Source organism: Peromyscus maniculatus, chromosome 3 (genome assembly GCF_049852395.1).
Source record: "Peromyscus maniculatus bairdii isolate BWxNUB_F1_BW_parent chromosome 3, HU_Pman_BW_mat_3.1, whole genome shotgun sequence".
NCBI lineage: Eukaryota > Metazoa > Chordata > Mammalia > Rodentia > Cricetidae > Peromyscus > Peromyscus maniculatus.
The window spans coordinates 143,890,125-144,176,452 of NC_134854.1; the positions used below are offsets into that span (position 1 = coordinate 143,890,125).

At 48.3% G+C, this 286,328-nt stretch overlaps 3 protein-coding genes and 1 long non-coding RNA gene across 17 annotated transcripts; 2 read left to right on the forward strand and 2 right to left on the reverse strand.

The window, feature by feature from the left end:
- Positions 1–27,112: 27,112 nt before the first annotated feature.
- LOC143272498 (uncharacterized) lies at positions 27,113–35,916 on the reverse strand. The gene is made up of 2 exons (XR_013050131.1): positions 35,771–35,916; positions 27,113–29,650 (listed from the first exon to the last, which is right to left on the reverse strand). It is a non-coding gene; the product is annotated as an uncharacterized LOC143272498 (long non-coding RNA).
- On the forward strand, positions 31,709–71,194 carry Slc6a13 (solute carrier family 6 member 13). 5 transcript variants are annotated; one of them, XM_076567869.1, is made up of 16 exons: positions 31,813–31,848; positions 32,241–32,304; positions 34,429–34,635; positions 51,466–51,600; positions 54,650–54,790; positions 57,809–57,893; positions 58,567–58,699; positions 59,514–59,648; positions 65,680–65,783; positions 66,641–66,765; positions 67,737–67,849; positions 68,144–68,281; positions 68,890–68,992; positions 69,344–69,444; positions 70,284–70,454; positions 70,775–71,194. In XM_076567869.1, the coding sequence occupies exons 2-16, from the start codon at positions 32,301–32,303 to the stop codon at positions 70,895–70,897; spliced, it is 1,818 nt and encodes a 605-aa protein (XP_076423984.1). In that variant the 5' UTR covers positions 31,813–31,848; positions 32,241–32,300; the 3' UTR covers positions 70,898–71,194. The 5 variants fall into 5 exon arrangements, with proteins under 5 accessions (XP_006991658.2, XP_076423984.1, XP_076423985.1 ...); XM_006991596.4 differs by lacking the exon at positions 32,241–32,304 and having other exon boundaries at positions 31,709–31,848; XM_076567870.1 differs by lacking the exons at positions 31,813–31,848; positions 32,241–32,304 and adding an exon at positions 32,004–32,026.
- A 4,804-nt stretch (positions 71,195–75,998) lies between these two features.
- On the forward strand, positions 75,999–99,505 carry Slc6a12 (solute carrier family 6 member 12). 4 transcript variants are annotated; one of them, XM_016009856.3, is made up of 16 exons: positions 75,999–76,027; positions 76,588–76,647; positions 80,623–80,852; positions 85,004–85,138; positions 86,425–86,565; positions 87,335–87,422; positions 88,216–88,348; positions 90,755–90,889; positions 92,405–92,508; positions 92,851–92,975; positions 94,101–94,213; positions 94,717–94,854; positions 95,579–95,681; positions 97,195–97,295; positions 97,672–97,842; positions 98,977–99,505. In XM_016009856.3, the coding sequence occupies exons 3-16, from the start codon at positions 80,639–80,641 to the stop codon at positions 99,118–99,120; spliced, it is 1,845 nt and encodes a 614-aa protein (XP_015865342.1). In that variant the 5' UTR covers positions 75,999–76,027; positions 76,588–76,647; positions 80,623–80,638; the 3' UTR covers positions 99,121–99,505. The 4 variants fall into 4 exon arrangements, with proteins under 4 accessions (XP_015865342.1, XP_042129967.1, XP_015865343.1 ...); XM_042274033.2 differs by lacking the exons at positions 75,999–76,027; positions 76,588–76,647 and adding an exon at positions 76,865–76,988; XM_016009857.3 differs by lacking the exons at positions 75,999–76,027; positions 76,588–76,647 and adding an exon at positions 76,974–77,207.
- Positions 99,506–109,282: 9,777 nt separating this feature from the next.
- Positions 109,283–203,104, reverse strand: Iqsec3 (IQ motif and Sec7 domain ArfGEF 3). 7 transcript variants are annotated; one of them, XR_006070574.2, is made up of 15 exons: positions 202,425–203,061; positions 173,593–173,676; positions 158,494–158,764; positions 143,802–144,901; positions 141,932–142,093; positions 125,224–125,346; positions 124,708–124,874; positions 121,425–121,564; positions 120,233–120,358; positions 117,871–117,970; positions 117,586–117,747; positions 115,162–115,254; positions 113,363–113,412; positions 112,336–113,275; positions 109,283–109,877 (listed from the first exon to the last, which is right to left on the reverse strand). XR_006070574.2 is itself a non-coding variant. In XM_042274030.2 (14 exons), exons 1-14 carry the CDS (start codon positions 202,958–202,960, stop codon positions 109,773–109,775), a joined length of 3,219 nt encoding a protein of 1,072 aa, XP_042129964.2. In that variant the 5' UTR covers positions 202,961–203,061; the 3' UTR covers positions 109,283–109,772. The 7 variants fall into 7 exon arrangements, 3 of the variants coding, with proteins under 3 accessions (XP_042129964.2, XP_042129963.2, XP_042129966.2); XR_013050133.1 differs by lacking the exon at positions 158,494–158,764 and having other exon boundaries at positions 202,425–203,104; XR_013050132.1 differs by lacking the exon at positions 158,494–158,764 and having other exon boundaries at positions 109,283–109,894; positions 202,425–203,104.
- Positions 203,105–286,328: the final 83,224 nt, after the last annotated feature.

Sequence of the window (286,328 nt, forward strand, 5' to 3'; positions counted from 1 at the left end):
TGTAACATTTAATAAAAGCATATTTTAATAATTCAATCAGCCTTTAGATTTATTAATTTCCTTTGTATTAGTACTTTATCTTCATTTATATCTGTGCACCACATATGTGCAATGTCCTCGGGGGCCAGAAGGGGACAGCAGATCCCCTGGAACTGGAGTTACCTAGTGACCTGCCATGGGGGTGCTGGGAATCAGAGTCCTCTGCAAGAGCAACAGGTGCTCTTGGCCACCAAGACAGCTCTCCCACCTGGAATCAGGCCTACAATGTAACAAACTACTTCATCACTTTTGGTAAGACTTACAGAAACAGGTCTTTAAGAAAATTACTGCATACAGAGCAAGCTAGAGAGACAGCGTCTGGCCTCTCTGGGCACCTGTACTCACGTGCATGTACCCACAAGCAGACACATACACCTATACATACTTAAAAATAATGGAAATAAATCTCTAAAAAGTTATTTATGGAGATTATATGTCCTGTAATTTGCACTGAAAAAAGAAAATCTAATGTAAAGATTTTTTTATGTACTTATCCATTACTTTATACATCATAGCCTTAATTAAAGCTGTGTATTTATCAGTCGTATATTAAAAGAACAAAATGATAAGCAATAATCCAAAAAAAAACCAGATTTTTAATTTATATCATTTAGAGGCATTTTTATCAACATAAAGCATTTGTTGTTATTTGATGTGAATTTTATTCAGCTTCTGTAATCTCGGTAATAAGATTTTTTTCTCTCCATCTCAGTTTCTTGAATTAACATTAAAAAGTACTGGACCCAAACATTCCACTAGCAAGGACTCTCATAATCAGCATTTCTGTTAGTTAACATTTTACACAGGCCATCTTGAAGTCTAGCTTCCCTTTTAGTTTCGAATCCCTCTTGCCTTTCGGCTGTCTTCTCTTTCAAAGGGAAACCCCTCCATCCAGATGCCCTGGGCTCCATACGCTCCAGGGTTTGTTAAACACTCAAGGGTACAACTCTCCCTAGGGGGCACTGAGTTAGCATTTTTCAGTTACAGAAATCATGGCACAAATCTCAAAATTCCTGCTTCCTTATCTCTAATGGGTGCTGTGGATATCGTTCTGTATAAATAAAGCACTGACTGGCCAGTGGCAAGGCAGGAAGTATAGACAGGACAAGGAGAGATGAGAATTCTGGGAAGTGGAAGGCTGAGTAGGGGAGACACTGCCAGCTGCCACCATGACAAGCAGCATGTGAAGATGCTGGTAAGCCATGAGCCACGTGGCAAAGTATAGATTTATAGAACTGGATTAACTTAAGATATAAGAACAGTTAGCAAGAAGCCTGCCATGGCCATACAGTTTGTAAATAATATAAGTGTCTGTGTGTTTATTTTATAAGTGGGCTGTCAGACTGCCGGGGTTTGGCAGGACCCAGAGAGAAAACTCCAGCTACAAATGGGTCTACAGAACCTAATGGTCCAAGAGCTCCAAGTCCTCTCCTGCTGCTTTGCAAACACTCCAAGTAGTTCAACATAACTACAGCTTTGCTCAAGAGAGCTTCCAAATTGAGAGAGCCCGTTGTACAAATGGCATGGTGGCTCAAACAGTTCAACAAGAGAACTTCTGAGACAAAGCCAGACACCAAATGGCAGTTGCCAATGATGGTTCAGATGAATCCCAAGTTGCTCAAAAAAACCACTTGCATTTTGCAGTACTGTGTAGATGAGTTTTTTTTGGGCCACCAGCTCACAAAAAATGACATGGAGACTTATTATTCATTATGAAAGCTCAGCCTATAGCTTAGGCTTGTCCCACTAGATCTTACAACTTAAATTAACCCATTTCTATTCATCTACGTGTTGCCACGTGACTCGTGGCTTTTACCTCTCCCCTGCATGTCTTGCTCCCTCGACTTCCAGTTGGCAATTTCACCTGTCTTCTTCTCTGAGTCCTCTCTGTACCCAGAAGTCCTGCCTAACCTCCTCTTGCATAGCAATGGCCATTCAGCTCTTTATTAAACCAGTCACAGTGACACATCTTCACACAGTGTAAAGGAATATTCTGCAACATTTCCCCATCTTTGTCTAAATAAAAAGAAAAGGTTTTAACTCTAAAAACGCAAAACTATATACAATAAGAACAATTAGCAAGTAAGAAATACATTCACAATGTCTAGCCCATATTTGCTGTTATTGTGGGTGGGGGGAGGCTCATGCATGGAAGTCAAGGATGCTTTCTGGATTTGCTCATCTTCATGTGGGTCCTAGGAATTGAACTCAGGTTGTCAGGCTTGCAGGGGAAAATTCTGGGAAGAAAAAGTGCATTATTATTAAAGGGAGATTTTTCCTTCTAGCTCTAGCAGGCCTTAAAGGTGGTAGCTTTCATGAGTGGTGGTCCCTTAGCTGGGTGATCAACTTGCCTAAGTGAACGTTAGGGCTCTACGTGGCCCAGAGATTCCATTCTTTGACTAGGAGGTAATAGCTTTTCTTTAAAGGGCCTTTAGTGCTACTGTAACAACATTGACTTTAATAGTATTTTAAATGCCCAGGTTCCTGCCACCATTAACACTCCCTCTTAGCAGGTTAGAGTACTGGCTGCTAGCCTGGCAAGGGAGTTCTATCTCTGGGACTCACATGTGTGTGTTGGCGTGTGCACAACCTCTACCCCAATAAACAAACAGACAAATAAATGTAATAGAAAAACTAAAAGAAAATGCTCAGGTTCTTTAATGGTCCATACATGGTGGCAAGGGGGGGGGCCGAGTGGACATATGTCTGGTTGCTCTGCTCTCCCATTCAAGGCAGAGTAAGTCTGCTTTTCTTCAATTGAAGTTTTATGTAGTACTTAATGTTTTTACTTTTTAACAACTGTAAAGACATTTTATTTTATGTGTACAAGTGTCTTGCCTACATGTCTGTCTGTGCACCATGTGTGTACCTGGCATCCACAGAGGCCAGAAGAAGGTATTGGATCCCCTGGAATTAGAGTTATAGATGGTTGTGAGCAGCCATGTAGGTGCTGGAAATTGAGATTAGGTCCTCTGGAAGTGCAGCCAGTGGTCTTAGCTGCTGAGCCATCTCTCCAAGCCCAATATTTAATATTTTTAAAATAAAGGCTATTTCTACTATTAATGAAAGGGAAATTGGCTAGGCTTGGTGGCGCACGCCTTTAATCCCACCAGCACTTGGGAAGCAGAGGCAGGCAGATCTCTGTGAGTTTGAGGCCAGCCTGGTCTACAAAGAGAGTTCCAGCACAGCCAAAATTACACACAGAGAAACCCTGTCTTGGAAAAAAAAAAAAAGGAAGGAGAAACTGGTTTTGAAAACCTTCTTAACCCAGAAAAAAAGAAGGATGTGTGTGTGTGTGTGTGTGTGTGTGTGTGTGTGTGTGTGTGTACCCCAAGATGGCAGGTTAGAAGCAGCCTTTGTATGACACCAGGACTGAGAAAAACAAGGGAAACAAAGGCTAGCCTCCATACCAAAGAGAGAAAGAAACCACAAGACATCATAGAACAACCGAAGAGTTCAGAGAAATAGAAAAGACAACGAGCTGAAACACAGAACCAGCCTACCCAGCGAGGGTGGGAAAAGCCTAAACCCTTCTCAAGGCTCAGATAACTGAGGAGACCGGTCGCCTGGAGCAGAGAAACAGGGTGCCTCAAATTCCACAGCTGCTCCTCGGCGGCCATGCAGTTTGCTGTCTGTGTAGTCGCGGACTCTGAGGTTCAGGTTCAGTGCATGCTCCTTGCAGCTCTTTGCTCACGCAGGGTGTTAAATGCCCAGCGTGGTTGGAGCCTTAGATGGGTCCTCCAGTAGCTGACCTCAGTGCTGCTGCACCTGTTTCTGCATACCACAACACGCGCAGGAAAAACATCTTGGCTCGGATGTGAGCTGCCCCAATGCTAAAATCAGAATTGAAGTGAGTGTTCAGAAGTGACTCCTGGTGTGCCAAGCAGGGAAGCCCCTGAAGGCTCAGCACCCACTAAAACAGAATGAAGCAGAAGAGCCTCCAACCTCCAGTGACCACCCTTATACCTGTCAGGATCTAATATCAGAGAAGCCAGAAAGAAATTTTGTGTGTGAGCATGTGCCTGTGAGAGTTTAAATTATTTTGTCCTTTGTATTTTTCCTTTCATTATACTCTTATATTACTTTTATTTTAAATGTCAGTGTATACATTTAATTTTAATCTTATTTTTATTTAGTTGAACTTGTGTATTTTTCTTTTCTTTTTTTAAAGATTTATTTATTATGAGAACACCAGATCTCATTACAGGTGGCTAAGAGCCACCATGTGGTTGCTGGGAATTGAACTCGGGTCCTCTGGAAGAGCAGTCAGTGCTCTTAACCACTGAGCCATCTCTCCAGCCCCAAACTTGTGCATTTTTCATTGTGCATTTTATTTACTTATTCATTCATATATATATTGAGACAGGGTCTCACCATGTAACTGGCTGTCCTGGAACTCACTTTGTAGACCAGGCTGTCCCGGAACTCACAGAGATCCTCCTGCCTCTGCCTCTTGCGTGCTGGGATTAAAGATACTGTGAATTGAACCAAACTAAACCAAACCAAAGCAGAAAACTCTTCCTCTTTTCTTGTCATCTTCCTACAATTTTTATACCTTTTCTGCTCATTTCTCTTTTAATTTAAGTTCTTGGTTCCTTTCCTCCTTTCCTTGTCCTTTTATTTCATACAATTTAAATTTTTATTACATTAAATGTAGACTGAAGTTTCTCGGTCCCACTCTGTCCTGCCTGGATAGCAGCCATTTTTATAAAATAATCATTCAGAGGCTTAATATTAATTACAAACTGTTTGGTCTATGGCTCAGGCTTATTGCTAGCTAGCTATTATATCTTAAATTAACCCACTTCTATTAATCTATGTATTGCCATGTATTTCATGGCTTTACCTGTTACAACTTGCTCCCCTGGTGGCTTGCAGCATCTCCCTGACTCCACCTTTCTTCTCCCTGAATCTCTCTCGGATTTCCTGACTGCTTATATCCTGTGTTGCCATAGGCCAAAACAGCTTCTTTATTAACTAATAGTAACAACACATATTCACAGCATACAGAAAGGCCATTTTGTGTGTGTGTGTGTGTGTGTGTGTGTGTGTGTGTGTGTGTGTGTGTGTGTGTACATGCATGACACAGCATGTATGTGACACTCAGAAGACAACTTGTGGGCATCTGTTCTCTCCTTCCATAGTGTGAGTCCTAGAGATTGAACTTAGGTCTTCCGGGTTGGCAACAAGCACCTTTACCCAATGAGTCATTCTGCCAACCACTTACTCCATTTTGGATCAGGCCTCTCGCTTATCTTACTGGGTTTTGTTTTGTTTTGTTTTGTTTTGTTATTTGAGACAGAATTTCTCTGTGTAGTTTTGGTGCCTGTCCTGGATCTCACTCTGTAGTCCAGGCTGGCCTCGAACTCACAGAGATCCACCTGGCTCTGCCTCCTGAGTGCTGGGATTAAAGGTGTGCGCCACCACTGCCCAGCCTATCTTACTGTTTTCAGCACGACCATTTATTCTTGGGCCCCACAATGGCTCCAATCTTAAATTTCTTGCTGTTCTTTTTCTCTTTAAACTATATACTTCTTTTTGTCCCACTTGCTCTTCTTCACTGTAGAGCTGTATAAGTGTGATTACTAATAACCACACAACACAGTCAATATTAGGCTGTCTTGAAATCTCCTTCACCAAGGAAACTAGTCCATTACCCTTCAATTTAGTCTCAGACAAGTTCTTAGCACAAGGATACAAAGCAGCCATGGTCTTTGCCAAAATATCACAAGAATGGCCTGTAGCCCAGTTGCTAATGTCGTTCTCCTCTGAAACCTCTTGAGCTGGACCTCCATAACCTACATTGCTTTAAGTGCTATTGTCTTCCAAGTTTCTGCTAGGATGGCCCATTAAGCCCTGCTTACAGCATTCAACTGCCTTCCTAGTCCAAATTCTCAGTCTTCCACATTCCTTCAAAAAACAGCATGATCAGGACAGGCATAGTAATATCTTACTCCTTTGTACCGACATCTGTCTTGATCCATGACCATGTGACTGTGGGGGTGGAGGGCATCAAGAAAGTACTGGGAATTGAGTGAGTGTTTTGAAAACTCTAAACTGCCCCAGTGACACACCTCTTTGAACAAGGTCATACCTCCTAATCCTTCGCCAACGGTTCCACCAACTGGGGACCAAGTATGGGAACATTCTTTTTCAAACAACCTCAGCTAGCCAGTGGGAATGAAGCTTCCAGGTCAGTAAGAACTTGATTTCTCCATTTCCCACAATTCAGGTATGTGGTGTCTTCAACAATAGGGTCTTACCATTAAGTTCTGGAGGAACAGCAATAGCATGTAATATTTGGAGGGACTACGGGACCCTCTGATCAACAACTTGAGAAGAGGTAACACATACCTGGCAATGGGTTTTTTCTCTGATAGCCTATGGTATCTGGGAGGCATCGTCCCCTTGCAGGGTAACTCCATCTAAACCCCTGCACATATATATATATATATATATATATATATATATATATATATATATGAATGTATGTATATGTATTTATGTATTTTAAATATATGTATGTATGTATTTTAAGATAGGCTTCCACATGGTGTTTCAAAAGTCTTTAGTGTTAATTGTCCTTCCTTGTCCTCCTTCCTCTATCCTCCCATCCCCCACCTCATTTAACTGTTCTAGCATTCCCTTTTCCTCCTTCATACAGCTTGCATTTTATCCCTCTTCCATTGAAATTGCCCACCCTTTGGCCCTTTACTAGTTTCTTGCTTTTTATGGATACTCCATTTAAATATACATATCTGAACACTCAAAGCTACCATCCACATATGAGAAAGAATGTGTGGCATTTGCCTTTCTGGGTCTAAGTTACCTCTGTCTGAATGGTTATTTCCAGATCCATTCATTTACCTACAAACTTCTTTTTTTCTTTATAGTGTAACCATACTCCATTTATATATACAATATGAAACCACATTTTCATTGTCTATTTACTCATGGATATGGACATTTAGGTTGATTCAATTTCCTGGCTGTTGTATATAGAGCAGTAATGAACACGAGTGCCCATGAGTCTCTGTAGCAGGATGAAGGATAGATTCCCTTGGGAAAGTGTTAAGGAGCGGTATATATAGCTTGGCCATGTGGTAGATGTATTTCTAGCTTTTGGAGGAACCTCCACACTAATTTCCACACAGGTTGCACCAGTTTGCACTCCCACCAGCCATGGATAAAGGTTTCCCTTTTCCTACATCCACGTTGTTATTATTATTATTTTAATGTTAGCCATTCTGATTATGGTAAGGTGAAATCTCAAAGAGGTTTTAATGTGCATTTTCTTGACGGCTAAGAAGGTTGAACATTTAATATCTTGGCCACGTATAATTCTTCTTTTGAGAATTCTCTGCTTAGTTCCATGGCCCATTTTTAATTGGATTGTTTGTTTTCTTGTTATTTAGTTTTTTGAATTCTTTGTATATTCTTAGACGCCAACCCTCTGTCAGATACAGAGGATAACATTGTTTTCCCATTCTGTGGGCTGCCTGTTCACTTGAGTGACAGTGTCCACTGTCCTTCAGAAGCCCTTTAATCATGAGCTCCTATTTGTCAGTTCGTGCCTCTGTTACCAGGGTTCTATTCAGAGAGTCCCTTCCTCTGCCTGGAAACGGAAGCACACTCCCTGCTTCCTTCTCTATCAGATTCAGGGTATCGGGGCTTACATTGAGATCCTTGACCCATTTGAAGTTAAGTTTCATCAAGAGTGAGAGATAAAGTTCTAGTTAAATTCTACTTGTAGTTAAATAATTTGATCAGTATGGTTGAAGATGCTGTCTTTTTTCCAACGTGTATTTTTTTGATTTTTTTGCCCAAACTCAGGTGACTGTCGACATGGGATCATATCTGTTTCCATTTTCCATTCTACTTCAGGAATTGTAAAATTCCTTCTTGTTTTCTTTCTTGACCCAATTGTCATTCAGTTATGTGTTGTTTGGTCTTATGGGCTTCCGTACTTTCTGTGCTACTAGTAGGACATATAGGGTGTGGCTTATGGTTAGTTAAGATTAGTTAGAGGCTTACAACCTAAGGGTATCATCCAGAGGCCATCTCCTCAGTTGGAATAATTGGGATCAGAGTACAACTTGCCTTGCAGTTTTGGCTAGCGTTTAATGCCCTATGGATCTCGCTAGAAGGGGCAAGCCAGATGTGTCTCTGTTGGAAGTCTGTAGACCTCTTCTGTTGTGCCTATACCAGGAAGAAAAATTCTCAAGAGAGAAGCTTAGGGACAGATCTCAGCAGGATATCTTTGGGTTAAAAAATCTGACTAGATCAGATTCTGGAAAATATATGTATACCAAGGCGAACAGTTTTTGGCTTGTGAAGTTGTCCTGTTTTGGGTCTCTATTTTAGAGAAGAGAAGGCACGTGGATCCAGGTTTCTGGAGAGAGCAGGGCATGATGACCAGTGAGAATGTCTTACTGAGCCTCAGTGATGCATGCTTTTGCAGGAAACCTTCATTCATAAATATTCCAGACTCCGCCAATGCTTCAGGCACGGCCATGGGCAAGACTGGCAAGTACCAGCTTTTGCCTTGCGGTCCTCATCTTGATGTATGTGTTTCTAATGTGGCAGCTTCTAAATATGCCCCCAGCCAGCGCCGTTGAATAACACCGAGGCTTCGTCAGAGGAGGTGGGGCTGTAGGTCCTCTGGGTGGGAGCCGTTCTAGTAAATCCATTTTTAAAAAGAAAGGAAGAAATTGTTTTTAACTTTTTCTAAAGATGCATCTGAGTATACTGACTGTTTTATAGATTATTTCCCCACATATATCATCACACCAAAAAGCCATTTGGGATCTTGATTTTTCTGCTTTTTGATAAACAAATCCCATTCTTTTCTTGTAGTCCGAGAAGTTACAACTCTCTTATCTATCATCGCTTGAACACATTTTCCATTTTGCTCACATAGATAATACGTTTCCTCTGTGGGTTGGCACTTGTCCCTGTCTGTTGGGCAACTTGGTCTTACTCTACAGTGCTGGCAGCTTTGCATGTTTGAAAACACGGTACTGTTCTCTCTCTCCGCCACCCCCCCTGTTCTGTTCTGTGTGTCTGTGTCCCCCCTTCCCCGTTCTGTGTGTCTGTGTCCCCCCTCCCCCATTCTGTTCTGTTTGTCTGTGTCCCCCCCATTCTGTGTGTCTGTGTCCCCCATCCCCCATTCTGTTCTGTGTGTCTGTGTCCCCCATCCCCCATTCTGTTCTGTGTGTCTGTGTCCCCCCTCCCCCATTCTGTTCTGTGTGTCTGTCTCCCCCCTCCCCCATTCTGTGTGTCTGTGTCCCCCCCGCCCCCCATTCTGTTCTGTGTGTCTGTGTCCCCCCCCTCCCCTGTTCTGCTCTGTGCTCTGGTTAAGGAGTCAGCGAGTCAGCTGTGAACTCTTACTCTGAAGGGGGCTATTCATCTTCTATTCTGTGTCCTATGCTTTGATTTTACAACGTGCAGTTTTATTTGAATTCAGCAGTTGTCTTCTTAAAGGCAGGCATTGAGCAGAACTAGAAAAATATTTGTAGTCTCTGCTTCCCTTTTGGTTCATTCTCTTTTAAGGAAGTGTCTTCCAGCAACTGGAAGTGAGATGTACTGCCCGGTTTCAGATGGGTGGGTGTGAGGGGTAACTTGAAAGGCATCTTAGGAAAAGAAAAGAAAAAGTGCTTTTAAAAACAGAACCCCAGTTTCTACAGATGCTTTCTTTGTGGCTCATACTACCTGCTTTCGGTCACTCCTTAATACGCGGTAAGGTTTTGAGTATTTCCACCTTGGCGGTGGTTTGAAAGTGTTGCTGTCCTTGTATGTCAGCAGCAAGTGGCCTAGGGTCGATGAGTGAATGGTTTAGCGTTTCCATAGAGATTATGAGGTAACTAATTGTCCAATTTAATAGATTTTCATTTTGCCAAACTATATGGAAGTTGTCACATAGTAAAGAACTTTACCTGGTTATTGTTATAGAAGAATATATATATATTTCTTTTGTTCTTTGTAAACTTATTGAAGTACTTGTGAGTTGAAAACTGAATGCAGCTTTAAAAATCATTTCTTTTTTGAGATTGTAATGTAATTATATCATTTCTCACTTCCCTTTCAAGCCCTTCCATATACCCCTTCTTATTCTTCTTCAAATTCATGGCCTCTTTTTTTTTTTTTTCATTAATTGTTGTTACATGCATACATGTCTAGAAAAAGAATCCACAGAACAGTTGATAGTCAGATACATCTATAGAAAAAAGTAAAGCCAAATATTTCCTTCATTTCTTTCTAAAATTAGGTTTACAAAAACAGCTTCACACCCAGAGGGTCTACAAACTGGCGTTCTCTGATGAATCCATGCTGCTGGGGCATGTTTAGAAGCTGCCACTTTGGAAACCACACAAGGTGAGCGCTCCAAGGTAAAAGCTGAAAAGAAAATGTTTATTCCTCAATACACAGCTACAGCTGCCCAGCCTGTATAATGTCACTGGCATGCACATGGTTTCAGGGCTGACCATTTGGTGTTGGAGAGCCAACTGGTGTGGCCTTTCCTGGGAGGACTATTTCTCCCAGTCTCAGATTTCCATAGTTGCCTGTAGTTCTTTGTGTATGGTGAAGCCTTGAGAGACCCCCCCCCATCAGCTTGTGTGTGCTGTTGTGTACATGTCCAGCACGTGTTTAGGCTGTCATGGGTGTAGCTTCTGACATTCCTAGGAGGCACAATCTCACAGCAAACTCCCTCTTTCTCTGGCTCTTACAGTCTCCCCGCCTTCTCTTCCGCACTGGTCCCTGAGCCTCAGGCGAATAGTTGTTTTATAGATGTATTCTTTCAGACTGGGCTCCATAGCTCTGCATTTGGATTGGTTGTGGTTTTCTCTAATGGTCTCTATGTTGCACAGAGAAGTTTCCTTGATGAAGGGTGAGCCCTGCACTAATCTGTGGTGTAAGGACAAATGTTTAGGATGTAGTTAGGGATTCTGCTGGGTTAGCAAAATGGCGGTTGTAGGCTCTCCTCCAAGATCCATGATGTCACCGGCCCTGGGTAGTTGGCTAGGTTTCCAGTACCAGGCAGGATTTTCTCCTTGTTGAGAGGCTCAACCTTTTAAAATTAAAAATGTAAGCAATAGATGCCCAGACTCTATTTAAAATTAGCCATTCCTTCCCATTCTTCATCTATTAACCATTTCATGAAAGGTGGAGAGTTATGGGGATGCTGAGAAAAGAGAGCCAAGAAAGGGGACTGTTGGGGCTTGTGGCTTTTGGATCTGGGCAGCTGCTGGGGGAATAATTTGTATCCTTTGTACAGTATTTGTTGGAGACCTCGGAAGAGCACAAGGCAGTCTGGACCTATGAATTGCTGTGTGTCACCTTCTGACATTTTGAAATTTCAGTGTGTCATTTTGATGATTCAGTTGACTTTTTCTATACTTATTTGGAGAATTTGATTGGCCTTGACCACGGATTTAGACCATGTCTAATAAGAATATGAGAGAAATTAGTATTCTCTTCCCACATTTAAAAGTACGCAGACTGAAAAGTTCGCATTAGGTTTCTGTGCCAGCTTCGTCTACACAGAAAGTTCCAAGTCAGCCAAGGTTATATAGTGAATTGTAGCTGGAGTTTTCTCCAGGCCTGCCCAGGCCCGCAGATGCTCAGACCCAAATAAACACACAGAGGCTTATATTAATTACAAACTGTATGGCCTAATGGCTCAGGCTTCTTGCTAGTTAGATCTTACATCTTAAATTAACCCATTTTTATAAATCTATACCTTGCCACGTGGCTCATGGCTTACTGGTATCTTTACATCTTGCTTCTCATGGCGGTGGCTGGCAGCATCTCCTGACTCAGCCTTCCTGTTCCCAGAATTCTCCTCTCTGCTTATCCCAACTATACTATATTTCCTGCCTGGCTACTGGCCAATCAGCTTTTTATTTATCAACCAAATCAGAGCAACACATTCACAACATACAGAGCGATATCCACAGCAGTGAATTTAAAAAAAAAAAAGTCTTTGATAATTCTTGACAGGGCAGTTCTTGTCATTAGAACTGTACACAGTCCCCGTATTCAGAAGTACAAGTGGCAATAGTCACCTAACAGTCCCTAGTTAAGGAGAAGAGGTATCGTCATCCTCTCACAAAATTATTTCACTTCTGTGTTCCTGCAGAAGCTAGGTGGAATGTGGGGATGGAGAGACGTGGCTCCCTCACTAAGCTGCTGTAAACCAGCGTGGCCTTTCTGACTCTTGACTTGTGCCTCAGTGAGATATGAATTACTGCATGTCACACTTCAAAGAACTGGAAGGCGAACACGAAGTCTGTGATTGTCCGTGATAAAAATGAGCCAGACATGGCCAGACCCTTAAGATTAGCCTGAGTTCACTAGTGCTTCCCCTCTGTCTCTGCTTTGTTCTCAACAGGAGTCCAGGAAACATCAGTTTTCTTAGTTTGCTGGATGCAGTTCATGTAAAGACACTGCTTGTTGGCATTTTAATTCTGTAGTACATTTGTGTGTCAGCCAGTAAAGTAGGAGGAAGAGAAAAATTAAGAAAACTTGCCTTTCAAAAGGTATGACAGTCCACTTCTTAAAGGAGAAAGTAACAGTTTGGAGTGGATTTTGAAAACTGTAGATTGTATAAAATTTGAAGCCCTGTATAACCCCAAGATCAGGCCCATTAAAGTTTCACGTGTGAATTAGCTTCATGTGTGCAGAAAGAAGCTTTGTTTATTTTTAAATTTATTTAAAATTTTTAATTATGTGTACATGTATGTGTTTGAGTGTAGGTATGCATATGAATGCGCTGTTGTAGTCTAGGCAAGAGCGTTGCAGATCACCATGCATACAGGGGAAATTCGAGTCCTTTATCTAAGTCGGTGAGCAAGAGCAGGTTCTTGCCCCAAATGAGACTTTCAGCGCCGAAGCTCAGGGGTGCAGTGTCTATAAAGGTGAAGAACACAATGGCATTACTGTTAGGTGTAGATCGGGGGACCGGCAAACATTTATTTTGGCTGTACTTTGGTTATGCAGCTGGACCACAGTCAGGGTCATGGAAACTCCTGGATGTGCTGCCAAGGCAGGCATGGCTGCCCAGGGGGCTAGGGGTTGAAAATTGTCTGAGCAGACATAAAGTGGAGTTAGGGAACACTCAGGACAAGATGGGGTCACCTTAGTCACTTCAGCACAGGTGTCCATGGTGTTGGATCTCCATGGGAGCTGGGATTATTGGCAGTTGTGAAACACCCCATGGAGGTGTGGGGACTGAACCTGAGTCCTCTAGAAGAGCAGCAAAGGCTTTTACCTGCTGAGCCACCTCTCCAGCCCAGAAGTTGTTATTCTAGTAGGTGTTAGTATTCTGACCTGCCCCTTGGAGACCCTCCCAGCGTCCTGACATCATCTTATGTTAAAGCCCCCTTAAGAGGAAAAATCCCCTCCCTCCCTCTCTCTCTTCCCCTTTGCCAGAGGTAGTGTGCCTCTCTCTCTCTCTCTCTCTCTCTCTCCCTCTTCTCTATCCTTCCCTCCATTCCCTCTCCCCTTCCCCCAAACCCCCAAATAAACATGCCACTTGGACGAGGCATCTGCTGTGTGAGTAACTTGCCCACATGGCATGTCTCACCCGAAGCTGGGCACCTTCGTCCAACCCGCCATGACCTCCCGCGCTCTGTATCTTAACAGTAGGTCCTTAAGTACAATTCATCTCAAACTTCTGGTCCCTTTAAATCAAACCACACCATTACTTTGTTTGAGTAGGGATTTGCCAAGTGGTATTTATAGTATAAGAGGGGAAGAATGAACATTGGTGTCTTTGAAATTGGAGTATTCTCTTGGCCTGGATCCACCCACCCCTGGGCAGCATAGGCGCTGGGAAAAGCTGCATGGTTTGTAAAGGATGTGTGCTGGCTAGTTTTATGTCAACCTGACACAAACTACGGTCATTTTGGAAGAAGGAACCTCAATTGAGAAAACGTCCCCCGGAGGAGAGCAGTTCTGCTGTTTTATGTACTCTTTCACTATAATGAGATGTGATTAGCCTATTAAAATTTCTAATAATACTGGTTTTAGACAATGTGAAGCAGAAGAAGCAAGGGTTCTTTCCTTTCTTCCCCTCTTTTCTCTTTTGGTTCTTCCTAGTCCAGTGTCGTGGGGTGTGGTGGTATTCTAATTGTACTGAAATGTGATTTTGATTGTATGTTAATAAATAAAGTTACCCGGGGGTCAGAGCTATTAGAGCCATAGCAAGAGTGTGGCGGTGGTGGCACACGCCTTTAATCCCATAGATCTCTGTGTGTTCAGAGATATAGCCGGCATTGGAGACATATACCTTTAAGACCTAGGGGGCTGTACATTCAGACAGTGACGAGGCAGTCACGTGTTTGGGTTTACAACCAATGAGAAGGCAGAACAAAATACTATAAAAAGACGAACAGACAGGATATAGCTCTCTTTTGGGAAGCTGGGACACCGCAGGAGGAAGGGTGAGATTTTAGCTCTGAGCTCTGACCTCTCGGCTTTCTCTTTTACATTGGTTCTGTGTTTCTTATTTAATAAGACTGTTGGTTACATCTACAGTGGGGCATTAAAACAAAGAGGATGGGACGTAGAAAGAGGGACAGGTGTGGAGGGTTCCAGGAGTAGGGGGCAAGTGGCTGATGGGCTTGATTGCAAGGATGTGTTTGAAACTCTCAAAGAACAAAAACAACAACAACAACAACAACAAAAACAAAGCAAAAAAAAAGGCAATTTAATCAGATGAAGTCTTTTACTTTCTAAAAACTGTATGGGATTCTCCAGTTTAGATCAAGTGTTTCTTTTTAAAATGTTTTTTTATTAGATCTAATTAATTAAGTGTGTGTGTGTGTGTGTGTGTGTGTGTGATATGTATGTGGGCATACACTTGTGGTTCTCAGGAATTAAACCTTGCCAGTCAATAAAAAAAACTGGGAAATCCAGAATTCCTTCATGGAAAGCTTAACCACTGATTGGAAGATTAAGCATGGTAGAAGTAGAGAACAACACACACACACACACACACGCCACCACCATCACCAAAACAAAAAATAAAACAAAAAACCCAAAAAGCCATATCTAAAAGTGATTTTGGAATTTTGTTTTGTTTTGTTTATTTATTATGTACACAGTGTTATACTTTCATGTATGCCTGCAAGCCAGAAGAGGTCACCAGATCTCATTCTAGGTGATTGTGAGCTACCATGTGGTTGCTGGGAACTGTACCTGGGTCCTCTGGAAGAGCAGCCAGTGCTCTTGATCCCCAAGCCATCTCTCCAGTCCTTGGAATTTTTAAAAACTTCTTACCTATTTATGCTTCTTAAAGTTAATTTTATTAATTATTATTGATGTATATACATCCACGAATGTAAGCACATGTGCCACAGAGTATGTGTGTAAGTCAGAGGCTGACTCTCAGGAGTCGGGTCTCCCTCCACTTGGGCTCTGTGTATTGTACTTTTTGGATTTTGGGGACAGTGCTCTCACTCACCGGGCTGTCTTGCTGGCCCTGTTTCTTCTCTACATTATACTTCTACTCTACCGTGGTAGGAGGAAAATATTTAACTAATATTTTATGTAGGAGAGGTCCAGGAAATCACTTAGGTATGCATTTTGTGTACCTTTACCTTTGGAGATGGCCTGTGTCACAGTGGACAAGCAGACCAAGAAGCCTCAGAAACACTGATGTGGCTCCATGCAGTGAATTTGTACTGAGGAACCTTCTTGAGATGGAGAATGTCCTACAAATCAAAATGTTTCTTTATCTAGACGAGGACCCTAGAATAACATAATACAAATAGGGTAGGGTTTAGGGGTCAGGTAATCTGGGGTTTAGCTCTAGGAGTGACCTCATGTTAGATCTTTGGAGCATGTTTTCCTACTACTTGGAGGTATCATGTAAGTCATTATGTAAACTAGTTTCAGATAACTGAATTGGTGGTTCTCAGTGCTGATGACTAATAGAGTCACCTGGAGAACTTCTAAAAACCATAACCCAAGCCTGCCGTTGCCACTCCAGACAACCGAGTCTCAGGTGTGTCAGGGTGGAAGGCAAGCATCCGTGTGACTCTTTCTGAATAGCTTGGTGGGGAGTGTGATTTGTATTCTGCAAATCTCTCTCCTTCATACAGGGATTCAATCATCTTTTTAGAGACTTGCAGAACTGTGCAAGCGTCAACACACACACACACACACACACACACACACACACACACACACACACACAGTGCATCACCCCCATTTGCAGATGTTCCCTCTGTCTACTCTCAGCCCCAAGCAGCCACTAAATAATAGATTTGCCTTTTCTAGTATTGAGCACAGGATTTATTAATTTTTAAGTATTTATTTACTTATTTATTTATTTATTTATTTATCCATTTATTCATTCATTTATTCATTATATACATTGGGGTTTTGCCTACATGTATGTCTGTGTGAAGATGTCAGATCCTCTGGAATTGGAGTAACAGACAGCTGTGAATTGCCATGTGGGTGCTGGGAATTGAACCTGGGTCCTTTGGAAGAATAGCCAGGGTTCTTAACCACTGAGCCATCATCACTCCAGCCCACAGGATTTCTTTTCAAGCTCTCAGCTTATTTTAATAGGCAGTTAAGGCAGAGGACCACAGTTCATTGTCAGTAATCCTAGTGAAGACTAAGAACTGTGTGTAAGCCTGGTGGTGATGGCACACGCCTTTAATCCCAGCACTCGGGGCAGAGTCAGGCAGCTTTCTGTGAGTTCGAGGCCAGCCTGGTCTACAAAGTGAATTCCAGGAAAGGAGCAAAGCTACACAGAGAAACCCTGTCTCGAAAAACAAAAAACAAAACAAAACAAAACAAAACCCCTGTGTAATAAGGATATTGTACCCATTTTTACAGGACATTACATCCATTTTTACATTTGTGGCCCTACCCACCCAGTACAAGGATCCCTCACCACTATGATTGAGATCATTAGTGGACCTTAATAGACAGTTCTAGTTCACCTTTATACACTTTAGTATCATATTTAAAATCATCTCTCATTCTCTTTCAAGTGCTTTCAAAATATCTCAAGAATGCTTTCTTGGATGCTGGAGAGGTAGATGGATCAGCAGTTTAGAGCACTTGCTGCCCTTCAGAAGATCTGAGTTAGGTTCCCAGCACCCATGTCAGGTGGCTTACAACTGCCTGCCACTCTAGTTCCATGGATCCAATACACTCTTCTGAACTCTTTGGGCCCCCCCCCCCCGCCCCCCGCCACGGATGTTTTTAGTAAGAATGCGTTATTTCCTTTTAAGACAGGTTAACGGTGCTGGAAGGTATATGAGGGACATTTCCGGCAAAAGAACGTAGTCTCTGAAATAAGTGTGATGTTGGTGTTCGCTTCATTTGCCCATCTGCACCCCCAGGCTCGTGTGTTGGCCTGTGGTGTGTATGTCCATGTGGAAGCTGGAGGCTGGACATCAGGAGTTCTCCTCAGTTGCTCTCTACCCTGTTTTTTGAGACAATCTCTTACTGCACCTAGAGTGCTCCAGTTCAGCTATGCTGGCTGGCCAGCACGTGCCAGGGATCCTCCTGTTTCTACTTCCTCTGCTGGGATTACGGGGATGTGTGCTGCCATGCTCAGCTTTTCATGTGGGTCCTGGCAGACTGAACTTTAGGTCCCCATGCTTGTGTGCAGGCTGTAGATGGAGCCATCTCCCCAGGTTCCTTGATGCAGTCTTGAAGTTACATTTCTCTGACTCTCTTACTTTGGAGCATCTTCTGGTATTTTGCCGATTAACTTCTTTGCTGAATGATAAATTTTTGTTTTATAGATGCATTAATACTTCTGAAACTTTCTTTAAAATATATTTCTTATTTAAAAACAAAACAAAACAACAGTGCATGGACATCTACTTCCAAAATCATGTAGATAAAGGCAGCATTTAACTCTTTGTGGGTCATTTGTTTTTTAAAAATACTAGAATAGAGGCTGGGTGATTGTGGCACACGCCTTTAATCCCAGCACTCAGGAGTCAGAGGGAGGCAGATCTCTGTGAGTTCAAGGCCAACCTGGTCTACAGAGCGAGTTCTAGGACAGGCTCCAAAGCTATACAGAGAAACCCTGTCTTGCAAAACCAAAAAAACAAACAAACAAACCTTAAAAAGTTAAAAGTCATCTTCTACATAAAATGATCACTGTTAAGATTTAACTGAATTTATTTTGAGACAGCTTTCTGGACATATTTTTGAATGTGTTTATGAAAATGTACATATTATATAAGTTAGATCAAAATCTATGTACTGTTGTGAAACTTTTTTTTTGCTTTGAGAATATTTTTCATAAGAGCTTATCATTTTAAATTCCATTATATGGGGTCTTGATTTTAAGAGATATGTATATGATGAACACTGTTATGGAATATATTTTAAGATGTGTTACATTTGTTTATATTGTGGAATATTTGTTCTAATGATGCAAAGATGTGTTGCATTCTTTTATGCTGAATTTGTTTAACTCTGTGAAGCTGTGTTACTTTGCCTGTCTAAAACAATTGATAGGTCCAAAAAAGAGCTGTATGGTTGATAGCTGGACAGGAGAAAGGATAGGTGGGACTGGCAGGCGGAGAGAATAAATAGAAGGAGAAATCTGGGAAGAAAAGGGAGGAGCAAAAAAAGGAGGAGAGAGGACACCAGGGGCCAGCCACCCAGCTACATAGCCAACCACAGAGTTAAGAAGTAAAGAAAAGTATATAGAATAAAGATAGAATCCCAGAGGCAGAAGGTATACGGGATGATTTAAGTTAAGAAAAACTAGCTAGAAATAAGCCAAGCTAAGGCTGGGCATTCATAAGTGAGAATAAGCCTCCCCGTGTGATTTACTTGGGAGCTGGGTGGCAGGCCCCCCCAGAAGGGTAAAGAGAAAAACAACAACCAATAATAGGACGCTTTTTGTTTTTCTTGTGGCAAATCTGGGCACCTTGGGAGGAGTCTTTTAACCTTGGAGTTTTAAAAATAGAAATGACTGAGTCTTGTGATGTAACTTGTAAAATTGTATTTCCTCATCTTCCTGACATGTATAGGATGACCTTCCCCACTAGAAAGTAAAACAAGGACCTCCCTGGTGGCTTAATGTTTTGAGAGTTTTCTTCTTTGTTTACATCTCTGCTCTGTCTTGAGGTAATTGGTTAGGGAATGAGGAATGCCAGCCTTCTTGAGATTATTCCCCTCTTGACTGCATTTCTTCATATATATATATATATATATATATATATATATATATATAAACTTTTTATTAAAAAACGGTTTTCTTTCCTTTTACATACCAACCCGTCCCCCCTCCTCTTCTCCCGCTCCCCCACCTACCCCCATTTGACTGCATTTCTTAAGTTGCTTTTGGCATAGTGTTGCTATGCATATCATTCTACACACTAGCTATGTGCCTCATTTCTTTAAGTTTTTAAATTACATTTATTTATTTATTTATTTATTTATTTAGTGTGTGTGTGTGTGTGTGTGTGTGCGCGCGCGCGCGCGCGCGCGCGCGCAAGCGCACGCGCAAGCGCATGCGTGTTCACGCATCACGGTGTGCACATGGAGTTCAGAGCACGAGTTTTGGGAGTCAGTTTTCCGCTTCCATCACGTGTGTCAAGCCGTTCGATGTGGCAGTGAGTGCCTTTACGCCCTGAGCCATCTCACTGGCTTGCCTGTGCTTTCCATTCTACACTTGTGTATATGTAGGCATCCCCAAACTTACAGTGTAAATACAACTTGTCCTAGGTATATGCACTCAGCATGCTTAAAGTATTGATTTCTGTTGCTAACACTGTTGCCAGAGACCCAACGGCTTCTACCTGAGATGCAGAAGCAAGAGAATAAGTCTAAGTTTACACAGTGAGTTTGAAGCAAGCCTGGGCTCCATGAGATCCTGTCTCAGGAATTAAAACCACAAACAAACAAACAAACAAACAAACAAACAAACAAACAAACAAACAGACAACTTACCAGCTTAAAACAGGTGCGTATAATGGGAATTGCCTATCAGGACTTGAATTGGCAGGATCAGAAATGAGGACACAGCTTTGCTAGGTACTCTGCTTCCAGGGTCTACAAGATGGTGATGAAGGTGATGTTTGAGGCTGTGGTCACATCTGAAGTTGGCCTGGGGAAGACTCTGTTTCCAGGCTTCTGTGTTTGGTGGCTGCATTCGCTTCCAGTGGGTTACTGGACTTGGGTGTATTGTAAGTGTTGGGTGGGGACTTGGGGAGCCAGCACTTTTTGGAGGTCTCTCTGAGAGGGCAGAGAAGAAAGCAGAAGTAGAATTCACAGTTTGAAAATACTTTGCTCCAAGTTTGTGAACTAGTAAATAGTAATATCCTTAAAACCTAAGATGGCCAGTTCTAGGTCCTGATAGCCAGTTCTTGTCATAGTCACTTACCTATAGACCCATTTACATTTAGTCAGTGCTGGCTCCCTCCCTTCCTTTCTCCCTCCCTCCCTCCCTCCCTCCCTCCCTCCCTCCCCCCACTTCTCTATGTTGCTCTGGTGTCCAGATCGTATTTAATAATTCACCTTTTCTAAATTTGTGAATTAATATATATCTCCTAAATCATGTCTTAGATCTTATTCCTAAGCCTTTAGACATCCCAACACATCAATCTTTCCATGCTTCTGCTGCCAATGGGAAAGCATTCAAGCCATTCATAGGAAGATTCCTAATGCCTAGATGAAAAGTGTGTCTGGGAAATAGAATATATAAGTCACCCACTTTCATTCTGTTTGTTTCCAATATGACTAATTAAGCCATCATTGCATGGTAAACATTTGTTTGCTGAGCAATATGTTTCTCATCAGGGAGATGGCTGCAGCTATGTGGGAGGTATTGAGGCCATGGGAGACAGAAATGGACAGCCCAGAGGGAGGGGGAATGTGCTGAGCTCACTGAAACTCTAAACCCAAGGCATTTATTTCTTTGCTGTGTTTTCCAATGTTGCACCTGCATCCTCTAAGAAGAGAGGAACATTTATTTATTATGTATACAGTGTTCTGCCTGCATGTGTCCTTGCACGCCAGAAGAGGGCACCAGAACTCATTACAGATGGTTGGGAGCCACCATGTGGTTGCTGGGAATTGAACTCAAGACCTCTGGAAGAGCAGCCACTGCTTTTAACCTCTGAGCTATTTCTCCAGCCCTGAGGAACATCTTTTTAAGGAGGGAATTTTATACATTCAAATTATATAAATGTGAAATGATAGATACATTCCTCTCCATTGTGGTAACCATCTTACTATATTCACACACATATCCCATAGCATCGTGTTGTAAACTTCAAATCAACACTCTTAAATCTATTTTTAAAAATACCAGGCTAAGAAACAAAATTCCATCTGCTAAGGTCAAGATGAGGGAAAGAACCATAGAAGTTAATATTAGGAAATGTTTATGGCTGAAAATGGAAGGTAGTTGGAAAAGTTTGAATGAAACAAGTGGATGTATCCTCAGCTCTCTCTTCCTTTCTCTTTCCAAGCCCTCCCTTCCCCATGGAGCAACAGCTTCGCATTGTCGTCCACAGAATGGAGCTGGGCCCAGCGCCAGACCCAGAAAAAACAGCTGGAGCAGAAGGAAGCTAACTGAGGACCAGAAGGGAAGGACATGCTACAGGGCAAGATGGAATCCCAGCAGGCTTGTCACCAGGGAGAGGAAAAGCGCACAGTCACAGCACAAAGGAATTGGGTGGTGGGGGCAGTGGCTGGTGTGGGTAGGTAGACAGTGGCTGGTGTGGGGAGGGGGGCAGTGGTTGGTTTGGTGAGGGGGGCAGTGGCTGGTATGGGGAGGGGGTGGTGGCCGGTGTGGGGAGGGAGTTGGTGGCTGGTGTGGGGAAGGGGGGCGGTAGACAGTGTGAAACCCATGTTCAAAGGGCTCAAATAGGAATCACATCCTGTGATGTCTAAGAACCATCATGGTGTCCCACAGCAGGAAGCTACGGGAGACTTCTTGAGTGCATGTTTAAAGCAAAACGTTCAAACTAGATTTCTAGACAAGACAGTAGTGTGTACGAAAGCCTCGGGAAGGCAAGTTCAGTGATGGAATGAGATTTAGTAGGCTCTGAAGTCAGGTGATTGAGGGAAAGGAGCACAAACTGTAGCCCGAATCCTAAATGGTCTTATAAAAACCCGGAGCCAGATATTGGGGTAAATGCTGAAAGATTGGAGAGACAAAGCAACAAGCCACAGCCACCTCTCACCTCAACAAGTCCACAAACTCTCTACCTGAATGCCTCCGAGTCCTCAGCCGAAAGGGCCCTCGTTCCTGTCTTTCGTGCTTTCTATGCCTTTCTCTGCCCAGCCGTTTCCCTTCCTATCTCAACCCTCCCAGTGCTGGTGGCGTGTGTGCTTCCCACATACTGGGGAACTGGGGCTAAAGGTGTGTGCCACCACTGCCTGACCTCTGTGTTTAACTCTGTGGCTGGCTCTGTCCTCTCATCTTCAGGCAGGCTTTGTTTCTTAGATTACAAATGTCACCACTCAAACCTAAGAATTAAGAGCCAGGCACAGGACTGAAAGGCAGTTGTGCAAGAGAAGAGCTCTGAAGCTTTGCTTCTCTCCAGGTAGTTCTGCCTCATCTGCCTGAGCAGAAGAAGCTGCTCCGTCTTGACCGGTTCCCAGGCAGCTTCCTGGTCCTCTCTGGAGCTCAGTTTCTCAGTGTGAAATAGGGATTTCCCCCATCTAGGTTGTTACTGTTACCTACTAAACCCGCTAAAATTGATAATGTTCCATAGTCCTGAGCCTGGGTGGGGATGGTCATTGTATCTAGGACTCCAGGAAGATAGCTTTAACTTATTTAAATCTCCCAGTTATCTGCTGAGTGAGGAGTATGCGCCTAGACTTTAATCTCAGGTTATATGACAGCATTTTGCTGTCTACAGGAAGCTTGGGTGGTGTATAGACCGTAATGTGATGTTTATAACTGGGAGAACAATACTTCTTGAGATGGCTGTGCTGCTGGGAGAAAAGGATTGTGGGAAGCATTAGTAGAAGGAATGTTCACTGCCTACCCTTCTCTGTCTGAGCCTGGGCTCGGATGTGTACGGAGGACTCAGAGCTGAAGTATAACCTTGAGGGGGACCCAGTCTGATTCTCCCCCTTTACAGGTGAGAGACAGGCCCAGGAAGGCAACGGGTCACTCAAGGCTGCACTTGGGGTCACACGCAGGACAGTTCTTATTGTGCATCTCTGCCTCCCAGGTTAGCCTCTTAGTCGTTTACTTTTATTTTATTCTCGCCTGTGCCTTTTCTTTTCACCTTTCTCTTCTCTGCATTGGCTATCCTGCACAACTCTGTTCTAGTGGTCAGGCTATTGGGCTAGCCTAGGCTTCTCTTAGTTTGCTACTATATAGGTAGAGCTCTCTTGTTTAATGGGCTCATTCCTTTTTTCTTTTTGAGACAGGTTCAAGATGAATAGCCCAGGTTGGCCAGGGACTCATGCCCCTCCCCCCCCCTTAGCCTCCTTGTAGCTGGGCTCACAGCTGTGTACCACTACGCCCGTCTTTGCGTGCTGAATTTCCTGACGGCTAGAAACCATGAGTTCAGCTGCCTCTAACCTGGCAATGAGAATGTGGCATGAAGCCGCTGCAAGGGAGTTTTAGAGGCCAGAGGTTGACAGGGATGTCAGGGTCCTGGGGAGCATTCAGAGACAAGAGTGGAAACTTGCTGGTGTTGGGAGGAGTGTTCAGAAGAAAGGACTGGGGCCGATTATCTTGGAGAAGCGATGGCTGAGGTGGCTTTGAAAAAGCAGCCAGCTGTGGCATAGGCTTCTGTGGAAGGAGTGAGAATGAGCTAACAGCAGCAAGATGTGGGCTGCAGAGGTTTTCAAACTTGCTGCCCATTAGAGATATCAGGCTTTCTTTAAATTTGTTATCGAGCTGTAATACACAATTACAGCAGATTCTTTGGGAGTGCCAATCTCAGCAAAGTCTTTAAAACTTCCCAGGAGATTCTGATGGGTAGACAAGATTGAGGATGGATGGGCAACAGGTGACGATTTTTTTCTTAAATTGCTGAAGATTATGTTGTTGTTTTTTTTTTTGGGGGGGGGGGGTGGGGTGGGGTGGCCAGTTAGCTTCCTATTACTGTGACAAAATGCCTGAGGCAAACAATTTAAAAAGCAGAAAGGTTTGCTACAACTCACAGTTTCAGGGATTCCAGTGCGTGATCCTTTAGCCCTGTTGCTTCGAGCCTGTGGTGAAGTGGTGCAGCTTGCTTTCCTGTGTCAGCCAGGAAGCAAAGAGGAAGAAGAATAGGGGCCCCGAAAGCCCCTTTGCTGGTGTGTCCCCAGTGACCTAACTTCCTCTGACTGGGCCCCATTTGCTAAGGGTTCCACCACTTCCCAATAATGCCAGAATAGGAGCCAAGCTATGAACACACAGGCTTTGGAGGACATTCAAGATCCAAACTAGAGCAATTGCTGAGTGTCATGTGATCCAGCTTGGAAAAGGCGCAAATGCAGACTGAGTCTTAGGTCCTTCAGAGGCAAGTACAGAGGTGCTGACATTCTTTGGGAGCAGAGGTTATCAGCCTTGGTTGTGCATTGGGATTGCTTGTGGGTCTCACTCCAGGGATGCTGAATAGAATCCCTGAGTTGTGGTCCAAAGTATAAAGTCATACATTGATTACAAATAAGTCAAGAGCTTTCTGGGTGAGTCTGATGAACCATCATACAGCATCACACTCGAAGGGAAGGCCATAGCCTGCTGCTTTTCTGGGTGACCTGTGCCTCCCTGGTGTCCTCTGAAAGGCACTACAGGAACCAGCATCAGCTCTAATACACTGGGAGAGGTAGGTATGCTTGGGAGGAAATGCGTGTTTGACTTGAACCCTTTCTTTCCCAGAATCCACAGCGACGTGCTAGCTAAGGTGGAAACCTATCAAGGTGGAAATCTCATTCCCATCAGCCAGTGTGTACTGAGCACCTACTGTGTGCTTAGTTCTATGGTATTCTTTGGGGATAGGGACACTGAGATTTTTCTTTTTTCCTTAAAGTATTCACAAGCCAAGCCCACTATAGACAATCATGGCTGCCGGGGGAGGGAGAATCAGTCTTCTGTGGGCTGGCTTTGTCTGAGTAGAGGAGGGGTCAAGAGCCGGGCACCTGCGCACACCGCCTCTCAACTCAGGGTCTTTCTTCCCCCAGAGGCCGACTGAGGGGCTTTCCTCAATGTGAGGGAAAAAGGAAGCCCGCCAGCTGGGAGCTAGACCAATGCTGTTAAGGCCTCGGTGGTCCTGGGAGCAGACATGGCTGGGCCTGGTGCTCTGGTGAACGTGAACGTTTTACATTTTGTGGTCAGGATGGATCAAGATGCAAACGGGGCCGTTCTACGACCATGAGGGAACAGTGACAAAATGTGAACACGGTCTGAAACACACAGACACATACACATACAAACACACACAGACACACACAAACACACACAGGCACACATACAAACACACACACAAACACACACAGGAACACATAAACATACACACAGACACACACAGACACACATAAACACACACAGACACACACAAACACACACAGACACACATAAACACACAAACACACACAGGCACACATACAAACACACACACACAAACACACACAGGAACACATAAACATACACACAGACACACATAAACACACACAGACACACATAAACACACACAGACACACAGGCACACAGACACACATAAACACACACAGGCACACATACAGACACACACAGGCACACATACAGACACACACACAGGCACACATACAGACACAGACACAGACACACACACACACACACACACACACACACACACACACACACACACACACACCCCATGACCAACATAAGCGACTGCTATTTTATTCTTCCTAATCACATCGAGTTTTCCTTGATTCTTCCCTCTCATAAGACCCATTGAGAAACCCAAGCATACAACTACCCGTGCTTTCAACAGCACTCAATTCCTGGCCCCTTCTCAGAATCGCCCCACAGAAGCCCATCCTGAGCTAAATCCTTGCCAGCCCCTCCCCACTCTGCTGATGATTCTCCCAAGTCCAGAGGAAAGGGAACAGAGAGGAACGTGATGTGTCCTGGGCTCCTCAGACAAGAGTGGAAGACAAGTGTTCTCAGACTGTGGGGTCTGTGTCACCTGCCAGAGGCCAGCACTGCCACCCATAGGCGGAGGCGAAGGCTCTTTGCAGGGTGAGGAGCATAACATGGCGTCTGGGTATTTTCTCATTACGAATGAGCTCCTGTGGTGGTGATTTAAAGTGCTTAGGAGAAAAGGCTGTCCAATGGTTGAAGCTGCTTTTTAAATATTGTCACCCTGCCATAGTCCCTTCCCCTGACTCGTTAGTGTCAGGGTACAGGGGCTGTGCAGTGGCCTCGCTAACCTAAGCCAGCCAAGAGCTTCCCACGGAAACGTTGTAAGCCCTCTCTGTGCTCTGAGAATCACGTAAGAAATCAGGAACCAGGGAACAGAAGACCCAGGGACAGCTGGAAAATGCAGTTACTCTTCTGGCGTTAGGAGAAAATGTATGGTTTTCCTTTCACAGGAGAAGGCAGAGTGCTGAGGGTGGGGGGAGACTACATGGGACAGCAAAGGAATTTCTAATGAGACTTAAACTTTTTTTTTTTTCCGAGACAGGGTTTCTCTGCGTAGCTTTGCGCCTTTCCTGGAACTCACTTGGTAGCCCAGGCTGGCCTCGAACTCACAGAGATCCGCCTGCCTCTGCCTCCCGAGTGCTGGGATTAAAGGCATGCACCACCACCGCCCGGCGAGACTTAAACTTTTAAAATTACATTTATTTATTTATTTATTTATTTATTTATTTATTTATTTATTTATTTATTTATTTATTTGTTTGTTTGGTGTGTGTGTGTGTGTATGTGTGTGTGTGTGTGTGTGTGTGTGTGTGTACAGGAGCGTGGAGGTCCAAGAACTGTGGGAGTCATTTCTCTCCTTCTGTGTGGTTTCCTGGGATTGAACTGGGGTAGTCAAACTTGGCAGCAAGCTCCTTTATTCACTGAGCCATCTTGCTAGCCCTCTAATGAGGTTTTTAAACTATTCTTCAAGTCTGAGTGAAATTCTCAGGAAAAGAAACATCTTTCTTTCTTTCTTTCTTTCTTTCTTTCTTTCTTTCTTTCTTTCTTTCTTTCTTTCTTTCTTTCTTTCTTTCTTTTTAAAAAACACACCTATTTTTATTTACATGCATGCATGTATACATGTCACTAATGCAGTTCTGAGAAGGCCAGAAGAAGGTGTTGGGTACCCCTCAAACTGGAGTTATGGGAAGTTGAGAGATGTGGGTGCTGGGAACTGAACCTCAGACTTCTGGAAGAGCAATGAGTGCCCTTAACTACTAAGCCATCTCTCCAGGCCTAGGGACATTTTTCTTGGCATTTTATCTACTTAACTCTTTCCCAAAGTAAACACAAGGCTTGAACTTTAGCCTCCCCGACCCCTAACATCTTAGACTTAGTGTGGTGTGGTAGTTACAGATAATGGTTGTTAGATCCACAAACCTGAGTTCAAGTTCTGGCTGTCACCATTGGCTAGTTGTGACCTTGAGTGAGTCCCTCAATTCCTAGACCTACGAGGTCATCATCAACCATGTCTAGCTTGGTCCTAACAGTAATCTCTGTGTAAGGGATAAAGTGGGATGTTCATGTCACATCTCACAGTGCTCTGCACATGGGAAGCATTCTGGGAACAGTAGTGATGATGATTCATGGGATTCATATATTTTTCATAAATTTTGATTCTTTGGGAGCTTGTGTTTATGGAATTTAGGCTAATCCTAGTTGGAATCAGACACAACACAAAGAAAACCATCAAAATTTTCAGTGGTACCTGTGGGTTCTGCATGTAATATCCCAGAGTTTTTCACTCAGGTCACACACTTGGACTGCTATAGCCAAGGGGTGAAACCATCTTAACTCACACTCCTTAAACTTTAAACTGACTTTAGATTTAAAAGTCTCAGAAAGAGAGAAAGAAAGAAAGAGAGAGAGAGAGAAAAGAAAAGAAAAATCTGCATACATCTTGTGCTCAGCTTCTGCTAATATTAGCATCTTAAACAAATATCATATGATTGTCAGAAATGGGAGATTAATATTGGTAAAGTATTACCAAGCTAGTGATCTTATTTAAATTCCACTGATTTTTATTTTGGTGACCCTTTCTAGTCCAGGATCCTATCTACACTCCATATACTTATTTAAGTCTCCTGGTGGTGGTTTGAAAGAAAATGGTCCCCAAAGAGAGTGGCACTATTAGGAAGTGTGGCCTTGTTGGAGGAAGTGTGTCACTGTGGGGGCCGGCTTTGGGGTCTCTTTTTCTCAAGCTTCTTTTAGCGTTGACAGTCAGTGGACTTCCCGTTGCCTCTGGGTCAAGATGTAGGACACTCGGCTATTTCTCCAGTACCACGCCTGCCTGCCTGCATGTGGCCATGCTCCCAGCCATGATGGACTGATCCACTGAACTGTAAGTGAACCACCATCACTAAATGTTTTCTTTCTAAGAGTTGCCACGGTCATGGTGTCTCTCCACAGCAATAGCAACGCTAACTAAGACACTCCTGTAACCTCAACTTGTCTATGCAACTTTTCTTATCTTTCATGATCTGAACACTATGTAAATTACTTGTTTTGGTGCTGTGACAGAACACTGGACCAAAGCAACCTGAGGGAAGGCTTATTTTTATGTTTGAGGAGACAGCCCATCATGGCGGGAACGTCAAGGCAGCCGGAGCTTGAGGCTGCTGGTCGTATTGCAGCTGCAGTGAAGAAGCAGAGGGAGGTAAATGGACGCGCTCAGCCTACATTCAGGGCTGGTTTTCCCACCTCAGTTAACCGGATCTAGATCATTTCTCACAGGGATGCCTGTCAAGTCCACGTGAATCATCACAGATGCAACGGCATGAAGAACAGTTGCTTGTTGAATGTCCTTTGCTTGGAGCCGTGTTCTCATTTCTCATGATCAAATAGAATTATTGGCAAGAATCGCAGTGGACGGTGCCCGCATTGGGGTGTGAATAATGCCGCTGTGTTCTGTGACTGGGGGTGCTGCACTTGGTCACTGGCCTTTCTACCATGAAGGTAGCATCTTCCCCTTTGTGGTGAATAAATATCTGGGGGACAATGCTCAGAAACTATGAAAATTTTGCTCTTCCTCTAACTTTCATCGACAGGTTTTACTGGTGCAGTAACTGGTGGGTATTGTCGTCAGCCCAATGGGGATTCCCTACTTGTACATTTACTCACTATAATTCTACTTTAGGGAAAGGTGTGTTTTTTTCCCCATTTACTGGCTTGCTTTATTATTTACATTACCACAAATGCGAAAGACTTTGGTCACGATCTACCCTTACCACTATTTATTTTGTTCCTTGGATTTTCGCCACACTGGCGAGGCGTCACCGGGTATTGCTCAGGCAAGTTTACTTGCCCCTCCTTTCCATCAGTGTCATATCTGAAAAGGGCTCAGGTCGTCCAGGAGGGCACAGGAGAGGGCCTGCCCTGTCCTCCGCTGCTACTCGCACTGAAAATCGGTGCTGCTCAGAGACACTCCTTTGGAAACAGACCACGCTTCTTGGAAGATCCCTCTGCTCTTGTTCTGCTCCGAGTGGAGACAGAAAATACCTGGGGGAACAGATCATGACACACTGGCTTTTAAACATGCCCAGAATGAACTTGGCACCAACCACTACTTATGCATATCCATGAGCTCATTTCACTTCATCCAGTCCTGTGTCAGGAAGCTTGATGTTCAGTTATACTGGGTAGCAGTCCCTAGAGGCTCTCCTAATCTGTCTGTTGAGTAAGAAGAACCCATGAACACTGATTCTGATAGTGCCCAATCCTTGGTCTTGTCCCTGCATACCGAAGGGTGGTGGAAGCAAGAGTTGTCTGTCCTGTGTGATTGGTGTGACACCCCAGGACAGGCAGTCTGAAGACTGTCACAGACAGTTCTGCCAATGGTTCTCAAACTACTTCCCCATCACTTGGCTGAGCACGGAAAAATATCAGTCACAACAGGATGGAGGTGAAAGGAACTGTGGATCACAAGCATTTGGAAAGGAATAAAAGAGCGATCAAAAAGGCAGTGTAGCAGCAGTCACGTAGAAAACTGAAGAATCGGCACTCCCTCGTGTCAGAGCAACTCAAGAACAGAGGACGACTCGAGGATGTTCTCATCTCTGGGAGTGTTTCCTAAAAACGAGAGCCCGTCAGTGCATGGGTGAGGTTAGAGAGAGCCAAGCAACACTGATGGAGGCTGTGTGGTACCCAGACTTCTTAGGGGGCTGGTTTGAGTCTCAAACTCCAGCTACCTGGTAATTTTAGAGTACAAATTTCAATGTTCACAACGCTTAGTAGGTCAGTTAGTGGGCTGCTAGTCAGCACCGCTTGGCATAAGTCTAGGAAGTCGATCACATTGCTTTGCGCTTTTAGCATGAATTTGAGTCTCTCTTTGAGAACTCTTTTCATCTCTTTCTTTAAACCATAAGATGAGACAGATGTGGCTGCTCTTCCAGAGGACCAGAGTTCGATTCCTAGCACTCACATCAGTGGGCTCACATCTGCTTGTAAGCCCAGCTCCAGGAGATCTGACACCCTCCCCTGGCCTCTGAGGGCACCCACATGCATGTACACAAACATACACAGAATATACACATACGCATAAATAAATAAATATAGAAAAATACAATCTTTCTTTTTTAAAGAATAATCTCCATGAAGCTCGTTGTGAATACTTAAGGATAAATAACAGCATAGTTATCGTTGGTGGGCTTGCAACATTAGTAGATCCGTTCTTCCCTGAAATCTCACCCACTTTTCCAAGGCAACATTTTCTCCAATTTATAGACGTGAGAATGAGAGTCTCAGAAGTTGAATGCTTTGCTCAAAAACGTCGAGCTGGAAAGTGACAGATGCTGTGCTCAGCCCCTGCGCTGCCCGGCCTCAAAGCTTATGTATGCCCTTTCCTGCTGCGCTGAGCAGGTGGTGGGTCAGAGACTGAAGGAACAGCAGGCTACCTCCTTGGGTCATTCCTGCCTGGAAAGAAAGTCCCTCCGACTAGCCGTCTGCATCACGTTGCCAAATCTTTCCTGATGACTGTTTTAAACCTTGGCATTTCATTAATTGCAGTTAAAAAAAAAAAGTTCTAGCACAATGTCAAAGAATTCAAACAATACTGGAGCTTCAAAAAGAAGAGAAAACCTCCTTTATTACTGTTACCGAGGCCAGCTCTATTCTGAGTGCAACCACTAATAACGCATGAATCATTTTCAAACTTTTCAACATTGTGTGTGCATACACATATGTGTGCATGTTTGTGCCTGTGTGTGTGTGTGTGTGTGTGTGTGTGTGTGTGTGTGTGTGTGCACGTTGGAAGTTTTACTGACTTCTCCCAGTTCAGTGATCTTGATGTCTCCCTGCCCCACCCCCCCCACAAATCATTGTCCCTTTCAGAATGCCATTTGAACCAGGTAAGATCTAAATACTTTGGAATTAATCTACATAGCCCCTAGAGTGTCTGAAAGGAAGGGCATGCAAGCCGTGTGAATAGAGTGTGCTGTGGTAGAATCGCAAGCAAGTGGCTGAACTGCCAGGGTTCACCCACAGTCCCCTGGCCAGGGAGTCACTCCTGTGCGGATTGTCTGGTGGCTGAGGGGAGGGGAGAGTATGGGAGGGGGAAGGCGGGAGGCGGAATGTGGGCCGGTCAAGTTTAGGATTACAGCCTCCACAGGGCGGTCTCCAGCCATGCTTTAAATAGCCAGTACCTTCCCTGGCCCCCTCGAGAATTCTCCGACAGGACCTCAGGCAGAAACTTCACCAAGGTTCGGAATACTTTCTGCTCTCTCTCTCTCTCTCTCTCTCTCTCTCTCTCTCTCTCTCTCTCTCTCTCTCTCTCTCTCTCTCTCTCCTGTTTCTGGGCCTCAGAATGTAGGTTGGTAGGATCCATGGATTTACAGCCAAAGGGCTTTTGATGTCCCCGACAGCACTGTTGGCTCTTAGGTACGCAGATGCAAACACCTTATGCTGTTCTCTTGACGTTCTGAAATGGGGGGTGGGGGATGGGGGGTGGCTCATGACTTAAGGGACCACGGGAGCAGGAGATAGAGAATCCTAATTGGAGAGGAAAATCATTGAGTTTAAGTTGTGAAGATAGAAAGCATCTCCCCACTCAAGCCTCACAGCTGAGTCTATTCCCTTATTCCCACTTTCACAGATGAGCAAACTAAGGCTGCGTTATTCATTAACTTCTTTGGAGGCATGAAGGGTGCTAGAAATGGGTAAGGTCTAAACCTGGCTTGCCGGAATCCACAGCCTATGTATGCTCTTTCAACTGCCCCCAAGAAATGACTCCTATGGGGCTGAGGGAGAGGAGTGCTGCCTGGTGTCTGGGAGGGGGAGGTGGTCAAGTGGGATGCTTTGCCTCACTGGAAGACTTCCCTGAGATGGTTGGTTAGCAAGGGGAGGCCAGATCAGCACGAGCCCCGAGAAGACCAGCTCAATCAGCAGAGAAACTTCCCACCCCATTGCTGGAGTTGTTCTTTCTTGGCCAGAGCTAGTTTTGAAGCCCGCTCCTCAGCTTGTCATATAATCGGAGTGCCTTCCACTGCCTGTCTTCTGGGCTGAATTTTCCAGACCTTAGGACTGGAGGCAGAACCTAAGGAAAGCCTGTGGCTTGGAGGAGTTCCTGATGAGAACGATCCATTAACTTGATCTTGTCTTGGGGTTCAGAGAAAGCCCACCTGCTTGCTTTTCTAGAAAGGAGCTACTAACCAGTCATGGTGCCTCATGCCTGTAATCTGAGCATTCAGGAAGCTTGAGGCAGGGGGATCATCTCAAGTTTATGATGTTTAGTGAGTTCTAGGACAAACTGGGCTATAGACCTTGTCTCCAAACAGTCAACAAACGAATAAACAATAACAAGAGTTAAAACAAAAACCAGAACAAAGGGGGCCACTGTATAAAATGAGGATGGAATCACTTGAAATACCAACATTCAATATGTTGATAAACCAAGGCAGCCAACATAACCCAACTGATGTAACTGGAAGGGCAGGGAGTGAAGCGTGGCTTCAAGTCCCACACAGTTTACGACCTATGTGGCAATAGTGACTTGATTTAATCTAGCAACAGCTTCAGGTACTTTACTTATTCCACTCATTTTCTCAACGACAAAAGGACTGGTGGAAGAATTAAATGAATGTGTGTAAAATGCTTAGTCCACAGTAGCTACTCGTTAAATTTAAACCGCGCCTGAATTCACCCGCAACCTCAGTATCAGTCTAGAATAGGCTGTTTCTGGAAGTCAGAAGGAGAGAGTTGGGGCTTCCTTTCCATGCCCTCGTCTCTGTTGTAACAGATTGTTATTGCTGAAGAGAGGGAGGGAGCAAGGGAGAGAAGGGGATGGGAGAGGGGATGGTGTGTGTGTGTGTGTGTGTGTGTGTGTGTGTGTGAGAGAGAGAGAGAGAGAGAGAGAGAGAGAGAGAGAGAGAGAGAGAGAGAGAGAGAGAGAGTTAGTTTCTCCACGTATGTTGATTCAGGAAGGAGTGAGGAATGAATTCCTAGACAGCTCAGTCCACCTCGTTCAGTCACTGGTCCCATTCAGCATCCCTCAGAAGACATTTCTTTGATCTGAATGGTGAAGACATAGATAAGAAATACATTCCTATGACACAGCCACTAAGAAAGAAACATCGTGGGTTTATGTCCCAATCTTTCAACGCATGTAAATACTCTGTAAAGTGCCTGGAGAACATGATCATCTTGTACATACTGATCTCACTTCCTATAGCACAGACATCCTTCTGTTTCAATATACATTTTCCTGTAACATAGTTTTTAATGACTGTATAGAAGCTCATAATGTATCTACCACACCTTATTAACATACCTTCCATTTTTAGCATGTACAGTCTTTCAGTTTTTTTTGGTTGCTGTTATGAACAATCAGCATCTTCAGTATCAGATCTTTGCCCCACGGTCACAGTTACTTCCTTAGGGTAATTCCACAAGGGACATCAGTGGCTTTGACAAGATGTCAACTGCCATCCTCTCGGTGGTCCTAGCCTATAAAGACTGAATGACTTTTTAATGTGTCCCAGCTGTTTGCAAAGGGCAAGGGAGAGTGCCGACAACCACAGGCTATGAATTCAGAGAACATGTATCGCGGGAGCAAAGTCTGCTCCTCAGGGTCGGTGCTTTCTCTCTCAATATGAAGGGAACAGGAAGTCACAGGAGCTGTTCTCCTGCTCTACCAGTGAGGGGCGCTGAGAAGGAACAGGTTGGAGGGTAGAGAAGGAAGTCACCCTTTTCCAGGGGACTTATTCCCTTGGGAATTTCCTGAAGTGGGGAGGCGGTCCCCGTGGGGTTCCCACCAGTGACAGAACCCTATGCTTGTTTTCCAGGTGGGATGGATAACAGGGTCTCGGGAACAACCAGTAACGGAGAGACCAAGCCAGTGTGTCCAGTCATGAAGGAGGTGGAGGAAGACGGCACCTTGGAACGGGAACACTGGAACAACAAGATGGAGTTTGTGCTGTCAGTGGCGGGAGAGATCGTTGGCTTAGGCAACGTCTGGAGGTTTCCCTATCTCTGCTACAAGAACGGGGGAGGTGAGAGCCACTCTGCCACACATCACCCCAGGAAGGAGAATGCTTCTGTCCGCTACACTTACTGTCCCTCTGGGATGCTCTGTAGACACATAGAATGCTGGCGTTGAAGGACCCTGACAGGTCACTGGTGACACATTGCAGGAGACTGAGACCTAGATAAATCATGTGAGTGTCCTAGAGTGTTCTCTCTTAGCTGCGTGAGTACAGGCTCGGATCCAGATGGATCAGGGAATGGATTCTGGCTCTGCTCTTACTTTGTGTGATCTTGGTCAAGTTCCAGAAGCCCCCAGAGTCAATGGCTGCTCCTGTAAATCAAGATAGCAGTACCTGTTTTTCAAGGTTGTTTTAAGGACTGGCAATACCATCCATAAAGTGCTTAATAAATAGGAGCTTCACTGATGCTGCTGCTGATACCAAATTCTTCTGGGATCTTGAGATTCTTCAGCGTGGGCTTGTGTCAACCCCCACTACTTAGCTGGTACCATGACATTCCCAATATCATGTTTCCCAACTCTCACTAGTATAATCTTTGACGCTCATGGCTTTTCCTTTTAAAATCGACCCCCCCCCCTGTGTTGTTTGTGTGTGTGTGTGTGTGTGTGTGTGTGTGTGTGTGTGTGTGTGTGTATACACACGCGCACACACACACTCTTTTTTTTTTTTTTTTTTTTTTTTTTTTTTTTTTTTTTTTTGGTTTTTTCGAGACAGGGTTTCTCTGTGTAGCTTTGCGCCTTTCCTGGAGCTCACTTGGTAGCCCAGGCTGGCCTCGAACTCACAAAGATCCGCCTGCCTCTGCCTCCCGAGTGCTGGGATTAAAGGCGTGCGCCACCACGCCCGGCCCCACACACTCTTATACTGGCTTCTTATTCTCCTTTCCAGCCCTCTGGGGTAATTGCGCTAATCCACATAAAGGGAATTTCCACACCTCAGTGGGAAGTCTTGAGCAGAGTCCCCAGGTACTAGAGGGCTTGGAGTTGACCTGCAGGTTAGGACACCATCCTGTTCTGTTGCTGGGTAAAGCTTCCAGGGATTGGAGGTCATGGGTCTGTTTTCATAGGGACCTTCATCCTGAGCTGGAGGAATGCGGAACACAGAGGTAGGTCACCAGGGACAAGGCTGAGAGGAACACACCTACCCGCTTGCAGGGGAGCAGAGGCCTCCAAACTCATCAAGCTCAAGTCTCTCTCCCAAAGGGTTTTGGAGAGATGAGGCACACAGTCCAGGGTGGAGGTGGGAGAGGATTAGGAGAGACCAAAAGAGAAGTCCTCTGCACTCATGCTGTCTTGTGGACATTGGAGACTAACTGTGGGGTTGGAGTATTTGTATTTTTCCCTAGAGGAATGGGAATGAGGTAATATGTCCTTTCTCCCTAGGAATTCTGGCCAGTGGCCTGAAATCACAGGACTTTGCTCAGTCTGCATTGTGAGAGAAGGAGGGAGGTCCCCCCATTCGTCATCTTGCACTAGATACTTCTATGCTTGTTGAGGACTTAGGGCCTGAACATCTTCCCTTTAGAGCATTTAGGTGGAGGGATGTGGCTGGCCCAGGGCACAGACAGAAGCGAGGAACTAAAGCTGTACGCTGGGACCCGGAACCTGGTAACCAGCTTAGTTTCTCATGTGGCAGAAAGATTACAGGGTGAGAAGATTTCCCCAAGCCTCTCTGGAATTGGGTAAGGGTTGAGGCAGAGATTTCCAAGCTTAGTGCAAAGCCATCGGGGGTGAAAACCGGCAGTAAAGGGGAGCAGAGGCGGAGCAGCTGGGGATGTTGGACTCAACGCAGCTTCCTTTGTCTGGCAGCTTTAGGTCCTGAGCTCTGCTCCAGGACCGCATGGCGATCTGTCCAGTCTCTGTCTTAGAGATGCAGGAACAGGAAAGAAAGTTCTAGGCCCTCGGTTTCTCATGTGGGTGCCTGGGTATGGCTGCTGGGACGTCTGTCCCCCAGACAGAGCCTCTGACTTCATTTGACAGTTGAGACATTTTTAGGGGTTCTGAGATTTAATCTTGTGTCACCACCCGCAGTTTCAGCCCTGACATAGCTGAGGACTTCATGTACCACCTCCCTATTTGCTGATGAGTAACGGCAGCCTGGGGGTGGGGAGTGTTTTGGTGGACTTTGGAGCTAGAGGTTAATGCCCAGGTTTGCTCTAAAGGGCAGGACTCATCCAAGGCCCCTTTGCCGAAGACTGACTGAGGATGCGTGCTGGAGGAATCCAGAGCCCCAGTCTTTGCGTTCTCAGCAGTCCATGCCACAGAAAGCAAGCTCCTGCAGAGCCGTGGGCTGGAACACTTCCATTTCTACGTCTCCTTTTAGCCAGTGGGTGAAACTGATGCCAAGGGGACTCTTCACTGCTGATGTGGGGAGGAAGGGCGCAGAAAACAGAGAGAGGGCATATGTGTCGATTTGACCCCTTTCTGTGGCCCTGGTGATGTTATTTAAGGCCTTTGCTCTCTGACGGAGACTTGGGCTCCTAGGGGTGCCAGGCGTGTTCTGAATAGATTCTGGGAAGGATGCTGGGTACTCCATGGAGCTACTGCGCTTAGTAAAGTGCTCTATCAACCTGCTTCTGGACTCTTTCTCTCAAGTCCACAGTGCTACAGCCACTATTGTGCTTGTGGTGGGGGAGGGGAGGGGAAGGGGGAGGTAAGAACTTCTGTCAGTAATGCATTTGTGTGGTGACAATGTCAAGCTCGAGGAATCTCCTCAAAGCTTAATGATGTCTTCTTAGGTTTCGGCTTTAACTCTTGGTAGATCCAATTCGAAGTGAGTTCCACAGCAGGGGAGGAGCTGAGCTCGATCAAGGAATGGCGAAGCAGCTGAAGACAGTTAGGGAAGCCAAGAGAGTGCTGTGGTGAAGCCCATCAAGACCCAGAAGCTAGAATGGCATTCTTAGGGACATGATTAGGAGCAATGTCTACCTCAGTCACCTAGACAAAGCTCTCGCTGTTCTCTGGGACTCAGGGCCCAATGCCAGCATCCCTATGAGGGGTTCCTAGAGTTGCCAGTCTGTCACTTGTGTTGGCACACAGACAAGGAAGCTTGGACTCTATATCCTTCAACAACAAATACTGGGCACCCTGCAAATTATTCTAAGTGCTTGGAATACATTTGTAACTACACCAGACCCATGCCCTGTCTTCAGGGCTCTTGTCTTTCAGAGGAAGGAAGCACAGCAAAGCAAAGCAAAGCAGATAAGTAAGTTATATAGAATGCCAGAAATTAGCAAGTCCTGTGGAGAAGAACAAGAAGAGCCAAGTAAAGGGGATTAGGAGTGTGGGTGTGGGTTTGTGTGTGTTTTAAAGGGGTGGGATGTCACTGTGGGCCGCACTGAGAACATTTGAGTGAGGCTTGCCTGGAGTGAGAGGGGTGGTTATGTGGTCATCGAGGTAGGCATGCTGTAGGGAGAGGAAGCAAAGGTCAGATGGCCCTGAGCAAGAACTCACCTGGCTTTATGGAAGAGTGTAAAGGAGGCCTCTAAGCCCGGAGCAAGATGAGTAGCTAGGAGATGCAGTCAGAGAAGTAAGTGAAGAAGTCGCTGTCCGTGCCTTTTGTTGATGAGACATAAGCCAACATCTATTCACCATAGACAGGACACCAACAACAGTCCCGAGCAAGGACTCCGCCTGAGTCTCACTTGGGTATTTACAGGATTGGGGTGATGCAGGCAGCTGCATGATTGGAACACTCTCTGCAACATGGGCAAAGCTGCGTGACTGCAGCACCCTCCCCAGCATGGGCAAAGCTGCGTGACTGCAGCACCCTCCCCAGCATGGGCAAAGCTGCATGACTGCAGCACCCTCCCCAGCATGGGCAAGGCTGCGTGACTATAGCACCTTCCCCAGCATGGGCAAGGCTTCGTGACTACAGCACCCTCCCCAGCATGGGCAAAGCTGCATGACTACAGCACCCTCCCCAGCATGGGCAAAGCTGCATGACTGCAGCACCCTCCCCAGCATGGGCAAAGCTGCGTGACTGCAGCACCCTCCCCAGCATGGGCAAAGCTGCATGACTGCAGCACCCTCCCCAGCATGGGCAAAGCTGCATGACTGCAGCACCCTCCCCAGCATGGGCAAAGCTGCGTGACTGCAGCACCCTCCCCAGCATGGGCAAGGCTGCGTGACTATAGCACCTTCCCCAGCATGGGCAAGGCTTCGTGACTACAGCACCCCCCCCAGCATGGGCAAAGCTGTGTAACTACAGCACCCTCCCAGCATGGGCAAAGCTGCATGACTACAGCACCCACCCACCCCCAGCATGGGCAAAGCTGCATGACTACAGCACCCTCCCCAGCATGGGCAAAGCTGCATGACTGCAGCACCCTCCCCAGCATGGGCAAAGCTGCATGACTGCAGCACCCTCCCCAGCATGGACAAAGCTGCATGACTGCAGCACCCTCCCCAGCATGGGCAAAGCTGCATGACTGCAGCACCCTCCCCAGCATGGGCAAAGCTGTGTGACTGCAGCACCCTCCCCAGCATGGGCAAAGCTGCGTGACTGCAGCACCCTCCCCAGCATGGGCAAAGCTGCATGACTGCAGCACCCTCCCCAGCATGGGCAAAGCTGTGTGACTGCAGCACCCTCCCCAGCATGGGCAAAGCTGCGTGACTGGAGGCCTGCACAGCTGGCAGGCAGCCCCAGCAGAGACTTGCCTTTCTCAGCATTCATTCGCTGTTTTACTGGCTTAGAGAGGCACCCCATGATTCTTGTAAATTTCTTGAACTTTCCAAGTCTTGTGATCGTTTCTTCTCCCTGGAGGAGGGCATGTTTAGATTTGGGGCTACACAACATGGATGCAGACCAGGTAGGGCCTTGCTGGCTACTGTAAGACATCAGCTTTCCCTCTAATGTCATAGAGAGTCCGGGCAGGGTTGAGCAGGAGTAGCAAAGGTCTTGAACTTGAGAGACTCTCACTGGCTGTTGTGTTGAGAACTGACTACAGGGGATAGACCAGCTATAAAGCTAAAAGTTCTGAATTCATCCCTGATACCTATGATGGCTAGGGTTGGCTGTCAGTTTTACAGGTTCTAGAATTGTCTAGAATACCTGTTTGGGATTACTTAGCTCAGATTTGGGGTTATTGAGTAGCAGTATCAGGTAAAGGCACCCGCTGCCAAGCCTGATGATCTCTACAAAATTGTCTTCTCACTTCTCCAAGTTCACTGTGGCACCAAGGCGCGCGCACACACACATAAATAAGTGTAATAAAAATTTTAGATTAGCTCAGCTTCTGAGCATGCCTGTGAGAGATTATCTTGACCAGTTTATTTGAGGTGGGACAATCCATCCTGAAGGAGGGGCAGCATCACTCTTTGGACTTGGGGTCTGGGCTGTATACAAAGGAGAACGTGTATTGACTAAGGGCATTTATGGCTTTCTTCTTCCTGACTGTGGATGCAATGAGATCAGCTGCTTTAAGCTCCTGCAGGCTTGATGACTGCCCCCCCTCCCCGTGATGGACTGTTACCTTGTGTGCCAGAATAAACCTCTACTTACTTAATCTGCTTCTGCCAGGCATTCTCATCACAGCCACAGAAAAGGGACTAAGACTAGCGCCTTCTCTCTAACTATTGACTCTACCCAAATATGTGAGCCAAAGTGTTTCAGGCCCCAGGCCTTCAGATGAAGCCTCTCCAACTTTCTGGACCCTGGCTGCCAGCAGAATGAATTTCTCAACACCCAGCATACCTCAGACTGGAGTCTCCATGCGAGATATGCGGAATCTGAGCCCTTGACATAGTTCCTGTTGCTAATCCCTTGTCTAAGCAACTAGAAACTTTTAACCTGGAAAGGGTTGCTCTTCCTAAGACATGAAAGGCTGCAGATTTTAAGAGAGAAATCAGTGATTGAGTTTGGGGAACACTGACTTGAGATACCTTTGGCACGTTCAAGGGATTTGTCATCACGGCAGTACAATATTCGAGTTTGGAGTTTGTGTGAAAGATCTGGTTGGAAATACACATCTAGGCATCCCTAGCAATTTGAAGGTATTAAAAGAGGAAGGAAAGAAAAAAGAAAGAAAGAAAGAAAGAAAGAAAGAAAGAAAGAAAGAAAGAAAGAAAGAAAGAAAGAAAGAAAGAAGAGAAAGAAAAGAAAGTAAGTCTAGCTGGGCGGTGGCGGTGCACACCTTGAATCCTAATGCTTGGGAGGCAGAGGCATGCAGATTTCTGTGAGTTTGAGGCCAGCCTGAGCCTGGTCAAAGGAGAGAATTCTAGGAGAGCCAGGGCTGTTACACAGAGAAACTATGTCTCAAAAAACCAAAAGAGAGAAAGGGACTAACATGGCAGTTTATAGCTGTAATCTCAGGAGGCTGAGGCAGGAGGATTGTGAGTTCAAGGTCAATCTGGGCCACATAGTAAGGCTCTCTGTTTCAAAAGGAGAGAAAGAAACACACACACACACACACACACACACACACACACACACACACACACACACACACGAGAGAGAGAGAGAGAGAGAGAGAGAGAGAGAGAGAGAGAGAGAGAGAGAGAGAGAGAATCGCCAGCCTGTGAGTATGTGAGAAAAGAGAAAGAACCTGTAAAAGAGCAGCGACAGGGTTGAAAATGGAGAGAAAGACAGCTGGAGAAGTGCTGGGGAGGAGGAGAGCAAACAGCAGAAGCTGCCCAAGCGCTGAGGGTGATGGGTGGGCGTGGTCGCTGGTCCAGCCGAGAAGTCAAGGGTGATGGCAGTGGAGTACTAGACCAACGCCTGATGGGAGTAGGTTTAAGAAAAGGAGCCGGGCGTTGGTGGCGCACGCCTTTAATCCCAGCACTCGGGAGGCAGAGCCAGGTGGATCTCTGTGAGTTCGAGGCCAGCCTGGGCTACCAAGTGAGCTCCAGGAAAGGCGCAAAGCTACACAGAGAAACCCTGTCTCGAAAAACAAAAACAAAACAAAAAAAAAACAAAAAAAAAAAAAGAAAAGGAGGGAGGGAGCTGGAGAGAGAAGTTGCTGAAAGACCCTCTTCTTTCAGGGTGGAAATAAGCCTCCCAGCACCTGGAGGAGGTGCATGCCCACATGTCCAGTCATTGTGGCATGGACCCCTCAGCTGGAGAAGCTGCTGAAGTTGTAAACTTATTTTTCCAGCCCTTCACCCTCAGCTCCCTGGGGAGAAAATAAATAGGACTTTTCCCCCAAGGCCTGTCCAACACAAATCTCAGCCAAGGGGAAAAAGAAACTCTGGTTATCTCCAGAGGCATGGTGGGGCAGGTGGGGTGGGTCGAAGTGGTAATACCATTCAGTTTGGCTAGGAGAATTTCAGTGACTTGTCTGTCAATCTCAGCTTGGATAGAACCCAACTGTCAACCACGTTCCTTTGATTTCTACGTCTTTGATTGGTTGCTAGAAGCCTGGAGTTTTGTGTCCACAGCTGAAGACCATCTAATACGGGGCAGGTGCTGCCTTCCTCCTTGTCCCTCTCCAAGTTTGTTCTAATCCTCAGTCCTCACACACCCAAATCCTAGCCGTCTCAGACTTGAGCTCTCCAATGGGATCTCCCTGGCAGAATACCCAGGGCTGGAGTCTTCATGTGAGGCCACAGTACGACAGACAGACCACAGATGGACCCCTTGGGAAGGGCGTGATGGAGGGGAAGGCTGAAGCAGGATCTCAGCTCTAGGCCCCAGAAGAGCGCAGCCCAGGGAGAGCAGTGTAAAGACGGCGAGACAAAGCCGTCCGCCAGGGTGCTGTTTGTAGCTACAAAAATAAGAATGCAGAATGAGAAGCAGTTGTGCCCCACGTCCTGACCTTTATGTTTTTAACAATGTCATTGTGAGTATTCATTGCACATATTACATGCTCCACTAAGACAGGTTCCCGCATAACTTCTTGGCTCCCATTAGTCTCTTTCATCCCCTAGAGAGTTTTGTTTTTATTTTCATATTGGACATATATATATATATATATATATGTCTATGTATATATATACATGTATATATACACATAAACACATAATTTTATATGCCTCTCTATAAAATTTAATAACTACAAATGAGAGAAAACTTACAGTATCTGTTCTTCAGAGCCTAGCTTAATTCACTTAATGTGATTGTCTCCAATTGTATTGTTTTCTTGCAAACCACAGAACTTAGTTCTTGTTTACAGCTGAAAAAAATCATATATATATATATATATATATATATATATATTACATTTTAAAAAGTTCATTTCTCTGTTCTTGGGCACCTAGGTTTCTCTGTAGCTTAGCTGTCACGAGCAGCGCTGTGGTAACATCCATGTGCAAGTGTTTCTGTGACATGCTCACGTGGAGCCCTTCTGTAAACACCCAGCAAAGATGCAGCCAAGTCAAGCGGAAGATCTATTGTTGGAATTTTGAGGGACCCCCTCACTCTTTCCCACTGTGCCTGGACTTCTCACTAGCACTGTGTAAGGTTCTCTCTGCCCTCAGCCGCACCAGCTTTTGTTATTGTTTGTTTTCTTGACAACTGCCGTTGTGACTGGGGTGAGATGGAATTCCAGTGTACTTTTGATTTGCATTTCTTTGATGGCTAGTGAAGGTGAACTTTTTTTTTTTTAAATGTTTATTGTTCACTTGTGTTTTCTAAGAACTGTCTGTTTCCGTTATTATCCCTTACTGATTGGGTTGTTTGATTTCTTGTTGCTCAGTTCTTTGTATTTTCCCAATGCTAATCCTGTCAGATATATTGCTAGCAAATACTCTTCCCCTATTCTATTTCTTCACCCAGTCAACTGTTTCTTTTGCTGTACAGTCACTTTTTAATTCCATGAAGGTCAATTGTTGGCCTCATTTCCTTGGTTCTGGACTATGTCTACGTCTTTAATTGTATTCCCCAATTTTTCCTCAATACACTTTCTTAGTTTTCATTCTTATATTAAAGCCTTTGATCCATTTGGAGTTGAGTTTTGTAAAGGATGAGAGACAGGGTCTTCTAGTTTCATTCTTCTGCCTGTGGGTATACGGCACCACCTGTTGAAGAGAACTGTCTTTTCTACAATGTGTATTTTTGGAATATTTCTCAAAAATCAAGTGGCTGTAGCTACATAGGTTTATAAACCAGTCTTGTATTCTAATTCATCTTGTGCCAGTGCCATACTGTTTTTTGTTACTGGGGCTCTGTAATATAGCTTGAAATCAGGTGTGACAATACCTCTAGCATTATTTCTTTGCTTAGGATAGCTTTGTCTATCTCGGGTCTTTTGTGGGAAGCAGTTACTTTGGTAGCACATGACAATCTTGTTACTGAGTTACTCCATGCCCACTTTGGTCAGGCTAGCATTCATTATAGTATATAACTTTTCATGTACATGCTGACTTCTGTTGCTAGTGTAGGATATAGTTCTCTGTATCTTTAAAAAGTAGCTGGGACATTACAGGTGACATCATAGGGGGTGCTCCTTCTGAGAGGTGTGGCCCCTGCATGACTTTTTTTACAGTCCCCCCTAACTCCCGGGAAGGTGGCAGCACAGCTTGGAATGTTGAGAGAGAGACAGGTGAAATGAGAGTGTGGCTAACTTCCTTCTCCCGTGCCTCTTCCTGTTCCTATAGGGTCTCACTTTGTAGCTCACGTTGGCCTCATGCTTATATTCTTCCTTCCTCGGCCTCCCAGGTGCAGGTATTAAAAACCTGTGTCTCTTTGCCACGCCCTGACTCCATCCTTCAATGGTGGTGATGGCAGCACTGCAGGGGGATGCCCCCTCAGGACTACCTGGGTTGCACTTGGGTCTCTCTTGGTCAGCATCCAGTCACTGTCCCCTTCCACCCTCCCAAGCTTCTAGAGTAGAAGTTTCTCCTGACGAGTGTGGACTTCGTTCATGTGCTCAGGGGGCAGAGCTGACCACAGCCTGCAGTTAAACATTGGCTTGGTCGGTTGGGAAAGAGCAGGCAGCGTAGATAGGGGCCTGGACTGGACCATCAACTTTCTGGAATGATTAGGGCTTGCCACAGAGACCGTCCATGTCAGCTACTACGTTCTATCTTCCCCGAATTTTCCCATCAAGCCTTGGACCTCTTAGACTGCTCACAGTCTTGATTCCTTGGCTTTCAGGGCAGTTGGGTATTTCTTTAGTGCCTAAATAGTGTGTGGCTACAAACTAAACATCTGTCCCATTAGCTGGACCTCCGTTCCCATTAACTTTCAATTAATTGCCATATTTAAGATGTACAAATTGAAGCCTCTTGACACACAAATATCCACAAACTACTGCCACTGTCAAGCTAATCAATCAACCTCAAAAACGTTCTCCTGGCCCTTAACAATCTCTTCTTTCTCCCACGGCCCCTGTTGTTGTGTCCCTGTGCGATTGGGAAGCTCTCTCTGTCCTTGGGAATTCATCAGCTTTTTTAAAATTTTATATAAGGGAAATCATGAGCTGTGTATCTTTTTTTTTTCTTCTAGCTTCTTTCACTCAGAGTAATTGTTTTGAGATTCAACCACAGTTTTCTTTTCAGTAGTTCTTTCCTTGTTCCCAAGGGCTCCTTTATGGACTCAGAGAGACAGCTCAGACCATAGAGTGCTTGTTTTGCAAGCATGAGCTCCTGAGTTTGAGCCTCCCTCCCCCCCAAAATAGAAAAATATGGGCACGGTGGTGGAGGCTTGGGTGCCAGTGACAAGGAGGCAGAATCAGATGAATCCCTGGGACCAGTCTAACCTATTTGGTGAGTTTCAGGCCAGTGAGAGACTCCATGCCAAAAAAGGTGGGTGTATGAGGAACGACACCTGTGGTTGCTATCTGGCTTCCACCCACGTGTGAGCACACTCATGTGCACACGCATACATATGCACATACATACACAGGCACACACAAACACACACACACACACACACACACACACACACACACACACACACACAAATTAAACAACTTTAAGGACCTTGACTTCTGTTTTCCTTTAGCGTTTCATCTGATTTTTGTTATCACAAAGTTCGGGCTTCATAGAAGGAATTCAGCAGCTTCCTTCTTTTTCAGTGTTGTGTAAGACGTTTCTGTAGAACTGTGTGATTTCTTCCTCAGGCACTCAGAGCACTCCCCAGCGAAGCCATTAGATCTAGAGGTTGCTTCATGGGAAATAGGTTTAATCAAAAAGTCTCAATTGATTTAATAGTTAAGGGCAGCTTCCACTGCCTTTCTTCTTGAGTAAGTCACAAGAGTTTATCCTTTTTGAGGAATTTGCCCATTTTCTCTATGTTGCTATCATTATCAGTATACAGTTGTTTGTGAATTTTCTTACCATCTTTTTATTATTTGTAGAAGCTGTGCTAAGGACATGCCTCTCATTTGTCCTATTGGTAATTTAAAAAGACTTTACTTATTTATTTTTATATTATGTGTGTGTGTGTGTGTGTGTGTGTGTGTGTGTGTGTGTGTGTTGCATGTACATGCATCCATGCAGGCGTATGCACGCCGAGGACAACCTTTGAGGATAGGTGCTTGCTTTCCACCTTGCTGAGTCAAAGCCATGCGTTTCTGCTGCTGCACTGCAGACACCAGGCTGGTTGGCCTGAGGGCTTCTGTTCCTGCCTCTGAACTCACCGAAGCCTCACTGAGATTGCAAAAGTACACCACTACACCAGCGCTCTTTAAAATGTGGGTTCCAGGGAATGAACTTGGGTCCACAGGCTGGTGCAATCAGCACTGTTACCCACTGAGCCAGTGGCCCAGTCCTTGTGTTGGTAATTTATGTCATCTGGACGTCTATCAAGTTTGCTGTCTCAAGGAGCCAGCTTTCGGTTTTGTTGATTTTCTCTCAAGCTTTCTTGTTTTCTGCTTTGGCTTAGTTTGGGCTTCATTGGTTTTATTTCTCATTTGTTAAGGGGGAAGCTGAGGCTATTGATTTGGATTCTATTTTCTCTTTATGATAATAGATATCTAGTACTAGAAAACTCCAACTACTGCTTTAATGGAATCCACAGATTTGGTTATGTTGTATGTTTATTTCATTCTACTTAAGAAACATTCTAAACAGTTCAAGCTAAACAACTGTCTTGCTTATCCAGAGAGCCTAGCTCAGTACCATGGGGGCTCCTCAGCTATTGTCCACAGTTCATGTGTTTCTACTAGTTGGCTAGTTGTCTCTGTGCTTTCCAATCATGGTCTCCATATCTCTCGCTCATATAATCTCTCCTCTCTCTCTTGTCGATTGGACTGCTGGAGCTCCGCCTGGGACCCGGCCATGGATCTCTGCATCTGCTTCCATCAGTCACTGCATGAGGATTCTATCATGACAGTTAGGGTATTCAGTCATCTGATCACCAGAGTAGGTCAGCTCAGGCACCCTCTCGACCATTGCCAGTAGTCTATAGTGGAGGTATCTTTGTGGATTTCTGGGGACCTCTCTAGCACTCTGCTTCTCCCTATTCCTATGGTGTCTTCATTTATTATGGTATCTCTTTCCTTGTCCTCCCACTCTGTTCCTGATCCAGCTGGGACACCCCCCCCACCCCGCTCCCCTAAGCTCTCTTTCCCCTGACCCTTGCCCTCCATTACCCCTCTTCACCCCCAGTTTGTTTGTGGGAGCCCGTTCTCGGGTCCGAATAGAGGATGATCAGGACCACGGGCCTGAGTGCAGGTGTCTGAGATGGTCTGCACTTGGCTGTGCTGGGGGAGGAGATCTTTTGCTCCACCCCTTGGCGTCTCTATAAAAACCCTGGGCCAGAGACAGTTGGGGCCCGTTGGAATAGGTTCCAGGCCCTCTCGAGGCTATCCTTTATTTTCTATCTGTTTATCTCCGCAAGATTCTCCGCTATAAATCCTTCTATCTAATATTTCCTGCTTATTGCACTCAAGAAAACTCTGGGGAACTGTGGGGGTGGTGGGTAAACGCCCCACATTTGCTCATGTAGATCTCATTCATTTCTCCGTCGCTTGGTGATCCCCGTGTCTTTCCTGGGGTCCTCCTTACTAGCTAGCCTCCCTGGAGCTGTGGGTTGAAGTCTGGTTATCCTTTGCTTTACATCTAGCATCCACTTATGAGTGAGTACATACCATGTTTGGGGGCCAGGCAGTGGGACCGGGACCTGTTCCTAATGCATGAGCCGGCTTTTTGGAACCTAGTGCCTATAGTGAGACACTTTGCACAGCCTTGGTGCAGGGAGGAGGGGCTTGGACCTGCCTTAACTGAATGTACCAGGCTCTGCTGACTCCCTATGGGAGACCTTGCCTTGGAGGAGGTGGGAATGGGGGGTGAGTTGGTGGAGAAGGCTGTGGGGTGGGAGGATGGAGGATAGGGGAATCAGAAGTTGATATGTAAAATGAATAGAAAATCTCTTAATAAAAAAATTAAAAAAAACTTTCTAATTTTTCTTTTGATTACTTATTTGTTCTATAGATTATTTAGAAGAGTGTTACCTATTAAAAAAAACTAAATATGTAGGGGTTTTCCAACGTCTTTCTTTTATTGGTTGCTAATTTAGCCGTGGAATACATCTGTCTGAATGACTTTCTTGTTTATTAAGATTTGCTTTGTGGACTAGTGCATGGCCTATCTTGGTAAACATTCCATATATGTCAGAAAATAATGCATACTCTACTGTTGTTGGGATGATCTATAAATGTTATTTAAGTGGAGCTGACTTATATGATTTTCAAATATTTTATGTTCTTATTGATTTTCAGTCTATTTGTTCTTTAAACGATTGAGGGAATGTTAAACATTTTAACTCTAACTAGGAATCTATATACTTTTCTTTGCAGGCCTATTCATTTTGCGTCATAGACCTGAAAGCTCTATTTTTTAGTGATTTTGAATTTAAGATATTATGTCTTCTTGATGAATTGACCTCTATTATGAAATTATCTTTACCACCCAAAATATTCTTTGCTCTAAAATCTAATTTGTGCAATGCTTGATAGACATTCTTTTGAAAGTTTTTCTCTGTTTCATAGTTATTAAAGTTATTAAAGTTTCATAGTTATTAAAATTAATTAATATAAACAGATGAACACTCTTTAGGCATTCTTGTGCATACCTGTAATCATGACATTGCAATTCTAAGCATCTGAGATAGGAAGGTTGTGAGTTATGGACCAGCCTAGGCTTCATGCTGGGACCCTGTCTCAAATCAAGCCAAACTTGATAAAGATTTCAACTTTCTTTCAATAAGTACTAACCTGAAACAACTCTTTCTATCTTTTTACTTATCATCTCTCCATTTTAAAAAACTTCAAAGGCGTTTCATTCAGGCAGCATATACTTGAGGCTTATTTAAAAAAAGAAGTCAGCCTAAAAGTCTGAGTCTTTTAATCATTCTGTTTAGAGCATTTACATTTAATACAGCTAACCATAGGTAGAGCAAGTCTGACTTCTTGCTACTTGTTTTATGTTTGTCCCATTAGTTCCTTGTTCCTCCTTTCTTCTGTCCTCTGTTATGGTAACTGGATATTGTTTTATTATCCCACATTTTACACTGTTTCTTTGTTGGCTTACTAGTCATAGCTCTTTGTTGTGTTTGTTTAGACTTTATAGTCTGCATCTTTAATTCATCAAATTTTATTTTCAAAGGATATTGTATTACTTTATATATAAGGGCTTTATAACCCTATAAATTTTTTCTCCTGTGCATTGTACTTTTGCTATATATTTTATTGTTCCATTTGTTAGAAATTATTTACATTGTAATTTATAATAAGTTGCATTTTTGAATTTTATTATTATTCTTTGACAATTTCATGTATTTATAAATCTTGGTTGTTTTTTAACTCCCTTACTATACTCTCTCTCCTATGAAACCCTTCTTCTTCCCAGCAAGGCCCCTGCTACTCTGATGTCTTCTGTTTTGTGTTTGAGGAGGGGATTATCTATTGGAACATGGCTAACTTATCAGTGGCTACAGCATTGAGGAAAGTGACACTCTCTCCCCACAACTCCCACAACCAATAACTGCCCATAGACCTTCAGGGAGGGGCGGGGGCCTCAGGAACTCCTTTCCTGTGTGTGATGGGATATTGACAGTGCCAATACTGTGCAGGCCTTGTGAGTTAATCACAGCTGCACTGAGTTCATGACTACAATGATTGTGTCATGTCCAGGAGATATTGTTCTTCAATGGTCCTCCTCATCCCTGGGCTCTGAATTCTTTCTATTCCTTTTTCATGATGTTTCCAGAACCTTAGGTGGTGTAGGGGTTGCTATAAATGTCCCATTTAGGAATAAGCACTTGATAATCATTTATTTTCATCACTCTGGCCAGCTTTGAGTCTCTGCATTAGCCATTGTCCACTGCAAAAAGAAACTTCTCTGATGAAGAATGAGAGAAGTACTGATCTATGTAGACAGAAACAAACGTTAAGTTAATTGTATCTTTTTATTCTTCTTTGCGGGGGAGTCGGGGCGCAGGGTCTCAGTAGTATCCCTTGTTGTTTTGGAACTTACTATGTAGACCAGGCTTACCTTGAATTCAAAGATCCACCTGCCTCTGCCTCTTGTGTTGGGATTAAAGGTGTGCGGCACCATGCCCAGCCCAGTTGTATTGTTGACAACGTAGTTACTCTTTCTAGAGTTCTATATTCCTTTGTGGATATATATTGCTATGTGGCATAGTCATATCCCTGTGCCTGAAGGACTTCCTTAACTTCTTGTTGTGTGTGTCTTGCTGGTGATGGATTCATTCTTTTCATGACTCAAGAAGTTTTTATTTCATTTTTATGTTTGAGCAATCTTCTTCTGAGTGTAGAATCGAAGGTGGGCAGCTTTTTCTCCTTATTCCTCCAGCACATTTGCTCCTCTGGCTTACTTGCATTGTTCCAAGGATTCATTCGATGTTATCCTTCTCTTCTGGACTTACATATCGTTTCTCCCTCTGGCCACTGTTAAGATTTTCCTCCTGAAACACTCTCAGGATAGTTTAAATAACAGGATTGTGATGTGCTTTGGTTTAGGTTTCTTTACATTTCTTTTGTTAGGTAGGACTGGAGTTGTCTCTGGTGTAGGGCTGACTATTCCCCAGTGACAAGGAATACACACTATCTAGTATCAGGAGAGTCTCAACACCTTTGGTATGGTGAGTGGGATTAGGCACTGTACGAGCATTGTTATTCTTAATCTTTTGGAATGGTTCTTTCCAGTATAGTGACATACCACTCTGAGTGCACACAATCTCTTCTGAACAGTTCATTCTCTCACCTCAGGTCATTTTCTCTCTCCTGGTTCAAGTGGAAAGTTCTAGGCTTTCTGTATATGTGGGCCTCCTTTTTCTGGTTACTCTTTGCTGTGAATTTTCCTTCCAACTTTGACAGTAGGTGGAGGTACATGTAGAGAAATACCAGTATGTCTACACCTATAGTCTTTCCTGAGCCAATGATTATGGGCAAAAAACCAGAATGATTATCAAAGAAAATTTTGATTTTAGTCTGAAAAATAAAAGGAATCCCAGCACTTGGAAAGATGTAGCTGTGGGATTATGAACTTGAGAACATCTTGAACTATGCAGCAAGATCTTGTCTCAAAACTCAAGTCTTTAATAAAATGTATGAAATTAGTATAATAATTTCTTTGAAAGAATTAAGAATTATCGTCTGTGTTGAGGTTTCTGGGTATTTATCATTCAGTGGTCTCCCTGCCTTTTCCACAAACGAAGTGTTACTTAGGCAGTAGTTGATGCTCATTGGGGAGTAAACCCAGCAGGCACAGGTTCAAACTGTACAGTGAAGACAAAGCATGGTACCGTACAGCTTCCAGATAATCTGGTGTCTCCTGATCCCTGCTGTGGCAACAGATAACTTCATAGTGTCACCTGCAGTTCACATGCCCCCTGTCGCTGAGACTCTGACCAGCACTGTGGGGTGGTCCTGAGAGGTGAATGTGGAGCTCGGAGAGGAGATTGCTGGGTAATGGGCATTCAATTTTCTACCCACAGGTGCCTTCTTTATCCCCTACCTCATCTTCCTTTTTACCTGTGGCATTCCTGTCTTCTTCTTGGAGACAGCACTTGGCCAGTACACCAACCAGGGAGGCATCACAGCCTGGAGGAAGATCTGTCCAATCTTCGAGGGTGAGTAACTCTGTGTCCAATTCCAGGATCATAAACTAGTGCTTATAACCCTTATTTAGGATGACTGAGGGACGAACAGCAGTTCAGAGATTAAAACAGGACTCAAGTCTCCTTATGAATGTCCAGTTCATCTGTGAGCTGCAGACTGAGGTAGTTACGTAGTCCATCAAATAGAACGAGGAGAAATGAAGGAGTGAGGCAAAGGCTTTGGATTAAATGGGTAATGGGTGGAGTGTAAGGTTATTTTATTGTATGTGTTTTAAATATGCAACAGTGATTTATTTTTAACAGGGCATACTTAATCAATTAGAAACTATTTTAAAAGGGAATTTTCTTTTAAAAATTTATTTATTGTTTTTTGGTATTGGTGTTTTGCCTGCATGTATGTCTGTGCGAGGGGTTGGATCCCTTGGAATTGGAGTTATAGACAGTTGTGAGCTGCCATGTGGATGATGGGAATTGAACCCAGGTCCTCTGGAAAAGCAGCTGGTACTCTTGATGCTGAGCCATCTCTCCAGCCCCTTAAAAGAGAATTTTAAATGAGAAGAATATTTCACCAATTATTCTGGCACCTTGACATAATAACTTAAAAATTTAGACTGCTTCATTTCATATTTTCTCTCTTTATAGATACAATTTTATGCTTTTACTTCAAAGTAATTATAGACTCACAGAGAGTTATAAAGATAGTACAGGGAAGTCCCTTGTAACTTCATGCAGTTTTCACTAATGATGACTTTGTACAGAACCACAGGATATTAGCAAAACCCAGAGACCGATATTGGCATCACCCGCAGAACTTACTCACGTTTCTGTGACTTTTCACATCCTCCCGCTATGTGTGTGCCGTTCTAATTTTACCGTGTGTTGATTCTTTGACCATTACCACCACCAGAGCCCCACCGTGGCATCACCACGCCCTCTCCATCACGTGGCCAAGTTCACTTTCTCCCACCTCCATGCTGGCAAACCCTATTCGCTTTTCTATTTCTGCCATTCTGAGAATGTCATTTAATGTCAGTATGAAGTGTTTTTGTGATTGGATTTCTCACTCAGCATGATCTCCTTTGCATCCAGCAGTCTATCCAGGCTGTTTTGTATATTAATAATAACTCATGTCTTCTCCTTGGTTGGGTAGTATTCTATGATACCGAAGTACATCTCTTTAGCCTTTTACCCATCAAGCAACATTTGGGTCACTTCTAGTTGGAGTGGGGCTTTATTTCACTATTTCTTTTTCCTTTCTGTGGCACTTATAGAGCATTGCTTTGTAATATACATGATTTAGGGTCTGGTTTTCAGGTTTTTTTCCATTTTCTGCACTGTGATCATTTGATGGTTTGTAAACTTTCATTAATTGAACATATCATAATTTAGAAGCTCTTTGAATGAGGCATTGTGCTCTTTTCCAATTGCTTGTAAAACTTTCACATTCTGCTGTCATCTCTGCTTTGAAACGATTTGTTTAGAGACAGATTCCTGGAGCAGGTCACTAGATCAAACAGATATCAGATTGCTATCTTGACCTGGGTCATTAGATTGTCCTGTGGACGCGTTAACTGACAATGTCATAGACATGAGCAAGTCTTTCTTCCATTTTCTGTGGTGCTCAGATTTGAACCCAGAGCCTTATACATGTTCTACCACTGAACTATACCCATAGCCCTGAAGACCATTCTAATGTCTAGACAAGTATGGAGAACACTGAGTTACAACACTTGTAAGAATAAACAAACAAAACTTCGCCAAGAAGCCCAGTATGGGTCAAACTTCTGTAATGTTGGCACTCAGGAAGCTGAGGCCGGAGATTGAGAGTGTAAGACCAACCTGGGCTACATAGCAAGCTTGAGGGCCCCTTTGGCATATGAGATCCTATCTTTAAAAACATCACCAAGGTTGTAGCTACAGAGTGGTGCCTTGCTGTGTTATTTTACACCCCAGCTGTTAGAGGTGATGACTATTTGTAGTTTCTCCTGTGTGAACTGCCTTTCTCTGCTCTTGTGGGTTTGTTTTATGTACCTGTGTGCATGATATGTGCCTCTGTGTGTGTGTGTGTGCATGTGTGTGTGTGTGTGTGTGTGCATGTGTGTGCGTGTGTATGTGTGTGTGCATGTGTGCATGTGTGTGTATATGTGCATGTGTGTGCGTGTGCGCGCGTGCATGTGTGTGCACATGTGTATGCATGTGTACATGTGTGTGCGTGTGTGTGCATGTGCGTGCGTGTGCGTGTGCGTGCATGTGCGTGCGTGTGCGTGTGTGTGTGCGTGCGTGTGTGTGTGTGTGTGTGTGTGTGTGTGTGTGTGTGTGTGTGTAGGCTAGAGATCAACCTCAGGTGTTCTTCCTCAGGCACTGTCCACTATTTTTTTTTTTTTTTTTTGAGACAGAGTTTTTCCCTGGCCTAGAACTTTCCAAATAGGCCAGTCTAGATGGCCAGGGAGTCCTAAAGACTGTCTGTGCCTCCCCAGATATAGAACAGGAGCACATGCCACCACATCTGGATATTTTCTTTTTAAACACGGGTTCTGGGGATCAAATTCAGGCCCTTATGCTGGCAAGGCAAACCTTTTACTAGCTGGGCTGTATCTTGAGCCCTGCTCTTGTGTTTTTATTTCAGGAACATGTCAGATTAACTCTGGGGAAACGAACTATTGGCATGGTAGAGTTAGTTTTATTTATTCTGAGACAGGGCCTCACTATGTAGACCAGGCTGTCTTTGAACTTGTGGTAATCGAACTTCCTCTGCCTCTTGAGTGCTGAGACTACAGGTATGTGCCACTATGCCCAGCTCCAGTCTTATGAATTTAAAGGATGACTCAGGGCCTGATAAATATCAAAGTTCAGGCTTAACTGCAGAAGACAAGAGGAAAGTGCTGGACCAATCCAAGAGACGATTGGAAGTTAGAAACCCCACTCCTTTGGCCAGGAGGCTAGGCCCCGCACTTCTTGCTATGGGTCCCGACGGTGGCAAGCCAGTCCCTTCCTGCGCAGGGGCGGGTGGCGGGTGAGACTTTTTGCGCTGTCCTGGCCCAAAGCTTCAGTCCCTCCCCAGGCATCGGCTATGCCTCACAGATAATCGTCAGTCTCCTCAATGTCTACTACATCGTTGTCCTGGCCTGGGCCCTCTTCTACCTCTTCAGCAGCTTCACCACCGACCTCCCGTGGGGCAGTTGCAGCCATGAGTGGAATACAGGTAAGATCATGGCTGAATAGCCCACTTCCTTCCTCTGCTTTGCTACATTAAGCAGGAGTGAGAGTGTCACTGTATCCCAGGCACCCTCCAACCTCTGGTTCACGTTTTAGACTCCGAACCGGTCAAATAGATTATGATGAACTTATATCAAGAAACAGAGTAAGGGCCTGGCATGGAGTTCAGTGACAGACACATGTCTGGTGTGGGAGTAAGGCCCCGGCTTCCTCATCCAACACTCCCCTCCAACATGAGACTCCACCAGCCTCACAAGCAAAATGTCACGGATTTTAAAAAGCCTGATATATTCTATTTGTGCACTATGCAAATAGAACTGACTTCTTTTTCTGTGTTCAGTCACTTATTTCTATCTGAAATATGGCCTGTTGGATATGTCAGCATCTTTGTTTTTCATCTCTGATAAGATTTTAAGCTTTTCAAACTTGTAATTTATCTGTGCTCAACTCAGCCATGAGCTGTTTTGTCCGTTATCAAGAAAATTCATAATAGCGATCGACTTCTGTTTCTAAAGCCACATGAGCAGCCTAGAACAATAGAGCTGATGCACTGATAAAGTCCGAGGTATTGAGAGCTGAGCCAACAGCAAAGCCCTCAAGGGTGGGACTTCTCAATAGCCCGCCTGTGAAGAGGGACGTGCTCTGTGCAGTCCACGTAGCTACTGAGCACCTGACATGTGGCCGGGGCGTCTGAGGAGCAGGACTGTGGAATCTTCACTTTGAGCACCGGATGGGCTAGTGGCTGGTTAGCACGAGGAACGTGCTGGCCAGTGTTCCGCTTGGCTTCTCATGGCTACAAGCCACGATCACTGTCCGGGTATCTGTTAGTGCTTCTCCACGAGACCGTGTGAAGGAGCAATGGTAATGATTAGTGCATGCTTGTACTGAGAAGCCGTTTGGTCCTGAACTGGAGTTTGCATTCCTGACTTGCCAGGTTCAGATTAGCTTTCGTTACCGCTTCAGAATCTGGCCTCCGCCTCTGCCTCCCAGCTCACCCTGGCAATCAGTGGCTTCAGCCTTCCTGCTCAGGCAAGTCCTTGACCCTCTCTGGTGCCACCCACACTCCACCGCCTCTGCCAAATGAAAAGAGGTTTTTTGCTTCCCCACACCCCAAGATCGCAATAGGCTCCTCCCAAATGAACTGGTGTCCTCTCACTGACCTTTGATCCTTCCTGGGCTCTTGTCTTCTTGCCGCCTTCTGACGTAGCTGCCCTGTTAGCTGGAAGGACAACGAGGCAGAGAAGGTGTCCTCTCCTCGCACAAGCTGGCTGCCCACCTTATAAGAGCTCAAGAAATGCTGAGGGCCTGGGAATGTGGGTCTGGTCTAAGCCCTGTGACTGGCAATGCGTGAAAGCAAAGAGCCCTACCTGCCTGGAGCTGTCACTGCGTGGCAAGAGACACTCTGTCTCAGTTAGGGCCACCAGTGCTGCAACAAACACCAGGACCAAGATCAGCCTGGGGAGCGGAGGGTTTATCTGGCTTATGTTTCCACATCACTGTTAGTCACTGAAGGAAGTCAGGACAGGAACTCAAGCAGGGCAGGAGTCTGGAGGCAGGAGCTGATGCAGTGGCCATGGAGGGGTGCTGCTTACTGGCTTGCTCCTCACGGCTTGCTCAGCCTGCTTTCTTACAGAACCCAGGGCCACCAGCCCAGGGATGGAACCACCCACAATGGGCTGGGCTCTCCTCCATTAATCACTGATTAAGGGAAAAAAAAAAAAAAAAAAAAAAGCTCTATAGTAGTGGTTCTCAACCTGTGGGTCATGACCCCTTTTGGGGGATCACATTTCAGGTATCCTGCATATCAGATATTTATATTACGATTCACAACAATTGTAAAATTACAGTTATGAAGTAGCAATAAAATAATGTTATGGTTGGGGGGTCACCACCACATGAGGAACCGTATTTGAGGGGTACAGCATTAGGAAAGTTGAAAACCACTGCTCTACAGGCTTGCCTGCAGCCCAGTCTTAAGGAGGCATTTTCTCAATTGAGGTTCCCTCCTCTCTGATGACTCCTGCTTGTGTCAAATCGACACAAAACCAGCCAGCACGCACGCTATGAACACAGGAGAAAGGAATACAGAAGAAAGTAGTGTATGTTGTCAGGCTTGGCAGCAAGTTCCTTTACCTGCTGGCCTATCCTGCTGGCCCCCAAACAAAGTATCTGTCTTTTTTTTGTTTGTTTGTTTGTTTTTGAGATAGGGTTTCTTTGTGTAGTTTTGGAGCCTGTCCTGGATCTCGCTCTGTAGACCAGGCTGGCCTTGAACTCACAGATATCTGCCAGGCTCTGCCTCCAGAGTGCTGGGATTAAAGGTGTGCGCTGCCACCACCACCACCCAGCCAGTATCTGTCTTTATATTCCCCAAGATTATATTGATGATAAAACATTAAAAAGAGTGTCAGCATTATGTAAAATTCCAAAGTGATATGCAGGTAACGAAGAGCCACCATTTATTATTTCACATTTGTATTTTCATTTACTATTCCACCAGTCCCTCGTATTAATATCTATGTTCTAGAGATCAGGGAAGTGATCTCGGGGTGTCAAACTGTCACTCACCCAAGGCCACATAGTCAGTACCCCGAGAGTCAGCATTCAGGCCAACGCTCTCCGACCTTGTCCCCGCATCTGTGTTCTTGGCCACTTGGCTATGTGACTTTGTCAGAAGGCGTTCTTAGCATCCCTCCAAGGAGGTGACTCCACCTGGGACAGTTCCCCAGGGAGAGCTATGTTTGGAATCAGCCGGCACGCAGAGCCTCTTCCCAAGTGCTATTGGACCACACTTTACGAGAATCTGCTAGACAAACCGTGGGAAGTCCACAGTGGGAGGGCGTGAGAGGTGAGGTTGCCCCGTGGAAGGCTGCTGCGTGGGAGAGTGTGTGGCTCGCTGGATTCCAGCCCAGGGCCTTCTGGCCACTTCACTTTGATCCTGTTTTCTTTGGTCGTGCCCGGTGTTGGCTGATGAACTTCCTCCTTCTTCCCTGGGCTTCATGGGTAGAAAACTGTGTGGAGTTCCAGAAGACCAATGTCTCCCTGAACGTGACCTCTGAGAATGCCACCTCTCCTGTCATCGAGTTCTGGGAGTAAGTGATCCACCCCTTTAGGATGTGCTGTACATTCCAAAGAGGGGCCTGGGCTGGCAAGGTCTGTGCTGTGCTGGGACTTCCTGGGGTAGCGCCTGTGGGACTTAGTTCTGTAGTGCCTTTACTATGATTAGTGCAGGACTGTTCTCAGATGAACTTCGTAATTCTCACAATAGAGTGTCCATCGACGTGCACCTACACTAACCACCCTCCCCTCTGGCTGAAGGTACTACATCTCATCCAGACTCTATCCCTGAATGTCACTCACCCCAAGGCTTGATCCCTGACATCATGCATCCTCAGATGGATGAGAAAGTTTATGTCTGCATCCCCTCCCCCATGCCCAGTGAGCACTCCAAGCAAAGCGTACCGGGCACCGTGTGTGCCAGCCACACTTTAGGTCTGTCTCCACCTCTGTGCAAAGGAGAGCATCACAGGTCTTTAGACAAGAGCTGCCCCATACATGGACCCTTACAGTTGGGGTGGTTGCCTAGCATGCTTATGGCCCTGGGTTCTATCCCTTATACAGGGAAAAAAACCCACAAAATAAAAAACAAACAAACAAACAAACAAAACAAAACAAAACAAAAACCCAACAACAACAACAGAAGGGAGGGAGAGGAAGGAAGGAAAGAAACCCAAGAAAAAGGTCAAGGTACACCTTCTCTCCTAGGAGGCGAGTCCTGAAGCTCTCCGATGGCATCCAGCACCTGGGGGCGCTGCGCTGGGAACTGGTTCTGTGTCTCCTGCTGGCCTGGATCATTTGTTACTTCTGCATCTGGAAGGGGGTCAAGTCCACGGGCAAGGTCTGTGCTGGCAAGCTTCTTCTCCCTCCCATCCCAGGACAGCCTGCCTTCCCTAGGGGCTGTCACCCTTGGTTTAGCCTAGTCAGGACAGGAGGGAATGACAATAGCAATTTACGTGGCTTCCTTCCTTGATTCTGTGCCTCTCATGGGTGCCATCCGTGTGCTCTTGGGGGACAAATGGGAGGAGAGAGGGAGGAGGGGCGGCACCAGAGGAACTCCAGTTTGGAATCTACCATGGGTGTGAGCACCTTGCCCATCTAATAGAGCCGTGGGTCCCCATTCCACGAGAGAGTTCAGTGGCTACAGAATGTTGTTAGACCACACACCTCACAACGATTCTCAGCCAGTTCAAGAATTTTGACCTTTCTTTGCCCTAGAGTCTGAAGTGGAGCGTGTGTGTGTGTGTGTGTGTGTGTGTGTGTGTGTGTGTGTGTGTGTGTGTACACATACGCATCCTGAGCTCTTCCGGACTCCTGCCCTGGAGGCCTCTCATAAGTCTGCTTTCCTAATCTGACCCCCTCCCTAAGGGATCACATGGCACAGACATTTGCATACCAGACACCATTGCTGTAGTTCTAAGCACTCGTGTGGGCAAACGCTTGTGTTCACCCAGCCCCTCCACAGACACGGAATAGCATGGAGGGCGGGCCTGGAGGGAAGGAGAGGCAATCGGTGGTCCAAGGCTTGGAGCGAGGGAGTCGAACAGCCTCGAGGCTGAGGGAGGAGCTGGAGGGAACTCCTTTCTGTGGGCTGGGAGCTCCTGTGTGCACCTTCCTTTCTTACTCCGTCCTTGTGTCTCCTCTGCCTTGGCCAGGTGGTGTACTTCACAGCCACATTCCCTTACCTCATGCTGGCGGTCCTGTTGATTCGAGGAGTGACGCTGCCCGGGGCAGCCCAAGGAATTCAGTTTTACTTGTACCCCAACATCACACGCCTGTGGGACCCCCAGGTGAGAAGCTGCTGCAGGGCCACCACGTGGCTCTGGGGGGTGCTTGAGCTATATGGAATATCTCAGCTCCTGGATGGTCCCCAAAGTATCTGTGGTGACGTCCTTAGTGTGGTAGGGGTGGGAATGCTCCCTTCGGTAGATGTGTGCCAGCAACTGCCTGTGGGAATACGGTACCCGCCACTGTTCTTTCTTGGTCTACAGCTGCCCAGGGAAACCCAGGGGACTCGGGACCCTGGCAATAATCCTTAGGGACTACAAACACCACTAAACACTTCTACTGGCAGGCTGCGCCCCTTTCCCCTCCCTCCTCATTCTCAAATTCCACGTTTCCTCCTGAGCTTCCTCCCTTGTCTTGCCCCCCTCAGCCCGCCACCCCCTTTGCCCTGTGGTGCCCTCTCTCTGGCCAAGTGACCTGACCCTCCGGCCTCGGCTTCCTGTTCCTCCCACAGCAGCTGGGCTGGTGTCAATTTTCTGTCAGTCACCTCTTTTCCTTCGGGCCTCCCTTTCTCACTCCACCACAGAGTCCAGGGAGGAGCACTGGAGGGTTGTGTTGCTTTACAGTGAGGGAGTGTGACGTGGCCTGATCGTGAAGGCCCTGCTTCTGACAAGCGTCCTCTTGGCAGCCATTCCGAAGGCTGGTCAAGCAGCAGGGGCGTGGAGACTGCCACCCAGTGTTACATGCTGCCTGTGAGTCATTGGCTCAGAGGGGAGGCTGTGTCTAGGTTGGTGGTTTTGGGGGACTCTCTGTATCAGCACAAGGACCCCTGGGGGACTTGAGGACAAGTGGCTCCCAATACCTAGAAGACTGTTGGATGGCTTTCCAAAGAGTTAAAAATAGCAAGGCACAGGCCCTCTCTGTGAGGTTGCTGGAAGATGGCAAGGTGAGGGATGTCACAGGGTTCCCAGTCCCCGCTGGCCTGAGGCAACGGTTCTCCTTTGGGCAGAACTGGGGTTGATCCAGAGGCTGAACCATGCCCAGGTCTTCCGTCTCATCTGGAGGAATTGCAAGTCTTCTCAGGGCAGCCATAGCTCCCAGCAGCCAGGCCGGCCCCAGCCAGACTCTTCTCACAAACTCCAGCAGCCTGGGTCCTGAGTCTTCCTGTGGGATGTAAGCCTTTCCTTCCTCTCTCTGGGCTCTCACAAACCACAGAGCTGTAGGCTACTATCAAACTGCTGCGTGGGGGTGTTGGGACTTGGTGGAACTATGGAGCCAAGGCTATAGGGCCAGAGCTGTTAAGCTTCCAGGACTTGGCCCCAAAGCTGCTTTACTGTGCAGATAGGCAGACGGTAGGCCCAGCATTTCTGTTCCATGGTTTGGAAGCCTTTTGTCTTTACCTGGAACCAACGGTTGTTATGGGTAGTGGACAGTAGGCAGGCTGGGGCAGGCTAGGTAAAGTCAGGCATGGGTCCACCTTGCAGAAGGGACCCCTGGAGGTTCTAGAACAACAGGTATGCCGAGAGACCAAAGGAGCCTCGTGTGTGTAGCTTTGTCCTAATCAGCTATTTGTAGCTAACAACTGTTACGTCCCTGGCACTCTTAAGAGGTTTATATGACTTATTTCAGCCAGTCTTCACAGCATATGAGCTACTTCTGTTTTATAGATGGAGAAACTGAGGTCTAGAGGCCCTTAAGATTTTGTGGTCTTGGGTTTTAAGACTGTCTCTCTCCACATCTGCAACTGGAAGCATGTCTGGATGGCGACAAACCCCACAGACTTTCTGATCTCTTCTGGAAGGCGAGGTCTCTGTCTGCTCACCCTGGCTTCTTGTGTAACTCCTTCACCAAAACCTAATCCTGTGTCAGGCCCATGCTAGGGGCAGTGTTTGGTACATAAGTTTCCAGAAGTCATGAGTGTAGGCCAGGCAACCTTCAACTCTGGGGGTTAAAGAAGATGTGTTTGGCTTCCTGAACGCTGAGCTCCTGTTGCCCATCCATCCAATCCCCGGGCAGCTGTAGGCGGCCCGGGGAACTTGACTGTTCCATAGGCAGGGGGCGGTTTCAAGGGCAGCCGGCGTGTAGTCCCATGTTGAAGGTAGGTCCTTGTCCTCTGTGAGCTGAGTAGTTTTCTGCAGGGTGGGACATCCTGCTAGGCCCTAATTGAATGTAGTTGGCACTCCTTGGGGAGTGTGATAATTCCAACTGGTGTTTGCCTGGCACTTGAGGAAGGTACAGGATCCCCACTAGGAAGCACAAAGACTGAGGGCATCTCTCCCGCCAAGAGCAGAGAGGCAGAGAGCCAAGGGAGACTGCTGGGTTCCTCTCTCATTTCCGCCCCTCTGCCAGGCCCGCTGTGTCTGGCCAGGTTCCTGCCTTTTCCAGGCTCCAGGGCTCATGCTGAGAACTGGCTCTTAGGAACACAGCACCTGCTTTGCTCACACTATGTGGCTCTCCCTCACGGTAACCTCTTGTTCTACTGAACTTCAGCTGAAGAGTAAGGGCAGGGAGTGGGGGTGGACTGTCTGAAGAGCCCCGTGGAAATTTTTAAACCCCCCACATGTTGCAGTTCTTATGAAGTGCGATGTTGTAACCATGGATCAAAACTAATTCTTTTTTGTTGCTTTGTTTTTGTGTTTTTGAGACAGGGTTTCTCTGTAGATTTGGAGCCTGTCCTGGAACTCGCTCCGTAGACCAGGCTGCCCTTGAACTCACAGAGATCTGCCTGCCTCTGCCTCCCAAGTGCTGGGATTAAAGGCGTGTGCGCCACCATCACCCAGAAACACTAGGTCTTTATTTTGGTGTTGTCTATTGAGAGCCGAAGCAAAAGCTGCTCAAATGTGCTTATCTTCTGCCAGGCACTGAGCCTCGAGGTTGAATTGTTTTAATCACCAAATGCATCCCCAGTCAGGTATTGGCCTCATTTGATAAAGATGTGAAAGCTTAGACAATTGAAGTGACTTGTTGAGAAGCAGAAGCTAGTATGCGAGAGGGGTAGGTTGGTCTTGAGTGCTCATTTAGTCTGTCTGCCTCCTAACCCTTCATCCCTTGATCTTTTCCAGAATTTCTTAAAGACAGGGACTCACGTAGCCTGTGCTGGCCTGGAACTTGCTTTGTAGTTAAGGATGGCCTTGAATTCCTGATCCTTCTGTTTCTACTCCCCAAGTGCTGGGATTACAAGGCGTGTGCCATTATGACCATCTGAAAGCCTATAGATTATTTGAGCTCTAAGGACTCCTTTTTTAAAAATGACTCTAGGGTAGGGAATGAATTAATATATATATATGACATTTTGCATACATTATTTTGTTGTTGCACTGATTTGATGAAAACAGGATGGTTCAGAGAGGTTAAATCAAGTACCAGCAAATGAACAGAGGTGGGGCTGGATCCTAGGTCTGTTCGGCTATGGCTGTCCCATTGAAAGCCATTGCTCTTCTAAGAATAACAGGCATTTATCCACAGATATGGAGGTTGAAGACATAGTTCCTGAATCAGCTCTCTTCCTCTCTCCCCCAAAGACCTCTTTTTGCCCACACTCTACCAAGTGTTTTTCATATTTCTTTTTTTTTTTTCTGGGTCAATCTTCTGGCCCAGCGGGAGACATGTCAGAGTTTTGTTCTGAAACCCAGGGCGCCTGGAATGATCAGGCAGTGGGTCGCCTGTGGTGGGGAACACACAGCTTGCTCTGTGTGTTCCTGAAGCCTCCCCCGCTCCCATCCTGTTCCACTCCCCTACCCCAGCAGGCTTGATGGGCTGCAGCTGCACAGAGCAAGACCTGCCAAGTTCACAGCCAGAGGGCTTTCGTCAAAGGCCACACCTGACCCTTGAGCTCTGAACTCTCGCCCTCCTGGGTGGCAGTTTCTCTGTTCTCACTAACCTCTCTCCGGACATGGCCCGTTCGCCTCCCCTGTCCCCAACCCCTGCTAGGTGAGGCAAACAGCCAAGCCATGGTTCCTCTTAAGACTTCTTCCCAAATCCAAGTTCACAAATATGCATGGTCACAGGATGGAGCCACCGCCTGCCTAGGGGCCATCACAGTGTCTCTGCAGGCACGCGGGGGTGCCTTTGTAACACAGGGCCAATGCACTGTGAGGCATGGGGCAAAAGTCCAAGGTTAGTGAGGCTTTCAGGTCACACAGCTATGGCCTGAATGGCCTGTTTGGGAGAAAGGGAGCAGCTGGCATCATGACTGCTGTCCCGTTAACTCAGCCCTCTCATCCCCAGCCCAGGGATTCCTCTCCCTGTCCAGACTCAGTGTCCCTTGCTTCAAAGTCCTGCTCTTTAAGTGGCCCAGGCCCTATGGAGTCAGGAAAGAACAGGGCAGAACGATACGAGAGGCTGTGCTGTGTTTCCCTGAGATGATTAGGACACTCTTAGGAGAGCAGAGGACCTGGAACATCTTGAAGGAACAGCCACATGGGTGGCACCACTCTCACGTGTCCTTGTTGCTGTGGATATCACTCTATATAAATAAAACACTGATGGCCAGTGACCAGGCAGGAAGTATAGGCGGGACAAAGAGAGAGGAGAATTGGGGAAACAGGAAGAAGGGGGGAGAGACACTGCAGCCACCGCCAGGACAAGCAACATGTAAAGATGCCGGTAAGCCACCAGTCACGTGGCAAGGTATAGATTTATAGAAATGGGTTAATTTAAGATATTAGAACAGTTAGCAAGAAGCCTGCCACGGCCATACAGTTTATAAGTGATATAAGCGTCTGAGTGATTATTTTATACGTGGATTGTGGGACTGCGGGGCTTGGTGGAACCTGGAGAGAAGCTCTCCAGCAACACTTGTGGTCTCCTTAACCCTGTCCTCTGCTTGTCCAGCTGCTCAGAGAGGCCCAGTCCCATTACTTTTCCCCATTGCAATTGCCCCTCATGGTTATCTGGTGCCTTCCACCTCGTGGGCTGTTGTCTGGCGAGCTCTAGCCCCTTCCTTCCCGCAACCTCTACTGTGTTTCCTGCTGCTGGCTTTTCCCTGGAGGGCCTTCTCCGTGAGCAGAGAGGACAGAAGACTGCAGACACTCTCCCCCTTCCTCTGCCACCTCTCTGTTCGGTCCGTATGCCTGTTGAGACAGAACTATAATAAGAGAAGGGGGTAAATGGTCTGCATCTGACACCAGGGAGCTTTGGAAAAGTTCTGGGTTCTCCTCCAGCCTGCGAGACTCATTGTCTCAGCTGTGCATGTTGGCTGAGGAGCAGGAGTGATTCTAAGTGGTCAGCTGCCCTTGGGTCCCCTAGACCCCCATCATGTAGGACTGAGTATGATGAGAGAATGGAGGGTGGGGTGAGGGTAGAGCAGAGAGACTGAGGGCAGTGGTTATGGTTAAGGAATTAGGGAGAGGCAGGAAGGGACCGGGGACCTGTGGGGCCAGAAGGGGCACCAGAGGTTGTTATCTGTGGAAGGAAATAATGGGAGGCAGGAGGGCTGTGGCCTCCGGAACCCACCTCCTGCAACCCTGTGAATGGCTTAGCCCTGAGCCTTGATGTTCTTTCTCGTTGGGATATTATTCTAGCTGTTAGGTCTAAACCACAACATGCAAGGCTGGGTCAGCCAGCTGAGATAACAGTGATGGCCACACTGAGGTTTAGATGGGGAAGTTTTTGCTGTCCACTTCTTCCTCTGGACTCCTGTGTGTGGAGGACTATTCTCTTTGCTTGTAAGACATAAAGGGTTGTGGAACAAAGCTCCAGGCTGGAAATGGCTTTGCTATCATGGACCCATATCCCTAGAAATGCCTTCCCTACTGGTCACACTGCCATGAGACCTGAGATAAGAGGACATGGGGCAGAGCCAAGGACTTAATATCCATGATTGAATACCTGATACCAAGCTCTAGACCTAGAGCATCCTCTAATCCTTCCCATCGTGTCTCTGTTAGTCTTCTTTGAATGCCCAGCATCTGTTCCATCCTGTGGCATCCCCAAGAAACTCTACTTAGGAGCCCAAGATGGAGAGAGCCACTCGGTGAGCAGTGGGAACAGGTCTGCCACCACCACCGCTAGCCGGGACCTGGAGCATGCCCGTGTTCTCCCATGGAGACCTGCATGGCTTTCGTACTGTTCAGCTTCCTCCTTTCCCTTGTGTAGGTGTGGATGGATGCAGGCACCCAGATCTTCTTCTCCTTTGCCATCTGTCTGGGGTGCCTCACGGCCCTGGGCAGCTACAACCAGTACCACAACAACTGCTACAGGTGACCCTCGCCTCCTGCCAACCTAGATCAGGGTGGACTGCACTAGCTCGTGCACCTGCCCCATCTGCAGCCCACCTTGGTACCCCAGGGCTATGGAAAAGTCACATAGCTGGCTGTAGGCTGGGCAGAGGATTGCTTTCAAAGGAGGGGGGGTGGCCAGCTGTGATTGGCTGGAAGACCACATGAGGCAGACAACCTTCCCTGGCTTATTAAGGGGCTCATAGGTGCAAGAGAGCCAAGCCAGCAAGGCTGGACAGTGATTGCTAATGTTGTGCAATGGCGACCCAGTCTTGGGGACTCTACTGGGCAAATGATGTGTCCTTATACATTCTCACTTCACTGTCTAGGCCTACCTCCCAGACACGCCTCTTCACTTTATGATATCCGTCTCCTGGTTCATACTCAGGAGTTTCAGCCAGTTTTAATATTATCTGAAACATAGTAAAAAATTCTATTGCGCATTTCAAGATCAAATAGAGATGTCTTAAGAATTGTTTGTTATTTGTGATTATCCATGCTCAATCCACCTGGGCTTGTATCAGAATGGCCCTGTCCCCAGACATATAGCAGCAGTGTATCAGGGTGGAGAGGATAGAGCGGCTGGAACATTTAGTGTTTTCCTTCTGCATGGCATCATATGAAATGTTTATTCCACATATGAGCCAGTCAGGGGTCAAAGGGGCTGGAAGAGGGGTGCACTTGACCAGTCTGAAATCTGCCAGCGAGCCTTACCCTTGGTCTGTGGGAGAGGCTGTGTCCCCCGGGGTTTCTGTCAGCTGCTGGACAGGAAGCCCAGGCTTTTGGCGGTTCTCTTCTGACCTAACCGGATGCCTCCTTCTCCTACCTGCACCCCACAGGGACTGCGTCGCCCTTTGCATCCTCAACAGCGGCACCAGCTTCGTGGCTGGGTTTGCCATCTTCTCCATCCTGGGCTTCATGTCTCAGGAGCAAGGTGTGCCCATATCTGAAGTTGCTGAGTCAGGTGAGTGTTCTGGGGAGGTTGAGGACAGGTAGACCTTTGGCAACCAGGATCCAGAGTGAACGCTGAAAATCTTTCCAATTTTGGGGCATTTCAAATTTTTAGAGCAGGGAAACCTAACTGTATGGGTCTGTATAAATATTCCTAAGTGAAGAAAACCTCCCAAACACTTTCAGCAAAGGACATTGAAGCAGTATATGGCACATGCTATGTAGCACATCTGGCTTATACTCCGGGGTGTAAACCATGGGAAGCGGATAGCAATACTATCCTGGCTCTTCTAGTGTGGGAACTGGGTCCCAGGTCCCAGGGTACCCTTGGCTTTTCAGAGGACACTTCCCATGGCTTAACCAGGCTTTGGCAGGTGAATTTGTTCTTGCCGTCTGAATCAGCTTAGACGGGCAGCTATTTGACGGTAAACGTGTCAGTGGGTTCTTTTGATTCTGGTTCAGCCATGACGGGGACAGAAAAGGCTTTGGGGTAGCCACAGCGAATTGCAGGCCCAGACCAAACCCAGCCCCGGGTATTTCCTTTACTACAATTACAGCACAGTAAAGCAACCCCCCTTCCCTGCTCTAGTGTTCCGCAGGCCCCTCCCATTTTCTCTTACTTCCCTTCAGGTTAGCTTCACGGATTTCTTTGGCCTGCCAGCCCCTGGACCTCATTCTTAGCTTGAGACCCTTGATTTGAGGCAGTAGATCTGGGGGTCTAGAGCCCTTGTGGGACCCAAGTTTCTTCACTGCTAGGGTTTCTAGGTTCTCTTCTTGCTGTAATACAGTAGGGTGGTGTCTTGGACACTGGGGACCAAGCAGAAGTTTGGGTGGCTTGTGTCAGTATGCGCTAGTGATGACAACTTTGGGGGGGCAGTTTCTTCCAGCTCTGTCATTCCATGGCCCCATCCTGGGAGGCCCTGGGGTTGCAGAGGCCTGGAGCTGGCTCAGGCTCTGGGCTGTGTTCCTCTGCTCCCGCTGTAGGCCCTGGCCTGGCTTTCATCGCCTACCCTCGAGCCGTGGTGATGTTGCCCTTCTCACCATTGTGGGCCTGCTGTTTCTTCTTCATGGTTGTTCTCCTGGGACTAGACAGCCAGGTATCAAGGTGGCCACTCCAAGTCGGCGGGATGCGCGGGTGGAGAGGGCAATGGCTGAGTTTATATCCCATGAGATCTGGGATAGTTGGGGACTGGGTGGATGCCAGAGGTGGATTCCTTTTCCAGGGACCAGGAGGAGCTTTCAGGGTGGCGTCACCTCACACCCACATACAGGGATAACTGTTCTGGGGGGGGGCGGAGGGGGAGGCTGCTGGCTGGGAGGAAGCTGGAGCTGGCTGACAGGGCTTGCTCCGGGAGCTCTCTTTCCCCACTTTCTCTTACCCTCTCATTCAGTTTGTGTGCGTAGAAAGCCTGGTGACAGCGCTGGTGGACATGTATCCCAGGGTGTTCCGTAAGAAGAACCGGAGGGAAATCCTCATCCTTATAGTGTCTGTCCTCTCCTTTTTCATTGGACTGATCATGCTCACAGAGGTGAGAGTCTGGGAGGCTAGATGGGGACCTCATTAGGAGCCGAACAGATAATGACACCTGCTGGGAAGGACCACAGGATAGGCCTCCTGCCTGTTAGTCCCCACAGAATGTACGGTTGAGGGGTAATTTGGCTCTAGGGCAACAGAGAACAGATGGAGAGAATGGATGGGAAATCTTAGAATGGGAAAGCTAGCTCTCTAGTGGGATCCCATGCTTCCCAGGAATGACCTCAAAAGGAAAGAGGTACCATGGGGATGGGTGGTCTTCTGCCAGTGCCCCACTGGAGAAGACAGCTGACAGAACCCATCAGCTTGACTCTCCTTCCTCAAAAGACTGGACACACTGTCTGGAGCCTTTGGGTCTAACCCTAAACAGGCCCAGGAGCAACAATAACAGCTCTCTGATCATGTTCTCCATCTTCCATCCAGAAGCAATGATAAGAAACAGTTGTTGCCTCTGGCTGCTCCGGGCTTCAGGCCTTCAAGCTCTCTTGTCTTACACTACTGTCTGTGAGCCTCACCCACTCTGTCCCGCTGTGAGGCACGGGATATAGGGGTCATCGGGGTCGGCCCTTCTCTGCTTCCTCGCAATGATCCTCTCCCACACAGGGCGGCATGTACGTGTTTCAACTCTTCGACTACTATGCAGCCAGCGGCATGTGCCTTCTCTTCGTGGCCATCTTTGAATCCCTCTGTGTGGGTTGGGTTTATGGTGAGTGACTTCTGCCCTGGGCCCAGAGCCTAGCACACCCTTCCCTGTCAGCACTCCGGACAGAAGGGAGACATCTGCAGCGCACACTCACGTTTCCTGTCGCAGCTGTGCCTAGAGCACCTGCAGGGTCCACATCCTGTCCTGTCCCAATGCTTTGGCAGCTTCAGGGTTTCTTTCCCCTGATGTCGTGTGTGCCCGCGAATCCTAGCCAACCGCTTTCTCCCCGCTCTGCTTCCGAAAGGCAACTGTACCACTTGTCTGTTTGTCCATGCCCAACCTAGCCTGCTTGGCTCCATTCCAGCCCCTCACAGCCTGAAATGTGTCCTCTGTCCTTTTTCCTTCCCCCGACAGGAGCCAGCCGCTTCTATGACAACGTTGAGGATATGATTGGGTACAAGCCGTGGCCTCTTATCAAATATTGTTGGCTCTTTTTCACCCCGGCTGTGTGCACGGTAACAGAACTCTCAGGGGGTAAAGGCAGGGGGCAGGGTGGAGGCGGACTGTGGTTGCAGCCGAGTGGAGGCCCACAGTTCCTTAAGCCCTGGACGATGTCTTAGATTTTCATCCATCCTCTCACTAGGTAAGATAGGAAGAGAACTTCCTCCTTTCTCTTCACAGAGGAGTCCCCTAATCACAGAGGGATTAATGGAGGTTCAAGGCTGTCTGATGAGGTTACCAACGGCACAGCTAGAGGCCGATGTCCCAGATAGGCCTGGAATGCAATGTTAGGCTGCTCAGAACCATGCCTGTGAGCACAGCAGCAGGTTCACAGAGTGTTACACACACACACACACACACACACACACACACACACACACACACATCTCAGCGACACACGGGAAAAGCGTCAGCTCTACACTCACTTTATAGACAAAAACAGTCTCAACGGGTGAAGCACCCACAGGATCTAGGATGTTCCCGAGAGCTAGCACTTCCCGAAGGCTCCTGGCGTGTGGCTGATGTGAACTAGGAGGGTAGAGGGAGGCTGGAGTCCTCATGGCTGACTCGGTGCAGGAGATGGCACACAGTTATGTCCTGACTGGAGCCGACTGAGGAGAGGGATCCAAGGGCCTTGCAGTGACAGGGGATGTACACTGGAATTAGCTACCCAGGAGTGGACTTTGAGCAGAATGTGGGTGGAGCTTGGAGACTGACTGACCTAGATAAGCCGCATAGCCTGCTGGGAGAACAGCCCCTTCCAGGCAGCTGTGGGGCTGGGCGGGGGCGGGGGAGGGGAGCAGAAGGTACGGGGGCCCCAACACCAACCTCGTTCTCCTCCGTTTCACTCCAGGCAACCTTCCTGTTCTCCCTGATCAAATACACACCGCTGACCTACAACAAGAAGTACACGTACCCGTGGTGGGGGGATGCCCTGGGCTGGCTCCTAGCTCTCTCCTCCATGGTCTGCATTCCTGCCTGGAGCATCTACAGGCTCGGGACTCTCAAGGGCCCACTCAGAGAGGTAGGAGGAAGGCAATCCGGGACAGGAACCTCACTGGATGAGTGGGTCTTGGATGGCAGGTGGTTGCTTCCCATGAGAGCTGGTGTATAAAGGGAGCCCCTGCCTCCAACCTGGTGTGGGTACCAGGGATCCAGGGAAAGGGTACTTGGGGGGGGGTCTTTAAAAAAGGGACCCAGAATAACTGCAAGAGCCACGCTGTGACGGTGGGGTTGGCAGCTGGAAGCAGGTTTATGGCCGGGAAGGCAGACCGACATCAGTAATGAGGGACACTGGCGGGCACCCCTCCTCTACCGTGACAACTATCTCTACTGTCTTTTCAGCGCCTCCGACAGCTCGTGTGCCCAGCTGAAGACCTTCCCCGGAAGAACCAACCAGAGCCTGCTGCTCCTGCCACACCTATGACATCCCTCCTCAGGCTCACAGAACTGGAGTCTAACTGCTAGAGCCAGGGCCTTTGACATGCCTATGAGCCTGGCCATGGGGACAAGCTATAGGAGCGGAGGGCAGAAGCACCCCTCGGTGCTGGGGCAGATAAGACAAGAGGGGGTATTTGGGACCCACCTTCTGAGCTGGGTCCCTACTATCTCGACTCCCCTATTCCAGGGTGGTCCAAACATTGTGACGTGTCCACATCAGCAACACCCCTTTGAGGCAGCTTGGGAAGCCCTGGGGAGGAGAAGGCCTGGCTGGTCGCTGGGCCCTCTTCCCTCCATGCCATTAAATCCAACTTCCTCCCACAACTGCTTGCCAATGTGCCTGGTTTCTGCTTTCTGTTTGTGTCTTGCCCCCCTCTTCATTGTGAAATTGTGGCTCTCCATCCTTACTGAGTTTTTAATTGGTTCACATAGCAGCTATGACACTGTGGTGGGCAGGGGGAGATGAATGATGGGGCCGGGCCAATGTCCTCCAGCACACATTTGAACTGAAGAAAGCCGTCCCCCCCTCCACGGTTTCCTAAAGTGTCATGTGTGGTCCTGCCTTGTCCCTACCCCGGCCTCTCACTACTGTTCCACCCTCCTCTCCCTTGTCTCCATCATAGGATTTAAAAAGGGAGCTGGAGGGAAGGACAAAGGGGGCCAGGCCCTGGTTATAAGATGGAGGAAGACAGGCTGCTTACAGTTTCTTCCTGCCCACGTGACCCTGGTGGTGTCTCTGCCCGCCCTGCTGGTCAGCACTGTTGGCTGTGTGCGCCCATGGGCTGATACAGGTTGAGGGAAGGGTATGCAGACCCAGGCAGCTGCAGAAGGGCCTGGCAGAGGAAGTCCTGCCCAGACTCTGCCAGCAGAGGGATCCACTTCCTTCAGACAGCCTCATTCTCACCCAGCAAGAGGTTTGGACACTGGGTCACACATCTGTCACTTCCAGATGTGACCACAAGGGGGTGGCACTGTCATGTGCTCAGCCCTGGGTGTCAGAGACGAACCCTGAAGGCTAGGTTTCAAGATAATGAGGCAGAAGGCAGGCAGAGCTGTAGGATGTTGCCCAGAGGCCAAAGCAAGGTCCCAGGTGCGCCTTAGCAACGGGCCGCCAAGGGCGTGGGAGGAGCTCCGGCCGCTGTTGTGTGTCAGCGTGGATGAAACGTGCATTCCTCCCCATCCAGCGCAAGGTTTACCTGGGTCCTCTGGTGCTACTTGACTTGAAGTGTCCCGTGACTCTCTGAGCTGCTCAGGCATTCCAGGCAGTTTCTCAGCTTTTGACGTCTCAGTTTCAAGGGAAATGTATCAAAAATATTTGCCAGTTTTCAATTTTCTGTCTTGTGTCTGAAGAGTCTGTAGAAATCAGGGACAGCGGTCCTCCTGTGTGGGGACATTGATTCTTTCTCCTAGGTGCCTCGGATACAGGCGTGGCCACAGTCCTGCGGGTGTGATGTGCCCAAACCCAGGATTCTGTCACCTCACATCTCCGTCCACCCGACCATGTTTCTAGAAGACCCATGGCTACAGGGCTGCGCTGTACTTACCACACATATGGGCAGAACCGGAATCCAATCCGTTCTTTTCTTTTTCTGAGACAGGGTCTCACTCTGTGACCTTGGCTGGCCTGGAGCTTGCTTTGTAGAGCCGGCTGGTCACTTGTCTCTGCCTCTGAGTGCTGGGATAAAAGGTGTGCACCACCATGCCTGACCCAGAATCAGTTTCCTTGACAAATGAAGTGCTTTGAGGGGCGTCATGGAGGGTGACTGGGTAGGCCACTCTGACGGGGAACTTGGGTAGGCCATCCTGAGAGTATGCTGTCTGTCTCTCTGTCCCCTCGTTTGACCAAAGGTTTATAAATCTGCTGAGGAGATGAGGTGGTTCAGTGATGGGGAGGTGAGTCCCACTCATGAGAGTCACAAGTGGTGAATAAATGGTGCGAGAACCATGTGTTTTAGCTGAAGAGCCAGGGAGCTGGTTCAGTCCCCGACTTGTGTTTACCTCATGACATGTCTTGGTAGAAACTCCTTGAAATTCATGCTCATTTTTCAGATGTGGATAATGCTATGTCCCCCACCCACACAGGCCTATTTCAGGGCTCAAATGAAGTCCGGGGCCCAAGGGTTCTTAGTCTAGATTTGGGGATGGGTGTGCAGAAAAACACTGGCTATCCATGTAGGACTGACAGGTGGAAATGTGAGAAATGTGGCTGGCTGTGGGCAGGGTTGGCCAACACTGTTTTGTTTTTGCTTTTGTTTTGTTTTGAGACCGCATCTCAGTCTTAGTTCAGGGTGGCCTTGAACTCACAGAGATCCTCCTACCTCAGCTTCCCAGGTGTTGAGATTATAGGAGTGACCATGCCTAGGCATGGTCAGGGTTGGGAGCCATGGTACTTGGCTTTGGCAGAAGGGAGCTGAAGAGTGGAGGAGAACTGTGTCTCCCTGGAAGGGCAGAGATTGGATCCTTCAGTACCCCGAAGAAGAAGAAAGCAAGGCAAGGGGAGGCCGCGCAGTTAGAGAAGGCTGGGAGGCAGGCAGGCGAGCCTGGAAAGTAAGAAGTGATCTCTGAGAGAAGAAGGCAGAAGCCTAGAAATACGGGCATCTGAGAAGATGCCCATGGCGTCAGGGGGGCACTTGCTAAGCATAAGCCCACTAGGCTGCCTGGAGACTTCAACTGCCCAAGTCTCAGACCCAGGCATGCGCACATAGGCCCCGATGAGCCTTCAGCAGTGTGCATGTATGCACAAGCTCAGCCAGACAGCCTTCTCCACAGAGGCTTACCATCTTCTGTGGACCTTAACTCTCACACTCAATCACTTAGGCAAACTAACCCCTCTGACCCTCAGTTTTCTCCTCTGAAAAGTGCTAATACTACTAGTTACTCCACAGCATCACCAGACTCCAGCAAAGGCAGCTACCCAGGCATCACTTTGGTAAACCCTTCCCTGTACTCTGTATGCACCCCATCAGTGGCTCTCCACATAGCAGAAAAGCCCAGGAAGCGTCCAGGACAGTTCCTACCTCTTAGTCTCGGGAAGAAGGATGCGTATTTATGGAGCTAAGTGAATTCGTGCGGGGGCGAGGAAGAAGTAGCCCCCAAACAGCCTGTGGTCCAATGTCCCTGCTCAGCACTGGGGTATTGTCCAGAAGAAGTGGGGCTGGAGCCCTTTCTGTCCTGTTCAGTGCCTGGTTCCAAGTGACCAGCATATGCTGTCCTAGCAAAGGGGATGCGTATGATCATTTTCTCCCGCAGCGGCACAACATCTTCTTCCCTCTTTCCCTTCCTTCCTCTCTCCCTCCACCCATCCACCCACCCGTCCAATCCAGGCCATGTGTTAAATGCTGAGACAGCAGCAGAGACTCATGTGATGAGATTCCTGCTCACCAGCTGTTCATGATCTGGGAAAGGAGCCCGTGAGAGTGGGACCCAGAGGCACAGGTTCAGATCCCAGCTCCTGCACTTACTGTGTATGGGCACAGGGTGAATTGTTTCACTTCTATTCACCCCAGCACCCTCCTTAGGAAAAGTCTTTCACATCCACAACGCAAGGCTCCTAAGGGAGGCAACACACGGTATACCCAGCCTGAGCTAGGAGCTCAGAAAATGGCCTCCAACCCTGGGTCCTTATGAGCATACATGGGATCAGAAAACGATAAATGCCAACGGGTTTTCCTGCAGCGAGATTGTATATCCATTTCATCTCAGCTCTGGACAGCACTTTGCGGGTGTTTGCAAAGACATGATCTCTGGCTTCTTGAGTTTCGATTGCTCTGAAAAACAGGAGGGTGTTGGTGACTGTGGACATTGGGATGAGCTTGGTTAAGGGGAACCAACATTAAGATAGGGAGACAAGGGTCTGAGGTAGCCAGGTAAAGATGGGGAAGGATTAGGTAAAATCAGACGCTACTCACTGGGCAGAATGGGGAGAGACTGGGGCCCGCAAAGCTGGCTACTTTGTTTTTCACAGACTCTGGTGTCTCCTGTGCATGAAGCATGAGGGGGTCACGATGGTAGCCCCAACGTGCAGGGACAGAGCAGACCCAGCAGGGCAGGCTGCGGCATGCCAGCTAAGCATGGCGGTGAGGTGTGTGGGTTCTGGCAGGCCATGACTGTTTCTTCCAGAGCTGCTCCCCAGCCCCACTTCTGGTTTTGTTGAGGTGAGGGGTTGAGAGTCGGACTCATTCTGGTTTTCCTTGATGGGAGACAGAGGCCAAGGGGGACCTGAGGGATGGTGAGTGGGGTGCAGATGGAAAGTTACAGACTGCCAGTCTCACTTCACACCCTCTACTGCTAGGAAGTTCTAGCAGACAAAGGGGAAGTCCACGTAGAGGGAAATTTCCCTTTCTCCCCACAACTTCCCCTGTTTCCATATCACCCGGCACTGAAGAAGCATCTTGATCTTCCCAGAGGCCACGGGCCTTTTCATATCCACACTGTGAAGACACACACACAGAGCCCTGTTTTGGAAAATCCTCCTCTGAAGAAGCATCTTGATCTTCCCAGAGGCCACAGGCCTTTTCATAGCCACACTGTGAAGACACACATACACACACACACAGAGAGCCCTGTTTTGGAAAATCCTCCCATCATGGCTGAGGGGGACCACACATTCCCCATGTGGATTCACATTTGACAGCTGCCAGGCTGTTCCAGACGAGCCTTTGGTGTGTGGCTTCGTGCTGCCCAGAATCAGAGTGTCTGGACCCCCAACCCCCAACCAGAGGCTGCAGCAAACCCTGACAGCTCCCTGTAAGTACCTGTGATTTCCTAGGCATGGCCATGCTGGCTTTAACCCTCACAGCAACCCTGCAAACCACACATCATCCCCCTTGTCCAGAGTGGGAAACGGGCTCAGACTCTCCCTTGGCTGGGAGACCATGGTAAGGGAGGAGAGGAAAGTCAGGGTGGGTGGGCTGTGCCCTGGGTCCTATTTGCATTCCCCTTCCCGAGATACGCAGGCTCTGGAGCTTTCTCTAGGAAAATCCCAAGGCGAAGGCAGTGGCTGCAAAGGTCTAGGGCTTTGCTGGGGAGCCACAGAGGGCAGGTACTTGGTGGAAAACTCCAGTGTGTGATTCACCCTCCTCCCATGCCCTCGTCACTCCCCTCCCAAGGTCCTCAGTGTCCAGCCTGGGAGTTGGTGGCTCCCATCCCACTGCTCTGGTAAGAGGGCCTGCACCCGGACCTAAGAAGGAGCTAGGATTAGGGGTGGAGGTGGGAGTCAGGGCAAGGGGCTGGGAGCAGGAGGAGAGAGGTCAGGGAGGTCAGGCTGCCCAAGGCGGCAGTCCAGCAAGGCTCTGGGGGCCTTGTCCTGGACAGTGCCTACTAGTTAGGAGGGAGGAGCTGGAGGGGACAGAGAGACAGGGTTAGAAAGCTTGACTTCCAGAGGGCAGATGTGTAATCCTCGTTGATAGACTTTTCAGTCTCTCTTGTTGCTTGTGGCATTTCTCTGTCCTCTCTCTCTCTCTCTCTCTCTCTCTCTCTCTCTCTCTCTCTCTCTCTCTCTGTTTCTCTGTCTCTGTCCTCTCTCTGTTTCTGTCTCACCCCTCTCTCTCAGTCTCTGTCTCTCTCTATCTCTCTGTTTCTCTCTGCGTGTCTGTCTCTCTGTCCGTCTGTCTTTCTGTCTCTCTGTGTCTGTCTGTCTCTCACTCTGTCTCAGGACCACTGGGTGGGGCTGTGGCAGGGAGGAGCAGGAGAGCTGAAGGTGAGAATTCCTCTTCCAGGTCTGGAGACACTTACTCACTCGGGCGGGCGCAGGAGCTCTTGCTGAGCTGAGAGAGCAGGTGAGTGGGAAGCACGTGGAACAGCACTCAGTCGGAGTTCCACAGTGTCTGCTCCCCTAGGTCTGGAGGACTGAGGGCCCCACCAGAGGCAAGACCTGGCAGAACTGTGTCTGGGCAGGAAGCAGGGAACTGCGGTCCTCTGAGGCCACAGGGAGGCCACCTTTGGGCATGCTCCGATGCTATGCTACCAATCCACTCACTATTCACCCGGTGGAACTGCTCAGGGACAACCTTGAGTAGTACGAGAATCCACAGTTGGGGAACTGGCCCTGAGCAGTGGGTGAAAGAGGCGGGTCATCGGCCTGCCAGGGGAGGGCGGTCAGTGCCCAGAGGCAGGAAGGGTGAGTGGATGGATCTGGAACTAACGGTCACAGGTTGGGGGCGCCTGCTCTCAGTCAGCCAGGGCCAGCAGCCAGAGCTCCTCTCAAAAGGGGAAGCCACCTGGGCTGGGACTGGGGCTGAGGAGGGGCCGGGGAAGATGTGGGCTACCACTGTGGAGCCTAGCTGCCTACCAGGTGTGAAGGGCTACGAGGAGCCAGGCTTTGGGGCCATGCACACAGGTATGTGTGTGCAAAGGGACGTGACGGAATGGCACCAGGGTGTGCAGGGGTGGGTGCTGGTATGTGGGTATGGGCTGGAGCAGGGCTGGGTCTCTCTTGTGCTGGGATGGGGGTGAAGGGGTGTGAGCAGAACCCTAGCAGTATGTGGGGGGGGCAGGATTTCTGGAGTGCCTCCTAGACCCAGAGCTGACTTCTGTCTAACCTGCCTAGCTCTGAGAGGAGAGTTAAGACTGTACTTTCTAGTCCTTTGAAGACAGAGCCCAGGACACGCTCAAGGGCACCCAAGTATGAAGAAGTCCCTCCCTGGCCCGAGCTTGCCCCAGCCTGGCAAAGCAGGTGGACAGACTGTAGATCCCAGCCTGTAGAGGAGCTTGCGAAGGGGGGGGAGGGGGGAAACAGGGACAAGTGGCCTTTGCTGTCACCCAGTCTTCCCTAGCAAACAGACTAGAGGGTGGAAGGGCACCGTGGGGGCGGAGCTGTCCTTTTGGATTTGTTGTTGTTTTTGTTTTTTGTGAGACAAGCTCGGACTGTGTGGCTGGTCTGGCCTGGCCTAACTTAACCATCCTGCCTCTACCCCGAGTCCTGGAGATCTCAGGCATGTGCTACCCCACTGGCCCCTGTGCTTTTACAAGTAAGAAACAGAAAAAGAAAAGAGGGCTCTGTGCAGCTTGTTTTTGTGGCTGGCGTCCTCCTGGACATTTTTGTCCCTGAGTCTAACTTAAACGTCCGAGGCTCTGGTCCCTCTCTTCTTTCCAATGCCTTTGCTCTCATTCTTCTGCCTCAGTTTTCCACTCTTACCTATGATACAGGCGCCTCTCAAACATCTTTTGAGGAATTTTTGTTTATTTTTATGTGTATGGATGTTTTGTCTGCATGTATGTCTGAACATTACATGCATGTCTGGTACCTGAGAAGAAGGATCCCCTAGGACTGAGGTTATAAGCCGTTATAAGCCACCATGCTGGGAATTGAACCCAGGTCCTCTGGAAGAGCAGGCAGTGCTCTTAACTGCGGAGCCTTCTCTCCAGCCCCCGTCTTTTATTTGTAGAAAATTCATGCCCATGGCCACTCATCATCTCAGGTTCTCATTTTCCTTTTCATCCTTGGAAAAGCTCAACTTCAGGCCTGGACAGGGTTCTGGGTTTGCTGCCCTGACTCCACTCTCCTCCATCGTCCCCATCATTCATTCCCTCATTCGTTCCTTTTCCACCAGGTCTTCCCCTCAAGCTCTTGAGATCATCTTTATCTTTATGTGGGGTTTGCTCTGAGTCCAGCTACCCCATGGCTTACCAAGCAAAGACAACCTGTTATGGTTTTTGACATCTCTTCACCTTTACACCCCGCCCCCAACTCTGCCAATGCGCCTATTGAGAAGGGGTCATTCTCTCTTCTCGGAGATTTAAGGCTCAGGGAGGAGGTGCTATTTGTCTAAGTCTCAGAGCAAGAGCCGGTCCTACCACTTGTTATCTTGGTAAACTGGGTCAGCCCTTCCAGATCCCTTTAACTGAGCATGCGCCGTGTGTGTCAGGTGTCGTCCCGCCGTCCCCGAGCGAGCCCCGCTTCCTCATCTGTAATGTGGGTCCACTAGCAACTTAGAGCCTGTCAGGGTGAGCTCTGATAGTGGAGATCAAGAGCCGTATGTCTTTAGCCCCACGGTGACCCAAATGTTGACCCTCATTGTTGTAATTAGCAAATCGGGGTGAACTTGGTTTCCCGTCTGGTGCTTCTGTGGCAGCGGTTTTTCGGCTGGCTCATTCATTAGCCCTTTATTTGTTGGTCGTTTATCATTTGGAATGACTCAGGGGCCACTCTGCAGGGTGCCGCAGCTTCAGTTCTGTCCTGGTTCAGGCCTCATTGGCTGCTCCCCTGGGACCGAACACCCGGTGGACTCTGGTTCTGCAGCCTGGAGCCCCCCACCTCCGTCTTCTCCCTCTCCCTTGTATCCGAGGCTGGCGCCCTGAGTTCGCACCAGCTGCTCTCCTTACCCCTTTCCTGCACGGAGGTTGCAGTTAAACTCTGAGTATATCCCAATTCCAGGACCTCGCCCTGCCATGCTTTCTCATTCCTGGGGTAGCCTGCACCCTCCAAGTCACCTTCAAAAATTTTCCACAACTCTGGCTGGCTGCTGCCCACGCCTTTCTAACGGACCTGGGCTTGGGCTGTTGCCTGGGTTAAAAGGACCAACAAATAAACACACAGTCTTCCTTCATAAAAAGGCTCCCTTGTGCTTCCTCAGAGCCCTGGAGGAGTATGGAGTGAGCGGTAGACCTGGTCATTTGATTCCCCGAGTGTCACGGGAGGTGAGGGCCAATGGACAGCGTTTCCCTGACAGGCCGGGCACCTCCCCCTTGGCTTTTACCTGGGAGGAGGGCCAAATAGTGGCCTCAGTGTGATCAGCTGTGTGGAGGGAGGGACGAGAAAGCAACCCATCGCTTCCAAATGCAATTTACCTCTGGGCAATTGACAAACAGACAGGACGGTCAGAAAACAGACTGTGGCCTATGGAAGGTTGGGGAGTGCTGGGCTTTACAGCTGGACTTTTCAGGGGGAAGGGATTGGCAACAACCATCATGGGCAGCTCCTGCCAGAGTGTCCTTGTAAGAGCCAGGCACTCGGCATCTTGAGGTCATCTTGAAACGACCACCATCCAAGTGACCCCTCCTGGCCCCAGGATCCCCAACCTCTCTCAGGACAGACAAAGAAACAGCTTTCCTTGAAGGCCTACAGCTGACCCTGATGCCGAGCCCGTCCTCAGCTGGCCTTGCTTAGAGGTCCCACCTTCTTCCTCCCTTCCAATCAGAGCCCATAATGCACCAGCTCCCATGTTTACCAGGCTTCCATCGATCCCAACTGCCCAGGAAAGCCCCGTGAGCCACCTCAGTCACACCTGCCCTTTAACCCTGGCACCCATGGCAGCCTTTGAGCCCTTCTGGTCTAGAGGCCAGAGGCCAGGCTGCTGTTATTCACAACTTACTGAAGATCTGGACAGAAGGGCCAGCTGAGATGGTGGCAGGTTATAAAAATCGAAAGGGATTTGAGCTATAAGGTCCTCAGTGATGGGGTTTTAATTACAGCTTTAGCCCTGGGTGGTGCCAGGCCAGTCTCTAACTCCTAAAAACCTGCTTTGTCCATTGCTTTGTCTGCCGAAGACTTGGCAAGCTAGAATCTGCTTCCTGTTGGCTCGGCCTCATAACTCTGAGAGCAGAGTGTCACTTGAGGCAGACATGCCATCAGGAGCTTGGGAAGAAAGGTAATATGCCAATAGGAAAGACTGGGCTGGAAGGATCAGGGTGAAGGGAGATGGGTGTGCAGTGTGTGTGTGTGTGTGTGTGTGTGTGTGTGTGTGTGTGTGTGTACACTCCCTCTTCTCCCCTCACCAGGTTTCTGCCTCTCACAGTCCTGCCTTACCTTACAGGGTCTCCCTATCCAGTATGGACAGAAAAGTTGCCGTCCATGAAGATGGGTATCCTGTGGTCTCTTGGGTCCCTGAGGAGGGAGAGATGCTGGACCAGAAAGGCAAGGACCAGGTGAAGGATCGAGGCCAATGGACCAACAAGATGGAGTTTGTGCTGTCAGTGGCCGGGGAGATCATCGGGCTGGGCAACGTCTGGAGGTTTCCCTACCTCTGCTACAAGAACGGGGGAGGTGAGTTCATGTTTAGGTGGCGTGGTGGGGAGGGTTAGACTCTGCCAGCAGGGCCACTCCTTCCCTGGAAGTGTGCTCAAATGGAAGGGGGCTGCCATGAGTCTGGAAGGCTCCTGTTGGGTCCCAGCTCAATCTCAGTGTCCCTCATTCTGAACTGGGGGTAATATATTATCCAGGGCTATGTGGGATTTAAGGGGGTCAACAAGCAGAAGCGTGGGGCCTGGATTCTTAGCTTTACCTCTGACGGATGATAATGGCTAATGGGATTCATTCATTCATTCATTCATTCATTCAACTCCTGTAACTGCAGGCCTCTCAGGAACCATGGCTCTGCTCTAGAGGCAAGCCAGAACTTGGTCTGTGTGCTGCATTCGGATAGAGGCTACAGATCACAGGCAAGAAACACATGTGACCTGTCATGGTGACAAGTTGAAAGACAGGGAGGAAAGGAGGGGAAAGGGAGAGGGACCCTGGGCAGCATCTGAGCATACGTGAAGAATGTGGAGGAGGGACCCTCTGTGATCAGTGGGATTCATTCTTGGGTCTGGAAGGTAGTTCTTGTAGAAGTGGCATATTCTTATTATGATATCAGAACTGTTTGTTCCAGGAAGGGGGAAACACATTAGAGATAATTATTGTTTAGAAAAGCATTCTAGACCCTATTTGTATTTAACCTTATAAATAGCTAGCAGGTGTGTCCAGCCCTTTGACACGGGTTAGGCAGTGAGGGAGGCACCCTCTTGTGGATCGAAAATAGTTTTGAAAAATTATATCTGTACTAAGAGTATGCAGCCTTTTAATATCATTCCCTTGACAGTACAGCTTAACCTCTTCGGGTGAGCTGGAAGCTGTGGATGGGTCCTGTATCTAGACGGTGCTGTATCACAGAAGAGGCTGGAGCACAGTGGAGGCTGCCATCCAAATGGTCCTGGAAGCAGTCTTCCAAGGCTCCCAGGGGCTGACTATGACTGGGCACACTGCAGTCCACCTCACCTTTCTTCTCCTCCTCTTTAACATGAGGGACTAATTCAGGCCTTGGCTTCCATCCTGGAGTCACTTGCTTTTAGGGCTCTAGAAAAATAACAAGAAGGACCAGGAGTTAGTTCTTTCCTTATTCTAGATAAGCTGGGAATAGATTTATATTGGAACATGATGTCACAGATAAACCCAAATGTCATTGTTTTGCTTTAGGCTAGAATTGTTCTAACTCCTTGTGATAACAGGTCTCGTGTCCCCCTGACCACAGGCCCTACTTGATGGAAATTCATCTTTTGTTAAACTATGTAGAGAGATTCATTGATTATTGGTTAATAAACACAGTTCTGCAGAGAAAATGGCCTTTCAAGAGAGTAGAAAAATAATGTCTAAGGTCATCTCTGGTTGTGAGAGAGGGGAGCCACTAAACTTAGTCATCCTTAAGAAATGCTTCATCCTGGAGAAAGCCTTCTGTAAGTCTTATTTCTGATGCTGTGGTTCAGGGAAGAGTCAGCCGCCAGGTCATTGCCTAAGGTAGATCTGAGCAAAGGGAGGGAAACTCTGAAATAGCCTCCCGCTGGATCCCCATGTTGGCTAAGGTCCCCGTGGACATTGTCAGGCTGCTTATGTACACAGCTGGGAACACACCATGAGGCTGTGGCCAGGCAGTGTTCCCAGGCGAGGATTAGATCAGCCCATTTGAGGAGAAGACATTTGCAGTGCTGATGTGCGGGAGCTCAGGAGACAGCCATGTGCCAAGGGTTCCCTGCATTATACCCAGAGCCAGCTTCCATCCAGCCCCAGGAGGGCCCGAGGAAAGCCTATCTCTGGGTCTCCAGAGCTCCACATCTTCTGTGGGGTGAAAGCCCACATTCCAGGGGCACAGGAAAGAAGCTCCCACAGCTGGTAGGAAGGCACCTCTAGCCATATGCACCCGTAGACTTCCTATGAGGGTCCTTCCTTCAAAGTGTGGTATCTGCACACAAGGGGTATTAGTTAGCCTTTATTCATTCAAAAATTTTCTTTTAAATTTATGTCTGTTATTTTTCATGTGTGACTATTTGCCTGCATGTGTTTATGTGCAACCCCTGTGTGCCTGGTACACACAGAGGCCAGAGGAGGGTGTTGGATCCCTGGAACTGGACTTATGGATGGTTGTAATTCACTATGTGGGTCCTCTGCAAGAGCAATACATCTCTTAATGGCTGAGCCATCTCTCCAGTCCCGTTAGCTAACCTTTAAAAGAGATTATGATGCATGCTATGGCATGGATGTTTTGAAGATATGATTAATGAAACAAATACAACAGGACAAATGCTATGGTTGCATTCATTGAACAAATGCTCTGATTACATGTGAGGTGCCCAGCATAGGCAAATTCATAGAGACAGAAAGTAGAATGTCATTGACAGGGTTGAAGAGGCAGAGTTCATGTCTAATGCATACAGAGTTTCAGTAAGTTCTGGAGCTGGACACGCAACACTGGGAACACTTTAATGAAAAACTGTACATTTTTTTTGTACATTTAATGAAAAATGTGTACACTTACACAGTATATACTTTAACATGCACGTACACACTAAGAAAAGAGGAATTCCTCAGCAATTATGCCTAAGGAAATGTGTTCTAAGGAACAAATTGAACAAGTACATTAGGATGTGGGTGGTTTTCAGTCTGACAAAAAACAACACAAAACTAAAAGCCCAGTAATAAAATACTAAAAAAAGATACCATTCCCACACCAGAACATTCTACAGGCGCTGAAGTGGTGCCATGTATTTATTGACACGAAGAGGTTTGCGATAAGAATTTTAGAATGGTGGTCAAAGAACATACAGTACATTGCTTTTGTGAAGGAGCAATGTGTATGCTTATAAGAAATCTGGAGGGAAGGCCTGTAATCCCAGGACTCAGGTTCCTGAGGCAGGAGCATCATAAGATCAGGGCCAGATAGGTGACAGAGTGAGTGAGACCTTGTGTAGTGAAACAGAGCCAAGCAGATTCTGAAAGAAGAGCTGGAGTACAGCTCCATGGCAGAGCCCTTGCCTGCTGTGTGTGGGGCCCTGGGTTGTTGTCCTAACATGGTACCCACCACCAAAAGATGGGAAGGACAGCAGGGAAGGGGGGAAGGGAAGGAGGATGGAGGGAGGGAGAGGAGGAGGGGGGAGAGAAGGTGGGAGGAGGGAGAGAAGGAGGGAGGGAGAGATGGAGGGAGGGAGAGAAGGAGGAAGGGAGGGAGGGAGGAGGGGAAGGAGGGAAGGAGGGACGGAGAGGAGGAGGGAGGAGGGAGAGGAGGAGGCAGGCAGGCTCCTGGAAGGCTATACAGTGCTCTGTACTTCCTTTCCTTTTGAGCTCCCTGGCTTTCCTCCGTGGGAGCGATGACTTCAGAGGCATTATGGGATAGCCACATGTGGTGGTCAGGAGCAAAGCCTCAGGGTCAGGATGCCTGGTGTGCGGTGTTCACGTCCTCATCTGTACCTTAGTTCTTGTGTTTTTCAACCTGGGCTCAGCTTTCTCAGCTGTCAAGGGGGTGACGGCAGGATCTCCCTGGTGGGAGGTTGGTTTATGAGGGTTCGGGTTCGATACCCCTGAAGCTTAGAAGGGCCTCCAACACACAAAGCACCAATGAAGCGCTAAGACGCAGAGAAACAAGAATCCTCTCCCCATGAGGGACCTCTGGGCTGAGACCATACCTTTGCAGCAGCTCCACAGGCCCCTGCAGGGCTTGCCGCAGGGTCAGCAGATCAAACAGTCCCGGGGGTGGAGGAAAGCCCTCTGAAAACTGTTGGTGGGAAAAGAACACTTCCAAGCTGGCTTCATCTGTTTGTATCTAGAATGTAGCCATCTTGATAGTTTAATAAGCATGTCAAATTATACAGAACACATGTTTTTCTGTCCAAACTAATATGCGATTTGATTTGTAAAACACAGTAAACAGTTCATTGATTGGAGCTTCCATCCCAAGATTCATTTCTTTCCCTCCAAAGACTTTGCCTGACTTACTTGGGGCTCATGTCAGGGTCATCCCCTGGGCATCCCTGACAACATGTAGCCGGGCAGAGGGAGACACCGTGGGTCTTGGGTGTATGAGGAAGGAGGGTGAGGGTAGGGATGCTGGAGGGCGGCTCAGGGTCTTGAAGCAGCAGCAGCTCAGACTCTGCCTGTCCTTCCCCCAGGAGCGTTCTTCGTGCCCTACTTCATCTTCTTCTTCAGCTGTGGCATCCCAGTCTTCTTCCTGGAGGTGGCCCTGGGCCAGTACAGCAGCCAGGGGAGTGTTACTGCTTGGAGGAAGATCTGTCCCCTCCTCCAAGGTGAGCGTCATCCTCCCTCTCTTCTGCCCGTGGACCCACCATCCTGCCTCTGCTGTTGCTGCTGCTCCTTCTTGCTTCCCGTTCCCAGCCTCACTCTCCATGCTGTGCTCTCGTGTGCTGTGTGAAAGCAGTCTCTCGAGGCCCAAAGCTTAGATGCCCAGGGAGAAGGACGTGTCAAGAGAAACAGGACAGAATTATAGGTGCCACATTAGGTGTGGATTTTGGAAGACGCAGCCAGGAACCTGAACCTTGACCTTCATCCGCCCCAAGGAAAGTATGTCTGTGACTCTGTCATGACCCACACAGGCTCATGAGCACAGCAATGCCAGTGTCTGTGGAGCCTGTCTGTGTCAGTGTTCCTGTGAGCGCTTTACTTGTGTCCCATTACCCAGGGCTCTCATCACTCCATTGACCTCGCTCTACAGATAAAGAAAGCAGGGCCATTCGCTGAGTTTGAACTAGGGCCCCCCTGTGCTCTTTTCTTCTTGTCTCTATTAGGGGTAGCGTGCTCTTCTCCGTAGATCTGCGGTGTAGACACAAGCAGCTGGGGTGTTTTTCATCAGCCTCCTTTAGTGGCTTGGCCAGCTCTCTGAGCTGCAATGGAGGGCCCCTTGTATCTCTGAGACATCCCATACACCTCAGATGCAGAGAGAGGTCTTTCCTTATGCTAGTCTCTGAAGGACCAGCAGCAGCCAGGATATCCCGGTTATTTGTCTAGGAAGGGACCAGACTGAGCGTGTCTGATGAGCACTGGGTACCCTGGCTCCTGAGAAGGCTGCCTGACTGAACACTGGGGAAAGGTGAGGCGGATTGCAAGCTGCACCTCTTGGGGCATTAGCTGGTCTCTTGTATTATCCAGGAGACCCTTAATGGGGATCGGGACCAGCAAACCACTGTAGCTAAGGGCACTGAGAATTTCCACCACGTGTTTCCGCCGAGGCGCCCAAGTTCTTCCGGTGTCCCTCTCTCCCACACTGGCTTCTGAAGCTCTTGCCGAGCTCATCCTGCTCCTTCCTGCTTTGCCGCTTTTCATTCTGCAAGTAATAGATGATGTCATAGAAAATGCAGGCAGGGAGAAACAGATACAGAGATGGGGATAGCGATAGAGATAGAGAGAAAGGAGGGGGTGGGGAGGAAATGTTATCACTGCAATGGGAGGGTGGTGTGAGATAATAAACTCAACCTGCTTTCTTTAAGAAGATGATATGGGCACACGTGACCGGCAGACCCTGTGTGACCTTTTTCTTTTCTTATGCTGACCTCTTTGACTGTCTTTTCTCCTGAAGGCATTGGCATGGCGTCGGTGGTCATTGAGTCTTACTTGAACATCTACTACATCATCATCCTCGCCTGGGCTCTCTTCTACCTGTTCAGCTCCTTCACTTCCGAGCTGCCCTGGACAACCTGCAGCAACTCCTGGAACACAGGTATCCGTGTGTCAGCCCCGCCATGGGGCCTCGCCCATGAGGTTGGTCCACGGGGGCTCCTGACAGAGTGCGTCACAGACCTTGCCTTATGGTTGAGCTGTGTGGACTATGCTGTCTGTTCCACTGGCTGGTCTTCCTGTGTAGCTAGAGACTGCTGGGGGAACCAGTGGGGCTTTTGTACAACCACAGCATGCCTCCATCTAGTAAACATTCTTGGGTACCTCTTACGTGTCAAACACTCTGTCCAAACTGAGTAGAGGCAGATGGAACCCCACACTGTCTGATCTGGCTATGGGAGAGGTAGATGAATCAACAAAACAAGACTTCACCTGTGATGGGTGGAAAAAACAGGATAGCAATTGTAGAAAAATGGGAGAGGAAAGAGCCCATCTTGAGATCAGTACTGGGGAATTCCAGGGACTAGGCTTTTTGTCTGTAGGATGAAAAATCAGAGTGGCACAATGGACAGGCCAGGGGTAGGCTGTTGATGGGAGCTGCCCACGTGGGCTGTGGCTGTCTGTGCTCTGTGTTGTTCTGGAGGAGGTCAGGGCATTCATAGGAGTGGCCAGACTCACTGGGAACAAGGGCAGTGGACACAGGCTATACAGGGCAGAGGAGCTGCTTCCACTGACACCCTGGCTCCTGAGGAAACTCTTGGGCCTAGAAATAGTGGGGAGCTCTGGTTGCAAGGTCAGAGGGTAAGTACAAGGGCACCCATCATTCCTATCTGGTCCCTAACTGATATCCATCCCAACCTTGTTCCCAACAGAGCATTGTGTGGACTTCTTGAACCACTCAGCAGCCACGGGAGTGAACCACTCTGAGAACGTCACCTCGCCTGTCATGGAATTCTGGGAGTAGGTCTTGGGCCTGGTTGTGATATTCCAGGGGCCCTAAATACAGGGAGCCTTGGTGTCTGGACTGTGCAAGCTTGAACATTGGTGGTGCATACTTAAGACTCTGCATGCTTTCTAGCACCCCCATCCTCTGCCCCAGACCTATATCACTTAGAGCTAAGGGAACCTTCATAGCCAGCCTTAATTAACTATCTATACCTTCATACTTACGATGAGATTTTTGAATGCTGATGCACCTCCACAGGCCGTGTACACTTACCCGCTTTTCCTTGTGGTCTACCTGTGCCCTCACACCAATTCACCCTGCACACATTCAGCACTCACCTGTCTACCCATGTCTTCTCACCTGCCCTTTCTGGATCATCTGATCTCTCTCCTATGTATACCCATCTCCACCTTCATCTTTCGGTGGCAGCACACTTCATCCCCTCCCTTTGATCCTGTGCCATTGCTGGTCTCCCTCTGCATGCGTGGGCCTATGCTCCGACCCTCACTCCCGATTTCAACACCTTCTTTATCTCTCTGTGCAACAGAAATCCTGGATCAGTTAGAAAGACACACACACACACACACACACACACGGGATTACAGTGATTCGGTCTTCTAATAGTCAGGGGCACTCAGAGCACAGGTGGGAATTTGCATGGCCATGGAGAGGTTGGGGAGGGCAGGGATGTGGAAGCCCTGGGGAGTGTTATCTGTGGGATCAGCTCTGAATCAGGAGACTTGGTGACAGAGGCAGATTGTCACCTTCCGTCTTTCAGCTGGTTATTTATTTTCCCCAATTTCTTAGGAGACGGGTTCTAGGTATTACATCGGGCATCCATGACCTGGGGTCCCTGCGCTGGGAGCTGGCCTTGTGTCTTTTGCTCGCCTGGATCATCTGCTACTTCTGCATCTGGAAGGGGGTCAAGTCCACGGGCAAGGTAAGGTATCCTGGCTCCTTATGAGTACTTACGGTCACAGAATCCTCAGGGACACTTGAAAGGGTCCCTCCGGGGAGCAGAAAGAAAGAACAGTTTGAGAGAGATACATGTAAGAACAGGTGAAGTTGCAGGAACATGGGTTCAAAAGACCTGTTTATCTAAGCAATGTTTAGAGCAAACTAAACCATAAGAGTCCCACTTTTGGCGCTCATTAGTTTCCAAGCTGTCAGCAATATGGGGGGCAGGCCTCCGACTCGTCTTTGCACGTGCGCATCTGTGTATCTGTCTCCATTATGTACGACAGGGCCACATATTCTTATGACTTGCCTGTTGTATTTAAATGACGCACGAAGAAGAGTTTCCATACAGATTAGCAAAGAGAGCCATCTTTGGGGTAAGTGCCAATCAGCGAAGGGGCTTAAGCCAGGAAGCATGGGCATCGGTGGGCTCGTCCTAGAGCGAGATCTCAGGTCTGGGCCTCATTTCCAGTCCAGAGAACTGGGGATGGTGTCTCACCCTTTTCAAAATCAGAGTGGCAGGCTCTGAGTGTTCTGATGGCCCCTGTGACTGCCCTCCCTTACAGGGTGACGGGTTGATTTCAGCGTGGAGTCGGAGAGAGTGAAGTCAGGGTGGAGAGTGTTGGCAGGAACCCGAGGCTGCTGGTCGTCACACAATGACGACCAGGAAGCAGAGGGTGTGGGTGGGAAGCAGAGCTGGGTTGTAACAATGCCCACCCAGAGCTAAGGCCCTCGTCCAAAAGTCCCAGTGCTTTCCAGGCTAACACCACTAGTTGGGGACCAAGTGTTCAAGCACGCAAGCCTGCCCGGGACACTTCACAACTAAATGGTGCTACTCCTTATCCCTTGGGCCGTGGTCAGGAAAAGTAACAGTAAAGATGAGAAGGATGGTGGCGGTGGTGAGGACGCCCTGACGGACACAGATGGTCAGGGCAGCATGGAGTCCCTTTGGAGTCTCTTAGGTGCTCAGGCCATTGCTGCTGCTCCAGCCATGACCTGGAAAAGAACAGTCTGGATTGCCCACAGGTTGCCAGACAAACCTGGCCGCCTTCCTCCTGGAGAGGCACCCACAATCAGGGGTTTTGGGGAGGGTACCCAGGATGGTGAAGGGAGGGAGCCAGGTTCTGGACTTAACGTCGCCTTTGAAAGGTGGGCTGGGAGCGTCTTCTTTTCCTGCTTGCACGCTCCCCTCCTCCCCTCCCTGCTCATGTGTATCACTCTGCTGGGGAGTAAGAGCCACTGGAATGTGTAAAGGGAGGTGTGGAAATTTTCATGTGCTCGCCAGCAGCTGTCTGTATGAAAGTGGAGGTCTGAGCTCCTGTGCTGAATGTGATGGTGTGAGCCGCTCTGCCTGGGGACAGGTGGAGGCAGGGCAGGATAACCTTTGGAGACTCTCTGCCTCCTTCTGCCTTCCCCTGCCTACCCCCTGCTGCCCCCCCCCCCCCGCCTCCTTCCACCTCCTCTCCTACTTCCCCTGCCTCCTCTTTGCCTTCCCCCCATCTCCCCCTGCCTCCCCCTGCCTCCCTCTGCCTCCCCCTGCCTCCCCTGCCTTCCTCCTGCCTCCCCCTGCCTTCCTCCTGCCTCCCCCTGCCTTCCTCCTGCCTCCCCCTGCCTTCTCCCACCTCCCCTGTATCCCCCTGCCTCCTCCTGCCTCCCTCTGCCTCCCCTGCCTTTCCCCTGCCTCCTCTGTCTCCCCTGCCTCCTCTGTCTCCCCTGCCTCCCCCTGCCTCCCCTGCCTCCCCCTGCCTCTCCTTGCCTTCCTCCTGCCTCCTCCCTGCCTTTCCCCTGCCTCCTCTGCCTCTCCTTGCCTTCCTCCTGCCTCCCCCGCCTTCCCCCACCTCCCCCTGCCTCCCCTGCCTTCCTCCTGCCTCTCCCTGCCTTCCCCCACCTCCCCCTCTCTCCCCTGCCTCCTCCTGCCTCCCTCTGCCTCCCCTGCCTCCCCTGCCTCCCCTGTCTCCCCTGCCTCCCCTGCCTCCCCCTGCCTTTCCCCTGCCTCCCCTGCCTCCCCTGCCTCCCCCTGCCTCTCCTTGCCTTCCTCCTGCCTCCTCCCTGCCTTTCCCCTGCCTCCTCTGCCTCCCCTGCCTTCCTCCTGCCTCCCTCTGCCTCCCCTGCCTTTCCCCTGCCTCCTCTGCCTCCCCTGCCTTCCTCCTGCCTCCCTCTGCCTCCCCTGCCTCCCCCTGCCTCCCCTGCCTCCCCCTGCCTCTCCTTGCCTTCCTCCTGCCTCCCCCTGCCTCTCCTTGCCTTCCTCCTGCCTCCCCTGCCTCCCCCTGCCTCTCCTTGCCTTCCTCCTGCCTCCCCCTGCCTCCCCTGCCTCCCCCTGCCTTTCCCCGCCTCCTCCCTGCCTCTGGGTAGCCATGCCAGGAGTGACTTTGGCCTGCTTTCCCTCCAGGTTGTCTATTTCACAGCCACTTTCCCCTACCTGATGTTGATTATTCTCCTCATCCGGGGCGTCACCCTTCCTGGAGCCTATCAGGGCATCGTCTTCTACCTGAAGCCAGACTTGCTGCGCCTCAAGGACCCCCAGGTGGGAACCGCCCGCAAGGGGACTGTTAATGGAGATGTGCCCTCCTCACCAGACTAGACTATACTTTCAAAGTCTTCCCTTGATTTTCCTGTGGCTTAAAAGAAACAGATGTGTACTGGAGAAGAATTAGATATCTTAGAAGAAAACTGTGAGGAAGGACGGGAAGGCTCCTAAAATCTGTCACCACGATTAGCATTTTAGTCTGCTCCCCACTCCCAGGTGGGGTGCATGTGTGAACACAATCGAGATAATTTTACTTAGAAAAGTAGATCCTTTTGATTTGAATTATATTATGAGCCTTTCCATGCTATTAAATTCACTTTTAAATGTTACCTCAGTTTCTGTATAGTATTTCCTCCAAACATTATTTATTCAACAAAAATATCCCGAGGGCCTCTTCATGGCTAGGTACAGGCTGTTGCCGGGGTAGAACAGCGGAGCAAACAGGCCATCTCCCTGCCCTGCTGAACCCTGAGCCCTGACCTCAGACACTGAGGTGAGGTCTACATTTTAAATAGACAGTCTATCAGTATCTGAGGGTGATTGTCCATGACATTATACCCATGGGCTCCCAGGTCTCTCATTAGAAATGGTGTAGTATTTGTGTCTGCCTGAAGCTCATCATACCACCCCCGTAAAATTATCTCTAGATTTCTTCTAACACCATAATATCAGCTTTCTATAAACAGGCGTTCTATTGTGTCCATACAGGGAACGGTGCTAAGAAAAAGGTTGGTCCTTGTTAGGACAGGTACAATTTTTTTCTGGATATTTTTCCATCTGAGGGTTGGTTAATGGCCGCCATCCCCATCCTGTGTGTCTGTCACCAGGATGGGACTTAGGCTGCCTGGCTGGGGAGTGTATACCCCATGCCTGACTTTTTAACCTGGTTACAAGGATTGAACTCAGAGTCTCAGGCCAGGACCACTAACCCAGCCCCAGTTAGAACTGATTTTACTCTTTGGTAACTTTGCAGACCCAGAAGTCACTTACCCCTTTAAGGTTTACTTTATTGATCACTACAGGTGGGGCTGGGCATTTTCTCATTGGCCATTTGCATTTCCTCCTCTTGGACTTGTCCGAGCACATTTTTTTTTTTTTTTTTTTTTTTGCTTCCGCCAAGAGGTCTTGGTGGATTTCTTTCTATTTTTATGAGGTAGCCAGGTCATAGTTCAAAAGGTGCCACGCAGACACACTGGCGGAAGCAATGCCAGGGACCCTTCACTTTACCGGGTCCAGGTACACCTGGCTGTGTCGATGCTGCCCGGAATGAAGTAGCCTACACACACTTGATGCTTCCTGAGTAATCACTGAGCCAAACCGAAAATGGGTCCTGCCCGTGAGAAGGTGGCTGTGGAGAAAGGGGAGGGCTAGCTCCTGGGGAGCAGGATGCAGGCGTGATACTGTGTGAGACATTAAGAGGTGGGCTGTGCTGTAGTGAGGGTCTGCATTCTGCTAGCCACAGCTCCCAGCCCTCGTTGCCTCTACCCTACTACTTTCTTGGGCCTCACGTAGGTGTGGATGGATGCGGGCACCCAGATCTTCTTCTCCTTTGCCATCTGCCAGGGGTGCCTGACGGCCCTGGGCAGCTATAACAAGTACCACAACAACTGCTACAGGTGAGAGCTGCCTGGTTGGGCAGGCGAGGGCGACCCTGCCTCTCTGGGGGCCGAGCCACACCTGAGTGCATACCTTTCCGTGACCCGGTTTCGCCCACCCCTTTCCTGGTCCCCTCTTCCCCTGACATCTGGTGCGTCTGGTTTTCTTTCTTTCTTTTTTCTTTTTTTTTTCTGCTATATCACGTTCCTTGCTTTCCCATCTTCCTTCTGGATTTCTCCATCTCTCTTCCTCTTCTTCCTCTCTTGCTTTCTGCCTTTTGATCTCTCCTTCTTGGATTGTTTTTTTCTCTTCTCCATTCTCTTTTCTTCCCCTTCTCTGTCTGACCTCATTTATCCCCACAGGGACTCCATAGCCCTCTGCTTCCTGAACAGTGCTACCAGCTTCGTGGCTGGGTTTGTCGTCTTCTCCATCCTGGGCTTCATGTCTCAAGAGCAGGGGATACCCATTTCTGAAGTGGCCGAGTCAGGTAGGGGACACTCTCCACACACTTCCCTGGACTCTGGGAAGGAGAGTCAGGGAACACAGATCCCTCCTGCAGATCGGGAGGAGTCCCAGAAACCAGGGCTAGGACCCTTTTTAGCTTGGGATGGAGGGGTTGTTGTGTGGCATAAATGAAGCTTCTAGAACTGTGGGATAGAAGAGAAGAAAAGAGAAGAGGGCAGGAAGAAGAGAGGGAGGGCAGGAGAGACAGACGGGTGGAGGGGGAGAGAGAATGTAGGCATATATGAGGCTTTGTCCCAGGTAGAACATAGAATGAACTTACTTGCTTCCCTTAAGCAGCTCACCCACATGTCTGCACACTGAGGCTCACGGATGCACGAGATGCCCACAAGTGCTCACAGGCACACATGGGTGCTCACAAGCATATACTCATGTGGACACTCAAAAAAATATGCTCAAGATCCATACAGATGTTCACAGATACAGACACACAGAGACATGTGTAGATCACAGAAGTACATACTCACAGACACAGACACTCAGTGACATATGGAAGTCACAGACATTCACATTCACGGATGCTCACAGAAGCACATAGATGTATTTAGTCATTCACAAAGAGTCATATGTATAAATTCACACACACACACACACACACACACATGCACGCACACTCAGACGTTCATAAATGAACACAGAAACACATAAAAATCCCTGAAGTCCACACTCATGGACGCTCACAGATACACATCAAGGCATGCACAGACACTAACAGATGCTAATAGACAGGCGTAGATTCTCATAGACCCTATAGATGATCATAGACACAGACACTTTTAGATAGACACTCACAGTACACACAGACCTTCACAGAGGCCCACAAAGGCGCACAGGAGATCCTCACAGACACAAGTTTCCAGACATACACACGCACGCACGCACGCACGCGCGCACGTGCGCGCGCGCACAGAAGTTCGCAGACACACATAGACACTAACAGCCTTTCACAGACACTCATTGGCACTTGTAGGCATGCCAAAATGCATAGAGATGCTCCAGGAACTCCTGCATGCACACAGTGCCAAGGAGAGGGCTCCTCTTCAGGTAGCGAGTGGTTTGAAGTACAGCCGCTGTATTGTGTACCTGGCAGGTCCTGGTCTGGCCTTCATTGCCTTTCCCAAAGCTGTGACGATGATGCCTTTGTCCCAGCTATGGTCCTGCCTTTTCTTCATCATGCTCCTGTTTCTAGGGCTGGACAGCCAGGTATGGAACCTTTGTCCTGGGTCCCTCTTTCAGCTACTGTTTCTCTTGGTATCACTTTTCCTCATGTACCTTCTCCTTGACCATGGGCCAGAGGCTTCACTCTGGTTCAAATCTTTTGCCTTGGGTTCTGATGGGTGGCCCCAGGCCTCCAGAGCTCCTGCTCTGAAAGGGCTTGCCATTTTTTTCTCAGAGTTGAGCCTCCCCCTGTACATGGGCACTCTCCCAGATGCTCTACAGAGGCTCATCTCCAGCCTCATGGTCCAGCCCCATCCTGTAGCTTTGGGGTACAGAGCCTCTCCCCGATTTCAACCTTCCCTACTGGGATTCCTTCATAGGAAGTTGCAGCTGAGGGAATGGCTGGCTTGCCACTGTCCCTGCCCCCCTTCCCACACCAGTGTAGGCCAATAGAATGATGCCTGGCAGGGTCATGTGGGGTTAGCGCTGGGGAAGACCCAGGCCCTGGATGGATAGCTGTCTCATTCCTGTACTCTCCCGGCCCACAGTTTGTCTGTATGGAGTGCTTGGTGACCGCCTCCATGGACATGTTCCCCCAGCAGCTCCGGAAGGGCGGCCGGCGTGAGCTGCTGATCCTGGGTGTTGCAATCGTGTGCTACTTGATGGGGCTCCTTCTGGTCACTGAGGTGAGAAGGCAGGGTGGGACTCCTGACTCTTCAGAGCCATTCCTTCCTTCTGCCCGGGGGGGGGGGGCAGGGGGCTCACACCCTCTCTGCTCCCTCATGCTGAGGTTGAAGGTCCCACTCACTAGAATCTAAGTGCTGGCGATGGGAGCCACACACAAAGTGCCCTAAGACAAAGGAGACTGAACAGGGTCCGTGACATCAAAGTCTGGAGCTATTCTGGCTTCCGTCAAATGCATGAATCTGCCTGCGACACTGTCTGGCACGTTCCCTTTTGTGTCCCACCTCCCTTTCCGTGGGTCACTCGGCCCCCAGGCAGATTTCCCTCTGTGATGTCAAGGAAGGCTGTTTCGGCTCCTGGTCCCTTTCCCCATTCAGCCAATCAGGCTTCCTCTTGAGTTTGACAGGTGTTCAGGCTAACATCCTTCCTTAGGCTTGCAACACAGGAGAGGACTGCCATAACCCAAAAGGAACAGCGTGAGGGGCACCCGTTCCACCAAGAAGGGGATACCGTGCAGACAATATACCACAGGTCCCCCAGCCCCAGCACCGTGAGGATGTCAGAAATCATTGTCCCAAGGCTGATGGTAGCTCCTGATCACAGAACCAGGCAGAGCAGACGCCTGGTAGCTGTCAAGCGTTTCTCCTGAGCAGGGCAGGCCAGCACATCTCACTGTGGGGGCAGGGGCTGGTCCTCCCCAGAACTCAGCTCCCTCTTCCTCCGCAGGGCGGGATGTACATCTTCCAGCTCTTTGACTACTACGCCTCCAGTGGCATATGCCTGCTCTTCCTGTCTTTGTTTGAGGTGGTCTGCATCGGCTGGGTATACGGTGAGTGGGGCAGGTGGCTATGGAGCAGGAGCAAGATGCTCCGAGGCTGATGAGGACAGGCTCTGTCTTGGTCTGGCTGCCCTGATTCCTTTTCCTAGGGATGGCAGACATGGCCTGGGGGCCCGATGTCTCTCTTAGAGTTAAGGCAAGGACAAAGCAGGCTTCCTTCCTCAGCGGAATCCCGGTCAGAGGGGACATTTAGGGCCATTTGGCCTGATACCTCCCCACCACCACCCCACCCCACCCCTCAAATTCCTTCATTCCCTTCCGGCAGCCAAGCCCCTCACGCAGGCTTTGTTGAGCACTGGAACGCCGCACGGCTTAGTCCTCATGCTCTAAAGGCCGTTTCCCCCATTGCTGCTGTTACACATTGCTTTCCTACAGCGAGGTCACCTCTGTCGTGTCGTGGCTTCCAGGGATGGCCTGGACCCCGCAGCACTGAGATCACTCAGTAGCAATCTCAGTGCCTCATGCTTGGCAACAGCTGGGGTTCTAGGCACTGCGCTTTGCAGGTCACATGCCACACACTGCGAGATCTGCAAATCGGCCTCATGCGGTAGAAAGAAGGCTCTCTGCCTGAGCTCACACAGCTACTAAACGGAAGTGTCGTCTCCTGTCTAGGTCTGTGGTCTCTGCCACAGGTCAGGGACATAGTGCTAACATCCCAAGGCTCAGGGCAGAATGAGTAGCCACCTCATATTAGGGTCTCAGAGGAAGCCTGAATGAGGAGGTTCTTACTTCATAACCCTGGACTTCCTGTGGTGTCCTTTCCTGGCCTTGGAGCTGGCTTCCACCTCCCCACCCTAAGCATTCGATATCTGCCTGATTCTCCTCCACCTCTTGTACTGACGGCTCTAATCAACTCAACCAAGGAGGTGGGGGAAGCTGATATGTCACACCTCCTGGCAATATTGGGCTTGGAACTTTGGCCTTTACCAGTCAAAGCTGTGGCCCTTTAAGGGCTGGCATTCATATGTCAGTGTCAGTGGGAAGGCAGTGAGCTGGGGTGAGAGGAGCCCCCCAGACATGGCTGCCAGTGAGAGGTTCTTCACATCCAAGGAGACTGGTTCTGCCCGAGACGAGGGCCAGTGTGACAGTTGACGTAAGCAAAGCCAGTCAGTGTCTTCACTAAGCACAAGCCAGCCTGGCAGGGCTGAGCGCGAGGAATCCACAGGTCGGGAATCAGGCCCACAGCTCCATCCCCAGGACTTTTCTCCCCTCTGTGGTGTGGGCCAGTAAGGATTTGCTGGTGTTGGCTCCTTTAGGCTTGTGTATTCCAGTGTGCATAGGACAGACGCTATTCATCCTTAGACAGGACAGCAGAGGTTGGTCCAACAGCTTGTGGGTGGCAGCTTCTGCCAACATCACTGCTCTGTGGCTGCGAGGGTGGGTCCGCATCTCTTTACCTACGGTGCCGCCATCTTTATCACAGGCAGTGCTGGGGGAAGTGAGGGGTCTTTCCCAAAGGTCAAGAAATTATCTTCACCTCTGGTTCTCACCCTTTCTGGCTCAGGGGCGGACCGTTTCTATGACAACGTTGAGGACATGATTGGCTACCGGCCATGGCCCTTGGTGAAGATCTCCTGGCTCTTCCTGACCCCTGGTCTTTGCCTGGTACGTACCCATTGTTCCTTCTCCCTCTTGTCTGTAGAAGACTTGGGATCTGGGGGTTCTTTCCTGCCTGAGCAGAGGGGTTGGACCCTGCTCTCCCGTCTCTCCTGGGCCTCTCCTCCATCCTCCTCCATCTAGTCTCCCTTCTGCTCCAGTCCTCCCTCACAGCCCTACTTCTTCCTGCTAGGCCTTTCTCCATCTGCCTTGAGCTCTAATTTAACTCCCATACCCACCACCTGTGACTGATGACTCACTGACACTGTCCTACCTCAGATGCCCCTCAGTATGGTTGGGTGGTCCTCTGTCCTTGGCTGTCGGTGTAGCCAGGGAAGGAGGACTCTTGGTGGCTACAGTCTTATCCTGCCCCTCTCCCTTTTAGGCCACATTCATCTTCTCCTTGAGCAAGTACACACCTCTCAAATACAACAATGTCTACGTGTACCCTTCTTGGGGATACTCCATTGGATGGTTCTTGGCTTTCTCCTCCATGGCCTGTGTCCCACTCTACATCATCATCACCCTTCTGCAGACCCAGGGTTCCTTCAAGAAGGTAGGTGGTGGTGGAGGTGAGCCGGTGGAGAAGGCCCCTGAGGGAGGCTTAGGCCAGGAGCACATACCACTTCCCCACATAGGAAAGCCTTGTGGCTACATGGAGACCTTAAAGGCCTTTGAAGAGCAGGCCTCTGGAATCCTAGGTTGTAGAATCTGATGTCAGGCTGATCTCAAAGGCTAGCTAGTCAAGAGCAAACTGCTTAATGGTGGAGGGAAAATAAGGACCAAAAAGCCAGATGTAGAGTACACACATCCTGGATCTAGGAAAACTGCCAAGCACACCCTGGCTCCCGGCTTCTTTGCTTATTGTAGCCCCAACTGGGGTACAGCAGATGGCTCCTGTGTAGTTTGGGGTATGCCTTTCCTGGAAGAAGCCATTGCCAATGACCCATAAAGACATTAAATATATCTGTCAAAGTCAGACTATCCAATAGTAATAGAGAGCCGATCTACAGCAGTTTAAGCAAATGGGCTTCTTGAATTCTTACGTATCAGGAGGGTTAGAGATGGGGGGGAGGGCTGCTGGCGTTTGGATTGGCTGCGGAGAGGCCACTGGGGTCCAGACTCTTCCTGTATCCTCACACCTGCATCCTGAGCATGTCTCTCCATTGTCCTGCTTACTACTTCCTGGTCACAGTGAGGTTGTCAGGATTCCCAGTTCCCATCATCACAGCTACATTCAGGGCCAGAAAGGGGGGGGGCGGTGTTGACACACCAAAAAAATAACATCATAATGTAGTAGTACCACAGATAACTGGGAAAACACTTAGCAGGGCATATACCAATGGTAATAGAAGGGTATTAATGACAGTCATGACATTTATTTGTCACTTGCCCTGTGATAGGAACTGTACCATAAGGTGTTCTTGTTACCCCCGTTTTACAGATGAGAAAAGTGAGGGGACTAAAGGGATGGAAGACTTAAGTGAGTTACCTGAGATTGCTTAGGCAGTCTAGTCAGAACTGGGACTCAGGAGTTCACACTCTTAATTACCTCTCATGGTCCATTTTCAAATCAGAACCATCCTTCACGTAGCCCCAAGTGTCTGGCTTTGTGCCTGAGGACACCCCCACAAGAGCATCCTCCTGCTCACCCCAGCGCTCATTCAGCCTCTACTTCTCTTCTCCACAGCGCCTTCAAAGACTCATCACACCGGACCCCAGTCTGCCCCAGCCGGGGCGGCGTCCACCTCAGGATGGCACTTCTGCTCAGAACTGTTCGCCCTCGCCAGCTAAGCGAGAACTCATTGCCTGGGAGAAGGAGACGCATTTGTAGGACGTGCCAGAGGCCAGGTGGCTCCAGAGTCAGGGACCTGGTCAAGGCTACCTCCTCCCAGGGATAACCTCTGCCTCGAGCTTGTCGAGACCATGGAGGTCTCTGGACACCCCCTGCCAGGAGCCACTCTTCTGTTCAGTTGGAGCAGCTTGTCACTTCTCAATCCTTCCCACCCGTGCTCCAGGAAGCTGTATTTGCCATGCACTTTGAACTCAAAACCCTGACTTTTTGGATTAAAAACTGAGAACCAGACAAAGTGACGTTTTCAAGTTCACACAGCTTGTCAGAGCCCGAGACCCTCCGCTACTCCTGTGCTGGGGCTTGTGAACCTCCAGACTCACCCCTGCCTCAGCTAACAAGCCTGTATGGATCACCTGCCACTGCACACATGCCTCTTCCTTGTATCCACTTCAGCTGTTTTGTGGGAGGGAGGTCACCTCTACTCAGGCGCTCTGGGATGGGGATGGACCTCGTTAAGTTCCTTTCTAGCCTCTACCTACCAGACTTCTCCCACCTTCTCTTCCTGGGTGGTAGGTCTGCAGGCAGGAACTGCCCTCTCCCCTCCCCCCAACATACACAACACACACACACACACACACACACACACACACGCACGCACGCACGCACGCACGCACGCACGCACGCACGCACGCACGCACATGCACATGCACATGCACATGCACATGCACACACACACACCTCCCTCTTTTCCCTACCTACTCTTCCTCTGGTCCCTTCCCAACCATTTCTTCCCACTTGCCAACTCATATAACATAGCCTCTGGCTTCTGAGGCTTCCAGGAAGGTAGGAGATGGATGAGTTCATGGTGGGCTTTCAGACGAGAAGGAAAGAGAGGGAATAGGGCACCCAGGACACTGGGCACAGGACCCACACCCAAGAAAGGGTGCAGAGATAAGCATTACCCAAAGACAATGCTCAATGGCTAGAGTAACAATCCATGGCCTGGCCAGTGTGGCTCTATTCAGACAGCCTCCAGGCCGTCCTCCCAAGCATCCTCAGGCCATCCTCCGAGTATCCTCACGTTCACCCAGCTCTCTAAGACTTCTTCTTTTGAGAAGGAACATCTGTGAACTCTGAGTACTTCAGCTGCCCTGGCTCCTGGCTGCCCCTTTTGTCTCCTCCTAGGCTGCTATGGGTACCTTGCTAATTCTCATTGGACCAGCTAGTGAGAAAAAAAAGGAGGTCTAAAAGAGGGACTTTTAGAAACCCTGCTGCCGCTGCTGGATGCTATGACAGGAAGTCCAGGCTCCTGCTGTGGGGCCAGTATGGAGCTCTTTCCTGCCACCTGGTGGCAGAGCCAAGCAACACCCCCTTTTGTTTTTGCCAGTACAGCCTAGAGAGCATCCTTAGAAATCAAGCCAGGTCCCTCCTCGGTGCTCATCTGCCACCTGGACCATGGAAGGTAAACTGTCTGTGTGGACACCCCCTCCTAAGAACTGTGTTCTTGGCCTCTCCTTTGCCTTCACCTTCTTGGGCACCTCCAGGGCTCTCTGAATCTCGCTTGCTCCCCCTCATTCCAAGGGACTGGCTACCTCTACCACTCTCCGCTGGCACAGGTCTAGCCCCCTGGTGACCAAATCCACATGGCTTCCTTGTTGATTTAGCTGCTCAATGAAGTAACAAGGGCCGATTGGATCTAACAGGGATGAGAAGCTTCTTAACTACCCATGGAGAAAGGTCAGGAAGCACACATGTGCTTGGGAAACAAATACAATCGGCAGGAGCCTTGCCTGGCAGGTCGTGTCAGATGGAGGTGGGCTGATCCTAGGCCCAGCATCTGGATTCCAGCTCTTGTGATAAGTGGGGTTGGCTCTCTCATCTGGTCTAAGGAGCCCGTGTGTAGGTTAGATAGGTAAGACAGAATTGCCATAGACAGACAGGATGCCAAAGCCTGAGCCCACCATGGCCAGGTCCATCTGTAGATCAGCATCCAGTCCCATTGCTGTGACAAGAATCTGCCTGGACTGACAGACACAGGACTGACAGACACAGGCTTGCTCTGTCTGTCTCAGCGGCCTGAGGACAGAAGCTGTATTAGAACCTAAGGCCTGACCCTGAGGCCAAACCCTATAAACACTCCTCTTCCCCGGGGCAGACCTGATCTGGTAGGATATCCATCCATGTAAAAACAAAGGGGCCTCACTTTATCCTGGCTGGGTCAGGCCTCTACAGAAGAGGTGGCATTTGTTCTGCTGTGGAGAGAAGGGTCTCAGCGACACAGGAGCTGACAGGACAGGCTGGGCAGCCAGCCACCAGGGGATCTGAGTTCTCTACCTTATTGCAGCTTCAACTTGATTCTTTGGGCTTTTCACACAGACAGTTGGGCTGTCTGAATTAACCGTCATGTTTTTCCAATCACCGTTCCTTATTTCTTTTCCTGGTTTTCCATCACCCAGTGACTAGAAGTGGTGGCAGGCAGAATCCTTGCCTCCTTCCCAGTTTTGACAAAAATCTTAACATTTCACCACTGAGTGAGATTGTTGATGCAGGTGTTTGATGGATGTCATGTATTAAGCGATGAAGCTTCATTGGCTCCAAGTCTGTTCTATTTAAAATTACTAATAAGTGTTGAGCTGGGTGTGGGGGTCCAGCAATTAGGGGGTTGAGGCAGGAGGACCATGAGTTCAAAGCCAGTGGGGCTGCGTGGTGAGAGCCTGTCTCAAAAATCAAAAACTAAAACAAAACAAACAGAATAATGTTGAATTTAACTTACTTCCTTTCTGCATCTGTTAGGCTGACCATACTGTGTTGTTCTTTTACTCTGGTGATGGGCTGAAGTAGACAAATAGATTTTTCTTTTTATTTATTTTGCATTCCGACTACAGTCTCCCCTCCCTCCTCTCCTCCCAGGCCCCCCCCCCAATAGATTTTTCTAATACTAAGCCAGCTTCTTATTCTTGGAACAAACCCAATTTGGTTATGGCATGCCGTTTTTTTTTTTTTTTTTTTTTTTTTTTTTTGGTCATACTATGCCATGTTCAGTCTGTTAATATTTTGTGTATAATTTTTGTACGTAGCTCCTAAGGCTAGATTGGCTTCTGCACTCTCCTCTCCAAATTGTCCTTACCAGAGGTGAAGAGAAGGGTCCTTTTGTATTTAAGGTTATGTGGAGTTTGTAAACGAGGGGGCTAGGACTAGTTCTGTCTTTTCTGAAGGAGTTCATGTGAGGTTAGCATTCTCTGTTCCTTGAGTGTTCATAGAACGTAGTCAATCATCTGATCCAGTGTCATGTAGAGCTTTGGGGAGTGTGTATACAGACTTTAAAAAATGACCCGTCACTGTCACATACCTCAAAATTACTTTTTCCTCCCTCTTGCCTTGAATTTTTTTCAAAAACAAACTCTGGCAAGCTTTATTAAAGGGAAAGTTCTCCTCTGCTCTCCCGCAGTCTGTGCTGGCACGCTTCTAATAACATCAGAAGCCCCCAGATCAATGGCAGCCAGCATGTACACGCTGTAGTATTTTCTGCATGCTGTGCCCAAGTCAATATTATTGCCGCTGTGTCGATGGGCAGTGGCTTTGGCCTACCTCTTGTGTATCCTGTGTCAGCTTTCCTCAAAGCGGGGCAGCTGGAGAGAATGAACCATTGTGCTTTGCTCTCTGATCACCTTCAGAGTCAGCTTGTGGCCCAGCATGCATGTTGTACTTTGTGGCCGCCATCTTTCTGCCTTAGGTGTCCAATGGCCTTCAGTCAAAATGGCTGGGGTGTGAGGAAGAACCTGGTGGGTTTTTTTTAGAAAGTGTCTTACTGTGTAGCCTGAGCTGTCCTCGAACTCACAAATCTCATGTTTTAGCCTTCCAAGAGATACTAGGATTGGAGGCATGCCTGGCTCTATTTGGTTGACCATTTTGGCAAGACATTTTGATGGCTGTGGGTTTACAGTTTCTTTGTAGTGTTTGGTTACAAGGGACCTGGGTAGTGCTTATAGCTCCGACTTTAGTACTCACTCGCTGGCTGGGTCGTGATCTGCCTTAGAAGCTTGTCAGCTTTCTTGGTCACCCAGTGAGCTTTCAGTTCCATCGTTCTTTCTATTACGTACAGAAATGGATGATTTGGATGATTCTGTTGTTCTTTCTCCCACTCCTGAAGCTAGATGTCTCGGTATCCACAAAAAGAACAGCTAACCTAGTTAGTTGCAGTAGATAGCCCCAAGGAGCCTACATCCCCATGAAGGGGGCTGAGGGCTCTCCCACCCCAGTCTTCCATGCCCCAAGGGCAAGTTCTGCACAGCCCAGATGTCTTGAAGGGAAAGAGGCTGAGGCTCTTAGGAAAGGGAGCAAGGCAGGTCTGCCTAGGGGGCTTGAATCACAGGGGAATGTCAGGTCTCCAGCCTTCCCTGCAGCTAGCCCTGGTTTTCCCAGAGTCTAGTGTGGGCCTGAGGTCACTTTGTCCTGAGGTCGTGAGAGCAGGGCGCCCTGAGTTGCTAGGGGCTAGCTGGTTCTCTAGGGAGCAGAGCACACAGACCTGTTGGAGGGGAGTGGGGGATGGGAGCAGGGTGGGAAGAGTTTCCATTCTTCCTGCCCATCTCCGCCTGTATCCTCTGGCCTAATCCAGGATGGAGTTTTCCCACTGGGACTAGTTCTGGACCTGCCCTCCTCCCATCCCTGATAATTTAACCTCCTTGCTTCCCCGGGAGCCTAGCTCTAGGCCTGGTCGCCTACCTTGGAAGAACAGGGCAATGGTAAAGAACATGGCCATGCTTTGGCTCCTGGGCTCTGGTGGGCCTCAGTCCTCCCAGAGAACTGCTTGGATGTGGAATGGACCTTGCTTCAGACAGTCATGGGTGTACCCTGGGATGGGGTGTCCTCACAGTGTCCCCTCACTCCTCATCCACAGCTGGAACCTCATCTGCCGTATGAGCCAGTGGGTCAGAGGAAGGAGTTGGTGGGTGGTGGATGAAAGGACTCACTGAACACAGTACTTGGCAGGCTGATTAGCCAGAAGAATGGCGGCAACGGTCATCTGAGTGTCAGAGCAGAGACAGCAGAGCTGCTTTCCTGAGGAATCTCTCTCATCAGGTCTCAGAGTCATGCAAATGCATCCTGCTCTGGCTGGGCCTCACCCCATAGTGCCTGCCTCCCAGGCCCACAGTGGCAGCTGAGTCCTGCAGTGTACTCATTTCCCAGTTTTGCCTCCCCCAAAGCTAGCTGCCTGCCCACCCTCAGGCCCTTCCTTTGTTGGTTTGGGTTTTCTGGCAATCATCTGATCTGGATATTCTAGAAAGGCTTTTTTTTTTTTTTTTTTTTTTAATTTCCTTAGTGAGGGGTGTTTTTGTGTGTGTGTGTGTGTGTGTTGTTGTTGTTGTTGCTTTGTTTTGTTGTTTCATGTTTACACCTTAGTGGATTTTTTTCAGTGTAGGTAAATTTATATATCAGGACATAGTCCTTTGGCACATTACCTTGGCTTCTACCTCAAAAAGACGTGGTTTCAGGCTGTTTCTCTGGCCCTGACCAGGAGAAACTGCCCTCTTTGGACAGCATCTCCTCGAATACTCAGTTTAACACGGGTCCACATCACCCTTGCCTGTCACCACACTGTGTAGATACAGCTGGACATTTCTTGTTGCTGCGAGATTTCCCTTGTGTGGCCTTGAGAGCAGAGCTTTTCCTGTAGTGATGCGTTTTCCTCCCACCCTCTGCCTGCCAGCTGGGTACGAGCTGATTGTTTAATTCACCTGCTCTGGCACCAGCATCTTATTCTGGCCCAATGTTTTCAGTCAGAATCCCATAAACTCTGGGACCCCTGGAAAATTTCTAAGTCAGTCACCAATGCGTGACCCCTCCATCTACAAAGTGCCATCACAGGCACTGACCTATGGCAGATGCACCCAGAGGCTCTTTTAGAACATTCTGGTTTCTCTTTCTTTCTGAAGGGTGCCCTTTCTCCTGGACCACAGGGCAGGGGCCAGAATGTTGGGAGAATGGAGCTGCCTGCTAGCCCGCTTGCATCATTGGTCCTGGGGTCCTCTTGGCCTTAGGCCCTCTCCCAGGCCTAACCCCAGCTGAACCCCTTGTGGATGCTCTCAAGGGGCCAGGCTTCAGCTTTCCGGGTCAGAGAATTCCCAGGATGGGACAGGTCCATGCTGGTATCTGCTTCTTCTGGAATTTCCCACTTCCTGAGAAAGGGTGAAGTTATGTTCCCAAAGGTTTTAATAGAGGACCATGGAGCCAGCCTGTGGAGCTGTTTAGATGTCTGGATCTTCAGAATTCTGGTCACCTGGGAAGCTGGGCCTTCTCTTTGCAGGTGCCAATCATTTTCCTCCTCAGAAGAGATTCTCTGGTGCATGGCTGAGGCCCCCTCCTCTGGCCCTGCCAGGAGGATGCACCCCTAACAACCTCCTGCCTTGACCATGGAGCCGAGCTCCTTAGCTGTGAATAGGCACTCAAATCCTTCTCCCCTCAGCTCTCGTTCCGGCCTCCTAGACACGTCTTTTGTTTGTGTCCTTGTTACAGTATCTTGGTATAGATTTCCGGCTAGCAAGGAACTCACTATGCATTCCAGGTAGGTCTCAAACTCAAGGTGACCCCCCTGCCTCAGCCTCCCGTGTGCTGGGATTACAGGAGTATGCCACCGTGTCCATCTCTGAACCACTCTTATAACCGTTACTTGGCTCTTGTCTTGTTCTTCCCAGAGCCTTGGATCCCCTTTCTGCTCCCAGCAGGACCTAGCACTCGGGAGGGGGTTGCAAACACTGCCCCACTTACACTCAGTAGCTGTTTCCACCACAGTGTCCCACAATTCCTTCACCCGAGTCTGTTCTCCTGGCTTTGTCAAGCTATCCCCTGGAGTGCGTGCTAGAATTGGGTGTGAATGTTGGTGAAAATCACACCTGGATGTTCAAGCCTTTGCTCTCTACTGAATGCACACGTGTACTAGCTGGGGATGGGGGCAGGTTGCTCTTGCAGAGCAATCTTCTGACCTTTTGCCTCAGCTCTGCCTCAGTACCCACCCATCAGATGTCCGGTCCTTACTATTCTAGCACCCAGACCTCAACTTCTTAAGACAGGGCTTCCTTATGGAGTTATACTCTAAGACACCATATACTATAAGACTGCTGTGGCCAGAGAGAAGCTGGGTATCCCCAAGGGCTGGTGGTCACTATATCTCCTTTCTGGACCTTAGTAAGGGAGACAGTCTGATCTGAGGAGGTGTGTGTGTCGTGTCCCCCCGCCCCCCCGACCCCGCCCGCGAGTGACAGAAACAATGGACACAAGTTTGCTCAAGTGGCACATTTCAATAGAATCTCTAAAACTCTATGAATTGAACAGATAAAATACCTCTGGGCTATTTTGTTACAAAATATTTGCCATTTGGATTAGTTGCTGAGTGCAGCCACCCTGCCTGTCCCCAGAGAGCTGTCCCTCCATCTGGTGAAGGGTGAGCAGGGGAGGAGAGGTACCGCTGGAAGATGGACAGCCGATGCAGAGACAGACAGACAGATGGCATCAGGAACCTCTCCTGGGTAACAGAGATATCCTGGCAGGCTCTGGACAGGTGGGTGGGGTGGGGTGGGGGTCAAAGATCCAGGGCCGAAACATGTTTTTGGGAGCAAGACATCTTTGCAGACGAAAAGACAGACATCCTGGTTGCCAGGAAAGGCTGCCAAGACGGGGCCTGCATTTGGAGGTGGGTTTGCCTAAAAGTAGGTAGGAAACCTGGCTCCACCTCCCACTTGATTTTGGAGTTGGGATCAAATGGATAAATTGGAAGAGGGACCCAGGCTCCCCAAAGTAAGGCCTAGAGAGTTGACGAAGGGGGGCATCTTGGGGTGATTGGATCTGTGAGCTCAGCCAGCATTCCACTGTTCCCTTAACTTTGAGACAGCTGAAGTCTCAAGGGCCTCCTTCTGGGCCTTTAGGAAGACCGGTGGCCCTGATCTGGCTGCTGCCATGGGGGGAGGCAGGAGGCTTCTCCCGGGTTCTCTGGGAACGGAGATACAGATGAATTCTACCATTAGCAGGTTGGGTGACCAGACTCAATCCAGGCTGGGGGCTCTAAATTCACCTGACCAGTAAGGGGGGCCAGCTCCCCGCTCCTGCCCTTGGGCTATTGGGGCTCAAAGCCCTGCTAGCTCAGGACCGGTCCAGGTTGTGATCCCAAGCAGCGTGGCTTCCTGTGCTGGTCTTTGCTCCTGCCAGCAGCGTCTGGGGTCAGCTACAACCACCACCTTAGGCAAAGCTCTCCTGGGAGGAAAGGGCATGGTGCCTGGGAGTCGGGGTCCTCAGAGCCAGCTCATGTGGGCCAGCCCCCAAATCTCTCCTGGAGCTGGAGCTCATCGGGAAAGCCAGGCTTCAGCTGAGGCGGGAGGGACAGAGGATGCTGTTAGCTTGGAGCCTGATGTGAGCAGGAGGCAGGGCTCGACAACACTGAGCTTCCAGGGCTAATGCCCCTGTTCATCAGCCCCTGACGTCATGACTGCTACTCCAGAAACACACTTAGACACCCTCATAACTCACCACCACCCCCCCCCCCGTGAGTCGTACATTTCCTTCTATTTTCTGCCCTCTCATTCATCCAATCCCACCCAAAGCTCTGCTCTCCCTGGGGTCTAGTCCTTTCTGCCCCGGTGCAGATGGGTGAGGGGTCTAAGTGGTGCACCCTATCTGTCAGTTGTTCCGCTATGACAGGTTGTGATTATTTCCTGAAATATGGGTGCTCCAGAGGGGCCCAAGGCAGCCAACTCAGAAAAACACAGGCTGGGAGCCCCTGGGGAGATAGCATATTGGCCAAAAGTTACAGAAATGGCCAGAAACTCCCCGGGTGACATCATAATGACCTCTGGGTGAACACACACACACACACACACACACACACACACACACACACACACACACACACACACACGCATGTACATGAAAGGAGGTCATTTGGCTCCTCTAAGAGCCTGGATGCCACCTATCTGGTCCAGAGTGCTGAATCTTGGGCTGTACAGCAGGGTCCAGGAGAAGCCAACTCACTCCCAACCACGGCAGCATCCCCTGTGCCTCTCACCTCTTGGGAAACCTTAAAAACAGGCTATGACTAGGAGAGCATCTCGAGGAAGGCCAGAAATAGATGCTGGCATAGGACAAAGGAGGCTGGCTTGGCTTGTGACAGCCCATGACATCACCCCTGTAGTTTATGGGGCCGCCTCATCTGTCTGGGGCTCTGTAGGGTCAGGGCCACCTGTGCTGACTCTGGTCCTGGTAGGCCTGGAAAGTTGATGAGCCCTGCTCGGCTCGGCTGTGCCGTTTTGAAGGTCCAGGAATTCTTCGCCATCCCTGCTGGAAGCCAGCCTGCATTTTCCAGGGAGGCAGTATTTCAAGGCTAGGGCGGCAGAGGTGACACAGTGACGCGGACCTCACTGCCTCCCCCTGTCTGTGTGTGTACGCAGAGGCTGCAGAGTCATACCTGAGGAAGCCCTGACTCCAGGCCAAGTCATACCCCATCCCCTGGCTTCTGGTTCCACAAGGAAATAACCAACCCGGCTCTCACGTGTGTTTATGGATAACTGCCTGTGTGCACTTGGTATTGGCTGAATGTTGCTTGAGGCTAGAGAACCAAGAAATGGTCTCGAAAAGTGCACTTTGTAGACATGATCTCACGGTCCTGGGGTGCTGCTGAACTGACCCAGACAGAACTGGATCCCCTGCCCCCTTCTCTTTCTTGGATCTTTCCTGGCTCCGGGTAGCTCAGAATTCTCTGATGGTGGCAGGAGGGCTGCCATGGTGAAGGGAGCCAACATCCCCAGGGAGCTAAGAACCTGTCTCCTCACTACAGGCTTGGATGGCTGGGGCAGCAGACAAAGGCCCCTCCATAGAGCCGGGGCTAGCTTCCTTCTATTCAGCTGGGCTAGAGATACACCTTACGCTGGGGTAGTCTGCCTCTGCCCTGGGCGGTGCTGCTGGCAGGTCCAGCCATTTGCTCTTGTTCACTGGCCCAAGGCATGAATGTTAATAGATCAAGATTCCAAGCCTATCAGCCCACGGCCCCTCGGCTTCTGTTTCCTTCAATGTATAGTCTAGTTAGGGGAACATGGTGAACACAGAGGAGAAGGCATGGCTCATCTGCCTATGTGGGACCCCTAGAAGAGTGAGAAAGTGCTTACATAGTTGTGGTGAGGTACTCCAATAAGTTAGCGACGGATGGTTAGGTCAAGCAAACCATCTTGCCAGGGCATTCTCTTTCCATAACAGTGATCAGTGGCCAGGAAGGCATTATGCCAAGATGTGAGGAATGGTAAGGGGGCAGCCTAAGCTCCTGAAGGATAGACAGCCCATTGGGATAGTGGGGTGCTAAGGGTAGAGCCTACACCAGGCTCCTGGAGCCACTGGAATAGCGGCGCCGGAGCAGCAGAGAGCCTGGCGGACAGAACTGATGAGGGTGGTTGTACGGGGGTGGGGGTGGGGGCAGTGGGGGCTGGTGGATGACCTTAACTGGGGAGCCTGGACCACGCAAGGGTGTCGAGCCACAGGAATCTGAGGAGGACGAGGCATAGCAGGACAGAGCCTGGCTCAGCAGGGGCTCCATACGGGCCAAGCAGGGTTTGTCCAGGACAATGACCTTGACAATTTGCTGGCACTGCACCAGGGTGCCTGGGGGTGTGGGTGGCGGCGGTGGCGGCAGCGGTGGGGGCTGCTCCCTCAGGGGGCTAGGCTGTGGGTCTGGCAGCAACGGCGGTGGTGATGGTGGCGATGGCGGTGCTGGCTCTCCCTTCTCGGCCCCCAACCTGGGGCTGTGCTGGGACGTTTGAAGCCTGTTGTGAATTGACACCTAGTTTAGAAACAGCCAGAGAAGCATGACATGTTACCACTAATTCCCAGCTGCTGGGGCTGGCCACCCAAGCCTCCCGGAGCCTCCCTTCAGACCTCTCCACAGGATGCTCTCAAGCCTGGCATAGACCCCATGCTGGTCTCTCCACCCACAGGAAACTGCTTCTAAAACTACTCTTCGTGGTAGTATGGAGACTGCCCATGACAGCCATGGTTCTCCAGACCCCAGGCTCATCATCTGTGAGATGGTTCTGCAGGGAAAACTTCTCCCTATGTACTTACTCTCTACCCCCTGAGCTTGAGACACAGGTCCGTCCTCCTAGTGGCCTGGGGTGTGATTAAGGAGGAAGCCTCATCATTTAAACGGCCATCAAGGTGCCTGTGCCCAGGATGCCAGGGGACCTTGAAGGGGTCCTGCGAACCTAGCCTGTCTTCCTACACTCCCTAAGGCCGTGGCTCCTGTATGTGAGAGCTGCTGAGACCGTCAAGGGCAGAGTTAAGTCCCCATCACTTCCTGTCCCACCTGGTCTTGGTTAGATCTGCATGTGACAGGCAGAGAGATGGACAGCCCCCATCCTGGTTCCTTGCATGGGTCAGGAGCAGGTGGCCCAGACAGACTCATCGTAAGAATGTGGTGTTACAGAGTTGAGCCCAGGGTTGCTGCTCAGACCAAGTACCGGCAGCAGCAGCCCCCCCCCGCCCCCCGACACTAAGAGGTGCCCACTGAGGGCATTGCCTCTGAGTCCCCAGAGAAGTACATTAACATCAAACTGGGTATTGATGGCCACATACCCTTGTCCTGCCTGTGAATCAGAAAGCCTGGTGGCAGACCCACGCTTCTTCAGATGGCTCTGATAAGAGACCCCCTACTTGTGCCATATGGGCCCTGATTCCTCTCTTCAGACTCCCATTCGTGGTCTGTCTCTGGTGCTGGGGCCTCTCCTCACTCTTGTTCATCTGTCTCTGCCCAGAGTGTCAATAACTCTTCTAATAAAGCCCTTACCCCACAACAATCTGTCCCCCTGGAACCTGCATCTGAGACACTTCACTCATGAAAGGCTCCCATCGATAGGCCTGGGAGCAGAAACACATCTAGCCCCCTCCTGCTAGCAGAAGAGGTAGAGGAAGTAGGCAGAAGGGGAGGAGAAAGATTTAATTCTTCATCCTCTTCTACCCCATCCCCCATCTCCCTAGCTGGTAGCTATGACACCACCATCCTCTCCAAACACAGGTGCCTTTCAGGGGTGGCTGGGACGCTTCTCTCTGAAGATCCTTTCTACAGGACCTGTCTTTTCCAGGTGCCACCTTGTAGGGCCAGCTCCTCAAGCCACAGAGTGGGGATGCTGAGGCCACAGGAGAGAGGACCTTATTCTAGGCCTGAGCCAGGACAGCTCACACTCTGTCAGAGGCCCAGAGCAGCATTTACCAGTCCTGTTTATTGCCTAAAGGTGTAACTTCAGGGATCTCTCTCCTAGGCTTGTGCCCCTCAAGCTTCGCAAGCCCAAGCACCATCATCAGCTTCCACAAGGCTTTTTCTCTCCACCCTCACTCCGCATCTTAGCAGCATTGCCCAGGCCTGAAATCACCCTGGATGAGGTGTCCGGAGTTCCTTGCTGTTGAGACACACAGCCTGCAGAGGGCATGGCCAGTGTCTCCGTCCTATCTGGGGATGTTATAGGCAGAAGGACCATGTCACCAAGGCACAGGCTAACCTCATGCCTACTTGTATTCGGAACAATTCTCCAGAAGTGGCCTGAGACAGCCTGACCAGGCTCACCCTCCCTGCCTTCCAATGCCCAGCACACAGGCACCCTGTGCCTGGTGCGCCAGTGCTGGGCTACCCGATTCAGGGCCGCCGAGCCTCCCCTCCCTTCTCCTTCCTCCTCAGTTGCTCCTATGTAGCCCTCAGCCTCAGCCTGCACACAGTCTCTGCTCCCCTCCATCTGCATGCCAGTCCCACCCCAGCCCAGATCCTTTAAGACTCAGTAAGTGAAAAGCCAGAGAGAGAGAGAGAGAGAGAGAGAGAGAGAGAGAGAGAGAGAGAGAGAGAGAGAGAGAGAGAATGAACATGGGTAGCAGTCAGAAGAGCTCAGAGAAGATGGAGGAGTGTCTGCCACAGGGGCTTGGCTAAGCAGTGCCGGAGGAGGAGAGGGAGCTGGGGCTAAGCTGAGAGGCTATGGGGTGGCCAGATCGCCCTCTGCTTAGGGGAGCAGAGGCTGGCAGGGTCCCTGGAGCTAGCTGGAGGGGCAGGGGCAGCCTTGCAGATAGCCATGTGAGCCCTTTGGGCAGGTAGGAGGGACGAGGGGCATCCTATGGCTTCTCCTCCCTCGGTAGCCCCGCCGGGAGGATGCGCTGGAGGGTTGGTGGCTAGGGTTATCTGCAAGGCTGAGAATGGGCAGCTGCGGGAAGATGCGGGCGCAGGGCAGGGGATGGAATACCCACCCTGGGGGCTGGTCAGCTGCTGGGGCGGGAAGCTCCTCCGGGCAAAGGTGCCTCCTCCAGAAACACGTGGGGGGTGGGGTGCGGGGACAGAGAGAAACTGAACTCCCAGGTATCCTGCGGCTCCCCAGGGCTTGGCAGGCAGCTGGGTGGGCTCCTCCCTCACAGCTAGGGGACCTTTCCTGCTAGAGGGTGCGGGAGAGGACTGCCTATGAGCAGCTGGTGGTCCTCAAGGCCTGGCAGCCATGGAGAGGGTCTGAATGGGAGACAGTGTAAGCTGCCTCTAGGGGCTGCTCCAGCTATTACTTCCAGGTTCCTTTCCCTTGTGGCTTGGAGACGCAGGCAGCCTCTCCTCCAGTGAGGAGGGTCTTCAGCTTTACCAGCTCATCCCCCAGGAGAAACTGAGGCATCTCAGCCCCCCCCCTGCCGCCCTTTCTCCTGTGCTCACCCCCACGCCATGGCCAGCTTTCCAGAGACTAGTGCTCCAGGGAAACAGTCCTTCTCACTGTCTCAATCCCACTCCTCCAGTTTACCCAGGAGGTATCCAAATGTCCCTGGGAGTGATCATGGAGGACTTGACTTCAGGGAGGACTTTGGGAGGGAGCTCAGGCTCCCTGTAAAGGGGATGGGAGGGCTTAGAAATGGACCATTGAGCCTCTGATGCAGCATGTAGTATTTGGGGGAGTGAGCAGTGGGTTAGGGAAGTGGGTGTGCAAAGAGCGTGGAAGGGAGAGCCACAGAGTTTTGTGGGTTCATCTCCCCGGGCTGGGCTTGGCCCTGGAGGGCAGTGGGCCGGGTTGGCTGGCTGGGGAGCAGTTTGGCAGTGCTTGTGGCCTAACTAGGCGCTGGAAGAGTGGCGTTACCCATGCTAGCAGTAACTTTTAATGGTATCTCTTGAAATTGGTAAAATGGTGAGTCGGGCTGGGGAGGCATTGATTAATACCTGAGAAGAGAAACAACAGAGACGGTGAGAAGAGGGACAAGGGGGTCACAGGATCACTCACCTGGATGCCACCAGGCCTCCACTTACCTCCCCCGAGCTCTCCGCCGCTCTCTCTCCTGCCATGGCTTCCCTTTTGGCTTTGAATGCAAACAGCACAGGGCTCATTCTCCACCGGTCCCCCCTGGAACCCTCGGCCCTCCTCCTCCCCATCCAACGTCTCTGCCCCTAGTGGGGTGGGCAGCAAGAGTGTGGGTACCACACACACTCCGCCGGGTGCTGCCAGGCAGAGCAGGCTGGATATCCGGAGTCACTTAGTAGCTGTGTGATTTGGGATAGCATGCTGCACCTCTGGGCCGCCACAGACTAGGAGGCCTCTGGAATTCTGACAGTTGCCCCCGGGAGTCATTTTCTCCCAGTCCAACCCTTGCCAATATGATCTGGGAAACCTGGCTTTTGAGTGGGCCCTGATTGGTGGGCACCATGTAAATGCCCTTCCTTCCACCATAGGTCCCTTGAAGGCGGGGCTGCCATTTGCTGTGGTCACTACGCCTTCGAGGGACTGTGCAGTTCTGAGCATCTACCCACAGCATGGCCACCACAGTGCTTGCCACCCATGGCGCTGTTGACAGCTTGTAATTAGGGATGGCAGCTTCTCACCACCTGGTATGCATCCGGGACCCCCCTGTGGACCCCCAGGAATAGCTTGATGACTCTTCTTGGCTAAGGACTTCTGAAGCTTAACCCTTGAGTTTCTCACTCCCCATCACCAGGGTGGCAGTTTTCAACCTCTGCTTCCCCAGGTACAGAGGAACCTGTACAGTCCGGGGCACCACGGGCAAGACCCCGGAGACACACACCCAGATCTGACAGGGGCTTGCAGCTCCCCCAAGAGAAGCTGGAAGGGTGAATGATCTCAGCAGAGAAATGGTGGTAACACTCAGGCAGTGGCCTGACATCTGAGTCCTTTTGAAGTAAAGGGGGGCTATTGGTTTAGGTGGGTGGAGAGTTATGGCAACCTGTAGATGATAACTCAGAGAGATGCTTTCCACAGCACAGAGCCTGAAACCTTGCCAGGGGAGGGAATGGCCTGTCTTGGCTGGTTCAGCCAGTCCCTGGGAGGCTGTCTATCCCTAATGTGGCATTAGAACTAGCTGTAGAGGTGTGTGTGTGTGTGTGTGTGTGAGAGAGAGACTTGGGACTGTAGGAGTCCACTGTGTTCCTAGCTCAAGGAGCTGCCCTGTGCCTATGGATGCTCGGTGCTTATGCTATAAACTTTGAGTGTGGGTTATGAGACTGAGTGGGTTAACTAATGCCCGAGCTGTGTATGGGGTTTCTGGATATCTCCTGTTTTTCTTCTAATTTTTCCTCCTTGTGAGGGGGCCAGGGGGCGGGGGGGGGGGTCAAAGCCCACCACTTCCCACACTCCCTGCCAGTGGGTAAAACTGAGGTAGCTGACAGAAGGGATAGAGTCAGGCTGGGGCAAGCAAGCTTTCAGGGTTGAGCTGAGGAACTACTGAGTCCTAAGCTCACCCTGACTCTGCTCCGCTAGTGGGGAAATTTCATCTGAAGAAACCACTTAAGAAATAGAGTTTGAGGCTCATCTGGATTGAATCCAGGACATCAGGGTTTTTGGCCTGACTCCAGGGGCAAGTGGTGACATTTCACATACAGCCCTGCTCTTGGGGACAGTTTACAAACTGGATATATTTCTCTGTCACCTTTTCTCCACCCTGAGCTAGGACTAAGGGTTAGAGACCCAAGCCTGGGGCTCCTCTATGGAAAGAAATAGCTGGAGAAACAGCATGCCCCACCCAAAGCCCCCAGAGCCAGGAACGGGACTGTGGTGGCCTCTGCATGGGCCGGGTAAGGGCAGAGCCCAGTCTCACCTGTGGGTGATGCTTGCTTCGACTGTGGGTCCCCCTGGGCTCCAGCAGACCTGACAGAGAGCACCTTTGTTCCCTGCTGCTTCTCCAGTTCCCCTAAGGAAGGGAGATGATGTGAACAGAAGCGTCCCCCATAACCGCCCCCAGTGAGCGAGGGGATATGGGGACAGCGGGAGGAGGGAGGAGAGCCCTTTCCTGCCCACTCTGCCGGGGACTTCAGGTTGGGCTTGAGCGTTGAGAACCAGTTAAATAAATCTGGGGGCACTATATCTGAGTGGTGATGGCCAGATTTGCTTAACTGCCCGAGGGGCCATGAGAGACTGGTGTGGGACAGGGAGGCAGACAGCTGGAGTTGACACCCTGGACTGATGTGATGGTTCTTAGGCATGTTACCTAGCCTACTCTGCCTTGCTTGGGGAGACAGCTGGGCCCAATGCCGCTAGGGAGATTACCTGAGGTTAAAACACACAGAACAAGGCCCAGGCTTGGGCGAGTGTTCCACGCATTAGCAGTAGGACAGACAGTGTGCAAGAAAATGCAGCGTGCAGTCCCTAGGCACAGTTAGTGGCATCTAGTCCATCCATGTGCACCTAGCAGGACTGCCCCCCCCCCAGATGCTGAGCTTCCTGCAGAGTGCTCAGTGCTCTCCCAGGGGGTAGACTGCATGGCCTGTGTGGCCGGGACACATGTCCCAGCCGGCCCTCCACTGGAGCCTCTCTGCTCCACCAGCTATCCAGTTTATTCTCCCAGTGGCTCCAGGGAACTGCTCGTTGCCATCCATGTAGATTTGACAGGTGTTATTAAAGTGTTCTCTCCATTTCTTGGCTCCATGGGACATGACTCAAGTTTCCTTTATTAAAACTATCCACTTGGGTTCCATTTGCTGTTTCTCTGGCTGTCTAGGATCCAGGGATACTGAACAGTAAGCGTCCAGACCAGCAGTTTGTCCTTGGTGCCAGAACCACACCATCCATCACTTCAGTGCGTTCTTCCTGAGTTAGCTGCTTGCTGGCCCAGGAGGGCCCTTCTGGCTTTGGAGGAATTAGTGCCGTAATTACACATGAGTCTAAAGAGCCTGGGTGTGATGTTCATTGTCACTCATTGTGAAAACCTGGGCTCCCTTTTAAAGCTCTGCTGGCCTCAGTTTCCCTGCTTGTAAGAGGAAGAGAACAGTATGGATACATGGGAAGTCGTAGGATTAAATGATGGGCCCTGACATCTGTCCAGTGCCAGGTGTGTAGCAGGAACTTAAATGGTGGCTACTTGTGGCTCCTTCCGTCTGCCTCCTTACTGACTCCTTTCCTCCCCTGCCCGCCTCAATGGCCAGCCCTCTTCTGTCATCCTCTGTCACCCCACCTTCTCTTCGTCTGAAGACTGAGAACTAGCCCCCTGCCTGCTTTCCAGCCAGCTTTCTTGTCCCCCAGGCAGCTGCAGAAGCTGTTTTCTTTCCCACTTGATATAATGGATTCTGACCAGATTTGCTCCTCAGATGCTCTGAGAAAGGACGTCTGGGCTGCCCTTGGACTAAAACAAAAGTCCTTCCCTCAGTCCAGCTGAGGCCAGGTGGGCAGTGGCTCTCTAAGCAGCTTGGAGCCATTTGCGACATTCCGATCAGGAGAAAAGTAAATCCATTTCAAGACACACCCTTGAGAATGTTCAAGAACAAATAGCCACACTGGGTCCTCTATGCAACCAGTCCGACCCCCGACAAGAGTCTATTTGTGGTACTCCTGAGTCCAAGCAAACCAACGTTGTACAAAACCAGCATGTACCCAAAGACTACCACCCCCTTGCCAAGGAGCTTCCTGTGCTCTGGGTTTCATTTGAGCCCAATTTTGAGTATTTTCTTAGGAGATTAGACACAGAACCTCTTATTTCAGTCTCATAGTATTTTCTTAGGAGATTAGACACAGAACCTCTTATTTCAGCCATGAGGCTAAGCATCGGACTCAACTGCATATGCCATCAGTGTCAGCACTGGTCACCTCCTCAAAGGGGACAAAACTAGAAGGCCCCTGAGAATGTAAGCAGAATATAGCTGAACCACCTTGCCCCCCCCCTCCCCCCCGCACCCCCCCCCCCGCACCCCCCTCCCCCGCACCCCCCTCCCCCCCCCCCCCCCCCCCCGGTGTCATGGACATCTTCCTCGGCTCCCTTGGCTGTTCTGGTCAATGCAGCAGTGTTCTAGGTGAGAAAGGCCCTTGTGTACCCCACATGACTGGCAGACATGCATACACATGTGTATACTTGGGGAGGTAGGGCTCAATTTAATTGTGACGCAACCCCACATTGGGATGGGATGTTGCAGCAATGTTAGGAGTCCAAGGGGTGGGAGTGGGCTCAGGCTGGGGCACAGCAGGCACGGCAGTTCCCAGGAGGCAGAGGGACCCCATCTGTCTGCCTCGGGAACCGGGGGCCCGTCCTTACACTCTATCCGGATCTGCTCCAGCTCTGTCACTTCAGCAATCGACTCCTTCAGGTCCTCCACGAACTTCTGCATCTCATCGGAGCCCAGGGCGCAGAAATGCAATACCTGCTTCTTCTCAGAGCCCGCGAGTGGAGTTGCCAGTGTGATGCCATGGGAGTAATCTGGAATCCAGCCACACCCCAGCAGTGAGCACACGAGGGAGGTTGAAGGAGGCTCAGGCAGTCGGGTGCAGGGAAGACTAGGGTTTAGGGGAAGCTCCCACTCTCCCGGCCCCGGGGACTCACACTCATTCTCAAAGAGGTGGAACCGCATGCCTAAGAGGCCGACTGCCTTGCAGAAGGTGTATGTGAAGGAGCTCTTCTTCTTTGGGCACAGCTTGAGAATCTGCCCAGGGGAGGAACAGAAACAGATGAGTGGGCTCCTGTAAATAGGTGTGCACACAGGCAGGCACCAACACCCACAGACATTGTGAACACTGCCAATACACAAAGATGCACACCTATGCACATCGGATACAGTCACCCCCCACAACCTGGCACAATGCACATGTGCCTTCCCTGCTTAAAACCACCCGAGTGCATTACTTCTGCATTAGAAGCCCTGGCCTGTAAGTCCTCCCAGAGCCAGCCTCTGTCCCATGCTGGCTTTATGTTGGCATTACACTGTTCTCTTTTTTGCAGCTCGAAGCAGCCTAGCTCAGTCCTATCCCAGCCATTCCCTTTCTACAGCTCCCTGGGCAGCTTTCTGCATGGCCAGATTACTCTCATTATTTAGGTTAACACAAAATGCTCCTTAGAGAAAGCCTCCTCCCCAAATCCCATTTGAACCTGCAAACTAACACAGCGCCCCAAGTCTCCCCTGCAACCCAGTCACTCTGTGCCACTCCACAGGATAGATGTCATAGCACTCCTCTGATTGGATATGGTCTCATTCATCTGTTTTCCTTTCCTTTTTTTTAATATTCAATTTTTGTTTCTGCCTAAAATGAGAGATCAGTTCACCAGTTGCTCAAATACATAAACTCATATTTTATTTAGTACCTCTGATGAGCAAGGCACAGAGGGTGCAGAGGAATAGATGTGACAGAAAGCTCTTCCCTCGAGGGGCTCATGGGATGGCGGAGGAAGACAGTTAAGGAGAAAAACCTCTCTACCCACCCAGCAAAATCAAAGCAAAGCAAAGGAACAAATGAGGTAATTTCAGAAACTTGGAAATGCTTTGAAGAAAGTAAAATGGGATTAGAAATAGAAAGTGCTTGGGCAGACTGCCTTGCTTGAGCAAGAGGCCACCCAGGGAGGCCACCTTCAATTAGAGACCTGCTTGAAGAGAGGGAGGTGACCATGCCCAGAGAAGAAGGAAGGGGCCATGAGGAAAGAGGTCTGGCCAGTGGGAGGCAGCTCCTGAGGCTGGAGTGTGAGAGCAACCCAGGGTGTGTAGCAAATGAGCTCAGAGATCTTTGGGGTTGGGGGACCCTGGGGTAAAGGATCAGGCTGGAGCCTGGTAGAGGGGAGGCTCTGATGTGCACTTCAGAAAGGTACCTTGGCTCTGTGGAAGTGGTAGGAGACAGGAGGGACCGAGAGGAGCATTTTAACATCCTGTATTATACAGACACAGCTGTACTCCATATTGCAAAGGGAACCAGCATGTATATGTTATCAATGGCTGTCCACACACGCTATTCTGAGTTAAATCCTCCTCCTAAATCCCATGTTCCTGCAGGAATACAGGGTTAATACCAACAGTCACTAATTAGACTCAGTGTTTCTAAGTGCCCAAGCCTAAACGTCTACCCTATGAGGGAAGAGGTCAGGGGTGGGAACAAGAGAAGCAGAGACACCACAAGTCCTCCTAGTGACTGCCTGACCAGGGGGACAGGACAGAGCTCCAGAATGACTCACTGCCTTTGCTGTCCCTTCCTGGCCCCCATGTAACCTGCTGGGAGGAGATGAGATGGAAGATAGGTTTTTCTCAGATTATCTGCTCTCTGGATAAAGCAGTTTGAAGATTCAGTTCCCATCTCTTCTCATTGGCTCTGCAAGTGACAGGTACCAAGTGCTCCTGTATTCTGGTTGCAGAAAGAGGACCACAGAGAGTCACTGGGCCAGAATGGCAGGGTGGAGAGAGCTAGGTGCTTCTGTGGGACCCTGCAGAGGTTTCCATGTGACTCACGGAGAAGGCCAGAGGATACAAATCCGTGGGAGCTCATTCACCCCTGCCTGCTTCTTGGCACTGGGGACAACTCCAGGCACAATGGGATGGATTAAAGACTTATTTGTGGGACACTTGTTTTCAGAGACAAATACACCATACATACACATGCTCTCCAGCCTCTCCCTGGGACAGTGACCCTCTGCTGACCTTCCAGGCAGGAATGAGATGCCAATGCTGTGTGCCTTGCCCCAGGTTTTCTGTATCACGGAAAGGCAGGTTGTCTGGGGTTCAGCTCATTTCCTCTTGACCTGTCTCTGTGCCTCAGATTCATCGTTTATCAAGTAGGAACTGACATATCCTTCAGAGAAACAGTCTTGGTCCACCCTGCCCAATACCTCTGTGCTTAGCCGTGCCCTGCCCAGCCCCAGTAGGTAGGGACTCAGGACAGCACCAGCCTCAGCTCTTTCCTGCCCAACCCTGGCCTGTACTGCTCACCACCAGCAGATCATTGAAGAGGAACACTTCTCTCTGGTGTGCGGCCTGTTTCTGGAGCTTGTTCACATCGGTCACCTCGAAGAGCCGGCTACAGCAGACCAGGCGGCGGTGTGGCATGGACAGCACCTGGAACCCAGATAGGGCTCTGTAGTGAAGCCCCAGAGACCCCAAGGCCCTCCTCCCAGACCATGGCACCCATTTTCCAGAAGAGGAGATGGAGGTCCAGGGAGTGGGCATTGGGCTCTGTTCCTATGCACAGGCCACCACTGGCCCCTCAACCTCTCTCTCATGGGGGGCCTCTGTTCCCTTCATCACACCTCTAGGGCAGCAGATCCAGAGAGGAAATTCATTATGCCTGTGTAATGAGATCACGGGATGGGGAACAGAAATTGAAATAAGCCTTCAGAGTTTTCAAAATCTACCGTCAGCTTTTCCTCCTCTATGAGCATTCATGTGTGAAATCCCTACCCATTTCTTGACTGTATACCAAATACAAGTGTGTAAGGGAAAGGGGATTATAAGAAGCCCAGAATCTACTCTAATAACTAAAATATCAACTGGCTTGCAGAGCAGACAAGTACTGAGTCCTCAGCCAAGGAGGCTCTGCAGTGAAGGTCTTCCCTGCACAGAGGAGGGTGTTCACAAGCAGAGCTCAAAGGCGCCCTCCAGAGGGAGGGCTAGGAATCTGCCCCACCTTACCTACGCTCAGTGCAAGGTGCCAGTAGCACAGTGTGCCTCAGAGGCTGCCAGCTTTAAAACTCACTGCACATTAGAACACGTTGTCTAGACTCAGGTTGCCATAACCTACAGTCTAGGTAGTTCATTGGGACCATCCAGGAATGCCTGCCACCCACTACTTCCTATGAAGTGCATCCTAAACTTTCTCAACTGGCCATCCACCTGCTTCAACCTTAGATCACTGGCCAGTCTCTTTTGACATCCCACTCTAGTAACAGCAGCTGGTGGCAAGAGGGATGAGGAAATTATGCAAAGGGAAAAAGAGGATGTGGTGCCTGACACACAGCACAAATTCAACTCAATCCATGGCTCACAGAGAAATGTCTTTGAGAAAGATAAGGGGAAGATGTCAGGAAGGGAGAAAGGACAGGAAACAGGGGATGGCTGGCTGGGTAGCCCGCCATGGAGGGGAAGTCAAGAGCTTCTGGGAGTGCTGCTTTGCGTGGTCACTTACCGTCTTCATGCCCACGATGGACTTCTCCACCTTGGTGACGTATGTGACGTGGTCTTCATTGGATTTGAGCTCCTTCTGCTGGATCCTTTCATAGATGCCTACCACCAGCTCTCTGGGGATGTCAGCACCATCATCCACACCTACCAATGCGGAGGGGTCAGAGCCTCAGACAAGAAGGACACGATTGCTCTCCACACTGGAGCACCAGGAAGGTGGCCTTGACTGCGTTTTGTTTCTGACCTAAAGCTTTTAACAACTGGCTCCCCACCCCCACTAAAGGAAAGATAGACTTTTCAGCCATGCCTGCTAATGTCCTCTGCTCCTGCCTCCTAGGCCTATTTCCTGTGGTTCCCAGGCTCCCACTAAGCATCTTTGCTTCCACACTTCTATTGTCTCCTGTGCATTTGCCTTGACCTCACCCTGTATCTCTCCATGAGCATGAAGATCATCGGTCTTGTCCTCTTTGGGGTCTTTTCTCTCTGGGACTTGCCCTCCCCTTTATCAGGGGATGTGGTACCAAGCACGGGTGCCATGGAATGGTGGAATGGGTGATAGGCATCTTCCCTCACTGGGAATGGAAGAGCTGAGCAGGAAGCAAAGAGGAGGCTGATGCCCTGATGTGGCACGGGCAGTGAACCCGCCTGCCTGTTCCCCAGTGTTATATACTGGTAACATTTGGAGAGCAAAAGAGCTTTTGGATGGAAATAAAAAGTATAGTGATCATGGGAATGAAGAGTGAGGAAGAAGCTTGAGAGGTAAGGCTGAGGAGCATCTTCCAGAAAGCCAGCCAAGAAAATGGCTGTATAGAAAAATCCTATCCACAGTGAATGAAACAGGAATCTGACACCTGAGTTACAGGGGTTCAAGAAAGAGTGATAAGAACATGGAGAAGGTGAGTGACCACTGAACTGCTTCTGAATACATAGCTTTGCTTTAACCAATTGTCAATCAAAAGTATTCCAAGAACTACATCTGTCTCAAAAATGTACAGATGTTTCTTTTTGTCTTTATTCCCTAAATAATACAGTATAACAACTGTTTACATAGCATTTAAATTGTATTAGGTCTTAAAACTCATCTAGAGATGACTTAGAGTATAAAGGAGGGTGAAGGATATATGCCAATGTACACACACACACACACACACACACACACACACACACACACATGCGCACGCGCGCGCGCACACACACATGCACACACATTAGCACACATACACACACACACACACACACACACACACACACACACACACACACACAACTTGAACACCCAACAGGTCCTGGAAACAATTCCTTGAAGACATGGAAGGATAACTATGTCTCAGAAAACTTCACACAGCTGGGCATTTTTAGACTAAAATGATTGGTCCAAAACTATAGTGGATGAAGAAAAGCCTATCATTGTGAAAACTCCCTACACAAAGGCAAACAGAAGAACCATAAGCTTTCAGACACAGGGAAAGCAACCTTGCAAAGGCCAGGAACTGGATGGGAGAGCAGCACCTCAGCTAATGCGGAGCAGGACACTGCCCACTTCTCGCCTATGTATTTCCAGGCTGGGATTCTATTCCAGTTCACTCCCAGTCCCACGTGAAGGCAGAGGAAGGCAGATTCAAAGTGCAGGTTCCCAGTTTGTCTCCAGTGTGCCCTTTCTTTGGCAAACAACTGAAAACAAGGAAGCTATGATGACCGGGAACCAGGGATATAGCCCAGGAGATGTCATGGTGACATTGACAAGGAGATGACTAGGGTACCGCCCCATCTAAAAGACTGACACTCAGGATGCAGTCAGATGGTTTAGTGGTAGAAACATAGGAAGCCAAATTGAAAACAAAGGCAGGTACCAACTCTAAGGAAGATGGCAGAACTGTAGCCGTGATGCTTTCAAGATTCAGCTTTGGGCTGTGCTCACTTGGCTTTCCTATCCTGGCTCTGGTTTTAGTGGTGGTGCATGAAGAAAGTGGAAAAAAACTCTACATAATAGGAAATTTAAACAATACTTAAAAAATTATTAAGTACAACCCTGCCCCCAATACCACAGTATCTGTACTGTGTGACTCCATTTCTGTATCTCAGAGTACTCGACGGCACTGAAGCACAACAATGCTAAGCTCAGGAAAGTGTCTCAGGTGAGGCGGGATGAGAGAGAGAGAGAGAGAGAGAGAGAGAGAGAGAGAGAGAGAGAGAGAGAGAGAGAGAGAGAGATCTGGGTGATGGAAATGACCAGTTTGTAGACACAGGTGTGACCACACGGGCGTCTGTGAATATAAACTCTTGTCATATTTATATATCTTTATAGTCTGTGCTTATAGAAGGGGTAGGAAGAAAAAAACAGCATGCCATTTATTGATATGGAAGGAACAGTAGGCACATGGCCCACAGGCTGGGGATGTAGCTCAGTGGCAGACGGCTTGCCTGGCATTCAGAAGTCCCTGGCTTCTAGCCCAGAACCACGAAATAGATCAATAGGCAAATGAAAACTACTGAAAGCGTGGATCGCAGGAAAGGCAGTGGTAACAGGGGCAGGTTCTATTTTTTTTCCCGTAATGAACCTTGTAGAATTATTTTACTTTATTAAGTATATACATACATAACCTTGATTATTTTTTCTTTTAATTTTTGAAGACAAGGTATCATTCTGTAGCTCAGGCTGATCTTGAACTCACTCTGAAGCCCAACCTGGCCTTGAACAAGCAGCAATCCTCCTGCTTTGTCCTCCCAAGTACTGAGATTACAGGTGTGCAGTGTCACTCCCAGCACTTGGATTTTTTTTTTTTTTTTAGTGCCCAAAGCTATCCATGTTACAGATACTATATGCTGTCAGCTTTGATCTGGTCCCTATGAGAGGAACATAGTATCAACTGGAAAGGTTTCACTGGCAGGTGCTATCAAGTGACCTGCAAAGTTGAATTCAAGGAACTCAGAACTGGAAAGGTTTATTCCCAGTCTCTTTCCTCCTAAGTCATGAGGTGAGAGGGGCTGGTCTCACCCAGACATCAGTCTAGTGCCAGTGGACTGGAGACCACCCAGTGGGGATGGTCCACACTGCCATAGAAGGCAGAAGGCATTGCTATAGGGCCCTGCTACTTTGGATAGGGCTGTGGCACCTGGAGACTCCATACGCTGGCAAGTATGCAACTTCCCCAGCCTGCTAGGGGTGACTAGGTCCTCAGGAACAAATAACATCTACAGTTAGGGCTCATATTCACAGAATTAACATGAGCAGGAACAGGCTGCACTGTGTAGCATCCTTACCCCACCTACCCAGTCCAGCTTCTTACCTCGAAGGTTTCGGATAAAGTCTTCTAGCATCATCTTCCGGTCGGGCTTGATGTTGGGGCTGTACATGTCGGTGTTGAGAAGGATGATGGCAAAGGCCAGGATGAAGATGGTGTCTGGGTTGTGGAACTGTTGCACCACCTCGGGGTTGCACATGCAGTAGCGCTGGCTGTGGAGGTGTGGCGCAGGACCATGAGCTCCCCAGCCCCAGCTCTTGAAGGGTCTGGGGACCAGGGAGATCACTGGCTGTCCATCCCCCAATACCCACCCCCTGTATGTGCTTAGTAAAATGGGCTGGCATCCATTGGGAGGGTCCCAGGTGACTCCCAGCTTGGAGGACTCACTAAAGGATTCTGATCCTTTTTCTTCCAGCCCACCTTCCCACCTATACCAGAAGGGCTTCACCCAACTCAGTATCTCTGAGCCAGAATCATGGCAGCTCTTCTTCACCACCTCTGTCCCCCGGGAGTCAGGGGTGTTTGGGGGGTCAGGGAGAGGAGCTGGGAAAGGGCTCTCACCTGAAAGCCTCTATGAGTCGCTCTACTTTCTGGGCCTCCCCCTGCACGCGGATGTGAGCTTGGAACTTCCTCAGGGCCTCGTCCAGCTCCATGTTGGAGAAGTCCATTTCATCTACCACGCAGCTGAGGGCAAGCAGGAGGGGGTTGTGAGTAAGGTCAGCCCCCTTCAACTCCTCTGGAGCTGGGGGGTGAGGTGAAGCCACCCCGGGGGAGTGGGGGGACCTGGCTTGCTTCTAGTCTGGAGGGGGACTCTTAGAGCTTTTCATATCCCTCTGGGGTCTCCTCCGAATAACCCAGGAGGACAGCTTTTTCCTGCCATCTGTCACCTGCAGCAGCCCTGGGAGGCAAGCTATTGGCTGCTGTCTCTGTCCCACAGCCGAATACCTGAGGCCTAGAGAGATGAGCTGTTGTGGAATATTTGTTTAACTATGCAAAGCTGTGTTACATTTGTTTAACTGTATAAAGATGTGTCGCATTTGTTTAACTGTATAAAGATGTGTCGCATTTGTTTAACTGTATAAAGATGTGTTGCATTTGTTTAATTATGTGAAGATGTGTTGCTGTTTTACTTTGCCTGCCTAAGGCACCTGATTGGTCTAATAAAATGCTGAGTGGCCAATTGAAAGGAAGGAGGTACAGGCAGACCATCCGGGCAGGGAGAATAAGTAGTAGGAGGAATTTAGGCTTAGAGAGAAAGAAAAGAAGAAGAAGAAAAAAGGAGACACGAGGAGACAGAGAGACAGAGGGAGAGAGGGAGACCTCAGGGAGATGCCAGGGGCCAGTCAGCCAGACAGACATGGAGGAAGCAGGAAACCAGGACATATAAATGAAAGAAAGGTAAAAATTCCCAAGGCAAAATGTAGATGAATAGAAACAGGTTAAATTAAGTTATAAGAGCTAGTGGGACAAGCATAGACTAAAGGCTGAACTTTTATAATTAATAATAGTCTCCATGTCTTTATTTGGGAGCTGGCTGGCAGCCCAAAGAAAATGCCAACTACAATAAGCTGGTGCCCAGCACCACCAAGGGTAGTGGAAGGCTGAACTCAGGCCTTTCTGGTCTGGATCCAAGTTCTCGCTGAGCCCCATAGGATCTGAGGGTCAAACAACACTTATGAATGGGATAAGCCAGGCATGGCGGCACATACTTATGGTCCTAGCTACTTAGAAGGTTGAAGCAGAAGGATCGTGTGGCTAACATAATGATCCTACCTCAAAAAAATAGGGGAAGATAAATGTTATGTAGCATCTGTCCTATCAAGACTGACTAGGAGTACCTTTCTCCCCACTGGGGTCTCCAAATGGGAGAGTCTTTCCAAAACCCCCCTTTTCTTAGGTTGCCTGGAAAGGATAAAACCTGCACAGAGTGTTCTCCCTGTTCGAACAACCCCCTCACTTCCTTATTGGGTGTTCTATTCCCAGGGTCTTGGGTGGGGTGGCAGGAATCTGGACATGGTCATGCTGCAGATCTGATCCTTTCAACATTAGACCTTCCTGGCAAGAGAAGCTTATCACAATACGGCTGGCACATGCCATGGGCTCTCAGAGCTGACATCTGTCATCTCTGTCACATGCCCCATCCCAGCTACCTCCCTATTGGCTCCTTCACAGCCTTGTTGTCTCCTCAGTTCTCCTGGCCGACCTCATCACAGCCCAATGTGGGCACAAGTCACCTTGCCCTTCACGGGTCCCCTCATCTAGCTCAGCACCCAACACTCCCAACAAGGGCTTATCAGACATCCACAGAGTGGCTAGCTGAGGTGTAGACAGCTCTGAGCAGGACCCACCTCTCCCATGATCTCAGAAGACCAAGAGCCCCCCCCCCCCCCCCCCCCCCGCTTCTATTGTCATTTGTCAGGCGAAAGCAAAGAGAGGTACCATAACACAGTGATCTGGGCACAGAGGTGTGTGGACTCGGCCACCCCTATAAGGGGGGAATAGGAAGAAAGGTCAGCCCCCAGAAAGTGCTAAGAAGCGGGGAGGGTTGAGAGGGAGCAGGACCCTTTCTCTTTCCCCTTCCTCCCCTGGGTAAAGTCATAGTCCTCAACTGAGTTCACTGGGCTCTCAGGCTTGTCTCAAGTTTGTCTGCGCAGGTTCGTGGACAGGGCAGGAAGAGCGTGGAGGCAAGAAGCTTACTAAGCCTGAAAATCAGTCTGGGACTGGGAAGGCTGCCTGGGTGCCAGATCCTCCAAGTCCACCCAGGTAGAGAGCCCTCCGACCGCTCAGTGGCTTCTGTTGCTTCTGTTCTGTGCTTTCCTCAGCTTGGTGTGAGCTGTGAGGGAGCGCCAGAGGGTCAGCATCTGTGGGTACCCATGGCCCAGCCCAGGCAGGAGCCAGGCATCAAGCCACACAGTTCTGCTACCCTGGAGAAGGAGACAGCCTGTGGGACAGGGGACACAGAGGCAGAGAGACAGCTGGTGTAATAAGGGTGCAGAACCCAAGCCAGAGATGAGAGGAGACAGAGCTTGTGTGGTAGAGCCCTGTAGCCAGAGTCACACAGAAGGAAGCTGGCGAAGGCCAACAGAGAACAGCAGCTAGAGACAAAGTTAGAAGGAAAGAGGAATGATTGGAGAAGAGAGGAGAGCACAAGAGGAAAAAAGACAAGAGAAGGAAAGGGGGTAGACAGAGGAGGGCAGAGAAGAAGAGACAGGAAAAGTCGGGTAGAGATGATGTTGGGTGAGGAAGACTCCGGGTGTTCAGTAAGGAGCCTGAGCATGCAGGAGCAGAGAGTGAACACGCCACATCCTGCATCCTCTCACCCCAGAGCGGGAGCCTTATAAAGTCAAGGAAGAGGGTTGCGGGCTCAGCTGGGCCAACCCTAACTAAAGGTCCTGGCTCCTCCACGGCCCAGGCTGGCCCCTGGCCCCAATGGGCTGATATCTGGCGGCTTCCCAGGCTTGGCCCATTCGTCCCTCTATCCTCCTCCTCTCCTCCCTCCCTCCCTCCGCTGTGGGCTCCTGAACACCCCCTTCCCTTTTTGTGTCTCTCCCAAGCCCCTCTCCATGTTTGTCTGCCTGCAGAGCTCTGATCCTAGGTCTCTCTCCTAGTTGGTGGAAGTGGGTGCTGGGAGCTGGGCTCTATGGGGGAGGCAGGAAAGAAAGTAGTGTCTGAGGGTGGGGGAGGGGAGGGGATCTGCCCAGCCAAGCACAATGGCCTACTTTTTAGTCCTCTGCTCAGGTGACATGCAGCCTGCTGGCTCACCGGTTCAGTGGCTCGGGACTGTGGCTAAGAGCTCCAGTAATGAGCCAAGAGTCTAAGACCGGGAGCAGTTCTGGAGAAGCAGTCGGGTGAAACACAGCTCCCGTCCCAAGACAGGGTGGGAGGGCAGCCATGGAGCCAGGGTGCCTCTCCTTCAGCATCTTCTAGCCTGTTCTGAGAGCCCTGAGCTGGGATGGAGAAGGTGTTAGCTAGAATGTGGCTCTCTGGACCCCGTCCAGATCCAGTGAGTTAGAACATTTGGAAGCTGGCCTAGGAATCTGCATTCTTTATCAGCCGAGTGATGCTTCAAATGTGGAAATCAGGGGCTGAGCTGAAGCAAAGGGTAGGAGGAAGCTCTGCCCATTCATTGGCAGCTTTCGAAATGTGAGTCTAGCTATCACCAAGCCCCAGGGAGCAGCCTATGGGGGAGGGGTTCGTTTGTCCTCCCAGGCTATCAGGGCTACTCTGTGTGGAGTAGTAAGGGACAGAGGGCTGGAATTATGGATGGATGCAGCATCCCCCACCCCTCACCTGCCTCCCTGGGATGCACTTTGGGGCATCAGAGGTGTTTTTTTTCTTTTTTAATTTTTATTTTTTTATGTGCATGAGTATTTTGCCTGCATGTAAGGGCAACATATTTATGCAATCCCTTCAGGAGCCAGAAGAGGGCATCAGATCCCCTGGAGCTGGAGTTACAGGCAGTTGTGAGCTGCCCGGTGGATGCTGGGAACTGAACCCAGATCCTCTGCAAGAACAGTCAGTGCTCTGAACTACGGCATCCCTGTTCAATAGCAGGTGCAATCCCAGAACTCTGACATCCTGGAGAGAAATCCTAGTATCTTCTGGCTACAAAGCCCCAGCTGGAAGGTAAAAGAATGGGCTGAGCCATAGGAAAGCCCTCACCCCTCCGTAATAGCAAGCCACTTCTTATACAGCTGCGGGTTAACCAAGGCCAACTCCTAGGACCTGCTCCGCCCTCATCTCAACTCTGATACTCCGTAAGCAGGACACAGAAGCCGAGTGAGCTCACAGCCACCTATGAAGGTACCACAGATTCCCCCAACGGCGGCAGACAAGGATGTAGCTCTCTGGCTGGCTTGGAATTCATCGCTCTGTGACTCTCAGTGGCCATTCCACCTTCTACTCAGAGAGCCATTATTTGCTTCCCTGGTGGGGCCTGTGTCCTCCTGGGGAAGGTGACTAGGCGGCAGACTGTGCTGTCTCCCAGCAGCGTGCTCCAGTGGACAGTCATCTTCAGGACTGTCACCTGGGACCCTAACAACATGCGTTCCTTCAGTATGGATTTTGGCTGGCATCTCTACATCCATTACTCTCCTCATTCTCCTTCTCCATATTTCTATTTTGTAGCATCAGCCAGTGCTGAAAATCCCCCTGCCCATCCTTCTTTTGTCACCTGGAATCACTAAAGAGAGCAAACTGTTGCTCAGTTTACCAAGAGTGGGTAACCTCCCCTCTCATCGCTAGTGTCCCAGCAGTCTCCTTGGGGCTTCTCATCTCCCGGTTTTACACACAGCACCCCCTTGGGCTACCTAGTCGTCACGACTTAGAAAGCAGGTTTTCCTGTCCTGGTTCTGGGAAGCCTCTTTCTGCTGGGGCTTCCCCGTGTGCACACTCTGGACCCCTGCTTACCAAGGGCTTGTTACACGTTCAGTGTGAGACATTTCCCACAATCCCATGTGCTTGAGCGCCTGGGTCCCACCTGGTGGTACTGCTTTGGAGGCTATGGGACCTTTGGGGATCAGGACCTAGCTGGCAGACGTAGGTGCCCCCAGCAACCTGTTTCTGGTTCTTTCATCACTTCCTGATTCCCGCCCCGCCCCGCCCCCGGAAGTGAGGAGCTGTTGTCTCCCACGCTGCTGCTGTGGTTGGACTGGCCCCAGCCACTGTGCCTTCCCAGCTTCGATGGGTTGCACCCCAGAGACCAGGAACTAAAGTAAACTCTCCCTTAAGTTACTTCCGTCAAGAATTTTGTTAAGTGATGAGAAAAGTATCTAATCTAGTGTCTTACTAAGTATGCGACAAGCCTGTCATCTGGATTTTTATGCGATATTAACTATTATCTGCTGTTTTTGTAACATGTTCACAGAAGAGACTGGCCCTGCCTGGGGACTGCACAGACCTCACCCAGGAACACCTCCCGGGCAAGCCTTGGCTGCCTTCCCCACCTCTCCATTCTTCCTTGCTTCTCAGTGATTGGTGCTAATGGGGTTTTCCCTGAGGGGTTCTGTCTCCTCCAGATCCACAGTGGGGATGGGGGGTGGGGAGTGGGGATGGGGGTGGGGAGTGGGGATGGGGGTGGGGAGTGGGGATGGAGGGTGGGGGGTGGAGATGGGGGGTGGGGATGGGGGTGGGTGTCTGAGAGGTGCCTTGGAGGACATTTGGACACAGTTATACAGGCAGTATCCACGGCTATGCAAGGAGCCTCTTGACTGTCAAAGTGTCAGGGAGCCTGGATGGCTTCCTTCCACTTCAGAGCCCGCCTGGCACACACCCCACAGGAGAGTCCACATCCCTGGTTTCTTCTTTTCCCTTTCCTAGGCCTTCCCAGAGCTCTGGGAGTGGCTGGCTGCTTGGCTTGCTTTCAACACACGCACTAAATGTCTCCTAAGTACAAGGCTGGACCAAGGACCTGTTGAGTGGCTAGCCATACAAACAGCCTCTGTTCTGAGGTGAGGTGCTGGCTAGTTTGATGTCCACCGGACAGGAGCCAGAGTCATCTGGAAGGAGGGAACCTCAGCTGAGGAAATGCCCCCACCAGATTAGCCTGTGGGCAAGCCTGGGGTACATTTTCTTGATGGATGATTGATGTGGGAGGGACAAGCTCACTGTGTGCGGTGCCATCCCTGGACTGGCGAACCTGGTTGCATAAGAAAGCAGAATGAGCAAGGCAGGAGGAGCAGAGCCAGCAAGCAGTAGCATTCTTCCACGCCTCTGCACCAGCTCCTGCCTCCAGGTTCTGACCCCGCTTGAGTTCCTGCCCTGACTTCTCTCAGTGACAGACTGTCATGAGGAACTGTAAGCTGAGATAAACCCTTTCCTCCACAAGTTACCTTTTTGGTTATGGTGTTTATCACAGCAATAGAAACCCTAATGAAGACAGGGAGCCATGCTCTAAAAACAGAATCAAAACTGTTTCTTTATAGGGGCGTGGTGTAGTGGCAAACACCTATAATCCCGGAGCAGGAGGATCACATTGGTCGAGGGCAGTTGACCTCTCACCTTCCATCCTCTAAAATTCTTTGTAATCATTACAGGTTCTCTGTAGAGAAAGGATACATTCCACGCAAAGACAAAGAAGATATATTTTGTATTGCTGTGTCCATAAAGACCTCTTAGGGGACATGCAATTTCAGTTGATATCTGAAAAATGAACTGCATTGTTGTGGAGAAGAAGGTAGGCTGAGGGGGCTGATGCATAGACCAAACCAAGGTCCGGTGGTAGACAAGAACTCCAAGGACCTAGAAAAGGTTGGTGAGTCTGCAATGTAGGGAGGAAGGGAGCCCAGAGGACACAGAGGCTTGGGGCAGATAGGGCCTTGACCTGCTGGAGATTTGCCAGCCATGAGGACTCTAGAGTTTATCCTGAACACAGCAAGAAACAGCAGCAGGGTAGAAGCAGTAGAGTGATACGATCCAGTTTTCTCGACGATTACTCTGGTTGCTGGGGGAGAAGAAATAAAAGGGAGGGAGCGGTGAGCGAGAGGGGGCAGAAAGCCCAGTCAAGATGCTGCTGCAGGGGTCCAAGCCAGACATGTTGGGGCTGAGTCTGGGTCATAGCAGGGGAGGGTGGATGCAGGGTGCAGGGTCGGAGATGCAGCTCAGAGGAATCTGGAACTGAAGGATGGAGGGGAAATGGAAGCTATGAAGAAGAGTGGCCCATGATGAGTCCTACAGCTCATCGTGAGCTTGGGCTTGTACTTAAGGTGAGCATGAGGCTAGACTGAGGCTTTAACTTGGCATTCTAAGTGTGAGAGGTTGTGTTGAGTTGCTATTTCTCCTTTACTAACTTGTTTCTCTCTCTCTCTCTCTCTCTCTCTCTCCCTCCCTCCCTCCCTCCCTCCCTCCCTCCTTCCCTCCCTCCCCAGAACCAGGAGTAGAACCCACAGCCTTACACACACTGGGTAACAACTCTACCCCACAGTCCCACAAACCATTACTAAGACCCAATGTGTGTCTCTGAGTTTCCAGATGAAAGCCCTCGTGCTGATACCTCCCTGCTCTTCACTCCCTCCCTTTGTCTCTGCTTTTGTTTGGAGCCAAACTTCAAGAAGACACCCCTCCCTGTTCACGCACGCCATCTTGTGTCCTCACTTCTCTCCACACTCCAGTCCAGTGTATGCTGTCAGCACTCATATCAACCATCTCTCGTCAAGGCCACCACGGGTCCCCATGTCACCAGGTTCAACAGACTCTAGTTGTCATCCCAACAGCTGCGGGGAGCACTGCCTTTCCCTGGGGTGACCCCTTTCTCTTTCTAGGTACTCCTCTTCTACTTGACCTCTGACTTAGAGGTGGCCCCCAGGCCTTCCTCCCTGTCTTAAAACACTTCCTCGGGTGGCCTCACTGGTTCCAGTGTCTCTAACTGCTACTATAGCTGAGAGTTCGCCAGGGCTGTCTTTCACTCCGAGGCCCCTTATGGCTGGGTCTCCATGGCTTATCGCCATGGTGTGTAAAAAGTCAGCGGTAGTGCTACCAAGCTGGGGCAAGTGCATCACCATCGCTTCCACACATCACCGGAGCTTGAGTGGCACTTTTTTTATTTTATTTTTTCTGGTTGAGTCATCTGTGGGCTGAACGTCCTTATTGGGTGACATTCGTGAGACTGTAGGATGCGCTGACTTCTCTCGCATAGATGCCAGGTTGTGCATCTTCTGTTTTACCTGATACTTAACAGTCTGACTTGTTTAAGTGAGTATTTGACAATGCCTAGTTGGATCAATTCTGCAGATGAGCTGTCTGTAGGTGCAGCATACACCTCCATTTAAAACTGAAAACATGGGCACATGTATCAGGAAATATCTACTCCAATGCAATAAGCCCAGGACACAAGCACAGTTAGTTATATGCAAGGATGAATATCCTTACTTCTCGCCCACTCGGGAGGCCACTCACGGTGACACAGCTCTCTGCTCTCCTCCCACACCTGCCCCAGGCTCTGGGAACTGCCCATTTCCTTCCCTTCTACAGACAGGGCTGTGGCTATGGGTTTGGTCCTTTCTTCGCCTCTGCCTTCAAATTATCTTTGAGAACCATCCTTCCAGGATGCTTGCCTGGTCTTCACTGGCTCGCCTGTTTGCTTTGCTGAAGAGCCTTTCACATCCATCCCGTGCATGAAGGTCAAGTTTCCGGCAAAGTTAGTAGACCCTTAGCACCCCCCCCCCAGTCTCCCCTTCCCTCCTGGCTCCCTCCTACAGTCTTGCTTTTATGCCATCTAATCCCAACCTTGAAGGTCTGCTGGTCTCCCCAACTTCCATGGTTCTCTGTCTACACCAGCAATTCCTTGCATGGTCAGAACATGTTGTCGCTTCTCAGATCTGCTTTGGGATAGGCCAGCTAGTCTCACCTTTGCTTCCCTCGAGTATACATGAGTCCAGTAACTTTTGTAGGGTGAGTGGATGAGTGAATGAGGGACTGGTTGAATGAAACGGGACTCTGTGCTGTTGAAAGTCAGCTGGAGAAGAAACTCAAGAGCCCTTGGAGACTCTGCCCAGGGGCTTAGGATCACTCAGTCTCCTTTGCCAAGACTGTCTGGAATTGACTGCAGACCTCTGCCAGGGAAATGTCCTGGAGGGTGCCAGATGCTGGGCGGTGAAGCAGCATGGGTCACACACAATGCTTCCTCCTTCCATCCAGGGTGTGTGGACATGGACGGCTTTCAGGAGAGTCTGTCTGAACCTGCCTAAGAGGGCTGTGGATGATCAGCCAGTGAATCGGGGGTGGAGGTGGGAAGAGAGGGTTTACGTGGGTTTCCTCCTTTTCTGCAGGTCTCGAGGGGCTGGGGTCGGGTGGGGGCTGCAGCAAACACCTCAGGAGGGCTGGGAAACAGAGGTCCAGATGCGTCTGCATCTGTATGAACAGGTAGACTCTTGCATCAGATTGCTTGTTAGCACTGATCTGCTCACCCAATCAATTTGTGTTGCGGGGAAATGAAGCATCCTACACAACTGTGATCCAAATGAATTGCGTCATCTTGGGATTTTTTTTTTTCTCCTTCTTCTTTTTAAAGGCGAGCAAGACAGTGTCTGGCAGACAAAGGAACTGGTTGGGAGCTGAAAATAGGTAATAGCAACAGCAGGGATCTTTTAATTGGTCTGAAGTGATGGTAAAGATATTGTCAGTGAGGTCCAGCTGAGGCCTGGAAAAGAGCAAGTAGCGGCGCTTCAGGGGAAAGGGCTCCGGGACGCAGGAACCCCGCTTTTATTCTGCAGTGCTTGGCTTACACAATTTAATTAAAAATATCCTCATCCGCTGGAGGGTTATTTTTTCTAGTCAGAACTCATAACATGCTTTGTAAAGGCTAAGACCTTTTAAGAAAGTAAATGGGGCCAGGGAAGCAGAATGAGAGGACACTGACTCAGGGGGACCTTCTAGTGTTTCTGCGATGATACTGGGGCACAAAAAGTCTTCTTTGAGGCCACCTCCAAAGGGACGCCTGCCAGGCACATCCTGAGGACCCAGGCATCAAGAGTACTCAGTTGTAACTACCCAGACAAATTAGAAGTCATTGTGGATGCCAGAAGACATTTTTGTCTTGCTGGACTTGGTGGCCTCCTGGTGGGTAGGGGTCATGAAAGCCAAGCATGTCTCAGAACCCCCTGGTGCCCTTACTGACCCCGGATTACTGGGCCCCACCTCAGAGTTTCTCATTCAGTGGCCTGGAGCAGAGACAGTTTGCATCACCAGTAAGCTTCCAGGTGATGCTGATGTTGTTCATTCCTGCATTATTAGAAATGAGCACTCCCATAGCTGCCACTGAGGTGGAATAGGCCTTGCATGGGAGATTCCTGGAGCCATGTCCACATGTGGGCACATCCTGGATGCTGAAACAGTGGGTGATCTTTACTGTGCTTCCCTGATACTTCTCTAAGGATCCTCAGGGCAAGCTGACTCCCTGGAAGTCCCTTCTAGCAGTCTCACAGGAGAGTGGTTGGTTGGAGCCTACAACTGAATGTTCCCCGGGGCATGGAATGACCCCTCCAGAACTGGGGCCCTGAGAGACCAGGAAGGGGGTAGGAGTTAGAAATGCCCATTTGTGTAAAGTCCCAATGTATATGCCAGAGGGCGCCTCGAGCCCGGATATGTTCACCCTCTTTGGGGTCCCCAAAGTCTCTAGTTCAGGGAGTAAGGGAATCCTCAGCTTTCATGACTAGTTACTATTCAAGAGAGTCTTTATCCAGGTCAGGGATAGAGTGGGGTGCCTAGAGAGGTGGACGATCAAAGCTGTAAATCCAAAAAGATATCACTGGTTCTCCTTTTCTCACGGTGCCAGAACTTGAACCTGGGGCTTTAAACATGGTGAGCTAAGTGCCTTACCTTTAGGTTTATGTCACCCCAAGAGAGCACTTTTAAAAGAGATGCCCCTTTGCTCCTCTGGGTGGTAGCAGAGAACTTTTGAAAGCCATGGAAATAGCACTGAGTCTTCTTCCGACCTGGTTCTTTCTCTCCCGCCTCTAGCGGAGGGGAGAGAAGGGGCTCCCTGGACCCCAGCCTCACCTTCCTCTCCTTAAGGGAATTCCTCAGGCATAAGGTCTGCTCTGAAATCACACACAATGCAGTGGACAAGATGTTCTCAAAAGATTTCTTGCTAGCCAGAAAGAAAGGCCACAGCCTTCCTGACTGTTGCGTATGACAGACAATCTGTCTTCATTTCAAAATGTCCCCAGAACAAGTCTGTTACACTCCGGCCAACACATGCTAGTGGAAATGAAGTCATGAAAACCTGACTCCAACATCAAATGCTAATTAATGTGTCCCGGAACTTCACAAAGGACCGAGAAGACTAGTAGAAAGAAGGAACATGCCAGAAATTTCCAGCTGGTGGCTTAACCCTAAAGCTGCCCTTCGAGCATTTCCCCTGAAATGATAGACATGGGTGTCCTCCCCATGCATGTGATTCACATCGGAAAGAATCATCCACGCCAGAAGAGAGACTGCTCACAGCTGTCCCGGAACGTTCTCCCATCCGCCGGCCTTCAAACCCGCTGAAGCGAACACTTTAGGAAGGAAATAGAGCAGAGCTAAATTCCCAGCCATGTGAAAATGTGTGTGTGTGTGTGTGTGTGTGTGTGTGTGTGTGTGTGTGTGTGTGTGTGTGTGTGTGTCAGGGGGAACTAGCCCTAGAGGATCCCAATACTGCCTGGCTCCTATATATGCCTGGGCTTGCAAGGTGCCTCTTCTATACATTCAGAAGGATGTCTTCAGGATACAGGGCAGTCCCCAGAAGGGGCCACTCCCTCCCTGTCCTTTCCCATCCCTCCCTGGCAAATCCTAGCATGCTCTCATCCAGTGAGCAGACCTGACATCAAACCAGAACAGGCACATTCAAGCTTTTCTGCATTGAAGAAGCAGCAGAGAGGTTCCAATACCTCTCAGTTTTAGGTAGGAGAAATAAAAATGGAAAGAGCTAACATTTATAGAAATCTTCCTGAGTCTCATGCAGTTCAGCACGTCAACCTTCGCTTAAAAAGATGTGATTTGCTGGGTGGTGGCGGCGCATGCCTTTAATCCTAGCACTCCACAGGCAGAGGCAAGTAGATCTCTGTGAATTCAAGGCCAACCTGGTCTACAAGGTGAGTTCCAGGATAGCCAGGGCTACACAGAGAAACCCTGTCTTGAGGGAAAAAACACAATTCAGTAGATACTATAACTTTTATGTAACAAGATGGACATAAAAACAAACAGCTAATATCCTAGAGTGGGCATGGCCCTTTGATACCTTTTATTCTTATCTGATTATAAGCCTGGTAAAAGTCATTCTATACAGGTAACTTATCTTTCACTGTACCAAATACCTGACAAGAAGTAATTTAAGGCAGGAAGGATTTATTTGGGCTTGCAGTTTGAGGGAACACAGTTCCACTATGGTAGGGAATGGTAGTGGGCAGGCTGGTGGTAATGGGAGCACCAGGCATCTTATTCACATCTTAGTGGATCAGGAAGCCGAGAGCTTGGCTGTAACCAACTAGTTCTGCCCTTAGAGCCCTGGGTCTTCCAGTTAGGCTCCAGATTCAAGAGGTTCCACAATCTTCCAAAATAGCACCGTGAGCTGGGAATCAATCATGTGTTCAAACCTGTAAGCCTGCAGGAGACACTTGACATTCAGACCATCATGCCCCACCTCTAGTCTCCATTAGGTGCCTTTTCAAAATGCTAAATGCATTCAGTATAACCTATAATTATACTGAAAAGTCACCATAGTCTTATGGTTTCACAACACTGTTCAAAATTCCAAATTCCCAAGTCTCTTCTGAGATTCAAGACAGCCTCTTAATTGTGAACCCCTGTAAGATCCAAAGACAAGTTTTGTATTTTGGGTATTAAATGGTACTGAGTAAAATGGAGTTTCAAAGTGGAGGAATAGGAGGATGGCAAGGAAGGATTGGACCAAAGCAAAACTGAATCTCAAAAAGGCAAATATCAACCCTTGTACCTTCACATCTCACATCCAGATGATGTGATGTCACCACTCACGGTGACGTCACAACTGTTGTATTTGAAGTGAAGTCATAAGAATGCCATACTCTAATGCTATATTGCTTTGAAACCAGGATCCATTACTTCTGAATTCAGTCTCACACAAAACTTTAGAATCTGTGTAGGATGGATGTTTTGACAGATGTAACATGATGGCTTCTAGTCCAGGTCCCAACAGGGTCCTTGATCACTTCTACAGCTCCAAGATCTGGACCTCTGTTGTCTGTCCCTCAATAGGCATTTTGTTCTTCCAAACTTTAACTGTAGCAGCTCACAAGGTTCTACTTATAGCCTTCTAAGACTTCTCTAGCCTACACCTCCAAACTCTTCCATATTCTTTCTTTAACTAGGTCTTAAGATCCGATAACCACAAAGTCAGAGCAATGGCATCACTTCTCAGTACCAATTCTCTATATTGGCTATTTTTCTCATTGCTGTGATCAAACACCCTACAGGAAACAACCCAAATGAGAATGTATTTATTCTAGTCCATGGTTTGAGGGGATATGGTTCAGCACAGCTGGGAAAAGTTGATCAGGAAGCTTGAAGGTGGTGGGAGTGTCAGGGAATTTGCTCACATCTCAGCAGATCAGCAGAAGGCATAGAGATTGGGTCGGAACCAGGCTGGGCTTTATAATCATCTACCCTCCCTGCCCTGGCCTTGTATCTGCCAACTGGGCAGATAACAAAAGGTTCGGCAACCTTTGAAGACACCACCAGCAACGGGGGATCAGGTAGATGAGCGTGTGACACTTCACATTCAAACCATAACACATTCCTTTTGCAATGCGTCTTCTGTGAAAATGAGACCAGCACACAGAGACAACCACCAGCTCCCAAGAACAGCAAGCACCACACTCTGGAATCGAGGCCCTTCATGGGATGCTCAGACTTGGGCAAGCCTTTGAGGCAGCTTCTGCTCTGGCTCTCCAGCCTTTTTGTTGTCCCTCATAGGTCTGAATGCTGCCTCTAACACAGTTTCCCTCTGAGAGTCTTTCCGCCTCCATCTTCCCTCCTGCTGCTGCTTCTCAGGGAGCCCTGCGCCTTGGCGTGTCTCAGTCTCCAAGGGCATGGGAGGTTGTATGTCCTTTTGTTTGGCAAACAGCTATGGATGGAATATGGATGTGACTTGCAGAATGCCTTCAGGTGGGGGGTAGGGGAGCCATGGAGCACCCCAGCCAAGCCTTCCCAGCCTGGGCAAAGCAGTACCAGACAGCTGTCACTACTTGCGCTCCATCCAGGTAGGTGGCTAGGGTGGCAGGGAGAGAGACCAGTGCCCCCAGTGTCCTGGCTCTTGATGGTGACACCTGGCTCTCTATTTCCCCATGTCCTCCTGGCTTTTTTGCAGGAAGAGGCAACAAACTAAGGAGTTAGGAACTTGGGGCCTAGGGCTCTGTTCCGTGGGGCCGAGTGCGTCAGAGTTCGGACCCCGGGGTTCTGTGCTGCAGAATAAAGTGTGGGACATAAGATATTTGTGGGGGTGGCATCATGCTTCTGCTCTGTACTTCACTTTTCTCCCCATACCCAGGACACCAGCAGGAAAGCCCTGGTCTTCTTATTGCCTTTTCACATTCCTCTCTCATCCCTCCCTATCAATGTCCAGGTATGTAAGTTCCTTGAGCCCGCGAGCTCATGCTTGTTCCCACATACAAATACAGAATGCCTAGTCCAGGTCCATTCTAAACATAGAGTAGGCATTCAGTGTTTGTTGAGTGAATAATAATAGTCATCTTGTTCTCCTTTGAAGCCCCAGCACTGCCCTCAAGCCCAGGGGCAGCTCTGAGACTCTCTGGCAGGATAATAAAGCATGCACCCTGCATTTAGGGCAGATGATTCTGTTTTAAACCAGTTACCGACCAGTAAATGCACCAAGGAATGGGAAAGATGACAGATTCAAGGAATGGGAAAGATGACAGATTTCACGTCTCAGAGGGACTTGTGAGACCATGCAGCCCAAATTTCACATCTCCCAGATAAGGAAACAGGACTTAAGCAGATACATTTCCCATGCTACTTAGCACCCAGGAGCAGAGACAGACGAATCTTAAAATCTACCCATCAGCTACCTCTCACTAGAAATGCTAACTGATGTGGGTCCAGCTCAAGCACGGGTACCTCAGATGCCAGATTAATTCCTAGCCTGGCCTTCTCCAGCATGGGCCATAGCAGCAGGCCCAGGTCTGACGCTCTTATCCCCCAGTGACTCACCCAATCCCTACCATGCCAGGTCTCCTGGGAAGGGTGACAATTAGTTTTCACTGCATTGTTCAGCACAAAGCCTGTGTCCTGTAGAGCAAATGTGGGCTTGGTACTAGAATGCTGGCCCAGTCCCATGGGATGGGGGTGGTGGAAGAAAACAGACATAGGGGAGCAGGGTCACTCTTGTCCCTGCCCCCCAGAGGACAGAGACAAATCAGAGTCACCTTGGGAGTGTGGGTCAGCTGGTCAGAAGGAACTTAGTGGAAAGGAAAGAGACAGAAGGCCAAAGATAGGACATGGGGTGGGGAGGGTGGAGAATGTGGTCTTTCTCCTCCTCCTTTATTGTTTCCTGGGTATCATTTCAGGGCATGCCACCTACAAGGGCTGGCAGGAGAGGGAAAGGAGGAGCTGAAGGAGAAGAAGGGAAGAGTGTAAATGGGAATGGCTGGAGTTTATCAGTTCTCACTACTCTTTTTAGTGTGCAGTTCTAGGTCCTGGCTCCAGTTTCCAGAGAGGCAGGGGGAGGGCATTAGTTCTGCCTAACCAATGCCATCCAGGGAGGCTGAGATCCTTCAGACGGGGCTCAGTCCTTGCTGCCCTACCTGCACTGAGATGACACTCCCCCGTCCACCATCAGTGACTTCAGAGTGTGCAAGAAGCTGCCGTCTGGGTCTCTAAGTTCTCCCAGACCATGAAGTGTGCCAGGATGCCCAGCCTCATCCTCAGGGAGCAACCAGTCCGTCTGCATAGCCAAATCCCCCGCCCTCTCACTAGGTGGGCCACAGAGAGTATGCCATGTCTACCATGCCAGAGTGCCATGACTGCTCCATGAACAGACTCATCCATCCAGCACTGGCCAGAATCAAGGGTCACAGTGACCCTTGGCCCTCTCTCTGTAGCCCTTACAGGAACAAGAACAAGGAGGACAGGCTTTCCCAGGGGTCTGGAGTAGAACTTAGGGACCCTCTTCACCTATCCCCGGGGAGAGGAGGCTCCAGGGCTCTGTTCTTCAGCCAGAGGAGTACCACCCCTGTCCTCCGGAGGTGGAGCTGCTGCTGACCAGTGCAAAGCCCGGGTTAGCTAAGGCAATCCCCATCGCCCTCACCCCAGCCATTTACTGCAGTTGGAGGCATAGGCTCTTCGGTGGCGAGTTTGTTGGTTAATTCATGTTTATGGACTCTTAGTATTTCCCTGTTTTAATGACACTCATCACAGCCTTGTTTTCTCCATGTTTTGCCTCTACCAATATGAAAATGAGCCCTGGCACGGGGGTGTCCCGGGGCTGCTGGGACAGGTGCAGAGAGAAGGTAGGCTGAGGAGTTGTCCCCCAGAAATGGGCACGAGCTGTCCAATTCATTAATTATTATTTATCTCTCCCTCCCTGCCCCTGTTTCTCATGCCCCAGGGTGTCCCCGGAGCATCCAAAGGCTCCAGGCTCATCCGACCACCAAATGAATGACTGTACCTAGAGCCACTCGGCTGGCTATAGGAATCTGGCTGTAGCAAGGATTCCCACCTCCCAAGAAATAATGAGAATGCTTGGGTCCAGGGCATGTATGAAGGGAGGGAGAGCAGGGGCTGTATCACGGGCACTCACTCCAGCACGTCGCGGTTGAACGGCTTCTTGCTATTGCCCAGGAACTCTCCTATCATCTGGCGGCTGAGGCCTTTCCGCTGGAGGAGGAAGTGGGCCACACCGATGGGGGTGTCAGGGATGAAGCCACGTGAGATCAGGAACTGGATGCCCTTGTCCGGGTTTCTGTAGAGGGGTTGGAGTGGGGAGGAGAGAGGAAGCCAAGGCTGTTTGGGACTGTCCTGACCTCTACAAACCCCGGGAAATCTACTTTCCAGGGACCACCGGGGCTCCCCATGGGAGCAACTGTCACCTGAACATCACAGGGGAGGGGAAGGTATGGGCCTTGGAGCAAGAAGAGGTCTGACGCAAGAAGAGCCCAGAGCAAGTAGAGAGACTCCCTTCTCTGTTCCTGCCCTAAGGCTCTGGGCAGCCCTGAACCCGCCCCCCTCCGTGGGGGGGTGCTGAGGAGGCACGTCCTCCAGCCTGCACCTCAGCTGCTCCTGGAGCTGGAGCTCGCTGGCTCTGAGGACATAAATAAGCACTGGAAACCTTTCCTCAACTGTTTGACATTTTCAGGACATCAAGCCTGTGACTGCTTTCCTACCAATTCATTTGTATTGTGTTTCGCAAAGGTACCAGCCCACATATAGGGGGAGGGAATCAAGCTGGTTCTTCACTAGAGATAGCCTGGGGATCACAGCTTGAAGGATGAGAATATCTGATTTCATGTGCTCGCAGAAGGAGATGGGGTCATGATGGTGTGTTATGGTGGGGCAGCCTGATCTGCAAAAAGATGCATGGCTCTGGTCTCACCTAGGTTTACCTCTTGCTAGTGGTTGAAGTGTACAATCTTCCTCCCTCCTGTGAGCCTGTTTGCTATTCTGTGAAATAGGAGGATGGTCCCCATCTCCAGATACCATTGGGAGGCTTGCAAGTGAGCTACCAGGCTGACCCGGAGCATCTTGAGGCCAGGGGCCATGTCTCACTCATCTGTCTGGTACAGGCCTGGGACGCAATAAATAATAATTGTATGAATAAATGAGTGCAGGAAAGGACTCATGCTCTGAGCTGGGAGCTACAAGGGAATGGATGGGAGAGGGATAATGAGTGTCTCATGGACTTTATGCCTCACAGGGAGGGAGGGAGGTGTCTACTTGCTCTGTGTCACTGGGCATGTGTTCCTGTTGCACAGTCTTGTTTGGGTCTCTGAGATACGGCAGTCATAAATCTTTCTCCTTCCACTCCCTAATTCCTTTTCTATCCCACTTGGTTCTCTGTACTTCTTCCTGTCTGTCTCTCCTCTTACCTACCCCTCTATCTCATTAAAATTATTTTAAGATAAATTGTTATTGTGGGGAGAGGGAATGGCCTTCACAGGAGATCAGAGGACAGCTCTGGGGAGTCTCCTTTCTCCTTCCACCTTTTTGGTTGTTCTGGGGGACAGAACTCAGGTTGCCAGGTTTGCGCAGACGGAGCCCTCTCAGCAGGGACTCCATCTCATTTTTACACGGTCTTCCCTCTCTCCACCATGTCCTCATTTTGTGATCCCCGTGAAATAACACCGTTTTCCTAACTTCATTTTTATCCTCAATGATTCCTGCTCGGTCTTCATATTGCCTGTGCTCAACTCTGTATTTTCTCACTTTCCAAACCACCACTTCATCTTAAAAAAAAAAAAAATATTGTGAAAAACCTATGCTTGATGTGTTGGTCATCAGGAAAAATAAAATGTGTACTTCTTAAACATTCCCTGGGAGCTCGGGCGAGGGGTATCAGGCCAGGCACAAACTGCTTGGGAAGACCCTGGGAAGATGCTGTCAGGACTCGATATGCTGCAGGTTCCCTCTTGGTCCCTCCCTCCAGTCCTTCCCAGGAATCCAAGCTCACTCACATGTTGAAGAGGTTGAGGCCGATGCGGTACAGCCGCTTGCGCAAGGTGTCGGTGGAGAGCGTGGGGGACCTGCAGCTGGCTGGGTTCTCGCAGTGATAGCGCGGCAAGCTTAGGATCACCGCCTGCAGGGCCTCCTTCGAGGCAGCGGCCGAAACCTCTGAGCCAGATTTGGCGGACTTGGTGGATGCGCTGCTGCTGCTCAGCTGCTCAGAGTTGTCGCCTGCCTCGGCCCCTTTCCCTGACTGCCCCCTCTCTTCCGCTTCCTCCTCTGCCTCCACCGCCACCGCCTCCTCAACCACGGCCTCGGCAACCACCGGTCCATGTGCGCCCTGGGCGCGACTCTCTGCCGCATCTGAGTTCTCACCCGGGGGTTCCGCCTGTTCCGAGGCTGGGGCTTCCGAGATCTCCTGAGCCGTCGCGGCATCCCCCTGCTCGGTTTGGCCCTCCTCTGGCTCAGCTGTGGCCTGGTTGGTCTGTGCGCCCAGACAGTTGGCCACAGACAGGGCGGTGGAGGAGGAAACAGAGATGTTCTGGTTAGCGATCTGCACTGTGACATCCCTGAAGGCCATCATGAGGGTACCGCTGTGACCCTGTGACAGGCCACCGGCCTCATCTCCAGACGCTGGGCCACTCTCGGGCTCCCGCGCCTCGGCCTCTAGACCTTGCTGTCCCGCACTCGAGTGCAGGGTCTGGTGGAGCTGGTATGCGCCACTCTCCTGCAGTGAGCACATGGTCTTGAGGCTCCAGGTGCTGAGGGCGTCGTCGATGGACTTGGCCAGGGACTGCACTTGCTCGGTGAAGGAGTCCTCTAGCTCGGTGAGCGAGCCTGCGAAGGTGGGTGGCAGGGAGGGCGAGCGCCCCAGCGGCAGCCCCAGGAGCCCGCAGCCCTCCAGGAGCGCCTTCTCCGCCACCAGGCTCTCGGCTGTGGGCGCCCGCACTTTGCGCAGCGAGATCCGCCGGGGAAGGCGGCTTTCCAGGAGCGAGTTACGGATCTTCTCAAAGTTCTTGCTGAGCTGGTACTGGCGGAAAGCGGTTTGGATGGTGCACGCGGCGCGTCGGGATACCAGGTGGCCCCCGTATTTGTGTTCTAGCATTTCAATCTGCAGCAGGGACAGAGAGAAGGGCTCAGTTAGGGAGGGTGGAGGTAGCATGGATTAGATCAGCACAACCCACCATGGGACCCAGGTTCTGGGTCCCCAGTGCACAAGGTAGTTTTACTGGGAGCCCACATTCAAAGACCCCAGACCAGACATGCCTGATATGCCAAGTCCTTGGCAAAACTCCTAGAGGCAAGATGGAGGATTACACTCAAATTCGTGATGCCCCCTGTGGCAGTGAACAGAGATGTTTGGATGCAAGTCCCATTTAGCTAATTTCTTGATTATTAAAGAACTCTTACATCAGAGATGCATGCTGAAGTATTTATGAGTAAAATACATATCCCGAATTTGTATCCAAATACAGTAAAATGTACTAGCTAGCATGATATTAATATTAATAAGACATTAATAAAGATGGTTGGAGCTTGGTGATGGCTGTATGGGAGTTTATTACACTATTGTTTCTGCCTTGTTGCACAATTAAAAATAATTAAAAATGAAAAATTAAACAATGATGCTTATTAAGATCAATCAATCAAACAAACAAAACTCGCAGCGCCCACTTTGCTGCCCTGGGGTGCTTCTGTTTCCCGGAGAGCACCACCAGCTTGGCGTCTGGGTTGGACCATCTTTGCATGAGCGGTCCTCAGTCCAGATTTGGGCGTGTGGGAAGTGGTCCATAAATGTGAACATAATGAGAGGGACAATGGTCCAAGAGTAAGCTCCCCCACACACACCATGATTCAAATCACCTTTATATCACTAGGAGCTGTGCAGCAAGGGCCAAACTTGGTTAGGGCCCCACCTGAGCAGAGCTCCGGGCATCCCCGTGTTCAGGGTTTTGCCTTGTTCTTCAGCTCTGCCCTTCACCTCTGATCCCCCCCCCCCCCCGACCCACCTTACGTTGCTATGGTTCTTGCTTTCTTTACTTTACCGAAACTTCTCAAGAAAGGACTAGGGAGACACCCCTCAACCCAAGTGACTGACCATTTAACCACACCTCTTGGAGGGCTTTGAATTTAACCAAAGGGTCAGGCTAAAACTAAGGTGATCGACTTAATTAGTATTGTAGACTCCTAGGTAAGTCCCTCGAATCCTTTCGGAGTGAATATGTGTACCTTGATTCTGAAATTATGCCCTTCACTTATCCTTGCCCTCCACTTACACCCTATCCTTCTGTAACTAAAAATCTGGATGAGTGGACTGAGAATCACCACAGCACTAACATCCCACATTCCGTGGGAATCCGGATGGGAGAGGAGCACAGGTAGATTTGCTATCCATGAGGCAGATGGAAAGGCAAGTCCATCTCGCAATATAGCATTGTAACCTGCTTCCTGATAGACTCAGCCCACCAAAGGCCATGTCTGAGATGGCTGGTACAGGCTCTAAGCATCAGGAGGAAGCCCTACAGTGCCATCAGATTCATGTGTTACAGGGGAGTCTTCAAGGTGATATGAAAAAGCATATCATATGGATGGGCTTGGAGATGTAGCTCAGTGGCAGAGGCTTGCCTAATTTGTGTAAGGCCATGGGTTTCATCTCCAATGCAGCTTTAAAAAGAATCATACCAAGTATGTTGTCTATCAAATTACCAAAAAATTAGCAGCTTAAAATAACACGTTTATTTCTCAGGTTTTTTACATCAATAGTCTAAACACAGTTCAACTGGGTTTTCTGTGCAGGGCAGTACCTCTGGGGGACTTTCCCACCTGGGGCAAGGCTGCATCTCTGTTCTAAGCCTCAGCGGACATGCTAGAGTTCAGCACCGAGAACCCATGAAGCCATGATTTCTTTTCTGCCTACTATGATGTCTGCAAGAGCCAGAACAGATTCCCCTGGGGCAGTGAGCCAGATTTCTTAGAGGTACATGAGGAGCTATGTAGAGAAACCAAGTAGCTACCCTCCAGCTTTGTGGTAGGCAGAGTTCCAAGATGGTCCCAATGAGTCCTCACTCTGCTGTACTTATCCTATATAATTCTCTCCCTTTGAATTTGAGCTGGCCTAGTTAATGTGATAGACATTATTCCTGTGAGTTTCCAGTATATTAGAAACATAGTTCTGATCAACTGTCAGTTAACAAAAGGGAAATTGTCCTTGTTGTGGAATATTTACCTATGTACAGATGTGTTATATTTATTTGTTTATGCTGTGGAATATTGCTTTAGCTGTGTAAAGGTATGTTACATTTGCTTCTGCTGCATTTTTTTTTTAACTCTGTAAGGATGTGTTACATTTGTTTAATTATGTAAAGATGTGTTGCATTTGTTTCACCTTGCCTGCCTGAGGTACCTGATTGGTCTAATAAAAAGCTGAACAGCCAATAGCTAGGCAGAAGAGGGATAGGCAGGGATGCTTGGCAGAGAGAATAAATAGGAGAGAAGGAAGAGGGAGGAAAGAACTAGAAGAAGAGAAAAGAGAAGAGAACGAGGAAGAAAGAGAGGGACATGCCCAGAGCCAGAACCCAGGTAGCAGACAGACAGACAGACACCGGAGAAAGTAGGAAAGTAAGACATACAGAAAGAAAGGTTAAAAGCCCTGAAGCAAAAGGTAGATAAACAGGTTAATTTAAGTTAAAAGAACTAGCCAGAAATGAGCCTAAGCTAGGCTGAGCATTCATCACTAATAAGAAGCTTCCATATCATGATTTGGGAGCTGGTTGGTGGCCCCAAAGCAAAGGTCTGGTGCACGTCCTGGTGGGTCTGATGCAACTGGGTAAACTTTTTCAGATAAGACAAAACCTAAGGTGGATGATTTCCTGTGTGCCCCAAAGGAAGAAACTGCCATGTTGTGGAGAGTTAGATGAACAACACAGCCTTTACCCCCATTTTTAAAATCCCTTCTGAAGGACCATGATGAACTCACTCAAGGCCCAGACTTTGTATCTCTTTCCCACTGGTCCATTTCTACTTCCTAGAGTAACCGACACCCAAGAGCATCTTGGCAGGTGAAAAGCTTCCATAAGCAACTAAAAGAAGATACAGAAACCCAGTCATTACCTAAGACAGTTCTAAATGGTAAAGGATCTATCTGCTTTGTATGGTATTGTACTGGTTAGTTTTTTTGTTAATTTGACACAACCTTGGGTCATCCGGGAAGATAAAACCTTAATTGAGAAAATGTCTCTATCAGATTGGCCTGTAGGCAAGTATTTAGGTATTAATATTAATTGCATTATTAATAAGTATTAATATTCTTAATTAATGATTGATTTGGGAGGGTCCAGCCCAGTGTGATAGTGCCACACCCCTGAGTAGATGGTCCTGAATTGTGTAAGATAGGAGGCTGAGCAAACCATGAAAAAGAAAGCCAGGAAGCAGCATTCTTCCATGGCCTCTGTTTTCGTTCCTGCCTCTAGGTTCCTGCCTTGGCTTCTCTCAGTGATGGACTGTGACCTCTAAGCCAATGAAACCCCCTTTCCCCAAGTTGTCTTTGGCCATGATGCTTATCACAGCAACAGGAAGCAAACTAGGGTAGTTATCACACTAAGAGGCAGAAGATGGCCAAGATGACCCCAGAAAGGTGCATCTTCAAGCTCAATGTCTATACTGTTTGAAGAAATGAAATTTTAGACTCCTGTTCCTGTCCTACCAAGTTCTTCCTACACTTTAATCCTCTCTGTTCAAATCTGAAGTGTCTCCTAGTGGCTTGTACTTTGAATGCTTGTCCCCCAGCTTGTAGTATTGTGTTTTTTTGGAGGGGGTGGAGAGTGTAGAGCCTTTAAGGAGGTAAGCATCTGCCTGGTGGGAATAGTAAGTAAAGACAGGCTGTAGCCAGCTCTTCCTCCTGCCATGCTCTCTTTTCTGATGAAGTGAACAGCCCCCACCACTTCGAGCTGAGATGCTACACTATGCTTTCTCTGCAACTATGGACCAAACCCTCTCAACCTGTGAACCAAAAAGCATCTTTTTAAAAGTTGTTTCTCTTAGGTATTGTGGTTACAGAAACACAAAACTAACTGGCAAACCAAAAAACACCCTGGTGCTCCAGAAGAGAGCCTTAGGCCTTTGGAACTGGTTTGTAGGAAGAATTTGGAAGAGTTTGGACATACGGGTTTGAGAATCACTAGAATGTTGTCAGCAGAGATGAACCGGTTGAAGCTTGAGAGGCTGGAATGCTGATGTTACCGTGGGTAGTCAAGACTGTGCTCTGGGGATTTCAGATGGGAACAAGGACTCTATTGGGAACTGGGCTACAGCCATTTGGGTACAGCCTGGAAATAGTTTGAATCCTGCCTGTACCCTAAATTTTTTTGGGGGGGAGGGCGTGTTTTGAGCAAGTTTTCTCTGTGTAACAGCTCTGGCTGTCCTGGAATTCACTCTGTAGACCATGCTGGCCTCACAGAGATCTGCCTGCCTCTGCCTTCCCAGTGCTGGGTTACAGGTGTGCCCTACCACTGCCTGGCAGTACCCTAAACTTTTAAGTTAGCCTAAATTAAAAAGTAATGGGAATTTCAAGACAGCATAGCATTCACATTGTTGAGTGCTTGCAGCCAGGTGTGTAGTCACAATCTGGAACAAAAAGCAGTGCTCAGAATAGTAGTTGTGCTGGATGGTTTTATGTCAGTGTTACAAACTAAAGTCATCTGAAAGAAGGGAACCTCGATTAAGAAAATGCCTCCATAAGATTGATTGGGCTATACGCAAGCCTGTAAAGCACTTTTTTTTTTTTTAAATGTAGTGATTGGTGGGGATGGGCAGCCCACAGTGGGTGGTGCCACCCTTAGGCTGGTGGTCCTGGCTTCTATAAGAAAGCAGGCTGAGCAAGCAAAGAGGAGCAAGCCAGTAAGTGGCACCCCTCTGTGGCCGCAGCGCCAGCTCCTACTTCAGGGTTCCTGCCTTATGTGAGTTCCTGCCCTGCCAGCTTTTCATGATGAGCTGTTATATGGAACTATGAGAGAAAAAAAACCCTCTTTACTCCCCAATTTGCTTTGGGTCCTGGTGTTTCATCACAGCTATAGTAACCCCAACTAAGATACATTTAAAGTGGCAAGACCACCTGCTGGAGGCTCCAGGTTGTAAAACTTGCAAACTCATTCAAAAGACTTACCTTTGAAAAGAGAGTGCCCCTGGGGCACTTACTTGTAAAGGACTGCCTAGAGAAGTGTTTTCTCAGGTTTAACCATACAAACTCTCAGAGGCTGTTGTAGCTCTGATGTAAAATGGTCCCGCTACTGCTGATGCTCTCCACAGAACTTGGCACCATGTACATGGTGCTGGTTTTGTAGGCATCCAGGATACAAGGGTTAGTGAAGTCATGGAGACTTGGACCTAGATTTTTAGGGAAGGGCTGGAAGGTCAATAGGGTCATAGCCCTACTGTAGGGAGCCTTTGACGGGGAGATGTGTGAAACTTTAAAGGTGAAAACCTGAGATACAATAAGACCCCAGAGTGCTAGAGATGCCAAGAACATGAAATATTTGTCGGCCAAGGAAGGCTGTGAGCACTGGTGGAATCAGCCCACGAGAGAGGATTGCAAATGGCAGGGCTGCCCAGGCTTGGTGGAACTCAAATGATGCCACAGTCGCCAGAAAGCCAGAAAACTTGACATAGTCCCTGATGAGTTTTGGTCTGGCTGTGTGGTTCTCCCTTTGGTTTCTATGTTCTCATCTCAACTTTTTTTTTTTTTTTTGAATGAGACTATGTAGTCATTGCCTATCAGAAGCATGTAACTCACTTTTAATTTTATTATTTATTTTTTTATTAAGAGAAACTCATTATTTTTTAAACATAGGCTCACAATTAAGAGATTGCTTTGAGTCTTAATGAGACCCTGCAGTTTAGAGCTCCCCCGACTTTTGGGGGTGTATATTCATTGTTCCTAGTGTCCAGTTTCATAAAGTCAGTTGATGTCAAATAGATCGTGTCCTTTGACAGTCTTTGCTTCCTTTCCCTGCCTCTCTTTTCTTCCTGCTACCCCAAGACTCGGGCTGGTAAACGGTGCTGGAATTGTTAAGACCTGGGTAAGCTTAAATTTGGACTAAATGCACTTTGTATTATAAAATGCCATAGATGGAGTGTTTTGACTTGAATGTAAGGTGGTCCCCACAGGCTCATATTTTAAATGCTCAAGCTCCAGCCATGGTATCATTTGGGGACATTATGGATCTTTTTGGAGGTGGAGCCTAGCTGGTTACGAGGGGTGGACCTCTGAAGGTGATACCCAGAATCTGGTTCTTGTCACACTCTGACCTGCGGTGAAGAGCCCTACCACTGGACCCCACCACTGTGGAGTAAGCTGCTACTCCACACTTTTGGCATGATGGGATTGGAACTATGAGCCCCCCAGACCAGTTTCTTCCCTTGAGTTGTCTCTGAGAGCCAGGTGGTCACAGACATCACGGGAACAAAACTGAGTGCTGTGAAGGCGGAGGCTTTGCTCGCCCTTTGCGCTGCCTGGTCCCAGTTCTTGGACGGTGCCCGACACACAGTCAGCATCCTATGTAGTGAATAAATGAGTGCACAAATTCCCAGGTTACCCGTGTGACTCTTAACGTCCCCATCTGATGCAGAGCAAATGACCCAAGGCATCTGTCTCCTCTGGACATATCTTCATCTTTGTGTTTCTTATCTGCATTTCCAACCTCCACTCTTCTATCACTGCCTGTCTCCTGCCTTCAGACCCTCTCCCAGTTCTCTGAAGACTAAAATACAACTCCATTTGACTCTTCTGCCCACGAGGCCCCAGCTTACCCTCTATTTTGCAGTGAACCTCTTGGAAGACTAGTGTACTCTCGGCCTCCTTTCCAAACTATTAGACTCCTGAGCTACCTCCTGCTCTGCCTCCGTGTTCTTTGGTTTCTATGCATCCTACAACTTTGGAGGTCCTCCGAAGTGACCCTCAAGAAGACCAGCTATGTGGCTTCCTCAGCACTGGTCCTCTCTCTCCCCTCCTCTCTGAAACTCTTGATGCCCCCTCCTGTGAAACTCCTTGACGTTCGGGACCCTTGTCCTGAGTCAGACTATCAATCCTAGATTCTAGCTGCAGAAGCCCTGTGCACGCCAGTCACAAATTATGTGCCTACCATTTTCAAGTCTCTAAGCACATTTTTACTTTTTTCCCCCCTATCCATTTCAGAGCCTCTTCCACGATTTCCATGTTGGGAATCTAAGAGAGCAGCTTATGCTGGCTGATAATTAGCAACTAATTAAGAGGGGAGGCATCCCAGGGAAAGCCTTTGGCAGGACTCTAAATACAATCCCTAGACCCTATCTCCATACCCTGCCCACTGTCAGAATGCCACTCTAGTAACTCAATGAGCAAACATCATGCGGGGAAACAGCCCCTTTAGGTCTCCTGTACTGGTGGACCTTGGGCATGTGTGGGCCGCTGCTCAGCCTTCTTTCTCAGCTCCATAGATTCCCCTCTCTTCAAGACCTGTCTCAAAGGTGCGTCTTCCAGAAAGCCGCTTTTCCCTACCAGCCAGCCAATACAGAATGTTGTCCAAACTGTTTTTCCAGGACTTTGGGGGGGATATTCAGACCACCCACCCCTCTCTTTGTCTACTCTTCTCACAGCAGTTTCTACAGGGGTATCATTTATTTGAGACATTTGCTAGGCCTCCGTTCCCCCGGATACTCGGGCAGTGCCTGGCTTCTCAGGGACAGCACAGACATTAGTTACTACGTTGTTACCCTCTGCTCTGGTCGCTCTGCACGGCCACGCCCTCCTGGCTCCAGCTGATCCGGTACTGCCTTCTCATCCTTGAAAGCCAGCTCCATGTTTGCACCTCTGCCGTGCTCTGAACCCTCAGCATCCCCATGCTGCCCGGTGCTGGGCCAGACCCATGGCTGGAGCTTAGTAAATGCGTGTGGCCGTGAGCTAAAGTGAACTCTTCCCTGTGCTTGGGGGCAATAAAAACCCAGACTTTCTCCCTGATCTGGGCTGGGAGCCAAATTCCCCATCCTTCCTCCCCTTCCATATTGCCAGACAATTTCTCATAGCACTGAGGAGCTCTGCAGTGCTCCAGGTCAGGTCTACCCAGTCACCCCAATCCTGTTCTTAACGGGGTCAGGTAGAGAGCTAGGAGGTGATGTGGCAGCCTGGAGTGTTGGGGGGTGGGTGGGAGTGGGCTGGAGTGCCTGGAGGGGGGCTGGAGTGCCTGGTGTGTATGGGGGGGGCTGGAGTGCCTGGGTGGGCGGGGTGCCTGGGGGTGGGCTGGAGTGTCCAGGAAGTGGGGGGCAGCTGGACCTACTGGCCAAGGAGCAAGTCTGTTCACTTCTCCCTGAGTCCTATGATTTATAGGTAATTAATTGCGGCCCTGACTGCTCCCAAGAGAAAGATCTCTCAGCTTCTGCCAGGAGCAGCAGTGAGGGGTTCTCAGTGTCACTGGGACATGCTCCCTCTTTTCAGAAGCCAGAGCAGCTGAGCCTGATGAGGGCCCTGAGAGATGACAGCCTGATGAGGCTCCCAGGAGGCAGCAAGTGAGGGTGGAGAAGGAGGGGATGGGGGAGGAGCACAGTGCTGAGGAGTCTGGGCTGGGTGGGAGCCTCTTTCAAAAGTGTGTGTGTGCGGGTTCTTCTGGTTCCATGTTTCTTGACTGAGAACATTAAAGCCAGTCATGTTACGCGTTTCTGGAACTTGGCAAAGCAAACTCAAACATCAGGCGGAGAGCAAGAGACCCCATGTGCAGGGCTGTTCCACAGCAGGTCAGGGTGTGTGTGTTCATCTATGGAGCCTATACAGATGGTTTACTGTGATGGCGGAGATGGGAGGGTACCAGGTTAAGACCATGGACTGTGTCTTAGTCTTCCCATCCATGGTATGGCACAGTAACAATGTGCAGATCTGGGAAACAATGCGTGGCAAAGGTTTTGCACTATGCCTGACTGACAGACAGTGCTCAGAGAGTCCTAGGTGGCACCTACATGTCCACCACAGGAGGACTAATTCTGTGACAGAAATGATAGTGTGTTTTGCATTATGGTGTTACCAGGACTAGCACTGAGCAGAGAGCAGCAGTGTGATACCCTTCTCTGAGAATGAAGCCAAGTGGGGTACCACTTCTGCCCGGCCTTGTCTTCACTCCCATCCTCTACAGCCTGGCCCTCTGGTTTCCTTCTGACTCATGGGAAAATCTCATCTCTAAAGTGAGATGGAGCCTAGAGACACTTCAGTACAGCATCTGAGTTCCCAAAGGAGGAAACTGAGGCTCGGAGAGGAAAGGTGATTTGGAAACTTAGTCAACCATTTCTTGGCAAGGTGCCCCTGGGATGAGGCTGGACTTTGTAGCTTGGGGTCTAGAAGATATGCCAGGAAAGATGGCAGACTGTGTGTGACACCAATGGATCCTGGATTTGGGGAACAATGCCTGGATGCTGCTGACCATGTCTCTGTGGCCCTGAGGTTTGACCAGATCTGGGAGCTCTACAATTTGAACAGCCAGCCAAGATGGCCTATTCAGCAGCCACAACAGAGAGCAGGGTGCAAATCCCTTGGGGAGCTGGAGGATTTGGGAGTCACATTGGAACCTCTATAGTATAGAGGGTAGAGAGTCTGTCCCCTTGCCACAGTGGCTTTCCTAAAGGGCAGTGGCTTTCCTAACACCCATGGAACATACCTGCTTACTCTTTCTCTCTGCTCCCTAGATTGTAGCCCCAAGGATCACTACAAGAGGAAGTGAGCAGACCAGGGAAGAAGGGTCAAAGGTTGTTGAGGTAGTGTTGTAAGAGGCCCCCTTCCGGAGGCAGGGTCTTGGGGGAGGGGTCAGTGAGATGCGGGGAAGCTTGGGGCAGATTTCTTGCATTCACTCACTCTTGGCTGAGCATTTCCTGGACTCCAGGGCCTGTGCTGAGTGTAGGAGAAGAGCAATGACCAAGAGCAGACCACTAGCTCTCCATGGGGACTGTACTATGCAGCACAATCCTTGACCCCACCCCACCCTGTGAGTGTTCAAAGCACCATCTGCTCAGCTCTGCAAGAGCCGGAGAACAACACAGTCCTTGTCTGTATGATCGGAGCAACTACCAGCCTGAAGTCTAAGTCATGGGACTCTTGACAAGTGCTCACCAAGCTTGGAGCTCCTGGGTGAGACCTACGTATAAACTGAGACCACCCGAGAGGCACAGTGGAGCCGGCTGAGGTTCAGTGCTTCCGGTGGAGGAAACCTTGTGTATGAAGGGCCAGAGGCAAAGGCTGGCCGGGGGACTGGGGGCTGTGAATAGGAGCAGCAGGGACCGTGGTGTGGGCTTGGGTCTGTGGCAGGGGAGCCAGGGAAGCTTTTGTACTGCACATAAAGGCAGCCATCAAGGGTTTCCAGCAGAGCTACATGATTAGAAGCGTACTTTGCAGGCATGACTCACTCAGCCACGCTGTGGCAGCCAGGTGGGAGAGGCGCAGCTGAAGCTGGAGTTGGCGGGAGGTGACCCAGGGGTGCAGGCAAGAGGCAGGCTGGCCTGGCTTCAAGTGGGGTGGTGGGGAGGGTGGGGTTTGGGAGAAAGTCAGAGGCAGTCTCAGTAAGGGTTGAGGACGGAGATGATATGAGGTAACAAGGAGCCAGAAAAATGCTTCTGGGTCTGGACTGGCTGACAGAGAAGCCTGGGAGGTAGAGAGGACAGGGGAGGCCCTGGTTACCCACAACCCCAAGCCTAAGAACTACCTCTGGATTCCATATGATTGCGGGTAACTGCAGGGTCAGAATACTAAACCCTCTCCCCCAGAGTTCTAGTTAGGACCCAGCTTAGGCTTCACGCTCATCCCCATCCCTCTTGGTCACAAACTCACGACCTTTCTCCTTTTCATTCTCTGAACATCATCTTTTTCTTTTGAATATTTTTCTGATATTCTGATATTTTCATACATTTAAATTAGCTTTTAAGTTGGCCTAAAAAGTAATGAGTTTCGTTGTGGCACTTTCAAAGTTCTTTTTCCTCTATTAACAAACAGGATTTCATTAATTTTAAGACACTACTCCCCATGGTTTAATTTCATCTCACTGTGGTGCTGGGGATCAAGCCTAGAACCCCGCAAGCTTCGTGAGCATTCTACCACAGAACATTGTCTTAATGCCAGGCTCTGTGCTGGGGGTGGGGGGTGGGGGTAATGAGGAAAGGCCAGAGAAGCTTCCAGAGAGTGAGGAAACACCTCCGACCAGCTGGAAAGTAAGAGGCCAAGGGAGGAGTGTGGGGAGGAGGAGGACCTTCAGAGACAGAGGCCAAGGGGAAGCACGCAAAGCCCCAGAGACACGTGTGAGGTAGCTGAGGCCCAGAGAAGGCGAACAGCTTGCCCAAGGCCACACAGCTCTTCAGCAGAGAAAAGGAAAGCTCAGTCTGTTGTAAGCATGTGCCATGTTTCAATGACCTTGCCTTGACCTCCTCAATCCCCCTCTGTCCTCTGTTCCTCCTGCCTACCCTACCTGTGGTTAGTCTAATAAGATGTAAAATTCAGGGAAGGGCGGCTGGTTCTCAGGCTGAATGGCCTGAAGTTCGAATCTATCTGTTAGAATTAGACTTGACGCTAACAGGTCACCAGAGTCAGCACTCTATACCAACTTCTCCTGCTCCGGTGAGGCTCTCTTTGGTTTGGTGATGGGAGGTGACCACAGTCCCTCCTCCGGGGCGGGGAAGAGGCTTGGCTTTTCTCCTTGGTGCCCCACGCTTGTTGCTTCAGGTATCACAGCTACTAAAAAGAATACCCACTCTCTCGGTACTTACTACGTCCTAGACTCTTGGCTGGATGCTCGCAGAAAGGTACAAAAGATGGTTCCTGTCTCAGAGTTGTGAGGATGCTCACAGCTAGCCCACCCCCCAGCTCACACTGTCTTGATCTAGAGCTTCATCCTGTAATAAAAAGCCCAGGACTGCATAGGCCAGGCATCTTACATTTCTATCAGTTTAATCCTTAAGCTAAAGTGTTCTCCATCTGCAGCTTTCATATTCCAGTGCCCCTGTATTTTCCTGGAAGGACAGAAAATGCGTCTTATCTCTTTCCCACACCTCAGCCCTTCCGAATTTCAAACTCGTTTTCTAGTCTATGATTTCTTCACATGACCACAACCTGTTCTGTTTTCCTTCTTCAGGACCTCCAGAGTTCTCATTTTCTGTCCAGAATGCAGAAGACCCAGAGATCCTGAGGAGTGTGAGGTGCAGGGCTGCCGGCTGGCCACCCATTGTGCTGTCGCTTTATGGAATCTGCTGTGAAGGGTGCCTGAGGCTGTGAGTGCTGGGCAACTCCCTCACTAACAGTGAAAGTCTGTGAGCTTACACTCAACCAAAGCCCCAGGCTCCTGCTCCAGGGCCGTGTTCCCATCCAACACACAAAATATGGGCACTTCGGGCATCGTGAGACTATAAGCAGGATCTTAGACCTCTTCCTATTTTCTCTGACTTATTTTGAAGCATTTTTTCTGCCCAATTAAAAAAAAAAATCTTGGCTTCAATTATTAAGGATCTTGTTGCCGTGCTTCAGCCTTATCTCACGAGGAAGCTTGGTACCCATAACTTTCATGTTTTTACCCAGTGCCTTCTCAAAACAGGGAACTGGGCGGAACCAAGGGCAGCACTCTCCCTGCACATAGACCAGACAGAAAATGCTGAAGATTGTTTCTGTTTTGCAAATGGCACTTGTGAAAAGCCCACCTGCCGGTGTTGTCCTCCAGTCCACATGATCCTGCCCTGTCACGTAGCTTTCCGAAAACTCAGGCCCACTGCTCACTGCTGCTCCCACACCAGGATGAGCACTTGGCATCAAGGTCCTCCAGAAGGAGTGAAGCTAGTTTGGCTCTACTCGGTCCCACTGGCTTCCTGAGAGTTGCCTTGTCCACAGGCCGAGGCTGCGTCTTTAGAGCCTCCGCATTACAGGGCTAGCAGTGCTATTGGTGGTACCTGAAGGCCTAACTCCCAACTTTGCTAATGAGGAAAGCAGTGCCCAGAGGGTTTCGTGGGTGTTCCTGGAGGGACAGTGAGGATTGGATCCCCCATCTACCTCTCCAAGTTCAAATCTGTTTCTTTTCTTTTCTCCCCGCCCCTTTTCGAGACAGGGTTTCTCCGTGTAGTTTTGATGCCTGTCCTGGATCTCACTCTGCAGACCAGGCTGGCCTCGAACTCACAGAGATCCGCCTGTCTCTGCCTCCCGAGTGCTGGGATTAAAGGTGTGCTGCCACCACCACCCGGCTTCCAATCTGTTTCTTGACAGACTAACAGTTAAACCTCCCTCTAAGCAGGTGCCCCTTTTCCAGTAGGGAGGCTCTGAATGCCTCCAAAATGACCAGCCTTGGGAATCCACAGCCAACGACTTTGCACCTTATTTTGCTCGTGCATGCCTTAGAATTGGGTTTACCCTTGGGAAGCATGAAAATAAGGCTGCTTCTTCTGAGCAAAGTGGAAGTAGGGACTGAGATTTGCACCTTGTAAAGGGCACCTGGATGTACTAGCTGCAGGCCTTGTAGTGCAGGGCGTGAACCTTGCCAGGCAAAGGCCGGGTGGGGGTTAAGCATGGCCTCCTGAGGAACTGGGCTCTAGGGAAGGGCAGTTAGGTAGGTCGGCTGGGGAGAAACATTGAAAGAAAGTGTGCCTGCAGGTCCCTGGCGCCCTGGACAGCCCCCAGAGGCAGGGCCCTTCACCACCCTCCCCGCCCCCCTAGGAGGCCCTGGGTACCTGTTTATTCTTTAGGTCAAGGGAGAGTTCGTACTCGGAGGCAGCAGGGGTGTGGGAGCAGAGCGCCGTCGCCAGGGCAGGCTGCTGCTGGCCGGGGGAGGCCGCGCGGAGGGGGCCAGCCCGTGGGGAGCCCCCCGCCCCCGGCCGCTCCTCCTCCTGCTGGAGCTCCTGGGCTTGAGCCTTCGGGGCATGGGCACTGGGTCTGCCGGCTGCCACCGCTGCCACCACGGAGTCCTCCATGCCCCCACCGGCCTGGGCACAGGAGCCATCACTGTGAACAGAAGGCAACGGCGCTCGGTTGGGGGAGAGGGGATGGTGCATGTGGCCTGACCTGCCTGATTCTAGTCTTTTCCAATGAGAGAGACTAATGCGATATGTATATATATTTTTGCGGCCCCCCGCTAGGGAAGGGCCCTTATGGCTGGAAAGGGCCCCAGGCAGGGGTAAACCTGAGTTTGGGAGGGCACCTAGGTTGAGGGGGCACCTGGGTCTAAGACTCAGAACAGGAGCAGAATGGTGAAGAGTGACTGGGCTCAGGTCTGGGATCTGCCCTCTTCGTAGCTGGTTACTTAATGACCTGGCACCTCTCCCCAGTCTGGAAATGGGCATCTCAACTGTCTAGTAGTTACTGCGCATCTTAAAACCTCTTGGCTTGTGGACACTGCTATATAGTGTTAACCATGGCAGCGGCCACGGTCTGGTTCCATGGCCGTTGGTTTGGGGGTATTTAGGGGGACTTGCTACATCTTTAGACTGCCCTAGTGAGTCTAGGAGAGGGCGTGGCCATCATCAGCCCTTCCAGACCTTCATTTTGGGGCTTGCACTGCTGGGTTTATAGAGGCCTCTGTTCTTCACTAACTCCCCTTTCCTCTCATGGACCGCCCAGCAGGTGGAGCTGTTACTGCCTTCCTCTTGCCTGCCCTAAGAAGACGGGGAATTAGTAACCTGCACTGCTTCTTTCTTGACCAGCCTCCAAGCTGTGCCCTACTCCAAGGCCCAGGGCTCAGCCCTTCCCCGAAGACTCCTCTGGATGAGTGTAGTGACCCTGCTCTGTCTCAGAACACAGAGCCATCCTCAGAGAGTCCTTGTGTGCACAGCAGAGAACCGCGGTGTAGTTAACAGCTGGGCTCCAGTTTCAGGCCCCACCACTGCGTGGCATTAGTCATGTGACTTTGCCTCTGAGCCGTGGGTTCCTCATCTGCATAACCAGGGTTAATACCAACCTCAATGAGTTACAGTGAGGAACACAGGAGTCTGTGTGTATAAGGAGTTTAGACGTGCTGAAGAAACTTTTCTTTCTACGCTGTCCCCTCCTAGAGGCCAAGGCCTGGATCCTATTGGATTCTTATTTCCCCACAGAGAGCTGCACAGATGATAAATGCACTTTCAGTAGTTACTGATATATGACATGAACAGAACCCAGGACCTGGGGAACGGCTCGTATGGCAGACTGTACGAGAGGTTAGGATTAGAAGAGACCTGAGGGTCACACAGTGAAGCCTTCCCAATTTTTATGGAGGAGGAGCATGCAGCCAGTGAGGTAGGTATTCCTGGCACTGGAAAGCTGGGAAACCTGGGGATTTAGTTCTTCCAAGACTGCCCCACTCCAAAAGGTCCTCCAAACTGTGTTAGAAGGCCTCTTCTGTGTTTTCCCCAACCTTAGGGAACGGAGATACTCCTTAGAGGGTCCCCAACCCCAGAGGTGGGATGAAGAACCCTCTTGGCCTCATCTCCACCCATTGTCCCAGCCTTCCCTACTCCCCACCGATGAAGAAGAGCTCGTGGGTGTGTCTGGGCCTCAGGAAGTCTCTCTACAGCATAGCACTCTGCTCTACCACTTCCCGTGTGGCCACCAGACGAGCTTCAAGGACGTAGCCCTCTAGCCCTCGTGCATGTTTTCTCACTGAAGTCACCGGGAAGTTCTTTATACTGTCTAACTTCAACCCCTCTTGCTATGGCTTATGTCTTTTTTCCCCCCTCTCAAATGTATGGAAATGGCCCTCTCCCCAAAATAAGACACCTTCCCCGGCCCCAGGACTGGGCAGGAGCACTCCCTCCCATCCTTTCTCCGGTCTGTCATTGCTTCAGTCTCGGCCCAGACACCCAGGGCTACTTCGTCCCCAAAGTGTCCGGAGACTCCAGGGAACTGAAGACTGCTCAGGGCTAGGAGGCCATTCGCTTTCTTCGCTGACATGTGCCTGGCAAGAGGCTTCATGGAGTTGTTACCCTTTGATGGCTGTGCTCTGCCAATGGCAGTGTGGGGTGGTGGGTAGGGCTGGGCTTTGCCTTCCTTCCCTTGGACTCACCTACAAGCAACATGATGGGAAGTGGCCATGAGCCCCCTGAACTGCGCTCATCAGCGTGGTCAAGATGGGAGAGTGGAAGGAGGCGATCATGGCTTCCCTGTCAGGAAGTATGGGTTATAATTCTGCTCTCTTCCTCCCCGGGTGACCTTGGTCCACTCTCCACCTTCTTTGTAGCTCTATCTGTTCGTCTACAGAATGGGTAAGTACCTCCCAAGGCTGCCACAAGGAACAGATAAAGCATATATCCAGTGCCTGGCATACACCAGGGCCTCAATAAACAGAGAGAATGGTTTGTTTCTGAGCCAGACCCACACAGCGTGCGACATTCTGAACTAGAAGGTATTTCTCCCATTTGGTCTTCTGCCGACCTTCACAAAACTGAGTAGCAAGGTTCTCCGTATAACACATGGTCTCTGTCAGCCCCCCAGATGGATTGACTTCCTTGAGGCTCATCTGACCCCTGTTCTGTGCATGGAGAAGGGGTCCTGGTTTGGAGCATCATGACCTATGGGATTGTTGGCTTCTCTGTGCTCACTGCCTCATGCAGGCTCCTTGGTTGTACCCACGACAATGTGACCTTCGCTGGATAGGCATTGTCCAGAGTACATTGTGTAAATCTGTGATTATACCCTTGGTCAGGGAGCAGAAGAGTCCTACATGCTCAGAACCTTTATTTTGTGTCTAAACATCAACAGAATGGGCTCTATGCCATGTTTAGACAGATTTTTTTTAAATGCTGGAATTTTCATTCTAGAACGATCCTGTTACACTATTGCAGATGGAGGACTGCCTACTCCAACCAGGAGCTGGTGATCTATGGTGCACAGCCCTGTACTTGCATCCAGAGTGATGCTTCTTCCAGGACACAGCAGTGTTTCTACAGCCCCTTAATGGGTCAGGTTCTAGGCAGCCCAACCTTAACTGGCATTCTGTAAATGGGAGTCATTCATTCATTCTGCAAACAAAATATCTCCATTACAGTCTTGTCTCTGAGAGTCTAGAAGGTATCTAGGTGATCTCAGCTCCCTTGAGCCCAGGGACAATGCACTTGCCTGGGACAATACTAGCATGTGAGTGGAACTGTTCACCAGGTTCTTCCTTGGCCTTGGGCCCCCACTTGAAGAGGCGAAAAAAGTAGAATGTGGGTGGCACCAAAATGAAGGACTCTGAGAAAGCTTTGACAGTGCCTATGTGACATTGGGCCTGTATGTATGCACGGGCCCAGGGCACCATAAAGACTAGTCCATACTTGAGAGTGATATATATATATATATATATATATATATATATATATATATGTATAATATTATATATATATGGAAGTTAACGGTCTTTGAGAGACTGAGGAACAGGCAGTTGCTTAGAGGAACATCACACATGACCAACAGAAGATGACCACGTGTTGGAACTAGACATCACATGTGAAGAAGGCCACTCAGGTGGGAAATCAGCCTGTAGCTTGAGGGTCACTAGATCCCTGCTGTGCATGCCTGATCCTGGCATATAACAGCATACATAAGTCTTCCTGGGCTTTTTGTGACTTCTCCATCATGCCTACTGTGTTTATTATCAGAGCCACCTTCCTGAAATGCAGGTGTTTTACTGCCAATCCTCTGCCCAGAACTCCTCAATGATTCCAGGGCTGGAGGAAAAAAGTCCATTTACAGTCACCCCCACTGGACGACCTCTCTGTTCCACCAAGTCTACTGGGCCGTCTTAGACCACTGTGCATCTCACAGGAGCATCTCACAGGAGCCTTCTCTCTGTACAACCTTTCCACCCACACCTTTCTCTCTCTTGTGAACTCTTTTAGGACTCGTTTAGTGACTGTAGGAAGAGTTGATCCTCCTTCTATATCCTGCTTCTTACCTCTAGGCGGGTAAGTTTTGACACTTGATTGTCTTTTAGCAATGACATTCGAATTATGCATCAGTGTGTCTCTATTCTCCACTAGACTTCCATGCACCCCCTTTTAAATCACAGGTACTTATTACATTGGGCTGGTTCATTAGATGGGTATAATAAATGTTAATGGATGGATGAATGGACACGTGGGTAGATATATATTGCTTAATCTTTACTTCTCTTCCAAGGGTGGAGATACTGGAGTATGCTTCAGTACATGCCACTCTAATTGTCCCCTAAGGAAATGTTCTTGCATATCTTCCCAAGAGTGCTGTGGGAGATTCTCTTTGTCTCTGAGTGCTATCACCCTACCATGAACTATCTGAGCAATAGAGAACTATCTGTCCCCAAGTCACATCCTCCCCAGGAATGCCCACATGACCAATAAAACAGGGTTATAAAAGCCCATTGTGACTGTTGGGGCAGATTGTAGGGTCTTTTAACCGCCCCCACTCAAAGTTTATGGCAGAATTGTCCAAGACTGGTGGTCTTTTTGCCTCTGGGCTTGGCCTCTGCTGTGTCCCTCATCTCTCTTCCATAGAGATCACCCAACTGCGCAGCAAGTAAAATGGTGACACATTGAGATCAGAGGACACTGGCAAACTCACAGTGGAGGCCCAGCTGGCTACTCCTCCTCTTTTCTTGATGGCTAGGGTTATCGTTGTCTTCTGTTCTCAGACCTATAGATCATTTCCAAGAGCCTTTACTAAAATCTCCAGGTTCTCTACCTGGGAAAACGCTTAGCCTCTCACATCTACCGCGTTTTACCACCACATCAGTTCTATAGGGACTTCGTGCATGTGCCCAGATAAGAACACTGATTCAGAGCAATGATCACGGAGGAATTTCTGTGCCAAGGGCTGCAGGTATCTCTGGGGACACAGAGAAGATGCTTGGAGAAGTACCATACAGCTTTGCAGAGACTCGTCACTATCTCCGGGGCTGATGGAATGCTTATTCAAAGGTCAGAGAGCTTGAGAGGGGTAAGGCCCCTGCTTTTGCACCTGAGTAGCCAGATACCTAATGTTTCTGTGCCTCGTTCTCTCATCTGAAAAGTGGGGCTGTGAACTGAGGAGTTGGAGATGGAGTGACCTCACAGGTAAACCTTCTATAGGGGAGCAGGCAAGAAAGGAGGGAGTCAGGCAGACTGGGTCTACATAGCTCTACCAGGGTGCTGACTCAGGAAGGGAGTGCCCCCTTTAGGCTCCTTAGTGGGCCTTGGTAGGTCACACTTTGCAGTTTCAGGAGCTGGAGGGAACAGGGACAACTGAAAACCAAGAGAGGGGACAGGAGCTTTGTTTGGAAAGGGGACCACATCTCCCCGGCCAGAGGCCAGCTTGTCCTGCAGCCCGGCGCACAGCTGGAATAAGGTGCTGAGGAAGTGGGCACACTCAAGATGTTGGCCTCTCGAAGGACAAGAGGTGAGATATTTTTCTACCACGGCAGCTGTAACAGTAATTACGGGGACCTCGCTGGAAAGGTTTTGAGGGCTGGAGGCCTCCTCCCTCATGCTGTGGCTCCTCCCGAGGACCTGGCCGCCCACCCACACTAGATTACTCCTGACTCTGCCACTCATTCTCAAAGCTCTTCTGGGACAAAGAAACAAAGCATTTTCTAGACAAAAGCTAACAACGTGCTTCACATCCCCTCAGGGTTTTTCATCCTTTGCTAAAACACATCTTTTTTCTCCTTTCTTTGAATCAATAGAGTTGCTTTAGATGGTCAGAATGAATGTAGGAAGCCAAGTGTCTTCTCAGGCCCCAGATGGGACCAGGGAAGGGCTGAGATTAAAGGGAAGGCCAGAGTTAGTGACAGACAAGAACCAAGTCAGGGAAGAGGCTGGAAATCCTACCCACGGTCCCACGGTGGGCAGACAAAGCCAGGGCTTCTCTCTTTTCCTCTGTGTCCTCTGGCACTGGGACATCACCCTCCCTTACTGGACTCTGCTTCCTCACCATGCAGCAGTGTTTTAGACAACATGCCTCACTATCTGGAAGGAAGGAGAGGCTGGTTTTCTTGTGGTAGTTCTTGCGCCTTGTGCACCACCAGAGGCCATAATCTTCCATCCCTGCTCATGATCCGAACCCGCAGCCCACCCCAGACCCCTGTGCAGAAGCCCTCCTATGTCTTTCCTAGAGCATTTACTACAAGCTCACCTGGCCCATAGCTTCTTGACCACCATGACCCAAGCTGGAAGCTAGGTTTGCCACAGAAGCCCCTGGGAGGGCTCCTCCATTTCAGGGACTGCCACAGCTCCCCTAGTGGTGACAGCCTTTCTCCACCAGCTCACTAGGGCTGCTTAGAGAGAAGTTATTCTCTGTCCCTGTTTGGCCTCTCTACCTCACCATAATTTGGACAGCCCCCACCACAAGCTTCCACCACCGTGAACTGAGTTGCTCCGCTATATCATCTCCTCCACAGTGGACTGAAAACCCTTGGAAACAGTGAGCAAAAATAAATCTGTCCTCCCTGAAGTGTTTCTATCAGGTACTGTGGTTGTTATGGCAACAAGGTAATGACTGCAGGGGAGTTGGATATGGCAGGAGAGTTGGATATGGCAGGAAAGTTGGATATGGCAGGATCACCCACCAGTAGAGTAACTATGGGGCAAGACTCCCCACTGTCTTCCTGGAGTTCCTTTTAGTTTTCCTCCTTCGAGGCTTTTCTGGTGTCCAGCCTGGTCTTTCTTGCTCCAGTAAAAAACACAAGCTACGATAGCAGACTGACTCCGCTATTTCCCTCAGTCCCGGCGGGAAGGGATGCCAGGCGCTGCGGCAACTTGAGACAATGAGCATTGTTCAGAACCTCCCCACTACATATTGACTCTGGGAGGAAGCCTTGGAGATCCCAGCTTGCTCAGCAGCTGTGGGGCAGGACTGAACCATAAACCCTTCACTCTTGAGAGTAAATTGATTTCTCATTTCAGAGGAGCAGACAGGCAAGCTCTGGGCTGGCAAGGAGACTTTTCTGATACAACGTCTGGCTGTCTATGTCATCCCAGCCTCCATGGTGACATTCCAGGTCTGGTTTAACCTCTCCGTGTCCTGCCTGATGTCGAGAAAATCCCCCAATCCGTTGCTCTAATTGCCTGGCGTCCATCTGGGACATTCCCTTTTATGTTCTATGCCTCAATTTGGTCCCTCCATTCAGAGTCTGTCTTGAATCTTGGACTCTTTTCAGCCAGTGCTCCATTAATCACAGGTGAGAACAGACCTATTTGGATAAGGCTTCCTTCCTGTGAGCCTGTTACCTGCCAAGCCTAAAAGAGGACCTCTCTCTGAAGGGTCCAGCAGAGTGAATGTTAGGATTTGGACCTGAAATGCCCCCGAACCAGGTGTTGGTTGCTAATCTGTGGCTCTCTAGGAAGTAGAGGAATGTTTAGGACAGGCGGTCTGGTGGGAGGAAGCTATGGCACTGGGTGTGCTCTTTAGAGGGATGGATGGTGATATCTCAGCCCTTGCTCCCTTTCTCTTTTTTCTTCCTTCCCTGTCAGCCCATCTCTGCTTCCATCTCCCTCCTTCCTGGCTGCCATGAAGTAAGCAGCTTCTACCATCATGCTCCCTACATGACATGTGGTACTCCCAGGGCTCAGAAACAATGGAGCCACATGACCATGGTCTGAAACCGTTGAAACTGAGCAAAATACCCTTCACCCTTTACATTGGCTTTCTCGCACAGTGAGCATAAGTAACATGTAAGGTCATGGGTTCCCACACGTCTTCCACTGGGTCCACTTCCTGATGTTGATCTAAACACTTCTCAGTCATTTAAAAAACCTTTCTTCCCTCCCTCCCTCTCTCCTTCCTTTCCTCTTTCTCTCTCCCTAAGTCCCCTGCCGTGTGTGTGTGTGTGTGTGTGTGTGTGTGTGTGTGTGTGTGTGTGTGTGTGCTGGAGTGGAAGCCAGGGCCAGGGCCTCCTCATGTGTGCTAGGTAAATGCTCAAGCTATTTCTAGAAAGTCCAGCTTTCAAGCAGCTAGCATTCATTGAGTTCTTAAGACATGCCAGGCATCTTTCCAACTCATCATCATATGTCATGCCCCCCAAACATTCCAAAGAGGAGAGATACTGCTATCCCTTTCTCACAGTGAGGGTGAGAAACATGACGTCACTTAACCAAGGCTGACATTAGTAGGCACCAGGCCTTGGCTTGAGCTTGGATTGGGATTACTCTAGTTGGCACCTGTCTTCTGTTCCACACCACACTGTCATAAAGTCTCCCAGCATCCATCTGCTCCTGTGGAGCTCTTCACTACTTCCTTGTGTTTGGAAGCCACCAAAATCCTCTGGGGATCATCCTTTAGTCCCTGAAGAGGAAAGGGGACTCATGCTTTCAGTAATAGATGAACAGGATCCTGCTTACTAAGATGATTTTTCATCATGAATTAGCCAACTCATGCCAGTAAGATCAATGAATCTCTTACGAGTATGTTTGGTAAGACAGTTCCCCAGGGGACCCAAGGAGCCCTGACTGACTCCCTAAGCCTTTCAAGCTTTGGCATGGACGTAGAGCATGATGGTCACACAGAGCTTACCAGTCTGTGTGGGTGCTGGTACCACCCACAACCAACTTATCAGCAAAGGGGACACATTCAAACATGAACAAGAGGAAGCAGGGCTCACAGCCACCACTGGCTGCTGCTGTCTTTGAATAACTTCTGGTCTTGACTTCTGCCAGCTTCTGCCCTCCTGGCCCATCTTCTCTGAGGAGACACAGAATTCTTTCCCAAGGTCACTAGGGAGGGTACTCAGGCGGCCACTTAAGTACGGAGTGGCTAAAGATGTGTCCAGGCACTTCATGTGAGGGTAAAAGGTGCCGGCCAACCTCCTCAGCCCTCTTCCAATCACATGTGTCCTTGGATCTGGAGTGAAAGAGTGTCCAAGCCCAGGACATACGCTGGGATTTGACAGGGTATCCCTCAAGTCATATTGGAGAAACTGAGGCATGGAGAAAGGATGTTCCCTTTCTTTTTTTTTTTTTTTTTTTTTTTTTTTTGGTTTTTCGAGACAGGGTTTCTTTGTGTAGCTTTGCGCCTTTCCTGGAACTCACTTGGTAGCCCAGACTGGCCTCGAACTCACAGAGATCCGCCTGGCTCTGCCTCCCGAGTGCTGGGATTAAAGGCGTGCGCCACCACCGCCCGGCAAAGGATGTTCCCTTTCTTACTGTGTTGGCAAAGGTTCTGGGCTTCTGGGGACCTCAATTGTACATCAGCTGGAAGTCCCCAGCTGGAAAATACATGGCGAGGTACTTCCGGCAGAGTCCCCGACCCTTCCTGTCCTGTGCTTTTACATCAGTGGACACATTCTCTTCACTCCTTCGGCTCCTCTTCCTACTAAGGGCAGCCACACACACTGCCTTCTTGGTCCCTTCCTCAACAATTGTCTTTTTAATTTTTCATTTGACATGATCTTCCTATGCAGCCCAGGTGGGTCTTGAACTATCGCTGTCCTTGCCAGAAGCTCTGGTATGTTGGAATTACAGGCAGGTGCCATTACCACATCTACTGTTTGTCCCTTTAAGTTATCTCAAAAGATCTCCAGAAGCCTCCTATCTTAAGGCATCTCGAGCCTCTGAAAAGGTAATAATGTTTTTCAGAATGCCTGATATGATTAAATCAGTCTTGCTATAGACTATTTCTTGTTTTTATTTTCCCCACTCTTGGTTTGATTTTTTTTTTTAAAAAAATTGATTTTAAAATTTTTTTTTGTCTGACATTAGGTGCCATTGTGGAAATTATAAATTATTTTTTATGGGCTGGTGATAGGTTAAATGAACTAGTAAGAGGGCCTTTCAGAAGGGAAATAAAATAAAGCTCAAGAAGTTGTGGATTAGAAAATCCTCAGGCCTTTGAGGAGAGGGCGGTGCTCACAGGACCCCAAAAAGAACATCCCAAGGATCCGCACAAGTCAGGTTTGTGTAAGTAAAATTTAAACAGCTTCACCAGAAAACCTGGAAGACTATGCTGAGCACTGTGGGAATAGCAAGGTACTCCTAGGGCACCGTTCATTCTTTGGCTCCCAGGCCCAGAGGAATGCTCTCCCTAGGGTATGCAGAAGCCCCAGTGAGGAGCAGACTTCCCTGTTCAATGCCCCTGCTCTGCAGGGGCCACTCTGTCCCACATTCCACAGTGGGAGGTTTCAGCCCCTACCTGAGGCCTAGGGGGTCAGCTGTGCCTTGTCAGGGTAGGACACTGAAGGATTTTCACAGGCTCAGGGGCTCCCAAAGTGTTCTGCCACCTAGCCACAGGACCCCTGAAGGAGATAACCATTTTTCTTGGCCTCTTCTGCCGTGCACTGCCTCCTAGGGCCAGAGGCCTCACAGGCTAGGGGGCTGCCTCATGTACCTTGAATGCATCATGAGAAGATGCTCCAGCAGTGTGACCTGGATGACCCTTTGGCTGGTCTAAATCAATGGGTGGGATGGTTTCAGGAAGCCTCTGACAGGGCTCCAGTGACTAACGGAACAGGCGTGTGAAAACTGTAATTGCCTAGTAAACACAAGCTGGTCCATTGATCTGTTTCAGGCCCATTACAGCCAGCTGGGTGAAGGATAGATGAGGGGTTTCCCCAGGCCATTGCAGGATCTCCCTCATAGTCCTTCCAGAAAGATCCTGCCTGGTTCAGCATCCTGCAGATCGGGACCTGCTGTAGGCATCACTGGTTAGTTGGTTACCAGGTATGGCATATGAGTCATGACCCAAGTCATGTATGATGGGACCTGGGAGCCTGGTTAGGACTGGAGGCCCTGGACACGATAATGGTACATACCCAGGAAGATGCAGGCTACAAATTCTTTCTTTGTCATCTTCTTTTTTTTAAATGGTGGGAAAATGTAAAACCCAAGGCGTAGAGAAACCAAACAGTTGAAGGCTGTCCCCTCAAATATTATCAGCAGTTAACTCTGTATTATTGGATAGCATTTTCATTTTTCTCTTTTTACTTCTGAGTCCACTAGACTTCCAAAAGGAAAGAGATGTTATTTAAGATCAAATGAAATGGCTAAAAGGATTTTCCTCTAGCTCTAGGGGGGAAAAAATCCCCATTGTCAGCATCCAGGGAGAAGGTTAGGCCTTGGGGTTGGACTGGCTCAGCTACCAGATTTCACTAGCCACGGTCCTTTTGCCAAGACACCTAGGGTCCTTGTCTGCACTTTTACGTCACATCTGTCTCACAGATGTGGGTATGCAGGGATAACTGCCCGGAATAAGGGTGAGGAGGTGGGGAAGGAGCAGGCACCAAGGGAGGACTCCCTTCAGGATGCTGGGGCTCCAGGCTCCCCAGCTGTGAGTCCCTCTTCCTCCTGCTGGGCTTCCTCTGCCCGGCTGCCTCTCCTGCAACCCACCTTCCATTACTCTAATGGAAGCCAATCGTCCTCATCTAGTCCCATTACCACCCACGGAGTGAAGTGGGCTGCAATTCTGGGAGCTGCTGGGAGGCGGCTGGCCAACTCTTGGGTCATCCATTGTTCTGAATGTCACTGGGCCCCTTTAGCTGCAATTACAAGCTTATTCAGTTCCCAGAGCACAGGCCTGTCATCACAGTAGTGAGGAGGAGGTAGGGAGGGGACAGGACCAGGTCCCCAGCCGGGGGTGGGGGGGTGAGGGTGGAGGGTGGGGGGGGCGGGCGTGGTGCGGGGGGGGGGGGGGGGGGAGAGCCTGGCACAAAGCTGCTGTTTCCTGCCTGGCCACAGCAAAGCGGAGTTGGGGCTCCTCTAGCTCCCACCTGAGGGTTCACTTCCCTGGCTGGCAGGCCCGGGCTGTTTGCCGGAGCTGTGTGGGTGTCGGTCTCATTGGTGCCCGCTCTAATACTGCCTATTCATCTCACCTCAGCATCCTCTGCCAGTCCACAACTGCTCCTTTGCTCCTGGCTCCCTGGTGCCTGTCCCTGGCCTCCCCTTCACAGACTTACTCATTTTCAGGTCTTCCCGCTCCAACAAGCACCACTGGCCAATTCCAGGACTAGAGAGCCCTGCCTGACACAGCTACCAGCTGCTTTTCTGGGGACCTGGGCAGGCTGTCTTCCCTTTCTTGTGACTGGGCTTCTCTGCTTATTTGGGAGCCAGTGGGGGGTCCCTTCAGAACCCCCAAGGCTTTCTGTCTAGAGTGTCTGGCCCCGGGGCTAACACAGCTGGGCAGACAGGTAAACTACTCCTGCATCTCATAGGAGAAGAGCTCAGGGATTAAGGAACAGGTAGGTCCCTGACTTAGCCCTGCAATATGGAGTGGGGTCGGGGGTGGGGTGGGGTGGGGTGGGGTGGCGTTGGGGAGGGGAAATGATATGCTACAAACTTGTGTTGACCTTGACCTCAGCTGAGAAGAAGAGGAAGAAGATGAGGAGCTTCCAGAACTGGCTAAACGATCTTACCGACTGGTTTTGGATTCTCAAAGTCTTCTGTAGAGACCAGTTGGTTTATCTCTGAAAGTCCTCTGGAGGCTGATGGACCTGGTAGAAAACCAGTTTGGCTAAGGATTTTAGGGGTAGCTCAGAGGCTCCGGCCTGCTCACCCTGTGCTAGGCTCTCAGCCTGGCCATTGACCTTGACACGGTCTTCTTGACGAACTCTCAGGACATTTAGTATATTGTCTGTGGAGGTGGGATGCCTGGTCCTCAGGAAGGGACCAAAGGGCTGAGCAGGGGTCAGCGACAGAGTTAGGAACAGATGTCGGGAGTCAAGTGGGAGAAAACTTGTCTTCGTTTGGAGTTTTCCCAGAAATCAGCCACGGTCAGGCCAACTAACAAGTGAGTTGCTGAGTGCCCCAAAAGGACCCAAGAAGCAGCCCTCACAGACCAATAGATAGAACAGACTATAGGAAACTGCAAACCAGACAGACGGGTGGGGAAGGGCAGTACAGCTGAAATCTGGAGGCAGGCCACTGACCTCTGTTGCAGAAAGCCAAGGCCTATGGGTCCTTCTGGAACATTCCTGAGAGCCTCCCACCTCTCGCCCTTCTCCCTAGCTCTTCCAGTCTCTAAGCCTATTGCCTGAACTTCTAGAAAAGACCCAGCAAACCTTCTAAAAGAAGGGACTAAGAGAAGGGCTTGCCCGGCGTCCGCTCCAAGTCTTGAAGACAACCCTCACCCTTTACAGGGGTGCTGAACTCCTTCCTGATGCTGCTGGATATGGTGCTCTAGGGGAGCCACGTAACAGAACACAGAGGAACCTGGGGGTAGGAGGGAGGCAGGAAAGAGCCCACCCCACCTGGGCCTCAGCTTCCCCGTTCATCCTTCCCAAAGAAGCCCTGCGCTCCGATGTTCAGGGGAAACTGAGGCGGCTGCTGAGGTGGGAGGCCCACTCCTCCTCCTCTGCTGACTGAGCAGTGACAGTCCACAGGAAGGAGCCGGGCCTTCTGTCTCATCCAGCAGCGTCCCCTGTGTGCCTCCCCGAACTCTCCTCCTCCTGTCTCTCCTCCTCTTGTGTCTCCCGGGCTTTTCTTCCTAAGTCCCCGAGGAGTCATTTTTCTCTTTAGTGTTATCCTAATGCCCTACTAGATGGGGGCGAAGGCTTCTCAAGGATCCGAGTGAGCCTTGTGTGTCTTGTGCTCCCGGACTTGGCCGCAAATGTGGCAGAGACCAGAGTACACTTGGCCCTTCCATTCTGTCTCCCCTCCTCCAGGCTGGGCAGCCTCAGGAAACCCCCACTTCTTATTTAAAGACCCGGACTCCTTGCCCCTCTGTGGGCCCCAGCTCCCCTGACTCGGTTTCAGTCTTGCCTCTTCCCAGTGGCCTCCTCTTGAGGATATCTGAGTAGCAATGCCTTTCCGTGTGTGTGTGTGTGTGTGTGTGTGTGTGTGTGTGTGTGTGTGTGTGTACACGCATGCCTTTTTATATTCCTCATTGTTTCCCAAGGAGTCAAAGGGGACACAATTATAGAATCATTCAATCTCTGTTGTGAAAATGGTAAGTCTTGGGAGTTCAAGGCCCCAAGTTCAAGTCCAGGTGTTGGTATTTATTCTATGACTGTGACTCATCTGACCTCACTGTCCACTCACTGGCAGCAGGGAGGATCACCTGCCTGCCCTGCCTCACTGTGTAACCTGGAGATCAGTGACATTACATGTCAACGCTATTTCCTAGACAGACCCGCCCTTACTAAACAGATGAGAAAACTGAGGCCCAGGGGTGTTAAAGCTTTCAAATAATTCCTAAGTCTGGAGATTCGAGATGGGGCCAGAATACCAGTGATGTGCAGGAAAGAACTGTGAGGAGAGGAATCGGCAGAAACTGAGAGAAGAGCAGGGGCAGAGGGCAGTGATGTGGATGAGGGGGAAGGTCATTAAAAAGCACAAGGCAGGGGGGAGGGGGAGGCCAGAGCAGGGCGTGGTGAAAGCATGGCGACGAGGACGAGGACCACACGGAAAGGCCATGGGAGGTAAGAGGGAGTGTGATTGGCCCAGACAGAATGAGGACAGCACAGGGCTGCGACACCAAGCCCTGCTGTGTCACCACTGTCCTTCTCTCGGGTTGTCAGCCAGCTCCGCGAGGGCTGAGAAATCCTTACAGTGAAAGCCAGTCTCCTTGGCCCCCTTTTGGAAGGAAAACTGAGTCTGCCACAGGCAGGCCAGGCAGTGTGCATGGGCTGAACCTCCATGAGTCCCACCACCCACCCTGCCACAAGGAGTCCGCAGAAACATAAAGCCAAATTCATCTCTCTTCTTTGCCAAATCCATAATTTACACAAGCTGATAACAACATGGCTGGGATTAAAGCAATGAGGTATAATGACCTTGAAACGTGGGAATCGCTCACGTAGGACCAGAGGGAGGGGAGAATGGGAAGCAGAGAAAAGCAAACAGACCACACAAGACTAGCAGGGGGCGGAAGCGGCTCGCGTGGGATGCTGGGCTCGGAGCGGAAGGAGGGCGGCAGGGGAGGGAGGAGGGGCCCGTTCGCACCTTTGGGAAGCCAGGTCGGAGCAGGCAGGCTTCTGCTCGGTGTCAGCAGCGGGGCAGCAGAACTGGTGCAGCACGGTCTCATTCCTGCGAGCAGAGAGGGGGAGAAGGTCAGAAGGTAAGGGCAGGCCGAGCCGGTTCTGAAGACCCCTCAGCATCTCTCCCCACCCCCCAAACCTGGCTACCCTTTCCCTGCCTGGAACCCCCAGTGAGGTGCCCAGGCGACCAAGCACAGCCCTGGAGGAGTGTGCGGAACACCTTTTCCATTCCTCCAGGCCGTCTCCATCACTCATGGGACAACTGAAACACTGGCCCTGAGCACAGTTCCCCGGGTTTCCCACTCTTGTACTGCACTGTGCGTCCCTGCAGGGGGTTCTTACTTGCGATTCTCTGTTCATGGAGCTGCCTTTTATCCTAGTTAGTTCTTTATGGCCCTGTCCCTTAGAAGTCCTGCGAGGCAGAACAAGGTCTAGAGACCTGTGACATGAGGACTCAGCCTCTGTAAAGCCCCTCACACACAAAGCCTCAGAGCATTCACACAGCCTTCCCGGTTGCCTCCTGGAAGTTCAGGGATGTCTGATGGAGGAAGTGTAAGTGTGGGTTCTAGCTGGAACTCTGGATGGCCAGCTGAATTCATGTTTCACTGTGCGGGCCTTCATGCTCTGGGGAGACAGCTTGCACTTTACTGAGGGGGTTGAACTGGAGAGGCAGCTCTCAACCCTAGCTGTCTGTTAGAGCCACCAGATTTTAGAATATACCAGTGCCTAGGGACTCTGAGTCACATGGTCTGGCAGGGGTTCAAGCACCAGAACTCTTTATAAAGTCCAGGCTGCAAAAGTCCCTTCCCAGCCAACACACTGTGATTCTGATACCTGTATAGAGCCAAGTTGGAGCTAATACTACACTTACTGCAGGGTGAAGGTCCCTTGCCCTGTTTTCAACCCCCCCCCCCTTAAGTCAGAGAATGTCAGGTCTGGAGGATCCTGGTTCATCTGAAGGAGGGTTCTGGTCTTCCTTTAGGTTCAGAGTACCTTGTCCAAACCAGAGCTTTCCTTGGAGCACACTTGGTAGATCAACAGAGGGGGAACAGTAATGTCACCGGGGAGCCGAAACTCTGTCCCACTGCACAGACCTCCCAGGCCCAGTTTTGGAATCTGCCGCCCAGGCACCTCTTAAGAGTCCCAGAGTTCTGAGATCAGAGATCAGTATAGAACACAAAGGTCAGCTAGATCCATGAAAGAAAGTAACCCTGGAGCCTACCTTAAATAGATAAGCACAGTTACAGAGAGGGTGCATGTTTAGGTTAGAAACGAATCAGAAGGAAACAGAACTATCACTTACTACCTGGGAGATGTTTTTGAACAAAACAGAACAGGAATTCCATTAAGAAAAAGATATGCTGGTATTGAGGTATATGGGAAGCTGAGGCAGAAGGATCAGTATGAGGCCAGCCTGGGCTACATAACATGTTCCAAGCTGGCTAGTGCTATGTAGTGAGACCCTATTGCTATAAAACAATACTATCATAAGTCAATACACTGGGGAGGTTTGTTTATCATGTACAGCAGGAGATGTGAAGACTCCAGTCTGATGTTCCCCATGGAATCCTGTGTTTGAACACTTAGGCTAACTGGTGAGGCTGTTTGGGAGGGTTGTTGGGCCTTTGGGATAGGAGGCATGGCTGATAGAGGTGGGTATCTGGGAGCTCTTTCTGGTCCCGTCTCAGCTTCCTGAGCTTCCAGCATATGAATAAAGCCACACTGCAAATTTATACTACCACAGACCAGTGGTTCCCACCACCATTGGTCTACGCTGCTGCAGCCACCATGTTCTCCCTGCCAGACTGTGAGCTCTAAAACTTTGAGCCAAGATAAACCTCCTGTGCTTCAGGTTGCTTTTCTCAGGGAATCTGTCAATTAATATCCTTCTTACATTGAGCTCCAAAACACCCTCAATGAAAAGACAAATTCATGAGAGAAAAATGTGGAAACAGTCATGGTAGAAGAGAAAAATCTAAAGAGCCAATAGATATGTGAAGAGATGTTTCACATAGCTTGTAGCCATGAAAATGCAAATTAAGGTGGCACAGAGGTACCATAGCTCATCCATCAGATGGGCAAACACTAACAAGATCACTAACTCCCGGTGTTATTGAGGCTGTGGGAGATGGAGGGGGGTAGAGTGTGTGCTCTTAGTTCTGCCTGAGTAGGTATGGATTCTTATAGCTGCTTGGGGGAATTAGAAAGGACATACCTTCCCATCCAGAAATACAACTTCTGGGATTTTACACTTGCTGGGATGCAAGTGTTTCTCAGAAAGGTTTTTATTCCAAATGTTTAAGGGAGCATTGCTTTTCAGGAAGAAAGAAGAGCTAGAGTCCCCAGGCAGCAAGGAATGGCGAAGACTGGAGACCTTCTTGCATACCTTGTAGTCACATGCTTGTCCAAAAGAACCAGCCCTTTATCTCTTGGTCTGTAGACGGAGGTCCACACTTACGGCTAAGTGTGAATATCTGGTGCAAAGGAAAGTACAGCATACAATCCCGACTTGGTAGGAAGCAGGGACCTCCTCTTGTTAGCTTGTTAGTTTTTGGTCAACTGGACACAATCCAGGGTCATCTGGGAAGAGGGAACCTCAACTGAGAAGATGCTTGCTTTTGATTGACCTGTGGGGAAGTCTGCCGGGGCATTTTCTTGATTAATCAATGATGAGGGAGGGCCTAGGTGACTGTGGGCAGTGCCGTTCCTGAGCAGGTGGTCCTGGACTGTATAAAAGAGCAAGCTGAGCAAGCCATGAGAAGCAAGCTAGGAAGCAGCCTTCTCTGCTCCTCCATGGTCTCTGTTTAAGTTCCTGCCTCCAGATTCCTTTTTGAGTTCCTGTCCTGACTTCCCTCAATGATGGACTGTGATGTGGAAGTGTAAGCCAAACGATCCCTTTCTTTTTCGAGTTGCTTTGGCTCATGGTGTTTATCACAGCAATAGAATGCAAACTAGGACATGTGTGCACTTCCTGTTTTATGAGTGCAAACTAAGCTGTTAACTTTGGCTGCTGCAGCAGATGAAGCTGGGGGAAAAAGAGGTCAGAAGTAGAAGAGGAAAAACAGCGCTTGGTGTGACCGTAACAAACGAAGTCAAATATAAAATTGTGTTTATGGTATCTATTACTGTAAATATGTTAAAACTGAATGTATACTAGGATGGGAATAGAGAGTGCCAGAAACCAGCACAATCCTGATGTCATTTCAGGAATCACATAGAGTTTTTATATTGAAACTGCTAATTTAAAAGATCATCAATTATAATTTAGTTATAACTTATGATTATAGATTAAGAATTCAGCTACTATGACATTGTAAAAGGTCAAGGGTTGAGGGCATAGCTCAACAAGAGAACGAAGGCTTAGAATCTACCAGAGCATGGGTTTAATGTCTAATATGAGCAAAGAATGAATAAAAGGGCAACCAAGAAAATAACGGGCTGGGATGGTGGCTCAGTGGTTATGTGCTCACCCCCCAATCACGAGGACCTGAGTTCGGGTGCCCTCCCAGCACTCTGTAAAAGCTGGAACCCATATCTGGGCGGTGGAGGCACACGCCTTTAATCCCAGCACTTGGGAGACAGAGGCAGGTGGATCTCTGTGAATTTGAGGCCAGCTTGGTCAACAAAGCAAGTTTCAGGACAGCCAGGACTGTTGTACAGAGGAACCTTGTCTCAAAAACCAAACCAAAACAAACAAAACAACAAAAAAGCTGTAACCCCAGTAGTGGGGTACAGAAACAGGAGGATCCCTGGCAACTCACTGGCCACCCAGTCAAGGTTCAGTCAGGAACCTGCTTCAAAACAATGGAAATCCATGGAGAAAGGTACCCGGCGTCAACCTCTGACTTCTACATACACATGTACACACACATGTGAACACATACCTGCCTACAGAGAGAGAGGGGGGTGGAGAAGGAATAATAAGAAAGAGGAAATATCAATGTCAGCCTCTAACCACTTGTGTTACCCATGAGAACTGAGGCCCAGAATAGAGAGACACTGTGTCTAGAATTGTCCTGTGATCAGCCTTCCAGCTTCTTCTTGTTGCCCCCCCCCCCCCAGCTCTAGCTTCCTGGGGCAAATCAGAAACCTTCGAGAACTGTCTGGAACCAAAAGACATCGTGATGATATACAGAACATCCTGGGGGTCAAAGGAAGGACTTTGGCTCAGAACCTCAACACTTTGGCATGCACGGGAGGTGGGTGGTGGGTGGTGGATGGTAGTGGATAGATAGCTCAGGTGTGCCGGCAAAGCTTTGCCTACACTTCCGGTTACAGTCCATCAGTCGCTCCCATGTCCACAGCAGGCTTAGAGTTCCTGGCAAGGCCATCAAGCTCACAGACAGACAAGCAGCCTGTTGCCCAGGCAGGCGACGGCATTTCAGGAATGAGAAGCCAGCAAGCCACAGTTACCATCTGACACAGAGTGCCTGAGGGGACAGTCTGTGTTTATGAGGCACGCTGTGAGCTGCTCCACTGTCCAGTCATGGACCGGCCCCGAGGCTCCCCCAGACCCTCGGATTCCTAGCTGCATTGACACATGCCATGGTGATGCACACCTAGTGTCGGGAGCCCTTCTGCTCCCAGCCCTTCTCTGGCTGCCCCTCCATCCGCTGCCTGCCCTGGGGTCTCCCCAGCTGCACCCAAAGCTTCCTTCTTTATCTTCCCTTGAGATGTTGGTCCACACTGAGTTGCAGGTTCTGATCTCCTCCCCTGCTGCCCAAGGACATGTTCCAAGCCCCCTGATCTGGGCAAGCCTTAGTTTCTGTGGGCTAAATGTTACCTGCAGCCTTGCAGATGGCCCTTCTCTCTACCCTGGAGTGTTAAAGGAGGGAGTCAGAGAACTCATTCTTACTGAAGATGAAAAGCAATCTGTGATGGGAAAGGTCCTTCCCCTGTGTCCATCCTTCCCACAGCCCCAGTGTGATCACATGGAACACAGGAAAACAACTGAGGTTCTGAATTAGGGGTACTCCACTGATATTCCCCAAACTTATGAGAACATAAAAACCACAGGAGATGGAATTTGACAAAGCCAGAGGACACCGAGGAGACCCCCATAATGACATGTGATGCATCAGGAGCACAGGTCCTGGACCCCAAAAGGGACATCAGTGGAAAAACTGGGAAAGTGTAGATGAAGTGTAAGGTTTGTGGGTGACCAGGAGAAATGGTAGATGATAGATAAGTACGTGATGGGTGATAGCTAAATCTGATAAAATGTGAAGGAAAATATTAATTGGGCTTTATCACTTTATATTGCTTATTGTGTGTGCTTATAAACATTTTTACAATGCCATCATTCATTTTTTACAAAACCCCAACACAACTCCTCCTCACTCAGTAGAAGAGGGAACTGAGGTGCCTTGCGCTGATGAACTGCCTGTGATGTATCAAGTTCACACTGGCGTTTGCTCCCTCCTGATGGCAACTCTTCATGTGGTGGGTTGTCGGCCCCTTCTTGTACAGAAAAGAAAGGAGGTGAGTGACTTGCCCAATTTTATTGTCACAGTGTCAACCCAGGGCCATGAGCTTGATCACTTGGTTCTCAGCGTGGCCATTGCTTTGGAAGTCTGTAGACCCTTTAGACATGGCGTCCAGCAGGTGGAGAGATGTCACTTCAGGCAGGCCTATGAAGATTCTACTCAGTTCTGGTTCTAACCAGAGCTCCCTGCTTCCTGCTTCTTGGCCTGGCTGCCATGGCCACTCTACCACACACTCCCACAGATGCCAACTGAGCTGTTCCCGCTGCTACATCCTTCCACCGGAATGATGGACTGGCCCCTTCCTGACTGAAGCCACAAGTCAAAATAAATGTTTTTCTCTCATAAGTAGTTTCTGCCAGTATTTGGTCAGCACAACAGGAAAAGTAGTCACTACAGTCACAAGGCTGGCTGTAGCTAAGGTACAATGGAGCTGAACAGGCTGGTTCAGGGATTGTGGTCCTGGCTCTTTTTTTATAAGGTTTTTGGGGAAGTGAGATCAGTGGCTGGCACAGGGCTGGCTCCCAGTACATTGACAAAGGCTGAAACTCCAGTATGGTTGAATCTGGGAAGGGAGCCACGATGAGCATGTATGCTTGACAATCCCAGCCTCATGTGACCTCTTCCACTCAGGTCTGACTTACCCTGACACTGTCCAAGGACCTATGATGCCTGGTTCCCTAATTTCCAAGTCATGGGCTCTCTCTCTCTCTCTCTCTCTCTCTCTCTCTCTCTCTCTCTCTCTCTCTCTCTCTCTCTCTCTCTCCCTCCCTCCCTCCCTCCCTCCCTTCCTCTCTTCCCACCCTTCCTGAGAACTGTGTCCACTGTGTCCACCAGGAGGAACTGTGTTCTAGAGGATGTGAAGGAACCCAAGAGACAGGAGGAAGGATGCTGGGTTTCTAGGGTGGTACCAGCCCAAGGCTGTTCTAGGACAGACCGTTACAGCCTGCCCGTGTGAAAGGTCAGGGTCTCTGAGTATAGTCCATCTGTCCACAGAGGTCTTGCCACCATTCTGTCCCAGGTTGGCTTGTGGGACAGCTTCAGGGCACCATACATGAATTCCCACACATGAATCCCAATCTCCGTGTTCTCATGTGAGTCACTCACTTATCTTTTAAGGCCTCCATGTTCTCAACAGTTTCATCAGGCCAGCAGCAACATCTGGGCATTTGAGGACTTTTAATAGGGATAAGCACAACAGTAAATAGAAAGGCACATCATGAGGGGAAGGCCATGTGAGTGGGTCTTTCATTCCTGACCACAATGCCAAGTGTTGACATGGCTGCACAGTTCCTGGAACCCTCTCACATTTCCGGTGGGAAGACAGAATGGCAGTCTGGCATACTGTTAAACAGACTCTTGGCACATGTCCCCGCAATTGTATTTACCTCCAATAAAAACACATAGGGACACAAAGCTATTCATAGCAGCGAATATTCATAGTAGGACAAAAAGGAACAGTTTAAATGCCCATGTACCTGCTAAAGGGACAAGCAAATTGTAACACATCTATACGGTGGGATATGTTCTCTTTAAAGGGGGACCATCCATCCCACATGCCCCAACATGGATGGATTTCCAATGTGTTCCAGTAAACCAAGGCCAGTCTAGAAAAGGCAGAGTCAGAAAGAGGGTCTGTGTCTGTCACATGGGAGAGAAAGGACCAACACAGAGGAAACACGGGTCATCTGGGGCTATGGAAATGCTCCACATCTTGCTAATGACAGTAGTTATACAACTTCAGACGTCTGTCGGAGCCCATCAGACCATGCCCTTAGATTGAGCGGATTTCATTGTATATAATCACACCCCGATAGGACTGGTTTTAAAAGAGAAAAAAACCAAATCTGCGTTCCTCCCTTCTCCCTTCTTATTTTTCCCAAAGGCTTTTAAGCCACTTCATCTTTAAATCCCCTCCACCCACCACCCCAGGTCACTTGAGCATTAACCTCCTTCCCAGCTGCGGGATGAGATGCTGTGTTTTTCTGCTTCCTCCTGTTAGACTGCATTTTCAGACACCAGATGGTTCATCGCTGAGCCAGAGGAGTGCAGGGGCCCGGAAATGGGACACTGAAGAAAATAGGGGTGGGATAGTTGAATGGGAGAAATTTGGGAGCCGGGCCCGAGGGCTGAGAGTCCCTGGGATGTGTGGCAGAAATTACCTGCACTGCAGCCCATTCTGGGATGGTCTAGTCATTGTAAGCAAGGCCCCTGTCTCTGAATTGTTTCACTGAGTTGTAAGGATTTGGCTTGACTCTGAATGGGAAATCACCATGAGAGAAAGATAAGCCTTGTGTAGGGGCAGACTTTTTTTTCTTTCTTTTTTAATGACTATAGCTAATAGTCTCTGCCCCAGGAACTCGGCAGCCACAGCTTGCGGTAGAAGTCAGCATAGATGTCCTCTGCTCAGCTGTGCAGTCTGACATGGCACAGCCCCGTAGAAGGCTGTGGAAGATCTCAGCATGGCCAGTGATGACAGCTGTTCCCGGAGCTGGCACTCATGGCACAGGAAACAATGTTTTTGCTATTCTCAGGGAATGGTGACCACCCAGCCAGGTTCGGGGCTCCCTCTGCCTGAGCCTGCCAGGAGCTGACATCTGTCCTGGGAGCCCCACTGCATTCTCACTTTTCTTGGGGGGCAGCCTTCTCAGGTCTTCCCACCTCTGCCACCAGGGGAAAGATGGGTGACAGAGTCCTGGGGAGGAAGCATCTGCCTGCCTGTCCTCTTCGGCCAGACCTTTCTTGAAAGCACGCTGCAGCTTATCAGCCGTCCTCACGAAGATGAGGTTGGTCCTGTGGTGACCCAGTGTTTTCCTCTTGATCTCTAAAGACTGGTGGGTCTCCTCCACCAGCTGTCCCAGGGACATCCAAGTTAAAGAGCGAGGAAGGAAGATCATAAACCTTCCACTTCACAAAAGTATAACGTGGTCTGTTTATGCATGAGAGCTCCTTATTAGGTTTAGTTTTGGGGAAAAAAATTTCCTTCCTGGGGCAAAAACAAAAACAAAAGCAACTTGGGAGGCTTACACCTGTAATCGGAACACAGCAAAGGTTCTTACCCTTCCTAATGCTTCGACCCTTTAATACAGTTCCTCGTGTTGTGGTGACCCCCAACCATAAAATTACTTTGTTGCTACTGTTATGAATCTTAATGTAAATATCTGATACACAGGATATCTGATAGTCAATCCCCAAAGGAGTAGCAACCCACAGGTTGAGAACCATTGCTTTAGCGGATGAGGTAAGAGGATTGCCATGGGTTCATAACCAGCCTGGACTAGACAGTGAGTTCCTGGCCAGATGAGCAACAGAGCAATACTCTGTTTCAAAAGCCAACCCCACTCCCTCAAATACAACATCAACTTGAGAAAACACTCTAACCCCAATCCTCGATTGTTGCTGCTGAACCCAGCCTTTCCTCAGCAGAGCAAGTCTGGCCTATGGGAAGCCTTGTGGAAATCAGTCCGTCCTAATGCTGCCGTACAAACTTCACCACCGCTTCCTCATGGTAGAAAGAACTAACTACCTTAGTCTCTTTTTGTGGTACTGCCACAAGATTGCTGCTGCTGCATGTATCAAAAACAAAAGGTTTTCTTGGCTCAGGGTTTTTGGAAGTTGCAAAGTCCAAGCAGTATGGCTCTGGGAAAGTCTTCCTCGCTGTACTTAAACATGACAGCTGGAACAAGATGGCAGGTGTGTGTGTATAACAGAGCTCATATGGTATGAGGACCAGAGAGCTGAGAGAGGACAAGCTAAGTTACGACAGGCCACCCTCGTGGGACCAAATCATCTCTTGTGGGAATTAATCTATTGCTCTAAGACCAGCATCACTCCCTTAAAGCTCAGGACCCAGTCACTTCCCATTAAGTTCCACCTATGAAAGGTCACACCACTTTCAAATTTTATATATTGAAATGTATTGGGAACCACGCTGTACCGTGAATTTTGACCGGGACAAACTACATCCATTCTGAAGCAAAAACTCAACTTCTTTAAAGAGTGATATGAGGAAGAGTGAGTTGAAACACAAAGCATTTGAATACGAGTTAGCTTAATCAACAGGGGGCTGTTAATATGTCTGACTTAAGCCATCCTTTTCCTTCTCCACTTGACTTTGAGGAGCAGGGGTTATGTCCCTCTGTCCCCTGTCCTGCCTCCACCTCCGCTGGCCTTCAAGGTTGCTAGTTCCCTAGGCTGTTTTGTTTTGGCATATAAACTTGCTTACACCTCCCATCCTAAGTCCATGATTTCTCTACTAGTCAACTCCTTCTTCCTCCCTCAGCCAGCTTCCAGAAGAGTCAATGCTGAATGAGCCCCCTTTCATTCTGCTCTCTTGGCCACCGCTGGACTCTGGGGTCTTCCTCAGCAGTACCTCCCCAGGGAGAGTTCCAAGTATTTCATTGCCCAAATGAGGGAACATTCCGGTTCCCAGTGGACTCAGCTCTGGCAGGACTCAGTGGTCAAAGACTCCTAGGAGTATCCTCCATTCATGGTTTCTTTCCATGATAGAGAAGTGAACTCTAACCAGCACCATGCTGGGAGGAAGTCCAAGCAGCTGCTCCATTGAGAGGCCCGTGAAGAAAGCACCCACCAAGTGGCCTCATCTGCCAGCCATTTGCTGACCACCCTAAAGCTAAGGCTGCGGCCCCTGGCAAGCCTCTCCAGGGCAGGCTGCAGGGAGCAGAAGAGAACTGTCTCCAATAAGCCCTGGGCATTTCGCAGATATCTTAGTAAAGCAAGTACTTCACTGCATGCTGAGTTTGGGGCTTGGTTTTAAGACACCAGTCTCACAGCATGAGTGCAGCTGTGTGCCTTCAGTCATTCCCATACCTCCATGTGATGCTGTGAGGGCGCCACTCATTCACAGGGAAAGAGATTTCACAGAGGCCTCATCTCAAATCATAGCAGAAGGCATGCATGGTTCCCAGAACAGCAGTCGGCTGTCGATTTGGGGAGACCTGTCTTCAGATCTTGTCTTCTTACTGCAATGGCTTTGGACTTGCAAGCAAATTCCCAGATCTCTTTCAGCCCGAGTTGCTCAACTGTTAAGGAGACACTAGAAGCACGTACCTCTGAGCTCTCCGTGGCTCTCCTGTGATTAACAGGCTGCCACATCCAGTTTTTTTCTGCTGCATTGCCGCTGGTGTTTATATGCATCTCACAGCTCCCTACACTAGAATGAGCTCTCCAGAGCCACTCCTGTGGCCAATTCATCTCTACATCCAGTACAGGACATGGCCTGGCACACGATAGAACAGCCAATGCTTGTCACCGAATCCATAAATAAATCCTGATTCCATAGGGGCTGGAAAGCCACGGCAAATCGAGCGTGTACACACACAACACACACATACATGTAAATGAAAGCGGCAGCGGTGTGTGCCATAGACATATGGATCTATTCATCACTGCCACCCTAGGTGCGAGGCATCCAATCTCTTTCCATACATTCCCTCACTATAACCCTCATTTCACACCCACCTGGAAGGCTTTGGGGAGATTCACTCAGAATAGAAAGTCAATTTGCAACTTGAATGGGCTGGAAGGCTTCTCCTCCTTTTCCTTCTCCCCTCTAGGCACCCCACCCTGACCCCCAAAAGGCCAGAGCTCCTCTGTTCTCTTTCCTTCCACTTTGCAAGCCCAGCCGGTTAGTTGTCTGGCTCAAAGTCTGGTTGAATCCGAACCACATTAGATTTGACAGGGGCTGGGTGGCCTCCCAGTGCCAGGCGGGCAACACCATTCAAGTTACAGAGCTGAGCCTTCACTGCATCTTGCCAGCTTCCCTCAGAAGAGATCTCTTCATCCCTTGGCGGACTCGAGCCTGGCTCCTGAGCAAAGACGACTCAGTGGGGTGGATCAAGGCCATCAAGCCTATGCCAGCTCCAGAGGCCGCCTCCTCCTGGGCCCTGCTGCTCACCACCACAAACTCATCCTTCTTCCACTGTGGCCATGCAGGGCCTCCAGGAATGATCAGAGCAAGTCTGGTCAATGATGAGGGCTGCATTTGTGTGGTGTTCCTGCCCCACAGTCATTTCTGAATGTCCCCCGGAGAGCTCCGAGGCTAATATATACTTAATAGTACAGCCTGGTTAGTAAGCCATGTTACTATCTATAATTATGCATTGGTGTCAGTCGGATGATGGAAAACTAAAGTTAAGAGAGGTCTGATGACCTCCCAAAGACCCATGGCTAAGACTTCTTCACACTGTCTCTGGTGTCCCTTAAACTCCACTCCTCTACTCCAGGCCTCTGTAGGGGTGGAGGTGAGTGGCTTCTGGGCTGTGACTGTAAGAGCCTTGATTATGCCTTCCATGGCAAAAGCTTTAGAATCAGACGAAAACATCGGACCTCACCGGCCAATACTGTCTCATAGCTTTAACCAACCTCTAAGCACTAACTCTGCTCATGGTATGCATCCAACTTGTAGGCTCATGGAATACCTACTTTCTTCTCATGAATCAGTCAAAACGTAACATCCAACACACTTTTCACACCCGCTTAAGCAAACAAATGTCCACACATACAAGCACACACACACAGCTCTTGGTGCCCAGCCCATTCATGTTCACATTCCTTAAATGCATTCCTAACTTCATACACACACATTCAGGGTGCTCATAAAAATGCAGAGTTCTTCTCTAAACTCCTAGCCCGCAAACCTATGCATGCTCAGTCTTGCACACAGAAGCATATCCACAGACACACTCATTCTTGGACATGCAGCCACACATGTATACATTTTTACACACAGCACTGTAGGTGCACACATGTTACCTGTATGCATGTACACTGAGGTCAGACCAAGGATGCTTTGTCAACTATGTGAGCCCTCATGACCATACAGACCACGGACAAAGTCAAAGTTCTGTGGTGACCTGTAAAACATCATCCGGTGGCTACATCTGGGTGGCATTTGCCAGTCCTGTAGCCTAGTCCTGCCAGGCATGACAGAAATGAGCAGGCAAGTTCACAGCTATGACAACATGAACAACTGTCACGAGGGTATGATGCCGCTAGTTTTTTTGTCCCTGAACACTGGTTTATGTCTCAGACTAGGCTTTGCCTGGGGAAGAGAGACGCTTGCCTAGGATGGGGACGGCGGCACCAGGATTTAACAGGCTACAGCTCGTGTGCAGAGCCAAAAGACGGCTCTCCTTTTTTTCTTTATGGCCTTGAGTAGGTCACCCTAATCTCTCTGCCCATCAAATCCTACCTCTGTGGAATAGGGATAATGATGCATTCCCACCAGCGCTATAAATGAGGCAATAAATGCCCATAAATGGCATGCACAACAGAAATTAAATACGACCGGACTGAATATGGAATAGCAGTGAGTGGCCTCTCCATTTGGCTTTTAGCCCTTGGACTGCTTAATGTGCTAGTGGATGACATCATCCCTCTGCTCCCTTGACTTCCATGAGTCTTAGACCCACAAGCTCCTCTGGAAAGCCCTTCCAGTCCCCAGCTCCGCCCACCTTCCTTGCTGTCACGGATCTCGGTCTCCCTACTCTCCTTCCCTTCTTGTTTTCTTAGAACACAATTTTCTTACAGCCCAGGGGTCTTTGCATGGACGTCTCTCCCTATAGAAAGGTGTTTGTGCAGATTCAAGCCCAGGCATTCCAGTGCTGGCAACCAAGCTCGGCTCCTATTTTCTCCTGGTTTTAATTTTTCTCTGCTCAAATGTCATCTCCCCAGGGAAGTCTTGCCTATCACAACTCTCCTCAGAGTCACCCTCTTACTTTTCTTTCAATCCTTATGAGCTAAGATGGCTCCTTAACAAGTTTCCTTGTTGTATTGTCCATCTCCTCTCTCTCTCTCTCTCTCTCTCTCTCTCTCTCTCTCTCTCTCTCTCTCTCTCTCTCTCTCTCTCTCTCACACACACACACACACACACACACACACACACACATACACACAATGGCAGGGCTTTTGATTTGCTGGTGAGTCCCCGGTGCCAGCGACGGCAGCAAAGCCTGGCATACAGGTGGCGCTCAACAGATATGGTCTACATCAATAGAGACCCGAGTCCTCCCAGAGGAACATAAATACGATTGCCTATCCCCAGCAGAAACATGCTCTGCTCCTTCTCTGTACTCCTTTGCGGCAATGTGCTGGGTTTCTAGCCTTGTTCTGTGCAGCCAGAAGTGCTGGAGTGTGTGCTGGCAAATGAACGTGTTGGGCTGAGCTAGCCTCATGGTTTGTAAGCAGAGAGGGGCACCGGAGTCTGAGGGCTCCACCTGAAGCACTGATGGCTGCCCTACTCCCACCCCTGCTCCCTCGTGACCATGCCCAGGAAAGACACCCGGGCAGGCGCATTTGGTAAAACCTTCTCTGGGAAACTCGGGTGCATGTGACTGCAGTCGTCCACAGGAGGCAGGGGAGAAGAGAGGCTGTGGCCAGCACAGAGCCGCTGCCTGGGTTTCAATCTGAAGAACACCCCCATGTGGCCTGGGTTGTGGAATGGAGCCTGCTCATTATGTTTTACTAGGACATACTGAGAGAAAGCCTGTGGGGCACTGACACAGTGCCCACCCCGTGGTAAGTGCATGCTCACATTTTCTGTGCACTTACAGTGATTAAACAATTATTTTCCTCTGGGAATCTTTGCTGATTGCCTTGCGGTGCTTAGGTTAGGAGTTTTCCTGCAGTGGGTAGCTAGTGCATGAAGCTGGCTAGCATGTTGCTGAATGGAGCATGCTTTCCTTCATTGTAAATAACAGCCCCCAACCCGTTATCACCCCAGTTTTCACTACTCTCCACGCCAAAATTCATTAAAGAGATTCCTTCAGCCACTTTATGCAATCCTCTACATTCTGTCTTCCTTTATACTTCTCACTGGGGAAACTTAAAACACTGCCAGCTAATCTACATCCCTATATTTTTGTGGAATATTTTTTAAACAAACCCCAGAAATAATATCACTTTATTCAGCATGTATTTCTAACAGGTAAGAACTTTTTAAAGATATAATAACAGTATCATTATCACACCTACGTAAATTAACGATAATTCTCTAATCTCCGCTAATACCTTGTCTGCATGTAAATTCCCCCGGTTGCCTTAAAAAATGTCTTTTTCCAGTTGCTTCATTTAAACCAGGAAATCAGATCCACACACTGGGTTTACTTCTTCCCTCAAGCCCCTTCCCCTTCTCCCCCAAGTCCACCCTAATCATGCTTTCCATCACTCTCCCCTTTCAAGATCATAATCGCTTCAATATTGCTGAAGGCATTGGGTAGTTCCTCCCTGTTCTGCTGGGCCTGGGCATGACGGCAGTGAGGGCCTGGGCATGCCGGCAGTGAGGGCCTGGGCATGCCGGCAGTGAGGCCTCTGCTGCAATTCCTGGATGTGCCAAGCTTTTCTCACCTACCTGGGGCCACTGCATCCCAGCTCCTACCCTCCCTTCCCAGCACTGGTGTGTGCCAGAGCTCTGCCCCGTCCTCTTTACCCACGCCCCTTCTCATTACTTACCGGTGTCGTTCAGGCTCAAAGACTTAAAAGCCATCTGAAGGTTCTGTTTCTAGCCCACCCAGAGGCCTACTCAGCACGCCCCCTGCAAGTGTCTGCTGGACCTCTCAGCCTTCACCTGTCTGAATTTCAACACCTGCCCTTCTGGTGACTTTGTCTCAGCCCTTGAACTCATCCCCAAATTCCCCCCACACACACACCTCTCTGCACATGTTGTAAGGCTGGGTTTAAGAAGGGCACTAGGCTGCGATGCCGTTTGGGATAAGAGGATAGGAGAGTTATTAATGCCATAGACAGATAGCTCTGCGGGGCTCTGAAGAGATTTCAGTCCCTTCAGACCAAGTGAGGTTTGCTTTCTTAAGGTTTCTGAGGAAAGGAGAAGATCCGATGCTACATAGTCAGCAAGTAACTCCACTTGAGTGCCTACAACAAGGTTGCCTGTGATTCCCCTCCCTCCTCCCTCTGGACAAGAAACACTAGTACTGAGAGGAGGAGGGCTCTTTATTATGTGGACTGCACTGGGCACTGCAGGATGCTCCACAGGGCCCTGGCCCACTTGAGGTTGGCAGAGACAGACCTGCCAGCAAGTCTGCCAGCCACTCTGAGTTCTGGAATGTCCCCACGCATTTCCAAACTGCCTGGTGGACCCGAATCTCAATTGAGACTCTCTTACCAGATGGGCTACACCCCTGCACCCTCCCGCCTTCCCTCACTACACCCCACTTTGATGACTGGTTTTGCTAACTTGACACAGTCTAGGTTCACTCGGGAAGGGAGTTTCAGGGACGGATTTCCTAGGTTGGCCTGTGTGGTGGTTTGAAAGAAAATGGCCCCCCCAAAGGGAGTGGCATTATTAGGAGTGCCACTTGGTGGCCTTGTTGGAGGAAGTGTCACTGTAGGGGTGGGCTTTGAGGTCTCTTTTGCTCAAGCTTCCCTCAGTGTGACTGCCAGTCAACTGAACTTCTTCTTGCCTCTGAGTCAAGATGTAGCACTCTCAGCTCCAGCACCACATCTGCCTGCACGCCGCCATGCTCCCCGCCATGATGGTAATGGACAGAACTGCTGAAACTGTATGTGAGCCCCCTTGATGAAATGCTTTCCTTTATAAGAGTTACCACGGTCATGGTGTCTCTTCACAACAATAAAAACCTGACTAAAACAGCCTGTGAGGGATTATCTTGATTTCCCACCTCAGTTAAAGGTGGGAAGACCCACTGTTGGGTGGCACCATTCCCTAGGCAGAGGCTTTTGAACTCTGTAGGACTATACAAGTATACATGCATTGATTCATTCCTCTCTGATTCTTGACTATGGATGGAACGTGAAGAGCTGCTTCTTGCCGTCTGGACTTCCCACAGTGGTGGAATGTAACCTGGACCTGTGAGCTAAAATAACCCCTTTCTCTCCTAAGTTGTGTTTGCCAGGGTATTTTCTTTTATCACAGCATCAGAAACTAAGATACCCACCAAACTCTCTGATTTTGCCTCAGGCTATGCTCCTTGCGTGCCTAAACTCTAGCTGAAACCACCATGTTGCCTTGCTCTGGGCTGTACCCTAGGGAGCCCAGAAGCTACATCCTTTCCTCCAGGTCTCTGTTTGGAGATTACCTTGCCTGTTGGGACTTCCCAGCACCTGTTCACACCCCACATTTCTTGCTACCCAGGCCCTCTTCTCTCCTTGCCTTTTCTCTAGAGCAGCTAACCCATCAGACACACTGAGTTTCCATCATTTTATTTGAGGTCTGGAAGGGGAGCTTTCTGCTCACTTCTGTATCCCCATGCCCGGAGTAGTAACGGGGACTCTGTAGACCCTTAGCGCATGTGCGAATGAATGAATACAGACACCGTGGAAACATGTCTTTCTAGAGAAGGTAGCTACTTTCTGTGAGACCTTGCTTTCTTAGCTCAGCTCAGGAAGACCTCCTGAAGGAAGAGATGGTTTAGGGGTGGTCTTCAGCCTGCTTAGGAGATTATATCACCCCATAGCCTCCCCAACCTTGACAGCAAAGGGAGCCCCAGAGAACAAAAATTGCTAAGCCAGAGTTTTCACCTGAGAAACATTCTTCCTAGATCTTCAGCTGTGACTTACCAATATTCATAGCACGGGAGGGAGCCCCTCAATAACGCCTGCCTGCCTCCCAACCCTCTGGCTAACACGAAAGCATACCCCAAATGACTACACAGAGGCAGGCTGCCCAGAACTTGCCTTCCAAAAACTACCAGGAGGCACTGAGGAACCTAGATTCATGGCCATGCAATGAGCCCAGCAGCTATTGAAGGCAGCTCTTTTGATACCAAATGTGGGGGAAAAAAATCTAAGTGCAGAAGAGCAGCTATTTACTACAATCTATGTAAAAGGAACTATGCACATGTGAGTGCTTGGATTTACCCACAAAATCAGTTGAAAGATTAAAAAAAAATTGCTCACACTGGTTGCTGGAGGGTGAGGGGTAAGTGGTTATATTATTAAGTGGTGGGGGAGAGGGGAGATACTTCATCAAATATTGTGTATACATCTTAACTTTTTTTTTTGGCTATATCACTGTGCTATGTATCTGAGAAGAACAAATTAAAAAAATTGAGGGACATAATTAGATTTGATGAAATGCAAACCAACAGGACTGTGTGAAAAGTCCAAGCATTGGTGGTGGTGGTGGTGGTGGTGGTGGTGGTGGTGGTGGTGGTGGTGGTGGCGGTGGTGATGGGGCAAAGCTCCTTCCCAAACAGAGGCGGCCAGAGGGGGCAACTGGCGCAGCAGCGGGGTTGACAGGTTCTTGTCTGCTGCAAAGGGCTGGGAAAGTCAGTGGGAAAGTTCCCAGGCCGCGTGGCTCTGGCACAGAGGCTGAGGAGGGGCCTGCTTGGGCCTAGGCTGTGTGCGCATGCCCTCCGGCTTTCAGGCTTGCTCAGTGTTTTGTAGTGGAGTGTGGCTGCAGCAAGTCCGAGTCATCTCCAAGTCATGTGTAGCAGGAAGTTCTAGGATGGAATCAGTCTGAAAGACGAAGAGTGAGGGTGTAGAGCGAGGGGGGAGGGTGTAGAGGGAGGGGGGAGGTGGACTGGAAGGCACAGTGGGGACAGGATAAGCTGGCCTCAAATATTTGAGGGGCTGTCAAATATATGGTGTGGGTGGGTGGGTGGGGGAGTGTTATTCCGAGCCTTCTAGATTATTCAGGAGGTGGGGACAAGCACTTCGCCTAAGTTCTTGCCACTTAACAGGAAGTACCAGTACCACATTGGGAGTCCCTACTACATCCGTGGCTGGCCTGCCACTTTATCACCATTCCCCTCTCAAAGGGAAATACCAGAGCTGTGCCCACAGTTAGTAAATCACCGAGTCAGGATTCACACTGCGCCCTGCACCCTGGTGAGCCAGACCTCAGGAGGCCAGGCGAGGGTGCCCTCAGGACCAGGTGTCCGGTCCTGGCCCCACACTCACTGCAAGTCCTGAGGAGGTGCAGGCCACCAAGCAATGATGGAAGGGGTGGGTTGTGAAGGGGTGTTGAGTGAGTGTGGGGCGGGATGGGGTGTAGAGGTGGGGGGGGAGGGAAAGAAGGCTGGCTGGCAGGTGGAGGCAGGGGCAGCAGGAAAGTATGAAGCCACACCCCGGGCTGGGGGGGGGGTCGGGGAGGGAAGGGGGGCGGCGACCAGGGGAGGACAGCGCTTCTCCCACGCGTGTGACTCAGCAACGAGCGCGCGCGGGGATGGGGGGCGGCGGGGGCGCGCGGCTTTCCCCAGCCTTGGGGTGCCCGCCCCCGCGTGGGAGCGTGACGCCGCCGGCACGCAGAGGGGGCGCGTGGGCCGGGAGATCCTGTGCTGTTCGTCGTCAGCAGCTCGCCAGCCGCCCACACTCGCATCGTCCTCCACTCTCGCCCCCAGCCGGGAGTCCCCGGAGTAGGATGGAGACGGAAGGACTTTCCCCAGGCTGGGGAGGGAGGCCGGCTGGCTGGCTGCAGAGCCCCCTCCTGCTGCTCTTTAGATTTAAGCCTTGAAGGCCACAGGGGACCCAGTGGAAATTTCCAGGGTTCTCAGCTCTGAAAGCCTCTTCCGGGATTTCCCCTTCATCCCACCCTCCGAGTCCCCCTACTCCCAGAGCGCTCCCTTCCCAGGGTCTTGAGATGTCTTTCCTGCAACCCACTAGGGGCTCCACTTCTCTGTTCTTAGTGAGCAGAGGGTACACACCAAGGGAGGAAATCCTTGGCCCAATGGAGTAAGAGGGAAATCAAAGTCCAGACAGGGATGGGGTTGCTGCAAGGCTGTAGTTGGGTCTGTGAGGGAGGGCTGGCATAGTCTTGGCTGTAGGGTTAGAATTGGCTTACTTAAAAGGATAATAATAATGTCCGGCTGGGTAGTGGCGGCTCATGCCTTTAATCCCAGCACTCGGGAGGCAGAGGCAGGCGGATCTTTGTGAGTTCCAGGCCAGCCTGGTCTACAGAGCGAGATCCAGGAAAAGGCGCAAAACTACACAGAGAAACCCTGTCTGGGAAAAAGGATAATAATGTCAACCCACTGCCTGTACCTGCCTCCAGAAGTCCTGGGGGTCAGAGTTAAGGTGAGGACGTAGCTGGTGTGTGTGTGTGTGTGTGTGTGTGTGTGTGTGTGTGTGTGTCTGAGTATCGTGGAATAGTCAAAGCTGTAGGGCAGGGCTTCTTGTATGTAGAGGCTCTGCAGGGGAAATCCTGATGCTAGACCCAACCAAACAATTCCCAACTGCTTTGCAGTTTTTGTTTCTGCTGTTTTTAAATAATCATTGTGTTACATTTTAGGACTGATTGAAAATTGTGGTAGATTGGAACCATTCATCGAGGAAGAAATTGCGGAGTTCCCCGCCCGTGCCAGGGACGGTAGTGCGTTCCTGACTGCTGGGGGAAGCAGGAGGCTGGTTTGACCTGGCAGATTCAAAGAGAGGCAGCTCGTGCCAGGCCCTGGCCGCAGGACAGCAGGCCGGCAGGGAAAGGCTGCAGAGAAAACCCCTGCACATTTCCCTCCGTTCTGTTTCGCTGCACTGTGACATGGAGGCTCTGTCTCTCTACAGAGCGAACTCCTGGGGCGCAGCAGTATCCAATTTCTAGGGGGCCTTCCTCCCAGGGGTCCACTTTTGGGGGCCTAGGAGTCTTGTCTTTCCCAGGACAGAACACTGGTGACAGCATGGATGGGTGTGGAGATCCAGTTTGGCAGAGAATCACAGAGGTGAGGTGGTGGGAAAGACCCAGCTAGCCAAGGGAGATGAAGCTTGCCATGAAGAGAAGGAAAAACAGAAAACAAAAAACTGGCATTCTGCTAGTATGAACTGACCAAACAGGCCTCGCTGGGGGTAGGCATGGGAAGGGAGGGGAGCTGCCCGCCGCTAGGCCTGCACAGCCCTGAATGCACCTCCAAGCCCACTTCAGCAACACACTCACCTCGTGTCACACACACACCCACACCACGTGCATGCCCACCGCCCTCCATCGGGATCTTCACATCACCCAGGAAATGTTTCAAGAAATGCCTGGCTGAGAAGCAGGACTGGGGGGCGGGGGCAGCCTGGGTTCTGGTTCCTATTGTTTCCCAGGCAGAATGGTGATGCCCATCCCATCTCCTAACTCTCTTCTCCCTCTGCCTTCCTCCCTCTTCCTGGAGCGAAGGATGGAACCTAGCACTTCCTGTGTGCCTTCTGCCATGAGCCACACCACCAGCCTTTTTCTTCTCCCAGAGATAAGGCCGTGATTCAGGACTCCATCCGGCAGTCACATTTTCTGTTGCTCCCTCAACCTGCCAAGGGTATGTGTGTGACTAAGACATTCATTAGAATATTTTCTCGTGCTTTGTCATCAGCACATTTCCCAGGCTAGGGGACTAGTCAGAGGCCGGGCAGGAAGACAGAGATGAAGGCTCTCTGCTCCCAGATAGGAACCATGGGTTCCATTAGGGATGGATACATCCTTCTACTGTCCTCTGTTCCCCTCACTTTGATACCAGCCTGGAATGCTGAGCCCCCAGATCTGCTCTCTGCACATGCTCAGATGAGAGCCAGCAGGCCCAGTGCCATCGGGCTAGTCCTGAACTACAGGGAGCGGGAGGGTTGTCTTCCGGTCAGCTCTTCCTCAGCCCCGACACCGTCCCCTTCTCTCCATGCACTCCAGAATCTGAGAACCCTCCAGGCTGCACGGACACCAGCTTTATTTACTTAATTGCTTTCAACCACCATTCTTTCCTTGGGTACTGGCTCAGTGCTGAGCTCCGCTCTCATGTCCCACATCTCTGGGTCCGTGGAGCGTCAGCCCCTCCCTGCTGCTGGTAGTCTACACTTCGCACTGATAGCAATGCCTGAGGCAGCCATGGGGCATTCTGCCTCCCCAAACATCATCTCAAGATCCCCAAAAAGAGAAACCCGGCACCCTGATGCTTCTTCGGTCCTTCCTTTGTGGCTTTTTTAAAGCAAAAATGAGGCTTCTGGGGGAGGCTGTCCTCAACAACCCAAATAGTGGTGACTTCCATACTTCCATACCAGCCCCCCTGGGGTGAGCTTTATGCCCTTCCCCTCAAGGGGTTTCAACTTTTAAAAGACAATAGTGGAAATAAGGGTCCAGGAAGATCCTTAACAACCTCCTTCTTGGGACCTTTATGTCCTGAGCCTCCCGCCTGCCTTGGTCTTCAGTCAACCAGGGCTGTCAGGTAGCCCCCTCTTGTGGCAAGCACCACCCTGGGAATTGTCCACAAACATGTTTTTATGTGGAAGTGCGAGGGACTGATAAAGCTGCATGGATAGTTTTTATCCTGTCCCGGAAGTGGCATTTTTTTCTTTTAACCAAAAGAGATAACCTTGATGTGCTCAAAACAATCTCTGTGGAATTGTGGCACAGAGAAGACATCCTGGAGAGTCATGGTGGATCCCCCCGCCCCAGCCCTCTGAACCTGGTGGATAAGTAGCCACACATTTGCTCCTGAGTACCATGGAACCATCTTGATGGGTCTTCTAATCCGTCCCCACGGAGAGTCAGAGGAACAGGGTGAAGAGTTAAAAGAATGGGAGCTCTAAGCCTAGTCTTGGGGACTAACTAGTTTGGGGGCCCCAGTTGCTCCCCCCCTAGACTTTCATTTTCTCATTTGCAGAAGGAGAAGTCTTGACTGGGTGGCCTTAAAGCATCCTTCTAGTGCTGACATTTGCTTGATTTCCCAGAGGGATGTACGAAGTCCTTTAGTCCCTGCAGCTCCGGACAAGATGGAATAACCTGATGGCAGCACAGAGCACGGGACCTCCTCTGGGAAGGGATTTGGGAAGGATGCTGCACACTCTCTGTCCATAGCAGCCCGCTGCAGGGAAGGCCAGGCACAACTCAGCGCAGCATTGCCTTTAGTTACATAACCCTCCTGGTCCTAGCAAAGAACAACAGCAAAACACCCTGTTCTCGGAACCCCGACACACGGGCACATGCATATACATGCACACACACACACTGTACATGTCTTTGCCAACGGTGGCCACAAGCACCTGTGAGAATCTGAGAAACTCTCTTTCTTTTCATGTGTTTCCTTTTTTCCCCCAAAAGTGTCGCATTTAAGAAATATATCTGAAAGAAGACGCGTATCCTTTGGGTCTGACCAGAGATAGTAGGGTCCCCCCCCCCAAATCATTTAGAGTCATATGAGCCTCTTTTCCTTTTGGTCTTTCCCTGCATTTTCTCCACGCCTGCAGGTGCTGCACAGTGAAGATCCTCCCTCTATCCCCAGTAGGAGCAGTCTGCAGAAGGGGCTCACCCAGCCTCCTTTTTATGAACAGGGAAGTCATTTCTCAGGGTTGTACTCTGCCCTCCTCACCGGCCACTGTTGTCCCTGGCAGGTCACTGTGCCTTTTCCTGGAGGACACAGTGGCTTCCCACTTTAGGAACAATGTCACAGAGTTCCTTCTTCTCACCGGAGGGCACGGTGATAACTCACATGTCTTTGATATCCTTAAGAGAAGGGCGAATGACCCGAAAGTGCTGCAGGAGAGGCTTGCAGTCGGAGATGCATTTTCCAGCTGTGAAATTGTCACATCTCATCGAGATCACAGGCCACGGTGGCTTTGTCCTGGCTGGCTGCTTGACAAGGTCAAGCCTACAAGCCACAGCTCTGGAATAGTTTGGATGCATGTTGTCTGGTGGTAGAGGAATGAAAGAGCAAGGGACACATGTCCAAAGGTGACCTAACAGACCAGGAGGAACCTGAGTGCATTTTAGTCTGCTGCTATCTGAGAGCAGGTGATCCACTTAGCTTTCCTTGCTCTTGGTTTCTTTATATGTTGAGATATCATTGTTACGTGCTTAATAAGAGCCCAGCATAGAGTCAAATAAGTGATAGCACACAGTTCTTAAACATCACAGCAACTCCTTAAAGCACTTCCCTTTTCTCTGTGTAAAGCCAGGCTGACAACAGGGCTAAGGCGAGTCGGCTGGTCAACGCTAAGACAGGTCTCCTGCCTGGGTGTGCCTCTGAGATCCCAGGTTCTCAGACACTTAAACCTTAAATGTGCTGTGCTCCGGTGGTTTCCCAGAGCTCTTTCTGGCTGAGAACCCCAGCTCGTCCCCTCACTTCACTCCTTTTTCTTTCTTTGAAGGCCCGCAGAACCTGAAATGAAGTCAACCGTCCCCCTCCTGCATGGAAATGAGAAATTCTCTGCAGCTTCTGTAGGGACCTGTACTTGGTGCTTTTCCAGAGTGAGGCAGAAAGTTACTGCAGTGTCCTGAGCTTGGAAGTATGCCAGAATTCTCCTGGTTGAGAACCTGCCAGAGTGTCCCCAGGACCTCTTATGCTGCTGATGCCATTCTGTGTCCTGGACCATGGAGTTTGTCTGGACTGCTGTGGGAAAAAAGTGTTGTGGCTTCCCAATAAAGGAAGTTAGTGTAAAAATCTCTACATGGGCGTTAAGTTCAAGAATTGGGTCTCCATTTAGACCTTGGCCCAGCCATGGGTCCTTGCTTACTCTTCTTTTTCATACCACAGCCCCTTACCGCCCCTCCTCCCCAGGCCTAACCCAGTCTGTTTCCCTCTCCTTCCCAGGAAGTGACCTTTGGGACTCGGGTGGCACAGATACTTGCTGAATGAGCATTACCAACTGCTGTGCTTCTTGCCTGGGTTGGGGCCAAGAGGAACCTGTGCCAGGATGCCTCTGTGGGGCCCTGTGATGTTGCCTGTGTGGTATGGGAAGGGCTGGGAGTGAGGAGATGGAGATGTGATGCAGAGGACATGGGGGTGGGAGGCGTCCCCAGAGGCTAAGGAATGGCTTGAGTCTCTAAAACTATGTTTTTTTTTGTTTGTTTTTGGTTTTTGTTTTATTTCCTCCCTAGATTAAAGGGCAGAAAGAGGATCAGTTTGGGCCTTTGCAAAGGTCTGACCAGCAAATCTTTATAAAGATCTGCTGTGTGCCAGCTTCCAGGAATGAACAAAAGGATTCACTCCCTCTGCTAATGAGCCTTCCTCTGACCTCACTTTCCAGCTGGTTTGTGGACAGACAGACGAGTGAGTTTGGGCAGACAGGCATTCTAGGCTCAAGACACGCTGAGACTGTCCATGCCCACCTGCATGGCTCCGGCAGGGACGTTCTGTCAGTGGAAGGAATGATGTCTGCACGGGACACAGATGGCTCCCGGGACTGAATCTGCCAGACGAGTTCCTTGCTGGCTATCTTTGGCTCTTACTGTTTCCTGACACAAATTCTCACCTTTAGCCAAGAAACTCTTAGGTCTGGTTCCGAATCTCTGTATGCCCATTTCTTTTCTCTATAATGTTCGAGAGAGGGTGGCTCTAGGCAGCTGCAGCACGCTCACACCTGCTTAAATGTTTCTAGATGTGTCTCGTTATATGTCACGTAAGGACCACTTCCTTCCTTCCTGTCCTTCCACGGCGCAGAATTGAGGCTTTTCAGCAGACTGAACATCTGATACATTTAACTCACTGGTAGACCTTCACATTGGCTAGCTTCCAGGGTGAGCCAGCCAGATCCTGCCACCTTCAGGCAGACCACCCTCACTCAACAGTAGAGATCTCAGCTTTGGTTAGCATCCTAGACCACTCCGGCTGAAAGGCATATGCATAAATCATCTCGCCATCCCCAGACCCCAGCCAGCACGAATCTAAGGAGTTCTAGAGATAACTCAAGACTTGTCTCATGTAGTGCTAGTGGGTGGAACTCAATGCCAGAACATGCGCTTAGCACGTACAAAGCCATGGGTTCAATCTCCATTGGGAGAAGAAATGGGGAACAGAGGAAAAAAGAGGGAGAGGGAGAGGGAGAGGGAGAGGGAGAGGGAGAGGGAGAGGGAGAGGGAGAGGGAGAGGGAGAGGGAGAGGGAGAGAGAGAGAGAGAGAGAGAGAGAGAGAGAGAGAGAGAGAGAAGGAGGGAGGAAGAGAGGAGAGAGAGAGATGAGCATTCAAGAGAAGAGAAAAGGAGGAGAGTAATGAAGGAGGGAAAGTGTGCTCCAGGAAGGTCCAGGGAGGGAGGGACAAAGCTCCAGTAAACACTAAAGCTGAAGACTTTTACCCTGAGTCGGGAGCTTGGAGTCAAAGCTGAATTTGAAACACACGATGCCCCAATCTTACCTTGAAGTCAGTAATCACCTGGCTCTGGGGCTGGAGACGGAGGCAAGGGGAGTCCCAACTAAACAGGTGACTGGGTAGGTGGGCAAGTGTGCTGTAACACAAGCTGTGGCCACAAGGCAGCACAGGGTCACGTGCTTTCATGCAGGGGGTCTTTTCCAGGCCAGGCTAAGCCCTGGGAAAAAGATAATAATTCTGTAGCTGCTGTGAGCCCTGATTGAAAAAACAAAGAGGAAGACGCTATGTTTGCTGCTTTCATTAAGCAGCATAAGCGGCAGGGGCTCGTGCTTAGCAGGAGCGGGAGGCTGGCAGAGAAAGGATGCTAACCCCTAGGGCTTCTGTAACATGGCTGTACTCACCGCCCCCACACTGCTGCCTTCTTAGCCTGGATCCCAAGGCCAACCCCTTTGTGTGTCCCCCAGCTGAAGGAGGGACAGAGGCCGGGCTGCACACTCATCCCCCCGTCAGATGGCCACTAAATGATCCATCATGTCCTAGGCCCTGAGCTCCTGATTCTCCCAGGGTTGGGCAAGAAGAGGAGTTGAGGAGAGAACAGAGTATGTGCCTGTTGTAGGTCGTATCTAACAATGCCTGGCCCTTTGGACCTTGTGCCCATCTGTAGCTACCTACCTAGAGCCACAGTCTTCTTCTGTAATGAGGACAGAGAGGAGTAAGCAAAGCTTTGCAGCAAAATTATGATGTGAAGCCCTCTCTTCCATCCCTTCCTCCTCTGTGTGGTAGAGAATTGACTTAGCAGAAGCATGGGGGGGGGGGACCAGGTAGGGTCCAGAACACAACTGCTGATTCTAGTCTCTCCCTTTCCCTCACCTTTCACAGTCTCTCTCTCTCTCTCTCTCTCTCTCTCTCTCTCTCTCTCTCTCTCTCTCTCTCTCTCTCTCTCTCTCTCTCTGCCTGATGGCTCCATCTAGCCCTCCCCTGTGGATTACAGGATGCACAGAAGATAAGCATCCAGAATGGGGCCACCGGCAGAGGGTAGAGTGGGCTGGACACGCAATGAGCAACAGTGATTCATTCCTGAATTCTATGGGGAAATGGCGGTTGAAGTCAGGCAAAAACATGGGAAAAGAAATGGTATTCCAGGGGCCTCCAGCCATCTGAGGTGTGAGTTATTTCACAGAGAAGGGAAGAAAATGAGGTAAGTATGTTCTCACTCTGGAAGTTTCTGGGTATCCAGGACTGGGAAGAAGAGGGGAAAGACTAGAGACGTTGGAGGAAGTAGAAGCTAATGGTGTGATGAACCCCTCAGTGCCTGGCACAACTTTCCAGGTTAAAGTTCCTAGCAGCTTCTACTGGTTGGTTCTTATTTTTGCTCCATAGGAAGCAGAAGCAGGGCAGGGAAGATGGAGAGACAAGGACGTCACATGATATTGACATGTGAGGCTGGAGAGGGATCCAGGTGATCCCTTAATCTCTGGATTCCTAGCAGAAGCATCTGTATAGAAGGTATGGACTCTCTAGGACCCCTTGAGGCCTACAGAGAAATTTTTATCCAAGAACAAGATATGTCACCAACCCTTCTTCATCACAGCTTCCCAACAAGATGTAAAGAAAGTGAAGATGTAGTGGGAAAGAAGGGAGCCACCTGATGTCATGAGGAGAGGATTCAGGTGAAGACTCCTAAATGTCAGGCTGCTATGGCTTCCCCCAAGGAAGTGGGGGTGGAATTGTTCTCCATGTTGGGGGAAAAGGACATAGAGTATCTTGGAAGAATGCTGTCCTTAGCTGAGATGTGGGTGTTGAGGAAAAACTACCTTCCTGCTTTTCATGCCAGAAAAGAAAGGCAGCCATAAAACTGAAAGACAAATAGGCCACAGAGGATTTTCTTAGGGTCTGAGTCAGATGCTTCAGGTCTATCAAGCCTGGTCATTCCAGATCTCCACCCCTGGGGTCCTGTGCTTCTGGTCAAGCCTACCCTGTGATCATGCATGCCTGATCCACCTTCTCAACTCCACAGAGATGGGAAAGGACAGTGGGGTAGAGGGCAGAGAAGAGGTGAGCTTTTAAGGAATGAATGCATCCAATCTTCACAAGTGTCTTCCAGACATAAAGCTCATGTGAGATGAGTCGAGATGAGGTGCTCGGCTCTCCTCACTTTGCCCCTCCCTCTCCTTCAGCATCACATCATCAGGCCCTTGTTGACCAGGTACTAATTGCCACAGGGATGTTCTTCCCTCCCCTGTCTAAGCAGAGAAGTAATACTGACAGGATTGTCAAGCTTTCCCAATACAGAGGAGAAAACATTCAGCCCCCTTCATCTCTTCCTCCTACATTCTTATTCCATGGACCTCCTGAGTGAAGAAAAATCTCGGGGCCCTAGACTGCCTGGGGACAATGAACCTTTCTCCTGGAATCCAAGATGATGTTTCCAAATAACCGAAGGGAAATAGGAGCTTGCCATAAGTAACCACAACAGCAATTTACAGAGGCATTGCATTCAAGGAACTGCTTCCCAGCTGTCTCCGTTCTTATTGTCCCCAACCACCCAGACATGCTCCTGAGCCAGAGGCGAGCTCCAGCCAGGTGAGTCCTCAAGCTGTAACAGGGGCCCCCACACGTTTGGAAGGCTGCTTCTGTGTCCCCCTTGGGCACTGCAGGGACTAGAGATGAAGATGCTCACTTGGGTCAGAAGGGAGAAAGCTTCCCCAAGCGAGCCACTCCTGGCTTTGACTCCCACTGCATCAGATAAAGAGCCACCTCCTTCCCCTGGGCAGCGCTGTCTCCCACCCTTCATCTTCTTGTATCCAGCTCCCCTGCCTGCTCCCTCCTGTCCTTCAGCTTTATCCTCCCTGCTCCAATCCTCGTTGCTGGACCCCAGCCCCTTTAAAGCTCTAAACAAACCTCCTGATCAAGCCTGTCTTCTTGACATCTCACTCTTTATTTAAACAGTTGTACTATGCAAACTCCCTTCCTCATTTTTTCCTAGCTTAAATCCTTCAATGGTCTTCTGCCTTGGCTTAATTTTCACCCCCAACTTCCTCTCAATTTCATCTCCTTTAATTCCTGGAAGTTGCCGATATCCCCAACCAGTTTAAACCCCTGTCTCTCATTCTTTGCCCCAAAGATGGTCTGGATACTTCCTTCTGCTCCAACCACCCACCACAAAACCTCAAACGCGCATATCAAGCCCTTCTTTGCAGGGATCTCTTAGACTGATTTCTACCCAAGGCATCTTCACCTGCTTTACTTCACATTACCCCAGTCCTTCACTTTTACATGCTGATTTCCCCTATCTCCTCACACCCACTTGCTTCTCCCACCTCCTCTTCCCCACTTACTCGGGTCTCCTGCTCAGGACGCCCTTGCCGAGGGCTGCGGGGGATGTGTGCTGAAGCAGGGCTCCGGCGGCAGCGCAACAACTCGGGGGACGCTCCTTCTCCTTGTCGCCTATGGCCCCTGGTGCCACCGGGTGCTGGTGGGGCGACTGGGGAGCCTGAGCCCTGCTGCTGGGGCCCGGCTGGGGCTGCGCCAGGAGCTGTCCGTGGTGCTGAAGCGGCGGCTCCGGCGTGGCGGGTGTGAGCTGTCCGTGGTCCTGGAGAGGCTCCTGGGCCGCAGTGGCGGCCGGAGCGGTGGTTGTAGGAGCAGGCAGTGGGGCGGACGGCGGAGGGACGAGCCCCGGCGGCGGCTGGGCTTGCAGAAACTGCTGGTGTTCCCACAGGCTGCGGTTCTCCGCGCTCAGCTCGTCTAGACGCCGCTCCAGCTCATCGATGCGCTGGCGCTGGGTGTGGATGAGGCTTTGCTGGTTCTGTACGATGGCCGTGAGCTCCTTGAGGTAGAGCACGGCGCGCACCGGATTCTCCAGCAGGCTCTCCATGCCGCCCGCCGCCGCCTGCGCCCTGCCTGCGCCTCGGCTGGCGGCGGGGAGCGTGAGCGCGCAGGAGCCCAGCAGCCCCGGCGGTCGGCGGCCTCCTTCTCTCTCTCTCTCTCTCTTCTCTCTCTCTCTCTCCCTCCCCTTCCCGCCGCCGCCTGCGCGTCACCGCCACACAAGCATTCGCACACGCACTGAGGGGCGGACCCGGCGCCAGGACCCACCTCCCACCTCTGGGCTTCGTGAGGAACTCTGCTTTCCGTAGGGTGGGGAGGAAAGGAGGAACAGCGAGGGGGATCAGCGAGGAAGAGGCTGGGCCGTGCAGGATACTCCAAGAGAACCCAGGATGGAGATCAGTCCTACTGGCAAGGAAGGAAGAGCTAACCCAAGCAGCAGCTCTGGGAAAGTGCGATGGGACTAAGAAAAAGACAAAAAGGAAACCGCTAGAGAAAGGAAGAATAAAGGGAGGCGGGTACAGAGGAAGAGAGACTTGTAGGCTTCGGCTCTAAAAGGTCACAATCTCTTTTTCCTATCTAGCCATCTCAGAGGCTGGGGACCATTTTTAAGACCTTCTGAGGAGGGGACACACCTGCCTCTTTGATGCTTAACAATTTGCTCTTAGGGGTGCCCTGGAACAGAGATTCATGAATAGTTAAGAGACTCTAGAAAACCTTTGTCCATTGCTTAGTTCTGCCAGGGGTAAATTAAGGCAGGAAGGGATTCTCAGGAGGGATTTTCTCTGGAAATGACATCTCATGGCTCTTTTGTGCCAGAACAGAAGCTAAATAGAGCAGGGCCTCTGAGGCTACTGCGTCTAGAACCTTCTAAAGCAACCATTCTGTTAGACACCCAGGAAGTGCATGCAATTAGTAAATGCTGGACTAGGAGATGGTATAATGATAACGACCAGAATGGATTTCTTGTAGCTAATGAGCAGTGGACAAAAGAGGTAATAATTAATTTTGAAATGTGGTAGTAAGAAAGAGTTGTGGCCAGTGTTGTCAGAGACACCAATTTGGGGATCTGGGAAGGCTTCTGGGAAGAATTAACATTTGAGTTGGGGGGAAGGGTTTTCCTGGAAGCTTGGAGACGTCAATCAACATGGGATGATCTGTTCAGTTCTACAGTCTTTGCATATAAAACACCCGCTGAATGCAGCATCATATTAGGTCAGCCAGGAGGAAAATTAAGGCAGGAAGGCTGCTAGTGCCGAATATCTCTAGAAACGAGGTCTCGGGGCACTTGGAGTCATAATTCATATGCAACAATCTGTACTCATTCTGACTACACAGTTCAATGGATTTCAACAGTATACACCCAATCATTCATCACCACAAACAAAACTGCTATATGTAATAAGCACCCCTCCACTCTGTTCAACTTCTTGTCCCGTGGTCCAGCTAAGCATTCATCTGCTTCCTCTAAATACACATTAGCTTTGCCTGTTGTGGGATTTAACATTAAAGAAATCACATTGTGTATACTTGCTTGTGTCTGATGTGTTTGAGGTCCATCCATTCTGTTAGAAGTATCATTAACTTATTTTTTATTTCAGGGTGGTATCAACAGCAGATATAGCACAATCCTTTCTCCTGTCTACCTGCTGATGCTGTTGATGGACATTTTGGTTTTTTGGCACTTTTGTTTTAAGAAAGAAAAGTTTGTGTATTCAAATTGGCTACAGGCCTAGAGTATCTGACAGACCATTTTTAGAAGCAGGAATTCTGAGAGACCATCTTACCCTGTCTTGGCAGAGTACAGTGGTCGCTTTCCTTGTGTCCCACTTGTCCAGAAAGGACAGCATTGCATTTGTACTGTCAGCTATCAAGGCAAGGTCAGTTCTTTGCCCAGTAGGTCATTTTGTGCCAAAAAGACAAACTTCCAAATGGAAATGTCTTAGAAGCCCAACATTCTCTCGGGATCAATTGGTGCAGCCAGGAGCAATTATGTCTCATGTCAACAGAATTCTAAGTTATTTAAATGCCATATTCTCTAGGTCTATGAAGTGTTTGAAGATTACCTATCTATCTGAAATATATCTATGTATACCTAGAAGACTTATCTAACATGGCTACAAATATGATTGTCATAGATGACTAATTATTAATCTATTTTTAATTATCCATTACAATTTTAAGTGAGTTAAACATAATACCTCAAACAAGAATAGAAATATATATATATATATATATATATATATATATATATATATATATACAGTATAACAAAATTAACTTCAAGTTTGTATCAATAAACTAAAATTTATACCAATGTAAAACATTTTAAACATAAACTAAAATCTATACCAATGTAAAACATTAAACATCAGGTGACAGTCCAGGCTGCCAGCTGTCTTGGTCTACTCTTGCAAGATTCCCGAAAGTTGCTTGCATCCATCTACCATTTCTTAGGTACCATTATGTTCCTTCTCAGGTCTTTGATGTGGTTGAAAACTAGATAGTTGTAATTTCCTCAGTTATGATAAAAGATAAGTTAGATATAAAACCTTAAACTCACAAATATAAGATAGATAGGACATCTTCTTTAATATTGTAACTGTGATTCTTGCTCGATAATTGTTTTGTTATATGTAATTTTACTATGTTAAAATTAAAACCTTCCTTTTTAGAAAAAGAAGAAAAGGGGAAGTGCTGTGGATATCACTCTATATAAATAAAACACTGATGGCCAGTGACCAGGCAGGAAGTATAGGCGGGACAAGGAGAGAGGAGAATTGGGGAAACAGGAAGAAGGGGAGAGACATTGCAGCCTCCGCCAGGAGAAGCAGCATGTAAAGACGCCGGTAAGCCACCAGCCACGTGGCAAGGTATAGATTTATAGAAATGGGTTAATTTAAGATAAAAGAACAGTTAGCAAGAAGCCTTCCACGGCCATACAGTTTATAAGTGAAAAAAAAGAAAAAAAAGATAAGTTTGTTGATCACACTGCAAAGGGAAAAGGGCTGGGTAGTATCAGGAGCACCGATACCCACAGATGTTTGCCTTGATGGTATAGAATCGGCTGCTATACAGGTGGACACAGGTTTTGAATGTTTTGTCAAAAGTAAAAATCTAGAATTGAAATCCCTTGATTGTTTGAAATACACATTTAGCTTAGGAAGAAACTTCCTGATGATCTTTTCACAGTGGCTGCTTTTTTTCTCGGCAGCAGTGCAGAGACCTCTGGTATTTCTTCTTGCTGGAGTTCCTTTGTCCTAGGTTGACTTTTATTTTCTTTCAGTGCTTACAAATACGGTGCCAGGGTCCTTGGCTTGCAATTTCTGATGACCATTCTTATCTCCATTATGACTCAAAAGATGGAGAAAAATAGAAACAATTCGAATGACAGGGAAGTGGAATTCACAGGCACAGTTTTGAAACAGCTGTTCTAAATATGTTTAAGGATTTAAAGATATATATGAACACAACGAGGCAAGAAATGTGATTAAAAAACTAAATGGAATTTCTAAGCAGTTTTCACCTCTTGGAATGTAATATCTGAAATGAAATTTGTACTAGATGGGATTCCCAGTAGATATATATTGCAGAGGTTTTCAGCATCAGTGAGATCAAACATAAACTGTCTAAATTGGCTAATGTTCCTCTATAGGTCATTGAGTCTCTGGTGTCATTTTTTTAGTTTTTTAATTTTCTATGTTACAGTTTGAAGACTCAACTGTATAAATTCCATCTATTTCTTTTTTAAAAAACTGTCCTTCCAATTTCTTTCTTGGTTGGATGTGCTTGTTTTCTTGTATTTTGGGTTTTTCTTTTCCTGTCTCTGTGCATATGTAGTAATTTTTTACATTTTGATTGTGATTTTGCTAAGCCCACATTTTATTGTTTTCTCCTTCAGAGTACTGGCTGTTGTTCTAGCAGGTAGAAAAGTCTCTTGGGGGTTGGCTTGGATTTGAGCTTCGGTGGGATGATGACTACTGGAAAGCTGATTTATTTTTCCTGCAGAGGGCTGATCACTGCACCGTCTCCTCCAGCCTGTATGAGCCTCAAGTGATCAGCCCACAGCCCACCAGTGCTCAGTGAGATACCACTGTGCTCAGTCTTAGGGAGTTCCACTCTATGCATTTCAGCTTAGTAACCATGGAGCAGAATAGGAAGATGGAACATTATGGGGACATAAGCAGTGAAAGGAGCCCCTCACCCAGGAACCGTGTTGAAGCCTTTTATCAACTGAGAATCAAGAGTTCCAATACAATGAACAACATTTCATAATGGTACCTCTCTCTTTCCAGATAAAAATCTGAAAATGTGTAGCCATCTTGTCAGAATTCCCCTTTATAGTTAAAGGGTAACTTCTAGTTCCCTTGTGCAACCCTAGTGACTCCTGGCTCACCCTTAGATTATAACCCCATCTAAGATACTTCTGGAGCCACCCTATAATTTCACTTCTCAAAAAGAGTAGCCCTTTCAAGTGTAGCTTGAGAGCTACCAACATGGTATATATGTTTAATTTTAAGACACTTAACTATTACTTCCCTTTAAAAGCCTATGTCCCCTGGGCAGTGGTGGCACACACCTTTAATCTCAGCACTCAGGAGGCAGAGGCAGGAGGATCTCTGTGAGTTCGAGGCCATCCTGGTCTATAGAGTTACACAAAGAAAAACTGTCTCAAAAGATAATAATAATAATAATAATAATAATAATAATAATAATAATAATAGTAATAATAAAACCCATGCTCACACTTGAATATATCTTATTCTTTCCCTGGATGTCTCTTTCTCTTAACCATTGCGCTTAGCATCTAGGGTAAAAATGTCTTTTAGTAAACTGCAGCTGTCCCTTAAGAAGTCCACACCCAAGCTCGCATCACATGCATGCTCTCGCCACACCCATGCTCTCAGGTGTGATTTATTCTTTCTCCAAGCATCTTGTTCTTTTCAATAAACTCTAACTCTGCTTCACACTGGTTTGTTCTGAAATTCTTTTCTGCACCTAAGCCAAGGATCAGTTTATCTAAGTTGAGTTCCCTAAGACAACTAATGACCTCCTCTGGCTGCTGTGAGTGACAGCATGAAGCTGAGTCTCTGTTCTTGCTGCTGTTGACATCTGTTGGATGGGTAGGGGAGCAGAGTGGACTGGGAGGAGTTGAGGTAGGGGTGAGTATAATACAAGCAGATTGAATGAGATTCTAAAAGAATTAATAGAAAGATTGAGACGGTAGAACAGGTCATTTCTAGGCTTCCTCTTAGCGGGGATATATACATGCTGCAACGGTTATTTGTTATTTGCCAACTTGATTGGATCTAGACTCAGCTAAGAGACATGCATGTGTGTCTGACAAGAAGCTGCTTCAGATGTTGCCTTGGGGGGACTATCTCAGTTAGGTTGGTTAAGGTGGAAAGACCAGTCATGCATGTGAGTAACACCACTGCACAGACTGGGGTCCTTCCTGGACTGAATAAAAGGAATAAAAGCAAACCAAGAGCTGCCATTCATCACTTTCTGCTTCCTGAATGTGGACCCTAGCCCAGCGGCCTCAAGGATCTGCCATCATGACTTCCCTGCTATAATGAACCACACCCTTGAACAGAGCCAAAGTCAGCCCTTCTTAAGTTGCTTTTGCCAGGGCACGTCATCCAAACAACCTGAAAAGTAACAAGTTTGCATATTCAAAGTAATAATTCTGCAGTAATTTGGTAGTGCAACAGGGATACTGGTAACGACGTAGATGCCCAAAGACCACATGCATGCTCCTTGGTCATTCTGGTTCAGAGTCCTACCTGAGTACTTCCCATCCCCGTGGCCAGCACACCCACAGGACACATCTAAAGATAAATTCTCTCCCTGCAGCATGGAAGGCCCTGGGGTTCTCACCTGGATCTGTTCAGCTGTAGGCGAAAAGGTGGAGCTGTGGAGGGAACAGTGGCAGTATCTGCTCCAGCTCAGATTTGATGGATTCCAGACAGCTAGAATGGGTGATCAGGGGTCATTTCTTCTAGTCTCCTGCCTCTGGGAAAACATCAGCTAATCCCTCTCCTCCTGAAACACAGCCAGATCTTCTGGACCACACAACCTCCTATGGATTCTGGTGGCTGAATTGAAATAAATGAGACTATCAGCTTTGGGGAAATAAAACAGGCAGCCTTTGCTGGGAGTGTCTAGTTCTGCTTTTGTGGGCGTTTGCTTCACTGCATACAAGAACAAGGCCATTGGTTCCAGTCGGCATGTTTGTTCCACCCCGTGTTGTTCAAAGCTTGGTCCCCAGCACCAGTAGCAGTGAAATCTTCTAGAAGTGGGACATGGGGAAGGAAGTTAGGTGGCTGGGGGCTTGCCTATGAAAGAGATACTAGAATGCTAGCCTTGCCTCTTCCTCTCTCTCATACTGGTGCATAGCTTTTTTTTTTTTTTTTTTTTTTTTTTTTTTTTTTTTTTTTTTTGAGCGTGTATTCCTCCCATGATGTGGCAGGCAGGGCCAGAGACAGCAGAGGCAATCATGAATAGGAACTTCTGCATCTGACAGATGATAGAGTAAGAGTGTAGCTCACACTTGTCATTCCATCATTCAGGAGGCTGAGGTAGGAGGTCCTAATGCACAACTTCTCTTCTGCGACCTGATTACCTCTGGTATGTATCATAGCAATGGGAATCTACACAGAATCCTAGGGGAGGTTGGCAATCCCTCTAAAATCGTGTGTGCAATCAGCAATGCCATGAGTGTGAAGCACGTGGAAGAACATCTCATGGAGTGTGTACCAGGTGGAGAGCAGTTTCACTGCCTAGAGGGTGATGCTGTCCTGATGCAGAGTGCTTTCCCAGGTACAGAGCTCTTTTGTTTTTCACCAAAAGTCCATGGAATATTGTCATCAAGCCCATTTTACAGAAAAGGGAACAGAGGTAGAGGGCAATAGTGGCTCACCTGAAGCTAGAGAATTAGCATAGCCAGAAATCTTGCTCTGCCCTCCTTTCCCTGGGGCCTTCTCTCCAGCACAGCCCAGGGAGTGAGGTTTCTCATGCAGCCAGTGCCAGTTGGAGGATGAATTTCCCCACGTGGGCCATGGAGGGACTCTCTATGCTATACTGTATCAGTGCTCCTCACTGAGAAGCCCTGCTCATCCCTAATTGCCTAACTGACCTGTCAATGCAGGCTTGCCTGGTTCTGGTCCATTTTGAAGTAACCAGGCTCTCTGGATCAAGTAAAACACCTTCCATGCAAGTTGTCATTTCCTGGTTTTGTTTTTCTCGGTGGTGGTGGGGCAGGGGTAGAATAGAATCATGGAAAACGAACCGGGTTCTGTGAAAAGCAGATGGATTGGAATTCTCACTCTCTGCCTTCCCAGCGAAGTAACTTTCCTCAGGGTCCTGACCTGGACAGTGGGTGTCACAGGGTTTCTGGGAGCATAAAACAGATGTGCAGTGGGCTTAGCTTTTCAGGCATAGGAAGATGTACTGTGGTGGAAAGGAAGGCAGGCTGCCCTGTGGTTGCAGAACCTGGGTTCACCCATCCCAGCCTCTGAACACATCTGGAAATTTGTCGGGATCCCCTCGGCTCCTATCTGTGTCTGCTCTACACGAACAGGAACATGGCAAACAAGCGGTTTGGGATGCGCACCCGGATCCAAACAGAACCTTCAGACCACCTAAGGGTAGGAGCATCAATCACACACTGTACCCCTGCCTTCTGTCCAGGCAGGCAGCCTGCATTGACTTTGCAGAAGGCTGGAAACCTCCGAGAAGGACACAGGGGAAACTCAGCACGCCATGCTGAGGATGGCATAGGAAGATTTTGCCACCCTCCCTAATGCTGAGCTTGGAAGGGAAGTGGCACTGGATCTGCGGAGTGTCGTTGAATATGCTTGGGGAAGCGCCTAGCTGGAACCACAGGCTAGACAGAGAACCCAAGTTAATCCTCAGACCTGACCTCTGACTCCACAGCTATGTGTGCTGGAATCTTGGCCTAAGGAGTTCCTCAGTGGGGAGACAGAACCCAGGAGGAGAAAGCACAAGATTCTGCTTCTTCATGTTTGACAATTTCATATATACAATGTATTGTGATTAACCACTCCTGTTACCCTTTCTTATCTGCCTTCCTCTCACCCCAAACCCCTCCCTCTTCCCAACTAGTTCCATTCCTATTTTCATGTCTTATTTTACTGGCTGAGTTTCATTAGGGTTGTTTATATGAGTCTGGTGTAGCTGAAGCTTTTTCCAGTCCTGCTCAGCCTCACAGACCCTGCAGCTGCTCAGACCCAAGTAAACACACAGAGGCTTATATTATCTAAACTACTTGGCCATTAGCTCAGGCCTACCACTGACTAGCTCTTACATTTAAACTAACCCATAATTCTTATGTTTAGCCACGTGGCTTGGTACCTTTTCCCAGTTCTGCCTTCACATCTTGCTTCCTCTGTGTCTGGCTGGCGACTCCTCACTCAGCCTTCCTGTTCCCAGAATTCTCTCTTCATTGTCCCGCCTGTACTTCCTGCCTGGCTACTGGCCAATCAGCACTTTATTTATCAATCAATCAGAGCAACATATTCACAGCATACAGAAAGACATCCCCGGCAGTTTAGGTAAGGGGCTGGAGCACGGGCAACTTTACCAGTGGCCACACTACCTAAGGAATCCATACCCAGCCAATAACTCCACAGGAAAGGGTGGGGCTCATGGGCTTCGCCCCCAACCAGAGTGAAATGTGGAGGAGCCCAGTCTCGTGCAGGTCCCCACGTCTGCTGTGTGTTCTTGAGTGCAATGACCTTGTCATAACTGGCGGGCAGTATTTCAGAGCACGTCTTCCTAGCCTCTGGTTCTTACAGTTTTTTCTTCTCCCTTTTCTGAGCTGTTCCCTAGGCCTTGGAGGGGCTGAGCACTCAACCATTTCCCCCTCCCTCTCCCCTTCCCCTCCTCCTCTTCTTCCTCCTCCTCTTCCTTTTCTCGCTTTGACCAGGTATGAGTCTCTGCATTACCCACCACCCATTGCTAAAAGGAGCTTCCCTGTCCCAAGCCGAGAGCAGTGCTAGACACTGGGTGTAAACACCAGTATTTAGGAGGCAGTTTAGCACTGTGTCCATTTAGCAAAACACTAATAGGTCCTCCCCGCCGAGTGACTATGCCCTCCCTGGCCATGGGCTTTTGGCCAAAGTTACAGTGTCAGTCATGTACTCCCTTCCATGGAATGGGCCTTAAATCCAATCAGAAAGTGGTTGGTTACCCCTCAAACAGCCACGCCACTATTGAACCAGTGTGCATTTCTTGCCTGGCAGGTCAGTATTATAGAATGCTGGATCCATGGCTGGGTAAGACTGTTGAGTTTTCCTCCCCCAGAAGCCTGTCTAGTACCTTCCTGCACTAAGAATGTTAGCAATATGGAGGGAACCCCCGACTAAGCCCCAGGTTGATTTTGTGTCCTATAACCAGAGTGGGGAGGGGCTTCAGCAGTAGGGTCTTAGCTCAAGTTAGAATTGGTAATCAAAATCAATGCTAATAGAGTGTATGGTTTTGGGAACTACTCAGGCTCACAACTCAAAGGGAGTTATCCCAAAACAAAGAAAAAAAATCTATGACTCCTGGGAGCAACATTATCCAGCCACGCAGAATACCAAGGAACCTCCTCCTCTTGTGTACCCGCCTCAGTACAGGCAACCACTCAATTTCTGGGGTTATCAGACACTGCTTACACCTCTCAGGGCAAACAGAAGTTCACCTTACACCTGGTTATAAACCTCAGTGGTAAGCAGATGTAAACAGTGTAGTGTGTGTGTGTGTGTGTGTGTGTGTGTGTGTGTGTGTGTGTGTGTGTGTACACATTGAGCTGGATCGCCCTCCCATTTCTGTTCTCTGCTGGGCCCAGTTCAGTCCTCTGAGGTCTCATCAAACCACTTCTCTAGCGCTGCCTCCAGAGAGGAAACAGGTATGAAGTAGGGGAGGGAGAAGGAAGCCCGATTCCAGCTGCCCGGGCTTCTCGTGTCGTATCTGTCTGCACGCAGAATCTGTGGGATGCCGTGTTTGACAAGTTCTTCTAAAATACTCTCCTGTTCTGAGTGCTGCCTACACTTCCTCACCTGTGATTCTATTCTACCCCCACAGAAGCTACCCTAAGGGCAACCTAGGAAGTGGGAAGCAGCCCCAGCACCCCACCCCAGGGACTTCTCCACTTTTAATAGTAAAAGCTAGTGGTTATCAACTTTCTTTTACATTTAGTCATTGCCAGATGAACTTAAGTGGAACTCAGTTGGGAGGATGGATAGATAAGTACGCAGATAGGTAAATGAAATGAGAGTAGTGTAACTAGTACATGTACAGACGACAAGGGTTCGCATCTTTCCTATGCCATTTACTAGGTGTATGGCCCAGAATAAGTCACTTAACCTGTTCCGTCATCTGAAAACAGGCAGTTGAAGGCCACCTTGTGAGAACACAGTGACTGCTAGTTGAGTTGACACACACAAGAAGTGAAGGTTACCCCATAGCAGTGAATGCTTTGTGTGTGTGCCCTATAGAGAGAGCTATTCTGCCTCTAAATTCTTTCTACTGGTGACTGAAGTTAGAGAGATTCTCCCCTGCCCCAACTAGTTCAGTTCCTGAGATTCTGGAGGTTTTTTGGACCCTTATTTTAGGACACTTGCCTGGTTCACTTTTTCACTTCACAAAGCAGAATACGTGGCCCAGAGACAGGACATGACCTGACTAAAGTCACAGACGGGCATGGTGTTGTAAAGTCTACCTTGAGAAGAGAGGCCTTCTAACTCATGGCCTTTGTTACTCACAGAAGTCTTTCTGCACTCCTGAGCTGTGGGCAGGGCATCAAGGCCAGGTACGAGGAATTGGAGCATGCCCAGTAGCCTGTAGAACTGCTGCTGAGCTGCTGTACTCCATCTCCATCAGGATGGACCCCAAAGGTTGCATGCTGACGAGGTAGGGTACCAGTTCTCTTCAGGAGAAGGCTGAGAGAGGACCAAAATAGTGAGCTGAGATGCTCCATTCACACTGAGGTCGTGATATGAAAGGGAACATAGGAATAATGAGAAGGGAGGTGTAAGTGGGGAAGGGATGGGAGAGTGGGGCAGAGTGGGGGGGGAGGTGGGATAAGTAACACTAAGGATGTTTGAGAAAGCTATGTGGAAACCTATTATTTTATAAACTATCTGTCCATCCATCCATCCATCCATCCACCCATCTATTATCTATCTATCTATCTATCTATCTATCTATCTATCTATCTATCTATCTATCTATCTATCTATCTATAAATCTATCTATCTATCTATCTATCTATCTATCTATCTATCTATCTATCTATCAATCTATCTATCTATCTATCTATCTATCTATCTATCTATAAATAAATCTATCTATGTATATAAAAGAGTTTAATTGTAATTTAAGTTACCACATACAGGAATAATGCTCTTCCCAGATTGCCAAATAAAAAGCCCAATGCCAGGTGTGGGATCCTTCCCCTCAAGTTGTTGATCAGTTGTGTTCCAGAGACTCTCTGTGGTTTTTGTGTTGTGATAAAGAAAGGAAATCTTGACCAAAAGCAACCTGGGAAGGAAAGAATTTGTCTCATTCACAGCTTACAGTCCTTCATGAAGGAAAGTCAGAGCAGGAACTCAAGGGAGGAACTGAAGCAGAAGCCGTGGAAGAATCTTGCTTACTGGCTTGCTCCTCATGGCTCATTCAGCCTGATTTTTTAAAAATACAGTTCAGGAGAGTGCTTGCCCAGGAGTGGGATCCCCCAGTGAGCTGGGTCCTCCCACATCAATCACTATTCAAGAAAATGTCACACAAAAATGCCTACAGGCAATATGATGGAGGCATTTTTTTTCCAATCGAGGTTCCCTGTTCCCAGATAATCCCAACTTTGTATAAAGCTGACCAAAAACTAACCAGAATACACCCAAAACAATACAAATTATTGTCATTGTTCTCTTTGCCCTCCAGAAATTGCTAGTAAGACCCTACTGCTGAAGACACACTTTGGTCATAGGATATGGAAAAATCAAGTTAGTATTGACTAGGATGCTTCCTTCATGCTGGATGCCTTTCATAGTTACAGAGATGCCATGTAGGCTGCTGGAAGGAAAAGTCATCAGTAGTCTTACCCTGTTAACTACAATATTGACAAGCTATCCTATGAGTACCATAGTGGCACAAGTATTATGGGATAACCAACTACTTTCTGCTTGAAATTAAGGCCTGCTTAACAAGGGAAAACATATACCTGGAATTATAAATCTGGCCATGAACCCATGACAGGGAATTCACAGGTTCCAGGAGTGAACCTCGTGAACCTACAGTTATTTATTCTGTATTTTATTATTTATTTATTCTGTTATTTATTATTATTATTTGATACTATAAATATATATATTTATAGTATCAAACTTCCCTCTAAAATTTTGTGTCTATACCCATAGATTAGTGTATCTGTCAGACCCTATCAAGGAAGTCTCTTCATGCAGTCGATGGTGATTAATGAAGAAACCCATAATTTGTCAAAGTGCAAAGAGTAAGTATCAGTGGAATGTTCAGCAACCAATGGGCCACTCATATAATATCTCCCACCAGGGCTCAGGATTATCACAGAAGGAGGGGGCACTATTGTAAAAGCCAGAGGTCGGGGAGGGTCTGGGTGAAACCATGTGTTCTGGACATGGCGGGATTGCTGTACTCATGAACTCATAGCAGCTGTGGTTGCCTGCGTAAGACCTGTACCACATAGAGCAAGTCAACATTCTAACCGGAGGGAGCAGTTCACATCCTCCTCCTCTGAGGAGCTGTGGACAGTTGATGGCTTCTGGGGAATGGAGAGTCTGTTTTTTATTTCAAGGGTGTTGCCCCCTGGTAGATCTGCCATGTCCCAGTGATGACGACAGCAGTATATGGCTAGCACAAACTGAACTCAGGGAATTATCTTTTTAAAAAGAGAATACAACGATGGGAGGTGGTGAGGAGGTAATGGGTAGATCTGGGAGGAGCTGGGGGGGAGGAGTAGGGATGAGTATGATCAAAACACTATGAAATTCTCAAAAACTTGATACAATATTTTTAAAAGTTCAGGCTACAAGGATTACGTGAAGTGTATGCACAGTGTGATGACAGACTGACTCATCAGCTTCTCCACCCCCTCACTCTCTCTCTCACTCCTGCTCTGAAATATTTAAGGAAGTGTCTCACTCCAGGATAGATAATCCAGGCAAGGGTACCCTTGTAAAGTATATGCAGGATCTCCAGTGGGATAGAGGAGGGTTGTATAAAAACGAAGTGAGTTTGTTGAAGTGTGGTGGCATACCTGTGTGCCCTCAGCACTCGAGAATAAAGAGTTTTTGAGGCTAGCCTGGGCTACATAGTGAGACCATATCTCAAAAACAAATGCACAAAACAAAACCTCTAAATGGACTGTTTCTCTTACACGGCACGATAACCTTCATTCATCTATCACACACTTGTTGAGTATCTACTGTATGTCACAGCCACTGTCATAGCGTAGTTTGTGTGGTTCCACGGAGTCACACACTCAGACGTTCCCTGCCTTTGGTGCACACTCTGCTGTCATCACCTTGAAATGATTAATAATAGTGTGTGTACATTTGTGTTTTGTAAGTGAATTATAGTGGGGTAATGGAGTGTGTACTTGGACAGAGGAGATACAGACAATGTGAGTGGCCACCATTCCTTACCACTCATACCCAGCCTTTGCAACGCACCATGAGGACAGAATTCTGGGGGCGCTTACAAAGGAAGGAGCTTGGGAAGGTTCATTTCAAGTGCAAAGTAAGATCACTAGGCCCATGGCTGAGGCCACATGTTCCACCCAAGTCAAACTTAATTTGCATTTAAAAAGAAGACAGTGGACTTTGAAGAAATGTGTGCTTTTTTTTTTTTAATTGCTTGAAACACTTCCTGTATTAACCAACTATTTCTCCTGATATGTGACAGGAGGAAATGCTTCTTTCCGGAATTACTGACCTTTCTTCCCTTCATTAACTAACCATTTTCACAGGAACGTCTCTTGCCATGTAAATGTCAGTTAACCTCTACCTCATTATGTAGCTCAGGCTGGCCTGCAACTTGCAACACAGTGCAGGCTGGCTTTGAACTCAATCCAGCTTTTGCCTCCGACGCACTGTGACTACTGGGGTGTGCCACCACACCCAGCTACATCCTGGTTTCTTGTGCTTCGCTAAGAGTGTATTTTACAAATTGAAAACTACAGCTTCTTTGCATTAACTAACGTCTTTGCACTATTTTCCCAGTAGTTCAGATAATCATTAGCATTTTAGTAACATTTTAAAATTACAATACATACATTCTAAAATATAATTCTAGTTGTGTTAATTGTCTGTTGCCATGGCCAAATGTCTGAGATTGGGGGCAGGAGAGATGGCTCAGTGGTTAAGATCTAACTCTCGATAGCACCACAAGCTGGAGATCAAGGCTTCAACACATGGGCACTTGGGAGAGAATTTAGATCCAAACTACAGCATAATCCCACACTTAGACTATGGGAGAGTGCAAACAAAGCTTTCACAGCCTGGGGGAAAGCAGAGATTTCATGCGGCATGCTGAATTGTTGCACTTGCTCTGTTGCGGTGGTCTGGAAATGAATCTGCAATGTCTCCAGGTGTGTCTTTGCTGAAACGGCGAGACCAAAGGTGAAGCAGGGAGAGAAGGCTTTCATTTCCTTCCCTGTTTTGCCTTCCTTCCTCCCTGGTAACCCAGAGGTGGAAGTGTGGGTGGAATGCGTGGGCATCCAGGAATGAAATAAAAACAGCTGGGGTAGCTCTTGGGCAGTGTCTCCACTGTTCTGGAAGAAAAGATGCGTACACATGTACTGGCTATGGAATGTGAATTCTGTGTTTGAGGTGGATCCACATGAGTCAAAGGGTTCTGTTTCTATTAACAACTTGTCATACATATCATAAACATGACCAGGAAAATAAAAATACTAAAATACTATCACAAGGAGAGGGAGAGAGAGAGGGAGGGAGGGAGAGAGAGAGAGAGAGGGAGGGAGGGGGAGAGAGAGAGAAGGAGGGAGGGAGAGAGAGAGAGAGCAGAAGAAAAGACTGAATATTTTAGACTCATTGATGTCCCTTTCCCCTTAGTCTTCAGACAAGTAGCGAATTCCATCTTCACCATGCCTCACAGGCTAGATATCTATCTGTGGTGTTAGGTATTCGGGTCATGTGGTAAACAAAACAGTCCCATTTCCTCCTGGAGCTTGGTGTAGTGACAGAAATATAATTGAGTACTCCCAGTGTATATAATATAACAAGAATTATACAAGAAATAGTACAGGGCTTTCTGAGGCACTTCATGGGAAACCCTAATCTCCTCTCAGGATCAGGGAGGACTGAGATGCGAAGAATAAGGTGGGGATGGTGAGGTAAAGGGGAGGTAAAGGATGTTCCAAGCAGAGCGTACAGCATGTCCAAAAACACTGGGGTGAGAGAAAGCCTGGAATTGCAGCTAAAAAGAAATCCCCATGCTGGGGCAGGATGCAGTCTACAAGCCATATTAGGAATTAATCCTTACCCTAAAAATTAATGGAAGCCACTGGGATCTTAAATAGAAGAGTAATGTGATCAAGCCTGTGCTTTAAGAAGCTCTGACTCTGTTTCATGTACAACAGACCGAGGGGAATGAAACAGTCAAAATGGAGGCACTCTGGCAAGCTAAAGCATGGTGGTAGTTTTGGTGATGGCAGGAATAGGGAGTTGCATGGGATTAAAGAGGAAGAGAAGTGGATTGGATAGAGCAGGGAGACTGGGGAAGGACCATAAAGGACTCTTGTGTATCTGGTCTGTGCCTCTGTAGGGAGAAAGGGGTCATCTCTTTTAGTGTGTGTCAGTGATGGGAACTAAGTTCCCATGACAGTGCAGGGGTTGAGGGAAGATTATTAGTTTACCTTCTTCTTCAGTTGTGGTCCCTTTGAGACATCTAAGTAGAGGTAGTAAGAATGTCATTGGTGTGTTTGTCCAGAACCTAGCAGCAAGGATTGGATAGAGGAAATAAAGTTGCTAATAAAAACTATAGTCATGCAAATGGATTAAATGGGCTCTTCACAGAACAGATTATCCAAATGGCCAATAAGTATGTAAGTGCTCAACTTCATTTGCCAGTAGAGGAATGCAAATTAAAACCACAATGAGATTCCATTTCACACTAGAATGGATAACATTTGAAAGGATTGACACTAAATGTTGGTTAGCATGCAGGACTCCCAGAGCTCTCACGGGCTCCTGATGAACAAGTAAGGTTGTACAACCATTTTGGAAAACAGGCAGACAGGTTTTGCAGAAATTAAACATCTTTGCCGCACAGCCTAGCAATATACTCTTAGATACTTGCCCAAGAAAAACAGAAGCAGCCATCCCACAAAAGACCTGTGACATAATATTCACTGCAAATATCCTTATCATAACTTCCAGATGGAAACAACTGGGACTCGCCTCAATTATGGATAGAATAACTAATTCTGGTATGTTCATGTGGCAAAATACCATTCTCCAATTAAAAGAAGCAGACTACTGGTATGTATAACAAGATGCCACTGGTGCACTTGTGGGTTAAAAACATCAGACTGTAGAGTACCAGCTTGGCATCATGACTATAGAAACCCTGCCTGTAACTGTCATTTTGCCCTCTGGGTGTCCCTGGCACATATCCAAACCTCACAGGAGAAATAATATTACCACCATCATCTGAGTGTGGTTTGCTAGTGGTTGGCAGTGGGCCTGTTTCTTAACTGATGTTGTGAATGTTAATAGTTTTGAGAAAGGCTGGGTAACTTCTCGAAGGCCACAGTTCATTTAGGTCCAGCCCAACACATGAACTTCCTCCTGTCTTGGGGTGTACACCTGCCATGGTCTGCTGTTCCTTTGGTCTCAGGGCATTCTCTACCCTCAGCCTCCAGTTCTCATGCTCTAAGTCTGGGATGTTCTGACTGGGGCTCTTCTTCCCAGAGTTCCTCTCTCTCTCCAGAAGTCCTGCCTATTCTTTCCTGCCTAACTTGTCCATTCAGCATTTTTTTTTTTTTTGGTTTTTTGAGACAGTGTTTCTCTGTGTAGCTTTGCGTCTTTCCTGTATCTAGCTCTGTAGACCAGGCTGGCCTCAAACTCACCGAGATCCACCTGGTTCTACCTCCTGAATGCTGGGATTATAGGTGTGCACCACCACCGCCCAGCTCTATTCAGCTTTTTATTAAACCTATCACAATGACACATCCTCACTTGATGTAAACAAATATCCCGTAACATTTCCCTCCTTTTGTCTAAATAAAAAGGAAAGGTTTTAACTCTACCACAGTAAAACTATATACAGTAAGAACAATTATCATGTTAGAATTGCATTTACAATGTCCAGTCCATTAGTATTTGGCAAATTTGAAGAAATTATTCTATTATCTATTCTATCTTGATGAATTGTGGAGGCCCACAAAGGTTTCTTAGTGAGATCTGAGCTTGTTTTACCTAACAGAGCTGCATTAGAGGATTGCTTGACCATGTGCATGGTTTCTAGGTGATTGGAAGGGTCTACACTTGGCTGTGCTAGGGGGAAGTCTTTTGTGCCACCCCTTGACATTCCTATAAATAGCCCTTTAGAAGAAACAGAAGGGGCTGGTAGACAAGTATCCAGGCCCTCCAAGGCTATCCTGTGTTTCTATCTGTTTCTCTCCCCTCTATCCTTCTATCTAAATCTCTTATCCCTCACTCCTCAAGAATACCCTGGGGTAAAATGTGGGAGCCTGTCTCCCAGCTGGCCTCCTACAATGAATTTAAGGTTTTATAACCCAAACATTTTCTTTAACATGCATTACCATCCTAAAAACATCTTTTAAGACCTTAAACCATTTTCTTAGATAAACAACTTAAGCTTTTATGTCTCTCAAGATTATATACTTTACACCTCTTTTGTGAGTTTCTTTTTTGAATTTCATAACAAGGAAAACTGTAACTGTAAATATCTAGTCTTCAATCCCATCAAAGACCTAAGAAGGATATACTATTACCTGAGTAAACAGGAAGTGCAGAGCAAGCAATTTACAAAACTATAGAAATGATGGAGGCATCTGGCTGCCTGGACAGATACCCACAAGATTCCTCTGCAATGTTGGGGCATCATCTTTGGCCTACAGGCCTAGACTATCTGACAGAATATTTTTGTGAAGCAGGAATTTTGAACGACTGTCCTTCCTTGTCTTGGCAAAGTTTGGCAGTCACCTTCTTTTGTGAAACCAGAAACCATCCATCTCACTACTTGGGAATGTGGGTGTCATGTTCTTAAAATTACTTCCTGTTGTCTGAGGGTGATGACATTTTTAGGGGACCCTGAGAAATTGAGATAATGCTCAAGTCCAGGGAGAGCTAGATATGGTGATATTTTATTTGTGCTTAAATGTGATTTTATTTGTATGTTAATAAATAAAGTTGCCTGGGGGTCAGAGCTAATAGCAAGCCAAAGCAGAAGTCTGGCAGTGGTAGCACATGCCCTTAATCTCGATCACATGACAGGCAGATCTCTGTGTGTTCAAGGACACCACCAGCATGGAGATACATGCCTTTAATCTCAATACCAACCATAGAAGACCTGGAGGTCTGCAATGAGGAGGTCATGTGGTTGGGTTTACAACCAATGAGAAGGCAGAACAGAAAGGCAATAAAAAGACAGGGGAAGTAGCTCTTTCTCAGGGGAAGGACGACAGTGGCAGCGAAGGGTAAGAAGGCAGTTTTAAGTCTCAGCTCTTAGCTACTGCTCTGACCTCTTGGGCTTTTAACTCTGCATTTGACTCTGTGTTTCTTATTTAATAAGACCTTTACACCTACAGCTAGCTGTTGTCCATTCTTGGTGTGATGGGAAATTGCAAGGCTTATCTGAAATCTTACCTGGACTAGTCTGTGAGGCTGGACCTTCTCAACTAGCAGCTTTCAAGTTTTTCTGGATGTAGATTTTTGAGGAAACTGTAACAGAGGCATTCTGAGAGTCTGGATCACTTGGGCTACTTGTCTTCAAGGTGTCTAGTCCTTTTTTCTGAAAACATACACACTTTTAAAGGTAACATACATATCTGTATTAACATAAGTATGGAATGTGAAGTGTGCACAAATCAGCTAAAAATGATTCTCTGCTCTGTGTTTGAGCAGGTAAAAGACACCTGTCAGCTTCATAAGTCTATTTGGACTGCATTACCAATCTATAATATAAATCTCCATCCATGCCATATGAAAGGATGGCATGTAATAGTAAGTCATGAGGACTCTGTAGCTAACAAGATTTATCATGTCTCATCCAGTCTCAGAACTGTCCCCATAGTAGAGGGAACAGCATGTATGTCAGCTGTCTTGTAGTTTTTTTCTTTTTCATGCTTATAGCTAAGATTTTCAGGAGGTCTTCCCTGATTAAATCTGGTCTTTTTAATTTTGAAAGAATTCATAGCTTTTTGTTTCTTGTGGAAACAAAGGTACAACCTCTCCCCAATGCAACACATTTTCTGACTTCCACTCTGAAGTTAAGACATCCTTAAAATATATAGGATGGTTTAATTTAGCAGTTTTTTCCCCCTACAATCCAATGTCTCTGAGCAGTGTTTTCCCTTCACTCATCAGCATTAAAAAAATTCAGAGTCAACAAAGCAACATACAGCATCCAGGTGCCCTTGTATTTTTCATCCTTTCATGGCTTATTTTTTTATATTGCTTTACTATTTCTTTAAAGACTTTATTATTTTTAAACTATTTAATTAATTAATTAATTAGTTTGTTTGTTTATTTGATTATCTATACCCACTCAAGCACATTTTTAAGCATACTATATCTGTTTAGGGTTTTCTTTTCTGTGTGGACCTGGCTTTATTAAGTACCTACAGCACTCTCTGATCATGTGAATCAAGCCTTAACTGCCGGGCCATCTGCTGCCTTCGGGTCTGCCTAACCATCCCAGCTCTGGGAAGTTGCTGTGTCTGCATTACAGCAGGCATTTCTATCTAGTCATGAGAACCTGGCCTTAGCTTAGGCTTTTTCCAATGAGTTCTAATCTGTGTTCTGCCACATGGTTTGATTACCCCTCCTCTGTACTGTGTGTCCGACTTCTTTAGTGTCTCACTGGCATCTATCCACCTCTCTTCTTCCCAGAGTCCCTCTCTCTCCCCTGAAGTGCCACCTATTCTCTGCTGCCTAGCTATTGTCCATCCAGCTTTTATTAAACCAACCACAACTACACATCTTCACACGGTGTAAACAAATAGCCTGCAACATGGGTCCTCAGCCTCGCACCAGTCAGGCTTTAGGTTACATTGTCCCCAGAGGGGCTTGCAAGACCAGGAAGCCATGATAACTACCTCCTTAAGAGCCAGTCAATATTTCCTATTCCCCAGTTAGTTCTTTGCAATGTTTGACAGTAGTGGATCATGAAAACTGTGGAAGGAAGCAGTTAAAATTCCGAAATGGAAGAGGAGAACAAGGAAGAGCAGAGTGTGCCCCACCCCCTGTGAAGTCCCCATGATGAGGGGGCATGGCCTCCTTACACTTGAAAGTTAGGGCCTCAGGTTTCCATACATGCATTGCCTGCAGGAATGTAGCAGGCATTTCCTGCCGTGGATTACGGAAAGGACTGGAAACCCATAGAATATTGCTATGACAGGCACCGGGCACCTTTCTTGCTTCTGGGGGGTACCCCTTCATCCCACATCCTCCATCCTGACTGCCCAGAGTATCTCTACAAATGCCTTACTACCGCCATACGGGCCCCTTTCTCAGCTGTTGTCTTTCTAGTACACTCTTTTCCCACTGCAAATCTATTTGACAAACACCAGTTTGAAACCTTCAAGCTTCTCCCCAATCAGAGCTCATCATCAATTCTTGTGTTCCCACAGTGCATTTGCATACACCACTCTTAGCATATTTCATTCTGCTTGAATAAAGGTTAATTCAAATGTCACTTTCTCCCAGCTGTCTTGGGTGTTGGGAGCAGATCTAATTCATCTTTGTTTTTCTCTGCATGCAGCTCAATGCCTGGCACATTGGAATCCCTGAGGAAGTGCTTCTTCGTTTCAGCTGAATCTTTAAATAGTCCCATGAGGTGACTATTATTTTTCCAATTTTGCAGATAAGGCAAGTGAAGCTCTGAGAAGTTAGGCAGCTTGCCCAAGGCCACACAGCTAATTTACAAGTAGACTACGGGAACAGAGAAAGTCAATTGATTTTCCCATGTTGGAGACCTGACCTCTGAATGCACCCTTGGCTGTGAAGTATGGGTCCTGATGCGGGCTTCCCAGATACTGGCCTAGCCACAGAGACCTGAAACACTCCAGTCACCCAGATATTCTGAGTTGATGGAAGGTCCTCTCAGGCCCCAGTGGGCTCCAGAATATGGTAGGGAGGGGGGCTGCCTTGAGAGAACCTGGAGTTAGAGTAGAGGCTGAGAAAGATAGGAAGAGCAGCTGAGAGAAAGAAAGGGAGTGGAAAATACGGAAATCCAGGCAGAGACTCACATCAAAGGGACTGAGGAATCCAGAGAGATAAGATACAGGGTGGGGGGGGGGAGTGGCAGGGGGGTGGAAGACAGGAACCAGGGAAGAGGGGCAGAGAGCAGAGGAGGAGACCAGGCTGAAGAATGATCAACAGACAGAAGGAGGTACACACCCGAGGCTAGCCAAAGAAAAGCTGTTTGGGCTGGCTGTGGTTTTTCTGCTTTGCCAAGCACCTCCCAAACCCTGCTCCTCAGAAGGCTAGCATTTCCCACCTTCCTTTTGTGTATCACCCAGGGACCTCTGGCACCGGGAGGATGGCAGCTCACTTACACTCTTTGGTTAGCCCAGAAATGTTAACTTCCCTTCCATGAAGAAGGGTGGGCCAGGGATAGGGTAGCTGATGGTGGTATGCAGGGATCTCCCCTCGTTCCATTCTAGAGGGCTGACTTAGTTAATTTTGTGTTGCTCTGATAAAACACCTTGACTCAAGCAACTTACTCGAGACAGGGTTTATTTGGGCCCATATTTCAGCAGCAGGAACTTGAGGCAGCTGGCCGCATTGTACCAACGGTCAAGAAACGGAGAATAGTGAATGCCTTGCTCATCTCACTTTCTCCAGGGTTCTACTCCAGGTCCTGGCTCAGGGAATGGTGCCACCCACAGTAGAAAAATCTCCCCACTTCAATGGGGATCTGTTCAAGATAATCCTCCACAGGCATGCCTAGAGGTCCGTATTCCCAGTGATTCTAGATCTCATCAAGTTGACAACCGACCTTAACAGAAAGCCTAGCTGCAGAGGAAAGCTGGAGGTCTCCTTTTCTAGCTCCCAGACTGGGCGGGAGTTCAGTGGTAAGAGAGGGCTTGGTCTGAAGTTGGACAACCTTTCACGCACAGTGAGGACACGTCACAATCTCAATCTCTCGAAGCAGACATTTGTGTGGTTCAATATTATTCTGGTCCTTTGATCCTTGTGTGGTTTAAGCAAGAGATCCGGCGGGTGCCGAGCGCAGGGCTTCTCTCCGTGTCACGTGCTCAGAAACAGTTTCTTAATTTGAGCACCTTTTGTCATGTGGGGAGCCAGAGGGTTTTTAAAATCATTATGCCCTGATTTCTCCTTTTCAAAATCTTAAAAATCGGTTTTCCCCCTCAATTTACCTCTCTCCTCTCACATCATAATTAACAAACCCCAGAATCAGGTGGCGCCTTCGACACTTTGCTTACCGGCTCCTCAGCTCTATAGCTGATTTATTGCTGAAAGCAGCCACTTCTCACGACTGCCGGGGACACTTTCTCTAAGCTCTCTGCTTCTCCCTCACAAGACTCCCTCCTCTTCCAGCTTCCATTAAAATGGCCCATCCCTCAAGGCTGACCAGTTCAGGTTGACCCGATGAGCTAGGCTTTCTCGGCTACCCTCCTTCCCACAGCCTTGCATGTTGCACACACCTGTAGGCCACTGTAACGATTTTTACTGTGAAGTGTCCCTCACAGGCACTTGTGTTTAAATACTTGGTCCCTGTCTGTGGCACTGTTTTGGGAGACCACGGAACCTTTAAGAAGTGAGGCCTGGCTAACTGAAGTGGATCACTGGGCGCAGGCTTATCGGTTGCAGCTGGCCCTGGTTCTGGTGCTGGGTAGGACTCTCTTTCTACTTCCCACCGTCTGTGATGATGTGGCAGGCTGTCAGCTCCCCTACACTAACACAGAGCCAGGCCTCGCCTGGCGTGGGAGTATTAGCTAATATAAACTCATCGCCTCTTAAATTGTTTCTTGCTAGATACTCAGTCACAGCAATAAGGGACGTAACTAATACACCTTCACATGGTGAAGAAAGTTGCTTCACCTCACGGCCACTGGGAGTCTGAGGCAGGTTTATCATGAGTTCAAGGCTGACTGAACTCTATAGCAAAGACCCTGTCTCCAAAAGCCTATAAATACATAAAACAAAAATCTTCCAGCCCTTGCCCTCTGCACAGCTCCAAGGTTAGTGCCATATGGTCAGGACAGAAAGACTAAATCTAGATTCTGTGCCTGTTGCTTTTGCATTGATTTTGCCACAAAAACAGAGGCTAAAAGTCACATATATTTATCTTCTCACAGTTTCTGTATGGGTCAGGAAACGGATTGTGCCTTAACTAGGTCCTTGTTACAGCTTTAATAAGCATGTCCGTAGGAAATAAAGTAGATCTGTAGTTGCCAGGAGCTGGCAGGTGGAAAGGGTCTGTGGTGGCAAGGCTTGGGAACTGGTGTGGTGTGGTGGCACTGTCTATGATGCCAGCCCTCCAGAGTCTAGGGGGTGCTCTTTTTGAGACCAGCCTGGGTTACATAGCAAATTCCAGGCTACCCTCGGCTATATAGCAAGAGACTGTCTCAAAAAACAAAGCAGGTTTTGGATTCACCTAGTGGTGATGGTGGCCTACCCTTGTGAACATATTGATGATACCAATGCTTCAGAGCTAGCTCCTGCTTGGACAAGGATAGGCTCCTCAGCTGAGATGGCTATTTTGATGATCAACTTGACTGGACTCATACTTTATTTATTTATTTAAATTTATTAATTAATTAACTTATTTTAATAAAGAAATTTTTCATTCATCCTACATATGTGTCACAGATTCCCCTGTCCTCCCTTTTCCCACCCCCTAACCCCCCCTCAACTCACCCCCCCATTCCCACCTCCTTCAAGGCAAGGTCTCCCATGGGAGTCAGCAAAATGTTTATTGAACCCTGTGAGTAGAACAGGATGTTAACACTGGGAATCTGAGGAAAAACACCCCCCATGGCAGCAGTTAGTTTTATGCAAACAGGTCTCAGAGCATGCACGTAAGTTAACAGGTCGTGACTTGCTCCACATAGCAGTGTTGATTTTGTCCCTGTCCCATCACCCTGCCAAGCTATCTAGAGATTCTTCCTCTGCCTTGTCAAGCCTTCTCTTCCGTTTCTGGCTAGATTTGTGTCCCTCTCTATGGTTGGAGAAGTGCTGCCCAATATAAAGAGGATGTGAGCAACAGGTGTAATTAAAATTTCTAGGAGTTTCATTACAATTTTTAAGTTTAATAATTTTACCCAATATAGAGCAAACATCATCATTCCAATAGGTGATCATATGAAAATATTAATGAGGTACTTGAAAAAATATTTTTATATTAAATCCTAGGAAGTTTTGGTCTATTTTATACTTACAGTACATCTCAATTTATATGTTAAGTTTTTATTGGAAATACGTGACCTGTATTTGCATTCCAAATGATTTACATTGAAAATGTAGACTAACAAATCTAAATTGTCTCATATACACTTAAAGTTTCCCAATAACTCAGTGGAGTATCAGTTTTAATTTTTATTTTAGAATTAGTTTAACAGGACAGTTCAGGTACTTAGTCACAAGGGCCATTGATAAGTGTTCAACACCCAACTGTGACATGTGGCCATATAGAATAGACCTCCCATTGCTTGGTCCCAGCTCTGCCACCCACCTCTGGCTTTGTGATCCTCTGTCTAGACCACCTCCCACCTGGACTGCCACCTCTGTGCATAAACACATGCACACAAAGAAAGGACATTTCTTATTGACTATTCATGCTCAAGAAACCCCAACTTTCAGAACCAAGAGACAATCTTTCTCTTACCTACTGGCACTCCAAAACCTCAGATTACACTTTCCATTGTCCTGAGCATAGAGATCTTTTCAAGGTCCCCTCATCGTACAAAGTGGGGACTATATTAACCACTGAGGAGTACAATGAAGCCTCTGATAAATGAGTTAGATAGTGTGAGTGCCTGTGGGGGGCCCACTTTACGCGTGTGGTTCACTCTGTTGGAACAATCTAGTTGTTAAATAAGAGCCGTAAGGCATCAATTCCCATTTCACACTTCAGAATTTTCATAATTTAAATTCCTTCCTTCAGGTTGGTATTTTTCTTTCAGGCTTCAGATCTCTGACTAGAACTGGCTTGATTTACATAATCCCACCTCTGACATTTAGCCCCACCCCTTAGGGCCTCCTTACCATTGGCTGCCAGGCAGCCCTTGCTGGGCATCAGGGGTCCCCCTGCCCACTCAGGGCAGCCACCCAGATCTTTCTCATTGGGAAGGAGCTCAGCCATACTAATGCTGCCACTGCCACTGCCGCTGTGCTCCATGATGCTCAGCTAATCCTCCCTGAGCTGTTTCAGGGATTAGTCCTGCTACCCTGTGCCCAGCTCCCACATACGTAGGATTTCAGGACTCTGGGCACAACCAGCAAGGAGGGGCACAGCATCTGTAAAGCAAATCTAGGCTCATAAAATATAATGGCTAGGCTCCTGGGAGCAGGTTCTGGATTCCCAGGTTCATGAAGAATAGCAAGATGGGTGTGGTCAGCTAGCCACTCTACGTATGACCTTTTAGTCTAAGAGCCAGAGAGCTAAGAGCAAAGTCTTAGGTCCCCAGTCTCTGCCTGATCATGTGTATACACATGTGTATGCACAAACACATACATACATACATACCTATTCCTTTTTGTCTCCCTAACTAACTCTGATTCACCAACCTCATTCCGACTTCATAGAATGACCATTGATGACTTACTCCATTAAAATGATATTTTATGATAGTGTATGTGTAAATAACATTATGTATTGAGCCATCTTTCTTCATCCAAAGCTTGTTTTTTTTTTCTTCTGATTCTAATTAAAATCTTGCTGCAGGCCTCGGGCACTGTGCCTATTGGAGAAGTCAGCTTAGCTCATGCCCCTGCTTAACTCCACAGCTCATGTACAGAAGGTCGGAATGGAGCTGGTAGAAGAGCCCTGAGGTCCTCATCTGGGTCATTCTGGGCTCAGAGTGGTTTATGAAAAATCCCTGACACCCATATAAGAGGAGACACATGGGAAAGCCAGATGCTGCCTCAGAAGGTTGCATTATGGCTTTGTGAAGTCCTTCTTATTCCTTCCTCCCTCCCTGCCATATGCCAGTAGTCATAGGTAAGTCTGAACAGGTCTGAGGAACGCCTTCTTGCTTTATGAACTGGCTTACTGCAGTTGACAAGAGTGTTTATGAAGAGGTAGGGCTGAGGTAGAAGGAGAATGTATGAACCAGAGGATTGTAAAGCCAGCCAGGGCAACATAGTTCTATTTTAAAACAGAAGAATAAAGAACTGGTGTAGCTGAAGTTTTCTCCAGTCCTGCCTGGCCCATGGTCAGGACAAATCTCTCTCACCCACCCATCCGGCAACAGACCAACCAAACACAAGGAGACTTATATTGCTTATAAACTGTATGGCCATGGTAGGCTTCTTGTTATCTAGTTCTTCTATCTTAAATTAACCCATTTCTATTAATCTATACTTTGCCACATGGCTCGTGGCTTACTGGTACTTTACATCCTGCTCCTCATTGTGGTGGCTGGCAGCATCTCCTCTTCTCTGCCTTCCTGTTACCCCAATTCTCCTCTCTGCTAGTCCTGCCTATACTTCCTTCCTGGCTACTGGCCAAACAGTGTTTTATTTATCAATCAATCATAGCAATACATTCACAGCATAGAGAACATCCCACAACAAACTGGGACTGCTAGTGTATGCCTTTGAGCCCAGGAACCTAGAGCCCAGGAAGCAGATGCAAGCAGATTCTCTCTTAGTTTGAGACAAGCTGGTCTATATAGTGAGTTCCAGCCTAGCCAGGGCTGAATAGTGAGACCTTGACTGGAGGTGGGAGAAGGAGGAGGAGGTGGGGAGGTGAGGAAGAAAAAAAGAAAGGAAGGAAGGAAGGAAGAAAAAAGAAAGAAAGAAAAAGAAAGAAGAGAATGAATGAATGAATGGATGGATGGATGAATAGATAAACAAACCAATAGATGCTGGCCTTGGGCTGGCGTTTAAACCTCTCAAAGCCCCATTTTTCTCCATCTGAAAAGAGAATGAAGCCAGTGTTTTCCTTACCAAATTCTTGGAAGCCAGGGACACATAGTTTACATACAAGAGGCGCTGCATGCTCCAGACTCCAGAGGTTGGGAGGCCTGAAGCCTGCTGCTGTATCAAAGGCAATCCAAGAGTCAACAACTAGTGAAGAGAGAGCTTTATTTACAGACTGGACCAGAACCTGGAAGGAAAATTCTGTCTCTGCCTTTGCTGCAGGAATGTTACAGCTTTATACAAAAGAGGAAGCAAAAAGCTAGGAAACAGGTACAGTGCAGCTGTGAGTCAGAGCCGGATGACGCCTCTTCTTGCAAGACAATTCCTCCTGATCTGCTGCCAGGTGACATCCTGGTCTCTCTCTGCAAAGACTCTCTGGGGCCCTCTTACCCCTGGGGTCCATTCTTCTGGAGCCCTGAGACACTGTCACATCAAGCCTGTTAGGAAATGAGGTTATTAGTAAAATAGGTGAACAGAAATGTCCCACCTTTCTCCCACAGTGCAGACACCCTAATTTCATTGCAGTTATATTGTATGTAAATTACCCAGTGCATAGCCTGGCAGAGTAAGATCTCCCAGGCAGCTATCTAGTACTGTGGTCTGGTTCCCACAACATCTGCCACTTCCTCCCCATCCCTCACTGCCTTTGGTTATCATCAAACAGTTCTTTGTCTCTTTCCACTCCACACACACTCGCACATTTTCTCATGGCTAGCTCTTTTTAGGTCCATAGCCAGACTACAATTCCCAGGATCCTTTGGAATGGGAAGTAGCCATTAAAAAAGCCATAGCCAATGAAAGGGATTAAAGAGGTAGATGCTGCTTCTAGGCAGGCTTCTGCAGACTCCCCACAGGCTCTTCTCTTTGTGGGTTCTGTTTCCAATCTCTGTAAAAAGGCATGTGAGAAGCTGCTTTCATTAAAAACCACACTCCAATGGAAGGCCACACATCACAGAATATCTGGGCAGCACACATTGGCCTTGATGGAGGGAAAAAAAGACCCTAAACTGGGTGTGAAGCGAAGAAGTTTGGGAGTTGATTCTGGGAAGAGATGGGGAGGGAAGGTGAACATGTTCAGAACTCACTGTACAAAATTCTTAAAGACCTACAAACAAAACCAAACCAAACCCAAACTTGCTGACTCCTCTCTTGGACCCACAAGGTAATCAAAGCAGGATGAATACCTAACATATGTGCCTCTTTTTTGTGTCTGTAATTTGCATGAAGGTGTAGATGAGTCCTTAACCTTTCCTCTTGAGTTCTGTTGAACTTGAAAAAGAGCAAAACCTTACAGGACAAACCACCTCTGACCCAGGTAAGGACAATTATCCATGAAGGTGAGGCTGCCTCAGTAATTAACAGATCAACACTTTAGCAGAGCACCTTGTAGGGTAGATGAGTGTGCAGGACCAGATCCAGCAGGTCATGGTAGGCATGGCCACACTTTGGTCAGGACTGCTTAATTATACACGTATCTCACCCTTTATTTAAACCTAAACCCCTCTCTGTTAAGGCTTATTTTATTTTGTGTATCTATCTCTGTGTGGGTATGTGCATATGAGTACAGGTACCTGTGGGGGCCAGAAGAAGGCACTGGATTCCCTGGAGCTGGAGTTACATGCAGTTATGAGCCATCCCAGTGAGTGCTGGAAATTGAACTCAGATCATCCACAAGAGGGGTACCACTGTGCCATCTCTCCTGCCCCTAAACCTAAATCTTGTATCAATACTAGAGAAATGAAATTGGGGGTCACTGGACCCCTTCATTTAGTTCTTGTCCCAGTATGGACACTCTGCCTAATTTTTTGGCTTTTCATCATTACTCATCTCTTTAGCTGACTTACTGGAATGGGGAGTCCGGGAATTGATGCCAAGAAGCTCCAGGAACACCTTTGTTTAATGCAGCCAGAAGAAAAGGCATCCTTCAGTGTTAACAACTTGTAACAAGTCAACTTTAGGTGGAGAGGAAAGACTGGACAGTTTTACACACTGCTGGAGTCATTTTTATTCCAGGGATGTTTTCTTATCTTTTCACTTTGAACAGTATTGGCTTCTTTCAACCAGTATTGGATAAAGCAGAGAAGTACATTTTTGGACTTTTCAGTTCTTGATGTTGGAACTTGGTAAGTTTTCCCCGGTCACTGATCAGTGGACCCCAAGTCTTGCCTTTCCTTCTCTTTGTCATTGATTGGGGAGGGGATCCTTTGAGGTGCTTGTGTTCTCTTTGAGTTAAGTTGAATTTTTAAATCCTGTCTGATGGGGAAAGCTGCATTCTTTGCCTTTGGGAGCTCCTCTGAGCTACTAGGGTTCTGTTGAATCATTTGGGCAAATGCCTTTGGTGTGAGAGGCCTTTGTCTTTAGGCCAGATTTGATGTTCTATTGAATTATTTGGGAAATTGCCAATTGAACAGGAAACCCTTGACTTCTGCAATTTTGTGTGGATGACTAGGGGGAAAAGTATATAAGGCACACAAAGGAACGATTTGTGTGACTCTTAGAAGCTAAGCAGCAGGCTTTGAAGGTCATTGAGGATGGACCCTTCTTTTATAATTAACAGTTGGTACAAACTGAAATGACAGGACTTGAATCATTATTCAGAAGAATGGAATCTAATTCCTGTCCCTGGTCCTAGGTAGAGAATGGCATTCCAAACTACCTAGAAGGTCATTAATAGATAACTTTTGGACTAGTTTCATTTCCTTTTGCTGTTATAAAACACCCTGGCAAAAGCAACTTGTGGGGGAGGAAGGTTTATTTTGGTGCACAATTTCAATTTACAGTCCATGATTGTGAAGAAGTCAAGCAGGAACTTGAGGCAACCGGTTACATCCACAGTAAAGATCAGAGAGAGACTGAATGCATGGATGCTTAATATTCAGCTCACTTCCTTCTTTTTAAATAGTCTAGGACCAAGCCCCAGGGAATGATGCCACCCATTTTTTCAATGAGTCTTCCCACATCAGGTAATCAAGACAGGGTAACTTCATCTGGACAATTCATTGACAATTGAATTTATAATGAAAACCAACTGTCACAGCTATTTAAACATTCTAGGATCACTATACTGGAGGCTTTGTGGGAAAGACTAAGGGCCTTACATTGTCCCTTCCCATAAAAGTCAATCCCATGGAGCCCGGTAGGAAACTGCGCCAGGAGAGGCTATCTTTCTAGAGGCTTTAGAAACTGTATAAAACTGACCCAAAGTGTCCTTCATCTCTTTGTCCACTGTCTGCTCTTACCCCTTGAGAATGCTCTGCTCTACTCTGTAATAAACTATAAATTGAATTCTGCAATTTTGTGTGGTAACTAGCAGGGAAAGGGCAGATTATAAATTACATTGGCCTGTCTTTGACACTACACTGTGTGTGCCACGTCTGAATTCTTTTGATGGGGTCACAAGAACCAGGGAACTGAAGGAGTCTGGAGTGAGATTCCATTGACATAATCATGAAAAAAGATTAACTCTGCATATCTCAGTGCCTGTGAGGGAGAACTCCAGCTGGCTAGTATATATAAAGGTATGATGATTTATCTAAGATGCACTCTGAATTTGTTTAATTGTTTTTATGTGTCATTTTGTCTGCATTTATGACTGGTTTGGTGGAGATTGAAAAAAAAATCTTATGACTGCATCAATAGTCTCACTAGAAAGACATGATTTAAAAGCTATCTTCATGGAGCCTCTCCTCCTGGATTCTGAAGTGAAGAGAAAATGCTCCCATGGTCCTCTCTGTTTGACTGTTGGTAACCAAGGCATTAACAGAAGGAGCAGTGCCATATCGGAGCATGTAAGAAGAGCATATCTCACTCCTGGGGTGGAAGGAACTCCAGTATCACCCAGGAGGTACACATCAGGGTTGCTCATCCCTCAGCATGAACTCCCCACATCCCTTGATGGTGGGACTTCCCAACACAAGTAAGAGGAGGCACTGACTTCCTGGTGACACTCTGGGAAGGAATCCCATTAAGCAGCACACATTATTGACTCAGAACTTGTTCCCCAGCATTCACTCTTGCTTCGGTCAACAAGATGAACACAGAACCTAAAACTCAGTCTTCCCTCAGAATTCCTAAAAGTTACTAACAGATGTACCTGTAGCTACTTCAAATTTTTCACACTTTTAAAGACCCATCTATGCTAAAATTATTATTTTTGACATGCCTAATTATATTGTGATCTTTTTGGACTTGGGCCAGGGTTTGTTTCCTGTCTGCATTTTTTTTTTTTTGCTGTTCCTTGAAAAACTGGCTATGCAAGGACATTTCTAAGCCAAGCCTAACTAAAATACAAATGTTCATTTTTAACTTCCAGGTGGAATAGTTAGAAATCATTGCTTTCCAATGTTAATTCTAGAAACTCAGGTTCATGAAAATAAACCTTACAAAAAAAGCTTTTTTTTGATATGGTTTAGTTGACCATATCCAAAATGCTCATAAAATCTTCCTTAAATGCTTTTATATTTAAAACAATTAGATTTACTAACAATTTTGGCCCAGTATGGTTTATGAAAAGGCTAATTTTAGAAGACTGCTATGGGATGGTCTTTCTTTATGCTGTGAATATATGTTGCTACCATTGGTTAATAAAGAAGCTGCTTTGACCTATAGGAAGACAGGAGACAGCCAGGCAGGAAAACCAAGAGAGATACAGGAAGAAAGGTGGGGGCAGGTGAGATGCTGCAAGCCTCCGCCTGAGAAGCAAGATGTACTGGAACTCAGGTAAGTCCACGAGACATGTGGCGATACATAGATGAATAGAAATGGGTTAATTTAAGATGAGTGAGCTAGTTAGTAATAAGCTTGGGCCATAGACCAAACAACTTGTAATTAATATAAGCCTCTGTGTGTTTATTTGGGACTGAATTGCTGCAGGACATAGGAAAACTTCCGTCTACATTAGACAATAATTTAATGTTTTGTTTCATGTTCATTCTATCATTTTGACAAAAATCAAGGTTCATTTAAACTTTTTTTTAGGGTGAGATCTTGTGTATGTGGGTTACTTTTACATAGTTGTGGGTTCATTTGTATATTGAAAATATTCATGTTCCTCACGTATATACCTTCAAAAACAGAAAAGTTAAGGAGACACTTTCATTAATTATTTTCCTTTCTTGCTGTGTTTCTCCCAACAAAACCCCTTTAAGGAAGGGTTTGTTTTGGCTCACAGCTTGGGGAGTCCATCATGATGGGGAAATCATGGCAGCAGGAGCCTGAGGCAGAGGTCACATGTGTAAACAGTCAGGAAGCAGAGAGAGATGTATGCTGGCACTCAGTTGGATCAGCTTGCTCTCTCTTCATTCAGTCTGGGACCACCGCCTACAGATAGGGTAGATCTCCCCACTTCAGTTAACCCTACCTGGAAACACCCTCACAGATTTGTCTCCTGCATAATTCTAGATCCTGTCAAGTTGACAATATTAACTGTCGTGTAACAATTTACCAAACTGGCATTCTCCACACTGAAATCACTGGTGTTTCTGGCCTCTCCTCCACTTGTGTTTATGTGTTCCTAACTGCACTGTGACCATCATCAAGAAAAGGTAACTACAGTTTCATCTGTTGCTAAGCTTTCTGCAAAATTCTAACCATGGCTTTTCAAAGTCTTTCATTATTCTCTTATGATCCTTCTCTAGAGAATGCACAAGCTGATCATAAAACATGACTCTAGGGGTTGGGGATTTAGCTCAGTGGTAGAGCGCTTGCCTAGCAAGCACAAGGCCCTGGGTTCGGTCCTCAGCTCCAGAAAAAAAAAAAAAGCAAAAAAAAAAAAAAATGACTCTAACATGTACTCTGTTTTCAAACTAGTTTTTCTCTATTATATACCTGGGCTTCTTAAGGAGACATTTTCTCATTGCCAACAACAAAAATGGAGTCACTTGTGTCAGCCCTTCCAAAAGTAACTAAAGCCAAGAGGTTATCAGTAAATTGATCTTATACATGGCTGCTTGAAAGTATGTCTGAGTTAGCTACTAGTGTGCATACACAGAGCTATTTATCAGGGATGATACCCTCTATAGAGTTTATTTACTAGATGTCTTTTGATTTTCCTTTTTATAACCTGCTTCATAGTGGTGCTATATACTTAGACATCTGTGTTGTGGGATGTTCTGTATGTCCTGTGGGAGCCCTTCTTGGGTTCTTTGTGGCGTTACCCAGCAGGTCCGTATAGAGGATGATTAGGACCATGGGCCTGAGTGCAGGTGTTTGAGATGGTCTGCACTTGGCTGTGCTGGGGGATGGTCTGTATGTCAAGTTGCTCTGATTGGTTAATAAATAAAACCTGATCGGCCGTGGCTAGGCAGGAAAGATAGGCGGGACTAACAGAGAGGAGAAATAAAAGGACAGAAAGGCAGAAGGAGACGCTGCAGCCGCCGCCATGACCAGCAGCATGTGAAGACGCCAGTAAGCCACCAGCCACATGGCAAGGTATAGATGTATGGAAATGGATCAATTTAAGCTATAAGCACAGTTAGCAAGAAGCCTGCCACGGCCATACAGTTTATAAGTGATATAAGCGTCTGAGTGATTATTTTATACGTGGATTGTGGGACTGGCGGGTGACAGAGATTTGTCCTGACTGTGGGCAAGGCAGGAAAAATCTAGCAATACATCTGCCTTTGTTTCACACTGAGACATCTTAGCCAATACAGCCTGTCATCTTCTCTTGCATTAGTTTATCACTAGGCCAGGGGACTTTCAAAGGCAGACTGGTCAACACCCTACTTCCCTCGGGGTTGAGGGTGTTTAGACAGAGGAAGAGGACTGATAGAGACTTAGAAGTTGCTTTTGCTAAAAAGCATCGACTCCTCAGTTGGGCACACAGGGCAACTGTAAAGATTAAAGCCTGACATCTCTGCCTTTATTTTGTGTCTGCATTTTGGCTGAAGGCACTGAGGTAAGTTATTGTTCTTAACCTTTGTCACTTTGAACTCCAGGAAGAGCAAAGCCTCAATGGATAGACCCATACCCCAGAAGAAGACAAGTTTCCATGAGGTTGAGGCTGTACCTCAAGTAATTAATAGAAACTGATTATCATATGACCTTTCAGGACTGGAGCTGAAACACAGATGGGTCTGTGATGGGTGGGGCCACACCAGGATAGGACTGTTTAGTTATGCATATCTCTTGCCCTCTGTTTAAACCTCATCTCAATGCTGGATGCATTGGATGTGAAATGCAGTGGATGTGAAAGTTACTGGGCCCCTTTGTTCTTTTCCCCCAGTGTGGCCATGTTACATAAATCTCCTTTCTCTGCTTTTTCACCATTTCTCATCTTGGTCATTGGCACAGTGAGACAGGAAGCAGAGCCTAGCTTCTCTCGGCTGCTGAAGCCAGGCCTTCTACACTAAGTAACTCCTGTAACACTGGGGCCAGGTTGTGTCCCCTTGCCGCCTTTCTCTTAGTGCACGCTTACTGCTTGTCCTGTGCCTTCAAACACTGACTACTAGAATGTGATTTGTGCTGTGAGGAGGGATAGAGGTGATTGGGAGCACATTTTAATCATAGACAGTTATACAGTAGACAGGTAAATTAGACAGATGAGAGCTTAAATAAAATGATCATGTATTTCTCGCTAATGAAGCATCCAATTCAACAAATGATGCCACATGAGTTTTTAAATTTCCTTTTATATTTTACTTACTTTATTTAGTGTGTGTGTGTGTGTGTGTGTGTGTGTGTGTGTGTGTGTGTGTATGCATGTGCATACTATATGGCACATATATGGAGACCAGAAGACCACTTTTGGGGACTTGATTCTCTCTTCTACCTTGTAGGTCCCAGAGATGGAACTCAGATTGTGAAGTTTGCACCATAGGGCGGGAAGCACCTTCACCCACTAAGGCACCTTGCCCGCCCCTTCCTGGTCAAGTTCAATGCTGGAGAGGAAAGTGGTCTTCAGGAGCGGGAAGCCTGCTCTAAGTACAACAGGGCTGGGGGCTGTGAAAGGAAACAGCTCTCATGAGGATGTGAGAAGCAGCATGACTCAAGGACCTTTGTTTATGGAATGCATGAAAAAGTGAAAATGAGTAAGCAGGAAATATCAAAGGCCCACAGTGAACTGCAGCTGGCCCAGAATGGAGGAGTCGGGTTTCTTCCAGCTCCCAGCTCCACCAAGGGGGCTCTTCATGCATGTTTGACTTTGAGTTCTCATTGCATTTGTTGTTTGTTGTTTCTTTTCAACAAGTAACAAAATTTCCCCCACTGACCCACTCCGTCCTTGTGTTTCTCCTGGTGAAGATAAGTAGCAATACATATGTCACTCCAGAGTTTGCTGTGAAGATAAACCATTGAGAGTAACTAGAAAATGCTTACTGTAGCTGGAGTTTTCCTGCCTTGCCCACAGTCAGGACAAATCTTTGTCACCCACCAGTCCCACAGATGGTCAGACCCAACCAAGTAAACAGAGAGACTTATATTGCTTACAAACTATATGGCCGTGGCAGGCTTTTTGCTAACTGTTCTTATATCTTAAATTAACTCATTTCTACAAATCTATACCTTGCCACGTGGCTCATGGCTTACCGGCATCTTTACATGCTGCTTATCCTGGCGGTGGCTGGCAGTGACTCCTTCTGCCTTCCTATTTTTTCTTTTCTCCTCTCTGTTAGTCCCGCCTATACTTCCTGCATAGCCACTGGCCAATCAGTGTTTTATTTATTGACCAATCAGAGCAACACATTTGCCATACAGAACATCCCACAGCAGCTTACCTCAAAAAGGGGCTTAGACCAGATTCCTTTTTTCTTCCCATAACTATAACTATATATAACTATAACTATATATAACTATAACTATAACTATAACTATATATACATATAGAGATATATATGTTTTATGTAGTGGACTGGGTATCTGATAATAGGAACTGATAGTCAATGAGTGGAATTACGTTTTAAAGAAAAATTGGAATTGTTTGTTGAGCACACTACAACAGGGCAGTCAGCTGAGCAGTAACTAGGATGGTAGCCCTGTTGCACAGGGCAGTGTCAGTGTGGATGTGAGGTGTGGAGGATCCATCTTGGGAGAATTACTTTACAGTTTAGAGAGTTTCTTTATGTGAAGTTTCCTGGCATCTAATTCGAACCATGGGATGGAGGGCAGCCCACGCTGGTGTGCATACAATTCTGGGAGGTTAGCATGGGCTGCTGAGCACATGATTTCCAGCTGTGGCATCTCTACCGTTCAATAAAGACTTTGAAAACTGGTCTACAGAGTGAGGCCCTATCTCAAAACAAAGTTAAGAAACAGACAAAAAGATGAAAATGTCATGATCTGTTTTGATCCTTAGGCCAGAACCCAATCTTCAAAGACAAAGATACATTCTTTTAGAATCATAGGAATGCTGAGGGGAAAGAAGGAAGGTGGGTTACATCCTCTGCTGCAGGCCGCAGGAATATATCATAGGAACTCAGCTGGTTATGGCAAAGTCACTACCTGGAGGGATCAGGGAATTCCTCCAGAGGAAGCCAAATCCCAAGGAGTTTTTGGTGTTGGCTTGTTACATATCAGCTGTCTTCTGTTATGAAAATCATGTGTGCCTTCATAGTTTTTCCAATTGACTTTCCCCTAAGAAGGACTAACAGTGTAGACTGATCACTCTCTGGACATATACATTCCAGGTATTTGGAGAACAGCCTCAGGAAAGGCTTTTCCTGGAATAAGATTATCTCCCTTAGCCACTTTCAAGGACTACAGGAAACACCACCCAGGTGGGTGCCCAACTTCCAACTTCCAAGGATAACAATGATAACAGCCCACCTGCAAGTCTCCTGACTTAAATTCCACAAGGAGACACCGCCCACGGGGGCGCCCAACTTCCCAGGACTAACAGTGATAGCAGCCCACAGGCAAGTCTCCTGACTTAAGATAAATTCCACAAGGAGACACCACCTAGGAGAGGTGGATGTTAAGTAATAGCTTTACACAATTTAGCTCGGACCCTCCCTTTATATACCGGGACTTCCAGGGTACAGGAAGAAGAAGAGAAAAGAGAATGGAAGAACTAGGTGGGTAAGAACTTGAGAGGAACAAACTGAGATGGGGAAGAACTAGATTGAAGGGCTAGAAGAGAGGACTAGAGGAACGGGATGGAAGATGAGGAAGAGCTAGATGGGGAAGAACAAGATGAGGAAGAACAAGATGAGAGAGGAGATGGGAGAGGAGCTGATAGGGGAAAGAACTAGACAGATGAGAACCTAGAAGGGACAGAGCTAGATGAAGGAATTAAGATAGAACCTAGAGGGGACTGTAGATAAATATAGAGAGATATCAGGCAAGAAAGGAGCTAGACATGAGAGCAGAATAGAAGCTGTGCAGAGAGAGAACTATCACAGAATAATAAAGTGTATGAACTAAGAAGTTTTGTGTACATAGATTCATTTCTTTTCATCAAAGATTAATTATCAGCTGGTTGTACATTCTTCCCGGACCCTGGGAGGGGACTATTGAGGGGCTGGACCCCCTTAGGCCCTGCTAATCATCCATATAAGTGATTTTGAAAGTAAAAAGACACAGGTGAAATCAGCAATATTCTTTGCTTAGCCAATCTATCTGGGATGTTGTTTCAACATGTCATCAGTAGGAATTTCAGGAGATAATTGACATTCTCCTTTCCAATGAGGGCTTTGGGTTTGGGTGTGCATTTTATACTTAGAGATTTCAGTGGTGGTTCTGTTCCTTGTCAGCCAGGTAAAAACTATCATCATCTGGGAGACAGGCCTCTGGTCTTGTCAGAGGGGGATTATCTTGATTGAATTAACTGATGTGGGAAATCCCATCTTAACCATTGATTACAGCACTCTCTGGGTGGGGACCCTAGACTGTATGAAATGAGTGAGATAAGCTTTTGCATTCACTGCTCCCTGTGTCCTGTTTGTGGGCACAATGTGACACACTGCTTCAAGCTCCTGCTGCCTTGACCATGGACTGTATTTTGAACTGTGAGCTAAAATAAGTTCTTTCTCCCACATGTTCCTATCATCAGCATATTTTATCATAGTAGTGGGGAAAAGAAAACCAAGACATGCTCAGTTCCGACCATCCACACTTCCTATGCTCCATAGGAGCCTACAGCTCTGGCCACTGTCCTGGGCACCACAGACCTTGTGAGGGGCTTCCCTTGCAGCTAGAGTGCAAAGTCCTTGTCTTGCTGATCACTGTGTTTCACCAGTGACTTTTCCAAGGATGCTTATGTGCAAACTGTGGAAGATCACTCACCCTTACCATTCAGGTGGGAGTACTTCTGTTCCTTCTACCCAGAATGCTCTCTGTGCTTTCTTGGGGCCTTGGGGAGAGGCATTGATTGTAACATGAGGCTTTTCTCCCTCCTTGGCACTGCATTCACAGCTGGATTAGATTGCTTATCAAGGGGGAGTTGGTAGTTTTCGAGGTGCTCTGCCTGCCTAGTATCCCAACTTTTTCAGCCTGTGGAGATCATGCTGATCAGTAGATGTTCACAGACAGAACAGTAAACCACTAGCCAGCTGTATCTTTTTTAGTTCTGCAATGACCTTGCTGCATCCTGGTCTGGGGGCTGTGTCTGCCCTCCCCATCGGTGTGTAAGCCTGGGTGACCATACATCCAGATGAGGTGGCTGTTGAGTTCATCCCAAGACATGCCATGCACAGAGAACCCCTCCATTTTCCCTTCCAGACCCTACAGCTTCAAGAATTAAAAGCAAACCGAGTCAGCCCTGCAGATTTGTAGCAGGCTCAGCATAATGATGGACAGCAAGGAACATTCTTGTCAGAGCCTGTGGTCTCAGGGAGTTAGGTTTCTTGGGTGGTTAGGGATGGCTCCACCTTGGTGATCTGAAAAGAGGGAAGGGATGGCTGCCCACAGCACTGGGAAGCCAAGAAGTTTCTGGAAATGGGAGTTTGAGGGAAGAGCTCACCCCTGAGACAGAGTTGAAGGCCGGACCCATCGACTCCGACTGGGATAATGCTGGCCTAAAGAGCGTAGGAGGAAGCCAGAGGCACAGAAGGAAGAGCCTGGGAAAGCTACCGTAGGAGCCAAGAACAAGCTCCCTCTTGGTAAAGGTGCCGCAGTGAATTGCTCTGTATAACGCACCCATTTGTATTACTGGGGGCTAACAGCTTCTCAGAGAGCAACGCCAGGTCCCAGATTGCAGAATGGGAGGTGACAAGAATCGGAGGCTGAGAGAAGGCAAGTGATGAATCAAGGTCGCACAGCGCTTGATGCCCAAACGAAGCCTCCTAGCCCTTCCTGCCACACTTCGCCCAACCCCAGTCACACTTCCTTTGCAACCAAGGGGCCTGACGCGGCACCTAAGAGCAAGTCTGGGGTGGGTGCCAGGTCTGATTAATGTCTTCCTCACCGTCTTCCCGTGAGGGGCTGTGATTAGACCTATTTATAGGGGCCCGGTGTCTTAATATTCTGCCTGGCGCATCTCTTGCCAATCAAATCAGTGCCGTCTGCAGGGTGATTGCTGCTTTAGCGGCACCAGGGAGCGGAGTTAATTAAACCCAATATAAATAGACTCTGCCCGCGCCTTGCAATTCGGAGGCCTGTTTTTCCTTCCTATCCTCCACCCCCGTATATGCTTCCTTCCTTCTGGCCCCTTCACACCGACCTGGTAGAACACAGCACGGACACCCCTTTTCTTAGGGGTGGCGGCCCTTGCCTTGCCTGTCTCAGGCCAGTTCTTAGTCCTCTGGTGGTGTTTGTGGCCTCCGTTTTTCCTGGACTTGGTAGTCTACACTGGTGATTCCCTCCTCCCATCGACCCCTCTGCTTCCAGCCTCTTCTGTGTTTATCCAAGCATGGGAGGTTGAACTGAGCTAATGTGTACAGGGAGCTTAGGATATGACCCACCTTCTGAACTCTCCGCTTATGCCGGCCAGTGCCTTCTCACTACCCACTCAGCAGCCTCAGCAGAGCGGCATCTTCCGTGAGCCTCTAGCCTGCTTCCAGGTGCCCCTCTGGCTCCACTCCCATACGCAGGCTGAGACTGTGCAGACACAAGGTCTCTCTCCTCAGCACCCCCATGTCACTGTCCTGAGGCTCTGGTTTCCATTCACCGTCACCCCAGTTCCTGTGAGGACCCAGCCCTCCTAGACCTCCACGGTCATCTCATCCAATCAGATCCATGGACCTGTGGTGAGAGGCACCCATCTAGCAGTTGGGGATATCCTGCAGAACCTTCAGCTCGCCAAAGACATCCTAGCAGGTGTAAACAGCCACCAGCTACCCCAGCAGAGGGCCCACCCCGACTTGGCAGGCTTCTTTTACTACCACAGATGTACCCTGCAGGAGCTGCTCCTGTAGTGATATCTGCCCTAGGGGACCCAGCTTATTTCCTGGGAGGGGCTCCAGGCAACAGTCAGTTCACACATGTTCCCATGCTTGTGAGAGCTCACCACTCTCTGTTCTCTAGGCTCCCAGGCTTCCTGCGGGTCCCAGGGGCCTCAGTGGTGCCTCTGCACTTCCTCTCCCTGGATGGAGTCTTTTCCTTCCCTGACTCCCTTGGCCAGTACTGCCGCAGCACACTGGTGTGGGTGGGTACCTAAGGCCCAGGGCTTAGCTCTAGTTACAGCCACGGACTAGCATCCACAGCCACCTAGAGAGTCTATCCTGGCTGGAGAGACAGGCCTGTCTCTCACTGTCATGCCTTGCTCAACACCAGGTTAGGGTCTGGAAAATGTGTCTTCACATGATTTTGTTGTGTGGTCGTCAAAGTACACTGTGGACATCCGCATGGTCTGGTGACTTGCTCCGTGTGGCCTCTTGATGTCATCAACGCACACTGTGAACCTGAGATGAGTGGGCCTGCACTGCTGACCCAGCACACTGCCCGGGAGACCTGTGTAGGCGGGTGCTCTAGAATAACAGCAGCAAGCAGAGTAAATGCAGAAACCAGTACGACTGCTCCTGTGATGCAACGTTCTGTGCTGTGCACAATTGTACACGACTCATTTATTTACCTAGCTTTGTTATTTGTGGTGCTAGAGACTGAGACCAGGGCTTTGTATGGGGTAGGTAGCTGGTCCGCCACACTCCAGCTCGCGAACATTTTTGTACAATGGGCCGTGCAGCAGGCTTACTGACTGCAGCATCTCAAGTCCACAGTGATGTGGCAGTGGGCGTATGACTGGCTTGTCATTAGATGGCTCCACCCACAACACGTCATGAGAAGGTGCTGCTATTTATCCTTTGTAGATGAGGAAACTGAGGCAGGAAAAGACCGAGAGACTTAGCCAGGGGACAAAGCCAAGATGCCAGCCCATGACTATGGTTCCAGACTCTATGGTATTACCATCTCTGAAGGCCAGATGGCTTGCAATGACCCTTGTCAGAGGGGCATTGGCTTGATCTCGAAGGATCAGTGAAGAGATGTGTAAAGAAATCTTTCATGGTAAAATCTAGGAGTAAGAAAGAATATTCCAGAAAGGTAGAAGGGCGTGAATAGAACCCCTGAGGTGAGAAGGACAGTGTGGCTGGTGCAGGGAAAGGCAGCGGAGGTGAGCAGGGCTGCTGACACCATTAGCGGTTTCTGACTTGAGTTACTTTCTCTTGCTGTGGCAAAGTACCTGAAGCAGTTGACCTAACAGAAGAGGTCTTCTTGGCTCTGCTTCAGACGCTTCAGCTCGTGGTCACATGGCCACATTGGTTTGGGCACAGCACATCACGGTGGGAGCTGATTGGTGGTAGAAACTTGTTCACCTCACTATGGCCAGGAAGCAAAGAGAGAAAGCAGAAGAGGCTGGGATCCCGCTATCCTCTTAAAAGTTCTCAACTTCTTCTGCCTGGGTTTCACCTCTTAGAGGTCACCACTCCCTGCCAATGGTGCCACAGTGTGGTGAACCAGCCTTTGGTACAATGGTCCTCGAGTTGGCAAGATGAGACCACAGTGGAGCTGCAAACCTGCCGCTTCCTGGGTAGTGAACACTTCCCCAGCTTCCTGGGTAGCGAACACTTCCCCAGCTTCCTGGGTAACGAACACTTCCCCAGCACGGTCCTTGGGCACAGATGCATTCTCATCCCGAGATGATTTAACATGATTATGTGTGGTGATTGCTGTTCCCTTGCAGAGGCCTCAGTTCTGTCCAGGAACAGGTCATGTCTTTGGTGGGAAGTCACGTGAGCCAAGGCTTGGTCTCCTGTCTGGATACCCACACCACACCTCTCACGGGAGGACTTCCCCTCAAACTCCGCGCTATGTACGCGACAGGTGGACTCAGGTCCCTCTCGGGGTTTAAGTCATTGCCCATGTCATCTGCGGTTGTACATCAGAGCCCCCATCCTTCTCCATGCATCCCTTCCTTCACCATGTGAAAGTCTATCTCTTCCTGGAAGCCCCCCACAACAGGGGAGGAAATGAGGTCACTGTCTCCATCTGGACTTGCTGTAAACCCCAGACTGACTCCCCGGCTCTTCCTTCCCCAAATGTGGCTATAGCAAGGGGTGTTACTGATGTGGCAAAGGAAGTCACCTCTGTAGCACAGTGCCTTGGCTCCAGTCTGTCACCATTGACTTGCACTGTGACCTTGGGCACGTTGCTTAACCCCTTTTAGCCTCTGTTTTTATCTGCATGATTATGATAACAGTGTCTCCTCCTTGTGGGACTATTGGAAAGATGGAATGAACTAGAGCATCCAGAGGAACTAAACAGCATCCTGCACACACTAAGCAGAATTAGAGCATCCAGGAGAACTAAACAGCATCCTGCACACACTAAGCATTCAGCAAGTGTTAGCTCTTATCTTTTGAAATCATTTCTGCTCACTGCACCTTATGGTGGCCGTACATCAACCTGCCATTAATCACAGGTAAGTGAGAAGCCTCCTTTGTGGTTATTTGGCACTTGATGTTCCCCAAGTGGCACATAAGCAAGAGGAGATAGGCCTCCAAGAGCCATCAGCCCTGGATGATGGCTGTGCTTGGATTGAATGTAAAAGTGAGTCCCTGAGAAATGCTTGCATTTCCTCACCGAGGCTGTGACCTCATTCTTACCCTCGTCTGGGTGTGTGTGTGTGCTGGATTTTAGCACATTGACCATTCCCCTTCTGGCACTTGGCACATCACAGACAGGCTGAGGTGAGGATAGGGGACCCTGATGGGCTATGGAGTAGGAGTTTGCTGAGCATGAAGGCCAAACTTCTATGTGGTTAGGTGCACCTCACGTTTCTGTGTTCTCTGCTGTGGGAGTGCTCTAGAGCAGGAGGTGTGGGAGTGAGCAGGGCTGTGGACCAAAAACTGGGATCAGGATCTTGGGGTCCATGCAGTGGGTCTGGACTTAGAGCTTGATCCAGGAGTTCCATATGGGGTCCTTGAGTGGGGGAATGCTTTGAAAAGGCAAGGGGGGGTAGATAAAAGTTGGGTCCTAGGACCACCCTGAACACTAGACTCAGCCCTGACAGGAGAGCTGTGGTCCTAGCCCTCAGAGGCAGAGGCCACTGGAGAGACAATTCAAAGGTAGCAGAGGTAATGACGGGCTGTAATGAGATGGGAACACAAGAACAGGAAAGGGAGGGAGAGATGGGGCGGGCAGGGAGTGCAGAGCAGTCCTCTACCTGCTACACCGCCAGCCCCTGCATCACTCCACACTCCTACTGGCCTTTTATTTCTCGTGGATGGGCTTGTGAGGTGGGAGTCACACCCCTCACTCATGTTTCGCTTGCTTGGAAACTCCAGGTACAGGTGGAGGAGGAAAGATGGCTTCTCTGTCCCACAGTCCCTGGTCTCAGGCCCAGGCAGGACCCTGTCTCAGAAGAACCCGGGTGCAGCGTAGGCAGGTAAGCACTTGGAGCTGGCCTCCTCCATTCTCCCTCTGCCTCGGCACAAGTGACACAGGCCGGAGGGAGAACCACCTCCTCCTATAGGGCTCCCTCCAGCAGTTTCTTGCAGGACTCCTGGCTGTACCTTTGGCCCGCCTTCCGAAGGTGACCCAAGATATCCATCTCCTCAGCGATGTCACCTGCTTCTCATGACTCAGATGACATGTGGAGGGGGTGGCAGAGCCTGTGGGCATGCTGTTGAATGCCTTTCTCACAGTTCTGATCTGGCTACATCTTCCTGGAAGTCAGCAGCAGGTGGTACCCAGTCCTTCCTCCTGGGAGAGGGTCCATAGGCCCCTCATTCCTTTTTCCTGCCTGCCCCTCCCACCTCCTTCTTTTCCACCTTCCCGTCTTTCCCCTTGTCCTCACTTCCTCCTGGCTTCCCTGACCTTTCTCACCACTGATGCCTCAAGGATGCAACAACAGTTGCAATCCGCAGAGGTGGCACATCCTTCTGTATTTCTAGAGTGGAGGAGATGGGTGAAAGCCGTAGCCGAGGGCTGGCCTGCTTCTGCGCTGGCTGGAGGCCAGGAAAGCAGCAGCCAGGTGGGGAATGGAGAGCACACAGCTAGATCTCCCTGCCCTGTTTGTCTCTCAGGCCTGGGATGCTGAATGCATGTGTCCTGGGCCAGGGGAGGTTTGCAGGGACCAGGGCTGTCTGGCTTCATCGGAGTATTCCCCTAGGGAAGAAACGGAAGTCATTTTGGAGGAGGGTGTTGGGCAGTTCAGCCCATCCTGGCCCTCCCTCTCCCACTCCCCTGCAAGGCTGCTGCCGGTCGCTCTGACACCACAGCCTCCATATTGTTCTCTTGAGAAGATGTTTCTTCTGCTTGGATCTTCCTAGTCCCTTTATGTTCCGGACACTTCTTCCAAAGAGACTGGCCTATCCGGTCTGCCTACCCCTGAAGGAGGTAGGCCTCCCAGCCTGCATGAACTGAGAACTCAGGCCTGTGAGCTGGCAAAGGAGCACTAGCTAGCCATGAAAACTTGCCTTCATGGTCATTCCTTCACACAAGGTTTTATTTCACATTCTGTACCTTGAAGTGCTGACCATGATGCTTTCTTTCCCAAGGTCACACCGTGTCAAAATGGATGTGTACACTGTGGTCACTGGTGTCCCCTTCTTTTTTTCTCCCCCACTGACTCGCTTTTCTGTGGGGGCAGATGAGTGTTATCTGCCCACTTCTGTCCGCCCCCCCCCTCCCCAAATCCCCATGACTGGGTTTTAAAACACACTCAAGCTTCTTATTAAACAGTGTGAGTGGAGAAGGGAATGAAAGGGATGCTTGGGAAAGCTACCTTCCAGGGCCTGTTGAAAATGCATTGGCAGAAGCTGGGCTAGTGTCTGTCCCCCCACAGACACAACCTCCTCCTCTACAGTCTGGACAAGTGAGCTCCAGGCATATAGCTTCAGCTTTGAGCTTGAAAGTGAGCCTGCCTTTAAGTGGGCCACCAGGCACACACATCGCCCACACGCTACCTGTCCACTTTTGCCTTACGGTGCACTTCATTAATCAGCACCCTAGTTTAGTGTATCACATGATTCTTCCTAACACGGCCTCTTAGCAGCCACTGCCAGTCACCTGAGAGGCACACTCTCTCATTCTGGGCCTGTCTTCTCCTGATGGCTGGAGTGGGCCCAAAGAGATTAAACCGTGTTGTGGAATATTCCTTTACACTGTGTGAATATATGTCACTGTGACTGGTTTAATAAAAAGCTGAACAGACGGGGTTGGGGATTTAGCTCAGTGGTAGAGTGCTCGCCTAGCAAGTGCAAGGCCCTGGGTTCGGTCCTCAGCTCCGGGGGTGGGAGGGAGGAAGCTAAACAGCCAATAGTTGGGCAGGATTTGGGGGGGCAGAGAGAACACAGGGAGAAGAGAAGGAGTCACCAGCCAGGTGCAGAGGAAGCAGCATGGGCATTACAACGTGTAAGTAACCACGCCATGTAAAAGAAGGTAGATTAAAAGAAATGGGTCCATTTAAGTTATAAAAGCTACTTAAAAACACACCTAAGCTATTGACCGAGCTTTTATGATTGATCATAAGCCTCCATGTCGTGATTTGGGAGCTGATTGGTGGGACAGAAAAATCTACCTACAAATGGTGCCCAACATCTGGGCATGTAGTTTCACATGAGACCTGAGAAAGCTTTAAGAAAAAAAAAGGTTCCAAACACAATAACACAAAAATGGAGCCAAACACAGCTTCCTAGCCCCACAGTCTCTCATGCGGGCAGAGACACGTCTCTGAGCTAAGCCATGCAGCAGTTTAAGGTTTTGTTCATGCAGACAGAAGAGGTTACAGATACACAGTAAATCAGGTTCAGACAGAAAAAGGCTTCAGACTGTAACCTCTAAACAGGTTACAATGTGTTTAACAATGTGTGTATAGGTATAGACAGTCATAGAATAAAACAAATAGTTTAAAATTATAAAGTCTTTGAAGAGAGAGTAAAGTAATAAAAAATAAGCCACATAAGGATGGAAAATACTCAGGGCATCTGGATCCTATATGACACCTTGTTAACTTTGAATTTTTTAAATGCTAACGTACAAAAAACAACAGCTGCTGAGAGACATTGGATTATGGAAATAGCTAAATTAAACCAACCTATATATTTTTAAAATGTCTTAACTTCAAAATGGAAGTTGGACAGTGTGTTACATTGGGGGAGAGGTTATGCTTTTGTTTCCATAGGAAATGAAAGGCTGTGGATTCCTTCCAGGTTAATAGAGATCAGATTTGACTGGGGAAGACCCCCTGAAAATCCTGGCTATAGTCATAAGGAAATAAACCTAGATACCAATGAAAACAGATAATCCAGCCTCTCAGAGTGCCTCTGTTGCAGTTTCCTCAGAGTTCTGCATCCAGAACAGCTTCAAGGCTGCTGGTTGAGGTGGTCCAGCCTCACAGACTATCCAGCCAGGACTTCAGATAAGCCTTGCACTTTTGCATTGCACAGAGACTGGACAACAAATAATACAGCTAACTCTCCCAGGACTTGACCATTATCCCAATTTTCCCAGAGTCTCCTAAAGATGCCAGCACCCCCAGACAACAGAAAGCAGTCTAGAGAACATGATTTTCACATTCCCAAGAGATGAGGTAGATGGCTTTTGGTTATTCAATGGGATATAGATGTTTGTTTAATCTAGGGGGGTTAGTTACAAATTGTTATTGGTCATGGTCAGGAAAAAGCTCAACAAAGGAGTTAGATTCAAGGATCTCTTTCTGAAGGACAAAAAGGGGATTTAGTATAGAAATGATGAGATAGATAAAAGTATAGATTCAACAATCTACTTTTAAACAACCACTAGTCTCAAATATTCTACACTGTTATAGATTTTCTTATATATCAATATACACAGTATATTTGATTGATACAAATTTAGCGTTATTTTTGTTATACTATGTGTATATCTCTATTCATGTTTAAGGTATTGTACTTATGTGGCTCACTTAAAAAAGTTATGTAAAGTTTTAGTCTTTGGAAGCTATTTAGGACAATAAATACAGGTTAATAATTAGTCATCTATAACTTTCAAACTTATAGTCATTTTAGGTATGTTTTCAAGGTTATGCAGAGACATATTTTAGATAGGCAGATGATCTTCAAACACTTCAGAGGCCTACAGAATATGGCATTTAAGATGTTTTAATAATATAAGGCTTTTCATGACAATGAGACATGTCTGTTCCTTGCAGCACCAATCTACTTCAGAGAAGATGATGGGCATCGAAGAACCTCCAAATCAAATTTGCTTTCTTTGTGGCAAAAGTTAGTTACTGGGTAAGAAACTGCCCTTGCCTTGACTATTGAGAGTATACTGTCCAAATTGAATACTCAGGACACAAAAGAAAGTGACTGGTGAACTTTGCCAAGACAAGGTGGAACTGTCCTTCAAAATTCCTGCTTCACAGAAAAGTCTGTCAGATATTCTAGGCCAAAGATGGATGCCCCAACATTGCAGAGGAACCTTAGGTGACTGTCCAGATAGCCAGATGTCTGTCATTTCTATAGGTTTGGAAGATGCTTGCACTGCACTTCCTGTTTACTTAACTAATATGTACTTCTGGGGTCTTTGATGGAGTTGAAGACTAGGTAGTTAGTTATAGTTGCAGTTTTCCTTAGTTGTGATAGAAGGTAAATTAGGTACAGAGCTTTGGACTCATCAAGAGAGAGTAAATATGCCTCCATGTGACTGGACTAGGCCCTCTGGACATGGAAGATGGTTATTTGGCTTGAACTGTTTGGGGGGCACCCAGCCAGGGGGATCGGGATCTGTCCCTGGTGCATGGGCAGGCTTCTGGAATCCGGTGCCTGTGGTGTGACACCTTGCACAGCCTTGGTGCAGTGGGCTTGGACCTGCCTAGGCTCAGTGAGCTGGGCTCTGCTGACTCCCCATGGGAGACCTCGATTTGGGGGATGTGGGGATGCAGGGTGGCTTGGGAAGGAGAGCTGGGGGTGGGAGGAGGGAAGAGGGGGGTCTGTGGATAGCATGAGGAGTGAGTAGAAAATTTCTTAATAGAGAAAAATAAAATAAAATAATTTTTTTTTTAAAAAGAAAGTAAATACAGGGTCTGGGATGTGATTGGAGACACTGGGACATGGATTATTGTTGAGACTACAAGATTTCATCAGCATAGTACCAGATAGAATATGGAGGAGAGGGCCAAAGGGAAAGGAAGAGGATGTGAAACCACTTGGAAGAGCAAGGAGACCTACTTTAAGGCATGTGGGGAGAGGGTGGGGGAGTGACTTGCACTGTTGGGAACTGAAGAAGGATATAGAGGATCTGGGGGAGGTAGAGGATGGGCACCTTAGGTGTATTCATTTGATAAGTTGGAGATGTGCCTCAGACCTATGATACCTTGAGGTCTCTAAATTCTTTGGTGCCTGTCATTATCCTAGAATCCAGACACTAGTGACTTAGCTTGTATTGACTATATTGACAATTTTTTTTTTTTTGGTTTTTCAAGACAGGGTTTCTCTGTAGCTTCTTTTGGAGTCTGTCCTGGACTGGCTCTGTAGACCAGGCTGGCCTCGAACTCACAGAGATCCACCTGCCTCTGCCTCCTGAGTGCTGGGATTACAGGTATGCACCACCACCGCCCGGCCTTATATTGACATTTGATAACCTCAGATAAATGAACTTGAAACCCTTCTATCTCTCTAAAAACATTGCTATCAACTCTCATTTTTAGAAGGTATTCTTAAATATTTTTATGCACTACAAATATATGCAAGGACAGAGAAGGAAAGAGGGTAAGATCTTTGAACTTGTCTGAGATGTTTAAAATGTACTTTGATATATTTTCTTAAATTATAAAATTGTAGATCATTTTGACTTTAGTAAAGCTACAAATGATAAAAAAAAAGATAGACTAAATAATGGAGGATTTTCTCTAAATATGCCAAATATAAATGGACTGGATATTGTAAATGTAATTCTTACCTGATAATTGTTCTTATTGTTTTTAGTTTTATTATGTTAGAATTAAAACTTTTCTTTTTTTATTTAGGCAAAAATGTGGAAATGTTGTGGAATATTTCTTTACACTGTGTAAATATATGTCATTGTGATTGGTTTTTATAAAAAGCTAAATGGCCAATAGGTAGGCAGGATTTTAGGGGCAGAAAGAACACAGGGAAGAAGAAGGGCAGAGACTTGAAGAGTTACCAGCCAGATGCAGAGGAAGCAGCATGGGCATTACACAGTATAGGTAACCAAACCACATGGGTTAATAAGTTATAAGAGCCAGTTAGAAACATGCCTAAGCTATTGACCAAGCTTTTATAATTGATAATAAGTCTCCATGTTGTGATTTGGGAGCTAGCTGGTGGGACAGAAAAGTCCAACTACAAGATTGCCTGGAGGCTTCACTTGCAAGCTCTCAGACAAAGGAAGAATCATGGACATCATACCTTCATCCTCCATGCTAGGCAAAACTTTGGTGCATCCATGGTAGGAAGTCAGCCACCACAATCTGACAGCTGTGTAGCTGTTCACTGGAAAGTTCATCCAGGTAGAAGCAGGACTGAATTCCTTGCACCTGGACCTAATACCACCCCTTGGGTGCAGGTTGCCTCATCATTTTCTTACCTCACAGCTCTTTTATGGTTTTGTTTGTTGAAGAGTTACCGTCTGCTCAGTGTCCCTCAATCCCAGCCAGAATGTCTTTTAGTGTCCTCAAGTGATACACATTTGTGATACACATTTCTCACTCACCACCAGCCTCTTCACCACGCCCCTTGTCTGCTCACATGTTTGACATATTCTTGCCCTGGCACTCTCATGCTGGCTGCATGTCAGGCTCTGTGTTAGATACATTGTGAATACCGTATCTACAGTCTGGAAGGGAACTTGGATTTCATCTGTGAGTGAGATTGGGCACTGGCCTGATGCCACTCTCATTGAACTACAGCTGTTCTCTCTCCTGCCTCCAAGAGGGGTGTGTTTGATGCATGTCTTCAGAAGGAGAGGTAAAGATGAGAGGCTATGTACCCCAAGATTCCACCCCCTCTTTGCGTAACTCATGAGGACACATTTGGTACCTCCTGAGTGTCCAAAACTTCCTCTAGTGTTTCCTTTCTGAACTGGTGGGAAACTTTAGGCCTAGATGCCAGGCTTTGCATCTACATCTGAAAACGGAATCTTGTCACCTCTAAACTATCCTTTAACCTTTTGAGACTGAATCCCGATTACACAGTGCACTTTGATTTTGCCACTGGAAATCTTCAGTTTTTTATCAAGTGCTGAAGGAGCTAGACAGGGTCAGGCCTTGTGTGCCGGGCTGGAGTCAGCCTCCCCACAGCCCCAACAGGCTGTTTGGAGGGCTATTGTTTCAGAGATGTTAGGGTTCTATTGCTGTGAAGAGACACCATGGCATGGTCATGGCAACTCTTGTAAAGGAAAGCATTTAATTGGGGCTAGCTTACAATTTGAGAGGGTAGGCTCATTCTCATCATGGCAGGACATAGTGCTGGAGAAGGAGCTGAGAGTCCTACATCTTGATCCACAGGAAGCAGAAGCAGAAGCAACTGTGTCGCTGGGCATAGCTTGAGCATAGGAGACCCAATGTCCACTTCCTCAGTGACACACTTCCTTCAATAAGGCCACACCTCCTAATAATACTATTCCCTATGGTGGCCATTTTCTTTCAAATCATCACATTCCATTCCCTGGGCCCCAAAGGCTTGTAGCCATATCATAATGCAAAAAAGCGTTCAGTCCAGCTTCAAAAGTCCCCATAGTCTATAACAATTTCAAACTTATTTAAAAGTCTAAAGTTCAAAGTCTCTTCTGTGATTCATACTATCACTTAACTATAATCCCCTGCAAAATCAAAATCAAAAAGCAGATCACATACTTCCAGTATATAATGCCACAGAATATATATTACTGTTCCAAAATGTAGGGAAGGGAGCATGGCGAGGAAATACTGGACTAAAAGCAAGACCAAAAAATCATCTGGGCAAATTCCAAACTCCTCATTTCCATGTCTGATGTCCAAATGCTCTTCAGATCTCTAACTCCTTTCAGCTTTGTTTACTGCAACACGTCTTTCTCTTGGGCTGATTCCACTTCCTGTTAGCAGCTCTCCTCAGCAGGTGTCCCAGGGCACTGGCATCACCAACATCCTTGGGTCTCCAAGGCAATCCAGGCTTCAGCTTCACAGCTTCACACAATGGCCTCTCTAGGCCTCCATTTAGGGATACTTCTGAAGAACGTCTGGCTTCACCTGCTTTCCTTAGTTGCAGAGGAAGATTCCATAACCCCTTTCTTCTACCTTTGAATCTAAAGCCAGAACCATGTGACTGAAGTTGCCATGTTTTGCTGCTTGCTGGGGCTGGAACATGGCCCCCTATTCAATTACATCTTCACCAGCTTTCTGTTTTTGATGGTTATCTTCACTGCCTGAGCTTGACTGTCCTGGAACTTACTCTGTAGACCAAGCTGGCCTTTAACTCAGAGATCTGCCTATTTGGAATGCTGGGATTAAAGGCATGCACCACCATACCTGGCTCTAAGCTTTTTTAAAATTCCCTTTTCACAAGTTGGAAGCTTAGCTGGATGGGGTCTTGTCCTGAGGTCACCACTTCCTTTATTCCATTCAATATGTTTATCTCCTTGAATACAGGACTTAGCTCCATTCCATTTCCTAGTGCTCCTTTTCTCCTCAAATTGTACATCTTGTATTTTCCCTTTCTCAGCTTGATCCTTTTCATTATAAATCTTCATTAGCGTTAACACTAATAACTACACAACAGAGTCAATACTAGGCTGTTTTAAGATTTCCTCTACTAATGGAATTAATACAAACCTCTCCACTTTAGCTTCAGGCAAACTTGTCAGACAAAGACAAAAAAGCAGCCACATTCTTCACCAAAATGTCACAAGACCAGTCTCTAGGCCACATACTAACATTCTTCTCCTTTGAGACCTCTTGAACCAGGCCTCTTACAGTTCAAATCACCCTCAACAGCATTGTCTTCCATGTTCCTATTAGGATAGCCCATTAAGCCCTACTTAAAATGTTCAACTGCTTTCCTAATCCACAGTCCAAATCCCTCCAAACAAAAACATGGTCAGGCCTATCACAGCAATACCTTATTCCTGGCACCAACTTTCATCTTAGAGTTTCTATTGCTGTGAAGAGACACCATTACTACAGCAACTCTTATAAAGAAAAACATTTAATTGGGATGGCTTACAGTTTCAAAGGTTTAGTCCATTATCATCATGGTGGCACATGGGGGTGTGAAGGCAGACGTGGTGCTGGAGAAGTAACTGAGAGTTCTACATCTTTATGCACAGGCAATAGGAAGTGAACTGTGTCTCACACAGGAATAGCTTGAGCAGAGGAGACCTCAAAGTCCACTGTGGTGGTATTGTGTTCCCCAAAATATTGTGCACCCTAATAAACTTATCTGGGGTCAGAGAACAGAACAGCCACTAGATATAGAGGCCAGAAAATGGTGGTACTCACACCTTTAATCCTAGCATTCCAGAGGCAGAGATCCGCCTGGATCTCTGAGTTCAAGGCCACACTGGAAACATCTAGGCATGGTGACTCACACGCCTTTAATCCCAGGTGAAAGCAGAAAGATACATAAGGCATAAAGACCAGAAACTAGAAGCTTTTGGCTGGTTAAGCTTTTAGGCTTTTGAGTAGTAGTTCAGCTGAGATTCATTCTGGATAAGGACTTCAGAGGCTTCCAATCAGAGGAAACAGGATCAGCTGAGGTATGGCAAGGTGAGGTGGCTGTGGTTGTTCTGCTTTTCTTATCTTCCATCATTCACCCCAATACCTGGCTTCAGGTTTGATCTTATTAATAAGACCTTTTAAGATTCATGCTACAGTCCACCCTCAGTGACACACTTCCTCCAACAAGGCCACAACTACTCCAACAAGGCCACACCTCCTCATAATGCCACTCCCTATGGGGGCCATTATCTTTCAAACCACCCCAGAGGGCTAGGCATTTCTCCTCTTCTTCTGCACATTGGCTGCATTTAGTCTACTGAACTGCGTTATAAGCAATCAATATCCTGGCTGTGGGGGTATCTCTCTGTTCCCCCAGTCCAATGTACCTACTGTTGAAAGGAGGTACAATTGATTTATGTTGGGGCTGGACCTCAGAACTTCCCTTTTCTCTTTCTCAGTGCTTGTGGATCACCGCCCCCGCCCCCCATTTAATAAATCATCCCAGAAATTGCCAAGGCTTGTATGGAACAATCAGCCTTCTCTACTCTCCTCGATGGCACTGTGTAGCCATTGTCCATGTCCCATGTCCCCCTACTCTCTTTGTGGACTCCAGAGTGGGGTACCTGTGTTCCACCAATGGCGCTTTGGCAGAGTATTGCTGTGGGAGGGTCTGTATGTCAAATCTGTTGCTCTGATTGGTCAATAAATAAAACACTGATTGGCCAGTGGCCAGGCAGGAAGTAGGTGGAACAAGGAGAGAGGAGAATTCTGGGAAGCAGAAGGCTGAGGCAGAGACACTGCCAGCTGCAGCCATGACCAGCAGCATGTGAAGACGCCGGTAAGCCACCAGCCACGTGGCAAGGTATAGATTTATTGAAATGGATTAATTTAAGCTATAAGAACAGTTAACAAGAAGCCTGCCACGGCCATACAGTTTGTAAGCAATATTAGTCTCTGTGTTTACTTGGTTGGGTCTGAGCGGCTGTGGGACTGGCGGGTGACAAAGATTTGTCCTGACTGTGGGCAAGGCAGGAAAACTCAAGCTACAGAGTATGGCTCGCTGTGATCTACAGGAAGGTGTAGTTGCTGTGCCTGAGTCCCAGTGTGGCGGATGAAGATGCTCACTGTTGGAGATACTGGAGCCTCAGGAGGCAGATTCTGCTTCTCCCACTGGAAGGAGGACCACTCTTCTCAGACCCACCTATCAAAGAGAACCAGGCTTCTTAGCTCCCACCCCAGCTCTGCCACCTTAGTGAGCCTGCTGCATAGGAGTCAGGGCTGCAGGATTGACACTGGTGGGCATGGGCACTGTAGGGTTTTTCTGGGGGGAGGGGTAGCCTAGAAGGTGTGGACTGGATGCCCTACCATTCATTTTGGCCTTTAGAGAAATCCCAGTGTTCCATGGTCCCAGGGCCCCTCTGCCATCCTACGTCACACTCCTTCCTTTTCTCATGAATTCTCCTTGGCCTCTGCCTCCTCACTGCCCAGGCTTCCAACCTACGCTGGCTCTCATGGGCCCAACACTCAGAGGCCTTCACTGAACGAGAGGATGATGGTCATGGTTAGAGACTGGTGCTTCGGGAGGTGTGTAGCTGAGGGGAGGACATCACAGCACATGAGGCCAGAGTACATTCAGCAGCGAGAAACCTGGCTGCGGCTCAGTAGTGTGGCGAAGCACGGTTTACGCATGCTGAGCCTAAGGCACACGATCCATCTTAGTCACTTGTGATGCCGGGTGAGCGAGCACCTGCAGGTGCAGGCACCAGAGTACAGCAGAGACCAGGCAGTCTAGGCTCCAGAGCTCACACAAACGGCTGATACGGTGTGCCTATGTGAAAGCAAAGCAGAAAGGCACAGAGGTGTTAGGAGCATTTTGGATTCCATGGTCAGAACCATGGATTCCAGGGAAGGAGCTAGCCACTTGGGTGTCTGAGAAATGACTCAATGCAAAGACTATGAGAATCTGATTGGGCATGCCAGGGCAAGGCAAAGTGACTAGTGTTTGTAAAGCTTCCTTTCACTGGAACTGGGTGGAAGGAATGAGGAACAAGGCCACTCAGAGCCTTGTGAGCCTTGTGAGTCATAGTCTGGACTCTGGATTTAGTCCTGTGAGCTATTTGCTACGTGTGGGGTGATTCCTCAACAGGGCTGGGGTGGAATTTAGTTAGTGGTGCACAGGTCCTTCCTGGCCACTCACTTGACCTCACTGAACTCTCATTTCTCCTCTGCAAAGGGGCCAGAAACCTACTTGCATGATGTGACTGTGGAGGGGGATGGGCACAAATGCTCTGCCAACTGCCAATGGCTGTGTGCCTCTGCGCAGGACTATCTCTGTGGCACACAGGTGCCAACTTGGAGCCAGGGTAGGCACTCACTGCTCAGGGCTCAGTAAAGGCAGTTCCTGGATGATGCAGGCTGGGTGATTACGGTATAGGTAACCTGGCTGGCACCAAGACTGGCCCTGAAAGGCAGATGATGCTGTGCAAGAGCTATGGGGTGATCACTGTGAATCCCAGGTCTGCCGTTAGTTAGAACAGGAGTCAAAGAAGCTTCAGGGCCTGGGGCAGCCCCTCCCCACCCCTTTATCTTTCCTATGGCAGGAGCTGCAGACACTTACAGCCTTTGGGGAGAGGGTCTCCTCCAGCCCACATGGCCCTGTGTTGTGGCTGGTGCACAGTCCCTCCATCTTTCCTATGTTCCCACCAGACCTTCTGTTTTCCTCCTGCCCAGCACCCCTCCATGCCCTGATGGGTGATATCATTCTGTATGCTGTGAAACAATGTGTTTCTCTGATTGGTTGATAAATAAAGCTGTTTGGCCAATGGTGAGGCAGAATAAGGTTAGGTGGGACATTCTAAAGAGAGAGGGAGGAAGGAAGAAGAGGGAAGGGAGAGACTGCTAGCTGCTGCCAGAAGAAACAAGATATAAAGCCACGAGTCACGTGGCAAAATATAGATTTATAGAAATGGGTTAATTTATGATATAAGAACTAGATAACAAGAAGCCTGCCATGGCCACAGTTTAAAACTAATATTAGCCTGTGTGCGTTTATTTTGGTCTGAGCAGCTGTGGGACCAGCGGGTGAGAGAGATTTGTCCTGACCGCAGGCCAGGCGGGACACAGGAAATCTTTCAGCTACAATGCCCACTCACCAACCCTAGGCCGTTTGAAGTCTCTCTGGGCTCAGACCATCCCTGTGCCCATGGAGGTTTTCCACTGCTAAACATCCAGCTGTAGCACATCTGCAGGAGTACAGCCCCATCTTCATGGGCATGTAAGGTTCTGACTTGCAGAGACAGCCTACTGTAGGATCCAGGACAAACAGCACACCCTAAATGGAAGGGCCATGCAGGTCTGTCTGTCCATGTGTTCACACAACTGGAGGCCATGGATACTGGGGAAAAACCCCGAGGGTCTGCTATAGGCTATGACCTCCCAGGAGGACCCTGACTGGGATGGCTGATTCGGTCTTATACTGAAACCTTCAGAGAGAGAGAGAGAGGGAGAGGGAGAGGGAGAGGGAGAGGGAGAGGGAGAGGGAGAGGGAGAGGGAGAGGGAGAGGGAGAATACCAAGCCAAAGCTAAGGAGGGGACTGAAAGGAGCTTGGGGGGGAGGTCTTCCCAGCAGCATGAGCTCCGTCAGCTCCTCCCGCTTCTCAGGACCCCCGAGAACCAAGGCAGTCAGAGGGAAAATGGGGATTGAGGAAGGAAGGATGGGGAGACGCTTGGCTCACAGGCTCCAGGCTGGTGATCAGTCAGAGCTGATGGCTTTGGCTGGAGTTGTGAAACCTGGAAACACAAGCAAAGTGCTCCCCCTTGAGGTGGTCGGAAGCTGGGATCTAGGATAGGTGCTGGCTTCCTGACTCCAGGCCATTCTGTATGTGTTCGGGGACTCCCTGGCCAGTGCTCAAACAGCGACCCGTGTGATGCTGGGGACGGAGATGCAGAAGTTAAAGGCCCTCAGTGTCTGTCATCAGGAGTGCATCTGGAGCCCAGGTGAGCAGCTTGGGGGCGTGGCTAGAGTGTTGCTCTGGAGTGGACTCTAACGGCCCTCACTTATGTTGTTGTGGGTTCACACGGGTGCCGCTGACTCTCCCAGAGTCATGGCACAGGCCTTGCAGGAAGGGCTGCCCCAACTCATGTCCCCCTCCCCATAGATGTAACCATCTGGTTAAATAAGAAACACAGAGCCAATTCCGAAGTTAAAAGCCCAAGAGGTCAGGGCAAAAGCTAAGAGCTAAAAACCTTACCCTTCACTGCCGCTGCTATCCTCCTCAGCAAGGGACCTACTTCCTGTGTGTTTGTCCTTTTTATTGACTTTCTATTCTGCCTTCTCATTGGTTGTAAACCCAACCACATGACCGCCTCGTCACTGCCCATCTATGCAGACCTCCAGGTCTTCTATGGTTGGTATTGAGATTAAAGGCGTGTGTCTCCATGCTGGCTGTATCCTTGAACTCACAGAGATCTGCCTAGCTCTGCCTCCCAAGTGCTGGGATTAAAGGCATGCACCACCACTGCCCAGCTTCTGCTATAGCTTGCTATTAGCTCTGACCCCCAGGCAATTTTATTTATTAACATACAAATAAAATCACATTTCAGTGCAAATAAAATACCACTATAAGTCCCCCTTCCCCGAGTCCTGCAGGTTGTAGAGAACTACTTCAGCACATCAGATCTGGGCCCACTGCCTGAGATCCTACCCTCCTGACAGCACCGACAGGTGCCGGCCTGGGCCCCGCATGGCAGACTCTAACCCTGGCACCTCCCTGAAACTGACCATCTTCCACAGAAGTGGGTGAGCCTTTCAACCCCAGGTGAGCTGGAACTAGGAAGGGGGAGGGGCCAGGGACTCCCTAGTCCACCTCCAACCCCACACTCTCAAACTCTCAGTTTCGTTCCGGACTTGGAGGTTGGACTCTGTAGTTTCCTGAAGCTCTCAAGATGCTGGCCATTGCTGCCCCATCACCTGCCATGGCTTTGGCTTGCCTGGATGCCCCTTCGGGTAGGTACCGTGTTGGCTTGGCTGACAGGGCTTGCTCTCCTGAAGATACCTCCGACTGGCCCGTGTCTGGCTCCCTGAAAGGCTTCCTGTAGGCCAGGAAGTGTAAATCCTGGTCTTCGGAGCAGTTTCCATCTCCAACATTTTGTTGTCCTGGTGCAGGAGCGGTTCACACGGTGTGTACAGCTGTGTGTACACACCTCCAGGGCACAGAGAGCCTGGAAAACACAGTGTGTACAGCTGTGTGTACACACCTCCAGGCCACAGAGAGCCTGGAAAACACGGTGTGTACAGCTGTGTGTACACACCTCCAGGGCACAGAGAGCCTGGAAAACACGGTGTGTACAGCTGTGTGTACACACCTCCAGGGCACAGAGAGCCTGGAAAACACGGTGTGTACAGCTGTGTGTACACACCTCCGGGGCACAGAGAGCCTGGAAAAGGGGAACTCCGTGTCCTCCACTTCCAATTAAACGACAGGAAGAAAGGGTCCACAGAAGATGAAATTCCAGGACTCAGCTTGAATATTGTTTTCTAGGCCATCTCCTGTCTCCGTTGGGAGCACAAAGTCTTTTTGCTAGCTTGTGTCATGTTGGGACACTAGTGGCCTAGTGACTCATGGGTACCACCTTTGCAGGATGACACCTAAGTGGGGGGAGGGAACTGAGAGTGACGAAGTGTGTCTGAACATAAGGCCCCCGAGCTTGGTGGCTGCAGAAGACCCTGGCTTCCTCTTTGGTGAAAAGGCGTCCTTCCTCAGCTAGGTTCCGGAGTCGCCCCCAGCATTAGGCTAGGCTTTGCTGTCCCCATCGAGGCCTTCCTCAGCAGCTTGTCCTCTTTATCCCCGCCTGGCTGCAGTCTCTGGGGCTCCCAAGGAAGTGGTCACCACCTTCTGTCTCCAGGCCTCTCTGCTCTAGTGTTGGGGAGTATCCACCAGAGAAGACTACCCAGACATGGATTCAAACCAACAGGAAGTCTTTATTAGCCAGCTGGTGACTGCACTGAGTGTTCGTGGGTTGACGCACCTCAGTTAGCAGGAACACTTAGCCAGAAGCAGAACTACAGAAGCCAAACAGGCAAAGTTGGTACATTTAGGGACTTTCTCAGAACTATGGAGTTTGATGGATTAGGCTTTTGTTTTGGCAGGTGGTGCGGGGGTTCAAGGCCAGGAAGGTACTTCCATCATGGCGTCAGTTGAGCTAAGGTCTGAAGGCCTGTTACACTAGACTGCTGCCAAACCAGGGGTGCTGGAAAAGGAGGGGGACCTAGCCCTCTTCCCTCGACCCTGGGAAAAGAGCTGGGAGGGCTCTTTCCCCTGACGGGTCTTCTAGCTCCAGCTGCTCATGGTAACCTGGGTGCTGGGCAACTGTCTGGCTCTCTGCCCGGCCCCTCTTCACGGGATGGGCTGTGTGTGCCATCTGCCTGGCTCTGCTGTGGTTGTCCTGCCTGCCCTTCAGCCAGGGTGTGCTTCTTCTCTTCCTGAGATTTGGGGAGGAAACAGCAATGTGGATGGATAAAGAAGGATCATGTAAGAACGGAGTCCAAGCAAATCTCACACTTAAAATCAAGCACTGTGGCCGTGTGGGGTGCGGTGGGCTCTTTGGGGCCTGGTCTTTCCTGCCCAAGTCGTCTCCAGGAAATGGGCAAAAAAAATCTGAGGGGACCAAGGCCCTTTCCTTGCTAGAGGTGGAAAGGGGGCAGGGTAGCTATTGCAGATAGAAGGCAGAAAGGACATTTTTTTTTTTTCCGGGGAGGGGGGGGATGTCTCAGTGACAGACACAGGGTCTCTAAAAATAGTCACGCTGAGAGCCTAATGGCCCTTGGTGTAATTGCTGATGTCAGGGTAGGTATCTTGGCATTTACTCAAGTGGCTGACTGCGGGAGGCGCCACCGGCTCCAGAGAGGAACTGGAATCAAGCCAGGGAGCTCAAAACTCCCATGGACAGACGAGGGCCAGGGTGGAGGTTAGGCCGTGAAGCTGGAACGTATGGCACCCTATGATGCCAGGGACTCGGACATGGGGACACTTCAGTTTAGGCAAGATGTGAAGTGTTAGCTGGAAAGGACAAAGGCAGGCTGAGGAGACTTCTGAGGAGGTGGAGGCTGTCCTTCCCACAGCCTCCTGAGAAGGCCCAAGCAGGAAGCTGACCCCAGGCCCTGATGAGTAGGGAGAATCTCCTCCAAGGCAGTTCTACTGGCCTGGGCACACAAGGTCGGCCCTGCTGTTCTTGCAGGATGGAGTGGAACTGCTCCCACTGGCTTTTCTCCGAAAATCTGGACCCTGGTGGCTGGTGTCTCTAGCAGGCTAATGAAGGCTTGGTAAACGTCTTTCCTTCCCAAGGATGCAAGGTCAGGAAGAGCCCACGGCCAACAGGAAGGCCGTGAGAAGCCATATTTTGTGCCAGAGTGGCTCATGGGAAGGAGAAGGCAGCCCCAACCTTCTGTGTAGCAGCAAAGGCAGGGTCAAAGGTGGCTTTGGCCACATGGTCTTGGTCAAGGCTATGGCAGGATGGGGGTGAGTATCCCAGTACCCCGGGAGCACGACGCCAGCAAAGGCCTTGCCTGATGACCTGGGTGAGCAGAGCAGCTGGGCTCTGAGTTATACCGTTCCCCACTGTGTGTCCATTAGCCCCTCCTCCCTTGGCCCTTAGATGACAGGGACAGCACGACAAGCCTTCCTTCCTGTCCTTCCACCTTCCAGCCCCTCCTCTGTCCCCAGCTAGTCACCTCTGCGACCAAGAGTCCAGGCTGACCTATGGATTGGTTATCAGCTTCCCACAGTTCCTCCATCGATTTGGTGGGGAGGAGCACAGGGGATGTATGACTTGTGGGAAGGACAAATGAGGTCACAAATCAGAACTGATTTTTACCTGCCTGGTGTCCCAGGCTTCAGAGAAATGTTAGGACACTTTGTGGGCCCAGGCTAGTAGCTGGTTTAATAGGTGATGACATGTAGAACATTAAGAGGCAGGGGGTATTCCCCCAAAACTCTCAGAGTGTTCAGAAAACAGGGGCACAGTGGAGAGTCATAGCACAGAACAATGGTTCTCAATCTTCCTAACTCTGTGACCCTTTAATAGAGTTCCTCCTGCTGTGGTGACCCCCAACCATAAAGTTATTTCACTGCTACTTCATAACTGTGATTTTGCTACTGTTATGAATTGTAATGTAAATATCTGTGTTTTCCAGTAGTCTTAGGTGACCCCTGTGAAAGAGTCATTTGACCCCCAAAGGAGTCTTGACCCACAGGTTGAGAACTGCTGGCATAGAATCTTGATATCCCAGTTCTCAGGGTAACATAGTTCTTCCTCTTGGCCTCGGGAACACTGGACACATTCACAAGGATCACATTTCCTCTTGTAGCTCTGGAGACTAGTTATAGGGTAGGGACTGTCTGTCATCACCTCACAGTTGGTGTGGATGCATGGGATAATGGGCACGCGGGGTAATGGGCACGCGGGGTCAGGCCCTCAGGATCTTCCCCACACATCGTCACCTGCTGTGCCCACCCCTTCTGCCACAGTCTCCCTCCTGCCACTGTGCCTCTGGCTCATTTAATTTACTTCCACTTCTCACCTCCCGCCTGGAAAGAGTGTTACAACTCAGGCCAAGGCCATGGATCAAAGACACCTTCCTGATTCCCACTGCTCCGTAGAACCAAATCCAGAGATGCCCTCTGACCCTGGGCAAGAAGCAGTCCACACTGCGGGTGGGACCAGAGAGTCTCAGTTTCAATAGAGATGACACTGCCTGCTGGCCCAAGGTGCCAGACAGTCCATCACCTTGTTCATCGTCCCTCCGATGGCAGAGAGGAACAAGGCCCTGTCACTATGCCACTAGCCTGGAGACAACGTTGTGAGAAAGACCAGCCCAGAGCTGCTGAGCCCAAGCTGGGGGGCCTCAAACTATTCCCAGTTTCCAGGCCCACGTGGTCTTGGACTCAGAGCCAGGTCCACCTTTTCACAGTGATGCCCTTGGGGTATGTCTCAGCACCTGCTCCACCAAGCTTACTCTCTCAGACTCCTGGAGTATCAGGAGAGAGGTGAGGATACTTCCAGGGAAGGGCTTTGGAATGCTGGCTCTCCAGCCTGCTCCAGGCCTTGAGTTATACATTCTGGAGACACAGTCTCACCGAGTCAAGTCTTAGGGAAGCCTTGTGGGCCTGACCCTGGGCTGGAAGTGGGAAGATAAGGAGCTGGGAGAAGCCAAACTCTGACTCCAGGAGCCCAGAGATGTAAGGAGAGTTCTCACAGTGTACAAAGGGATTATTCCACAAGAAGAGCACCAGGGAACACCATGCTCACAAGACATAAGTAATGGTGGTTACAGGGCCACCTAACCTTTTTCACGGTGGCCTGCAGAAGGCTACTCTTGTCTCAGCAGGCATAGACCTGGTGCTGGCACTTAGGAGAGGAACAGACACATCCCCTCTCCAGGGACCACGTTACAGAGAATGAAACTCATCTCTGTCTATGGAAGGCAGACAAGGAGGCCCTGGGGAAAAGTGCCACCACCCTATGTACAAGTAGCTTTATTGGGGCTCAAAACTGTGAGTGAAGATTCACATGCAGCCTGGCCCCAAAAGGAGGAAGACAGCCAAGTGGATTCCCTCCACAGCGTGGAATGTGCCAAACACACCCAACTGGTGCTTCTGGTGTCTGAATGCCTTTACCACACACATCCCAATGCAGGCATTCTAGAGACAGAATGCATTATGGTTTGCCACTGAGAGCCCTTCATTCCGACTTCCAGTGCCATGATGGGCACCACCTGGGATGAATTAAGTAACAGGCACTCTAGGGATGTCCTTGGAGATGTACCCTAAGATCTGCACCCTTGTTGAGGCAGGGCCTGATATAATCAACCTCAAAGAAATGAACAGTGTGTTCTCCCAAGCTGTGTCCTAAGGAGAGGCCTGGAGGTCAACAGAAACCTTACGTAGCAGTCTAAGGAATGAGGGTGGGGGTAGCCTGGAGCTTCCTTGGTAAACAGCCGCGTGGATACTGCTCATCTTGTACCAACGATGACCGATTTCCCAATGCCAGGACCGCCAGCACTCTCTTCTGCTCTTGAGGGGTTGTGGGAAGGCTGCTGGCTGGCACTAACCCTTGAAGACAGCTCTCTTCTCTGGTTTGTGAATTTTAGCTGCTGGTTGGAAGGTCCGCTGCAAAGGATATTGGGCCAGGATATTGTTTGGAGGATCACATGACCTGGTAAGACCCAGGGAGGAGCTGGCATATTCTGCATGGAAGGGTCTGATGAGGGCGCTTCACCAAACAGCCTTCTGGACTAGCAACAGCGATTTCCAACCCTCACCCACCTGCCCCTAACAAATGTGGGCAATGCAGATGATGGGCACAGTGAGAGAGAAGCAGACAGGATCTGGTTCTAGACCACAAACAAGGTTTAAAGGGTGGCCCATGGCCCGTCCCATGCTGGACACGGGTCTCCGTCACAGGAAAACACTAGCATTCACTCAACTTCCAATTCAGCATGTGCTTCCAACTGCTCCCCAAAGCCGCTTGAGTCAAGACTGTGACATCCTAGAAAAGCGTCTCTTTGGGGGGCGGGGGTGGGGCGGGGGTGGGGTGGGGGTGGGGTGAGGGTGGGAAGGCCTAGGTTAGGAGGCAGTGAGCACATGTGACAGGAAAAGCATTAAAAAAAGATTGGTGACAAATTAGAGGAAAGCCCTCTTCAGCTGGCTGTGGTGGCACATGTTTAGAGTTGCCTTTGGGAAACAGAGGCAGGAGGCTCAGGAGTCCCAGGCTAATCTAAACTACATTGTAAATTCCAGCCCAGCTGGGCTATATAGATCATGTCTTAAAAACCAGAACAAAATGAAAAACACTCCCCCATTCCCAGCCAGCCAACGAATCAATCAACCTGCCAAACTGTTAATGACATGCGGTGTTGGCACCCTTATTTAAACAGAAAAAAAAAAAAAATTGGCACACTTGACTCAAAGACGCTCAACTCCAGTTATGCGTGAAAGTCGCCAGTAGAGACTTTTAAAGATCCACATGGCCAGCCCCTCACCCAAACAAGACTCTCCAGGGACTGTGGAGATGACTGAGTCAGGAAATCACTTGCTTTGCAAACACTAGGACCTGAGTGCAATCCCAGAAGCCATGAAGGAAAATACTAGGTATTGTGGTACACACTTGTAATCCCAGAGCTCCAGACAGAGGTGGGGTGCTCCTGTGCTAGCTGGCCAGAGAGCCTTACCTAAGTGGCGAGCTCCAGACCAATAAGAGACCTTGTCGCTGATGTGGGTGGTGTTCCTGAGAATAATGTCTAGGGCTAGCCTCCCTTTTCCAAGCACCTCTTCATGCACTAACACACGCATAAAAAAAAGACCCTCCAAGGCTTCTGTCTGTAAAGTTACCAGAAATCCAAAAGTTTACCACCACCCCCACCCCCAGAATGACATTCTTAGGTTTTGCTGGTGGGATACCGAAGAGCCCCTCCAGCTCAAGGGCAGAATTTGACAGCCTTTAATGAGTGAGATATGGCTTTATTCTTGAACCCAGCAATCCTGAATCTAAAATTTACCCAGAAGTTTCAATCCATAGACGCCACTCAACATGCACAAGGATTCTTCTTGGGAAGCTGTTTGTAATAGGCAGACTGTCTGTCAGAGGCTGTGGGAGGCCTGAGCCTGGCTCCCTCCACCCAAATGAAAACCAGGAGCAGCTAAGTGTCCTGGCCAAAAGGGACTGTCAGGACATGTGAAAAACCAGCAACTGGCCAACAGCACAGGGGAGCCTTTGATGCCACAAAAAGGCAAAACAGAAATACTAGGAAAACAGAGCATTGGCTGTGTGGGCCTGAGGCCAAGTTGTTGAGGGACCACAGTATGAAAATATCTTCCCAATATAGATTTTTTTAACTTTTGAAAATTATATTTACATGTTTAAAAAACAGAACTAAGTCTAGAGAGAAAAAAAGAAACTCTGAAGTTTAAAATAAGTTCCCTCTCCCCCCCCCAAAAAAAGAAAACTCATGTGCCAGATAACAACACAAATACATGGCAAGCAGCTTGGTTTCCAATAACTTTATAACTCCATCAGGCCAAAAAAGAAAAAGGCAAAGAAACCAGTTCCAGAGGATAGATTTACTGTTAGAAGATAGATTTACTGTTAGAAGTAATGACTTCGAAACTTTCAAGTGTAGTGGGACAGAGCAGGCCGTAGGGATGCTCGTGTGTTGAGAAGCCACGTGGTCCCTTGGCGACAGGAAGTCCTCAGCTTGTTTCCTCCTCAGTAGGTGTAGACCATCCCTCCACACACAGCTGTGCTGAGACAAAGGCAAGATGAGGTCAAATTAATGCTTGGTTTTGACTCCGAAATATCAATACAGACTCATGCTTGTGAATGTGCAGTTCACAGGCCTGCCGACTGAAATGCCCTGTAAACAGATAATCCAGGAGCCAAGGTCATCCTGGCACTCACGTTTATACACACCATTTTCCACTGAGGGCAATGAAGTACCCTCGAAAAGGAGTCATCCTACATGGAAGACAGGCAGCGGCGGCGGCGGCGGGGGGGGGCATTCCAAGAAGGTAGGGACCCAGCCAAAGTACCAGAGCCGGTGGAGGTGGGGGCGGGACAGGAGTGGGGGGCGCCTACCAGCCACATTTGAGCTGATTTTAGCATCAAGAAACATCCTACTACTCAGGGGAAAAAAGGTCCAGGGGGTGATGGAGGCCAGGAACCACGACTGAGAATCCAAAAGTTCTGCCAGCAATCCATTACTCCTTCAGCCAGCCTGGGAAGGAAGAAAATAATGCCCAGCACAGGGCTGTTCATAACTGTTCAGGACAGAAATGGTGGGGAGTAACATTCTAAATTGCTAGCAAAACAGGACTGACTGTGAAATGCACCCATGTAATTGGGATGCATCATAGTCGGGCACGATGTAATAAATCTATACTTGTGGGCAAGGAAAAATGCAAAGTATGATAGCACAAAGTAACAATAGCATTTTTGTTTTTAAAATATGTACTGTCATGTAAAAGCTATGCATAGGAAAATGATCACAATACAATAACGAGTATTCTCTAGGTGAAGGTATGATCCATTTTCCCATTTGATTCTGATTTCTACAATGAAAATAAAATTTTCTAAAATGTACATATTGTAATTTAAATTTGTAAGAGAGAAAAAGTTGGTTCCTCAGTAGTGGGTGTAGGAAGGGTTAGCAGAAGACACTTATATGGAAGTCTGGTACTATGGAATGGCTTTCTTTGGGAAAAGTGTGAGCCCAGGCTGAGGACCACCAGAGCAACAGCCTGAACCAACAATGGGAAAAGAGCAGAGCAGGGAGATGGTACAGCAGTGACACCCAGTGGACATTTCTGGGACTGCATGTACTGAGACCTGTTTTGTATGATCCCCAACACCAGGGCACAGGGAGTGTGCTATGGTAAGAACTGGCTGCATGGCGCCACCATGCAGCATTCCTCCACCACATGGGCAAAGTGCCCAAATGGGTTCTGAAGCATGAATCCGAGGCTGGTCCGCTGAGGCAGAGGATGAGACAGCCCAGACTCAAGGATCTCCAGTGGGTCTTTCTATGGGGTTTGTGAGCTAGCACTTTCCATTATTTCTGGGATATCCTCATGAGCTAGCCATTACTGTCTCCTGTCTCTCATCATTCAAGAGGAAAGGGGAGTGCACGGAGAAACTGTTGCAAGTTACAGCATATAGTGATAGAACCAAGCTCGACCCAAGCCCACCTAAGCTCACCACTGCGGGCTCATCTAGTGATGTTGCCCAAGATGACCTCTGTACCCCAGTCCCCAGAGCCACTACTTGCTCTATTATATTTTCATATTTTTAGTTAATAAATCAGTATTTCACTTATAAGAGAAAGCATGCAGCATTTGCCTGGGTCTGGCTTATTTTGCTTGATATAATGATTTCCAGTTCTACCCAGTTTCTCGAAAAAGACATAATTTTGTCCTTTGTGGATGAATAAGATGCTGTGTGTTGGACACCTGAGCTGATTCTATGACTTGGCTCTCTTGAATTGCTCTGCGACATGGGTTTGTAGGAGTCTCTGTGATATACCTGCTTAGGTTCTCCTGGGTGTAGACTCAGGAGAGGCACAGCTGGCCCATATGGAAGTTCTATTTTAGTTTTGGGAGGACCTCTGTACTGGTTTCCACGTGGCTTCACTAGTTGACATCTCAACAGCAGTGTACAAGGTCCATTCCTGGTCTACATCTGCGTCTGTGTTCTTGATGATAGTCGTCAATTGTCATTGATTGATACGGGATGGAATCTTAATGCAGTTTTAACTTACAATTTCCTGGTAGTTATGAATGTTCAATATTTTTATGTGACTTGCTAGGCACTTGTAGTTCTTTGGAAACTGGCTGTCCATGTCATTTGCCTACAGATTGATTTCAATTATTTGATTTTTTGTTTTTATGCTTATATTTTTCATTCTTCATTGAATAAATATATTAATCTCATAGTAAAAAAATTTCCCCATTCTGAAGGCTGTCTTTTCACTGTTTCTTGTTTTGATATGCACAATCTTTTTTAATCTCATGCAAATCTGTACATCAATTCTTGCTTTAATTTCCAGAGGTAGTTGAAACCTATCTGGGAAGTTTGTGCATATGCATTGAGGTGTTTTCCTCTAGTGATTTAAAGTTTCAGATCTCATATTAAAGTCTTTGATCCCCATCCAGGTACATGACACACATAAAATATAAAATAGACAGGAACAGAAAAGAAACTCTTCATATCATATAAAAACATAGAACAAAGAAAGCACATTGAAAGCTGAAAGAGAGAAGAGCCAAGTCACATATAAAAGTGGGCCAATGCAAAGAAATAAAGCTAATTATTTGAAAGAAACTTTCAATGCCAGACGTGAAAGCTTGGGAAGACGGCTTCCAAGTTCTAAATAACCACAAATGGCAATCAGAATATTATACCCAGGAAAATAGTCCATCACAATTGGGAGAGAAAGAAAAATTTTCCATGGTAAAAAGTAGATTAAAGAAATTTACAAAAACTACCTCTACAGAGAACACTGGAAGGAATGTTGTATCCTGAGGAGAAGGATATACACACTTAAGAGGCTATGGGGGAAACTACCAGGACAACTAATAGAAAGAAATCTAAGGAAATGCCACAGAACAGGAAAGTGCTGGGAATAAGTATACATCTTTCAATTAGCTCTGATTATTATTGGTCTAAATTCCCCAATGAAAAGACACAGACCAGCAGATTTGATTAGACAACAGAATCCATCTTTTTGCTGTCTTTAAAAAAAGTATTCCAAACAAATAAAAGCCAGGAAATCAACAGGTATTCTGATATGTGACAAAATAGAATTCAGACAAAAGGTGGTCAGAAGAGGTTAAGAAAGGCCACTTTATATTCTCTAAATGAAAATTACATTAAGATTGTTTCATAACATAGAGGTATCTTAAGATACCTTTCTAACATATGTGCATCAAACAGTTTCACCCAGTTTCATAAAACAAATACTACTAGGTTAAGTCTGACACAATAAGGCAGTGGCTTCAATAGCCCATATCTTGACCATCTAAACAAAACAAGTAAATAGAGAAACATTGGAATTAAATAATAAATGAATATAATAGACATTTGCATAACATTCTGCCCAAACACTCAAGAATACACATCCTCAGCAGCCCAAGAACTTTCTCCAAAGTAGATCATATCTTAGGATGTATGCCTCCAGAAATATAGGAAAATTGAAATATCATCTTATCTTTCTGACCACAGTGGAATGAAGCTAGATATTAACTGCATGAGTAGCTATAGAAAACACAAACACATGCAGAGTAACATCACGCTGTTGGATGAAGAATGGATCAACTGAAGAAACTTAGAAGTAAATTTAAAACGGTTTAGAATTGAGGGAAAATAAAAGCACAATATAACCAAAACTATGCAGGCCTAAGTACCTACATTAAAAAATCCGGAGAAAACCGAACAAATAACTTAATGGTGCATGTTAAAGCCTTGGAAAAACAGGAACAACCCAAATCTAAGAGAGTAGGAGGGGAGAAATACTAAGATCAGAGCAGATATTAAGGAAATAAAAATGAAAAATAACACAAAATATCATGAAATTAAGAACTGATTCTTTGAAAAGTTAAATAAGATTGATAAATCCTTAGCCAAACTATCTAAAAGAAAGAAAAAGCCAAAAATTAACAAACTTAGATAGGAAAATTGAGACATTAAAAACAATATCAATAAATTAGAAAATCATAAGAAAATAACCCAGAAATCTATATTTCACTAAGTTGGAAAATATAAAAGAAATGGATAAATTTTTAGATGCATATCACCTGCCAAAATTAAATCAAAATGACACAGACTTAAACAGATCTGTGATTAGCATGAGATTGAAGCCACTAACAGCAAATAACCCCTCCAACTGAAAAGGATCCTACCTGGGGAAGTGCACAGAGGCTCCTGTTAGGGGCAGGGGGCATGCTGCTCTCCAAGTTTTGAGCCAGTGATGGTGGATTATAAGGCTGTCTGGTGTTGGGGCTGTTGTGAAGACCTGAAGTCAGAGCATGGATGAGTTTTCTATCTCCATCTTCACCACCATCTTTCTTCCAATGGTCTGCGCCATCGTATTTGTGATTGGTTTGCCCAGTAATGGCAAGGCCCTGTGGATTCCTTTTAACAACAACAACAACAACAACCACAGTGTAGCTAGAGTTTTCCTGCCTGGCCCACAGTCAGGACAAATCTCTCTCACCTGCCAGTCCTGCAGCTGTTCAGACCCAACCAAGTAAACACACAGAGACTTACATTACTTATAAACTGTATGGCTGTGACAGGCTTCTAGCTAGCTGTTCTTATATCTTAAATTAACCCATTTCTATTAGTCTATAAGTTACCACATGGCTCGAGGTTTACTGGTACCTTATATCTCACTTGTCATGGTGGAAGCTGGTAGCATCTCTCTGACTCAACCTTCCACTTCCCAGAATTCTCCTCTCTCCCTGTTCCGCCTATACTTCCTGCCTGGCTACTGGCCAATCAGTGTTTTATTTATTAACCAAGCAGAGCAACACATTTAACATATAGAACATCCCACAGCACCACAGCAACAACAACACACCCTGCTGTGGTTTTTATGGACAGTCTGGCCTTGGTAGACCTCCTGTCTGCTGTTTGCTTCCCCTGAAGCTCTTATCTCCTATCACCTACACATCAACAACTGGATCTATGGGGATGCACTTCGTGAGGCACTCATTGGCCTTTTCTACAGCAACATGTACTGCTGCATCCTCTTTATGACCCCATAAGGCATCCTAGGAAATTTTGTGTAACTTTTTACTGATGTTAGCTTGAATAACAGGTTATTTTGCCAACTGTAACATTTACCACTTAAGTGTTTTTTAGTACTGTTAAAAATGTATTATGCAGCCAGGCAGAGGTGGTGCATGCCTTTAATGCCAGCACCCGGAGGCAGAGGCAGGTAGATCTCTGTGAGTTCAAGGCCAGCCTGGTCTACAGAGTGAGCACCAGGACAGGCACAAAAACTACACAGAGAAACCCTGTCTCAAAAAAACAAAAAACAAAACCAAAAAAGGTATCATGCAAAATTAAGGCATTTTCATATATGTGTGTCTTTGCAGTTTGCTCATATTTCTCTCCCCATTACCCTCTCCTTCTCTCATGCCCCCCTTCCTCCAGAGCTGTCTCCTGTGTGCTTTTAATGAGCAATTTAGTATTTTTTCCCCACATAACAGTTTTAATGATTCTCTGGAAGTTCCACATCATGTACCCAATCAGAATCCCTATGTAGTCCTTCCTGCTTGCCACCTTTCTCACCAAAAGAAGTTTGAAAAAAAAGGAAAGAAAAAGGAAGAAAGAAAAAATGAAGAAAGAAAGAAAGTCAGCTTCGTGTTATCTATATGGTTGCTGGAGCATGGTCACATTCTTAGTGTCTGCCCCTTAAATAGAACTGAGTCCTTCCTCTTCCACACCTCTACCAGAAGCCACCAATTGTGGAGATCTGCTCTTCAGCATCTCATTCACACTTTTGAATTCTCTTCAGTGGCTTCTTGTATAGGCTGTTACTTTTGGGGGGTGTTGGTGGGGCAGAGGTGCTGTGGGATGGTCTGTATGTCAAATTGCTCTGATTGGTCAATAAATAAAACACTGATTGGCCAGTGGCCAGGCAGGAAGTAGTTGGGACAAGGAGAGAGGAGAATTCTGGGAAGCGGAAGGCTGAGGCAGGGAGACACTGCCAGCTGCCGCCATGACAAGCAGCATGTGAAGACTCCGGTAAGCCACAAGGCACGTGGCAAGGTATAGATTTATAGAAATGGATTAATTTAAGATATAAGAACAGTTAGCAAGAAGCCTGCCACGGCCATACAGTTTGTATGCAGTATAAGTCTCTGTGTTTACTTGGTTGGGTCTGAGCGGCTGTGGGACTGGCGGGTGACAAAGATTTGTCCTGATTGTGGGCAAAGCAGGGAAACTCTAGCTCCACAGAGGTTGTCACAGAAGCCTTCCATGTTTCTTCCTCTCAACTGTGTCTCTGCAGTCATGGATATCACTGCAAAAGTAGTCTCCTTGTCCTTCGAAGTCATGGGCCTCCACTTGGTTTCTGGTGACAGCACAGACCACAAACAGAGTCCCCTGCTGTGCTAGGACCATAGACCCAGACATGGCCCTCAGTGGCAGCACGGGCCCACACATCATCGTGGTTTTAGGTGGCAGCATAGGCCACTCAGATCAGTATGGCCCCTGGCAGCAACATGGCCCATGGACATCATTATGGTTTCAGGCTGCAACACCGATCACGGACATCTGCATTGGCCTTTGGTGGTAACTTAGACCATGGATGTCCACATAGACCTTGACTACAATAGGGCCTTGGACCCAGATGTGGCAGCATGGCCTGAACATCATCAAAGCCCCAGGTGGGCACAGGCCACTCGAACTGCTTAGTATGTTAAAAAGCTATTCTTGGGACATTTATTGTCAGTTTTGTTCACCTGTTGTTAAATAAGGAATTAAAATCTTCACAGGGTATGAATCACATCTGTTTGGAAAAATAGCATGAACAAGAGGCTACAACCCACTGAAGAGGTATATGACTCCCAATTAACTTAATATACTGGCTGTATATTGACTTTAAAATTATTTTATTGTATGCTGATCTGTAAATAACACGTGAAATTTTAAAGACAAAAACAAAACAAAACAAGACAAAAAGATTCCTCCCAACTAAAAAATGTTTAGGACCACTGTAGAATTCTACAAGAACTTCAAAGAAGAACCAACATCAATACTATTTGAATTATTCTGTAAAATAGAAAACAAATGAATAACCTTGAAATGCATTTACAAAACCAGTATTACCTTGATATTCAGACCAGATAAAGACACCAAAAAGTTTCAGATAATCAATAAAAATATTATAAAAAAAAGAGACACCAGAAGAGGTTATAGACCACTCTTCATAATGAACATAGATGCAAAAATTCTTAATAAAACACTTGCAAAAGAAGTTCAAGATCTCACCAAAAAGATCATTCTCCCTAAACAATATAGAGACTCCATTCCAGAGACAGAGAGATGGTTAAACACATGTAAATCAACAAATGTAATTCATTACACAAATGAACTCAAAGAGAGAAGTGACAGAATCATCTCAACAGATGCAGAAAAGACCTATGACAAAACAAAACAATCCTTCGCGGCAAAAGTCATGGGGAGGCTAGGGATGCAGGGCACACTCCTCACTGTGGTAAAGGCTATATATTCAAAGGTGATCTGGGTGTTAGGATTCACGGGGCAAGAACTTCAAGGGATGGTGAGTTTAAGAAAAATGGCTCTGTGGGTGTTTAGGAGAGCAAGTCCAGGGTGGGGGTGTAGCTCAGTGGACGAACCCCTGCCTGGCAAGTACGAGGCTCTGACTTTGATCCCCCCCACAGAAAAAAAGGAATGTCTACCATCCAGTCAGGATATCTGGAGGAAAGAGAAGTAGGGAGGACTGTGTCCCCAAGGGTGGACTAAAAGGAGGTGCACAAAAGAAGACCAGAGGAGATCTTGGCAAACACTGAGAGAGATAGCAGCTTTCTTCTCTGACTTTGATCGTTTTCTTTTGACAGGGAGTCTGGCTTCGTCAAGATCCCCACATATAAATGATTAAGGTCCCACACATTTGGGAGCGGCTTTTTGGCAACTATACTAAAAAGTGCAGCCAAAGAACAGTGGCGGGAGCTAGACATCCTGATGAGACTGGAGACATTTCTGAGAGTTCAAGCTTGGGTCAGATGAAAGGGATTCGGATACTCTTAGAGTAGAGCTGGTCTGTAAACACAAGTGTTCAAAGCATAGAGTGTAGGTGCTTGGAATCAGAAGTGAAAACCAGGGCAACGCTAGTCTCACCAACCACCCCTCTCCCATCCTAAAGATGTGACACCTCTTGACTGGTTCAGAGGACAATGCTCTGTACCCAGTACCTTATTCTATGAAGCTGTCATAATAAAATCACATACCAGGTGCTTTATAAGCAACAGAATTTAGTTCTCTCAGGTCTAGAGACTAGGGAGTGCAAGATAAAGGCAGATTTGGTATCTGGTATGGACTCTCTTCCTGCCTTAAAGTTCATGTCATCTCAAATGTCCTTAAACAGGAAGGATAAGGGGTCTTACCTGGTCATATTCTACAAAGGCATGCATTCATGAGGCTCCACCTTCATACCTTAGTTACTCCCAGAGGCTTCCCATCTCAATCCAGTCCTCTTTGAGTCTAGGATTTCAATGTATAATTTGGGAGTAACATCAACACCCAATTCTTTTCACCTAATCTATCCTTCAGGGTTCTCCAGAGAACAGTCCAATAGTGAATAAATGTGTGTGCATGTATGTGTGCATGTGTGTGTGCATGTGTGTGTGTGTGTGTGTGTGTGTGTGTGTGTGTGTGTGTGTGTGTGTGTGTGTGTGTAATACATATTTTAAGGAATTAGCTTGTATTATGCAGTGTGGCAAATCCAAACCATACAGGGCCCGGCTTAGAGCTGGAGATCTAATTCCAGACCCAGGGCCAATGCCATCTGCTAGAAAAGCTATTTCTTGTTTACAGAAACCAGCTGTTGCTCGGTCCAGGTCTTAGCTGATTGGTGAAGCCTGCTGTGATGGTTGGTCTTCACTGTTGGCTTGACTGGGTTTGATCACCTGGGGAAATGTGCCTCTGAGTACATAAGAGCATCTCCAGAGAGGTTTGGATGAGGAGGGAAGACCCACCCCGAATATGGGCAACAGAGTTCTATGGTCTGGGGCCTGTGATAAACAAAAAAGTAAAAATTAGAAAGTGGCTTACCATGAACATCTCTCTCTTCCTAACTGTAGATGCAATGTGACCAGCTACCATTGATATGTCTTCCCCACGTGATGCAGTATATCCCCTCAAACTGTGGACCACAAAACACTCCTTCCTTCCTTCCTTCCTTCCTTCTTCCCTTCCTCCCTCCCCTCCTCCTTCCCTCCCTCTCTCCCTCCCTTCCTTCCTTTACTTCTTCCTTCCTGTAGTTGCTTTTTTCAAATGCTTTATCATAGCAATAAGATAAAGAATTAATATACTGCTTTCTTTTGTTCACTTAAAATCCATAAATTTTAGTATTAATCTCATAAAAAGAATATCTTCCCAGAAATATTCAGAAAATTATCTGACCAAATATCTTGGCACTGTGGCTTTGGCAAGTTATACATAACATCAATCATCACTCTAGTGTAATAACTACATTCTCTTGTTAACAGCTCTGATATCCTGAGTGATGGAGGTTTCTTCTGTCCTCTTATTCTGACATCTTTAATTTATAACTTCTGCATGATGGTCAAGATAACTCTTTCCCCGAAGCCATCTGTCTGCATTGTAGTCACCAACAAGACAGCCAGGACAGAGAGAAATGCATTCTTGCTCTTTGAGAACACTTCCTGGGGCCAGTCAGATGGCTCTGCAGATGTTGGCAGATGTTGGCACTTGCTGTCAATGCTGACACCCTGAGCTGCAGCTCTGGGACCCACCTGGTGGAGTGGAAGCAGAGGACTGACTTGCACAAGTTGCTCTCTTGTCATAGCTGTGGGCTTGAGTCTACGGTGCAGCTGCTGGAGTTTCTAGCTCCTTGAGTCTCTTTACGGTGCATTTCACAGATCTGGATGGTTACAGGAAAAGAGATGGTTCACTACAGAAATACAGATGTGTTTGGAGAATGCAAAAGAAAATGGCAGGTCAGGGCGTTAAATGGCATTTCATGCATCATTTACATATTACCCACTTCTTCCAAGTTCATACAACTGGGCTCTTTTTTGAGCATGCTCTTTCAGTTGAATTAAACACAATAGGCTAAGGAAGTGATTCTCAACCTATGGGTCATGACCCTTTCACAGGGGTCACTTAAGACCATCAGAAAACAAGATATTCATACTATGATTCCTAACAGTAGCAAAATTACAGTTATGAAGTAGCCATGAAGATAATTTTATGGTTGGGGGTCACCACAATATGAGGAACTGTATTAAAGGGCTGCAGCAGCATTAGGAAGGTTGAGAACCACTGGGCTAAGGGGTTCCAGAATATGTTAGTTTTTGGAGTCCCCTCTTCTACCCTGTCATAGTTAGGGTTACTGTGGCTTTGATGAATCACCATGACCAAAAGAAACTTAGGGAGGAAAGGGTTTATTTCACTCGCAGTTCTACATCCATTTCATCATCAAAAGCAGTGAGGACAGGAACTCAAGCAGGGCAGGAACCTGGAGGCAGGAGCTGATGCAGAGGCCATGGAATGAAGCTGCTGAACGGCTTGTTTCCTATGACTTACTCAGTCTGCTTTATTATAGAACTCAGGACCACCAGCCCAGGGGTGGCTCTACCCACAATGGGCCAGGCTCTCCCATATCACTCACTAATTAAGAAAATGCTCTACAGGCTTGCCTGCAGCCTGATCTTGTGGAGGTATCTTTTCAATTCAGAGTCTCTCCTCTCTGATGACTCTAGCTTGTGTCAAGTTGACATAAATTAGCCAGCACAACCCTGTTCCCCATTCTCCTGACTCAATATGCCCCTGAGAACTGTGGTGCCACATTCCTTTTGGGAAACAGAAGGGTGATGGTCATTCAGCCTTGTATAACTACTTCCATGCTGATGAGGGTATAGTCCTTGCCTACGAGAGACCACAGGACTCTTGCCCTGTCTCGCCTGTTTGTTGGAGACAAGGCTCTGGATCTCCAGTAGTAATAACTGCCTGAAATCACCATAATATCAGAATTTTAGTTTGAAATAATTGTGTATCATAGAAGACCAAATTTTTACAAGATTGAAATATAAGTTTTGGAAAAAGTAACAGGATTGTGCCAATTATGACTATGTCTGTTCCAAGAGATACTTCCTTTGTACTTTGCTCTCAGGGGTTATTAAAATGTGCAGACAGAAGAAGAGAGAGACAGAGACAGAGAGACACAGAGAGAGACAGAGAGAGATACACAGAGAGAAATATTAAGAATGTGGAGAGATACAAAGGAACACTTTTTTTCCAAAACAGTATTTTTATTGATTCTTCGGGAATTTCACATCACACACCCTGATGACTCTCACTCCCCAGTCCTTCTATGTTCATCCCTTGCCTTTATGACCTCCCCCTCCAAACAAGCCCAATTTGTGTTGTCCAAATACTCACTGGAGCATGGTCCAAGTCCCAGTGGCCAGCCCCCTAAAGAAAACTGGGTTCTTCTCCACCTGCACCCCTGAGAGAGGCCATCATCCTTACCACAATATTTAAGACATTCTCTTTGATGGCTTTCTTTTTAGGCTGTTACTTTTTTGGGGATGGGGGGTAGGGGGTGGGGTGGGAGTAGGAGTTGTTACAGAAGCCTTCCATGTTCCCCTTTCTGCCAAAGTAGTTTCCTTGCTCTTCACAGTCAGTGGGAGCACAGATCATGGGCTTATGGTGACAACACAGACCGTGAACATGGGCCCTGGCCACAGTAGGACCATGGATCCAGACAAGGCCCTAAGAGGCAGCCCATTCCATGGACATCAATATGGCCTCGGGTGGCAGTGTGGCCATTCATATCAATATGGCCCCTGACAGCCACATGACCCTCAAATATCAACATGGCTTCAGGCTGCGACATAGTACTGGGATATTTGTACACCGTGAAGATGGATTATTGTGATTGGTGTAATAAAAAGCCAGTAATTGGTGTAATAAATGGCCAATAGTCAGGCAGGGGAGGTAGTTGGGACTTCTAGCAGAGAGAGAATGCTGGGAGGAAGAAAGGGAGTCGCCAGCCAGAGCAGAGGAAACAGGATGGGCGGTACAGAGATGAGGTAACTGAGCCATGTAAAAGAACACAGATTAAAAACATGGGCTAATGTAAGTTATAAGAACTAGTTAGGAATAAGCCTAAGCTAAGGCAGAGCTGTCATAATTAATAATAGAAAAAATCCATCTACAGCATAGACCACAGACAACCACATGGCCTTTGGGTGCTTCACATGAGCCACAGACATCAACATAGACCCCAACTGCAATAAGACCACAGACACACATGGCTCTTATCAGAATCACAGCCAGAGTAGTCCTTCAAGGAGGTCCAATCTAGAAGGTCAACTTTTCCTCATTCCGGGCCTCAGTTGCTGTGATCCTGTGGCCAGGTGGATTGTACAGAGGGCTGAGTCCATGTCTGCATAAGCTCTAGGATACTCCACAGCACACTGCCAACTCCCCTGGGCAACACCTTGCTCCACGGTCAACCTCGGCCAGCTCTCACACCTGTCACCGCCGTTGCCTCTCCAGTTTGGCCGCTCTACAGTACATGCTCTTCTGTCTTTCCCACCTCTCCATTACACATTCCTTCAGCAGAGTGGCACCTGCCTGAGAGGTAGGGTGTGAGTGGGTGGAGGGGGAGGCTGACCAGCTTCTGAGGCACAAGGGAACACTTTTAAGAAGAAATTTGATTGATGTGCAAAAGACTAAAAGGAATATTGTTTAAGGTCATAACTGTTGGTTACAAATCTAGTCAAAGGAGAAATAATGAAACACCAAGGCACAACTACTGATAAACTTAGATAATTTCACCTGAAAATACATCTACAAATGGAGCTTTTTGTATTATAGTTGGGAGGGGGATCTGTGACTATTCTGTCTGGTATATCATTAGCTCATACACAGGGTTTAACTGAAAGCCTTGTATAAGGCCTTAATTATTGTTTTTCTTTTTAAAATTTAGTGACCATGCTGTGTCCTTTGGAAGAGGGGACATGTCCCCCTTTGTTGACTTTCCTCTTCATAGAATTGTACACTGGATAAAGTTCACCATCTGGGGCTCCGTAGCCTCCCTGATCAAGAAGACAGATGATTTGTCAAAGCTTTGTGATATTTTGAAAGATATCTTAGTCTCCTGAGACCTAGTTGACTTAAGATAGGAGCAAAATTAATGGATCTTTGTCCACTTTAGTATTGACCTTCAAGTTGTATTTAAGACCAAAAGGTCAGTTATGCCAGTATTGAAAAACAAACTTTAAAATTTTAACTGTTATGTAACACCGAGATAAAGCTGATAGAGATAGATTTTTTAAATAAAACTGACTTAAGACTCAGTTTCTTAATTAGAAAGAGCTTAGTCACAGTTCCAATCTTCAGACTGTAGAAATAGTAGAGTCTAGAACAGTGGTTCTCAACCTGTGGGTTGTGACCTCATTGGAAGGTGGGGTGGGGATCGCATATCAGATATCCTGCATACCAGATATTTACATTACAATTCATAACAGTAGCAAAATTACAGTTATGAAGTAGCAATGAAATAATTTTATGATGGGGGGTCACCACAACCTGAGGAACTGTATTAATGGGTCTAAGTGTTAGGAAGGTTGAGAACCACTGGCCTAGGAGCTCTTTTCTCCATGAGGAAAATTGTCAGGGGGAGAGGAGATTTGAACCCTGGAGCAGGACTTGTATCCTCATCAGTTTATTTCCAGCCAAGAGGGGCTTCTTGGATGTAGTATCAGAGCTGAGATTCAACGATCAACCAATAACATTTCCACTAAGCCTGTTTCTCTGACTGCTGGTTTGTTCAAACTCTAATTACACTAAGAACTAAGGGGAACTTGGGCTAACTTGGAAGTTTTAATTAACATTACTCATAATCCAATCTGGTACTATGTAAACACATAAATACAAACAATGTAAACAGCACACATGTAAACAGTCATATATAGAAATTTTTAAAAAGTGGGCTGGAGAGATGGCTCAGCAGTTAAGAACACTGGCTGCTCCTCTAGAGGACCCAGGTTCAATTCCCAGCACCCACATGGCAGCTCACACACATCTGTGACTCCAATTCCAGAGGATCTGACATCTTCACACCAAAACACTTAAAAAATAAATTTAAAAAAAAGAAAGTAAAAAATGCCAATGATTTGGTCTTGCTTGTCAGTTGTAGGCTAGGCTGTTAAGATCATGTTTCAATAGCACTTTTTAATCCAAGTTCTGTACTTTAAAAATCTGTTGTTTGAGACAGGGTCTCGCTATGTGGCTCAGGCTGTCCTGGAACTCTCTCTGTAGACCAGGCTGGCTGCAAACTCACAGAGATCCACCTGCCTCTGCCTCATGAGTCCAGGGATGAAAGGCAAGCCCAGGTCCTAAAACTATGATTTTTAACATAAAATAGGAGAACTTTGATCTTAAAGACATGAAGCCTAACCTGATTATTGATAAGACAGCTGGCTGAGCAGGTACCAACAGCTTGGTGTTTAATGAATTTTTTTTTCTTTTTTCAGTTTAAGTTAGCAAGTTAAGAACCCCCCAAAAAACTTTTTGAAAGAGGAAAACACATGAAGCCAGGCAATGGTTTGTATTGTTTAATTTTATAGGTTAAAATTTCTTAGAAATGTAAGATATTCCTTACATTTGCTACTCAATAACACAGCCCTCTCTATTACATATAGAATAAGCTTACCTAGATCTTGAATGCTACTGTTTGTTGGTATTCGATCTCCTGTTATATTTATCATGAAAATAAACTTACCAGGGATACATGATATACATATATGTCTGCCAGTTTACATGTATTACAGCTGTCCCAGTTAGGGTTATTATTGCTGTGATGAAACATCAAGACCAAAGCAACTTGGGAAGGGTTTATTTGGTTTATGACCACATTACTGTTCATCATCAAAGGAAATCAAGACAGGAACTCAAACAGGGCAGGAACCTAGAGGCAGGAGCTGATGCGGAGGCCATGGAGGATGCTGCCTACTGACTTGCCCCTCACGGCTCGCTCATACTGCTTTCTTATAGAACCATGGCCACCTATCATGGTCTGGACCCTTCTATATCAATCACTAATTTAAAAAATACTCTACAGGCTTGCCTCCCAATTTTATGGAGGCATTTTTTAAATTGAAGCTCCTTCCCCTCAGACGACTTTAGCTTGTGTCAAGTTGACATAAAACTAGCCAACATAAGAGTCTTAACACAAACCTCACATTGAACATTTGTTTATTAAAAATATTTTTGAAAAGAGAATCCATAGCAACTTTTCCAGCAAGGATTTACAATGTACATTACCCAGCGGCATCTCAAATAACATAAAGCATTTTATGTCCTATTATTTTTATTATCTGTGATTATTACATAAATAAAATAAAAATTTTTAAGAATTTGTTTTGGTAAGATATCAATATTAAAATCTCTGTATTCCATGTCAAATTTTACAACCTTGTGAAACTTTCATCTTATGACCCAAAGGAATGTTGTTTTATACAAACAACATTTTAAGATTTTAGGAAATACTTAACAGACTCAAAGATATTTTAATAGCCTTTAAGAAGGCAAACAAGTACGTCAGTTTCTAAGTGTGTGCTTACAAGAGCTTTTAACACACCCTGCAGCACTCACATTCACACAGTAAATACACATATTCTTTTAAGGTAGGGATATTAGTCAGGATTTTCTAGAGGAACAGAAATGATAGGATGAAGATGGATTAAAAGAAGATTCATTAGATTGGTCTACATGGTGTGCCATAGCCCAACAATGTCGACCTCACACTGCAGAGACTGAGAATCAAGTAGTTTCTACGTTCATGATGTTGTGTGCTTCAGTAGTCCCAGTTTGGCCTAAAATGTCTGGAGGGTTCTAGGAATGCACTGGTTTCATGTCACATCAGAAGCCATACCACTCCCCCTCAAAACAAAACCCAACCTGGTTCTAACATGCATGAGGGAGTCAGAAGCAGCAACAGAGTAGATGGACTTGCCAACAAAAGTGAAGGCCAATCAGGCAAAGAAAGCAAGACTTTCTTCACGTTCTTCATCAGGCTGCCACCTGAAGGTACTTCCTACATTTAGAGTGGCTCTTCCCACCTTTATTGAGGCAATCAAGACAACCCATCCCAGACACACCCAGAGGATAATTCAATGTAGTCATCCCCTCCTGCAGACTATCTCTCTAGGTGACTCTAGGTTATCAAGTTGACAATTAAAGCCAACCATTACAGTAGGTATTTCAAGACATCATCATCACCATCACCACCACCACCACCACCACCACCACCACCACCACCACCACCATCTTAACATATAGGGAAAATGAATGAAAAGGGTATTTAAATGGCCATGGGTTTGTTACTCAGTTATTTTAGGGAATTCTAGAGACAGTCTGAGCTCCATTTCATGCTGCCACAACATAGAATAACACACAAACATAGAAGCAAATATGGACACACGTGGCACAGTGTCATCAAGGTAATATGTTCCCATCTTTCTCTTTGAGGGAGCAGGGTTAGTTCTTGGGAGCTCTGGAAGACTCTTTTGTTTGTCTGTCAGTCTTTCCTGAGTATCTTCAGTCCTGCAAGGTGATCAAAGGCAGGGGTGGGTTCTCCAGTCTCAGTTACTGAGTCTTCAGCAGCTGAGATTCCTGAATTACTGAAGGCTCTTGAGCTAATTTAGTTATTTGACTTAGTAACTTTTAGTCTTCATCTTTGGCAGTAAAAAGAAAAGGACGGGGCAGCAGGCCTGGTGTGAGGGAAGATTTTCCTCAGCTAAGAGGATGGCAAGCGCCTACTGCAATATGGAGTCAGAGAGTGGGATTTGGGGGAGGCCTCAGGAGACGAGAGGGAGTCAGAGAGGAGATGGCTAGACATGGTCAGTGTGCATGGATTTCCCAGTGCTATTAGGGGGTCCCCCCAAAAGCTTCCTATCTTTTTTGTTGCATTGCTGGGGGTCTGTGGGAAGGCAGCCTGGGCTCTGATTGTTCCTGAGGGCTCAAGCACTCTAGGTGGTGTGCTGTTGACAGCAGATATGGATAGTAGAAAGTTTTATTCCTGCTTTGCCCTTTGATACCTAGTTTTCTCATTTTGTTTTTCTGTATAGTTACCTATCCCAGTAGAGGGTTATGAAGGCCTGTACATAGGCAGTTTAGATCATTACACTTAATCTTTACAAAATAAGCCCAGTTATAAGATGGCATTAGAGCTTCAGATTTTGTCTTGTGGCTAATTTTTCCCTTGCTCAACTTGTATTGGGGTCAGACAGTATTATATTATAGCAAAATACTAGCTTCCTTTTAATGAAGTCCTGGAGATCAGACTTATTCCATCTCCAGAAGCTACATCCGGGAGTCCGGGGAAACTGAAGGTGGGTTTCTCAATATTCTCCTAAGGAGAGAGAGATAATAGTGGAGCCTCTGAAGTGGAGCACCCCCGTTTCTGTCCTCAGATTCTATCCGCAGCATCCTCGGGGCACTTCTGAGCCTAGCCACACAAGATCAGAAACATGTCTGTACTCCAAATGCTCTTCGCCATCCTCTTCCTCTGGCTGGGGTTTAAATAATGCTACACCCACACCATGACTAAATCCAGAAATGTGTGCAAGTTCACATTACAAATATTTCTGAGATATTTCTTTCACCTCAGTCTTTATTCTAAAAAGGGCAGAGAGGAAAAGGGAGAGAAGGAGGGGAGGGGAGGGGAGCGAGAGAAAGTAGCGTATACTTGCTTATATGGGTGGCTTTGGTGTTTTTTT

Coding starts and splice junctions, on each gene's coding strand:
- Slc6a13 (XM_076567869.1), top strand. Junction 57,894..58,566: donor CCTGTCATCGAGTTCTGGGA/GTAAGTGATCCA, acceptor CTTCTCTCCTAG/GAGGCGAGTCCTGAAGCTCT. Junction 59,649..65,679: donor CACGCCTGTGGGACCCCCAG/GTGAGAAGCTGC, acceptor TCCCTTGTGTAG/GTGTGGATGGATGCAGGCAC.
- Slc6a12 (XM_006991597.4), top strand. CDS start 80,432: ATGCCATCAGGAGCTTGGGAAGAAAG. Junction 87,423..88,215: donor CCTGTCATGGAATTCTGGGA/GTAGGTCTTGGG, acceptor CCAATTTCTTAG/GAGACGGGTTCTAGGTATTA. Junction 92,509..92,850: donor TACCACAACAACTGCTACAG/GTGAGAGCTGCC, acceptor TTATCCCCACAG/GGACTCCATAGCCCTCTGCT.
- Iqsec3 (XM_042274029.2), bottom strand. CDS start 202,960: ATGGAGAGCCTGCTGGAGAATCCGGTGCGCGCCGTGCTCTACCTCAAG. Junction 142,094..143,801: donor GGCCTCAACCTCTTCAACAT/GTGAGTGAGCTT, acceptor ACCCCTCTACAG/AAACCCGGACAAGGGCATCC. Junction 125,347..141,931: donor TTCAACCGCGACGTGCTGGA/GTGAGTGCCCGT, acceptor GCTTGCCCTCAG/CTGCGTGGTAGATGAAATGG.